At 48.8% G+C, this 287,435-nt stretch overlaps 3 protein-coding genes across 3 annotated transcripts; 2 read left to right on the top strand and 1 right to left on the bottom strand.

The window, feature by feature from the left end:
* Positions 1 to 18,946: 18,946 nt before the first annotated feature.
* Positions 18,947 to 19,945, top strand: LOC309971536 (non-selective voltage-gated ion channel VDAC1-like; the record flags this gene model as incomplete). The annotated part of the gene is given in 2 exon segments (XM_082854624.1): positions 18,947 to 19,267; positions 19,270 to 19,945. Coding segments are annotated over 2 exon segments (852 nt in total). The 3' UTR covers positions 19,801 to 19,945.
* Positions 19,946 to 45,308: 25,363 nt separating this feature from the next.
* GOLGA7B (golgin A7 family member B) lies at positions 45,309 to 57,607 on the top strand (the record flags this gene model as incomplete). Its single annotated transcript, XM_082855161.1, has 7 exons — positions 45,309 to 45,343; positions 45,638 to 45,821; positions 45,938 to 46,033; positions 52,322 to 52,447; positions 56,086 to 56,238; positions 56,325 to 56,426; positions 57,506 to 57,607. 7 exons carry the CDS (start codon positions 45,309 to 45,311, stop codon positions 57,605 to 57,607), a joined length of 798 nt encoding a protein of 265 aa, XP_082711287.1.
* A 13,062-nt stretch (positions 57,608 to 70,669) lies between these two features.
* Positions 70,670 to 202,930, bottom strand: CRTAC1 (cartilage acidic protein 1). The gene is made up of 15 exons (XM_082854932.1): positions 202,787 to 202,930; positions 185,071 to 185,270; positions 122,236 to 122,432; positions 110,173 to 110,309; positions 104,910 to 105,066; positions 96,075 to 96,209; positions 92,796 to 92,941; positions 90,070 to 90,206; positions 86,479 to 86,561; positions 85,530 to 85,630; positions 84,924 to 85,092; positions 75,706 to 75,851; positions 74,320 to 74,362; positions 71,614 to 71,757; positions 70,670 to 70,790 (listed from the first exon to the last, which is right to left on the bottom strand). Exons 1-15 carry the CDS (start codon positions 202,808 to 202,810, stop codon positions 70,759 to 70,761), a joined length of 1,851 nt encoding a protein of 616 aa, XP_082711058.1. The 5' UTR covers positions 202,811 to 202,930; the 3' UTR covers positions 70,670 to 70,758.
* Between the last annotated feature and the right edge of the window lie 84,505 nt (positions 202,931 to 287,435).

The raw sequence follows: 287,435 nt of genomic DNA, 5'->3' as shown, positions 1-287,435 counted from the left end.
GCTTTAGATTTGGCTTGAGAGGACCACCCCTGGTGATGGGACCACGGTCGAGGATGAGTATGATTGGGCCACTGGAAACCAGACACTTAGGGGAGAGAGGTAGTTAAATGCAGTTTAAACCTTCAAAGGGGTTCCTGGGAACCCCTCAGGTCTTACCTCTGTTTCCCCAGGTTTCCCCAGGCTCCTCCCCCAGGTCTCTCTACACCCTCCCTGTCTTGGTGTCCCCACCTGGTTCTTATGGATACTCTTCCCCACCTCTCAAGATAAAAGAGTCCCAACCCCACACCTCTTCCTGTGTCTTGCAAAACTGCCATCTCAGTCTTCAGCCCGATGTCAACAGGATCTCCCTCTGCTCAGGATTTTGCTGGTTGAAAGTTAGGAGAGGGCTTTGACAAAGGAGGAAAAGTTTGGATCATTTTCTCCCAGGGCTGTGACCAGTGTTCTACTTACTGAAGGGTAAAATCCCTTCATTACCATAAAAAACTCCCACAGGATAGATTCGCATGAGGAATGCCTTGCCACATGCTTTTTATTCCCTTCTTCTGGGACTTCTATTAGAAGTATGATAGGCCTTCTTGCTCTGTCTTCTCTGTCTCTTCCTTTTACTTCTGTATTTTCCCTCTTTAATCTCTCTGGGCTATTTTTTTCAGAGCCAGAATTTCTATTTGGTTCTTTTCAAATCTGCAATATCACTTTTTATAGTTTCCAGTTCCCTGTCAGATTTTTAAAGTTTGGCCTTTAATTTCTTTAAACACAGTAAGCGTAGTTGTTTTTAGCTTGCATCTGATAATACCAATTCTTCCTGTACTTTTGGGTCCGTTTCTACTGTCTGTTGTTTCCTTGGTTTTTCTCATGGATGTTGGAATACTATCTTGAAGACTTGGATTCAAAATCCAGAAAGTATTTTTATTTGCTTTGCATAAATGCTTGGGGGTGCTACTGTTCTGGAATCACCACAATTCAATTTCAAGGCTGGCTATTTCTTGGTAAGAAACCAGGGTGTGGGCTTCCCTGGTGGCGCAGTGGTTGAGAGTCTGCCTGCTGATGCAGGGGACACAGGTTCGTGCCCCGGTCAGGGAGGATCCCACATGCCGCGGAGCGGCTGGGCCCGTGAGCCATGGCCGTTGAGCCTGCGCATCCGGAGCCTGTGCTCCGCAACGAGAGAGGCCACAACAGTGAGAGGCCCGCGTACCGCAAAAAAAAAAAAAAAAGAAACCAGGGTGCAAGTCTGTGCGAGGGCTGGTTTATGTCTTCTCCATACCCCATCTGGGGTGTGTAGTTCCACTACTGTGCAGGGTGTGGGTTTCAGAGTTCCCACCTGTGACAGGCTCTGGGTTTTCACTTCTTTCCCTCCAGCCCTGAGGGGACACTCAGAGCCAGCTCCTGCTACAGTACCTGTTTCTCCCGGGCAAGCAAATGTCCTCTGGACAAGAGCAGCTTTGCGGGCTGGGTTTCTCTTTCTGGATTCTTGTCTTCTCCCAGATCTTAGCCCAGCACTTCCTCAGTGGTTTGTCGTCTTTGTCGTTTTCAAGATGTTTTTCCAGTTTTCTGGCTCACCTTCCTTTCACTGTCCTCAGTAGAGAACTGGCCTGAATTACCTTGTCCACCGTGACCAGGAGTTCACATGAAGAATGAGTGACTGTGACCTTCCTACTTGAGAAACAGCAACCCCTGCCTTAGTCACTACAGGAGGCTCTGCTGCCTTCCCGGGCTGATTTTCATCACAAAGAGCCCCACACTGGCCAAGAACACGTCCGTCCTAGTCATGCAGGATGAGTGATGCCATCCTCACGTAGTTACTCTCTTTGCCCCGGTTTTCCTCTTGCCACAAGTACAAGTAGCAATAGTCAAGGCGTTAGGAGGTTTTGGTTTCAGTCCTGGCTTTGCCACTTGCTCATTCTTTGCCACGGGTAAGGAAGTTACTTCCTCTTTTAGGTCTTTGCTTTTTTTTAAAAAGAAAAATGTTTATCTGCAACATGGGATTAAGAATCAGATCTCCTCGGAAGATAATGCCTGTGAAGATGCCCAGCTTGCTGCTTGACACATTTAGATGCTCCAAAAATGTTTGATGAATGTTCATCTGAACCAGTTACATGACTATATCGATTTAGGGGCAACTACTAGAAAAATCTCCCAAATAACAATAGCTTTAAAAAGAATTTATTTCTCTTTCATGTATCAGATATCTGAAGGCAGGTAGTTCAGGGCTGGGGTGGACTCCACATTCGTCCGGACCTTGGACACCTTCCATCCTACGGCTCCTCCATCCTTAGTGCATTGCCTTGTGGCGCAAGGGTGCTACTCAGCTGCCTCTCAGGCGGCAGGAGGAGGCAGGGCAGGAAAGGGCACACGTTCAAGGGGACTTCTCGGCAGTCCCGTACAACACACCCGCTCAATTCCCTGGACTGGACCTTGCATACAGCTTGCGCAGAGCTGCTGGGGAAGTGGGGACACGGAATCTCTGAGCTGGGTGGCACTCAGCTGTTTGTAAGGTTCTTTTTCTAAGGAATACGAGGAAAAGGGAAATTGGTAGGCCACTGGCAGTTTCTGCCACAGTGACCTTGAAGGAATCACTTTTCCTTGTTGAACTTCAGTGTCCTCTTCTGTAAAAATTGGTGGTGATGGTTGGGGCACTATTGGCATTTTGGGTGGTGTGATTCTTCACTGTGCAGAACTGTTCTAACGCAGTACAGGGCAATTAACATCTCTGGGCCATGCCTAAGTGCCAGTAGTACCCCCAGGCATTGTGACCACCAAAACAACCCTGCTCTTTTCTAACTGCCCCTTGGGAATAATACTAGTCCCTGTTGAAAACCCTTGGACAAGACGATTCTAAAGTCCTAAGAGTGGCATTCTGTGGGAGCCTGTGATTCTATGATTCGATGTCACTTCTATGAAGTGATATAGTAACTTCATGTGTCACGTGGGCAAGTGGAGGGGAGAGGATGAAGATGCAAATGTCTGCTTCTTTAGTTCTCCCCAGCGTTGGGAGGAGAAAGGAATCATTATGCAGCTAGAGCCAAGGTCACTGGCCTCCAGGTGGTCAGAGGAGGAGAAAGGACAGAGGAAGGAAGGAGCCAGGACAGAACTTTGCAAGGAATGGCAGGAACCCAGAACACCTGGTCCCACCAGGGGCCCACTGCCCCTCCCAAGGCCCTTTGCCGTGCCCCTGGAGGGAGAGCCATCTCCGGGGAAGCTGGCATGCTGGCCTCCGTCTGTCATGATGGCCTCATTAGTGGCTCCCATGTCCATTGGCGGGACCTCATAAGGGGGGCCCGTCTGACCTTTGGGGCAGCAGATGCTACATCTGGCAGGGCTGATCCAAGCCCAAGGGTGCTGCCTCCTCTACCACAGGCTCTCAGCCCTTTCCTGCCCGAGATCCCTGTGAGGGGTGGCAATTAGGTGGACCATGGGGTGCTCAAGCCAGTGAGATCTGATGGAGCCAGGGGAGGACGCGTGAGGCTCCAGAGTCATGCTGCCTAGATTCAAACCTGGTTCCCACACTTATTTAACTGTGTGACTTTGGGGGACTTCCCTGGCGTTGCGGTGGTTAGGGCTCTGTGCTTCCACTGCAGGGGGCACAGGTTAGATCCCTGGTCAGGGAGCTAAGATCCCGCATGCTGTGTGGTGCGACCAAAAAATAAGTAAATAAAAAATAAATTTAAAAAATTGTGTGACTTTGGATGAAAGCTTTTTTTCTTGTTTGTTCCCTCATCTGCAAAATGGAAATAATAATAGTTCATACCTCACAAGGTTGCCATCAGGCTTAAATAAGACAATATGGGTAGAACATGGAGAAGAGTGCCTGGCATACGGTAGGTACTCAGTAAGTGGTAGTCCTTGCTCTTCTGGGTGGAGCCCCACCTCTCTCTTAATTCCTGGCCAGGAGATTCTGATGCACACAATATGGCTTCCAGGTTTTAAGCAACTTGCCTGAGGTTCCAGAGTCAGCCAAACTTCATGTGCTCCATCACCCCGTGGTGAAGAGACATGCTCCCCAGAGGGAGTGGGGAGTGGACCAGCTGAGGCCACACAGCAAGCAGAGCCAAGCTGGGCTCCACTGAGCCCCCAGCTGCCCTCGGCTGTGCCCAGCACAGTTCTGGAGCTCAGAGAGCCACCTGCTTCCGTGCAGACAGAGATGCAGACGCAGGCTTGCATGCAGCCTTAGAGCACTGCCTTCAGCCTCATCTCAGAACCTGTGCTGGGAGTTGGAACTGCCCAGGCCACAGGCAGAGAGGTGTAGAGGGGCCCACGAAGGGCTCCCTTGAGTTAGCCAGCAGCTCAGGACCCGAGTTGCTTGTTGCTAGGGAAGGTGCGGGTATGAATGGAGTGGGTCTTGGAGCGGGGCAGGCAGGGCTGGGTCCTGAAAGCACACGGGAGGCCAACAGAGCCACCGCTCGGAGCACCTCTCCCCTGCTCTACAGCTCGCCATCCTGCCTGCCCTCTGTTCAGCGGCCCTGAGGTGTGGAGAGGGGCGTGAGGACTGTGCTGGGGGCCACGGGGCTTGAGGCAGATGTGTGGGTGTGAGGTCAGGACCCACGCGAGCGCGGTCCTGGGTGTGGCATTCAGTATCCCTGAGCTAACATAATAACACGGCACTATTGTTATAGAGGTCCCTGAATAATGAATATGCACTAGCAAGGAGAATAACTATTTTTAGTGCTTTAGTGTTTTTAGTGCTTCCTATGTGCCAGGCATCGTGCCATGTGCTATCTCTGACTGTCTCCTTTAATCCTCTAGTCTTATGAGGAAAGTACTGTCAGTTTTGTTTTCAAAGAGGAAACTGCACTGTGAAGGCCTAAGTGACTAGTTCAAGGTCATGTAGGAGGTAAAGCAGAGGCTTGAACTGCTTTCCGTTGTGTCAACTTGATGGGTTACACACTGGACGAAGATGCCACTTATTAGTTGGGAAACACTTTGTCTCTCTGGATTTCCTTTTGCTCATCAGCAAAATGGTTTTAGATACTTTTATACTGATTATGTCACAGGGTAGAGGTTAGAACTAATTGAATGAGGGATGTGACAAATATTCGTAAGTTCACTCATTATTCAGTCAGCGATGATTTATTGAGCCCCAATCTGGTGCTGGGCACCCTTCTAGGCACCAGAGATACAACAGTAAGCAGAACAGGTGAGGTCCTGCCTTGGTTCCTCTCGTGGGATCTAAACTCTAAAATGGGGGTGGGGTAGGGAGACATAACAAACCAGTCAATGAATGAACAAGTATGCTGATTTCTCGTAGTGCTCGGTGCCATGAATTTTAAGACAGGTGATGGGATTCACTCTACTTCAGATGTGTTGGTAGAGAGGGGCCATCTGAACAGGTGACACTTGGAGTTGGAGCCCGTTGATGTAAATAACCAACCATGTAAAGAATGTTATTAAGCAATACATTACTAAATAACCAGAGATCACTGAAGAAATCAAAGAGGAAACCAAAAAATACCTAGAGACAAATGACAATGAAAACATGATGATCCAAAACCTATGGGTTGCAGCAAAAACAGTTCTAAGGGGGAAGTTTATAGCAATATAATCCTACCTCAAGAAACAAGAAAAATCTCAAATAAACAATCTAACCTTACACCTAAAGGAACTAGAGAAAGAAGAATAAACAAAACCCAAAGTTAGGAGGAAAGAAATCATAAAGATCAGAGCAGAAATAAATGAAATAGAAACAAAGAAAACAATAGCAAAGATCAATAAAACTAAAAGCTGGTTCTTGGAGAAGATAAACAAAATTGATAAACCTTTAGCTAGACTCATCAAGAAAAAAAGGGAGAAGACTCAGATCAATAAAATTAGAAATGAAAAAGGAGAAGTTACAATGGACACCGCAGAAATATATCATAAGAGACTACTACAGCAACTCTATGCCAATAAAATGGACAACCTGGAAGAAAGGGACAAATTTTTAGAAAGGTATAACCATCCAAGACTGAACCAGGAAGAAATAGAAAATATGAACAGACCAATCACAAGTAATGAAATTGAAACTGTGATTAAAGATCTTCCAACAAACAAAAGTCCAGGACCAGATGGCTTCACAGGTGAATTCTATCAAACATTTAGAAAAGAGCTAACACCTGTCCCTCTCAAACCCTTCCAAAAAATTGCAGAGAAAGGAACACTCCCAAACTCATTCTACGAGTCCACATCACACTGATACCAAAATCAGACAAAGACACTACAAAAAAAGAAAATTACAGACCAATATCACTGATGAATACAGATGCAAAAATCCTCAACAAAATATTAGCAAATGGAATCCAAGAACACATTAAAAGGATCATACACCATGATCAAGTGGGATTTATCCCAGGGATGCAAGGATTCTTCAATATATGCAATAGATGCCGAAAAAGTTTTTGACAAAATTCAACACCCATTTATGATAAAAATTCTCCAGAAAATGGGCATAGAGGGAAGCTACCTCAACATAATAAAGGCCGTATATGACAAACCCACAGCAAACATCATTCTCAATGGTGAAAAACTGAAAGCATTTCCTCTAAGATCAGGAACAAGACAAGGATGTCCACTCTCACCACTATTATTCAACATAGTTTTGGAAGTCCTGGCCACGGCAATCAGAGAAGAAAAAGAAATAAAAGGAATGAATACAAATCAGAAAAGAAGTAAAACTGTCACTGTTTGCAGATGACATGATATTATACATAGAGAATCCTAAAGATCCCACCAGAAAACTGCTAGAGCTAATCAATAAATTTGGTAAAGTTGCAGGGTACAAAATTAATGCACAGAAATCTCTTGCATTCCTATAACTAACAACGAAAGATCAGAAAGAGAAATTAAGGGAACAGTCCCGTTCACCACTGCAACAAAAATAATAAAATACCCAGGAATAAACCTACCTAAGGAGGTAAAAGACCTGTACTCAGAAAACTATAAGACACTGATGAAAGAAATTAAAGATGATGCCAACAGATGGAGAGGTACACCATGTTCTTGGATTGGAAGAATCAATATTGTGAAAATGACTATACTACCCAAAGCAATCTACAGATTCAATGCAATCCCTATCAAATTACCAATGGCATTTTTTACAGAACTAGAACAAAAAATCTTAAAATTTGTATGGAGACACAAAAGACCGTGAATAGCCAAAGGAATCTTGAGGGGAAAAAAAGGAGCTGGAGGAATCAGACTCCCTGACTTCAGACCATACTACAAAGCTACAGTAATCAAGACAATATGGTACTGGCACAAAAACAGAAACATAGATCAATGGAACAAGATAGAAAACCCAGAGACAAACCCACGCACCTATGGTCAACTAATCTATAACAAAGGAGGCAAGGATATACAATGGATAAAAGACAGTCTCTTCAATAAGTGGTGCTGGGAAAACTGGACAGCTACATGTGAAAGAATGAAATTAGAACACTCCCTAACACCATACATAAAAATAAACTCAAAATGGATTAGAGACCTAAATGTAAGACCGGACACTATAAAACTCTTAGAGGAAAACATAGGAAGAACAGTCTTTGACATAAATCACAGCAAGATCTTTTTTGATCCACCTCCTAGAGTAATGGAAATAAAAACAAAAATAAACAAATGGGACCTACTGAAACTTAAAAGCTTTTGCACAGCAAAGGAGACTACAAACAAGACGAAAAGACAAACCTCAGAATGGGAGAAAATATTTGCAAACAAATAAACGGACTCAGGATTAATCTCCAAAATATATAAACAGCTCATGCAGCTCAATATTAAAAAAACAAACAACCCAATCCAAAAAGTGGGCAGAAGACCTTAATAGACACTTCTCCAGAGAAGACATACAGATGGCCAAGAAGCACAGGAAAAGATGCTCAACATCACTAATTATTAGAGAAGTGCAAATCAAAACTACAATGAGGTATTACCTCACACCAGTTAGAATGGGCATCATCAGAAAATCTACAAACAGCAAAAGCTGAGGGTGTGGAGAAAAGGGAACCATCTTGCACTGTTGGTGGGAATGTAAATTGATACAGCCACTATGGAGAACAGTATGGAGTTTCCTTAAAAAACTAAAAATAGAATTACCATGTGACACAGCAATCCCACTACTGGGCATATACCCTGAGAAAACCATAATTCAAAAAGACACATGCAGCCCAATGTTCATTGCAGCACTATTTACAATAGCTAGGTCATGGAAGCAACCTAAATGCCCATTGACAGACGAATGGATAAATAAGATGTGGTACATATATACAATGGAATATTACTCAGCCATAAAAAGGAATGAAATTGGGTCATTTGCAGAGATGTGGGTGGACCTAGAGACTGTCATACAGAGTGAAGTAAGTCAGAAAGAGAAAAACAAACATCGTATATTAACACATATATGTGGAATCTAGAAAAATGGTACAGATGAAGCAGTTTGCAAGGAAGAAATAGAGACACGGATGTAGAGAACAAACGTATGGATACCAAGGGGGGAAAGCGGTGGTGGTGGTGGGATGAATTGGGAGCTTGAGATTGACATGTATACACTAATATGTATAAAATGGATAATTAATAAAAAAATTTAAAAAGTACCATTTCCATGCCTGCTTTTTGGAAAAGAGAAAAAATAAAAAACAACCCTACTAGAGTACAAATGTAAGCCCATCATGGAATGAAAAGAGAAGATGCTGTAAAATGATGTTCCTGGGCAGTGAATTTGTTTTCACCTTTTAGAAATTAACTTTTATCAAAATGATTTATGCACGTGGTTTCAAAAACCACATAGTAGTTCAACCCTTCTATGGCAATAGCACTGGTTAAACCCCATTTTCCACCAGCCCTACATGGGGTGCAAAAAAAAAAATGTCACCCATGAGGGGTAGCGAGGAAGTTCTGGCTGGTGGCTGGAGCGCCGTAAGTGGAGGGGGGAGCAGTGTGAGGGGAGCCGGGGGTCAGGCAGAGGCTGGCTGTGGGAGCCCTGTGGGCACTGGCAGGGAGCTTGGATTTTACTCTCACGGTAATGGGAACCCGGCTGGCTGTTGATACAGTTCAATGGCTTGATGATGTTGGGCTGACATTCTGCCACTCTTCAACCTGTCCCCACTGGTTGTAAGTGGCTGCGGCCACTCCAGGCATCACATCTACATACAAGGCAGATTCTGCTTACTACTTCTTTTCTTTTAATGTGGGCCTTTTTTTTTTTTTTTTTTAGTCTTTATTGAATTTGTTACAATATTGCTTCTGTTTTTTTTTTTTTTTATGTTTTGGCTTTTTGGCTACCGGGCACGTGGGATCTTAGCTCCCCAATGAGGGATCGAAACCCGCACCCCTTACACTGGAAGGCTAAGTCCTAACCACAGGACCGCCAGGGAAGTCCCATGATTTTGCTTACTTCTGACTAATCAGAATGGTTCTTAGCTGCAAGGGAGACTAGAAAAGGAGTCTGGTATAGGAATGAGTTTCTCCGACCCAAGACTGGAGGCAGGAAGGAGAGCTGGGGCTTGAGGTAGGGCGTGGTCTGCTGCACAGGTGCTTCTCTGTCACACACGGGCATAGGATGGTCTGGGCTGGGCCTGAGGTTCTGCATCTCAAACGAGCTCTCCAGAGATGCTGATGTGGCTGGTCTGTCGCCCACACTTCCAGGAGCATATGGGTAGACACCACTGGAGATCTTTAAAAGTTATTTATTTATTTATTTATGGCTGTGTTGGGTCTTCATTGCTGCGTGCAGGCTTTCTCTAGTTGCGGCGAGTGGGGGGCTACTCTTTGTTGTGGTGCGCGGGCTTCTCATTGCAGTGGCTTCTCTTGTTGCGGAGCACGGGCTCTAGGGCGTGTGGGCTTCAGTAGCTGTGACATGTGGGCTCAGTAGCTGTGGCGCACGGGCTCTCGAGTGCAGGCTCAGTAGTTGTGGTGCACGGGCTTAGTTGCTCTGCGGCATGTGGGATCTTCCCGGACCAGGGCTCGAACGCGTGTCTCCTGTATTAGCAGGTGGATTCTTAACCACAGCATCACCAGGGAAGCCCCACTGGAGAGTTTTAAGTAAGAGAGTAGTTACTTGATTTCTGTGGTTCTGTGGAGAATGCCGTGTAGGGGACAAGAGGGGACACTGGGAGGCTAGTTAAGAAGCCAAAAATCATGGTCACTTGGGTTAAGGTGGTGGCAGGGGATATGACTCTGGTGGGTGTTTACATTTTTTTTAATTTAGAAAATTGTGGTAAAATACACTTAAATTTTATTATTTTAACCATTTTTAAGTGTACAACTCAGTGGTATTATATACATTCCCAATGTTGTGCAACCATCACCACCATCCACTTCCAGAACATTCTCATCATTTCAAACAGAGACTCTGTACCCATTAAATAATAACTCCCCATTCCTCCCCCTGTCCCAGTCTCTGGTAACCTCTGTTTTACTTTCTGTTTCTATGTATTTGACTATTCTCGGATAATTCATATAAGTAGAATCATATATTAGTTGTCGTTTTGCATCTGGCTTGTTTCAGTTAGCATAATGTCTTCAAGGCTCATCCACATTGTAGCTTGTATTAGAGCTTCATTCCTTTTTACAGTTAAATAATATTCCATCCTATGGATATTATGCATTTTGTTCATTCATTCATCTGTTGGTGGGTATCTGGGTCATTTCCACCTTTTGTCTATTGTGAAGAATGCTGCAACACACACGGGTGTGCAAGTACCTGTTGGAGTCCAGTGGTTGGTTTTGAGATATGTTTTGGAGCCAGACCATCAGAACTTGCTGATAGTAGGAAAGAAAGGCAGGGATAGAATTAAGAATGACTCCTGGTGATGGTGTCATTTACAAAGATGGGGAAGAAGTTGTAGAGTGCTCTGCAAACATCGGGTAGTATCATTATTTTATTTAGAATTGTTCTGAGGGGTTATCAGCTATGAAATTGCCAGTAAAGAAACCAAAACATCACTTTTGTAAGACAGACATCTAGGGCCTGGGAACTTAAATCAGGACTTGGCAAACGATGGCCCACAGACCAAATCCAGCCCACCACCTGGTCTTATATAAGAGCTAAGAGAGCTAAGAATAGGTTTCACAGTTTTAAATATAAATGTGAAAAAAGACCATGTAGCCCTTTAGCTGACAGTTGTTCAGTTTTGCCTCTTGGCTTGCATAGCCTAAAATATTTACTGTCTGGCCCTTTACAGAAGAAGTTTGCCGACCCCTGGCCTAAATTAACTGGTTTGGCTCAGATTGAAGAGATGTGCTCAGTGGAAATAAAAAAGCAAAGCAAAACCAAATTCCCCCTCACCCCTGCTGACCTACTTCTGCAGTTTGTTTTTTTCCTTTCCCAAGAGTATGTGCTGATTGTACATACAGTAAATCATCCCACCACTCCGAGTTCCGCCCTCTGCAGGTCACTGCAGTTACCAGCTGCAGTCAGTTGTGACCCTGAAGCTGATTAATGCCAGCGCAGTGCTGTTTATCAGCAACAAGTGATTTATTTTAGCATCCAAATTTTAAATGGTGTCTATGCTTCCCAGGAAGCTGTCTGGTTTAGAAAATTGCCTATAATAAATGCATGCAATAAATCCATTGTTTTGAACCTAAAGAAAGATATTCAAGTTTTATAAGAGAGAATCAGTTTCTCCTCATCTTCACCAAATACGTGTTGTGTACGTAAATAATTTAAAACAATGGTTTGAATGGGTGCTAAATTACCAGCTTTCCAAAATGCAATCACGGCTCTTATTTTTCCAATTAATCATGGAAAAAAATCCATTTGCTGGTGTGTCCCTAGTGAGGCCTCCTAAAATATCCAAGATTCCATGGTGTTTACTCAGTCCAATGCGTTCGGTCGAGCCTTGAAGTGCTACATGGGAAGACGTCTGGAGAGGGTGACCTGTCCACTCATGGGCCCCAGCTTTCAGGGTTTTAACTGTCGGCCCCAGTCCCGGATGGTCCTGCACTTCCTCACCTGATTGCTCAGGGATGCTGTGGCCTGGCTCTCGGGGAGTTTGGGGCTGCTCATTCTTGAGCTCCCGAAGTTTTAATTCTTTCAGTTCAGGTTCACTCAGTGCCCGAGGGGCTGGGTCCTAAGAAGGAGTCGGCTTCAGCCCCAAGCTGTGCCCCTTTTTTGACGTCAGAGCCCAGCATTAGGAGTAGATGCAGGGCATGCACAGGCCCCCACCCTTTGGAGACCGTGCTGTGTTTTCTCGCAAGTTGCTCTCAGCCAACATCAAACCTCTTCACCGGAGAGCTTCCCACAACATCCCTCTTTGAGGGTGCAGGGCTTGCGCCGGAGACTTTTGTGGCCCTTTGCAAATTTAGCCCCCTGTTCCTCAGTACTCACTTCTGCATACCAAGGGAGATTGGGAGCAGTGGTCTTTGGCCGGTTGTGGGAAGTTCTGGGCAATGAATGTCTACTTGCCTCAGCGTTGCATAAGCAAGAGGGTCTCCTGGGACTCTGCCCTCCACTGAGAATATTGGTCCAGGGATGATTTGCTGGTTCACTTGGTGGAAGTGGCTGGCAGCTTCTGTCTTGCAAAGTTCATTCGTTCATTCAACAAATGTTTACACTGCATCTCTTACATGCTGGCTACTGTCCTAGGCGCTGGGGACACACCAGTGAGCAAAACAGATAGAGCTCCCTGCCCTCATGAGGCTATATGGGCATGCATTCAGTTCTGCTCTAGAGTGCAGCATGGTGATGGGGGGCCCAGAGGTGGGAGGAAAGATTTCTGTGTGCCTGTGTGTCCAGGTCGCTGGGAAAGGCTTCACATGAGAAGAGATATTGGCTGGGGTCTTGAATGCTGAGTGGGATTCGCCGGACCACACAGCGGAACAGAACTGGGGAACAGAATTCCCCGTTTTTTGCAAATAAATCAGCTCCAGGAGGAGCCACTCAGAGGAAAAGGTACCTGTAGGCTAGGCTGGGGCCACTGAGGGACTTTGAGTGCTGTGCCAGAGGGTGTAGACTCTGCATTTGTAGCCTCATTTTCAGGGTCCCCAGCAGCGAGCAACTCTAGGGGAGCCTTTCACAGGGACTTCAAGATGAGTGGCGCCCCCTACAGTTGGGTCCTGCCACTCTTCCCTTCCACTCTTCCGTGGTCATGGTCTCCCCCAAGTCTCCAGCCAAGGGCTGGCTGGGTGGGTGCCTTTTGGAGTGCACCCTGATATGCTATCTTATCCCCGACCTTTCTAGCGATCACATTGAATAACTTCTCTCCTCCCTAGGCGCCTGTGTGCCACACCTCCTGATTTAGGACCAGAATGCATTAGCACCTGTTTTGTTTTCTCTCTGAGTACTGTCAAGGCGCCAGGTTCTCTGTGCCTATCTTTCTCAGCATAAAGTTCTCCTTTGGATACAGTGATTTTAACTGTGGGCTTAGCCCCACCTTGGGACTCTGAGACAGCAGCAGGTGGAAGTTTGGGCCAGGTGTCCTCAAGTTTGGTCCTTGGAGCCTGCATCATCCTGCTGGAATGCAGAATCTCCTCAGATCTACTGAACTGGAATATCCAGGGTGGGGTCTCGGTCAGCTTTTTGGACATGCCCCCCCAAGTTGTTCTTATGCATGTAAGAGAAATGCTCCTTAACATTTTGGGGAGCTGGGGCTAGGTTTCCTTGATTGGATTTCATGCATTTAGCACCCAGAGACAGTGGGGCCTTGGCTCAGCTGGCCTCTGCCTGCTACTGCCGTGTCTCCTGAGTTACTACCCTCGAGGCTGCTGTTCCTGGTGGAGAGGGTGAATCTTTCTTCCTTAAAGCTGCATCTCTCTCTCTGGGATTTCCACTCTCCGGATCACACCAAGCAAGCTGAATGCTTCTCCCAGAGGCCTCTTTTCAGACATCTGAAGGCTGCTGTCATGTCAAGATCCTTGGTGTTTTGGACCAGTCTTTCTTATTTATTTATTTATTTATTTGGTTGTGTGGGGTCTTAGTTGCTACAGGCGGTCTCCTTAGTTGCGGCTCGCCAGCTCCTTAGTTGCGGCATTCCAACTCTTAGTTGCGGCATGTAGGATCTAGTTCCCTGACCAGGGATCAAACCTGGGCCCCCTGCATTGGGAGCACAGAGTCTTATCCACTGCGCCACCAGGGAAGTCCCTTGGACCAGTCTTTATTGTGATCTCTAGACACGCTGCTCTCCTGCGTGCTCTCTTGAATGATGACTCTGTGCTCTGAACTTTCTCTGTATTCTCATTTTCTCTTCCCAACATCCTGATAAGTTTGCCTTTATTATCCCCATTTCACAGGTGAGGAAATATAGGCCCAAAGAGGCCAAGAAACTTTCCTAAGGTTACATGACTAGTTTGTGCCAGAACTAGGATTTGAATCCAAGGGCAACTAGAACACCAAAAACCAGAGCTCTATTATGATCCCCATTTTACAGATGGGGAAATGGAGGGATCTGCCTAAATCACACAGCAGCGAGTGGTAGAGCTGCGCTATGACCCGAGAGCCTGCATTCTTCATCGTTATGCCCAAGCCTGCCTTCCCACACAATCATCATGCCTGTATCAGAACCTCCGCTGCTTAACACAGGGGATGATGGGCACTTATGAAGCCGCCCAGAGAAACGCTGGTTAATATAATTATTGAAATTATTCTTAGAGCTTGACACTGCTCACACGTTATACAACATTATGTATTATATATATTTTATATACATTTATATATTTATGGACACATATATATTATGTCAAAGGAAATACTTTTCCAAACTTGAAATAACTATAAGATAACTGAAATTGCTACTGTTGGGTGGAGGAGGGTATTTCAAACCATCTCTGGGAGTGACCAATACTGTTCAATACACCCAGTGCTTACTGAGCACCTATCACGTGCCTAGAAGGAGAGGCCCCTGTGTCAGACCTACGGCTGTTTACTCACAGTCAAACCCCTTCCTTGCAGCCTGACTCAGATTTGGTTCAGGTACTGGGCGGCCATGTGCTTCATGACCCCTTCCCCAGCCCCAAAGGCCAAATGTTAATAAGCCCAAACCAGCCATTCTTACCCCTGACAGAATGTTAGCATCACCCAGAGAGGTTTTAAAAGTGAGGAGAGCTCCAGACCACAGTTATGTCAGACACTGTCAAGGTGTGTGTGTGGGCCCCCCAGGTGCACTCAGGGCCAGGTCTAAAGCAGTCATGATCATTCCAGTCTTCTTGCTAGCGGTTGTCTTAGGTCTGGGTGTGGGATACAATGCTGGCCAATGAGACATCAGGAGAAGCGTGTGTGGGGAGATGTAAAGGGAGAAACTCTCTGCTCTTAATACGTCACTTCTGATGCTTCTGGTCACCCAATATGTGAGAGCTTTTCCTACACCAAGCAATTCTGTGACACCAGCTGGGTGTTGTCCAATTCAGTTCAGTTCTGATACTATCTACCTGGAGTTAGCGTCAGATTCCACAGGTTAAGGGCTCAGTCCCATGTGAGTGTCCCTCTCCTCCCAACCCCAACTTCGGACACCAACTGCAAGTCCAGGTTGTTACCTGTGCTTCTAACTCACTCTCTATAAGTTGCAGGTTCCCATGACTCTCTCCTTGAGTTCAATTAATTGCCTAGAATGGCTCACAGAACTCAGGAAAAGTTTACTTATGAGATCACCAGTTTAATATAAAAGGATACAACTCAAGAACAGCCAGGTGGAAGAGAAGCATAGGGCGAGGTGTCGGGGAAGGGACGCCCTCTGGATGTGCCACCCTCCCAGCACCTCTACATGTTCACCACCTAGAAGTTCTCTGAGCCCCTTCAGTTAGGACATTTTTAAATGGAGGCCTCATCACATAGACGTGACTGATTAAAGCATCAGCCACTGGCGATTGAACTCAGTCCCCAGCTCCTCTCCCCTTCCAGGAGGCTGAGTTCAGGGACTGAAAGTTCCACATCTCTAATCACATAATTGCTTCCCCTTGGCAACCAGCCCCCATCCTGTGGTTGCTGATCTAGGGGTTTTCCAAAAATTCACATAAATTCAGGTGTGGTTGAAAGGACCTTGTTATGAATAACAAAAGATTCTCTTTTCACCTTATGGCTCTTATCACTTAGGAAATTCTGAGGGTATAATGAGCTCTGTGCCAGGAACAGGGATGAAGACCAAATATATATTTTTTGCTGTAAATCACAATATCACGGGGGAGCACCAGGGAACATTTTAATGGCTCTCCAGACAAGGGATACAAGGGTCGCTTCCTGTCTTTGGATGATATGGTGTGAGCATGGACTGCTTGTCACTGTTGCAGGCCTCTTATGACCATGTGGATAAAGTCAAGAGAATACCAGGGGGACTTCCCTGGGGGTGCAGTGGTTAAGAGTCTGCCTGCCAATTCAGGGGACACGGGTTCGAACCCTGGTCCGGGAAGATCCCACATGCTGTGGAGCAACTAAGCCGCGAGCCACAACTACTGAGCCCGACTGCTGCAACTACTGAAGCCTGCGCGTCTAGAGCCCATGCTCCACAACAAGACAAGCCACCGCAGTGAGAAGCCTGTGCATGGCAACAAAGAGTAGCCTTCACTCGCCGCAACTAGAGAAAGCCTGCACGCAGCAATGAAGACCCAACGCAGCTAAAAAAAAGAGAGGGGCTTCCCTGGTGGCGCAGTGGTTAAGAATCTGCCTGCCAATGCAGGGGACACAGGTTCAAGCCCTGTTCTGGGAAGATCCCACATGCCGCGGAGCAACTAAGCCCGTGCGCCACAACTACGGAGCCTGCACTCTAGAGCCCGCGAGCCACAACTACTGAGCCCACGTGCCACAACTACTGAAGCCTGCACACCTAGAGCCCACGCTCTGCAACAAGAGAAGCCACCACAATGAGAAGCCTGCACACAGCAATGAAGAGCGGCCCCTGCTCGCAACTACAGAAAGCGCATGCACAGCAATGAAGACCCAACACAGCCAAAAACAAAATAAATAAATAAATAAATCTTAAAAAAAAAAAAAAGAGAATACCAGGGAAGCTGACCCAAAGCCCTGTTTTTGTTCAGCCACTAAATTAACATGATCTGGAAGACGCTTGCCTCCAGGCTAACTCTTGTATGAGATAATAAGTGACCTTATTATGGGAGCTACTTTAGTTGGGCATTCTGTTACTTGCAGCTAGCAGCATTCCTAGTTGTTATGGTCCCTAAAGAGCTTACAGGGCTACTAGGGGGACAGGGCAGGGAGCACACTCAGGGAACATTTGGTCACCGTATGGCAGCAATAAGTAACTCAGCACCAAGCAGGCTGTTACAGGCACTGCAATGTGGGAAGGAAGGACAGGATTGGTGGGAACTGCCAGGTTTGGGAAGAGTTCATGGAGAAGGAGGCGGGAAGGTGGCGAGTGGGTAGACTTGAGATTACAGAGGTGAGTCCGAACTTGGGCTTTGAAACCTGCCTCTACGGCTCACCAGCAGGGAGACTTTAGAGACCAAGAGTGACTTTACCTCTCTCGGCCTCAGTTTCTCAGCTCTTAAGTGGGGATGATAATAGGGCCTAAATCATGGGGTTTTGTGAGGATTTGAAAAGACACTTAGCACTGTGTGTGGCCCACGGCAGGCCCCCAAGTGAAAGCCATTGTGATGACTATTCCTGAGGCATGAGTCACTGTCAGAACCCTGGTTGCAGCCACACTCCTGCCACCAGTTCTTAACCAGCCAAAGCGCTTTCCTCCCCCTGCAGGTCTGGGCTCGCCTGCCGCAAGTGGGGATGAAGAAGAGACTTGCCGGCAAAGCAGCTCTTTCTTCAGGGTGCTTCTATTTCTTTTTGCTTGTGCTGTGCCTTTGTTCTCCATGGTCTGGATTTCAGGGCTCGGCTCTTCCCCTGAGCCCAGATTTCCCCCTTCACACAGATCCTGAATTGGTCTCCAGGCCTGTGGCTTTTTTCTGGCCATGAATTTGGACTCCTTTGTCTTGCAGATCTATCAATTTTTTTTCTTAATTTAATTTTAATTAATTAATTTATTTGGGCTGTACCAGTTCTTGGTTGTGGCGTGCATGTGGGATCTAGTTCCCTGACCAGAGACTGAACCTGGGCCCCCTGCATCGGGAGCACGGACTCTTACCCACTGGACCACCAGGGAAGTCCCTGTCTTGCAGATCTGGAGGTATCCCTTCTGACCTGCCCCAGTTGGCTGCCCTGAGGATAAAGCCTCCCTGCTGATGAACTGGCTCACAGGTTGCTGTGAGCCTCCAACTTCTCCCCCAGAGTACCCCTGACAACAGAGGAGCGTGAACACTGTTTGAGTCCGCCACAGTGAGAAATGTATCTGAAGCCTCATGTCTGATCTTCAATTCATGTGGATTTTGCAGCTTACTTCCTGACTTTAACAGGTCATTATAGTAGAAAAAGTTTACAATAACTAACCATTAGGAAAGAATACAAAGAACTTCCATAGCTGCCCTATTAATTAATGCATGGACTACAGCTGCAATGAGTCTAGCTGTTTTTTAGTATTGAACTGAATTAAAAAGAGAGAAGGTCAGCTTCTTTCCTCTGTCCAAGGTTACAATATGTCAAAACCCCAGACCCCTGTAACTCTGTGGTTGTGAAAGGCAACAGTTCTTTGTGCACTAGCTTTGGGTAATCACCGATGAGAGACACCTGGAGTACCATCAAATCCATGGGCCGGTGTAGCAGGTTCAGGCTTCTGTTGATGGTAGGCCACGTAGCCCAGGAAATGCCAAGAAATTGTTCCTTGGCCTGGTGATGCCATTGAGCTTTGCTTCTTGCTGCCTTCCAGGTCCTTGTCCGGCCTGCCCCTGCTTCTTATCAGGTCTCATCCATGTGACTTGAATTCTGCAACTGGTGTCTGTCTACCTCTGCCCTTTGTGTCAGATAGGTTACGTGTAACAAAAGACCTAAACAGACTGTGGCTAAATCATTATGACACTGAATTATCTCAATATGAAGTCTGGATTTCTTCCTGGAGGATTCACAACTCATGGAGCATGATTCCTAGATGTCCGGCCATTAGGACAGAAAACAGCGTTTGCCAAGGTGTGCAACCTGCAAAGAGGGGTGCAGAAGATGGCTGTGCCTCTCACGTATGCTGATCTTGGCAAATCTGCCAGGGATGTCTTCACCAAGGGCTATGGGTTTGGCTTAATAAAACTTGATTTGAAAACAAAATCTGAGAATGGACTGGAATTTACAAGCTCAGGTTCAGCCGACACCGAGACCACCAAAGTGACGGACAGTCTGGAAACCAAGTACAGATGGACCGGATATGGTCTGACGTTTACGGAGAAATGGAACACTAACAACACACTAGGCATGGAGATTACTGTGGAAGATCAGTTTGCACGTGGCCTGAAGCTGACCTTCAATTCATCCTTCTCTCCAAACACTGGGGAAAAAAAAATGCTAAAATCAAGACAGAGTACAAGCAGGAACATATCAACCTGGGCTGTGATGTGGATTTCGACATTGCCGGCCCTTCCATCCGGGGTGCTCTGGTGCTGGGTTATGAGGGCTGGCTGGCTGGTTACCAGATGAATTTTGAGACTGCAAAGTCTCGAGTGACCCAGAGCAATTTTGCAGTTGGCTACAAGACCGATGAGTTCCAGCTTCACACTAATATAAATGATGGGACAGAGTTTGGTGGCTCCATTTATCAGAAGGTGAACAAGAAGTTGGAGACTGCTGTTAATCTAGCCTGGACAGCGGGAAACAGTAACACTCGCTTCAGAATAGCAGCCAATTTCCAGATCGACCCTGATGCCTGCTTCTTGGCTAAAGTGAACAACTCCAGCCTCATAGGGTTAGGATATACTCAGACCCTAAAGCCAGGTATCAAACTGACACTGTCAGCTCTGCTGGATGGCAAGAATGTCAACGCTGGTGGCCACAAGCTTGGTCTAGGACTGGAGTTTCAAGCATAAATGAATACTGTACAATCGTTTAATATTAAACTATTTTTCAGCATAGCTACCTTCAGAATTTAGTGTACCTTTTAATGTTGTATGTCTGGGATGCAAGTATCGCTAAATATCATGCTAGGCTTCCAGGTTAAAGATGATTCAGCTTTAGGGTGTTACCCTTTCAGAGGTACAGAAGAAACCCAATTTCAAAAGAGGTCCTTTCAGCTGTAGACTTGAGGGGGAGCTTGCTGGCCCCTCTAGAGATGTCAGGTTGCTTTTTTACCTAGAAATGGCTGCAAGTGGAAGTTGATAATTTGCAGGCATTTTGTAATTTGTAAATTCGTATTGAGTATGAATGAAATCGTGACTTCCTGAGAATTGAACCTTGGTCTCCTACCCTGATTGAGGAGAGGCTGTTGGATGGTGTACACGAACTCATCTGAAAGGGACTTTTTTAGGCAGGGACTTTTCCCACCCCAATCCGTCACCTCTTTTACACCAAAAGTAGTCTGCAGGGTGTGGTAGCTGTTTCTTCTGTGCCATTTTGGGGTGGAGAAGGTGGATGTGATGAAGCCAATAATTCAGGACTTAATTGTGTTTTTTCTCATGTTGTGTTTTTTTTGCCCTTGCACCAGAGTATGAAATAGCTTCTAAGAGCTCCAGGTGCAAGCTGGGGAGGAGTCTCTGTGACTGTAATCACATGGTGACAACACTCAGAATCTGAATTGAACTTCTCTTGTATTCTCGCCACTCAGTTTATTTTTTAGCAGTTTAATGGGTACATTTTAGAGTCTTCCGTTTTGTGTGGAATTAGTTCCTCCCCTTCAAATGCTGTAATTAACATCACTTAAAATAAAACTTGAATAAAATATTGAAACCTTAAAAAAAAAAATGAAGTCTGATCCAGAGTTGATGAGCAGCTCAAAAATGTCAGCAAGGACCAGGCGCTATTGATCTCTCTGTTCAGCCATATTCACTGTGCTTGCTTTTCTTAAGCTTATTACCTTTTGATGGCAAGATGGCTGCCACAGCTCCAGCCATCATGTCCTCACACAAGCACATTCCTGGCAGGAAGGAGGAGGAAGGGGTAGTTTCTTCCATTAAGGGGTAGTTTCTAACTCTTTAATCAGGAAGCAAGAAGCCTTTCAGCAGATTTGTCTTTATGTCTCATTGGCTAGAATGGTATCCTGACTACAAAGGAAACCGGGAAAGTGAGAATCTAGGAAAAGCAAATGAAATTACTGTGTTGGCTTTAGCCTAATCATGATTCATCTCCTGGGGCTAGAACAAAACCAGGGTCTGTGGTGAGGAGAAGGGGCAGATGGCTTTAGGGTAACACTAACAGTATCCTCCACAGTCTTTCTAATTTCCCATGTCACCATCAACCTACTGGCTCAAACTGTCTGGTCCACCCCCTGCCTGTCTGAGGAGAAAGAATGGAACACCTCCATTGGGGTTTGTTATTAAATCTGTCAAAGGGAACAGATGTCCTCTTTCAACAAATCTCATAGAATTGCACTCTTTGCCAGGCCTGAGCAAGACAGAGATAGCTCTCACCTCGACACATCTCAAGACTGCTGACTCTTGAGAACAGAGATTTTTCTTAAGAAAAAGCTGATCATTAATTAGCTCTCCCACACAATTATTCCCCAAATTAAGTTTGGGTACAGTGACTATCTCTAATTGGCTATTGTTATAGACGGAGAATCCACACGTCTGCATTGCTTTCAAATGCAGCATGGTCTAGGAGGGGCATGTGCAGAAGCAAGGGCACAGACCTGGTAACTCCTGCCAAGATTTGAGTCTTGGCATGGCCAATGTGACCTTGGGCAAGTCCTTGAACTTCCCTGGGCCTCTGTTTGTTCCACTCTAAGTCTGAGACCTAACAGCCACCCCCAGGGTTGCGGTGAGGATGAACTGGGACAACTGAAGCCAAAGGACTTGAAAGGGAGAAGGCTGTGGTACTCTAAAGCTGTAGTCACTTCTTGCCTTCACCATGAGCACATTTTCAATTATGTATTTGCACTTGAAATTGGCCACCTGCTGGCTGACTAACTTAGAAATCAGTTCCATGGCTCATTTGGGAGCAAGGTTCTTACACCTCGTTGGCCTTCTTGCCTCTTTTTAAGCTTGTCCCAAAGAGCTGGTGCCAGTCTCCAGCTTCTTGATTTGTGGGTATCTGTGAGAGGCTTTTCCCCTCTTTTCTTCCATTGCTTTTTTCTTTTATTGTTGAGGTAAAATTTATATGCAGTAAAGTCCACAAACCTTTATATATATATATATATATATATATTTTTTTTTTTGCCGTATGCGGGCCTCCAGCTGCTGTGGCCTCTCCCGCCGTGGAGCACAGACTCCGGATGCGCAGGCCCAGCGGCCACGGCCCACGCCGCAGCATGTGGGGTCCTCCCGGACCGGGGCACAAACCCGCGTCCCCTGCATGGGCAGGCTGACTCTCAACCACTGCGCCACCAGGGAAGCCCTATATTTTTTTTTAATGTTTTTAGCTGTGTTGGGTCTTCGTTGCAGTGCGCAAGTTTTTCATTTTGCGGTGGCCTCTCTTGTTGCGGAGCACGGGCTCCAGGCGCGCAGGCTTCAGTAGTTGGAGCGCGTGGGCTCTAGAGTGCAGGCTCAGTAGTTGTGGCGCACGAGCTTAGTTGCTTCGCGGCATGTGGGATCTTCCCGGACCAGGGCTCAAACCCGTGTCCCCTGCATTGGTAGGCGGATTCTTAACCGTTAATTCTTAACTGCGCCACCAGGGAAGTCCAAAGTCCACAAATCTTTAAATGTACTATGTAGGTTATGTGTTTTTCTGTATGTATACACCTGTGTAAGTACCATCCAGAGCAAGATACAGAACATTTCCATCACTTCAGAAGGCTTCCTCGTCCCCTCGCCATCAGTACCCCACCCTGCCTTACTCCCCACCTGCTGCTTCATCAATGCAGCTTGTCCTCACATCACTTAGTAACTCTTCTTGAACTTCCTATGAAGTGGCACCGTATACCCTGTATCTCACATAGTTCTTGCAATACCTTCTCTTCTATTTTCCTTTTTCTGATCAGTTTTAGGCAGCCCGTCAGCCCCTCTTCCTGATGGGCAGAGCTCCTCCCTTCTGGCACGTCACTCCTGACATTCTGATTTCATCTGCTGAGATGGGCAGAGCCCTCAGACATGCCTCCCCTGTCAGGGGGTGTCCAGGACATGTGGATACTTCCAGGGACCCGCAGGCTGGGCTTTTTCTCCCTCTTGCTTCTCCCAGGGGCAGCTGTGAGGCTTTGTCCGCTCTTGCCATTGCTCTCAGAGGAGCTGGGCCTGGGCTGGGGGCTGGAACTCCTGGGCAAAGATTTCTGAGGAGTGGCCTGAAGTGGAGACAAGCTGGGGACAAGCTGGGTCCAGGTCCTTGCAGGAGGCGTGAGAGGCTGGGGGGCTTTAGCGGGGGAGTGGATAAAACTGGAGACCCGAGAGAGGTCTGCACCACAGGGGATGCTCATGGAACATCCAGGGATGCTGGATGTGAGTGAATTACCAGGTGTGAGTGAATTAGACATCAGCCCAGGCTTCCTCTGCCAGGGAGCCGGGAAGGGGCTCTCAGACAGGCCCCACCCCTGCTGGCCAGCACGGCTGACCTTAGGTGTGATGGGGCAGGAAGCCCCTTTTGACCTGCCTGTCCCATCTTGCCTTCACTTATTTGCTCCTGTAACAGCATTTGCTGGGAACCCCCTAGGTATGCTGGGCAGTGAGCTAGCACTGAGGGCACAGGGGTGAACACAAGGTCTCTCAACCCAAGGAGCTCACTGTCTAGACCAGGCTGCAAACGGCTGGCCCACTTCTATCAGATTTGACCCTCAGACGTGCTAGCTTCCACCCCCATAGTTTAAAAATTGGAAAACCGTCCGTAAAAATCTGATTTCTGGCTTCTTTCAACAAATCAGAAGATCTGGCAACCATGGTTTGCATACCTACAGCTGGTGGGCTGGGAAGCGGCTGCCCCCCTCTGCACCCTCCCAGATGGGCATGCTCGCGCCAGTGTGCTGGCGCCCCCGCCACTCCCTACGGTGCTGTGCCTTTTTGTCCTCTTCTCGCACCACTTCCCTGCCTGGCTCCTGTAGAATCTAATTTCGACAGGAGGGTTAGTGCAGGCTTCACAGAGGAGGGCAATGCGTCTTGATCTCCTGGGAGCGCGTGTCCCCCTCCAAGTCTTCTCTGTATCCTACTCCTCAGGGTGAGTGATTTCATCAGATCCTTTCCCGGGAGAGGATTTACAGTGTGTGCTGGGGGGCAGGGAGATGAGTGGGAGATCAGATGCTGAGCTGACGGCACAAAGACTCATGGAAGTGGTGCTTAAAGTTTGGACACCTGGATCAGAATCACCTAAGGGTGCAGGTTCAAAATGTGGACCTATTGCAGCAGAAGCTGGAGGGAAGTTTCCAGGTAATTGTTGGGGTCGCTCAAATTTGAGAACCAAAAGGAAGAGGAGGCTGGGGCTTATAGGGCAGTGGGACCAGACAAATCATGTTTTCCAGGGCACAGCTGGGGACCCCACTCCAGCTTCCAGCCACCTGATGGAGTTTTAGTCTGAACACCTCTACCCCTTCTCGGCACAGCTGAGGCCCTCACCAGGCTAAGGGCGTGAGAAGTGTCTTCCCCAGCCTTCCTGCCCCTGCCCCTGCCCCTGCACCTGGAAGAAAGGTCATGCTGGCTTTTGCCAAGCCTCGTCATTTCCCTGAATCTTTGAACTGTCAGCTGGGCAGGGGGCCTACTCTAGGGAGAGGGACAGTGGCTGGCTGGCAGGTAAGGGCCACCTTGTCTCCCCTTCACCTTCTCGGCCAGGTGGCCTGACAGTTGCTGGGCTCTGGCCAGGGGGCTGGAACCATGGCCCTGGGCAGGGAAGGAGGAGGATTTGGCGATTTGTTCAAAGAGAGATGCTTTCCTGAGTTGGGGAGGCAGGACGGGGCCCTTGGATTACTTTTCCTTTGGAGCCTTCAACTGGGGGGTGGGGAGGTGTAGGCTGGGGTGGCCGGGGTGGGGCTAGGCTGCAGGAAGTGAGTAAGGAGGCCTCGTTCTCTGGATCTTGCAAGTGGAGGGTGGTGCCTCCCTAATGGTGTGGTGTCTAGGGGACGAAATGCGAGAGGGGGTCACCCCACTCTTGCGGGGACCTAAGAGTGAGAGCCTCCTTAAATGTTGTCTCACTCACCCTCCCCTAGTCCCCGTCCTGCACTCCTGGTCACTGCACCTCAGGGAGCCCCTGAGATGTGCTCGGATCGCAGGCAAAGGATGGGAGAGCAGGACATCGAGAGCATTCTTGTCTCTCGGACAAGACCATGCATTCTCAACCCTGGCTGTACGTTGGAAACCCCTGCGAGCTTTACAACATCCTGATGTCTGGTCCCCATCCTCAGAGATTCTGATTTAATTGATTTGGGGTGCAGCCTGCTCTTGGGGTTTTTAGAAGCTCCCCAGGGGATTCTAGTGTGCAGTGAAGCGTGAGAACCTCTGATCTAGACCGTGCAGGGTGGGTGCTGTTCACTGGTTTTCCTTTCATGGGTTTTCATTGTGAGCAACAGACCACCAGTCTCGACACAGACTTCTAAGGGTAGTACAGGAACACTTAGAACAAAGCAGACGGGATATGAGGAGAGTGGAAAGAAAGCCCAGTTCCCAGTCTGTGCCAGACACATCGTGTTTTTATTTAACAACCAGCCCTGGGAGGTGGATATTCTCAGGCTCAGTTTACAGGTGAGGAACCTGAGTCTTGGCCATGTTAACCACTCGTCCGGGTCCCACCGCTGTGGGATGGCAGTGCCTCGAATGAAATGGATATGTGACCAGCAGCCGGTGGGAATGGAAGTCAGTGCTGCTGCTTTCAGACTCGTTTCTTTTTTTTTCTTTCTTTTTTTTTTGCGGTACGCGGGCCTCTCACTGTTTTGGCCTCTCCCGTTGCGGAGCACAGGCTCCAGACGCACAGGCTCAGCGGCCATGGCTCATGGGCCTAGCAGCTCCGCGGCATGTGGGATCTTCCCGGACCGGGGCACGAACCCATATCCCCTGCATCGGCAGGCAGACTCTCAACCACTGCGCCACCAGGGAAGCCCCCAGACTCGTTTCTTAAACAAAGCGTTTCTGGGGTCGGCTGGGGGCGTGGGGAGGAGGCTTGGCAAAGAACTGAGCCCCCAGCTCCTCTCTGCCGCAGGACAGAGGGTGGGGAGGAGTGAAGGCTCTTCTGGCTTCTTCTCTCCCATCAGAGTCTGGGCAGAGTCTTGTCTAAGCTAGGTGCCCCAAGTGATTTTAAGGAAAGTTTCTTCTCTCTCAGTCCCTCACCTTTAAGCTAAATAGGTCCCTGGACCTAAAGCAAGTCAAGTAGTGTGATAAAAAGAGGGGACCCCCCCGCTTCTTGCCTCAAAATCAACACACACACACACACACACACACACACATGCATGCATTCACACATGCACGCAGGCACATACCAGAGTTGCTGTAATTCCACCAGTTAGGTTGTTGGATTCAATCAGAAAATACTTAGGGAAGGGTAGTGAGGGAGACAGCTCAATCAGACACATCATATTGTGGGGAACTTCTCCCAGCATCCTTGGCAGACAGACAGTAAACACACAAAAACTGTGCCACAGAGGCTTCTGAAGATGCAGAGCGAGCATTTAAGGTGAGGCTTGAAAGATGCTGAAAGTTGCTATTTAATGGGTAACTTTCTGCAAAATAATCATCACTCTGGCTTCTAAAGCTGATGACAATGCTGTGAGCAGCTTTTTTGCAGTGGTGGCAAAGTCTGCTGTCTTCTGCCGTTAACTCTTTCTGCTTTCTCAGGGTGGTTCCTGCAGAAGCAGTGAAGCAGGGATGAGAACACCAGGCCTGGTGTCTAGAGATCTGGCTGGAGTCCCACCTGGCCACTTAGTGGCTACCTTGCCTTGGGCAAGGGGCTTAGCCCTGAGTCCTTGTGTCCTCATAAATATACTGAGGAGTTTGCTTCCATGTAAGATGGAGTAACAGGGATTGGATTTACCCTTCCACCTGAAACAAAAAAACAAACAGACCAAATACATGAAACAATGGTTTTCAAGACGCTTGACATCAGGCCACAAAGTTCAGTGACCCCCAGAGAGCTCAGTGATTCTCTGTTTACTTCCTTGTGAGAGTTGCTATGTCATGGCACAGGGGAGGGGAAGGAGGCCAGGAGGGCAGAGATGGAAATATACTGTTGTAAGGTTCTTATACTCCATGTGCAGTGGTATGATATCACTTGAAGTTAGACTGTGATAAGGTCAAGATGTATCTTATAAACGATAAAGCAACCACTCAGATAGTAGAAGGTTAGAGTTAGTCAGCTAGTGAAGGAGATAAAACAGAATCATCAAAAATATCCAATCCAAAAGAAGGTGGAAAAAGGGAATAAAAAATAGAAAACAAAGCAAGATGGTAGACTGAAGCCTAACCATATCCATAATCACATTAAATGTAGAGATTATCATATATTTTGGAAATTCACCTCTTATCAGATATATGGTTTACAAATATTTTCTCCTACCCCATGGGTTGCATTTTCACTTTGCTGATTGTTTCCAAGAAACACACTTTAAATATAAAGACATAAATATGTGCAATGGAAAAGGATGGGGAAAGATATACCATGCTGACACTAGTGAAAAGAAAGCTGGAATGGCTATGTTAATATCAGACAAAGTAGACTTCAGAGCAAAGACTATTACCTGGGTGATCTGTATTTGTATATCTATAAGCTACATCTATAATATAGGAAATGGTGATCCTTGCCTCACTGGATTTTGGTAAGAACCAAGTGGGGTAATATCTGGGAAAATGCCTTGTACACTGTAAAACATGATACGGGTGTAACTGGACCTTAATTATTAGAAATTGGACTACCTGAATCCTTATAAAGAGCCCAGCAGCTGTGTTGGAACTATTTGGTTCTCAAGGGAAAAAAGGAAATACCACACAGCAGCTCCGAGGTGGGCAGTGCAGGGCAGGCAGGAGTAGCTGGGGCCCAGAAACATCAGTGCAGTGGTGCCTGGAGGGCTTCCCTGGTGGTGCAGTGGTTAAGAATCCACCTGCCAATGCAGGGGACACGGGTTCGAGCTCTGGTCTGGGAAGATCCCACATGCCGCGGAGCAACTAAGCCCGTGCACCACTACTACTGAGCCTGCGCTCTAGAGCCCGCGAGCCACAACTACTGAGCCCGCATGCCTAGAGCCCGTGCTCCACAACAAGAGAAGCCACCGCAATGAGAAGCCCACGCACTGCAATGAAGAGTGGCTCCCGCTCACTACAACTAGAGAAAGCCCGTGCTCAGCAATGAAGACCCAATGCAGCCAAAAATAAACAAATAAAATAAATAAATTTATTTTTTTAAAAAAGGTGCCTGGACCAGCACTTCTTGGACCTGAATCTATGGTAGTTACTGGAATCTATGGTAACAAGGGGCTTTCCTCAGCTGCAGGAGAGACAGACCCGGACTGAGTCTTAGTTCCCCGGACCCCAGAAGCTTTGGTAACCCCAGCAGATGCTTGGCTAAAAAGAAAAGTAAGGGGCTTCCCTGGTGGCGCAGTGGTTGAGAGTCCGCCTGCCGATGCATGGGACACAGGTTCGTGCCCCGGTCTGGGAAGATCCCACATGCCGCGGAGCGGCTGGGCCCATGAGCCACGGCCACGGCGTGTGGGATCCTCCCGGACCGGGGCACGAACCTGTGTCCCCTGCATCGGCAGGCGGACTCTCAACCACTGCGCCACCAGGGAAGCCTGGTCTTTTTTTTTTAATCGAGGAGAAATTCATAACACGATCAACCAATTCAAAGCACACAGTTCAGTGGCATTTAGTGCATTTAGTGTTGTGCAGCTGCCACTTTTCTGTTTCACAACTTTTTCATCACCCTGGAAGCACCCCTGTACCTTCAGTAATCACTTCCCATCCCCTTCCTCTCCACATCCCCTGGCAACCACAAATCTGCTCTCCCTCTCTGTGGATTTGCCTGTCCTAGTTATTTCATACAAAAAGAATCATACAATATGTGACCTTTTTATGTCTGGCTCCTTTCACTTAACATAATGTTTTAACATTACAACATAAAGTCGTCGAGTGAATCAGTACTTAATCCCTTTTATGGCTGAATAATATTCCATTGTACTGGTAGACCAGTTTGTCCATTAATGACGTTTGGGTTGTTTCCACATTTTGGCTGTTGGGGATTATACTGTTATGAACATTCGTGAACAAGTATTTGCTTGAATACCTGTTCTAAATTATTCTGAGCACATACCTAGGAGTGGAATTGCTGGGTCACATGGTAACTCTATGTTTAACTTTTGAGAAACTGCCAGACTGTTTTCCACAGCAGTTGCACCTCCCTTTGGTGTTAAGATTATGTTATTCTAAGTGCAGAGATGATACAACACTATAGAACATTTGGAAATTATTTATTGAGCAATTTTATAAAGGTTTCAAGGAGTTAAAATTATAAAAAAAATTTTAATAAAAACGTGATTATTATAACAATTCAAATAAAGAAATTTCTAGAAGAAAAAAGTTTTTTAATCTGTTCCCCACCCCCTATCCTACTCCTGTCCCTGTGGCTGACCAGTGTTAACCCTTTGGTTTGTATCCTTCCAAAAGTTTTCAAGGCATTTATGTAGTTTTTGAATTTTCTTTTTTACATAAACATGTACTACTCTCTGTATTATCTTGCTTTGAAATCTTTCTGTCATTTCTTGTAAATTTTGATTGTTCCAGTGACTGTCTTGGAGCCAGACTGAGGGTCCCTGGAACCCTCAGATCTGAGGTCTGACCTTGTCCTGTTTAAAAAAAGTCTGGCCCTCAGGTGTGCACAAGGCTGTGTCCTTGGGTGGCTGGATAATGAATGTATTATAAATTTCCTTTTGTTATCTGCATTTACAATTTTTTTTTTTCAAAAAGGAATGTGAATTGCTTTATAATAGAAAAATAAAGTAGGGAAGGAGGATTGAGGGCCTGAAGGCCCTGGGCACAGCTTGTATCTTAATTTAGCACTTATTTCATTCCTCTCTCTTGCATAATAAGTTGTTTAAGTGTTTGCCTCCCTCGAGGGTGGACAGCGCTTATTCATCTGTTGCCATCCCTACTCCCTCGGAGTGTGCCAGACACACAAGTGGCCCCTCCAGGACTGTGGCCGAGGCTGCAGAGAAGAGGGTGGGTTCCAAAGACCCCCTGTGCCCTCAGCTCAGGCTCATAAAAGGACGTGCATCTGCTCGGGGGTCAGGCCCTGGCTGGTCACGCTCCCTGCGTGGGCACCTGGGTCGGCCTTGTGGGGAGCTGGGTGTAAGGGAGGGGCAATTATTTATGGTGCCCCGGCCAGGGTACCCATGGCAGGCAGCACCCCGCTGAGGAAGTAATTAGAGTGCTGCCAGGAGCAGGAAGCAAGGAGGGTGTTGGAGGTTCCGGCTCCCTTTCCAGAGTTAAAAATAGCTGGTCTGTTGGCGGAGGTGGAGAGCCTTACACACAGGAATGGAGGTGGGAGAGCCAGTGCCTGGGGGGCACGGGGGTGGGAGCAGTCTTCTTGGGTTTGTCTGTCTGTCAGTCTGGTTTGGGAACGTGCAGGGGGGCTCACTGGCTGGAAAGGGGCATGTGATCTGTGCAGAGAGGGTGTCTGCCCAAGGCCCTTCTTCCCCTGCCTGGGGTTCCTCCATCTGTCCCCACAAGACTAGCCTGCCAGGGCTCATGTTCCTGCTCGAGGCTCAGACCACTAATGGGGGCATCACGACAGCCCCACAGACCGCTGCTGGTCCCAGCTTCCTGCCTCGACGTTCCTGTGAGGCGCTATTAAGGGTCGGCGTGGGATTCTAGAGCCCAGGTTCGTTTATAGCATTTCTGAGGGAACGGTCTCTGCCGGTGCTGGGCAGCTGTGTGCCTGACTCATCCCAGAACACTTTATAAATAACCTGGTGGGGAGGAGGGATGTGGGCTGTCCGCCCCTGTGCCCCCAACACTCTGTGAGCAGGTGGCAGGCACTGAGGGCCCCAGGGCTTCCTAGATGTCAGGGGAGAGCAGCCCCACTCTGGTCGGGAGCCAGGGCCAAGGATGCTGGGGGAGGGGATTGTCAACTTCTGGAGATCGGCCCTGCAGCAGTTCTGAGGCCCCAAGGAGTCTTCTGCTCAGCTATGATGTGGTTAGCACCCCTGCCTTCTGTGAGGTGCACTGGGGAATTTCTGGATGGACAAATTGAGCCACTATGGGCTAAACTCGCTGGGTGACCCAGGCCAGGTCACTCCCCCTCTCTGAGTCTGGTAAAATGAGAGGGTTGAGCTAGGCGAGTGCTAAGGTCCTGTCCAGCAGTTCCAGCTTTGATTCTGTGTCTGGCACATTGTAGGTGTGGATGAGCAGCTAGACACTCCTGCATCGCAAGATGAGTGTGAGGGGGACCGGGGGGCAAGAGGAGGTGCAGCAACCCACACCTGGAGCTCCGTGTGCTGGACAAGGAGAATCTCTCGCTAGTCAGGGCAGGTGGACACTGGGAGCCTTCAACCCAAGGACAGCCACCTGGGTTGGGGGGAAGCAGGGTCTGAAGGGTGTGCTCAGATAGAGCCTGATTATTGTCCCTGAGGGAGAAGAGACATTTGACTTGTGTCACCACGGAAGGCCAGCTAGGACCTGGAAGGCTCATGTCAGCTCGGCGTAGCCTGTGCTCTTACTGCAAGAACCTTTCTAACTTGTGAGGTAGTGAGCTCCCTGTCCCTGAATGAATGCTCTAATGTAAGGGTGTGGAGGGACGGATTCCCCACGGAGTGAAGGGCTGTAGTTCAGTAGTTCCCAGTGTGGCAGGGAATCTGGATCCCTGAAGGAGTTTGTTAATAATACAGATCCCCAGTCCCCCCTCCCACCGTCGCCCCTACTGAATGGGACTCCCAGGGGTGGCGGCTAGGAGTCTCTGAGCTATGTCATCCCCATGTGGGCCCTACAGTTCTGTGATGCTATGGTGCTGACCTCAGAAGGTTGGGGCTAAATATATCCCAGCTCCCTTACCCTAAATGTATCGTGCCGTGTAGGTTTTGAGCACTTTGCAACTACTGACACAGTGACAGTAGAGGAAGGTCAAGCAGCAACCTCAGGAGACCGTGAATGTGGTCTTAATCGATGGACTCGGCCCCCTTGGAGGCCATTGAAGAAACAAATGTCAGGCATCATGCTTTTGGGGATTAAAGTGCCAAAAAGGTTTTGGGATCTATTGAGGGAAACAGAACAGAGGGCCTTCAACAAGACACTTTGCTCTGTCAGCTAGTCCAGTGCAAACCCAGCCGCTGACAAGGGGGAGCCTGGTGCATTAGGAAGAACGTGGCTACAGGCAAGTCCACAGCCCTGATCAGACTCCTTACACCCCGTCACTTGCTGTGTGACTTTGAGCTTGTCCCTTATCCTCTCTGGGTCTCACATTTGTAAAGTGAGGGGGTTGGACTTTCAAGTCCTCCCTGATCTGATGTGTTGTAATACCTCAAAAGACCAGGAGCTGGGTATTTGTCTAGTTTCTGGCATCAAACGTTGTTCTGACCTGTTTTGTTGCTGTGGAGTCTCTCCTCCTTCTTACTTCCCAAAGGATTCCTGCCCCCCCTTTTTAATTTCCCAGGGTCTGCTGGAAGTGTGACTGGCTCGGCTGATCAGGCAGGAAGGCCTTGCAGGAACAGAGTCAGGACAGTTGGTGGGGAGGGAAGGGGTGAATATGTAGGTGTGCTCAGGCAGTGGGGACAGACTTGGGGGCCATGCCTGGTAGGGGCTCTGAGATGAGGGACCAGGGCTGGGGAAGCCATAGGCTGCACCTCAGAGCTCGACCTACGGCCAGAAGGGGGATTCCCAGTTAATTACTGTGAAAGTCCCAAAGAGTATGAGGCCCCCCAAGAGCACAGTGGCCAAGTATTAATGTGCAGGACGCTTCTGAGGACAGACCTGGATTAGGGATGGGGTGGCAAGGAGGCATTCATTCATCTCCAGAGGGCACGCCTAGGGCCAGGCATTGCATTGCACTGCTTCCAGCTCTCACACAACCCATACAGGAAGATACTGTTTGCCACAGTTTGCAGATGACAATAGCAAGGCCCAGATTAAATGATGTGCTCACGGATACACAGCTGGTGAGAGGCAGAGCAGGATTTGAACTCGGGTCCCGCTGATTCTAAAGCACACATCGTGCGCCTCCTCTTCTGAGGGAGCGTCATTCTCCTAAAGCGTGATGCACCCATCAGCCCAAGATTCTGCCAGTATCTACCCAAGGTCAGGGTACGAGCATGTAAGCTAACATGCATGAAGGAAATGTGATTTAGAATAAAACTTCCCTAGATAAATTCGAAATATCCTAGGATAACCCAATACAATGTCTGCAGGGTTTGAAACTGAGGCCTGCTTCGTTGCAGGACTGATTGCTGGGGAAATGGAGGCGAAGGCGCGCTGGTCCCTGGCCTTGAGCTCACATGGTGCCTGGGAGGCCAGCTGCAGGATTTTTGCAACACCTGGTATTTCTGGGGAGGAGGGCATGACCTCTGTGCTGGAGGCAATCAGGGAGGTGGGGCTGCAGATGTCTCTCAGAGCATGAGGTGGAATTTGCGTGGCTGTTAGGAGTGGGAAAAGAGAGTTCCGGTGGTGCAGTGGTTAAGAATCTGCCTGCCAATGCAGGGGACATGGGTTCGAGCCCTGGTCCGGGAAGATCCCATATACATGCTGTGGAGCAACTAAGCCTGTGCGCCACAACTACTGAGCCTGCACTCTAGAGCCTGAGAGCCACAACTACTGAGCCCGCGTGCCACAACTACTGAAGCCCATGCTCCTAGATCCCATGCTCTGCAGCAAGAGAAGCCACCGCAATGAGAAGCCCGCGCACCACAACAAAGAATAGCCCCTGCTCGCCGCAACTAGAGAAAGCCTGTGCTCAGCAACAAAGACCCAACACAGCCAAAAATAAATACATTTATAAAAAAAAAAAGAGAAAGTTCTAGGCAGCTGGAAGAGCATAGGCAAGAGGCTCAGAGGCCTGGAAGGGTGTGTGGAGTTGGGGAAACTGGGAGCAGCTCTATGGGGCTGGAGACGGGGGTAGGTAAGAAGTGGGGCTCTGAGAGACAGGGCTGGACAGGTGAGCGGGACCAGACTGGGGAGGGCATGTGTCTGTGTGACTTTCTGACTTTGGCTGAGCCTGTCTCCTCAGATGTAAAATGGGAAAATTAAGGCCTTCTCTTGGTACAGGGTTGTTGTGAGATTTTAACTAGGTAATGAAAATAAAATGGGTGGTACTGGGCCTGACACAGGTCCAGTAACTGGTGTTACTCTTGTGGTGGTGGTTGTTGATGGCGATGATGGTAATAATAATAACTGGGCTTCCTAGTTCCCCTTTGGTCTATTCTTTTTTTTTTTTTTTTAAATTTAGTTATTTATTTATTTTTGGGTGTGTTGGGTCTTCGTTTCTGTGCGAGGGCTTCTTCTAGTTGCGGCGAGCGGGAGCCACTCTTCATCGCGGTGCGCGGGCTCTCACTGTCGCAGCCTCTCTTGTTGCGGAGCACAGGCTCCAGACGCGCAGGCTCAGTAGTTGTGGCTCACGGGCCTAGTTGCTCTGTGGCATGTGGGATCTTCCCAGACCAGGGCTCGAACCCGTGTCCCCTGCATTGGCAGGCAGATTCTCAACCACTGCGCCACCAGGGAAGCCCCCCTTTGGTCTATTCTTAACACAGCAGCAAGAGTAATGCTGTTAAAACTTGGCAGATCATGTTCCTCCTCTACTCACAAGACTCAGGGACTCCCCCAAAGCCACAGCCCTTGTACTAGTCTTCCAGCCCCTACATGACCTGACCTTCCCCTAACCTGTCTCCACACATGTCAGTCACTCTGCTTGAGCCAAACTGGCCTCTTTGCTATGCCTTGAATGTATCAAGTTACTCCTGCCCCAGGGCCTTTGTACTTGCTGCTTCTTTTTACTGGAATGCTTCTCCTCAGGTTTCCACAGGGCGCACTCCCTAGCCTCCTTTATGTCTTTACTCAAGTGTCACCTCCTCAGTGAGGTCTTTGGCTAAGCTGTCTGAAATCACAGACTGTCTCCCCTCACCCACGCCAGCACTCCTCATCTCCCTTCCCTCCTTTATATCCCTTCTCTGTCACCCACGCCAGCACTCCTCATCTCCCTTCCCTCCTTTATATCCCTTCTCTGTATTTATCACCTTCTAACATACTATGTATTTTTATTGTTTATTGTTTGTCACCCATTAGAATATACGCCTCATGAGGGCAGGGCTTTTTGTCTGTTTTGTGCCCTGCTGTATCCCAGCATCTAGCTCACAACTGGTGCCCGTTAATACATGTCATTTTTATATTATCATCTCTGGAGCATGGAGGGTGGGGTGGGGTAACCTTCCCCTGCTGGGTATGGCCAGCCCATGACTGGGGCCTCCGAGCTTGCCTTGCTTCTTTGGAAAGACATTTCCTCCAGTCCTTCCTGTCTCTTCAACAGGAGCCCAGAACCTGCAGGCTTCTAGCTGACAGACAGCCTCATCCCTCTCTGCAGGCTTCCCCACTTATTTCAAAACACAGCCCCCTCCATTTGCTCTGGGGCTTCCTCTCTTCCAGGAAACTCAGTGAGCATGGGGGCGGGTGGATGGCTCATTTCAGAGGAATTTCCCTGGTTCCGCAAGCAGCCCAGTGCCTGGGAGTCCAGGAGCCTTCATGGCCTGATTTAGATCCTGGGAGCAGGGCTCCAGCTGCAGTCCTCACATCCAGCTGGAACCCCATTCTGAGGTGTTTGCAAAACCTCCTGCCCTTGTGCATCCCCACTCCTTCTATATTACTGGGCTGAGTCCAAGCCTGGGAGGAAGGTACCATGGTCACTTGGTCACTCCACTGGGCCAGGCTTCTGTCTGGCTGTGGATCTCAGTGCAGAACTGGGGTCACAGAGGCAGAGGGGGCCACCTCCCCCGGTCCTTCCAGCTTTCTCTTTCTGCCCGACCACAGGGCCCCTGATGAGGTACCCCTGAGGGAATCCCTGCTCATTGTGTTGGGGGTATTCTTCTGACAGTGACTTCAGTTTCACAGAAACCTCTTCCAGATTCCAATTTCCCTTGGCTTTGTGTGTAAAATGACTCTAATGAGGGAGAGAAATCTAGACATACATGAGTAGCTGTAAGACAGGAGAATTTACATATCTCAGGTGTCAGGCCTAGGAGAGCCCTTAGGGTCATGAGGCCCTCCCTCCTCTTTTAAATGACGAAGAGCCCGAGGTCCCTAGAAGGACTGTGAGCTGTCAAATGTCACACAGCTGGAGGACACTGAGCTGGGACTCAAAGCTGGGCTTCCTGACTCCTCATCCAGTGCTCTTTCCACCAGCCAGGACACTGGGACTGGAATCCAGTCTCTGACCACAGAGCCTGTGCACGCAGCCATCACTCCACATGGCATCAGGTGGCCTCTTCCCCTCTAACGCTCGGCCATCATGCTTGTAGAGGCTCCTGGGCTTGGCTTAAGATAGGCGTATGCTGTTAGGGTGGCAGCCCACTCCTTTCATTAGAAAAATGCTGCCCAACTGCAGAGCTTTCACTGGGAGGAAAGGGTTCCTGCTACTGAGCCTGAAATCCCCAGGGATTCCTTTGATTCCGTTTCACATAATCACACTCTCTCATGTCACCGGCAGTGCCTCCCTTGTAGGCCTTCACCCCCTTAAGGTCTTGCATGTAATGAACCTATTCCACTTAGCTTGGCAAAGCCCAGAATGTGGGTCTTTTCATGTTATAATTAATCCATTTCCCCTGTTCCTGCATTGTTTCAGATATTTCATCTCTGAATATCCTCCAATTTCAGAGTATCTTTCTGGAACAGTGGATGCCAAGAGCCCAATGCCAAGAACCTAATTCCACAATCGGGAAAGATCTCATTAGAAACAGACAGAGGAAGGGGCGTCCCCACTGGGCAAGAGCTGGACCCAGGCTGCCAGTAACAGGACCATCTGGAAGGTCTTCCCTCCTCCCTTTGTGGACACCCAGGACTGCCCAGATACCAGTCTGAAGGCAGAGGGGGCTTCCCAAATGCCCTCCTGGGCACAGAGGATGGATGGAGCCCTCTCTGAGCAGGGACATAAGTTTGAATCCGTCTCCATGTCTCCTCTCTCAGCCTCCTCTCACCACCCTGGTCCAGCTTTTTATTCATTCATCAGACATTTATTAAGCACCTGCTACATGCCAGGCCTAGGGCTAGGCACTGGGGATACTATGGTAAACAAGAGGCACGTCACCCCTACCCTCAAGAAGCTTATGTTCTAGTGCATTGGAGTGACGATAAATAAGCAAAGCGACAGATAGATGTGAACAGGTGAAGTGCAAGGAGGCCAAGTGCAGAGTCCAGGGAAGGAGAGTAAGAGGGGCCACCTGGAGTGGATGGTCCAGGAGGGCCTCTGAGCGGGAGCACTGAAGCTGAGACCTGAAGGTGGGAAGGACCCTGCAAAGGAAAGATGTGGGAAGGTGGGTTTCTGGAAGAAAGGACAGGATGTGCAAAGTTCCACGCAGGAAAGACCCAGCGAAGGGGAGAGATGGACGGATGGCCAGCGTGGCATGAGCTGAGGTTGGAGGGGTGAGGCAGCCGAGACCTGGAGGGCTTTATGCATTATTGCAAGTACCTGCCTTTCCCACGGACTCACTGTGTGACCTGAGCATGTAGCTTAACTTAGTTAAGCCTATGCCTTCTCTTTGGTGGGATGGAACTAGTAACTCTCCCTGTACAAACTTCTAGGAGGCTTTGATGAAATCCATGGAAAACACCAGTGCCTGGTACTGGCCCTGGTGCTCCATATGGGGAGCAATTCTTATTCTTATTTTCACCCCTAGTTCCTCAAGGAAAAACATCTCAACCCCTTGGCTCTTTTCCCATCCTACCTCTGTCCTCAATCCCTTCTCATCTCAAATGTGGGACTCTCCCCATTCCAGCAGACACTCAGACAGAACTGATCAGACTTCAGCCTTAACAAGCCCACTTGTCTGAGCTCTGCATGTTCTAAATGCTGATGGGAGGGGAGGGGCTTCTGCCCTCATTGTGGGCTGGCTCACATTCCTTCATCTCCCCTTGATTCTCTGTTCTTTCTGATCTTTAAATTGTTTTAATTAATTAGTCAGCAGGCACAACAAGAATATTTCTGGAATAAGAGTACAGCGAACACCTGTGTACTCCACTCAATTTAAGGATAAGAACGCTGCCTTCCCATATGCAGTCTCCCTTCCCTGCCCTGGAGCTAAACCACCTTCTGGAATTTTGTGTATATCTTTTTTTTTTCTTTTCTTAATGGTTTGCCGCTTATGTTTATAGACCTAAGTAATGTTGTTTTAATTTTTCCATGTTTTGGAACTTTATATACATGGAACGACACTGTAGATATATATTTTTTTAAATTGGGGTAGAGTTGTTTTACAATGTTGTGTTAGTTTCTACTGTACAGTGCAGTTCCCTGTGCTATACAGCAGGTTCTTATTAGTTATCTATTTTATACATATTAGTGTATACATGTCAATCCCAATCTCCCAATTCATCACACCACCACCACCACCACCACTTTCCCCCCTTGGTGTCCATATGTTTGTTCTCTACATCAGTGTCTCTATTTCTGCCCTGCAAACTGGTCCATCTGTACCATTTTTCTAGTTTCCACATATATGCATTAATATACAATATTTGTTTTTCTCTTTCTGACTTAATTCACTCTGTATGACAGTCTCTAGATTCATCCACATCTCTACAAATGACCCAATTTCATTCCTTTCTATGGCTGAGTAATATTCCATTATATATATGTACCACATCTTATTTATCCATTTGTCTGTCGATGAGCATTTAGGCTGCTTCCATGATCTGGCTATTGTAAATAGTGCTGCAATGAACTTTGGGGTGCATGTGTCTTCTTGAATTATGGTTTTCTCTGGGTATATGTCCAGTAGTGGGATTGCTGGGTCATATGGTAATTCAATTTTTAGTTTTTTAAGGAACCTCCATACTGTTCTCCATAGTGGCTGTATCAATTTACATTCCCACCAACAGAGCAAGAGGGTTCCCTTTCCCCCACACGCTCTCCAGCATTTGTTGTTTGTAGATTTTCTGATGATGCCCATTCTAACTGGTGTGAGGTGATACCTCATTGTAGTTTTGATTTGCATTTCTCTAATAATTAGTGATGTTGAGCATTCTTTCATGTGTTTGTTGGCAGTCTGTATGTCTCCTTTGGAGAAAGGTCTATTTAGGTCTTCTGCCCATTTTTGGATTGGGTTGTTTATTTTTTTAATATTGAGCTGCATGAGCTGTTTATATATTTTGGAGATTAATCCTTTGTCCATTGATTCGTTTGTAAATATTTTCTCCCATTCTGAGGGTTGTCTTTTCGTCTTGTTTGTAGTCTCCTTTGCTGTGCAAAAGCTTTTAAGTTTCAGTAGGTCCCATTTGTTTAATTTTGTTTTTATTTCCATTACTCTAGGAGGTGGATCAAAAAAGATCTTGCTGTGATTTATGTCAAAGAGTGTTCTTCCTATGTTTTCCTCTAAGAGTTTTATAGTGTCCGGTCTTACATTTAGGTCTTTAATCCATTTTGAGTTTATTTTTGTTTATGGTGTTAGGGAGTGTTCTAATTTCATTCTTTTACATGTAGCTGTCCAGTTTTCCCAGCACCACTTATTGAAGAGGCTGTCTTTTCTCCATTGTATATCCTTGCCTCCTTTGTCATAGATAAGTTGACCATAGGTGCGTGGGTTTGTCTCTGGGTTTTCTATCTTGTTCCATTGATCTATGTTTCTGTTTTTGTGCCAGTACCATATTTTCTTGATTACTGTAGCTTTGTAGTATGGTCTGAAGCCAGGGAGTCTGATTCCTCCAGCTCTGTTTTTTCCCTCAAGACTGCTTTGGCTATTCACGGTCTTTTGTGTCTCCATATGAATTTTAAGATTTTTTGTTCCAGTTCTGTAAAAAATGCCATTGGTAATTTGATAGGGATAGCATTGAATCTGTAGATTGCTTTTTGTAGTATAGTCATTTCACAATATTGATTCTTCCAATCCAAGAACATGGTATATCTCTCCATCTGTTGGTATCATCTTTAATGTCTTTCATCAGTGTCTTATAGTTTTCTGCATACAAGTTTTTTGTCTCCCTAGGTAGATTTATTCCTAGGTATTTTATTCTTTTTGTTGCAATGGTAAATGGGAGTGTTTCCTTAATTCCTCTTTCAGACTTTTCATCATTAGTGTATAGGAATGCAAGAGATTTCTGTGCATTAATTTTGTATCCTGCAACGTTACCAAATTCATTAATTAGCTCTAGTAGTTTTCTGGTGGCATCTTTAGGATTCTCTATGTATAGTATCATGTCATCTGCAAACAGTGACAGTTTTACTTCTTCTTTTCCAATTTGTATTCCTTTTCTTTCTTTTTCTTCTCTGATTGCCGCGGCTAGGACTTCCAAAACTATGTTGAATAATAGTGGGGAGAGTGGACATCCTTGTCTTGTTCCTGATCTTAGAGGAAATGCTTTCAGTTTTTCACCATTGAGAATGATGTTTGCTGTGGGTTTGTCATATATGGCCTTTATTACGTTGAGGTAGGTTCTCTCTATGCCCATTTTCTGGAGAGTTTTTTTTATCATAAATGGGTGTTGAATTTTGTCAAAAGCTTTTTCTGCATCTATTGAGATGATCATATGGTTTTTCTTCTTCAATTTGTTAATATGGTGTATCACATTAATTGATTTGCGTATATTGAAGAATCCTTGCAATCCTGGGATGAATCCCACTTGATCATGGTGTTTGATCCTTTTAATGTGTTATTGGATTCTGTTTGCTAGTATTTTATGGAGGTTTTTTGCATCTATATTCATCAGTGATATTGGTCTGTAATTTTCTTTTTTTGTAGTATCTTTGTCTGGTTTTGGTATCAGGGTGATGGTGGCCTCATAGAATGAGTTTGAGAGTGTTCCTTCCTCTGCAATTTTTGGAAGAGTTTGAGAAGGATGGGGGTTAGCTCTTCTCTAAATGTTTGATAGAATTCACCTGTGAAGCCATCTGGTCCTGGGCTTTTGTTTGTTGGAAGATTTTTAATCACAGTTTCAATTTCATTACTTGTGATTGGTCTGTTCATATTTTCTATTTCTTCCTGGTTCAGTCTTGGAAGGTTATACCTTTCTAAAAATTTGTCCCTAGAGGGACATGTCCCTCTAGGTGGTCACAAAGCACTGAGCTGATCTCCCTGTGCTATGCAGCTGCTTCCCACTAGCTATTTATTTTACATTTGTTAGTGTATATATGCCAATGCTACTCTCTCACTTCGTCCCAGCTTACCCTTCCCCCTCTCCATGTCCTCAGGTCCATTCTCTACATCTGCATCTTTATTCCTGTCCTGCCCCTAGTTCATGAGAACCATTTTTTTTTAAGATTCCATATATATGTATTAGCATACAGTATTTGTTTTTCTCTTTCTGACTTACTTCACTCTGTATGACAGACTCTAAGTCCATCCACCTCATTACAAATAACTCAGTTTCGTTCCTTTTTATGGCTGAGTAATATTCCATTGTATATATGTGCCACATCTTCTTTATCCATTCATCTGTTGATGGACATTTAAGTTGCTTCCATGTCCCGGCTATTGTAAATAGAGCTGCAATGAACATTGTGGTACATGTCTCTTTTTGAATTATGGTTTTCTCAGGGTATATATATATGCCCAGTAGTGGGATTGCTGGGTCATATGGTAATACTATTTTTAATTTTTTAAGGAACTTCCATACTGTTCTCTGTAGTGGCTGTATCAATTTATATCAGGATCAGTTCTTAAACATTTTTTTCTAGCTATAGTCACTTCCTAGATAATTTCATCTAGACCCATGGTTTTAAATACCATTCACATACTGATGACTCCTGAAGTTATATTTCCAGCCCTTTACCTCTCCCCTGAACCCCAACTTCCTACTCTACTAAGGTGTATAACGTGCATATCAAACTTCCAACTTAAATCAACTAAGCACATGCAAACTCTGTACTCCCCATTCCTATTCAGCCCTTAGTCTTCCTCCCTCAGTAAATAGCAGCTCCTTTCTTCCAGTGGCTGAGACTTCAAAACTCGGAATCATCTTTAACTCTCTTTCATGCTGCAACCTCAATCTATCTACAGGTCCTTTCAGCGTTACCTCCAAGTTGTATCTAGAATCTGGCCACTTCTCACCCCACTGCTCCTACCCTAATCTAAGCCACCACCGTATCTTGCCTGGACAACTCTAACAGCCTCCTAACTGGCTTCACTGCTTCTATCCTTGCCCCCCTGCCAACCCTAGCGTCCATAGTAATCTTCTAAAAACTGCAATTAGATAATACCACGCCTCTACTCTAAATCTTGAAGGCTTGCCATCTCACTTTCTGAGTGGAATCCAAAATCCTTATGAGGGCCTACACGTCATCTAAAACCTGGCTCCTGCTACCTTTCTGATTTCAGCTCCCATCTCTCTTCCCCTGGCCCACTCCAGTCTAGCTAAACTGGTCTCCCTGCTATTCTTTGAACACACCAAGCCCACTCCTTTCTCGGAGCTCTTGTACTCTGTCCTCTAAGCTTCGTCACTCTTCCCTCAGATACCTGCATGTTCAATTCTCTCACTTCCTTCAGGCCTCTGCCCAAATTTCACCTTAACAAAAAAACTTGCCCTGACTATTTTTTTCTGAAATACCCCCTCCCCCCGTCTCTCTCTCTCTCATTACCACGCTTTACTTTACTTCTTAGTGATGATTACAACTTGACATATTTTATACTATTAGCTAATCTGTTATTGATTGTTACCCCACTAATATAGGTTCAATAAGAACAAAGTCTTTGTGCATTTAGTCGTTGCTGTATCCCAAGCTCCTAGAAAAGTGCCTGATACATAGTAGGTGTCTAACAAATATACATAGAATGAATGGATTGGTTGAATGCACTCATGCAGATGTCTTGGCTTCAAGTGAAGAGAGTGGTTTCCAGATGGTTGTCTAATTAATATAATCAAAACCACGTGTGAGGAACCAGGAGCGGTGTACATGGAGATCATCAGATGTGCATTTATTTATCACCAGAGGCCACCATGGGATCCACAGATACTTTCAGGTTGCTTCTTGGTGCCAAATCATTTGCCGAACTCTAAGGTGAAATGAAAATTTGCCTTTAACTTCTTTGGCATGTCATTATCCTTGGGGACTCAGTGTGTTCATCTGTGAAATGGGCAGTTGGAGATGTGGGTATATTCTGCCAATTTATAGTCTACAGTGCGCTGGAGGGAGGTGGTTCAGCTGGGAGGATGAACCACACACGCTCTGGAGCTTGACTGCCTGTGCCTGAATCCTGCCTCTGTTCTTCACAGGCCACACGACCTTAGGTAACTCACTCAGTTTCCTCATTTGTAAAGTGGGAATAATAAAAGGATAATGATAGCATTTAGTTCAAAGAGTAATTGTGAGTCTTATATAAGATAATACATGTAGAGCATGTAGGATATGGTCTGGCACACAGGTGCTCAATAAATGTTAGCTATTAAAAATGAGGTGTTCTGGGGGAAGTTCTGAGGGGTCATTGCTATTAATGTGTTTTAAGGGCAATAAGCTATCCTAGAATATCAGATGATATGGAATCTTTAAAAGTGTGATAATAGGTTTTGCTAAGATGTATGTGGGTCATTGGCTTGGAGGAAAAGGGAACATACATTCCTGGCTCTCTACTCTGCATTGTGTGTAGCTCTGGCTATGAAACCCTAAAAGATGGACCAAACTATCTTTGGGTTGTGATCAAGCATGAGAAATTTCCACCCTGAGGAAAAATATTTGAAGGTTGCAAAATGAATGCTGGATTTGGTAGCCCATGATGATGATAGTGAAAAAGACACTTGAGGGAAGCTGTGAAAAATTTGGTATGACCAAATATATCTATATCAAGAAAATGAAGAGCATTGAGCATAAGTCACGTGGAAGGACAACCTGAGGAATACCACTATACATGAATGTAAATACTGCTTATAAGACATCTGAAGAATCTTATAAAAGCCAGCTCTGTGGAGATTCCCCCAAGAGCAGGTTGGAGAAATAATGAGCATATCAAGCCTATCAGAGACCAGGGTGGCTGTATTTTGTGCTGGAAAACAATATTTCCATAAGACCAGCAAGCTGATGTCTCTGAGTGAGAAAACTTGGAAGACTGTAGGTAAGCCAGGACCAGGATATTAAGAATGACAGTGGGAGCTTTCCTGTCAACAGTTTTGATCATGTGAAACAAAATGGTGGCAACAAAATAGAAACTCCTCTCCCTTTAAAGCTATAGATAAAATTTGAAAATACATATCTATAGGTTTATAGATAAAATATGGACTTTTCTGCTTCTGTGGACCATACATATGAGAGGATGTGCAACACTAAAGAAAAGTCTTTCAACATGCTGTGGCTAGTATGAGTATCATCTTTGTGGCTATCTTCGGTAACACTGATAATTTCCAGTAAATCTTGTGTTTGCAATAATGAAAAAAATGTGATAATAGTATTGTGATTAGGTAGGAGAATGCCCTTATTCTTAGGAGATACATGGTGAAGTACTTAAGAATAAACCCTCACAATGTCTGTCACTTACTTTCTAATAATCTAGCCAAATATATCTCTATGTTTCTGTGTCTATCTATCTATCAAGGAAATGTGACAAAATGTTAACAACTGTTGAAGCTAGGTGGATAGTATAGTTTATTGTACTATTCTTTCAATGTTTCTGTATGTTTGAAATTTTCAAAATAAAAGGTTGAGGAAAAAGAACCCTAGAAATAGTCTAGTGAAGTCCAACACTCATTTTACAGGAAGAAGGTCAGGTGTGAAGTATTTACCTAAGGTCATGCTGCCTGAGGCAGGACCCAGGTCTGCTGGCTGCCCATGGCTCCCTGTGTGTGGGTTGCCGCTGTTGACCCTTAGGCAGCTGTGAGCTGCAGAGGAACATACCCAGCTTCCCCTCAGAGACCAAGGGGTGTATGGGTGTGTGAAAGGGCACCTGTGTTGGTATTTCCTTTTTGTTTATTAAGCATATAGATAGGTCATCTGGTAGAAAGGTGTGATGTCGAAAATGTGAAAGAGGCACCAGAGCCAGACCTGCCATCCTTAGAGAGTGGGCGTACCCATTTGGCACCATCTGCTTGTGGTTTTTAATTGGTGATGGTGGTGTGTATGTCAACTCTGGGATTTCAGAGGAGAGAGGGAAGAGTAAGGGTTGGGGGCAGGGCCAGGAAAAGCAGCAAGGAGAGGCTGGCTTCAGTTCTGGAGCTCCCTGGAAGAAGGGACCCCAGGGTATCTCTGGGGATGAAACAAGGGTACATATTTAAAGAAAGGAGATGATTCTCTGCGGTCTGCAGCAGCCTCCTCTAGCTAATAGGGTTCAAGGCAGTGAAAAGGAGAGAGGGGAGAGGAGGGAACGTCCATGCAAGCCTCGAGAGGGGGCCACAAAGAAACAGAAGAGAAAGAAGAGGAAAAAAACGCAGACGAGGCAGCCTGGGCCACGATGGGGGAGGGGTTGGGAAGAAGGGCGTTGGAAAGGTAAAGAGCCCGCACCTAGGGGCCTGCGAACGAGTCGAGGACCCTCAGCCATGGCAGGCTAGAGTGTCTTGCCCCAGAACGGTCCTGCCTCTCTCTCCTCCGAGTCTGCAAGTCCCTGGAGGCCTCGGTAGCGAGCGCCGAGGTCCTGGCTCTCTTACTAGGGGGAGGGGCAGGCAGGAGAGGCGGGGCCTCCGGGCCGGGCAGGAGCTGAGCTTCTGGCTGCGGGCGGGGCTCCTCTCCGGCGGGCGGGCGCCGGAGTCCGGGGCCGCCGCTTCTCCCACCCGATCTGCCGAGGCGCCTGGCCCCTCCTCCCCGCCACCCCCCACCCCCCGCCGCCCCCACGCCCGCCGCCCCTGTTAGAGATAAACCGGGACGCTGCCTGCAGGAGCAGCGGCAACCAGCGATCGGGCCCGGAAGAGCCTCGGCTGAGGCTTCGCCTCTCCGGCACCGCGACCTTATCAGCACCGCGGAGAGCACAGTGACCGTCTCCAGGACCTAGGCGCCCGCCCGCCCAGCAGCCCACGGGCGCACGGGTCTGCGGCGTCCGCATCAGCACCGTGGACAGCGCCCCGGGCCCCATCTCTTTGCCGCCAGCCCACCTGCTCCCCGAGTCAGCACGGCGGACAACCCCCCTCGACGGGCCCCGCAGCTGCTCGGAGCTGTCAGCGCCCCCGGAACATGGCCACTGAGGTAGGGAGCGAGCACCGGCCCGCAGGCAGTGCCCGGCTGCTGTGGGAAGAGATCCCAGCTAGGGGCGGGGAAGGAAGACGGAGGGTGGGGTAGGATGGGATGGGGTGGTTTCCCGGATCGGGTCCGGAGGGAAGGCGTGGGGGAGGGGAGAAGTGGCCGGGGGGAAGAGAGGGGCTCCTCACTGGAGCTCATTTCACCCCTGGCGTGTCAGTCTTCCCCATCGGAGTCCCGAAGCTGTCCGCACCACTTGTTGGCACTAGTGCCAGGTTTGCTCCCGGGGCCTCAGCTGGGGTTTCCCCTTCCCATGGACTGAAAGTCCTGAAACCACTTCCCTAGAGGCTTGGAGACGAGCCTGAGCCAGTTTTAGGGGAGAGAAGGCGGCTGGCTGCTGTTGCTACGTGGTGCAGCCATCCAGCTTCTGAGCCCAAAAGCCTGGCTAAGAGATGACAGACCTGCCTTCACATCTGCATTTCCTCCCCGGGGGCAGGGGGACAGGAGGGGACAAAGAATCCTCAGGTCAAAACCCCAAATGGTTGGTTTTAATGAGCTGCCTGCACCAGTTCAATTTTGCATATTACCCTTTCTTGCTTCTTCACCCCTTTTGAGTTTCCTGTACCAGAAGACCGCATTTCCCTTGTGTCCGATGGGAGGAGCTGCCTTCTTCAGGGTGTGCCTATACCTGTGTCACCTTCAAGGGACTTGAAAGCTGAACCAGGGACCTATTGACTGAGGGCAGGATCTATGTGCATTGCTTAAGAGATCAGGAATTACCTCCTCTACCCCCTCATTTCACAAGGGAAATGGAGCTCTTAATATTCCCACTTCATAAGTGGTAAAGCTAATACATGAAGGGGAGGACCTATTTAACACTCACACAGCGTGTCAGCAGCAGAGCTGAAAGTTTCTTCTTTGGATTTTGGAGTGGAACCCAGGACACCAGATTTCCCCAGTTCTAATGTTGACTTTTTTTGTGGTGTTTCCCCATTTCCAACCCAGCTGGAACACAAGCCAGGGGGACAGCAAAGGCTTTTGAATGATCCTATGCAGTGCCTCTGGGCACCCTGCTGAGCAGCGTGACATCAGTACCAAGTGTTACTGTTGTTATTCTGCTGTCGTCGCCACCACAGAACGAGGTGCGGTTGCTTGGCATCACTCGGCTTTCTGACAAGGCACAGGGTTAGCTAGGAGAGCTCGTCCCTCAGGACCCTGTGAGGGGACAAGCCCTGCGCAGACCCATGGAGCTTGGTTTCTAGGGTGGAGGAAGGCAGAGTGCTCAGAAAGTGCCAGAGATACTGAGAAGAGGAGGAAGAACAAAGGAGAAATGGCCAAGGAGCTGGTCATGTTCCAGACAGGGCTGGCAGACTGCAGCAGAGAGGCTGCTGGTGTTGGACAGGAAGGGGAGACTTCAGCCACGTGGGGACAGTTGGGCCAGCAGTGTGGGCAGAAAAGGTGGCCACATCTGTGATGAGGCCCATTTGTCCCGGCACATCTCCCTCTCAGGTCTGCTATGGTTCACAGGTTCTAACCAGCAGGCTTACATCTCTAGGTCGAGGCAGTGTTTCCTGGAGGCTGCTGTTAGCCTGCTGTTAGCTCTGCTCGTAATGCTTCCGTGAATATAGGATTTTCCTGTATACAAAGCACTATCACATGAGTGATCTCCTTTGAGCCTTAGAGCAACCCTGTGAAGTAGGCGAGGATAGTGTCATTATCCCCAATTAACAGATGAGACAACTGAGGCTCAGAAGCTTGCCTAATCCCTGTGAAGGAGCCAAGGAAGGCATCATTCTCCCATTTTACAGATGATGCAACCGGAGTGCCGAGACTTATCCAAGGAAATATGGCTAAAAAGTGGCAGGGCCAGGACTAGAACTTGAGTCTTCTGCCTCCCTGGCCAGTGCTTTGTTTGCTGCATCCAGGTGTATCCAATTAGCCAACTGTGTTGCCCAGTAGAGAGTAGAGGACTAGGGGTCCTGACATAAGACTTTGATGGGGGAAGGATGCAAAGGAGTTCTGGAAGGGCTGGAGTATGGGGACGCAGGTACCCTGACTGGCCTGGCTGGTTCAGCTTGAGGGCAGAGGGATGGAGGAGTGCCCACAGGGTTGAGGGGCTGAGGACAAATATTGCCCATTTCCCAGTTTGGCCTTGGGTGGACTCTGATGGCAGCTCAGAGGGAGGAAGCCTTAGCTCTGCCAAGGCACAGGACGTTCACATTATCTGGGCTGCAGAGCGAGTCATTTTCCCCAGGCTGTTTTTACTGTTAGGACTGTGTTAAGATTACCAGGAAAAACCTGTTGGGAGAAGTAAAACCTCATGCCAAGCTCCTGTGGCCATTCTCTTAGGATTTTGAATGGGAGGTCCTCAGCTCCAGCAGAAAGTGTTTTGAGAGGAGGAGAGGGGAGAGAGGGAGGGAAGAAGAGACAGAGGGAGAGAATTGAGAAAGATTGGATATCCCTGGATGGAAGGCATGGAAACTGGATATTTTCTACTCCCTAATTTCTGTTTAGGAGTTAGCATTAGGGGAGGGGTGTGTGTGAGGACCTCAGAGGAGGGATGAAGCCTCCTGAGCCATGCACTGACCTCATTTGGAAAACTGTAATGAGCCCATTTCCTGCGTGACAAACCTCTGCGAATGTGTGTCATGGGAGCAGGGTCTGCCCTGGAAACCAGTCCAGATGGCCAAGGACAACTGGGAAATGCTTGGCTGGGAGGGGCTTGTCCTAGTGGTGGAGTTTGGCCCCTCAGAGATTTTTAAATGCACCCAAGTAGCGTTAGCCAAGAAAGGCATTGGAGGTTGATCTCTGAGGCATGAAATTAACAAGCAGCAGACAATGCGCTGGGCTGGGGCTCTGGTGCAGCCCAAGGAGGAGGCCCTGCGCCTGGGTTTCCATCCTGAGCCCGGCTCGGCTGCCTGTGACTCAGGATCCTCACTCCCCCTCCGCTCCCCAGCCAGGGAGGATGGTGTCGGCTCATCAGCTGAACCTTGTGATTCTTGAGTTGAGTCTCAAACACATCCTCTGGAATTCACTGGTTTTTAACGAGCCTGGAGATGTGGGCCAGATGGGACCTCCTGTTTGTCTTGGTCCGACCTGCCTGGGGGTGCTCATCTGCCCTCCAGTGCTCGCTGCTCCCCGCCTCTGCCAAGTGTACAGACCCCAAATGTGAGACCTGGGATGCCCACTCTCCTGGCAGCCTCCTTTTCCCTGCCATGCAGTTCAAAAATTGGTGCCAGCAGATCTCACCACTGATTTTCTCTTTCTTCCTCGTGCAGGGCCTCTTGGTCCTGTCCTGACTCAGCTGCCAGCAGCTGGGGGATGGTGAGGGGAGAGAGGGGAGGGTTGAGGAAGGTGAGAAGTAAGAGGCAGGAGACCCTGCCTTGTCTTAGATCCTACTAACTACAGAGGCGTTAGAGTCTTAGAGTCTGTGTGCTCTAAGTAGATCTGGGAAACTAGGGCTCTGGCATACAAAGTGTGCCTGATACCATCCTCTAGCACCTCCTCGAGACCCCACAGACACTCTCCAGGGAGGGAAGAAGATCCCTAGTCATCCAGAGCCAGGACAGTGTTCTAGGGCTCAGAATATTGTTGGGTTTGGAAAGCGTGTTGACCCCTCCCACTCGGGCTACTTGAGAACACATTGATAAAAGCCAAAAGGAAATGGGACTGTACTCTGTAAGGTAGCCCCCTAAAATCTTAATGGTGTCATAAAATAGAGGCTTATTTCCTGCTCAGTAAAGTCCCAGCCCGGCATTCCTGATCAGTAGGTGGCTCTCCTCTAGGCAGTGATCCAGGGACCCAGGCTCTCTTCATCTTGTGGTTCCACTGTCTTCAACACATGGCTCTCTTGGTTTCTGTGGGAGGGGAGAAAAATCACAGAGGAGTGGTGGTCTTTATGAGCCAAGCCTATACACGACATTCACCACTTCCATTCGCATTCCGTTCAGTCATACGGCCACACCTAACTGAAAGGGAGGCTGGGAATTAATCTAGCTGTGTGACCAAGAGGAAGAAGTGGCTGTAGTCAACAGCTAGGCAGTCACTAGAGACGTATACCTTCATGGCAGCACACAGTGTGTGTGCATCAGTCACAGACAAAGGAGGGTATTGGAGGGGAAGAAGCTGAGCCCATTTCAGAATGGCTGAGGCACTGTTCTTTCCTTTTCTTTCCATTCTCACCATTATTTTTCTTAAGTTAGACCCACTTTAATTTTCCCCTGGACTACTACAAAGATAGTCATCCCTCCACCTGGCCCCCTACCCCAGTCATGCCCACTTCCCAGGCACCACTCACGAAGCTACCAGAATGATCCTTCTGGGGCTAGGGCAGTCCATCCTCAAGATTGACAGGCTCATGTAGGTTGGTTTAGCAGGTCGGAGGAAGGTCACAGCCCCTTCCTTTTCCTTTGAAAATACAACTGTATGAAACCTTAACCAGACAGAGCAGACACACTAATGAATAACATTTTTATATTACCAAAGCATTTTTTATTTTTCAAAGCTATCATAGGCTCCTACTAAATGTCAAGGGGACTCCTTCAATTAAAACCTTGATTAGGGGAATCAAGGACTATAGGAGCCCTTATACAGTATTTCATCCAATTACAATGCTTTAGGATCACACTCTTACACAGAGCAAAATTCACTGGGATTTAGGAAGGTCTTGTTAGCACCATCCCAGGACCTTGATCCACCTGTCATCTGATCCAACTACCACACTGAAAACCTTTCTCTCTTTACTTATTCTTCCCTCAGCTCTTAAGCAATTTAAGTATCTTCTATCTTAAACCCTCCGCTCCAGTAGGAACTTGTCAAGCTCTTTGTGATCTAACCCTTGCCTTCTCTACACTCTCATCATCTACTGCTCTTATCTGCTCTGCAAACCAACCTCAGTCTTGCTGAAATCTGCCTCCAGTCATTGGAGTAGACCTTGTTCTCTGTTGTCTCCGTTAACTTTGCACAAGCTCCTCCCTCTGGGTTGCCTTTTCTTCCCTCCCTCACCCTCCTCCCCGCCCCCCCCCCCCCCCCCCCACCGCTGGTAGCTCCTTTATGACTCCACACAGACTTCAGGGAGCCTTTTCTGAGTAAGCGTTTCTGGGGGAGATGCTACTTCTCCGCAGCATTTATCAGTCTGATTCATTGTGTATTTACTTGTCTTCCTCCCTGGAGCTCACAGACTGTCTTTTGCTCAGCATCCCCAGAGCCTGGCAATAGTAGGGACTCAATAAATGAAAGCTGAGTGACTGAACGGATTCACCTTAATTACACAGGATGAACTGGCTGTGTTCACTTTGCCTTTGGGGCTTGGGCTCCACGTGGTTCCAGTGTCTGGAATATTTCACCCAGTGGGAAGCTTGTCTCAAATGCGGGTGATGGAGGCTGGAAGTGGAAGAAAGAGGCCCAGTTCTTCCGTGGAATTGAGCCCAGTTCTCTGAAATGCTAGAGCCTGTGTCAATGTCAAGTTTGCAGGTGTGGACAAGGGACAGAAGTCACCCCACTCCTTCCTACAAGGGCAGGAGATTTCTTCATTTTCTGGCCTCAGCCCACTTTATCCACAATTTTCTCTGGGACATTTGGATGTATGTGGGCCCCTTCTTTCCTGTGATGAGACGTGCTGGACGTGGAAACAATCTGTGGTGTCTCTGACTTAAGCCATAACCTGGCCTGAACCCACCTCCCTCTGAGTTCATGGGCGCATCACATCTTCCTTTGCCCCACAAGCTCCCCTCCCCCAACCCTATCAGCTCTACTAGGCAGGATGGGTCCGAGGCATCAGTCTTGTCCAGTGCTGGGGTCCCCAAGCCACAGCCTGACAAGCTGTGAACATTTGATACTTGCTGAATGAATGAAAGAGTGAAAGACCCCACCATGCATGTGTGTGTGTGTGTGTGTGTGAGAGAGAGAGAGAGACAGAGAGAGACAGAGAGAAAGAGAGAGAGAGAGAGAGAGAGAGAGGATCTGGGCTAGCCACCAGGAAGTGTTTTCCTCTCGTTAAAATTTGTTCCTGGCTCTGTTGGTGGTTCCAGAACCTCTCGCTTTGGCTCAGCTTTGGCTCTGCTTCAGGCTTTTTCTAGATCTTTCTGGGATAGCTAGAGGCATCTTCTGGAGTAAACTCAACAAGCCTGCTTCCCGCAACCTTCCTTGAACATTTGTGGGGTAGACAAGTTGTCCTGCTTTGCTGGGAACTTTCCTGACTTTAGCAATGAAAGGCCCACACCCCAGTAAACCCCTCAGTCTTGGACAAACCTAGAAGGATGATCACCTTGAGTGCGTGTCTCCTGAACGTCTCCCCAGGTCCACAATCTGCAGGAGCTCCGGCGAAGTGCCTCGCTGGCCACCAAGGTCTTTATCCAGAGAGACTACAGCGATGGGACCATCTGTCAGTTCCAGACCAAATTCCCCCCAGAGCTGGACAGCCGGGTAAGGATGTCTTTTCCTAAAGTTGGATCATAGACTATGATGGAACTGAGGGGCTTATTAGAATACGTATATTTTTCCAAGAAAAAAGTAGTATAGGAAACAACTTGCTCAGCCACTTCAGGTGGAAGAACTAAATAATGTCCTTAACACTGTCTTGCTGTCACCTTCTAGAAAGTTAGAGCTGAAACACCTCAGAGATTTTCTAGTTCAGTGGCTCTCAAATTTCAGAGAATCACCTAGAGAGCTTGTCAAACAGATGCAAATTCCTGGGTCTTATTGGAATTTGCTTATTGGATGATACTAGCTGTCATCAGAGATGCTGACTCAGTTGCAGGACTAGGTTCAGGAATCTCTTTTTAGAAACACTTCTTAACCCCAGATGCACATTAGAATTTCCTGGGGAGCTTAAAAAAATCCCAATGCCCAGCCCACACCCAAGGTCAATGAAATCAGAGTGTCTGGGACTGGGGCCCAGGCATCAGCATTGCTTTAAATTTCCCTGGGTGGTTCCACTGTGCGTCCGGGGCTGAGTATCTTAATTTTTAATGAGGAATCCCCAGGTGATGTGGAACTGGGTGATTCACAGATCCCACTTGGAGAATCTCTGGTCTATTACAGTGATTCTCATGCTGGGCTGCCCGTTAGAATCACCTGGGAGCTTTTGAGAAAACCTGGCAGGGCGTCAGCTTGGGTAGAATAGGACGGTGGTAGTCTTTGCTGCTTGGAACCACCCTCTCGCTTCTCAGACCATTTGAATCAGAATCTCCTGGAGGCGAGACCTGAGTAAGCCTATGTTTCAAAAGCTGCTCAGGTGATTTTAGTGTGTACTACAATTGAGAACAACTAAGCCCTTGAACCAAAACAGGCAACGTCAACGTCCCCTGGAAACACAGAATCTCAGGCTCCACCCTGGATCTACTGACTCAGAATTTGCATTTTAACCAGATCCTGAAGTTATTCATATGTGCATAAATGTTTGGGAAGCATTGCATTAGTTCTTCCTCTCATTTAAGAGAGGAAACTCAGGGCCAGGAAGAGGAAGTGACGTGCCAAACTGACTGAGGGCCGAAAGGGCCTTGGCGTCCGACTCTCTGCCTTTTCACAGGACTCCTGTTTCCTTGGTGGGTATAGATAAAACTGGGTGCCTGGGTGATCAGAGTCTTGGCAGGGAAAGCTTAGAGACCTGGAGGAAGGGCTGGAGGGTGCTTTTCCCTCCTTCTCCCCACCTCGGACGGAGGGGAGAGCCTGATGCGCCATCACAGGGTCTGCTGGTGGCATCAGAGGCCGTCAAGCAAGGGCTCTGCCCACAGCCTCCCGCTCCAACTCAGCTACTTGGTTGTTTCATGGACCACTGGCCCCTTGCAAGGCATCAGCTTCTTCTGCTGAGTTTTGCTTCTGGTCCTGGGTGTATGTAGCCCTCACCCCAGGCCCCCTTAGAACTGGCCTGGGGTTGGGGGAGGGCAGAAGAAGGACCATGACCTTTCATTCAGCAGCCCAGGCAGATTTGAATGAGTTTGGGAGGGTGGGGCAGGGGTGGCCCTGCTGATCTGACCGCTAAACAACTTTTGGGGAGCCATGTAGATCTCCTCATCTTAGCATGCCTGTCCTTTGGTGTGGGGGTGATCCCTGAGATACAGCAGCAGGGCTTGGGTCCCAGACAGGATGGACATAATTTTCTTTATATGTTCACTCCAGATCTTTATAGAAGTAGTGGCTGGGAACCCCAAAGCTTCTGACTGTTTGGGGGGAGAGCTTTTGTTCTAGACAGGAATGGGAGGTCCCTAATCTTATGTGATGGGCAGTTCTGGTCCTGTGGGGGTGAGGGGGTGCTTAAAGAATGTAAAAAATGGGATGAGAGACACTCTGATACCTACTGAGTTTGGAGCATGACCTTCCACTCCAGGCTCCAGTGGAGGGCTGCATGGTGAAGGGCACAGACTCGGGTCAGAGCTGTGTAAACTTGGCCAAGTTCATGCAGCATTCAGCAAGTATTTATTAGGCGCCTACAATGTATTGGGCACTGGAGATGTAGGAGTGAACACATGGACCTTATTTTCTATTAAAGGATACAAAAAAATTTAAAAAGCAACAAGAAAATATGTAGGTGGTAACAAATACTGGAAATATAAGAGAGAAGGTCAAGTACAAAGGGGGAGCTGGGCAGAGGACGCAGGGTGCTGTCAGATAAGGCAAGACCTAAGTGGAAGTAAGGGAAGAGCCAGGGCAGGGGGTGTCTGGGGAAAAGTACTGCAGCTGAGGACACAGGCCCAAAGGACCTGTGGCATTTTCAGGAAGCAGTGGGCAGTCGGTGTGGCTGGAGTCAAGAGAACAGGAGATGGGATCAGAGGAGTTGCAGGGCCGGGCCCTGGAGGGCCTCACAGGCATGTAAGGACTCCTTGGATTTTACTTGGAGAGAGATGGGGAGACTTGGGAAGCTCTTGATCAGACTTATGACATGATCTGACTTTAACAGTCTCCCTTGGCAGGGCTGGGGGTAGGGAGACCACTTAAAGAGGTCAGAGATGATGGTGGTCTGGACCACAGAGCAGAGCTTCCGTCAGGCTTCCCCTGTGAACTGGGGGTGGGAGTCGTACTTCTCTGATAGGATTGTTATGAGGGTTAAATGAAGGAATACATAAACAGTGCCTGGCACAGAGAACGTGCCTAATGGATATTAGCTATTACGGTCATGGATGCAGGCAGGATAGCTTCTCTGTTGTCCAAATGGGTGGGGCTGTCCTGTTCTGGGTGACCTGTTGTTTTCTTTTTTAAGTAATTAATTAATTAATTTTTGGCTGCGTTGGGTCTTTGTTAATGCGTGTGGGCTTTCTCTAGTTTCAGTGAGCGGGGGCTACTCTTCGTTGTGGTGCCCGGGCTTCTCATTGTGGTGGCTTCTCTTGTTGCGGAGCACGGGCTCTGGGCGCGAGGGCTTCAGTAGTTCTGGCACATGGGCTCAGTAGTTGTGGCTCGCGGGTTCTAGAGTGCAGGCTCAGTAGTTGTGGCTCATGGCCTCAGTTGCTCCGTGGCATGTGGGATCTTCCCGGACCAGGGCTCGAACCCGTGTCCCCTGCATTGGCAGGCGGATTCTCAAGCACTGCACCAAGAGGGACGTCCCCTGGGTGACCTCTTAACTGGGAGGAAGTGCCTCCTCCTGGGAAGACACTCCTGAGGTCTTACCCAATCCGTCTCATGCTCTCCAAACGTGGAGAGCCCCTACTAATCAGGTCCTGAGCCCGCTCACAGCCATCACAATGGTGTGTGTGTGTGTGTGTGTGTGTGTGTGTGGCAAAGTCACTGGAATTCCTGCCTGATCCGCTGCAGAAAATGTTCACATCTTGGATTTCATGGGAATTTTCTGTTTCCAAGGGAGGTCAAGTAGTCATTCTTACTCCCATTTTACAGATGTGGAAACTGAGGCGAGAGTGGTTAAGTCATCAGTCCAAGGTCACACAGCTAGCTGATGGCCAAGTCTGGACTGGACCCCAGGTCTCCTGACTCCCTGTGTGGCGCTCCATGCGCTCCTGCAGCCTTGCCGGTCTTCCCTGTGTGCCGCCAACCCCAACGCTGGTGCGGGCCCACCACTGCCACCTCCAGGGAGGCTGACCTGGGCCTGGCTCCCTGTCCCTCTCTCCCTCCAGATCGAGCGGCAGCTCTTTGAGGAGACTGTGAAGACCCTCAACAGCTTCTACGCAGAGGCGGAGAAGATTGGGGGCAGCTCCTACCTCGAGGGCTGCCTGGCCTGTGCCACGGCCTACTTCATCTTCCTCTGCATGGAGACCCACTATGAGAAGGTGGTTCCTTCCCCCACAGCCCCGCATCCCTTCCCGCAGGGCTCCTGTGCTCCACCCTCATCCTCAACCGGTCCCTGTCCTTGCAGGTCCTCAAGAAGATCTCCCGATACATCCAGGAGCAAAACGAGAAGGTCTTTGCCCCCCGAGGTCTCCTGCTCACAGACCCCGTGGAGCGTGGGATGAGGGTTGTATCCTTTCCAGCTGTTCTGTGCAAGGGCACAGAGCTGCCGGCCAGTGGGCCCCTGGTGAGGCTGCTGGGAGATGGGACCACCTTCAGGGCCTCTGTTCAGGGAGTTCCCCGGGTTCCCCACACCCCTGGTCATCGGCCCCTGCCTCCACCCCAAGTTAGTGCTGTTTGTGCATTTTAGGCTTCGCTTTTATTGAGCTGCATTTAATCAGTGCTTAATACATGCCATATATCATAGTAAGTGCTGTGAAAATATGAATCCATGTACTTCTCATAAGACCCCTATAAAGTGGCTAACTCTTCTTATTGCCTTTGTAGCTGACCCTGGCTCAGGGCCGCCCAGCTGGTGACCGCCAGAGCCAGGATCTGAGCTCAGGCCCACTCGTCAACGCTCTCACATGTAACCCTCATTGAAGCCCGTTCAACGAGCAGGTCCTGTTGTTGCCCTTTGGCAGATGAGAAAAGTGAGGTCTCAGTGGGAGGCTGGCGTTCCAGAGGGTTATAGGTCTGCTCACTCCACCTGGTCAAGGTGTACATACATCCTGCCCCCCAGTCAGCAGCAGAGGGTAGAATTGTTTAAAAATAACTTTTACTGGAAAACTGACAGGAAAAGAGTAAAGAAAATGCAAATCCCAGAATATCATGCTTACAAAGCCCAGGGCCAGCCTCTTCTCGTCTTTGCGACTTTACTATGTGCAGGCATTGTGCATTACATGTTTTATTTCATTGAATCCTTGCAGTAACCCCAAGATTCTATTATTATCCCCATTTTACAGATGAGATGGGTGAGCTGAGATCTGAACTCAGGACACCCAAGTCCTCACACTTCCTGTGCAGTACCACCCCCTCTTGGGCACATCCCCAGCCTGGGACACAGTGATTAGACGCACTAGAATGCAAGCGATGGGCAGGAGCATCTGAGCTGAGTGAGCGCAGGTGCGAGGAGGGGCTCGGGTCTGGCTCCCTGGGCCTCTGAGTCCTTCCTGTCTGGGAACCAGCACCAGCTCTGCCTCCCGCTTCCCTGCTGGCCTCCATCAGCCAGTTCCTGTCCGCTTGCATCCCTCCTTAACGCCGCCCCAGATCGAGATCTCCATCTACGAGGACCGGTGCAGCAGTGGCAGCTCCAGCAGTGGCAGTAGCAGTGGCAGCGGCAGCAGCAGCGGCGGGGCGGGTGGCCGGTGACTGGCCGAGAGTCCTTGCAGGGAGGTGTACGACTGGACTGAGGGCCCTGCAGACCTGCGGCGGCTACGCTACCAGAGCACCCGCTTCTGAGTCATTCTCTGGGCCAACCCTGCTGCCCAGGGCAGGAGGGAGGGTGACCCGCCCAGCGTTGCCTGCGGGCCATCAACGGCGCCCCCTGCCCCTCGCCCCCTGGCAGGACGGTCCACTTCCTGACCTGGCTCTTACCCGACAGGGCTGGTCTGGGTCACACAGAGGCAGGTTTTCCAGGGGGAGGCTGGGGTGAGGACAACACAATTTGGACAGCCCCTCTCTGCTGCAGCTCCCCTCCCAACACCCCAGAAGAAGATCCAGGTCTGTCACGTAGAGAATTCCCATCCTGCACGATTCCTCACCCCAAATCCCGCATCCACCAGGACTCCCTCCATCAGGGCCCCGCTCCCCATGGCCGTCTCCCAGTGTCTGCTCTTTCTGATGCCACCACGGGGCCTCTGCCTGTCTGTGACCCTGCCTCCACCGAATTCAAGGTCTGGGGAGACAGGAGTGGTCAGCCTATGGGCGCTGCAGTGGGGAGCTCTTCAGCCCCCTCCCGACCTCTTCTAGACTCATGGTGTCCCTGTCCTCCACCCAGAGCCTGGAGGTCATCGTAGCCTTGCCAAGAAGCGTCCAAGTCCTGCGACTTCGCAGGCCACCAGGGCTGGTGGTGGGGCACATGGCCTGGGGCTCTGGGAGGTTATATGGGGGTCTGGAGAAATGCCTCATGGAGAGAGGTAGCCTTGGGGGTTTAACCGCCAGAACTGGAGCCAACTTCCTGAGATTAGAACCTGCACGTGTGTGAGAATGAGTGTGTGTGCACACAGGCACATGTGTAAGTGCACATATGTGAGTGCACTATGTGCGTGAATACACCTGTGTGTACTGTGTGTGAGGGCAGGTGTGTGCATGGTGAGCGCACTTGTGTGAGTGTGTGCACACATGCGTGTGTGCATGTGAGTGCACTTGTACGTTCCCCTTGGCTGCTGGGCCAATGACCCCCTCTCTGCATCCTGTCTTATTCGTGCGCCACGGTCTGGCTGCTTCTCTGTGTGGGTCCAGCCTGTCCCCCTGTAAATAAATGTCCTAATGTCCCCTGCCCCTTGCCTGGGCTGCCAGGTGGCTCTTCTTCCTGGCCTCTCCCCTACCTGCAAGGTTCTCCCCACCTTCTGACTGTACTGTGTACATTCTGACAAAAAAGAAGTTGGGGTTCTAGGAGAACAGAGCCAAACTTCCAGGGCCTTCCGTGCCCCCCTCTCAGTCCCTCATGACAAGGCAATGGGGCCATGGACACTGCATATTCACCCTGCCCAGGCTCTGGGGCTCCCTAAGGCTGTGTAAGTGAGGCTTCTTTGGAAGGTCAAAGGAGCTGCTAACCCGCAGGGGAAAAGGCAAATTCCTTTCTTGAAAGGAAAGAGGGGTGTCCAGCCAATGAGGCCCTGGCTGCCGACACCCAGCAGCCCCATCCTGGTGCCTGAAGATGGACAGAAGGAGACTGCCTGCCTCAGCCGGCAGGAGGTGCTAGAGTGGATATGAAAGACCAGCTAGCCAGGTAGCTTTCTGGAACCAAAGAGGGGTCTGGTTTTCTTTTGGATGCAGGAGCAGCGTGTAGGAAAGTTCCAGAGAGCTGGAGAGGGCAGCCCAGCCCCTGAGCCTAAGTGGGTGCCGGTCCAAGGATGCCCCGGGTGAGCTTGCAGCCCAGTGGGCTCCAGCACAGCCCCTACCCCTATACCCACCCTGGCCCACCGTATGGCTGGGCTGACCTGTGCGTCTCCTGTGGGAGGGCTGGGCGTAGGCGATGTGGTGGCCTTTTGCTTTATTATTTCTTTTTCCAATAAAAGGCCTTGCCTAGCTTGAGGCTCTGTGCTGCTTCTCTCCCCCACGGTGGTGGGAGGCCAGATCGGTGCCCCAGGACCACGGCGAGGAGGCAGGGCTGAGTGTGCTCCTGAAGAGGCAGCGCCCTGACACGGGCAGGACGGGCCCTGTCTTCTTGGAGCTTGCAGTCTCGTGGGAGGCAGACACTCTGCATCCCTAATCTGGAGGCTTTATGAGGCCCTGGGATCCTTAGGTGGGGGGAACAGGTTAGACTGAAAGCCAGGTCAAAATCAAGTCATGGGGCTTCCCTGGTGGTGCAGTGGTTGAGAGTCCGCCTGCCGATGCAGGGGACACAGGTTCGTGCCCCGGTCAGGGAGGATCCCACATGCCACGGAGCGGCTGGGCCCGTGAGCCATGGCCGCTGAGCCTGCGCGTCCGGAGCCTGTGCTCCGCAACGGGAGAGGCCACAACAGTGAGAGGCCCGTGTACTGCAAAAAAAAAAAGTCAAGTCATGGATTAGTTAGATAAATACCCATTTCTTGAGCTCATATCTGTTCAGGGTTGGATCACAGAGGTCACTCAGTTCTAAAGAAAAGTATGTGGGTGTTGGAACCTAGTAGAGTTGTGTCTTAGCTTAGGCTCCAGACGCGCAGGCTCAGCGGCCATGGCTCACGGGCCCAGCTGCTCCGCGGCGTGTGAGATCCTCGCGGACCGGGGCACGAACCTGTGTCCCCTGCATCGGCAGGCGGACTCTCAACCACTGCGCCACCAGGGAAGCCCTGTGTCTTGGCTTTTATAAAAATAAATAGCATTTAATGAGCACCTACTGTGTGCCAGATACTTTGCTAAAACCATGTGGCACAGATGTGGGAGGACATTTAAAGATCATCTAAGTGAGGCAGAATGGAGGCCCAGAGAGGGTGGGTGACTTCATCTAGGTCACACAGCTGGTTGATGATAGTGCCAGGTTTAGAACCAAGGTTGTCTCCTGACCCAGTGCTCACTCTGACACTTTGGGGATGACACCCTAATGGAAGCTGCCCGAGGCTGTAGGATGGCCGGGGTCACACACTCAGGTCTGTGGGACAAGAGAGGATCTCACCAGACCATGGGAACAATGGCTCCACCTCTGGGTGGGGGTCTGGTGGGGGGTCTCTCTGAACAGGACCCTGTGTTTCTTCCCTGTTTGTACTTTCTGCTTCTAAGGGGCAGCTGAACTTGCTGACTCTGCTGAAACCTGGGGTGTGGGTGGGTTGTCACAATGGAGGCTGTTCTTTAACATGCAGGTAGGTTCATTTTGTCTGTCCTGTTTGCAACATTATTATTATTAGTAATAATAAACAAACAATAGTAGCTAACATTTATTTAGCACTGACTATGTGCCAGGCACTAGGCTAAGACTCTACATAATTCATCATTCAATCCTCACAACGACCCTCTGTGGTGTGGACTATTATTCCCACTTTACAGATGAAAAGACTGAGGCTCACAGAAGTTAAGTAACTTGCCCAAAACTATACAACTAGAAAGTGGCAGAGCTTGGCTTTGAATCCAGACAGTCTGACTCCAAACTGTGGGGAAGACGATACCAGCTTCAGAGACCCCCTCAGCCATCCTAGGGTGAGGATTTGGCAATAACCCAGGGAAGGACTTGGAGGTGTGCCTCGGCTCCAAGGGAGGTCTGCTACCTTCAAGCCCAGGGCATCACGGGAGTGTAGGTGGTTGGGCTCCTCATGGGCGTGTGGGGCCCACAGGGGCAGCTTGGTGAAGGGCAGTGAGGGGAGAAGCCGGCTGAGGCGTGGCTTCTCTGCCTGGCTTTCCTCTGCTGGCTCAGTTATGGGGGAAGTGGCAGCCACATCCCTGCAACCTCCTTGCCAGCCAGAGACAGGCCCCATCAGGCCTCAGGAGCAGAGGAACCCTCAGGCAGCTCTGGGCTGCTGCTCCCCCATCACGGTCCCCTGACTCCGCTTTCTGGCTTCCTTTGGCCAAAGGCAGGGGTGTGTGTGAAAACCACAGGGTTTACAGAAGCTCATGGTGCCACCGAGTGGTGGCATCTTGCACTGCACCCCCAAATCAAAACAGATCGGGCCAGAGCATCTCAGCGGCTGGGAAAATTCTCCGCGACCCCCAAACAAGCAGCTGCTCCCACCTGCAGGGACTTTTCTGTGACTTCCAGAGTGGCGCGGGGCAAAGATGGAGTCCAGTCTGTGGTGACTCTTTCTCCCTATGGCCAGCCACCGGGGTACTGCCTTTCTCCTGGGGGTCTTGCAGCCTGGGAAACCCGACCTCCCTTCTCCATAGCTCTGGAAGGACTTACAGTGACGAGGTGTCTGGCATGAGGCACCCACACCTGGTTTTGGCTTTACTGTTCACCACGCGTGAAGGCAATGCAAAGAGCGCCCCAAGTCAGACCTAAATTGGAGCTCCGGCTTCATGACAGTTGCATATGGTGGAAAGACCTGGAGCTTTAGTTTCCCCAGCTGTAAAGTCGGGATACTAATACTTTACAGAATTGCCTAGACAAGTGCTTCTCATCCTTGGTCGTAATCAAAGTTACCTGGGGAGCAAGAAAAACCACTGATGCCTGGTCCTGTCCCCAGGGATTCTGATTTCATTGTTCTGGGGTGCAGCCTGGGCATCAGGAGTTTTAAAATTTCCCCTAGAGATTCTAGAGCGAAGGCAAGGTTGAGAACCCCTGGTTTCGACGGTACCTAGAGCCTATGAGCTTTTCACAGGCCTCTGAAGATATCTGAGACCTGAATGGAAAAGTTGATCGGTTCCATGAATTCAGCCAGACACAAAATGAGTATGAACTCTATGATTGCACGTATAACACGTTCTAATACAGGCAAAACTAATCTATGGTGTTAGCAGTCAGGATAGCGGCTGCCCTGGGGTTGGGGGGCAGCGAGTGGAAGGGGGCCTGGGGGCTTATGGGGACTCCTGATGAGCTGTTTCTCCATCAGTTACATAGGTGTGCTCACGTTCAGAGCATTCATGGAGTTGTACACTTAAGATTTGCATATTTTCTACAAGTATGATACACTTCAATGAAATTTACCAAGAAAGTTCATTGGCTTCAAAATAGGAAAAGCACAAAACTGAAATTAATGTTTTATTACATATCTACAAAATGTAACATTGTCAAACAGTCAACTGCAATTTAACTCGAGGGGTGTGTGTGTGTGTGTGTGTGTGTGTGTGATTTAGTGCGGGTTGCGGATGTATACGGAAATGTTTGATATGATGAGGGGTGGGGCACTTAAAAAAGAAGGTCCCTGGTACCTAAGAAAATCTTAGAACAGCCCAGGTTTATGCCAGGAGCTCTTAATCTTGACCCCTTGCCCTTGTATGCAGAACGATGTACCTTCAACTGGGGAAGAGAATCCACAGCTTTCAGCAGATTCTCAAAGGGGTATGTGACCCCCCCAAAAGGTTAAGAGGAGCCGGTGAGAAGCTGGCCACGAATGTGCCTGGCATGAAATAGGTGTTCTTTCCCTCCTTTCAGAGTCCAGCCTTCCGAGGTTTCCACAGAACCCTTCTCAGGCGACTTTGGGAGGATTTATTCTCCTGGCGGCACTGAGAGCAGATTGTGCTGTACTCACAGCTCTTCCTCTAAGAGGCTATTTAAAGGGCCTGTCACTTCAGCATCTGCTGGACAGCAGAACTTAGCGTCCCAGAGCTGCACAGGGACTCGTGGTTTTGACAGGGATGATGCAGGAGGTGGAAGGGTATGGAGGGGGTCAGAAAGCCGTACCGGTCCGCAGACCCCTGGTCAATTGCTTAACCACACTGAGTCTTAGCTTGTCATTTGCAGAATGAGAGCGTTGTGAGAAGGCATCTTTGTAAATGATAATCTGTTTCTCCAATGTAAGGTATTGTTATTGCTGGAGTTACACTAGGATCTCATTATACCGTGGCCTCAGGATGTAGATTTATAGCCAGGTTCCAGATTCTTGCATAGAACAAGCAAAATCCAAGGGTTCACTGATCCCCTAATATATGCGAGGAGCTCCTGTACAGTATTATCCCATTTTGCTCTTTAACGCTCTTGTGGGTGGTTATATTTGAATTCTCATTTTGTAGATGAGGAAATTAGATGGTTAAGTGGCTTCACGAGCGCCCACAGCGAGTTAGCGTCGGAGCGAAAGCTTGAAGCTAAGTCTCCGATCCCAAATCCGTCTCTTATTCTGTTACTGTGTGTCACAGTTAGACAAAAGGTTCCGTTCTGCCTGGATTGACTCATGAAGACAGATTTCAGGCTCAGAGAGAAGCATGTGGGCAAATGCAGACACAGAAAAATTAGATTTGCAGGGACACAAAGGGGCTGGTTATTTTGGAGTAATTCAAGTTATCGATTTCTGTAATGGAAAAGTGATTGCGGACCAGCTACCACCTGAGAGCTGTGCTGAGCAAGGCCCTGGAAGGGGAAATGTTATACACAGCTTACAAGACCTTGTGGTGGGGATGGCTTTCCTCCTGTCCCAGTTCCTCTTGAACTCTTGGGGGGGGGGGGCGGGGATCTTGTCTTACTTATTTCTACCACCTCCCTCCCCCACCCCAAGTGCCTGGTGCAGTGCCTCACCCTTGGCAGGTGAACGAGAAGTGCAGCCCATCACAGGCTGGCAGGAAGAGACAAGAACATACAGACATGAGGTCCTCAGGCCCCTGGGGCAACGTGCCACTGAGAAGCAGCTTAGGCAGATGCAGACACAGACAGGTAAGTGGTTACTGAGTAACTGAATTAAATGGTGACCCCAGGCCATCCCTGCACTAGGCAGCTTTAATAATGTTGCCCTGGCCGTGATCTTGTGGCTCTGCTCATGATCTCCACCTGGGAGGGGAGGGAAGGGGAGGAAGTGTACATCCTGACCCTACTCAGCCCCTGCCTGGGCACTATTACTTTGAGGTGGTAATTCCTTGTGGGGCTGAGTGCTTTGCCCGGAAAGTCTGGCCCTGGGGTCCTAGAGGGTGAAGTACCGTGGGTGGATGGATAGGTGGATGGATGGACGGATAAGTGGATAGATACGGAGAAGATGTGTATAGGGAGATGACTGATGGATCAGAGGTGAGGGAGAGGGCTGCCTAGCTTGAGACGGATGCTCGCAGACAGTGGAGAAGCAGGTGAATGGATGGATACTGGTCGGCCCTGTGCTACCCAGTACAGGTCTAAATACAGGACTGGAGCTCTTCAAAGGGAAGATGCTGTGTAGGCCAGTCCCCAAATGAACTCCACATTTATAACTGTGAGTGATGGCTGTGTCTCGTTGGGAAAGATTCTTATAGGTCTAACATGGCCACAGTTAATGACTTATGGATTGTTGTAAAATCAGGCCCTGCTAGAAGTGAAAGCAGGAGGTTAAAGGGCCTGGAACAGATTTCATAATAATATCTGCATTTTAACAATCTGGGCAGTGTACTGAGCACCTTATACGCTCTATCTCGACGAAGCCTCACAAAAGCTCTATGAGGTTATGCCTCCATTTGCAGTGGGTGAAGAAACGAGTCTCGGAGAGGTGAAGCCGCTTGTTTAAGGCCACTGCAGAGTGCGTTGGTGGGGTGCCTGGGATTCAAGCCTGAGTCCATCTGATCCCATAGTCTCAGGGTGAAGAGGGAATTTTAAGGAGAGATGGAAGGAAAGAAGGAGGGAGGGAGGGCTGCAGGGTTTGGGGATCAGCTCTGTAAGAAAGAATGTGGTCTTTGACACACGAGACACCTTCTGCCCTGGGTGAAGCTTTGCGAGCTCCCGGCTTCCTTCTCCTTCTGTCCTCTCTGTGTCTGCCTTCAAGGCCTATACATCTTGAGCTTGGGGACTGGAAAGTGCAGAGAAGGTATATGTGGGATTTGCCTTCCTCCCTTCGGCCTAAGCGTGTCCCTCTGCTTGTCCCCACCAGCAGTCTGGGAACGTGACTGTGCTTTTGTCCCTCCCCCGGAGCTCCGCACGCATGTCTGGGCTGGGCAAGGAGAGTCAGCCCTTAGATCTTTTTGCGGGGGGTGTTAAATGATTCTGGGGGATAAATCCTTCGTGACTTCTCTGGGTCTGGCCTTGGAGAAGGACAATGAGTTACCTTTACGGGAATTATTCTGGGCCCCTTCTGGAAGGCAGGTGGGCAGGCATGCTGAGGTCATGAGATTCTGGGCAGGGGTGACACAGATTCTCCTTCTGTCCCCAGCCTCATCCCCTGTGCTCCTGACCCTGTCTGCAGCCTCCCCTCTCTCAGCTGATCGGGGCCCTCTCGGCACCTGGTACCTCCCCCTGGCTCTCTCGTCCTGGCTGTGTTCCACGGTCCAAGCACGGTGCCTGGATTCACTTGGTGGGCACTTCCCCTGACTGTGATTCTGTGTCAGCAGGATAGAAAGGACAAGCACTGGCCCTCATGTTCCTAAAATGCTTGAGGCAGCTGTGCTTCTGAAATACTTGGAGTCTTCTGGAGAAGGAGGCAGAGTGAGGCAAGGAGTCCCAGGCAGGAGTCAGATTCCCAATTAGGCTGTGGCCCTCAGGAAAGTCACTGCTCATTTTTGGGCCTCCGTTTCCACATCTGAGAAGGATGGGGCAGAACTAGATGACGTCTCAGGTGCCTCTGTGTTTAATGATCTAGGATTCCGTGCTGGTCGGGGGCGAATCCCTGGGCCAGTTCACTAGCTCCCGGTGACTCCTGCTCCGTGCAGCTCAGTCAGTGCCATGCCCTCCCTGCTGGGTTTACCGCATTTTATGAGGATTCTCTTGGGAAATGGCACCTCGTGAGAACTAAGTTGAACACTTCAGCACAGCCCAGGCCCCGGGAAGGTTTGGTCTGCTCCCTCATGGCCATTTTCGGTCCTGAGATTGCTTCAGCTCCCTGTGGGCGGCCAATGTCCTCCAAACCTCCCACACTGCAGGCCCCCGGTGACCTGGGCCATGGCAGGCTGGGCTGGGAGCCGCATGAGATTTGGCACTGAATAGATCTAGGCTCCATCCTGAACTTTGCTACTTAGTAATATTGATAACATTTCTGATTTATTGAGGGCTTACTAGGTGCCAGGCCGGCCCTATGTCAAGTATTTTATATCATCTTGTTTAATGTAAAAACTTTGCGTGGTAGGTATTATCCCCATTTTACAGATAAGAAAACTGAGGCTCAAAGCAGCTCACCTACCTCAAATGCCTCTTTCTCAGCAAGGCCTACCCCGAGCCACCCTATTTGAATGGCATCCTGCCTACCTCAGCGCTCCCGATCTGCCTGAATGCTGCTTCCTCCTTCCCACCTAACCTGTAACATACTATATACTTTACTTATTGTGTTGTTTAGTGCCTGCCATATGTCACCAGGGCTTTCAGGAATCTTTGCCGGTGATGTTCACAGATGTACATTCCAAGCCACTAGAACCGTGCCTGGCACATAGCTGGTGTCCAGTGTATGCCGAGTGCTACCTGGTTAAGTAACCTGCCCAGGTGTCAGTTACTTAACTAGCCGTGTGACCTTGGGTAACTTATTGTTTCTAAGCCTTAGATTCTTTGGTCATAGAGTAGAATAATAGCATTTATCCCACAGGATGGGCTTGGGGATTCATGGAGACGTACAGTTTTGGCACACGGCAGGCGTTCTGTAAACGTTAGCCCCCTCCCCAAGGAGGGTTTTTTCTTCTTGCTTCGTTAGCCCCCTCCCCAAGGAGGCTTTTTTCTCCTTGCTTCTCCCTGTTCTCTGATGGCCCACTCTTCGGCCACTTCAGAGAACAAGCGCTGAAGGAGGGGGTTGGCATTATCTGTGGAGCTGACCAGCCTGTGTTCTCTCGCCCCCCTTCCTCCTCCTCCTAGGATGTGCCTGTTGTTAAGGAGGTGCAACATCAGCCCCTGACGGGACGTGGCTGGGGTCTGGTCCACACCAAAGGAGAGAGGTGATGGCTGACCCCGGGGAGGGAGAGAAGGGGAGGGACTAGGCTTGCCTCCTGGGCTGAGGAGGGGTATCATTCTGGAATCTGCTGGAAAAACCCAGCTGGCTCCCTGAGAAAAAGAAGCGTTCGTCCTCCTGTCTCCACGTGACTCTGGAATGATGACCAAGGGTCCTGTTCAGAGGTGGGAATGGAACCCCTGCTTGAGCTGCAGTCCAGTGGCAGGCGCCGGTCAGGGTGCGATGCCCAGGCCCTGGGAGGGGGCCGTAGCAGCCAGAGTGACACAAAATCAAACTCCTGGCCCTCAGAATGGCCCCTCCCCAGAACAGGGCTGGCAGCTGAGTAGATGCTTGAAGAGGTCACGTGGGTGATTCGCGATTCTGTGCCTGGCGAGGGGCCTCGACACAGGTACTGCCATTGCTTCTCGCAGCTTGAATGTCACTGTGGGGAGACTGTCTCAGATCCTGGGCCTCCAGGGACTCCATTTCTTCTACCCAACCCACCCCTTGACCCTGGGCAGCGTGAGAGACGGTGCTTTTGTGTAACCAGCCAGCCAGCCCGAATGGAGAAGGGAGAGTACAGGCTGGGGACAGACTGCCCGGACAGACTCCTTCCTCCGTCCCGTTCCAGCAGCATGCGTCTCGGTAAAACTGGGATGATTACAGCACTTTCCTCCGGGGATTGTTGTGAGGATTCAACAAGTTGATTCCTATCTAGTTTAGAGCTGACCCAGACATGCTGAGCTCACTAAATGGAAGCCATTATCGTCATTTTAAGGGGTACATTCCTGGGAAGAGGAGCATTCTTGGGCAGAGTAAAACTGGTATTATTACGTGGCTTTTCTTGAGAAATGGGAAGTTCTGGCCACGCTGGCCCATCTTCCTGCTCTGCTGGAGTAAGGGCTGCCCCCTTCAGCGGCTCCAGCTCCCCATTTGCATAATCCCTTCTAGCCCATTCCATTACTTGTCAGCCCTTGAAGGCATTTGCTATTTCTGTTACAAACTCAGGTCCAGCAGAAGCCAACAAAGATTTCAGGAGTCTGAGTGGGGCTAGCAGACAAAGAAAAGACTGAATTGTCTGTGCTCAGAAGGGAAAGGCAAGGCTTTGGGCGCCCAGGGGCCTCAGGGCAAGAGGAATTAGAAGAAAGAGTGACGTTGAGCCTGGCTAGCTTGGGTGCAGCTCTGTGCCCACCCATCCGTGGCTGGTTCAGCACAGACCAGTAAACATACTGGACTGAGGCATAGGGCTTGGAAAGCCTGGGCTCCTGGCCCACTGGGGAGGTCTGTTATTTGGGGGCAGGTGATGCTGAGTTGGTTCAGTACCTGCCTGTCCTCTGTATCTTCAGCCTCGTATTTCTTCCAACACAAGCATCTTTGGGTCAGGGAACTTGACGCCCTCATTGTCACAGTCCTCATGGGAGGGACCCAGTGCTTGTCACACGGGAGGGAGGTTCTCAATAAATGCTTGTTGAATAAATATATGAACGAATGCAGAGAGCTAGCTTTCTGGTACAGCAATCCAAGAATTTAGCTAGACTTTTTAGAAAGCCTCTGAGTCCCATTCCCATCCCGTGCCCTGGGCTCCTCCATCTGGCTGGAGGAAGGCAATATGGGGACAGCAGCCATGTCACCTTCACTTACCATTGCATGCCCAGAGCCTAGCTCAGTACCTGGCACATAATAGGTGCTCAACCAATATTTGTTGAAAGAGTGAATGAATGAAAGAATGAATCTAACGGAAAGCCTTCTTACCCTGGAGTCAGGATACTGCAGTTGTGCTCTTAGCAGCTGGAGGGATTCTGAACTCTTCTTTTAACTCATCTGGCCCCACCCACCAAGTAGGTTAAAACCACACAAATATACCCAGTTATAAGAGACTCAGCGTGCAGGAATTCACGGTTATTACTCATAAGGCATCTTCTGAAGTTTGCTGTCACCTCGGATCTCCCGATGTCCTTGTCAGGCTGTCACACTAGCTGTCTTAGCCCTTATTTCTCGTGTTGTGTGTGCAGCCAATCAGTGGACACTGTTATCTTGTTATTTACCATTGCATTTGGAACCATCACCTCTGTGGGCTTTGGGTTTTACTTATCTCACTATCTTAGATCCACTTGTTCTTTTCTAAAAAGGCAGCATCTTCCAGAATGACGAGGGACTAGTGTGAATGGGGACAGCGCTGTCTGTTACCCCCTGACAAGATGCGGTGGTGGCAGAGGGCTCCGGCTTTGGCTTGGGGACCAGCTGGCTCGTGACCTTGGGCAGATCACTTCATCTCTCTGGAGCCTCATCTCTGGGGCCCTTTCAGGTCTTTAATTCCATGTCAACACACAGGAGTGGGCTTCCCAGAAGTGGAGCGATTTTTAAGTGGGTGTACCTTTTCTGTGAAACTGTAGCTGTTTTTATTTTAAAACTTTTCATTTAAGCTCCTATTCCGAGTGTAAAAACAGCACTAGCTATGAGGAATTAATAGTTTGCGATTTATGGGGCATATTATTATTATATCAGAAAATGGTAGTTTTTTTTGTTAAATATATTTTTTAAAGGCTTGGTGCATTCTTAAGTGTGATTTTATTATATCTTGGGGTGCCTTTTCTCCCCATAAAGAATAGATCTGTGATTTATAACACACCTTCACTACTGAAGCTTGTCATGAAAGTATTCTAAGGTGTTACATCATTCCCACAGGTGAAGCTTCCAGGAGCTTCCAGGTTTCCAAGAATATTTCAGGGGAGACCAAATTGCAAGGTTCTTTCTAGAAAGCAGGGTAACCTGACACTAGCCATGCCTATGTCCAGCCACATATTAAGGGGGTCTTAGAAAGGAAAGGGCCCTTAGGCTCAACTCTCTTGTCATTTAGATGAGGGAAACTGAGGCCCAGAGTGGAGAAGTGACTTCCTCAGAGCACTCCATGTCTGTCCCTTGCTCATCCCACATCCCTTACCTGGTCCAAACCCCAGTCCCTGACATGTGAACACTGATGCACAAAGCCAACCACTGCTTATGCCTGGGGCAGACACTCTATCTCATGAGTTGCTTTCCAAGGGCCATGTGATGGAAGGGCTGCTGCTAATTCAGCATTCCAACCAGCTCTACTTGCCTCAGACACATTTTTTTTTTCACTAGCTAGACACTAACACCCAGCAGAGAGTTTATTGGCATGATTTCTCCAGAAAGAGGCTGGAAGCCTTCGCAAGTTCAAACTTTAACATTTTTATCAAGAGTCCCAAAGGGCCACCCTTTCCCTCTCGCATCATGACCACCAACCCCAATATGGCTTTCTCTACCACGGGCAGTCAGGGCCCGCAGAGCAGAAACAGCATAGGCCAAACCAGCAGACATGCGGCACATAATCAACTGAGCAAGGAACCGCCTGGGAGCCATCTTTGTTAAGGGCAAAATAAGCCGCTCATGACACTGGAGGATACAGAAAAGACAGGACTATCTTGATTCTTCTGAAGGAGTGAGGGAGGCTGGATGGGGTAAAAAACATGTTCTCAGAAAGCATGCAAAGAAAGCTTCACAAACAACTAAGGTGACACAAATATCTCCCAAACTTCCCTTTTCAAAGATGGCCACCCCCGCGGTCCATTCAGAGGGAGCGCGCAGCAGAATCTACTGGGCATGGAGAAAGAGACAGGCAGTGGGAGAGATTTAGTTTGCCACAAAGGTTGTTAGTTTTGTTTTTGTTTTTTCCTTTATTGATGGAATTTAAAGTGCATATAACTGAAGGCAAAGTCCAAGGCCTAGAGAAAGAGATGAGGCCCGAGAGAGAGGCTCAGAGATTCTAAAGGCGGCAGAAGGATACCCACCTAAAAAGGCCACTTGAGCTGCAAAAAGCATGGGGCAGAGAGATAGAAAATGGGAAAAAGAGAAGGGGGGTGGGGGTGGGGTGTGGGTGTGGGGAAGCGTTTGGGAGGAAGAAGACAAACAGCAGTTCAGAAATTCAGACAAAGGTGAGTAGTAGGGGTTAGTCTATATCCCAGGTAGGAAAAGGTAGGCTGAGCTTAGGGTAGGAGCATTAGTTTTAGGAAATGTGAGAAGGGGAGAAACAAGAAGAGCAATAGCCTCTGGCCAGGACACAGCGCCCCAGGGGCCCTTCAGATGATGGCAGTAGTGGTAGGGCTTCTCCAAGCCTCCGTTATGGTCTTCCTTGGAGACCCCACGAGGGTCTAGGGAGACTCCCTCCAGCCAGGGGAAGGCAGGGGCTGGGGACCTGGATCTGGGGCCTCTCAGAGCTCCCCAGTGGAAGGCAAGTTCCCTTTGCTACTGGACTACGGCAGGGGCTCCACTCACCCACGCAGGCTGTGCCGTCCTCGTTGGGCTCGTAGCCCCGACTGCATCTCTTGTTGGTCCGGCACCTGTAGCTTCCGTACGTGTTAACACACACGGGCTTGTCTCGAGGGCACACGAATGGGAACTGGATGCATTCGTTGGTGTCTGAAAGGCAAGGGGAGCCACTCACTGGGGGCTGTGGGCAGTGGATCCTCGCTCAGGCTCTGCTGCCCACCCCTCCCCCACCGTGACCTTGGGCATGTCCTTTCTTCTCTCTGGGCCTCAACTTCCTCGCTTCAGTCCCCTTGGCTGGCTCCTCCTGTACTTACCTCTACACGTGGGGGGCATTCAGGCTTGGTCCGGGGTCTTCTCTTCTATCTACCACACTTTCTCTAGGTGGTCCCTTCGTACATGGATGATTCCAGAACTTCCAACTCCAGCCACGACCTCTCCCCGGGGCTCCAGACTTGTAAATCTGTCTACCATGCATCTCAAACTTACTGGGTCCAAATGGAACTCTAGATCCCCCCGGCCCTCAAGCATCTTCTGCCCCCTGTTCCCATCTTCCCCAACTCAAGCAACGCCACTGTCAGTCACTTGGCTGCTCAAGCAGACATCAGAGTGATCCCCGATTCCTCTGGTTGCCTGACCTCTGCAGGTGATCTAACAACAGATCCTGTCAGTTCTGCCCCCACAGTACCTCTCCCATTTGGCCACCTCCTTCTCACTCCTCTGCCACCAGCCTGTCCCCAACCACCAGCAGCTCTTGCCTGGATTTCTGCAGCTGCCTCCCTCCCGGCCTCCTGGCTTCCCCCCTCCCTCCAATTCTATCTGCAATTCAGCAACCAGGTGATCATTTGAAAATGTGAACCACATGTTTTTTACCCCATCCAGCCTCCCTCACTCCTTCAGAAGAATCGAGATAGTCCTGTCTTTTCTGTATCCTCCAGTGTCATGAGCGGCTTATTTTGCCCTTAACAAAGATGGCTCCCAGGCGGTTCCTTGCTCAGTTGATTATGTGTCCCATGTCTGCTGGTTTGGCCTATACTCTCCTGCTTAACTGCAAAGGGCCCTGAGAGCAAAGTCCAGACACCTTTCTAGGGCCTCCAGACCCTCCTTAACTTGGCGTTTGGCTCGTCCATCGTCTCCTGGCACACTGGCCTTCTTCCTGTCCCTTTGACACACCAAGCCTTTTACCTGTATCCTGGTCTTTGCTCCCACCCTTCCCTCTGCCAGGAAAGCCCCTCCCTCCAGTCTTTCTGTGCCTGGACCCTTCTCAGCCTTCAGGTCTCAGCTCAAAGGTCCTCTCCCTGTCCGCGCCATCTAGAAGAGTCTTCAGAGAGCACCTTGCTTGAAGGTTTCTTAACTCATCTCGTCCAGCGTTCGGGTCACATGTTTGTGGCCTGTCTCCCAGACTAGAGCGGACGCCCCTCCAGGGCAGGTGCTGGCCTGCACCCCCAGCTCCCCGAGCGGCGTGCTATGTACGACGCACACAGATGTCTGCTGGATGGTGAAAGGAAGCGGCGGCTGCACTGGGGGTGTCATGGGGTCTGCCCAGCACATGGGGAAGGAGCTGGAATTTCTGTGTACATGCACTGTCTGTGGGGACATGAAGAGCAGAGGGGACTAATTTCTTCCTCAAGCCCCCCTTCGAGCCATCCTCCTCCACTTCTCACTTGTGGTTCTTTGCCCATGCAGCGCCCTCCACTGGAACACTTTCTCCCCTCTGCCGGGCGAACCCCTCATCACCCTTCAGGTCTCAACTCACACCTTACTTTCTCTGGGACACCTTCTTGGACCCTCCCTAGACTGGTTTAGGACCCCACCTTTGTGCTCCCACAGTCCCCCCCCCCCCACCCCAGCCCTGCTCAGGCTGTGTGGTCATCGCTGTTTATTTGTGTGCCCCTCCCGCTGGCTCTAAGCTCCAAGAGGGCAGGGACTGCGTCCTCCTTGTTTACTCTTGCATCTCAGTAGCAAACGCATTCACCTGGGGCTGATGAGTATCTGCAGAGGGGACTTGGCAAGAAAGCTGCCTGAGCATCTAAAGGGCAGGTGGAATCCTTGGCCTGACCCCTCGTTGCTGGTCACTGGGATGGAAGACATTGCGTTGAAGACCTTCTGGGTGCTGAGCCTCTAGGCTGCCCCTTGCCCATTCCAGATCCTCGGGGGACTTTTAGAAGGTCCCTGGACCCTCACGGAGCTGCCTCACGGAGCCTGGCCATGCTGTAGTTATGTGCCCGCCAGCACTGCACAAGGCTGCAATTTCCCTTCTGTACTGTGACCACATGCTGCACTCTGGTTTGCTCCAGTGCCCCCCAGCCACGCCCACCCTTGCTCACCGGCCCCCTTGCTTGCTGTTCTGTTGGAAGGAGGATGCACGCCCGCCCTAGCCACCACGGCCCCCTGGGAGCCAGGCCTCCCTGTGAGCTCCGTCCAGATGGTTGTGCGTCTGTTCCCCATGCTCATTCTCTCTGTATGCATGGCAGGGAAGCACTGTCAATTCCCAGAGCAGCAGTGATTCAGCCTGCTGGTCACTAACATCACTCCCACCTTGCCGAGTCACCTGGCGGTGGTCTTGGCATCTGAAGCCTCAGGGACAAACAACACATTCGCCTCCTCACCCTTCCGCCCCTTGTCTGCAACCTGAGCCTTGCCAGGGCCCAGGCTGACATTCCCCAGTGAGAGTCCGGCCTCTGCCTTGTCCCCTGGTACCGGCAGGCAACTCACCCATGCAATGGCCATTTTCCTGCTGGGAGAATCCTTGGCCGCACTGCAAGGTAGGCAGAAGCAGAGACACTAGTGAGTTGAGAAGATCCCATCTCAGGTCCCCTCCTAGTTACAGCCGCAGAGCAGCTGTCACCCTGACCCCAGCATGAGGGCTGCTCTTAGCTCTGCGCCTGGGAGAACCCCTTCCTGCCAGGCCCCTTCCCTTGTACTGAGAATAGGAGACTGGGCAGGGAGGCCACGGACAGATCCGTGCAAACTCCTGCTCACTCCCCTTGCATGGGATCCACACGCCTGCACCGGGACACCTCACAGAGTCTGTCCCTCCTGTGGCATCACCCTGAGACAGGCCGGGTCTCAGGAAGGCAAAGTGTAGAGAGGGGTGGAGAAGCTTTTAGAGTGTCTTCTCACTCCCCGCACCCCCTTCTCTGAGAACCTTCCCCACTCACAAGGGGTGGGTGCCTGCAAGCCAGGCCGTCCCCCACCTCTGGGCAGGGCTGGCTGGACAAGAGGTGGACATCCCAGCAGGAGGAGGGACTCAAAGGCTTTGCGGCTAGAAGCTGAACTAAGTGAGGCTGAGACAGATTTTGGCGCCTGGTCACGCCGGGCTGTGGAGGCTTTGCTGTGTGTATGTGGAGGTCTCAGAGACAGCAGGCTGGTGGCCGGAGGTGGGGTGGCCGGGGACTCGAAACAGAATACACAAGACAGCAATGTTGACTGTTGGAAAAGACAAATGATGGGGTGCTGGTGCGGCTTCCTGGGGAAGGATAATTCTCCCCCCAGAGCCAGTGCACTAATGGCAAAGGTCTTTGAGCTCCTGGGGCCACTGAGCTGCCATGGCTCTCACCCTGAGCATCCCTTGCATTTTGTGAGCTCTTCTAGAACCCTCCCTGTAAGCCCCCTCTTCTGTGTGAGTTTAAGTGGGCCCCTGTTATCTACAATGGCGTGATCCTCTCCAGAGAGTGTCCAGAGCTCTTCCCTGAGGAGCCCCCAGAGGCCCTGCCCCGCCCTCAGAAGCAACAGCTCTGTCAGAAGCTTTGGAAAGAACCAGAAGTGAAGCGGGAGACCTGGGGCCAACTGTTAACTCTGCTCACAAATGGCGGTGCGGTTTTGGTGGGTTCTCTTTCTTGGTCTTGGTTTTCCTTCTCTATAAAATGGGTGAAAAATGCTTGCCCTTCCAACACGCCAGGATTTCTGCGAGGAGCAGAAGAGATGTGGGTGTGACACTGGTGTGCAAACTACGCATGGAGGGGTCACTATGAAGCCCGCCCTTTGCTAAGATGATTTCCATCATTCTAGAAACAAAGTCTGCAGATTCCTGGGAATCCAGCTTCAGCCCATGGGTGGGGCTTGCTTTTCTGGCTCTGAGGCCCAGACGCCTTTGCTCACCTCCAGGGGGGCCTGGTCCCGAAGTCTGTCCTCATCCCGCGGGTAGGGAATCTCCAGCACCGAGTTCATCTCCATGCTGGCCACGTTCCGGCTGGCCATCTTGCCATCGGGCCATGTCACCTCCACGCTGCTGGCCTCATCCTTCCCTATGGGATGAAAGGATCAGCTGCAGAGCAGGGGGCGGGAAGGGATTCTCCACAAAAGTATCATCATTCATTTATTCACTCACCTAATAAAAAATATGAATTGAACACTGTTCTAAGTGCTGGGGAAATAGTGAACAAGGCAGATGAGGTCCTGCTCTTTTAGAACAATGCCGTCCAGGACAACTTCAGCAGTGATGGCGATGTTCTCTATCTGCTCTGTCAGCTGTGGTAGCTGCTAGTGGCGTGATAAGGAACTGAATTTTAAATTCAATTTAATTTTAACTGACTGACTTGAAATGGCCACACATGGCTAGTGGCTACCATATTGGACAGCACGTTTCTAGAACTTACATTCTAGTGGATTTTGGAGGGAAGAGAGTAAAGCCTGGTGGTAAACATGTTGACTCTGGAGTCCTGGGTTCAGATCTTGGCTGTACCACTTACCGAGCATGCTGGGAAGGACATGGCGGGGGGTGGGCATCTGGGAGACCTGGGGACAAATCTCAGCTTTACATCTGACTTAATCTCAGGCGTGTTGCGTTTATTCGTATTTGTATTTATATTGGATGTTTATAGTCTGCTAGGGGCCGTCACTGGGAATAACCCTCTTTTTAGGGAGCTTCCACTCTAGTGGGGATAGACAGGCACACAGATGAACAAATAATGCCAGATATTGACAAGCTCTGTGAGGAAAACAAAAATAGGGTGATGGGATAAAAAGGAAGTAAGAGTAGGCTGGGGGCTTTTCTAGTCAGGGTGGTGAGGGATAGGCTCTTGGGGAGAAAGCATTTGAGCCGAGCTCCAAATAAAAGCTGAGGCGACAAAGAACCAAAAGGCCGAGAAAGATCGTCCTACAAAGCTGAGATGTTTACAAAAATGAACGGTGGTGGAGCTCAGAGAACATTCATGGTGAATCCATCTGCAAGCAACGTGTTACATCACTGGCAGGAAGCAGGTTGGAAAGATTTGTCAGGCGTTTAGGCATCGTCAAAGCCGGCCCCAGCTCCCTGCTTAAGGCAACAGGCCCGTCACCGAGGCAAGGTCAGGCTCATGGTGATGGACTGGGGTGGAGAGGAGTGGGGGGTGGGCCTCACCTGCTGGGAGGGGCCTTTCTCCCATCAGTCACCTGGGGAAGAGGGCCGTGCTCAGCACATGTAGGAGGGAGGCTGCAGCCCCCTCGCCGGTAGTCACCCAGCTGGGCTGACCAGGCGTGGCCCTGGTGCTCGGGGGTCCACCAATCCCTACACTCCCCCAAGCACCATTCGTAGGCGGAAAAAATGATGTCGCCCACACGTGTGCGCTACTTTCCCCTTAATGCATACAGACACTGTTAGAAAACAAGTGAAGCTGAAGAGTGCTGTCAGTTTATAGCAGCTTTTGGTCACTGCTGTCAACCAGTGGGTTTTACAATGATCGCTGCTATGGGGGTCGAGGGTGGTCTGTGCAACATTTTCACGTACGAAAGGGGTTCCCATATTTTAGAAAAGGGCTGAAGCTACGTCTAGACTCTGTGGGGAATCTAGGTACAGACGCCTCTGTGCAGAGGTCTGCTCTGGGGTGGGAGCTAAGACAGGACGGCGTGGAAGGACTCAGCTGCATCTTTCTCCCCAAGTCCCGGTGCGTCAGTCTGGGGCTTCCAGAAGAAGGTGCACCTTGACAGCCACATCCTCCACTTCCTGAGCCTCCCTGTGTTTGGTTCTCTTTTACTGCCTCCAACCCAAGGCCTCCAGAGAAGTCTCCTTGTAGCGTTCCAGTCTCGGGCTGCCGTGAATTATCGAGGGCAGGGACCAGCTGCTACCGTCCACAAGTGTCAAAGGTGAGTAGCCCCTGCCCCTGTGCCCGCGATGGGGCAGCAGCACCAGAGAGAGGCCGCTGGAGCAGAGACTCACACACAGTGCAGAGACCCGAAGACGCGGTGCAGCTTCTCTTCCTGCGGAGACTCTCCCCTTCCAGGCCTGGCCTTGCTGGTTCTGGGGTTGGCTTTATTAAGCCAGAAAACATTTCTCATAAACTCCTACTGCCCCGCTCCCTCCTTCCACAATAATTCATTTTGGGGGAAGGGGTTGAAAATAGGATTGGGGAGGTATCAACTGCCCCCTCTTCTACTGTTTTGTTGTTTTTTTTTTTTTCTGGTACGTGGGCCTCTACTGCTGTGGCCTCTCCCGTTGCAGAGCACAGGTTCCGGACGCGCAGGCTCAGCGGTCACGGCTCACGGGCCCAGCCGCTCCGCGGCATGTGGGATCTTCCCGGACCGGGGCAGGAACCCGTGTCCCCTGTATCAGCAGGCGGACTCCCAACCACTGCGCCACCAGGGAAGCCCCTCTTTTACTGTTTTGAAGCAGTCTCTTGAGGTTCAAGAGATGTGGCATCTTTAGGGTGTTCAGCACCCAAATTAAATGGCAGATGTAAAAAGTAAACACTTGGGCTTCCCTGGTGGCGCAGTGGTTGAGAGTCCGCCTGCCGATGCAGGGGACACAGGTTCGTGCCCCGGTATGGAAAGATCCCACATTCCGCGGAGCAGCTGGGCCTGTGAGCCATGGCCACTGAGCCTGCGCGTCCGGAGCCTGTGCTCCGCAACGGGAGAGGCCACAACAGTGAGAGGCCCGCGTACCACAAAAAATAAATAAATAAACACTTTTCTACTAAAAAACAAAGGAGACACAGAAGAGCAAATGTTTCTCACCTAAGCCAACAGAACAGCTACGTGAATACATTTTCCAGCCTGACAGAAGTGCCACAAATAACTCGAAAGAGCTGCCGAATGTTCATAGACAACCACGAACTTACATCCTGCCTCTGAATCTTGCTTCCTCCCTTCCTCCAGACCCAGGGAGGGGCAGGACTAGGAGATAAGTCAGCCGCGGGGAGAGCACATCTCAGTAGGGCTCCCTCCTTCGTCATTGATTACTTTGCCAACTTGGGTCCTTGGTTTCCTCATCTGTAAGAAGGGAGCTCTACCCCATCCAGGAAGGACAGCTCTTGCTTGGATGTCAGCCCTGCCCCGGCCGATGTGGACCCTCAGCAGCCCCATCCTCATCATCTCTTAGACATGGGGGGGCGCCCTGCAGTTCCCAAAGGGCTTTTGCGTGTTGGCAATACTGCTAGAGAGTATGCACCCCAAACTGTACCAGGTGATTCTCAGTGTTAGGGCACTGGATCCTCACGGCAGTCCCATGAGAAGGTACTAGTTTTATAATTTCTATTTTAGAGTCAAGGGGGATGAAACTTGGAGTGGGGAAGGGAATTGCTCACAGTTACCCAGAGGGGGAGTATCTGATCCCAAAGCCCGTACCTGCTAAACCCTTGTTCTACTGCCCACCCCACCCCAATGACCAGCCCACCATGGGCCAAGCATCAGGCAGGGATCTGGGATTCAGCAGGAAGGACACAGACCCAGGCCCCATCTTGGAGGAGCTGAGTCCCATGAGGGCAATGAACACAGTGATTATGTTATAATAAACTGGGAAAGTGCACCCACAGTATTGGTACCACTTGGTGAGAGAGGTGGGTGTTAAAAGTCATTTCGTTGGAGGATTCAGGAGGAACAAGAGCTTGTGAGGCAGAGAAGGGAAAGAAGGGGCATTCCAGGCAGAGGGCACAGCACTGGCAAAGCTATAGAGGTATGAAAAGGGCATGTGTGTTGAAGATCAGGGAGAAGCTCAAAGTGGAAGAAGCAGGGTGTGAGCATGTGTGTTAGGTGGGGTGGGTGGGAGAGGAGACAGGGCGGGGGGGGGCGATGTGGGGAGGGACTTCGGAGCCCTCACAGGTGTGGCTGGCTTGAATCCTCCCAATTACTCTGAGAGGGAGAGTTTATCCCCACTTCCCGGATGCAGACACTGAGGCTGGGCAAGATGCAGTGACCTGCAGGTGTCTGAGCTGGGACTGGACCCCAGGCTCCTGCCCCCAGGTCCCGCCGTTCCCTCTGCCCCGGAAATCTCAAGTCTTCACGCAGCTGCACAAGCCAAGGGGCCTTTAAGCTGCCAGCCTGCGGGGCCAGTGTGTCAGGGAGCTGGTGCGCAGAGGAGGGCCCCTTAAGAGCAGCAGGGAGTCGCCTCTGGCAGCTTTTAAAGGACAAAGGCCAAGGAGGCACAGAGAATCGCGCTTTTCAGAAGCATTACAAGCAAAACAGATGGTGGGAATACAGTTGGGGGAAGATTTCTGCACTTTAATAAAGCGATTTTTATGTGGGCCACTGAATTTTCCTTCCCTAAATGAGCACCAACCGGCTTGGAGGCAGCTCTGAGTCACTTGCAAACCATCAGCTGAAAGGAAGGAGGGGTGTATGTGCAGGGGCTGGGGATGCCATCGAAGCCTGGGGTGGGCTGGCCCAGGGGGTGAGCCCCCGACGGGGGCCGGTGGGGCAAGGAGATTACTGGCGCTTGTTTTCACTTACTGGGTTTGGTAGAGCTGCCTCAGCTCTGGGCTCGCTCGGAGCCAGAGAGCCTGGGTGTGGGATACGTGCGGTGGGTGTGCAGGGCTGGGATGTCGGTTCAGAGCAGCCGGGGTCCAGTGGGGCACTCAACAAGGGCTGTGAGCAGAAACGCTGATTTATGAGCCTGGCGGGCCATCTGCACCGGGGGGAGCAGGGGGAGGCCAGGGCAGGGTGGAGGGCGCAGCGAACGAGGCCAGGGGCTCCCCCGAGCGGGGGCGCATGGAACGGTTCTATAGGATGAAGCTGAGAGCACAACGGAGTGGGCCTGCTGGGAACCCCCCAGAAGAATGCAACACAGCAAGGTCCCTGAGTTTTCACTGTGTGATGCGATGCAGTCTGGATCCTCGGGGTGCACAGGGAGGGTCTGAGAAGCTGAGTCCTCTAACCACAGCTCAGTGCTGACCAAGCAAAGGCCTGCAGAGCTGGGAGGCGTTCCTTCTCCAGCCACGGAGAGATGAGCTGGCCAGGCACGTGGGGAAGAGAAGGGCCCAGGAGGCGGCTGCTGAGAGGCACACGTGTGCACCCATACACAAGTCCACGGACAAGCCGCTCACCGCACCTTGCTGCAAAGTCAGGAGGCAGGGGTGGTTTTGGAGGGAGGAAGGAGCAGGGTCAGAGGGGGTGAGCACGGGCGTCGCGGGTGCTGGAAGGGGGGCTTCCCGCAGCCCTCGGCCCTTCCCTCACAGCCTCAGGCCCGCATCTCCTTCTTCGTCATGCAGACATCAAGGCAGCCCTTTCTGCATTCCTGTTCTGGACCTGCCCCTTCTCAGCCCAAATACCACAAAACAAACTGTTCAGGATTGGAAACCATCAAACTGTCCATCAGTAGGGGACTTGCTAAACAAATTGTGAATGTGGCCACACAAAAAAATACTGTGCAGCACTAAAGGAAAACAAAGGAGATATGCACAGACTTGGAGTGATGTCCAGGATATACCGTTAAGCGAGAGACCAAAAAGCAAGTCTGGGAATAACAGGGAGAGTATAATAATTGCTGCTAAAAAAGGTTCCAAGGCATATTTATCTATAAATGTGCTCCTGTGTATTTTGCATGCAATAAAATCGTATCAAAAGTATGGAACTGGGAAAAGGCCACCCTGGAACACTATATTTGAATCTGCTCCCTGCCCCTTCCCCTCTGCGTTCCTAATCCCCTCACCCTGTTCTGCATTTTCTTTTTTCATAGCACTTAACATCTAACATTTTATATATTTACCTAGTTGTTACGTTTATTAGGTGTCATATGCTACTCCTCCTTCCGCTAGAATGTAGGGTTAGCCATGGTAAGGCTCTTTGTCTAGTTAGTTGGCACAGAGTAGGTGCTCAGTAAGTGAGTAGAGACTAAATGAATCAAATGACACTGGCGGAGGGTGAAGAGGGAATGTTTCCTTTTTGCTTAATATTCCAAACATAGTGGCGAGATTATGGGTTATTTTTACTTTCTGTTTTTAATGATGTTATATTTTCTAATTTTCCTATAACCAATATGCATTATTCCTGCAGTCAGAAAAAAATTAAAGCCTTCTAATTTGACTTTATTACATGCAAAATACACAGGAGCACATTTATAGATAACTATGCCCCGTGAGTGGCTCCTGGGCTCCTTCGCGGCCCTGCCCTCCCACAGCAAAGCCTGGCTTTGGCTTTCCTGGCTCCGCAGCTCCCTCTGTTCCGGCCCGCCCTCTCCACCTGGCTCTGCGTGCTCCTGACAGTTTGGCCCTAACCTCCCCTTCCAGACTCCGCTCCTACCAGACCTTTCCTACTCTGTGGACACAGTGAACACTCCCACCTCTGGCCTTTTTTCAAACCAGCCCAGCCCCTGGCTGCTCTCCTCAGCTCCCATCCACACCTTCCAAATTCCCACCATCCTTCTAGACCTAGTTCAAGGCCCACTTCCTTGGGAAAACTGCCCAGAGCAGAGAGAATTTCTCCCATCTCAGTCCTCACAGCCACCGGGCCAGCATGACGGGGCATCCAAATCTGCTTGCAACGAGAGCTCCTGTGTCCCTCTGCCTCTCTCACAACCGTGAGCCTGGAGGGGAGGGAGCATTTCTTTGTTTCATCTGTCTCTTTGCCATGTCTCTCTGCGTCTCTTGGTTTCCCCTGGTCCCCGTCTCTGTCTCCCCGCTGTTCTCTTTCCTCAATCCTTCCTTCCATCCAGCCTTCCCATCAGCTCCCTCTCTTCCTGCCCCACTGCTGGCCCTCCATCAATCAGGAAGGCCTGTGCTGTGCTGTCCATGAAGTTCCTTCCGGACGTGGGGGCCTTGGAGCTGCAGGCATGGAGCCACCTGCCCCTCGCTGTGCCCCCGGCTGCTGGCCCTGCTGCCTGCTGAGTGGCCTCAGGGAATCTCACTGCCAGGCCCAAGGCTGACCCACTGGGGCCGGTCTCCAAGAGCAGCCTTCCTTCTGCGCCTTTCTGGGAGTGGATCCGGCAACAGGGGAGGCTGCATGGGACCCGTGGAGCAGTTTGAACCAGAGCTCAGACCCAGAACAAATCCCAGAGCCTTGCAAAACAGCAAGGATTGGCGTCAGGGCAGTCAGGGACTCCCAAGCAGGAGCAGGATCCGTATCCCTAAGCAGGGGAGGCAGACTGCTGTGAAGAGGCGCGGAGGCTCTTGGGCCCCTGTGATCCCACCAAATGACCCAGCTGAGGCTGCCCAGCTGAAGAAGCAGATCTGTTCTCTCGGCGGGGACAGATACTGGCCAGAGAAGAGACCCAATAAGACCTATAATACACGTCTCAAAATAGCAGAGGCAGCTCATGGGACGTGTGGAAGGAGAAACCAGCCCCAGTCCTGGCCTCACCACTGATTTTCTTGGTGAGCCTCAATTTCCTTATCTGTACAATGGGGTGTGGGTTGATATCCAAGCCAGATAACTGGATAAACATCCTACCTATGAGACCATGGCAGTCACCTTGGCGTGGATGGCCTCACTTGGGTCATCTAGTAACTGAGGGGTCATGGATGTCCAGTAAGAAAGGGGCAGAGCAGAAGGACCTTGGCTGGCTGTGCACAGAGCAGCTATGGGAGGTCTGGCAGTCAAGTCACAGTGGTTAAGACCTCAGACTGTGGCGTCCAAAGAAGTGGGGTCCAAATCCAGATCTCCCTACTTTCTGGAGGTGTGATTTAGAGCAGGTTACTTAACCTCAGCCTCAGTTTCCTGATCTGTAAAATGGGGGTTATGGTTCTTAATTCATCTTGTTGTGGTGAGAATGGAATAAGGTATCTTATGCAGAGCACCTGTAGATTCGTGCAACTGCCACCACAATCAAAACACAGAACTGCTCCGTCACCACAGAGACCTCCTTGGGGCTATCCCTTTACAGTCGCACCCACCCCTCTCCTTTTCACCATTTCTAGCCCCCAGCAACTACTGATCTACTTTCCATCTCTATAATTTTGTCATTTTGACAATATTATATAAATGGAATCAACAGCATGTAACTTTCTGAGATTGGCCTTTTTTTTTTCACTCATCATAATGTCCATGAGAGCTATCCAAGTTGCTGTGTGTATCAGTAGTTTATTCCTTTTGATTGCTGAGTAATATTCCATGGTGTGGATAGACCACAGCTTGTTGAACCGTTAACCTACTGAAGGACATCAAGGTCGTTTTCAGTTTGGGCTATTACAGATAACGCTACTATGAACAATCATGTATAGATTTTTGTGTGGACATGAGTTTCCATTCATCTGGGATAAATGCCCAGGAGTGCAATTGCTGGGTCCTATAACGGTTGTGCAGTTTAGTTTTTGTCTTAAAAGGAACTGCCAAACCATCCTCTGGAGTAGCTGTTCCAGGAACGAACGAGAGACCCGGCTTTTCCACTTCCTTGCCAGCACTTGGTTTCGTCACTATTTTTTACTTTAGCTGTTCTAATAGGTGTATAGTGATATTTTATTAACACCACAGGTATACTGTATATCTGGTTATGTTATATATATGCATGCACACACATACATGTAACATACATACATATCTATATGTGCATATAGATATATATACATACGTATGTGTGTATATATATATCAAATGCTAGTCTTTAATGTGTGTATACACACACACACACACACACACACACACACACACACACACACACACACATAAAAGACTAGCATTTTTTTTCATACCACCCCCAGCCAAGAACCAGTTTTCACCCTCTCGGGGCCGACATCACTCCCACTGATCACGCATGCTTTCCCCAAGCCTTCTAGCCAAGAGAAGGCACCAGGGGTTTGGTGAGACATTTTAACCACTGAACCGACACCCATGCGGCCAGGGAAGCAGCTGGTTTGGGTAGGTTCGATGCAGGCCATTGTTTGAAGGACAAGGCCATGGCCTCGGACAAATGGAGGATTAGATACTCTGACCCCAAGGTGAACTAATTCGACAGAGGCACCAGGATGCGGACCCCAGCAAGGAGGGGGGCATGAAAACCTCCGTCCTGAGCTCAGGTTCACTTCAAAGCAGGGTTGCCTCCAGTGGCTGGTGTCACAGTAACGTGGTACCTAGAAGATGCTCAGGCTGTGAGCCCTGCATCTCGCCGGGATTCGGGATGCAGTTTCAGCACCCACTGTCCCGCCAATAGCTCACTTGTGCACTCCCACCACCGCCCCCCGCCCCGAGCTCTGACTCACCCAAGCCAAAGTGTGCCACGGGCTCCATCTCGCACAGGTAGCCTGAGCCCCCGTCGATGATCCTCAGGTGGGCCCCACTCTTCTTGGTGTAGAGCACAACCTTAGCGCCCCTGGCGAAGGCCCCAAACCGGGTTCTCGGCACCACCCGCAGCCAGTTGTTGCTGAAGCCCTGCAGGGAGGGAGGAAGGTAGGCCCGGGCATCAGCGGGCTGGGCAGAAGGAACAGGGAGGGAGGGTAAGAGAGGGACAGAAGGAGAAAGAAGGGGACAAGAAAAGGGGCAGAGGAAAGAGAGGAGGAGGGAGCCGGGCAGGGAGACAGACTGGCTGAAGTTTGCAAAGAGCAGTCCTGGAAAAGAGGAGGGAAAGCCAATAGACTCGGGGAAAACAGTGTTTGGAGGAGTGCCAGCAGAAGGCTGAGGGGCAAAGGGCTTCTGGGAGGCAGCTCTTCTTGGAGTTCACTGTGCTGCTGGGAATTTGCTTCCTCCAGGGCCCGGGTGTCCATTTCCTGCCGCTCTGGTCAAGCAAGCATCCCGGGCTCCTTGGCCCTCATCCAGCCCAGGCTCGGCACGTTGGGCTGGGCTCTGTGGGTCCCCAGGTCCAGGCACACCTGATTCCCCCGGAAGACGGACAGCGGCTGAGCCATGGACTCTCCGTGGGACAAGATGAGGTCCAGCATCCCGTCTCCATCGAAGTCTGTCACTACACCGCCTGCAACGGCACAGATTTCATTCTGTCCATCGGCCAGGAGACCCACAGGGGAGGGGGGCTCCTGACCAGTGCCAGGTCCACGCCCCGAGTGTGGCAGGAAAGAGCACAGCGCTGGGGATCGAAGACTGGAGCTTGAAGCTCCTCTCCTTTCCAGTGGCCGCGCATTCATGGAAGAGGGGGTCCATTTCCTCCCCCTGGACTTTTGAAGGAAAGCATGGGTGCAAATAATTCAGACTATGAGGGCTGCTTTCTGGTCTTTTATACACACCCTTTATATTTGCACGGTTTTTGTCAGTCTATCGGGGGTTTGCATATACCTGGCCTCCTTTTGGTCCTCACTACAACGCAGAGACGTGAGGAGGGCGGATGCAATTAGCCCCATTTTATGGGTGTGGCGAACAAGATCCGGAAGAGGAAGCGCCTTTTCCAAGGCCACAGGCGAGGCAACGGCCAGGCCGAGTCTTGGGACTCCTGATCCAGTGCTCGCTCGCTGACACCAGGCTGAGTGCCAGGAGGGGTGAGACGGCAGGACGCCCAGCCTCGCCTTTGCCTCTCCTCCCGGCAGAGCATTACCAGAGATGCTACTGCCCGTGGAATCCCACGCCTCTGACCCTGCGGCCCTGGGACTGGGAGAACGGACCGTCCGTCCCCTCCTCTGCTTCCCGCCTGGCACTCCCAGGGCCTCCTCCCCCACTCTCACCCCTGCCCCAGGATCTCAGCCCTCAGAGTGGCAGGGATAGGATGAGCCCTGCCGTGGGACTGGCTGCACCACCCCTCCCGCCCTCCCCCCAGGCTAAGGGCAGCACTGAGACAGGGGAGAGCAGGCCAGAGCCCTCAGGTGCCCTCACCTGTGCCCCGGCCCTCGGGCTCCAAGGCGTCGCCAGGATTGAGCTCCTCGATGAGGGGGTCGCCGTGTTCCCTACGGATGATGCTGCGGGACAGGAGACAGGCTGTTCATGGACGACAATGTGCTGGCAAAGCCCCAGTGGGCTCCCTGGACCTCGAGGCCCACTAGCTCCATTCTCCAGCCCCTGAGCACCCTGAGACCCTGCTGCACGTGGGCTGCCACCTGCATGCCGACAGAGCCACTCTGCTCACAGACCCTGCCTGCGCCTTTCTTGGGTTTTAATTCACGTTGGTAAATATTGATTTTTCCTTCTCTAATGGATGAATTATAGACAGCCTGGGGAAGGGCAGCTGATGGATGGAGAAGGGGCAGGGATGCAACTACCTTCAACTGACCTCCACATTCCTTCTAGCGGCCCTGGGTTTCTGAGTTCGGAATGCTACGCAGGGTTCCACCCCTACTCCGGTGCCACCTCCTCTAAGCCCTCCTTGATCGTCCTGCTAGAAGCAATGCCTTCCTGCTCTGCCTCTGTCACTTTCCTGGCCTTTATCGCTTTCTGCCTTGTGTTGAAGCTATATGAATGCATCTTATCTCCTCAGTTAGACTGCGAACTCATTGCAGCCTGGAACCATGTATTATTACTCTTCTTTGCATCTCCCGCAGCATCTAACACAGTGCCTGGCTCTCAGGAAGCTCCAGACATGTCCGTGGGATGCATGGAGGAATCCAGAGACAAAAGGGAAGAAAGGGTCCCTTTGGGTTGCTAGGGTTTTGTCTGTTTTGAACTCTGAATCGTGATAATATTTGCTGTAGAAAAGTCCACTGTGAAAGTCCTGTTCTTTCTGCACATTGAGCTGAACGCTGATGATGGCTTTGAGCTTTCCTCTCTAATTTTTCTCACTGGGTAGATTCTCGCAGCCTTGGGCGCTCTGTCCTGGCTGTGTGGAGCAGTCTTGGGGCTGGGGTGGGGAGAAAGGACCAGGAAGGATCTGTATCACTCTCCCCTTACGTTGCAGGTGGGGCTGTCACTTAAATCACAGTCACCAGAGGGCTGTGCTGTGGCCAATGCTTTCTTTCAGGAGGGAGCCAGGGTCCCCTGAGCTGGAGCTTCTGCTGGCTGGATGGCAGAGGGTGCTGGCAGAACTGCAAGGTGTCTGCAGGGTTGAGCACATGTCCTGGGAGGTGTCCTCTGTCCGTGCGGGGCGTCTGTGCTGAGCACACCCACGTGTGCAGTCTGGGCAGTGAGCCGGATGCCCGGCAGTGCTTTTGTGTGTGTGCACACCTGCCGGAGGTGTGTGTCTGCCTCAGCCCGCTAGCATCCACAGTCCCTTCAACCACTCGTGTCCTGCAACCTCTGTCACGGCTGGGCAGAGCCATCCCTGGGTTCAGGTGACAATGGAGTTAGGGGTTTCTAAGGCTAAAGCCCAGAAGTTCCAGGGCAGAGCTGGGCAAACTCACCCAGATTTGGGCAACCAGGGCAGGCTTCTCGGAGGAAGGGTCAACAAAGCTGAAACCAGAATGATGAGTGAGTCTGTGTCACTCAGAAGCGAGAGAGAGGCAGATGGTGTGGGCAGCCTGAGGGGTCCAGGCCTGGCGCAGCCCAGAACTGAAAGCTTGGGGTGTCTGGCACTTAGGTGTAAACTGGGGAGTGGAGAGTGACAAGGCTGGGGACAAAGCCAGCCTGTGGGATGTATCGAAGGGAAGGTAGTGGGGAGCTTCTAAGGGGTTTAAGTGGAAGAGGGGTGTGGTCAGATTCGCATTTTCAACAGCTCGCTCTGCAGGACTGGACACAGGGCGGCAGCTAGAGAAGAGGGAGTGTGCGGGGTGGAGCCATGGGACCAGATCAACGCACATCCTGCCCGGCCTGGGACAGTCCCTGCTCACGCCTCTCACCCCGCCATTGTTAACAGGGCCTCTGCACTCTTCTTAAGCACCTGGAGTGGGTGATGAGTTCCCGGGTTTCCCAGGCATCGCTGAAGGGCCGGCAGACTCACACACACCGAGGCTTTGCATCCCTGGTGACTCCTACAAGGAGCCCACCGTGTTTCCTTCGGTGACACGTGACAAGCCCACGTGGTATGGGGCAGGTAGGGGCTCAACTTCTAGAGTTGCCAGCTGAGTGGTGGCCCCAGCTGTAGCCCCTACACTCTCTGCTGCGAGCTCCAGACCCAGCCGTCTGCCACAGGGACTCGGGGCACAGCCACGGAACTGGGAAGTGGCTTCCACTGACGCTGTGCGGAAACAAACATACTAACCCATAGGGTGACCGTGTGGTGACCCTGTCCGCAGACAGCCCGGGGCCAGCCTGCCCTTGGGGTGGCGGGAGGGAAGCTGAGAGGTTTGACAGAGGCCAGACAGGCAGAGGAGGTGCCTGGGTGCTCGGGCCACAGAGACTCCTTGGGGCTCCGGGCCCTGGCGAGTGACACTTTATCAGCCAGAGAAGGAAAGCAGAGTCTCTGTTAACGAGCAATTGATCTTCCGCAATTAATCTGGAAGTTGTGAAAAAGCTTTTTGCAAGGCTCCTAATTAGCAAATCTGGTGCCTTCAGGGGGTGATTACAGCTGGTCGGGATTGATGCTTTGTTAATAATTATATTTTAAAACACGCTTAGTCACAGCTCTCGCCTTTTATTAATAGTTGAGGGCCCTTCTGGGGGAGGGGACGGGGGCCTTGGGGAACTGAGCAGGTGATCTGGCCCATTTCCTGCATCCAAGGCCCCTGGCCCACCCTCCTCTTGCCACCTGGTGCTGAGGCCCATTAGCATGTTTTAGGCCAGGAACCAGGGCCGCATGTGTCCTGAGGTTTGTTCCCCAACAGCAGTTCTCAAACGTTGGTGGGATAAGAATCACCTGATGCCTAGTGAACGTGTTAAAAAGACAGATTCCTGGGCCTCAGCCCCTGAGATTCTGATTCAGGAGATCCAGGGCGGGCCCAGGGATTCTGTACTTTAAATAAACACTCTGGGTGTTCTGACGCCAGTGGTCTCTGGACCCCAATCAGAGAAAAATCGAACCTTTCCTCCCTGCATGCAGTGCTCAGTTGCCTCCATTCTTGTCTACCATTCCCTCACCTACTATTAATTGTTTCATTCAGCATTTCCCAAAGGATGTTTAGCAGAGCACCAATCCCAAGAGAAAAATCTCTGAGAGAAGTATCTTGTACTGAAATCTATTTGGAATACTCCATTCACCTCTTGGAAAGTAAAAATACTCATGGTCATGTTAAAGGCTCTGAGAAGTCCTGTAGTCAATACACCTGCCTGTCTTTGCTTCATCCAGATGCACCCAAACAGATTTGGCTCTGGAACCCCTTTGGGTGGTAGAGTGGAGCCTGGCTTCTAGGCACACTTTGTGCACGTCCCCCTGACCGTTTCCTCCCCAACAGCAGGAGGCCCAGGATTCCCCGCCTCACCTTTCCACCCCCCATTCTCTCAGCCTCTTGCTCAATCCCTGTCCTTCCAGCTTCTAATGCTCCTTCATCAGGGGACCTTCCTCCTCCCTCCCCTTGGAGCTCCTCTTTTGAGTCCTAAGCCTTCCTCCCTGACCCCCACCCACGAAGGCTGAGTAGCCGCGAGCCAGGCTGAAGCATCTACCGGAAGAGGCGGTTGGCTGAAGAGCTGCGGTGGGCAAAGTTGTTGAAGAAGATCTCCAGCTCCTGGTCATTGTCAAAGTCGGCAGCGATGACTGTGCGGACAGGCGAGGGCATGGAGAACTTGGGTGAGGCGATGTCCTGGGAGGAGAGAGGGCTGCAGGTCAGCGGACAGATGCGTGGGGCGATAGGGGTGGCCTAGAGGCCAACTCTCCCCACCCCCGTGTGTGCGCGTACGCGCAAAGATAAAATCCTGACCTAGCACGTCCTCTATCACCTCCCCTGTAAGGGCCCTAAGTATGCTGTGTTTAGGATCACATAAACTTCAGGCTGCTTGTAGGAGAACAAGGACGTAAGAGGAACAGTCCTAATTCACACTGGTGAAGCACCTTGCTGTTCCCTGGTCTGGACCACATGGGGCCCTCCCATCAGTCACTCGAGGCAGGGCTGATGTGAGCACTCCCATTTTACAGGTGAGGTAACTGAGTCCAGGAGAGGAAGGGGAATTGCCCACTGTCATAGCTAATGAGTGGGGGCCGTCACCAGGGCTCTGATTCCAGACGCTATGCCCTTCCTAGTACGTGCCCTTCGTCCTCCGCGGTGAGAGGCGGAGGCTGGGAGGGCACTGGGCAGTGCTGTGCATTTAAATCCAGGCTTCTCCGCAGACTAGCTGTGTGGCCTCAGGCAGGTCAGTTAACCGCTCAGATCTCACCTTCCTCACTGGTGACACGGAGATGAATAACCGCTGCCCAGGTTGTGAGCACCCCGTGTACAGCGCCTGGCACAGGGTGGGCACCAGGTGGATCCCTGGCACTCTGTCCTGGCCCTGCCCACATCAGCCTCATGAAAGGTGGCAGAGGTGGCCTTTAGCTGTGTTTTTGCTGCCTTTATTACCTTACTTTGTTTCTTGGGAGTCTTTTGATTTTTTTTTTGAGATATTTGCCTTGGGGGGTTGCAGTATCAGATACCTCTGCGCAGGGCTCACGAGGAGACCCCAGACCCAGGACAGCCCAGCAGGGACTTCAACGTGCTAAGAGGGCCTCGGTGGACCTGGCGAAGTGTCCCACCTGTGGAACTTGCCTTTGAAATAGAAGAGCTGTGGAGGGCGACCTTTTGTTTCTCAGCAGAACATCCATTCCGGGTGGGTTTGTCCCTTAAAGACGCAGGAGCCTGTCTAAGTCCCAGGGTCCACGTGGGGAGAATTGGGAAGGGCACAGCTGGGGTTTCTGGGAGTGGTCCTCTGCCCTGGCCCTGCCCCTGGGCCTCCTACTTCAGGCCCTCTCCCCTGGCCACAGGAATGAGCTGCCCACTCTGGGCTGCCCAGGGGAATAGGCTGTCCCCAACAACGCAGTGATGAAGCTGACTGGGAGCCTGGCCCGCTGTCCAGGGTGGGCTGAAGAGGGCCTTGAGAGCTGGTAACAAAGAGACCTCAGGATCTCGAAGTTGTTATTATTCTAATGGAAACCTACACAGGCCCCTTGGGGTTGCCCCACTGGACGCCTGGGCTTCCAAGATAATGTATGTAAGATGCTTAGCACAGTTCCTGGCACACAGAAGGCACCTGATAAATGGGGTCTCCATTATTATTCTTATTCTTATTATTGCTCCTGTGAGCTCTGGGGCTGGGCTATCAGAAGAGTTCGTTGACATTTGGGGCTAGATTATTCCAGCCGGTGCATTGTAGGACATTTAGCAGCACGTCTGTCTTCTGCACACTGGATGCCAGTAGCACCTTCTATCCCATTTGTGACAACCAAGAATGTCCCCAGATATTGTCAAATGTCCTGGGGTAGGGACGAAATCACCCCTGGTTGAGAACCTGGGTTAGAAGGAAAAGCTGAATAAAGATGGAAATCATCCAGATCCCAGGAGCAGGTTCTCCGTGGTCAGGGTGCACCTCTTTTTCACCCAGAGAGCCTGGGTCTCGAGCCTCTGCAGGGAATGAGTGGCTGGCCCTGAGCACCCCAAGGCGGCTGCCTACAGGGGAGGGGCTTGTGGCAGTGCCCTAGACATAAGGGCCCTGGTGACTCCCCTGGGACCATCAAGCTTCTGGCAAATGCCGCCACTTTCTTGCTTCCTCGGGGGCTTTTGGCAAGACCAGGTACCTCCAGAAGCACCCTGACTCCCGGAGGTCAGCTCTGACCACCCCATGCTCTCCATCACCCTCCTGAGAAAGGCCCAGACTCAAGCTCGCTAGGCTGGTGGTACATCCCTTACTGTCACCAAACAGTCTTCCTGAAGAACTCTTGGTGTCACAGACGGTTGATAGCTCAGGGAGGAGGCACAGAGAGGGGTTCGAGGTTACCTTGTCCCCCACCTGCCATTTGTCCAGAAGGGGCAACTGTTGGGAGCTCTGTGGCCTCAACCTCCCCTGTCCCGCCAGCCCCACTGTGCCCTTGGCCTGAGCCTCGATTTGAAAAGCTCAGGCCCAGGCTATGGGAAAATGCTCCCGACCCAGAGTGAAGCCCACCTCACTGGGCCTTTGCCCTGCTGCCGCGCACCTTGCAAGGCTGCTCTCTCTCCTCTGCCCATGACCGTGCGCTGGGCACTACAGACATCACAGCGGCCCAGGCAGGAGCCCATCATCCCCCAGATGTTACCTTCCTTGTGGCCACCCCGCCCCCAGGCTCTGCAGAGCCACAAGCCCCTACTCAGCCTGGGGGGAGGCACAGGCGGGGCTGCAGCCCCAAGATGACAAAGCAGGGGAGCGAGGCAGAGGCTCCTTCTTACCCGAAAGTGCACCTTCCCATGGGCGCTCATCTGCAGATAGAGGCGGTGGGGGCCGTTCCAGTTGCCATAGACGATGTCCACTTTGCCATCACGGTTGAAGTCGGCCAGGGCGACACCTCGCCCGTGCTGGTGGGGGTCATCCACACCTGGGGAGGAAAGGCAGGCGCCCTCAGGGCAGCGCCCCCTGCAGGCTCCACAAACACTCACCTTGCCAGGGCCCCGTGAAGAGCAGCAAGGGAGGGTGAGCCTCATCCTGTCCCGATCTCTCCACAGGGGCAGAAGGTGGGCAGCCACCTGGCTGCAGAGAGAACCAGAGACTTGCCTTCAAGCTGCACTTGCCCAGAAAGTACTATTTTTACTCGTTTTTGGGGCAGCATGGGCTGGGGGAAGGAGACTTGTGGAGATGCTGGAGGACTAAAGCCCTCCCCAGCCACCCCTGACACTGGGATACATTAAGTTGATCATCACTCTTTTGCTCAAATTTCAGTGCTTCCCCAGTACTCTTGGGTCAAGTTCAAATTCCTGCCCGGGGAGCACAAGGCCCCTGCCTACCTTATCTGGTCTTTAACTGGTACCACTCTTCCCCCTTCCGCATATGCACGGGCCACCCGGGATTCCTTTCATTTCTCAAATGACCCAAGCTCTTTCCAGCTTCTGGGCTTTTGCTCAGGCTGGTCTCTCCTTCTGGAACGCTCTTGCCAAGGCTCTTGGTTACTTGGCTCCTTGTTTTTCTTCTGCTCCCAGCTGTAATGTCACCTCCTCAAGGAAGCCTTCCCTGACCACTCCCATGAAAATAAGCCCCTCCCACCCACGCTGCTATTCATCCTGACAGCCTCCCATTCTCCTCCATTGAGCTGATCACACGTGCAGTTATGTTCCTTTGTGGGGTCCAATTTTCCTACTAGACCTTACACTCCATGAGGTGAGGGTCTGTCTTCTTGTTCACCTGTGTTCCCACACAGTCTATCTCAGCGCTTGTGGTGACCGGGTATTTTTCTGTAAACACTTGCTGAATGAATGAAGAGACATAAATAATTTGACAGAAGGCGACCAGGGACTTTGGTGACAGAGAAAATACAGCACCATGACTAAGAAACGCACAGTGTGCCTTGTGAGATCTGGGAAGAAAGCTTGTGGGTCCAGTGTCACCTGTTTGTGCTGTCCCTGCATCTACCAGTGGTCAGTGGGACTGAGCTGATCCTGGGGGAGGATGGAGGGTGGCTTTGCCCAGAGGGATGGCCTGACCTCCTAGTTGCCCAAGGCAGACATGATCCTTCAGGTCAAGTGCAGAGCTGACAGGCAGTGGAGGCCATGCTGAGTCTTCTGGAGGACAAACTGCCGTTGGTCATCAGGCCCTCAGAGATGGCAGGTGATAGGACAATATGATGGGGGACGGGGATCACAGACCCAGGACACAGCGAGCTCTTGCCAGCTGCAGATACGGAGATCCTGAGGATAGGGGCCAGCAGAAAGCAAGGTGGGGCCCCCCTGAGAATCTTGGGGGCTGGGCAACCCCTTGGGGGAGGCGAGGATGGGTGGGGGTGGGGGAGAAGAGGCAGGGAGACCCAGGCTGGAGAAAGAGGGTTTGCAAAGGCATGGGGGCAGCCTCCAACCTCTAGGATGAAATACCCCATTAATTCTCTGCAAAACTCCCCAGCCCGAATGTCGGTGGCCTTCTGTGTTGGCCCATTTCTCTCCTATCTATGAGGCACCTTGACAAGGAGCTGGTTCCCTTTCACGAGAATAATCAGTGCCAGGCTGCACTTCACAGCAGCATCTGTTTGGGTGATGAATGCCCTCTTGACATGTCTCGTTAAACCCCTGCAATCACTCTGACTTTCAATTACGGGCATAGCACCTTTCCTCTCTCCTCCCGTCTGATACCTTCTCCTACTCCAACTTGCTCGCTCACCTCTGCTTCCGTCTCTTTAACACCTTATCAAATCCTCTAGGTTTTCTCCACCACCACCTCCTCTTCATTTTACGATTTTTCAGCAATGAGAAAATTTGCTGCTGGAGCGTTTAACAGGTGAGCTGCATGGGAGGACGGGCCGGGGAGCTGCCTCCTTTTTTAGCTTTGCCCGGGAAGAAGAGGGGAGCTGACTGGCTGCAAGGGTGCATTTGTGGGGTGTTCAAAATGGGAACTCCCGGGCAGAGTGCTGGAAGGGCAGGTACTTGTAAGTCACAGAGAATGGATTAGTACCTGCTCAGGAATTGGATGCTAGCCGTCAGCACCAGCTGGCGCTCGTAGGACCTTGGATCTATGTGTCTACAGCCCCGCTCACCTCTTCTTCCGGAGGCCGGAGCTCGTCCCACCAAGAAGGAGAAATCAAACCTCCCATTCCTTGGCAAGGTGGGGAGGAAGTGGGTGGGGAGAAGCGGCTGAAGGGCAGACTGATTACATCCACATACTTTTATTATGTGTCCCAGTCTTTGCAGACACAGACAGATTATTATAGTGATGTAGGAGCCTGAGTGAGTGGCACACGCAAAGGCAGTGGGAATACAGAGGAGGCAGTGCCAATCTCTGCCAGGCGGCACAGAAAGAGGCAGGAAAGGCTTCACAGATAACACCTAAGCTGAGTGTTGAAGGATAAATAGAAGTTTTGCAGATAGAGAAGGGGGAGAGGTACTTCACGTGGAGAGGATTGGCAGGTGCAAAGGTCCTGAGGCAGATGATGGATGAACACAAAGGGAGGAAGGGGAGCAGAGCTGGGAGCCTGGAGCACTATTTTTGTGTAGATTTTATTCTGCTTCATATCATAGCTATTCGTTCATTTGTCTGTTTCCTCCTCTAAAATGTCAGTGCCTTGTATGGGCGGGTAGGGGGGTAGGGTAGGGTGATCTTAGCCTTATTCAGGTCAGCGTCCCCAGCTCTTAGCACCAGCCTGGCACTTAGCACAGGTTCAATAAATGGCTATTGGATTGAGTTGCATGTTTAAGATGGATGTGGGGAGAAGAAATGGAGAGAGGCAGCTTAGAGTGGAAACCAGTGCTGAGAGACACAGGCAGGACTCAGAGTTGGCATGGGCCAATCCCAGTCGCTGGAGAATGGATAACAGTCAGGCGTACCAGACGCTGTCTCCCCAGCCACAAACATCCCCTGCGTCCTGAACCACGGGGATGTGGAATTAAAGGTGACAAGTAACATTTCCCTGTGCGGTGCAGACAACGACTTGTTCCGCTCTCCCTGGGGCCTGTGGGACCTGGAGGGAGCAGGGCAGACCAGAGTCCCCTGTAGGGTTGTGGGGGTCACAGGACAGAGGCTGTTTTACTCACCAGCACTGGCTGCAGCATCCACGAAAGTGCCGTCCCCCCGGTTGTGGAAGAGGAAGTTGGGCCCGTTCTCGTTGTCGCAGAAGATATCTGAGGCACTGCTGCTGAGGATGGGGCCCACGCTTACGCCCCGGCCGCCTGGGAGAGCACAGCGACTCTCACTGAGCGGCAGAAGCAAAGCCCCAGGCCCGCGTGGAGGATGGGGGCCCCCTCGAAGGCCCATGACGCGCTGCTATGGTGATGCCTCGGAAGAGGCAGGGGTGGGGGGCGGGGAGGGGCGGATTCTGACATTCCAGATGCTTCCTGGAGCCCAGATCTGGGCTCACGGTTCCATAAACCAACGTGGAGGGTGACTGCACTGACGATGAGGCAAGTGAGGAGCAAGATGGAGTTACTTTGTGCCGAAGGAATGATTCCATGAGCTGAGGAACACAGAGGCCACCACACAGAGCCTTCTCTTTCCTTTGGTAGCTGAACTGCACTAATCCTAAACCCATCTCTACCTGCAACATTTTGATCAAGTCACAGATTCCCTGACAGCCCCCAGCCTTACCCTGATCACACATATGCTGGTCGAGATACAGGGTGTGTTCCTGTTCTAAGGACCTATAGAAACAGGTTCCAGCCACAGGTACAGGGATGCTTACTCTGTTTTGCTTGATGTAGGAAACAAGTGCGAGCACCTGCCTGTCCATCAACAGCGACGCAGAATGGATTACGGTGCATCCGCATGACGGACTCTTCTGCAGCTACTAAAGAGACTGTGTAGAGCCCCGTGTGTTGACTTGGAGGAACGCCCATGACATATCGTTCAATGAAAAAGCAATTCGCCAGGTAATGGTATTGTGTGATCTTATTTTTATTTTTCAGAAAAAGGAAAACAAATGATACTTCTGAATGTACGTGTTTGTGCAAACTTGTTTTTGAGTTTGGGGAAGAGTGGGGAAGGCCACACTCCGAGCTGTTCGCATTGGCTGCCCTGATGGGGTAGGATTTAGGGAGGGAAGGAGAGATAGTATGTTGGCCTTTTTGGGGAACGTCTGTATCGTTTGGCTTATTGTAACAAGAAGTGCTTCTGTAGTTTGAAAGGAAAAAATCCAATAAGGTGTATATTTTTTTTAAGAAAGAAAGCAAGCCAGCCAGCTCTCCGTTAGGGTTTGAAATGCCCAAGATCAATGTGGACATGTCACCAAGTCTAATCTTAAGGTGTCTTGAACAAACCACCCCCAACCAGTGAGTTTCAAATAGAGCCTTGAGAGCCTCCCCTCAGCCTCACTCCTACCCCACCTATGGTGCAGAAAACAGCCTGACCAGAAGCAGGACATGCATTCTAGTCCCACCTTGGCTTTTTTACAAGTTGTGTGATCTCAGGCAATTTACGTTACCCGTTTAGCCTAGGTTTTTCTCATCTGAAAAATGCAGATAGTGTGACCTGCCTTTTCTATTTCAGGGTTTTTGAGAGGATCAAATGAGGTGAGAAAAATACGAGGATCAAATGATGGTAAAGGTCTTTGTGAATCCTACAACCTTGCTACTAAGCGCTATGCCTGTGCGCTTGTTAGAAATGCAGAATCTCAGGTCCCCACCCACCCAAACAGGACCCCTGGGGGGTTTATGTGCACAGTAAAGTTTGGAAAGTGCTGCTCTGAAGGGCTGTCCAGTACAATGAGAGCAGTTATTAGAGCACCAGCATGTGATTTTTTAAAAAGTTAATGGGCACTCAGGCAGACCTGAGTGATGCTAAGTCAGGTGCCCTCCCCAGCCCGCTTCTGGACAGGGCAGAGGTTCCCACTGTGCTAATTTGGGATGGAGGTTCTTTTGGTCCCCAGGCTCCTCCCATCCTCTGAGATTTGTCCCTGGAGGAAATCATGGGGCCTTTCTCACCTGTGCAGGTGGAGCTTGCCCACCAGGGGCCGGCTTTGGGGCCAGAGTGGGGCAAATGGCATTGCCACAGTCATGGTTCTCCTGGTGGGGCTCCTCGTTAACACATCCTGGGCCCTGTGCCCCCGGATTTCTCCCAGGTAATCTAATTAGCTCTCAAGGAGAGCTCAAGCCTTGTGAAAATGGAGCCACTGAATCCACAGTACTCCCGGGAGAGCCTTCATTAGGAGAGCCCAGGCGTGGGGCAGGGCGGGAGGCCTTCAGACACCTTTCTTTTCCTAAGCCAGCAGGGAGGGTGCTGGGCTACAACCTGGGCACCTCTTCTGCCCATTCAAAGAGTGCTGCTGAGTGGCTGCTGGCAGCTGTCCCTGCCCTGGTTCTGCCAAACTCCAGCCCAGGATCAGGCTTTGGTGAGAAACCCTCGGTCTTGTCTGGGTCCCCAGCAATTCCAGGTGGGGCTCCGGGACTTGCTGCCATGCAACTCCATCCTTCTTCCACCGCTCCAGCATCCTCCAATTTCCTCTCTGCCTCTGGCTCCCAAGCTGTGACACATTCCCTTCATTTTCTACAAGGCAGGTTATTTCCCTCTTGGACAAATTTCTAAATCTTTCTAATTAACTAATTGGGTTGGGTTGAAGCCTTGCACCATTTGTAACCTGTAATTACTAGAAAATTGCCATGGTAACCACACTACTAATTAGTGACAATTTATTGCCATGGCAACTGGACCATAACAGAGATGTTACCCACACCTCTTTCTTGGCAAGTTTGCTGCACAGTTGGGGAGCAGGTGAGTCGGCAGCCGGGGAGCCAGCCTCTTGGGCACGAGCCCCAGCAGCCTCAGGATGGAGAGCCAAATGGGGGTCTGATGCAGGGACAGCCAGGTGCCTGCACCCCTTGCTGGGGCCACAGGGGAAACTCTACTTCCAGGTCCATCATGTTAGCTCTCTTCAAACTAATAAAATCCATCCATCTTAAGTGTAGCCTGACTCTCCCACTCCCTGCCCGGTCAATGACAGAGGCCCCTTATTCTGCAAGTATCTTCTACCTGGACCTTCCCCTCCTCCCCTAGCTCTTCCCCCTAAGTCTCCCTGTCTTCTCTGTTACATCCACCCTGTCTCCTGGCCTCCTAAGGTTTAGCACACACCTTATGGGGCTACTGGGGGCAGTTAGGAACATCTTTATTTAGCCCTGGAAAATGATGTTCCAATAGGGAGTTGAACTCCACTTTACGTCAATTAATTCTTTTATACTTGAGGCAAGAACATCCTCGTGGGGGCAAGCAGTTCCCCAGTTGGGGCTGGAGAGGCACACCGGTTGGTAGGAAAGACTGGGGATCAGGAAATTCGAGCTGTGTGACCTTGGGCATGTCATTGAACCTTTCCGGCCATCTGGTTTCTCACCTATAACGCGAGACTGATAATAATAATAGCCCCTTCCCAGGTTGTCATAAATATTAAGTGAGCTGGTTTTTGGAAGGTGCCTTGGAAAACGTCAGGTGCCACAGAGTCATTAGTGGGACTATTTCCCACCCGTTGGGTGAATAATGTCTCTTTATTTTCAAGCTTCAAAGGTCTCTTGTTCTGCTGCTGGGTGTCCCTGCCCATCCCTTCCTGAAGGCTTCTCACTCTGTCCACCAGGCGGGGTGGAAGAGCTTGTGACAAGGGAAAATGCTTCCCTACGGCCCCCTCTTCCTCCTGCCACATTCTGACACCCCCTCTGATCCGCTCAGTGGGCCTGAGCCCACGGGGCAGCCCCACTTACCCTTAAGAACTGCACCCCTAAACCTCTGAACCCCTACACTTGGGAGATGCAGACCCAAGTCCAATCTGGGTGCAGCCAATCCCTCTCTTAGACGGCATCAGGGCAGCCCTCGGGCTTGGAGGTGGGGAAGGGAAAGAGGCTGCAGGGAGCGGGGCGTTTACATGCTGCGGCAACTGTACAGCAGAGGGCCCGGGATGAAGAGGCAGGGGATTCGCGGTGCTAAGCAAAAGCCTCCAGGGGCTGCCCGGCCTCTGCACCTTCTCTGGAGGCAGGAACTTGGGAAGTGTGCCCTCCAGGTCTTGGTCTCCCTCCGTGAAGTGGAGGCGGGAGTGAGAAGGTCTGCAAGGCTCCTTCCAGCTCTACTTTTCAGTGCATCCTCCTGGGCCCCTCTACAGTCTGCACCATAGGGGCTCCGCGGCGAGGCTGTCAGACAAGGAACCTGGACCTGTGGGACTATTCTGCTGATTAATGATTCTAGTGGATGCTAAGGCCTGCAGGTTGCCGAGAACATCCAAGATATCGTAAAAGAATAGCAAAGCACTGGAACATGCAGGGGTGGAGGAATGGACAGTGTGTGTGTGTGTGTGTGTGTGTGTGTGTGTGTGTGTGTGTGTGTGTGTTGGAGAAGGAGGTGTGAGAAGGGCAGGATAAGAGCCTAAACTTCCTGAAATTCTAACACAGAATCATACTGTGTTAGGGCTGGTGTTGCTACCCCCGGGTCCTCTGAGAGTGGTCCAGATGCTGGGCAGGGTTCCGAGTGTACTGGTGTGGAGGGTGTTAGACAAGGACATTCCCACTCACCCCTAATCCCTCTGGTCTGTCCCTGCAGGACATTGAGGGAGATGGGGAGGCAGGCTCCATCATTTGTCCACTGGTGGGGATTTTCAAACCTTGGGCACCTGGTGGGTACAGGAGGGAAGTCGTTCCTCTCTGTGTGCCCACCCCCCGAGGCAGGGAGGGGGCTGGAAGTAGCTGTTTCACGAGGGAGGGCAGGAAAAGGAGGGGCAGGAATAGCTCCAGTTCAGTCCCGTGTACTAGGTATCATGCTCGATTCACCTCACCTCATCATTTTCTAGGTGAGGAAACCGAGGCTCAGGGAGGCATAACTGCAGCCAGCAGGCAATGGATCACAGTTGAAACCCACGTCTGAGTGACCCCAGAGCCACTCTCTCCCCACAGCATGCTCTCAAACATTTCTACTCAAGTTCCCGCTCAGCAGAAGAGGGATCTGTACTCCTGGTAAGGCCCAGAATGGCCAGCCATAGGCTTGACATTAAAAAAAAAAAAACTCTCTTGTTTTAGCTGAAGAAAATGTGTACCAAGATTGCATTTGTATTCTATAACATCTGTGTTTGCTTTGAATAAAAAATGATGTCCCTCCCTGTCAATCATCTTATGCTTCTGACACTCCGTGTTTCCTGGGGCTTTGGCGGGCCTGTGGCTGTACTCCCTGGGGGTCCCGGGCCCTGGCTGAAGAGCCCGTCACTCTAGCCCTGCCTGTCCCCAGCTGACAGGTCTGGCTGCACGCCCACTGAAAGGCCAGCACTGCCTGGGAACCCGGGAGACGCTGAGGCCCCCACTCTGCCGCCCCGGGTCACCTCTCTGGAGCGGCTGGTAGGGGTCCTCCAGAAGGCCTCAGCTGGGCTGTAGGCATCTCTGTCTCCTCCATTTACTTCCTGTAAATCAGCTCTGCCCTCTGTTTTGTTCTACGCTGCTCCCAGCCAACAGCAAAACTCCCCACCCAATATCATAAATCCGCCTTCATTTTCTTTCCAAATTTCTTCTAAGTCTTCTTTAATCACCACCTTGCAGCCTGGACAGATGCTCCCTAAAAGGGTGAGGCCAAATTGCAGAGCTCCTGGGGAGGGAGTAGAGGCCAGGGCGAGACAGGGTCCAGAGTGAAGAAGGGAGGAGAGATGGATTCCAGTGGGAACAGGGCTGAAGATGCCCACGCCTGTGCCCAGGACTGGAGGACATGCCAGGAGACACATGCAGAATACCTCCAGGGCAGGGGTTAGCCCTGCTTGCTTTGTGCTTCCCCCTGGGCTCCCTACAACCAGGAGGTGCCCAGCAGAGGGTCCTGGCATCCTTCCTTCAGAACCTCAGAGGAGGGTGTTGATGTCTGCTACACTCGGTGGGTACTGCCTGTGTGCTAGGCCCTGTGCCAGGCATGCTCTATGTTTATCTCCTTTAATACCCCCCATTTTTCCGGTGAGAAAACTGAGGCCCAGAGAGGTTAATAAGTTGCCCACTGCTGCCTGGGAAGGAGGACATGGTGGAGGCAGGATCTGCACCCAGTACTCTGGCTCCAGATCCTGTCCACTTAGCAGCTCTGCTCGACGGCTAGTTCAAGGTCCTCAGAGAGCCTATGGGACGTTCCTGAGATCATTCGGGGCCAGAGAGGCAGTGCAAACTTTTTGGTCCCCACCTTCCCCCACCTTGAGTTCCTGCCTGGCTCTCTCATGGGGAGAACTAGTTCTCAGGATTCCCATGCAGGGCAGTTCAGGCTCCAAGAGGCTGCAGGCAGCGGGGGTCTTGGAGAACCAGGAACCATGGGGGAGTGGCCTTCCCTCTGCTCAACTCTGCACCAGCAGCTCTGGCTGCGCCGCCCTCCAGGGGCCCTCGAGTCCCCCGAGAGCGGGCGCGCTGGCCGCTAGATGGCACTGTAGACCCAGTAGAGCGGCGGCCGCAGGCAGAATCCCGAGTCCGGACGACATGCCTCCCCTCCTCCTCCCGCGGAGCCGGACAGCCCGGTGCGGGCTTCGCCATTGCCCGGCCTGCAGACCGGTATGCCCAGGCCAACCCACTGCTACCCTGAGCAGCCCAGGCCAGGCAGCTGTTTCAGGCAAAAAAACAAAAACAAAAAACCGGGAGCCGCAATTAAAGTCCAGAGGGCCAGTCCCGGGGGCTGAGTTTTCGGTGGTCGGGCCCCTTCCTCTTTCACCAGCCCCTTCTGTCTTGCAGGCTGGAGCAGGATTCTCAAGCTGGAGGTCATCAGAAAGGTCAGCTGGTTGTGGCAGTTTAGGCATCAGGGGCCGGGGCTCTAAGTGCTAGTTTCTCTGCAAACCTCCTGTGTGACCTTGGGCAAGTCTCTTCTCCTCTCTGGACCTGGATTTGTTCTTTTGCAAACAGGAGGTTCTCCAGGGTCTGTCTGGCAGATGGGTGTTGTGTGCCTTGGCTCCGGGGACCTGACTGCACATCTGGCCATGGCTTGCTTCCCTCACTGCCTGCGTCTCTCCCCACTCCCCAGGCCCCAGGGCACCAGCCTGGAGCCGAGCACTGGCCACGTGGCAGAGCCTCGGCAGTCAGGCCCTTACATTGGGGTCCATTCCTGGGGCTCAGGAGGTTGCTCTGGGCTAGTTTTCCAGCCATATGTCCATGTGTTGTGAACAGAGTGACGACGGGGGCTGCACGGTAGCGTTGCGGGGCTTGGAGGGCAGGGAAAGGGTGGGCTGGGAAGGCGGGCAGACAGAATAGTAACTTGGTGGGCCAAATAGGTTCTTGTCAGCCAAATGGCTTTTGGAAGTCTGCAACGCTGCTCTAGCATGTCCTCTGGGCATGCCAGCTGCCCCGGCCTGCCTGCCTGCTCCACGGAAGCTGCTGTCCCTTCCTTGAGCTGCCCCGTCCTTCCAGCACAGCCTGGCACAGTTGGCCGGTGCCCCATCCCCACCCTGTGCTCCTCACCGGTCTCCTCTTGGTCCCCTCCTTCCCCGTCCCTGGTTCCTGCCAGCCCTTCTGCCGGCCCCACCAGCGTGAACAGTGTCCCCTCTATGCTCACACCCAGCCTTCTGAATTCTTTGATTCTGTGTATAACCCTCGCTCCCAGACCTTGCCTCCCTTCCAGCTCATCATTTTCAAGTGCTTCATCTCCCCAGTCTCCCCTCCTTCTCCTGCAGATCAAGGCACTTAATTGCCAAAACAGCCCAGTGCATAGAACTGAGAACTGTTCAGAAAAATTGTCTGCACAAGTCGAGGCTGAAGCTCCTGCATGTTTATTCCTTTTCCCAGGCAAACATGGTTTATTACTGACATTCAGCCTCTCTGCTGCACGTTCCCAGGCAGAGCTCTCGCGCATTCTGATGGAGCTGAGCTGTGCAAACTGTTTTATTGTCTAGCCGTTTGTTCCCACAAACTTTGTCAGACAGGTCAACATCAATCTTTCCCTCTCACTGAGGTGGACAGCTGGCTGGAGAAAGGCATGGTAAACTCGGGAGAGGCTGTGACGACCCTTTCCGGGTAGGGCTTTGAGACGATGCCACCACCCGGGTGTCTGGCGGCAGGGGGAATGGCGCAAATGACCCTTCAAGGATCCTTCCAGCCCCCAAATTTGGATCCAGGCCAGCTGCCACTTGGAATTCTGTAGTGCAAATTGGGATGGGTATATTGGGAAGGTCAACCACTGAGGGAATTTCTACACCCAAAGTGCAGGTTGGGTGTGAGTGAGGCCAGAGTTCACGTGAGAAGCTGTGTACACCTCTGGCTTCCTGATTTTTGGCGCCCCAGACAGGAACTGGATTGCTCTGCCATCAGCAGTCTATTGGCAGATGATCAGAGTTTAGTCAGCAGCCGTGCTGGAATTAGAAAAACAGCCTTCCCTAGAACAATCTCCCTGTCAGAGACTCTGACAATAGGTCCCCCATCCAGAAAGATGTGCGGGGAGCGTGACTTCAAAAAAAGTGCTGGAGAGGTTTTGGAACAAGAACACAATTCTTCGAGCTCAGTTATCTGAGACGGGACCCAGCTGCAGGTTAGGGATTTAGCGCTCACTTCCTGGCCGCTTATGTGCAGGTAAATAATTTCACCTGCTGTTTGGCAATAAAGAAGGCTTTAAATCTGGGCCTCTGTGACTTGTCAGTTTTCTCCTACAGAACCTGTTCACCCATCATTCGGGTTACAGCGGGGAATGGGGCAAGAGGTTCCAAGGAGAGGAGGATGTGGTGATGTTCTTGGCTGTCTGACGTCACCCACTGGGCCCCCCCCAAAAGCCCACCCCTGCCAGATGTCTCATCATCTGGAGAGGTCGCGTGGGAAGAAGCCGTCTATGGGTGGTGGGATGGAATAAAGCCTTCATCCTCCCTCCCCAGAGACACAAACCCACCCTCTCCGGTGGTCTCTGATGTATTAGACTCAGCCTTGCAGGGTTCCAGCCCCCAGCCCCTCCAGCTCACAGCCCCCCCATGTCACGCCGCCTACCTGTGTATTTGCTGACCCCAGCCTCAGCAGCGACGTCTCTGAGCGCCAGAATGCCTCGGGAGAGGTCGCTGGCCTCCGGATCCATTTCAATGAGGGCGTCAGGGCCCACATTACCGTAGGCGTAATTGGCGATGTAGATGGAGTAGCGTCCGGAGCCCTGAGGAGGAAGGGAAGGAGGGTAGTTGAGCAGGACCACGGCGTGGGGTGGGGTGGGGGGGGCGGGGGGCCCAGAGAGCAGCTCCCCCGCTCCTCTCGCAGGACCATAGCTCTTTCACAGGTTCGGCCTCTGCTCCCGGGGTCTGGCGTGCGTGACCTTGCACGACACAACTCCAGAGGTGCTTTTCATAGAGGCTACGAAGCGCACGACACCCCCAGAGTCCTACAGCAAAGCGGCCCCGCTTTTCCTTCCATCCTGTTCCAGAAGAACATCCCTCCCTCTCCTCCACAACCACCTTTTTATAGACAGTTTTCTAATGTGCCTTCTCCTCCAGCTGAGCTCTCTCCAGCTGCCAGCCGGGGTAGCTGCTCAATAAATATTTGCTGATTGATTGATCTACCAATTCCCATTATTCTCAGTCTCGCTCTCCCATTCTGGCTCGCTCCAGCCAAGATGACAAGCAAATTCGTGAGCCATCTCCCTGCCCCACCTCCACCCTGTACTTCTTCACTCCTCCACTTGGGTAGCTCGATAGGCTCAGCTACGCCAGGCTCCTCCTTCCCACTTCCACCCCCTTGTTTTTCCCACGTTACCAGAAAGAAATAGTATATTGCTCCTGCCTTTATAACACTGTCTCAAATATGTTTGTATATTTTCCCCTTTGCATCCAGGAGAAGCCCTGGGCACCAGCTCCTCCTTGCTGTAGGCATTCTCTTCTCTAGTCCAAGCCACAGCTGATGAAAGATTCTTTCCTGCCTGTTATTATAATGGTGTTATTTCTTCAATGGATACCTTCTTTCCCCCAAGAGATCCACACAATTTCTCAATCAGTTTTCTAGCTTTCCTCTTATCCCTTGCAGCATTTCCCTCCAATTAATCAGACAGTACATATTTCTTGAGCTCTAATGATGTGCAAGGTGCTGGGGTATGAATGTACTTAAGACCAAGTCTTTGTCCTTAGGTTGCTTATAGTCTAGTTTAAAGGAAGCTGACAAGGACCTGCTGTATAGCACAGGGAACTATACTCAGTATTTTGTAATAACCTATAAGAGAAAAGAATCTAAAAAACATAGATATATATGTATGTATAATTGAATCACTTTGCTGTACACCTGAAACTAGCACAACATTGTAAACCGACTATACTTAAATAAAAAATAAAAGTAAAAAAAAAAAACAAAGGAAGCTATAAACACAAAACGACCCAGGAAAAACAGCTGAATTTAAGGCAGCAAAGTGTGCTCTGTCACCACCTCTTCTCAGCCCTCTTTGCTTTCCTCTATTTCCCGTCCAATGGTCCCATGAGAGCCCCTCTCACCTAACTGGTCACTTTATCCCTTCTTTGGGACCGTTTTCTTTGGGGAAACTGATTAGGAGACACTTGGGTCTAACAGGTGGGTGAAGCCAAGGAAGGAGTTCAGGGTCTCCTGGCGGAAGCAGGTGCATCAGCAATTATATGTCTGATTGAGTGTGTACAGGGTTTCCTGGGTGCACAGAAGAGGGGCTCTTAACCCAGAGGAAGGGCACCTCGCCATGGGGAGTTCAGAAAAGGCTTTCTAGGAGAAGTCTTGGCCAGGTGAAGTGGAGGGGAAAGAACCTTCCAGGCAGAGATGAGACAGAGAGTGATGAATGTCGGGAAGCCACAAACAGTTCGTTCAATGCTGTCAGAATGTACAAAGCAAGGTGGGGCCTGTCGGGGGAGGACGCTGGAGAAGGTGGCCAACCTGTTCTGTAAAGATTTCTCGGCCCCTTCATTTTTGGTTCCCTGAGTCTCTAGCCTGCTATCTGGGAACCGATGCTTTACAAGTCTTGTTACTCAAAGTGGTCCCTGGGCCAGCAGCATCCGTGTCACCTGGGAGCGTGTTAGAAATACAGACTCTCAGGCCCCAGCCCAGACCTGCTGAATCAGAACCTGCATTGCCACAAGATCCCCAGTGATCCCTACACAAAAATGAACTTTGAGTTGCACTGCGTTACAACATGGTTTTGTGATTAGGGGAGAATTTGAAAGGTTCTTGCCCATCACAGGAGCTTGGTATATGTGTGTGGAATGGCTGGATGAAGAGAGAATGAATGGGGCCAAAGGGGAAAGTGCACCACCACTGTGGCGCTTCCTGACCGTACCAGCTGTTAGCAATCTCATCGACAAATGGGCAATTAAGCCCAGATGAACTGAAATGCACTCTGCTAGAAATTAGGATATTTATAAAATTCATTTATACCTAGTTCCTTACTTCAGTGTATTGGGTTGACAGAAAAACATAGATGTGTTACAGTTATAGAAGACTGAAGAAATTCACATGTGAACTTGACCCAGTAATTCTGGGAGGGGGAGCTAGTTCCAGGGGAGGGAAGGTGTTCCTGCAGCTTTGGGTCAAGGGCAGTGGGTCTCACCCTGTAGCCAACCTCAGAATCACCTGAGGGGCTTATGAAAACATGGATGCTGGGTCCTATCCCCAGAGTTTCTGATTCAGGAAGCCCCAAGAATCTGCATTTCTAACAAGTTCCCAGGCGAAGCTGGTGCTGCTGTTTCAGGAACCACACTCTGAGAACCACTGGTCTGGGGCTGTCAGTCTGGATCCTAGTCACAGCTCTGCCCCAACTGGCTCTGTGCCCTTGGGCAGGTCCCTCGCCCACTTTGGCCATATCTCCTCACGTGTTAAGTGGGAATCATAGCCCCCCTGCTTCCTGGCAGGGCTGCTGAGAAGATGAAATGAGACAACGTATGTGAAAGGTCTTTGAAAAGATAAAAATGCTATATAAACATGAGGCAGAATCATTATCGATCAGGGAACGCTTCTTGTAAGAGATCGGCTTTGAGCTGGATCCAGAAAGGTGGATGAGTGATGAGGCACCTGAAGATGAAGGGCAGAGGTGCTCCAGGTTTGGGACAGAGAACGGATGAGGGCTGCGAGGGGAGCGGGAGAGAACGGCACACCGTAGGGGTTGAGGCTATTACCTGGTGCGAAGCTGTCAAGCTTTAGCATAATTCAGAGTCACCTTTGGGCCCAGTTGAAACCAGGGCTGTGGGGCCCCACCCCCAGGGGTTCTGATTGGTAGGTCTGGAGGGTGGAGTGGGGTAGGACCTGAGAATTTGCATTTCTAACAATGCTGATGCTGCTAGTCTGGAGCAGGTATGCTAACAGGCCCCAGGTAGGGGTTGTGGGGCTGAGGAAGGAGGAGGTCAGACGTTGTAATAGAACCTGGGGTTAGAAATGTGTATCTGACACGGGTTTACCCGGAGGCAGGGCAGCAGGGAGGTGAAAGGCATCTGATTATTTTCAGCCAGCAGGGCTCAATTCCTGCCTTTGCCTGCCGCTTACTGTTGTGACCAAGGTCAAGTAGCTTACTGCTAGAAGCCTTAGTTTCCCTACCTGTAAAATGGGGATAACGATAACATGTACCTCATAGGCTTACTTTGAGGATTCAATGAGATGGTACGTGGAAACCACTTAGCACAGAGCTTGGCACGTGGCCAGTTTAACAAGCGTTAGCTATTATTATATTATTATTGTCTTTGTTATGTTAATATTATATTCTTAACGTTATGATTGCTCTTGTATTTTCCCATACCACACTGCATCCCTGTCTCTCAACTTCCACACCGGCATTGACCTCTCCACAGTTCTCAGGCCTCAGGGGTTGCCAAGGTGGTGGCTGGATGCAGCAAGTAGCCCCTCTCCTGGCGGCAGACCAGCTGTGTGGGCGTTTTCTAGTTCCCTGAGGCTGGGCCTGGGTAGGGCGTGAGCAAGCCACTAAGTGCCCGCCTCCTGCGCTTCTCTTTTTGCACTTCACGTGGTGCCCCCCCCCGTGGTTAAGTGCGTTGGTGTTCAGATGACCTTGTTAGGACAGAGCGAGTCTCTGTGATTAACCTTCAGGCCCTCCCACCAGTGCTGAGAAGATTCCTGCCTTAGCCGAGTGTGGCAGCCCTGGTCCTGAAGGGGTGAGACAGGAAGCCAGGAGGAGACACGGGAAGAGGCCTGGCAGCAGCGCGGCCAGGCCTGGCGCCCCCCAGAACCCCCAGTCCCCGGGGCCGCTCGCTGAGCCGCCTCCCGGTTTCCTCCCACCAGGCAGGGCCAAGTGTGGCTTCACAGCCCGGCCTGGTGCTCTTCCCGGCACCAGCTTGATAAGAAATAAGTATTTATACCCGGCACCTGCCTTCTCCCAAGGCCTGGAGGCCCCTGCTGTGAAGATCACGCTGAAAGCCCAGTCCCCTCAGTGCCACATCAGTCCCCATCTCAGTCCCGAAATGAGCTGGCCCCCTTGTGCCTGTCCCCAGAACGGGGGCCAGAGATGCTCCCATGGAAGCTGGGCAGCAGCTGGGTCCCTGACTTAGTGAGGACTGTTTTGTAAAGCCAGGGAGGGGGCGGCAGGGAAGCAGGTGACAGGCGGGATAAATCACCTCCACTCCGCGCTCTGGCTCTGGCTGGTTGCCCGGGACGCACGCCCGGGGGTGGGGGTGGGCGCCCCACAGGGCAGATGGCTGCAGCTGCTCCTGCCCTCGCCTCTCGGCCTTTCTACCCCGCACTCCGAGTTGAGCACCTGTGTGCCGGGTGGACCAGCCGGGCGGGAAAGGATTGATGGAGCTATGGGTTAACTAAAGTACTTGTAATTCAGGCAACCCTCCACTCACCCACCCAGGAGCCACTTTGCTTGTGCGTTCACTTGTTCCATAAATACTTATGGGGGAGGAGGCCTGATGGTGCAATGCCTGGCACATAGTAGGCACTTCATAAATAAGAGTTGAATAAACGAATGAATGAGCACAAGGTTCAGAGCTGAGAGATTCTGATTCATGTCCGAGCCACACCACCAATCTGTTTTGGGTCCTCAGACAGGTCCCTGCTCCAAGCTGGGGCTCAGTGCCCTCCTCTGCCCGGTGGACACAACGATGACAGCCCCTGGTTGCTGGAAAGGCCTCAGGGGGGGAAAGGATGTGAAAGTATGTTAGCACCTACTACGCGTAAGGCCCTGCGGGAGCGGCCTTGGGCTCTGCCCTCGGGAGCCACGCTCTGTCCGGGGACGTCTGCCTGGGTCTCCCCTCCTGGCCGACACATCGCTGTGTGCCCCCCTTCTCCCCAGGCCCCCATGTACCCCTGGACTCACCCTCCTGTCCACGCAGGCCACAGAGCGCCCGGCAAAGAGGCTGGCCACGCCGCGGGCCACGTTGACCTCGTCACTCAGGATGTCTTCCCAGCGGTTATTGCGGAACTTGAACAACTTGTCCGTGTACGTGGCCACCCCTGGAGAGAGGAGGGAAGGGAGGGCTGGTGGCCGGTGCGGCACGTACCGCAGGGGTTGGGGCCACAGGTGAACGGGTCGCCTGCGGCACGGTGAGCGCTTAGGCAGCTGCGACCCCTCTCCTGGGGACACGCAGGGATTCTCAGTTGAGAGAAGAGACTCTGAGGCTTATGAAAATGGTCGGCCCAGCCCTCAGGAACTTGGGAGGCCGTGTGCCCACTCTGGGCGCTGAGCTGACCCTCAACACGGGGTCTTGGGGCCTGGAGCTGACCCGGGATCTCGCGGTCTGCACGGCGCTCCTGCCGCACCACGAGCACGACCCTGGGATTGCCAGTATTTCACGCCCAAACTCAACCAAGGACGTCTCTTTCTCCAGGAGCTGCCGCCCACATTCTCTGCTGAACCACAGGACCTGATCTGGGTCTCAGAAGAAATGGTCCGGGCTGGCGGGTGGGTCTCTAAGTCCAAATCGAGGAAGGGGCTGGAAGTTGAGCTCTGACAGGTGTGTCACCAACACTCCAGGAAAACTGGATGGCAGTGGGGTCGGCACTCCTATGGGGTGAGGGTTTGTGGAGAGGCAATGGGCGCAGCCTGAGGGGAGCAGGTGACGCGGTGGTCAGGAACTCGGGGTTCAGAGTAAACGGGACTGAGTCTCAGGCTCGGTTCTACCGAGGTTCTACTTCTGGGCTCTAGTTGTTGACTTCGGGCAAGTCTGAGCCTCAGTGTCCTTATCTGGAAATGGGGACGATAACAACTGCATTCCAGCTTAATTCAAGGGGTAAACGAGGTGATGCACCTGAAAGAGTTAGCACGGCGCCGCCCATCCCCCTGGGGGTTGGAGGTCGATTATTCCCGTTCATAGACAGGGGGACCCTCTGAGGTGCTTCTGGGACCTCAGCTCTGCACGGCAGGGGTGCGGTGAGAGTGAGTGTGGGGAGAGTGAGTGTAAGAGTGAGTGTGAGGATAAGTGTGTGAAAGTGAGTGTGTGGGAATGCACAGGACTGAGTGGGTGGGTGAGAGTGAGAATGTGAGTAAAAATGAGTGTAAGTGTGAGATCGAGTGTAAGAATGAGTGTGAGAGTGAGTGGATGAGTGTGAGTGTGTGTGGTGAGGGCTGTGCACAGGAGGCTCCTCAGGTGGCTCTACCTGGGAGAGGACAAAGGGTGTGCTCTCCGAGTGGCCTCACACAGGCACCTCCTAAGACCTCGGGGACACACAGGGGCTGGCGTATCGTCTGTGGGGCCTGGAGCTGGCCTTCGGGATGCTCCCCGGACTCCAGGGAGCTGGCACGGGGGCAGAGCTGTGCCACTCTGCCTGGCCCTCCCGGCGGCGCAGAGGAGGAGGGGAAGGCCCTTTCCCAGCAGAGCGGAAGGCAGATCCAGGGGTCCTGCCGGCGTCTATGGGGTGGGGCTTGGGCTGAGGAGCCGCAGCTGGGGTCTGCACAGAGCTGCCTGGCTTGGGAGGGTGGCCCACGGGCGCCGCTGAGGAGCCTGATCTGGACAGAAGCGCAGGTGCCGACTCAGAGGGCCTGAGCCTGTGTCCAGCTCTGACTCCTGTTTGCTCGGGGCCTTGGCCGGTTCCTTATCCTCTCCGCAGCCTCGGTTTCCTCATCTGAGAGTTGGGGGTAACGGCTGTGCCTCCTCCCTCCCAGCATCGCTGTGGGAACCGCAGGGGAAAACTCTGGGGCCCCGGGTTGGCACGCGGGGACTGTCCTCTGGCCGCTCTGTGCCACCCCGGGCTCCCGGGCCCTCGTCGCAATCCCCGGGGACCAGATGTGTCTAGAGATTGAGATTTTTTTCCTTTCACGTGTCAGAAAGGTAACACAGTGCATACACCGTTTATTACATAACACCCCCATCAGGGACCAGGGCAGCACCCTGTAATTAAACACATTAATATTTCTGCAGTGAAATATACAAATAGTCACACTAGGTGGGATAAATATAGCCCATAAATAGCTCACGTCAGCTCAGGACAGGTTTTGCTATCAATTCACTTTCCCACGAACTTAAAAAAAGCACTTGAGGCTTTCAGAGCGTTCTGGATTTCAGGACTGCGGAAAAGGGACTGTGGACTGAGACTGCCATCCTCATGCCTGTTCCCGAGGCAGTGGCAGCCTTGTCATCGCCTTCTGACGCCTGGGGGGCCTCCGAGGACGGCACTGCAGGCTTCCAGGTGCCCAGCTTTCACAACAGCGAGCGACCCTTGCCCTTCTCTGTCAAACCAGGGCCTCTTTAGACTGCACCTCCAGCTCGTCTAGTCCCACCTGAAATCCTGAGGTTAAACTCTACCAAAGCTTAGCCTAGGTGAGAAGGCAGCTGCGGGCAGCTGGGGCTCTGCAGAGCTCTGATGGGCACCTCTGCATTCAGCGGGAGAAATTTCTCAAGCCGCCGAGTTCCTGCCTCAGCTAGACAAGAGGAAAAAACGAGCCCAGGGTGACTCTATACCCCTCTCTTTGCCTCATCACCCCCAATTCCCCCTGCTCACATTTGCCAACATTTCCTAAAGTGTGCTTTGTGGAACCCTGGTCTCTGCCAGCTGCCTGGAGAAAAGATTTCGTGATCGTCTGCGTTCAGGAAAGACTGCACCTTCCATCCACCCTTGGAGATTCTCAGTGGCCATCAGTCTATCGCAACTTTGAAAAGTCCTGCAATAAATCACGGGCTTAATTTGACTTGAGCCAGCCTTTCCCAAACATACTCGGCCATGGAACCCCTTTTTGCAGCTCACCTGTCAGCATCCGGCAGAACTAGCCTTGTTCTTAGCAAACTGCTGCGCGGGGGTGTTGACTTCGGGCCACGTTCTGGGCTTTGTGGCCAGAGGGGTTAGGGCGCCACGTACTGTTAGCCTCTTCCCCCCTTCCAGCCTCCCGACTTCTGAGCTGACCAGGGACGCCCAGAAGAATAAACTAAGGTAGAATGTGCAGCAGTGATGCACAGCCTTGTAGATCATAAACGGGAACGGCAAAATCAATGGCAGCCCTTCTGCAGGCAGAGGCCTGGAGGCCTGGGCGACAGGAGGGATGGGAGCCTGTGATTTAGGAAGAGCAAACGCTCTGGCAGCTGCAACCTGGGTAATTAGGTGTGTCAGGAAGACAGATAAACAGTGAGCTGTGTGGGTCGATGGCACTGGCAATAAACACCCAGCACTGGCCCCTGGCCCATGTCAGCGTGTCATCCCACCTTCTGGCTCCTTGTAGCTGCACTCTGCCCTGGGGCCCCTCACTGAGTCGGGGGCAGCAGCTCGGGAAGAAGAGAGGCTGTTAGTGTAGGAGAGAGGGGCTCTCCCGAGTCCCTGGGGGTGACTCCTGCAGACCGGAGGCCTGGGAGAAACAGGGCATTCAAGGGCAGGGCAGGGGGCTCTGGAGGTCACGGCCCCTCTGAGAGGCACATCTGAGGACTTCCGTTCCCACCCAGACTTTGGCCTGTTGGCATTAAGGGAGCATTGAAGGTCTCAGAGCTCAGTGGAACCAGCAGTTGTTGCCAGGTGGCCAGTTGAGAAGGCCAAGTGGAGGAGGCTCAAGGGCCCACCACTCCCTGCTGGGTGCTGGGGGAGGCCTCATGGAAGTAGGAGTCTCAGTCCCTCACTCAGGGCACTAATAGTTCATTTGATGACAGGAGGGATGGGCAGAGGCGATGCCATGGGACTGCGGTAAAACTAATACTACTTCACATTCCTACAGAGCTTTCTATGTGCCAGGCGCTTCACACACATTCACTCACTAACCCTCGCCACAAGCCCACAGGGTAGGTACTATTTTCAGGACCAATTTACAGATGAAGGACCTGAGGCACAAGAGGCAAGGGGACTTGCCTATGATCCCCCAACTAGCAGAGCCCCGCAGAGACAACAGGACAGTACATCACGGAGATGCTGTGAAATCAGGCCACAGTGATCAGGGAGGGCTTCGTGACAGAGGAGGCACCTGAACCAAAGCATCAGAGTAACAACAGCATGGCTCCAGCGTGCAGAGCACTTAGTATAACCAGGCTCTGCATGAAGCACTTCTTCTTGTTTTTTTACAATCATCATCTTGCCTAAACCCCTCAGGCACCTTGAAAGGTGGTGTAGCCCCATTTTACAGATGGAGAAATTGAGGGGCAGAGAGGTTAAGTCAGTTGCCCAAGAGCCAGTGGGTGGTGGAGACAGAGTCAAACCCAGGTCTTTCTGACTCCAAAGCCTGTGCTTCTGAGCACTCACTCCACTGCCCGTTAGGCAGAGAGGAGGGGCGGTGCTAAGGCCAGGCGGGGAAGCATCGGCAAAGGCACAGAGGGGACACTGAGTTTGCCTAGAGGGGAGGGTTTGTGCAGGTGCAGGAGGAACAGCATGGCAGGCCAGGAGATAGCCACTAATCCAGCACTGAGGGTGAAGGAGCCACGGGTGGTTTCTGATCTGGGGAAGACAGTGTTTCTGGAAGATTCACCTGGCAGTGGAGCGAGGTGTGGGCTAACAGCGGGGAAAATGAAGTGGGGAGGCCGCTTCTGGAGTAGCTCAGGCACGATCCCGGGTGACGCTACAGGGAAAGTGGGGAAGAAGCTCTGGGTACCGGAGGCTGGAGAAGGAGGGGCGGGAGGGCGTGGCTCGGTGCGGCGGATCAGAGCCAGTCCACAGTGCGGGGTTAGTGATGGAAGCAGGGACACTGGGCCAGCCGAGGGTGGAAGCAGGAGCTTGGCCTTTGAGGGGATCATAAGGTGGCCGAGAAGGCATGCCCAAGGGCTCGCTGGCCATGAGGGATGGCAGGTTGCAGAGCAGTGAGGCTGGAGCTGGGGCGGAAGGGAAAGACCAGTCTTTCTTCCTTCTCAATCTTTCTTCTTCCATCCCAGGGAGAAGAGAGAAATCCAATGAACCTCTGCCGAGTGCATGACCCACATTAGCTCAGTTGGTCCTCTCCACAGTCGCATCAGGAAGATAGATTCTTTGTTTTACAGAGAGAAATTGGGCTCAGAGGATTGAACCGTTTACCTAACGCACAGCTGTTGTTAAGTGGCAATGCCGAGCCTCCAACTAGGGTCTGACTGCAAAGCCCCCCACCACATATTAAAGAGCTGGGCAGATTATGGAGAACAGTATGGAGATTGCCTACAAAACTAAAAATAGAGCTACCATATGACCTAGCAATCCCACTCCTGGGCATATATCCAGACAAAACCATAATTCGAAAGGAGGCATGCACTCTGATGTTCACTGCAGCTCTATTTACAAAAGCCAGGCCATGGAAGCAACCTAAACGTCCATAGACAGAGGAATGGATAAAGAAGATGTAGTACATATACACAATGGAATATTACTCAGCCATAAAAAGGAATGAAATAATGCCATTTGCAGAGACATGGATGGACCTAGAGATTGTCATACAGAGTGAAGTAAGTCAGAAAGAGACAAATATCATATAATATCGCTTATATGTGGAATCTGGAAAAATGGCACAGATGAACTTATTTGCAAAGCAGAAATAGAGACACAGATGCAGAAAACAAACTTATGGTTACCAAAGGGGGAAGGGGGTGTGTGGGATGAATTGGGAGATTGGGATTGACATATATACACTACTATATATAAAATAGATAACTAATGAGAACACACTATATAGCAGAGGGAACTCTGCTCAATGCTCTGTGGTGACCTAAATGGGAAGGCAGTCTAAAAAAGAGGGGATATATGTATATGTATAACTGATTCACTTTGCTGCACAGCAGACACTAAAAATAAGTAAATAAATAGCTGGGCGGGGGCTGGTGGAGGGCAGTCCTGGCTCCCGAGGAACCGCATTCTTTGTTAGGACCGAGGAAGTGGATTTCAGGGCTCTGTGCTCTTCATGACGCTGCTTGGACAGCCTCATCCCATCCTCGCTTCTTCTGGGGCCACGTGGGAATGAGGCACAGTGGGGATGGGGGCGGGGAGCCTGAGCAGTTCATGCGCTCTTCTCCCCAAATGGGATCATGCTGGGGGAGCCGAAAATCTGGGCCTTGTGTCCAAGGGAAACATGGCTGGAGATCAGGAGACCCTGGGATCCATTTTAGGGCTTAGAGGATCCTAGGAAAAGAGGGCGGAGCCTCAGGGTTAGTGCATGTCAGGCTTTACCAGGCACAGGAAGTCCTGGCCATCCTGGTAAAATGCAGATTCTGGTCTAGTCAGTCTGGGGTGGGGCCTGAGATTCTGCAAATTTATGAGCTTCCAGCTGTTGCCAGTGCTGGGCTGCGAAAGCTGCTTTGAGAAGCGAGGTGTAGAGCATCTGGGTGCAGCAGGACTGGGCCTGAGTGAAGAGCTGTGGACAGTGGGTGCTCTCTCAAGGCAGACTCATTTGCTGGGGGGCAGAAGAGCCTGGAAGTGCAAGGCGCCCCCGATTTCCGTTCTTCTCTCTGGCACAGTGACTGAAGCCTCCTCCCTGAGAGGTTACAAAAGCCCTGCTGAAGGCCTAAGTATAATATGGAGCTCAGAAGCCATCCGAGAAAAGGGTCATAAATCCAAGTTCATAAAAGGAAAAATGTTCTGCACTGCAAAACCCACCATGAGTGAAGACAAAAGAAAAATGACAAACAAGAGGAAACTATATGCAACTTGTATGACAGACAGAGGGCTGGTTTCCCTAACTTATAAAGAGGTGTTACAAATCAGTACGAAGAAGGCTGATAATCAATAGAAAAAAGAGACTCAAATATAAAAAATATGTTCAGCCTCACTCATTTTAAGAAAAATTAAAACTACACTTAGATCCCAATTTTTTTCCTATCAGATTAGCAAATATTTTAAAAAATGATGACATGTATTGGTGAGACTATTGGGGTGGGAAAGGCTCACTGGTATCAGGGCTGATAGGGGTGTAATTAGGACTGTCCCTTTGAAGGACATGTCATGCCTATCAAAACTACCCCTGTATATTCCTTTGATGCAGCAATTCCATTTCTATGAACTTACCTTACAGATACACCTGGAATTGTGGAGAATGGCATGTTGTACAAGCTTATTCATTCGGTGGCACTGTTTGCAAGCAATCTAACTATTCATCAACAGAGGCCAATTCAACAAATGGCAAATCTATACAACAGAGTACTATACAGCCATAAAAAGAATGAGAACGCTCTCTGTGTGCTGCTGTGAAATACTGTCCAAAGCTGATTGTTAAACCAAAAAGTAAGGGGCAGTACTGTGAACAGAGCGTGCTACTATTTGTGTAGAAAGGGAGGGAGGTATGTGTAGATTGAAGATGGCGGAGGGTCGGTGACCATCCTGCTGAACTGAATGAGTTAATAAATAAGGTAGGGTGTGGGGCCCACAGTCCACAGTGACCCATTCAGCACCACACTCCTACTACCCCAGGCCAGGTCACGCGGGCAGGAGAGCTCAGGGCCAAGCGGAGCAGCAGCTGGAGTAGCCAGCGCAGGAACCCTGAGGGATGGGCTCTGGGCAGGAGCTGCAGGAGGTCCTGGGTTCCTGGATGTGGGGGGGGGTGTTGGAGCGGGCCTCTTGTCCGCCTTTGTCCTGCACACACCCCTACCTGGTTTTTTACAGAGTAGTGTTGCCTGAAACACGCTGGCTAGTACTCTTCCAGGTCAGTTAAGCTGTACGCTGCTTTCCTGCTCCGGGCCTCTTGGGATTGTGGTCAGTCTTCCTCTGTTCCCTCCCTCTTACTACTTTCCAGTTCTTAACCCTTGAGCTGTGCCTACCTGATACCCTCATCTGTGTGGTGTCTTATTTACATGATGGTCCTTTTCTCTTTCTGCTCCAAGAGTCTCTCTCTTCAATTGGCCAGGAGGGAGGCCTGTGGCCCCTCCATCCAGGACGTTTCTAAAGTCTCTGCCTTTCTTCAAGCCACAGAATTATGACAGCCGTTGCTTAGAGAGCATGGATTAGGTCCTAGACACCATAATAAGTACTTTTCATTCATTATCTCAGCTGTTCATTCAAATATATATATTAAATGTTTATGGGCTTCCCTGGTGGTGCAGTGGTTAAGACTCCGCCTGCCAATGCAGGGGACACGGGTTCGAGCCCTGGTCGGGGAAGATCCCACATGTCATGTAGCAACTAAGCCTGTGAGCCACAACTACTGAGCCCGCGAGCCACAACTACTGAGCCCGCGTGCCACAACTACTGAAGCCCGCGTGCCTAGAGCCTATGCTCCGCAATAAGAGAAGCCACCGCAATGAGAAGCCTGCGCACCGCAACGAAGCCCCCGCTCGCTGCAACTAGAGAAAGCCCGCGCGCAGCAACGAAGACCCAACACAGCCAAAATAAATAAATAAATAAAAATTTTAAAAAATGTTTACTAAGTGACATAAGTATTTCCTTGGTCCTAGAGATACAACAGAAAACAAGACAAAGTTTCTGTCCCCATGGTGTTTAGCAGAAGAGTAGAAGAGATGAACAAGAAACAAATATATAACATATTTTCAGACAGCAGTAAGTGCTCTGAAGAGAAATAAAGCAAGTTAAGGGCATAGGGAGTGATAGGGCACAGTCTTAAGGCTTTCAGGGAAGACCTCATCTGAGAAAGGGCCTGAATGAAGGGAAGGAGTGAGCCTTGAGAACAACGGTGGGAAAAGCATTTTAGGCGGAGGGAACAGCAAGTACAAAGGCCTCAGGTAGGAAAGCGGCGAGCAAGAGGAAGAGTGGAGGAAACGGAGCCAGAAGGGCGACTGGCTCACAGCCGGAGGGGTGTGGTGGGTGACGGTAAAGACTTTGGATACAGTCTGTGGGGCTACAGGAAGGAGTAGAACTTATGAAGTTGATACGATTTTCCTGTACTACAGTGAAGGGGTTGAGACCGAGAGAGGTCAAGCATCTTGCCCAAGGTCACCCAGTAGGTGAGGGGCACGTCCCAGGTTTGTACAGACTGACTCCCACGGGACACTGCCAGGACGCAGGACCCCAGTGCTGACATCCTAAAAGCTGGCTGAGGGACAGGGTGGGTCCGTCCTTCCAGAGGTCTCTCCAACGCTTGGGCGCAGGCTAAAGCAGCCCCCAGTCATAAGCCATGGGCAGGTGTGGGCTGGCTGGGGCTCCTGGAGAGGATCGCCAGTTCCTCATTGTGGGCAGGGTGGCAATGGCTGAGCGTCACGCCAGCTGGACCCAGGGAAGTGCTGACCTGACACAAATGGCTCCACACCCCACCCACTGTCGATGAATCAATCGAATCACTCAACTGAAAGATTAACTCAAACCCACAGACATCCCTCAAACCCGCAGACGGTCACTGGGAGGTGCACGCCTGGGGCTGAGGCTGGGGGGCAGTGTCACCCTTACCCCAGCTCTGGGGGCCGAGCGCCAGCCTCTCCCAGAGGAACCTTCCTGGGGGCTCCATTTGCCTGCCTCTTCTTGTCTTGCCTCTGTTGTTAAACCTTCTCTCAGGCCAAATGCTTGTGCCTTGTCTGTTCTTCCTGGATTTATTTATCAAGTTTTAATTGTACTCTTAGGATGTTCAAGTTCTGGCTGGGCCAGAGGGAGGCACAAAATAACCAATACATGGACTTTGCCCTTGAGGAACTTAGTGGCTAGGAGAGTGGAGTCAGATTCCTAGAGAAATATCAGACTGCACTGGAGAGACAGGGCAGGATTTTTGTCTGTTACATTCACTGGGGCATCATCAGTGCCTAGAATAGTGCCTGGCATACGGTAGGTGCTCAGTAAATACTTACTCAGTGAGTGAATACATTAGTGAGTAAATGGGGTGATGGTGAGGCTGAGCACGGAACCAGCATGACTCTGGGGTATTGCTGTCAACCTCGACTGCACGAGGGAATCACCTGGAAAGCTTTCCAATCTGATAACTGGGCCCCACCCCCAGAGGTTCAGATTGGACTGGACTGGGATGCTCCTTGGGAACTGGGCACGTTAAAGCTCCTCAGGAGATCCTAGTGTGCAGCCTGGGCTGAGCACCGCTGCTCGAGGATTCCCGATGAAATGCTCTAAGAGCGTGGGAGGGCAGCCGCTTCGAGACACCTGACGGTCGGGTCCCAGCCCCGGTGCTCCGTGCTCAGTGAGTAGAAGAGTCTGTCCCCTTCCTCTGGCACAGTGCCTGTTGAGCCCACGTTAAACACCTCCTTCCACAGTTCTCCCCATTTCTGCGTCCCTCCAGCATCTTCCTGGGCACTCACTCCTTCCACAGCCGTCCCTTGCTGCTGTTCCCCTCCTGACCTTGCCCCACATTAAAGGTTGATCAGCCCATCAATTAATTGTGTCCTAATCCAATCTTGGCTTGGCTGGAGAGAGGGCAGTAAATCCAGCTGGGTAATCATGTCCTGATATTTGTGTAGGGATAATTACTATCTCTCAGGCCTCACTTGGTGGCAAGATGAGATGAAAACCCATAAAACACCACTTGGGGCTGTGGCTCATTGTTTCTCGGCTGCACAAAGCTGGCTGTCAGCCAGTCAGCTCCGCCTGCCCCTGCCCCTGGCACCAGCCCCAACCCCTTCCCTCGCCATTCATGCACATGGCAGGGCTCAACAGCAGGGGCAGTCTGGGGCTGGATCCTGGCTTGGGCTCAGCAACCAGCAAGGGCAGCATTATGGGCCCAGTGTGTGTGTGTGTGTGTGTGTGTGTGTGTGTGTGTGTGTGTGTGTGTGTGTGTCTATGGGAGCAGGGAAGGTGGTCCCCATAGCCAGGCGATCACCTGCCTCCAGGAGGTTGGGAGGGTCCTGAATGGTGAATTCACAGGTCTGAACCACAGGGTGTTGTTCAGACCAACCCGAAAGGCTGCTGCCATCTGGAAGAGTGCAGTGCATGTCCAACCTGGCCCCAAAGGGGCACTGGGCCCTGCGTCCTTCAGGAGGAAGCCATGGCCTGGGACTTCCCTGCAGATGTTATGGTCCCAAGGGAGCAGACTTGCACCTGCAGCCCCAAGAACACAGTCCCCCAACTCATGAAACACTGAGCACCAACCACGAGCCTGGCTCTCCACTAGGCCCCGAGGGCATCGGACTGAGTAAGGCCACAGAGTGTGTTGATGAAAAGGATGGACCTGGAGTCAAACACTTGGGTTTGAATCCTGGGACTTACAAGTTGTGTGGCCTTGGGCAAGTCATATGACCTCACTGTGCCTCAGTTTCCTCAACTATAAAGTGGGCCACACCAGTACCCACCTAATTGAGCTATTGTGAGACTTAAATGAGATGATGAATACAAAGTGCTCAGGTCCTGGCCCGGCACACAGTAGGTGCTACTTAAGTATTAGTTGTTACCGTTACTCTTGCTATCATGTAGCCTCTGGGTATCAGTTTCTCTCAGCCATTCCTTGGTGTGTAGGACCTCACTACTCAAAGTGTGGTCCCTAGACAAGCAGCAGCATCATAGCCTGAGAGCATGTTAGCAATGCAGGATCTCAGGGCCCAGCCAGGCCTGCTGAGTCAGAACCCGCATTTACACAAGAGCCGAAGTGACTGGGATGGCACTCTGGGCCAGGACAGGCCCCAGATCTGTCTTCCACCAAGTTGTACCCCCAGCACCTACCGCCTCTGGTCTGGCGTGCTGTAGGTGCTCTGCAGGAATGTGGGGTGAAAAAATGAGCTCAGCTGAAAGCTATGGGGGCCTTTGAAGGATTTCAAAGCATTTTAGAAAGTTCCCTAGAAGCAGCACGGAGGGCTATGCCAGGGAGTCGTCTGCGAGCTACGGGAGTGAGAAGCGCTGAGTGGTTGAGCCGCCAAGAGTCGGGGAGAAGGGAGGAGGGGTCAGTTAGGAGGACCGGGCTGCCGCTCGGACTGGGAGGTGAGGAGGACGTAAAGTCCGAGGGAGGGGACAGGTCTTCTGCTCAAGGCCTCCCTCTCCAGGGGCTGGGAGGTGAGAAACAGCTTCATGTGTAAGAGAAGAACGGAGCCTCCTGGTGCTGTCTCTGTTGGGATGGAGTGAGGTCCTGGGGAAGCCGGTGACAGTAACCTAGTGCCGGGAGGAAGAAGGTGGGGGCCAGGGGAGGCCCAAGGCCCCAAGCCCTTACCGGAGAAGGCATTATTGGTGTTGAGGAAGTAGATCTCCTCACGGCCATCCCCGTCGATGTCGCAGGCTGTGACCCCGATGGCGTTGCCCTGCCGGTCCCGCAGCGCGTAGTAGGGGGAGCTGCGCTCGTCCACCGCGATGTTCACCAGCCGCTTCTGGGCCCGGTCGTACTTCAGAACCAGGTTGGGGCCATTGTACCTGGAGGAGGAAGGGGGAGGGGACGTTGGGGGGAGGAGCTGGGCCCACCTGGCTCTATCCGACCAGAGCAGTGGGCTCAGAGTCTTCCCGGACAGGTCTATGTGGGGACAAATCAGCCCCGGAACGTTCCTGAGGAGCTGCTGTATTCCTGGGGAACCCTTGGCAGCCTTGCCTTGGGGTCCCCGGGTATTTGACGAGTGTCCTGAATCAGATGTGGACCGAAGCAAAGTGAGAGTCAGCAGGTCCCACTTGGGATGCAAACGAGGAGCAGGGTGGTGGAGGGGAGTGGGCAGTCAGTGATAAGCCCCTTACCATAGGCTTTGCTGAAATAAACTCCCTGACGTTTATCTTGCTCATTTCAATGTAAAAGGCACTTTCATATTTATGATCTCATTAATTTAAATTTAACAACAATCAAGTGAGGTAGGCATGGGAGTCTGCATTATTAACCCATTTTGCAGGTGAGGCAACTGATGAACTTCATCAGGGAAAGTGAGGCTCAGAGAGGTTGAGTGCCCTTCTCAAGGTAACACAGCTAGTAAGCGTCAGGTGCTGGAACTCAAACCCAGGCCCTCTCTGCTAACCCAAGGGACCTGGAGTGAATTCTGGAAGCACAGAAGCCTTTGGCATTGAGGTCTGGAATGACTCTCTCTTGACAGAAAGTCCCCGCATTTAAACAGTAGGATGAAACTGGCATCCCAGACAGGAGATTACAAATGCATCTAAAGTCATCAGGTGGACCTGCTGGATCGCTTTGTCCGAGGCACTGGAAGGAAAAGGCTACAGAGCTCCTGAGTCCTCATCTCTCTTCGTCTGACTCTCCTGTAACCATGCGACCTCCCTGATGCTCGCTCTTGCCTCAGGGATTCGCACTTGCTGTTCCCTCCACCCAGGATACTTTTCCTCCAGGTACCCACATGGCTGTCTCCCTCCTTCACGTCCTTCAGGCCCTCATGCAATCTTCCCTTCTCTGAGAGGCCTCCCTGCCCACATTCCTGAAACCTGCAACCACCGTCACCCTGTACCCTTGCCCCTCACCCCTGCTCTCTTTCCCACGGCTTTTTACCACCGGTTGACAGGTCTCTAGCTTCCCATTTAGCTCTTCCTTCTCTGTCTGGTCCTGCTAGAATGTCAGCTCCACAAGGGCAGAACTTTTTGTCTCTTTTGTCCCCCAGGACCTAGCACAATGCCTGGCACACAATAGGTGCTCAGTAAATCCTTGCTGACTGATCGAATGAGTGGATCCTCAGAGCCCATGTCTGAGTCATAAGGGCTTAGGTGTCCCGTGGTCGATTTCTTCCCATTGCCTTCCCACGTGGAGAAAGTGGTGTGTCCAAGGTCACCCCAGGCAGCACAGCCAGGAATGTCTGGACTCCTCCCTCCTCCTGGAACACCTGTCAGGTTCTCCAAAGGAACCTGGCCACCCCCCATCCATTAGTCCCCGGGCTACTGCCTTTGTTTGAACCTGAGCGTGTACATCCCAAGTGAAGTTCAGCTGCCAGCCTGTGGACGGTCCCCAGCCGAAAACACTGTGGGGAGGGAGGAAAGAACTCTCCAAGGTCTTTGAGAGAAATCACTTCTTGCTTTCCTGAAACAGAACCAGTTTAGCCCTTTGTCACCAAGATGCAGAGCCAGTGAAGTCTGGGGGATGCTGAGTGACTGGCCACGCGCCTTCTGGCAGCCACAGTGTGCGGAAGGGGAGACGGAGCTTACTGGGGGCTGAGTCAGCGCTCGGTAACGGGAGGTTGCGCGTCAGACACCTTGACAAAGAGTGTCTGAGGGCTGTGCATTGAGGGCGCGGCATGACCTATGGGACGTGTCTAGGCGGCAGAGATGGAACACTTGGGTTCCAGCACCGTCAGCAGCTGGCTCCAGGCCCCCAGGGACAGGAAGTGCCTTGTGGGTGCTAAACACTAAGCCTCAAAGCCTCCAGGTCTTCTGTTTACTACCGTTACTGCTCCTCACAAGATAGTACAGTTCTGCAGCGCTACGCCTTGCTGAAAGCACTTTCCCATGCGTTGCCTCACCTGAGCCCTAGTAATCCCAGAAAGAAGGTAGAGAAGGCATTTTTCTAGAAAAGGAAACAGAGGGTCAGAGAGGCAAAGTGAGGTTACACAGCTCGTACATGGCAGGTCCTAGGTTACACAGCTCGTACACGGCAGCACTAGGCTTCTAACTGTCTTCAGGTCCAACCCTGTGCTCTTTCCACACTGCCTATGATGCCAACACTCTTTGCCCTCTGCATTTTTTTTTTTTCTGGTGGCCTCTCTCAAAGCAGCGACATGGGAAATGCCCAAGAACTTCACATGAAGTGGAGATAATAACCCTACATTTCTATCACACTTTACAGTTTATAAAACACTTTATCAGCCTTGATTTCATTTGCTTCTCTGCAGGTCTTGACTCTTCCAGAGGTTAGTTTTGTGGCCTTAGGCTGGTCAGTTCCCCAATCTAGGTTCTGAGTTTCTCTTCTGCAAAACGAGAGTTGGACTAAATCAGAGGGTCACAAAGTGTGTGGACAAACGCGGCCTTGGGGACGGGCTTCTGCCCTCTCCTCTCAGCTTCATCCAGAGCATTTCTATGTGGATGCATTTTATTTTATGCGTCACGTTCCATAAAATGTTGTTTAAACAAGGGATTCCAGAGCCACTGGCCTAGAAGCCGTGTGAGAGCACTTCTTAGTCTAATGCTCTTGAAACAATAGTGCCTTGAGTCTAACCCACCTCGGGAGATGGACAGAGCGGGCGCGGCCCCCCCAGGCTACGGCTGAGGAGCCTCCACATGAAGGCCAGCACTGACACCCCTCCTCGCACCCCCGTCCCTTGGGTCTCCCCCAAGGAGAATGTCTTTACCACCCCCAGTGGGGGGAGAGGCCATGGCCTCTGCACTTATTGGAGGCCAGTCCTTTCACCCTGAATGGGGGGTGATGGGCGTGCACACAAGGTCCCTGCTCCCATGGTGGTGGCCCTGGGGGAGTGGATGGCCCTGGACCATCTCTTGTTTGAAGGACTTGGGGGTGCTAGTTCCAGTGTACTCCCTAAGGTGTAGAGGGGTAGGGGTACTAGGCTGGCTCAAATCCTCCATCTGTTACAGAATGAGCACGTGCCGCAGAGTCCTCCCAAGCCTACATGGCAGCCTGGGATGAATCCTGACACTCTGTCCCCTTGCGCCCCCCCCCCCCAGGGACTACAGACACAAAGCCAGACCAAGGGCTCCTAGGTAGGGGTCCCAGCAACACGGGGTGCAAGGCTGGGAGGTGGGGCACGGAGCTGCCACCCCTTCCCCCCACCCACTGGGCTGGGTCTGCTGCACTGATATCCAAGCCTCTCACAATCTCCCCCCAGGACAGCCAGCCTTATCCCCTCCCCCTCTTCTGCATGGGGCTGACGCTCCAGTTGGTTCCACACCACCCCGCCCTACGCTCCTCACACGCAGCCTGCCCCAGCTGCCTGGGCTACATGTGATCTTCTCTTCCCTGGACACCCACAGCGTTTTGCACCTTGCTTATTACCACGAGGCAGAGTTGTTTGTGTTCCAACATCACTTCCCCTCATTAAAACATATGCTTCTTGAGCCGAGGAAGCATGTGGATACAGCTCTGTGTTTGCTGTGCCTAGAGCCATAGTTGGCAGAGAGAAGATGCCCAGCAAGTGCCTGTCGTAAAAGTGAGTGAGTGAGCAATAAAGGAAAATAATCACGGGTGGCATTCGCAGAGCAGCCACCACGCGCCAAGCACCCGCCTAAGCACTTCACACCCACTACTTCATTTCATCCTCATGACGATCCTAGGATTTTACAGGTGTGGAGACTGATGTTCAGAGGCCAGCCACAGTCCCACCACGGTCCTCCTGGGGTTGCAGTTCCCACCAGTCGGGGAAGATGGATGTGAGGGACGTGGGATTTCATGTTTCCTCTCTCTGACACCGCCCGAGATTGTTGGGCACTTCTAGAAATTCAGGAGGCTTTGAAGCTCAATTAAACACGCTTAGGGGGCTTCCCTCGTGGCGCAGTGGTTGAGAGTCCGCCTGCCGATGCAGGGGACGCGGGTTCGTGCCCTGGTATGGGAGGATCCCACGTGCCGCGCAGCGGCTGGGCCCGTGAGCCGTGACCGCTTAGCCTGCGCGTCCGGAGCCTGTGCTCCGCAGCGGGAGAGGCCACAACAGTGAGAGGCCCGTGTACCGCAAAAAAAAAAAAAAAAAAAAAACAGGCTTAGGAAGTGGGACAGGGTCCTGTGTTCTTGAAAAGCAGCTGCGACTTCATAATATCAAAGGCTGGGCCAGCAGGCACAAGTGATTGGCTCAGTGGAAATTTAAAAATCTGCTTGCGAGACACCAGCGGGGCACAACCCGTCCTCGTGTGAGTGCCGCCCAGTTTTCACGCTGGTCCACTGTCGACAGGGAGGGGCCTTGGGGTCAGGCCAAGAAGAGCAGCCAGTGCGTGGGGTCCTGGGCCTGCCACTTCCTGGCTCTGACCTTGAGCCTGTCACTCAATTCCTCTAAGCTTCAGCTTCCTCAACTATAACTCTGTGAGGGTAAGAGACAGTGTGTGTTATGATAACACTTGGTAAACTGCGAAGAGGCACACAATTAGAAGTTCTCATCATTACTTAAAAAAAAAGCCGAGGAACAATCTCTCACTCTCTATAGTGATCACTTCGAGTTTCCAAACACACACTAACATTTCTCATCCCCAAACATCCCACCTGTGACCTCTCATCTTCTGCTGGAATATTTCTTCATTCCCCTTTGTCACTAAACTCAAAGAGATGTCTTCACAAGTGCTCTCCATTTTCTTACCGACAATTTACCCCACCCGCTATCCACATTCCACCCCCAACTCCAGCAAAGCTGCCCTTGTTATGGCCATTGGTGGCTTTCACGAGGCCACAAATAGGGATGCCCTTTCTGTCCCATCTCCTGGGGACCCTCCGCTGTACCTGGCACAGTGGCCTGGGCTCTCGGCCACTTGCCTCTTATAACACTCTGCTCTCTTGGCTCTGAGGATGCCGTCCTCCTCTGGTTTTCCTTCTTTCTCTCTGGTTCCCCCTCCTTTTCCTCTTTGTAGGCACTCCCTCCTCTCTCTGCCTCTTAATGTTGGAGTCCCCAAGCCCGGTCCAGGAGCCCCTTCTCCTCTCTCCATCCCCTTTCACTAGGGGATAATATCCAACCCCATGACTGACAACTCCCAAATTTATACCTCCAACCCAAATCCCCAGACTCATATATCCGACGGCCTACCTGACATCTCCCCCTGCATGCGCCACAGTCATCTCCGATGGAATGTGACCAAAATGGAACTATTGATCGCTCCTCCCTGCAATGGGCATCCAAATACCAAAGCCAGAAAGCTGGTGTCAGCCTTGGTTCTCCCACTTCCTTGACTTCACATCTAATTCATCAGTCAATTCCGTCATTTCTACCTCTTAAAATATTTCAAATCCTTTCTCTTCTTTCCCCCTCCACTGCCACCATCTCTGGAGAGCCTCCTTTCTCTGCTTCCCCACTTCCCCCACCAGTTGAAATCCCCCACAGCATAGCCAGAGTCATCTTTTAACACGTAAATCAGATCAGCCATTCTCCTGCCTAAAACCCCGTGGTGGTTTCCCATTATGTTGGAACGAAACCCAGACCTTTTATCACGCCTGGCCTGGGAGCATATTCGGTTTGCTTCCTGCCTTGCTGACCGCATAACGCCACACCACCTCCCTTTCAGCTCCTAAAGGTCCGGCAGGCAGGTCCCAGCCCTCTGACCAGAGCACCCTCCCTCCACCTCTCTCCTGGGCCGGCTTCATCTCATCCTTTAGGTCTCACCTTGAAAGGCATCTCGGAGAGACCTTCTCCTCCTCCGTATTCTAGTCACGGCATCCTCTGTCCTACTCTGGTTTGGTTACCTATGTATTGCCCATTTCCCCCAGGAAACTATAAGCTTCAGGAGGGCAGGGACTGTGTCTGCTGTGTTCACTTCTGTCTCCCCATCACCTAGGGCGTAACAAGCACTCAATAAATACTTGTAGAGCGAACGAAATAGAAGGAGCCTCTGGGAGGTACCAGATCATCACTGGGTGGCCGAGCAAAGTCAACTGAGCCACCAGTCTCTTGTTTGGTCTTTGATCCTCTGCTTACATTAGTCCCCAAGTTATGTACAAACATGGTAATGATGCCAGGAGGAGGCCAGGAGCTGGTGTCCTGAGTAAAGGTGAGAGAGAGTAACAAGGTATTATAGATAAAGACAGAGGACCAACCTTTCTCTCTGTTGAGAATTGCTGACCTACATGAAAGAAAATCATTTAGGCAGTTACATAAAGGGGAAGCCAGATGAAGGGATGTAATGATTATTGGGTACCTACTATATATTAGACACTGTGCTACGTAGTTTATACATGATATCTCACTGTACATAAATAGAAACTTTGCTGAAGTTTGAAAAATATACTACTTTGAAAACTAAGAATAGGGAACTTTTTTCATTAAAAAGGAAAATAATGAAAAATATATAGCTATTCAACATTATAATCAGGGGAGAGATGCAGGGAGATGAGACAGATGCACGTATAAATCCGAATGCAAGAGAGAGACACACAAGAATACAGAAAAATGGAAACTGAGGGGCAATGAAGCCCTGAGCATAGAGAGAAAAACACTGTAAACACAGATAAAGAGATTGGCCTGTAAAGACACTGGGACACACAGAAGGGAGGATACACAGACCCAGAGAGGAAAATAGAGAGATCCCTGGAGAGATACAAAGTCGTGGAAATATCAACAGAGCTCTGAGATATCATCACAGAGAAACAACTCATCTTACGGCCTTTCTGGGCATTTCCTTCAAAGGTTTGTAAAGATGTGTGGCATTTTCAGGACTACAGGCGTAAGGGGCTATTTTATTCTTGGTTATTTCAATACCCTTATTTTATAGATGAAGAAGTGAATTTCAGAGAAGAGTGACTTTCTGAAAGTCAAACAGCTAATCATTAGACAAAATATATATTGAAAGACAAACTGATCCCTTAGTCTAAAGCAGGGATCAGCAAAATCAAGACTTTTGGGCCAAGTCTGGCCTGCTGCTTATATTTGTAAATAAAGTTTTATTGGAACACAGACCTGCTCATTCATTTACATGTTTTCTGGGGCTGTTTTTCCTGTACAACAGAGCTAAGTAATTGCAACACAGACTGTATGGCCCAAAAGTTGAGAATATTTACCATTTGGTTCTTCACAGAAAACGATTTTAAAGGCTTGTCAGCCTTATATTATGGGTATATTACAGGTTCTAAGTCATCGTTATCATAACAGAACACAAAATTAAAATAAGCTTTAGTAAAAATTAATTTGAGCTCAGTACTTGGGAACACACAGTTTTCTGAAACAAGTATTTAGAGAGAGTATACGTTGAAGGGAAGAAAGGTGTTAGGTCTTAGAATAGAGATTGTGAGGTAAAATAATCTGCAGGGAAAAAAAGAGACTGAGAAGAGTTAAGTAAGATGAGGACAGTGCTCTATACACGGGGTTTATCTAAGGTTAAGAAATGCGCACGTGCCCTCTGAGTGAGGTGGTTATAGGGATACGGTAGCTGATATCCAGAGATGGCTGCCATCCTTTTCTTTCCTCTTTGTATGGACGTGTTACTCCACCCATGAAGAGGTGGAATCCATTTCGCCTCCCTTGACTCAGGGCTGGCTTTGTGACTTGACTCGGTTGGCAGAACGTGGGCCAGTTCTGGGCCTAGCCTTAAAGAGGCCCACCAGCTCCCACGTTGTCTCTGGGGGAAGCCAGTCACCATGTAAGAAGTTCGGCCACCTTGAGACCACCATGCTCTGAGGAAGCCCAATGTAGCCCCAGGGAGAGGCCATGTGGAAGAACCCCGAGGCATCAGATAAATGAGCAAAGACTTCGTGGGCCTTCCAGCCCAGCCAAGCTGACAACAGAGCGCAGCTGAGTGAGTGACACCAGCTGATGTCACATGGAGCAGAGCACCCCTCCACCCCTGCCAGCTGACGCTGCCCAAATTCCCGACTCAAAGAACTGTGAGAGAGGATAACTTGTTTTTAACTAGCTATATTTTTGGACAAGAAAGTAGACAACGATGATCTATCATTTCAGACCTAAGGGGAAGAAGAATTTATCTCTGGAAAATAGGAAAAAACATTACTCAGTAATCAGTAGAATTCTCTAAGATAGCCTTTTTTTTTTTTTTTTTTTTTTTTTGCACGGTACGCAGGTCTCTCACTGTTGTGGCCTCTCCCGCTGCGGAGCACAGACTCCGGACGCACAGGCTCAGCGGCCATGGCTCACGGGTCCAGCCGCTCTGAGGCATGTGGGATCTTCCCGGACTGGGGCACGAACCTGCGTCCCCTGCATCAGCAGGCGGACTCTCAACCACTGCGCCACCAGGGAAGCCCTAAGATAGCCTTTTGATTCACAGTAGGCAGGTCTACACAAGGGAGGCCTGGATCTGTTGGGTTGACACATGGATCTCAGAATATCTTGAGGGTCTGTGCAGAGCATAAGGGTGGAAGGGTAATGAGAAATACAAGGATTCCAGAAACCCCTATTTTTCTGCTCCTCCTTCGAATTCTTCTTTCCTTTCTAGCCACATCTGTTTCCCATTTTGAAAGCATAGCCTTGAACATGGATCATTTCTTTGGAACTGTGTGAAATGCTCTTTTTTCCTTTTTACGCATTTAATTCTTTGAAAGCCATTGAAGTTAAGTAGGACCAGAAAACATATGGGAAGGCACTCCAACAGGAGACTCACAGATTGCATCCTAGAAGGGGACATATCCAGAGGCCAGGCGTTAGTTTAAAGGAAAGGAGACTGTTAATGGGAGGTTTCTAGCCATGATGAGATTTTACAGGGGAGGGAATTGGATAAGTCTGGAAAGGGCATCCCAGAAAACAAACAAACAAACAAAAACATTTGATCCTGAACTAGGAGCTAACCAGGGTGGAAAAGACCCCACAAATGCAGTGCAAAGAATAAGAAGGTAACTTTAAGATGAAGGATAAAAACCTTTTGTCCTAAGGGATGGATGGTTTTTCAAGAAAGGGATGTTTGGCACCGAAAGGTCAGAATAATCTGCAGTGATGAGTGTCTCTGTCCTGTAAAAATTCCACGCAGACTGATTGATTTATGCCCTGTTCTAAAAAAGATCTGTGCTCAGCACGTGCTCTGTGCCCTTGGAATTTCTTATATTTTGATGAACATGGAGGCAACCAGAATGCAGAGACTACTGTTTGCAGCTCTAGTCCCTCCATACCTAGGACGATGCCAGGAAAAGACGGGTCCTCAGTCATGGTGTTCATGTTGATGGTTGATGATGATGGCGAAGACCATGACTCCATCCCTCAAGGCATGTTTATCTCAAGAAAAGAGGAAGACAGGGAGGCAGGAATTGCATAAACTATCAAAGGAGGGATTCAGGTGACAGACGGAGGCTGGGTGAAGCAGGACTCTTTGGTTTCAAGTGGCAAACACTCCACCTGAAACTAATTGAAGAAAGTACTGGTTCAGGTGTCCAACCTGCCAGAAGAGCAAGGGAACAGAGAGGCCTTGGGGTGCCTGGAGCCAGGGTTCTGACCAGGAGGTCATCAGGACTTCCTCTCCCCTGGCTTCTCCCCTCTTCTCTATTGGCCCCATCGTCTCACACCATCCTTCTTCACAAGGCCTGACCTGTGTACACTCTCAGCCTCACACCTCAGCCTTAGCACGGAGTGGACAGACTTGCTTTCCTCAGTTCCGATGTGAAAGACCCCAGGAAGGGGCCCTGATTAGCCCAGTTTTGGTCACATGTCCATCCTGAGAGCCAGGAGCTGGAGCCTACGGTTGACAGCCTTTGACTAGGACCAATGCTCATGAGAGCAGCGTCTCAGCAGTGGAGCGATCACAGCAGGGAGGCCGGGACAGGGTGCCAGGAGCTGGCCTGGGGAGAGGCACAGGCAGAGGTGGAGCACAGGTTGGGCTGGCTCAGGGTGGGGGCAGGTGAGGGCAGGCATTTGGAGTTTTGAATCCAGAATGGGGACTGCCTGCCTCCAGCCCTTTGGAATGGCTGGGAAAAGGCAGTGGGAGCATCTTCTCTTGGGAGTGAGGTGGGTTCTGTGTGGGCAACACGGGACAGCAGAAAGCACACTGGACCTGAAGTTAGAACAGAAAGGCTGAGAGGCAGTACAGCTCCGTAGTGAGAAGCTTGGACCGCAAGCCAGACTGCCCGAGGGCACATCCCTGCTTGCAACTCTCCAGCTGTGTGGGCATCCTTGAACCAGTCATCCAGCTGGTCCAGGCCTCAGCTTCCTGATACCAGCTCCTCTGCCATGGGTTGTGCCAAGGATGAAGATAAAGCCTGTAAAGTGGTCAACACAGTGCTGAGTGTGGAGCAAATGCTCAATAAACCCGAGTTAGTAAGTCTGTCTTCTCCCATCTACACTTAGTACCTGACACATAACGGGAACTTGATAAATATTTTTGAAAGAATGAATTATTATGATTATTACCTCTGTAGCCTTGAGCATAGAAGACTGTGAGCTCCAAGGAGTTCTAGACTGTATTTTATACTTCTAGTCTCCATCACAGTCTTTGATAAAGGAACCTGTGTACATACATTCCCGAGGATTCAGTTTCCTCATCTATAAAGTGGGGCTAATAATATTTGCTCTACCTCAAGGTCAGATGAAAGAAAATGTGTAAACTATGACACAGCTGCAGGTTTTGCATGTGTGCGTACACACACATGCACACACACGCATGCACAGACACACGCACACACACACGGTCACACATGCACGCACACACGCGCACACAATATATGGCTGTTGTCTGCAGCAGAGATAGCCTCACTGAGCCCCCCAGGAGCCCTCGTTCTTCTACCCTGTTTGACAGGAGCTGAATGATAGACCCATCGAGCTGCAGGAACGCCCCGTGAAATGGAGGTGACAGGAATTTGCTGAGGGTCTGGTCAGAGACAGCTGTGGTTTTCTCCAGCAGGCAGGAAGTCCGGAGCTGGGCGCTGGACTGGATGCGAGGTGTACAGGAGGCTGCCCTCAGTCAGCCTGGCCTGATGCCCGGGTTGGACAAGCAGGCAGACATAGGTCACCAGACACAGGTCACAGGCCCTGGTGAGGGCAGAGGACAGACAGGTCTTAGCTGGTGAAAGGCAGGGCTGTCATGTGAAGACAAGGACCCGTGGGCTCCTGCGGCTCACAGTTCATGGGCGGATGGAGACGGCCAGCTTCAACTTAGCAAAGGCCTGTCCTGCTAGCCCAGGGCTCTGTCCGCCCAGAGTCCTGGTCCAGACTCTAGCTGGGTAAAGGCCCTTTTCGTGATGACGAGCTTCCCCCGTGACAACCATCTGCTTGGAATTGCTAATACAAGTCACTGCTGGAGCCCTGCACCCATGCCCCACAGGGTACAGGGGCCACACACGTCCCCACTTTGCCTGCTGGGATCTCCGCTTGCTCTCTCCGGACCCTGCGGACGGTGTCGTCCTGCTTGCTGGCCTCCATTCCCTACGCACCTGGCTGTCCCCTCCCTGCGGTAAAATCAAGTTCCCTCCAGTTTTCCCTCATGCTGCAGCTAATGGAGGCATGCCTGGCTGTGTCTTGAGAAATAATGGTTGGAGGAAGCAGCAAAGCCTTCCAGTTGCTATGGAGTGTTAACTGATGAATTAAACTCTTCATTTTGATTTGGAGGAAATAGTCCTAGAAGAGACTCTTGCTTTAAAACATATAAAGCTGTCAATTATGAAAGGCGTTCATTCAGAGGGGTCCTTGTTGCCACGACGGCTTGAATTCCCTTCGCCACGCATTAACACTAATCAGAATCTGGCTGCTGGAGAGAGTGTGCATTAAAGCTCTAGGGACAGAAAATGTGTGTTAAGTATTAGTGAGAAAGTACCCAATGTACCTAGATATTGATTCCTTAAAGCGCTTGTAGTATAGACATCACCTACCTGACTGGCGACTCAAGATAAACAGTTGTTTTAATTACAAATGAAAGGTACATGACTATAATCTAAGGTCTTAGGTAACGCAGACATTTTACGTTTGAACCGTCCATCTAGATTAAAGACCTTGCAGGGACTGGTACCTCGGGATTGCAGGGGGCCAGCAGGTAGAGAGACCCTTGCTACTCTAAGTGGGGGTGGGGACGGGTGGCACCAGCAACGTTTGGGAGCGTGTTAAAAATGCAGAATCTTGGGTCTCAGATCTCTGAGTCAGAATCTGCATTTTAATAAGATGCCACAGTGATTCATGTGCACATTAAAGTCTGAGAAGGGTGAGTCTGGATCAGTATTCCTCAGAGAGTAGCCTGTAGACCATTTACCTCGGAGATACCTGGTGAACTTGTTAAACATGCAATCCTGAGCCCAGGGATCAGCATTTCAAACAAACTCCTGGGTGGTTTTTATGTTCACCAAACTGTGAGACCCAGCCCTAGTCCTTTCAATCTCCTCAAGATCCAGGAAGGACCAGTTGACACGCGGTGTTGTGAGTCCAGCACGAACGGGTCTGGATGGATGTGATCTCTGCCATCTAGGGGTTTATAACAACATTGCTCCAGGTGAACAGGTAGAGAACAAGCTATGGTGTGAATACCTAGAAGCATTATATTATTGACTAATTCACAATCCATTTGAGTCTCCCAACCACACTGGTGGATGTACATCCTCCCTGAGGGTGAAGAATAACAGACAGGTTGTCGTCACCCTTCCTAGCTCTTCTCCTGGAACTGAGTCGACTCCCACTCCAAGGGACCATTCATTCTTTTGAGCTACCAAGCAGAGCCCAGCCCAGGGCTCAGCTACTCGAGCGTCCCACTCAGAGCAGATAGGAAACTGGTGATTCATTTCATTACCTTTTCCTATAAACCCTCCCCTCTCCCCCTCACGCCCACCACCCCTTCCCAGGACCAGCAGGGTGCAGACCTCTGCAGCTCTGCCCACATTGTTCCCCACACACAGGTCAGGAAAGGGTCAGATCAAGCCTAGGAGTCTGCCAGCATCAGCCCCTGGGGATGGCGTGAGCTTTCTTCTTCTCCTTTTGATGTCTGCATTTGGTTCCTTCAGAGAGAAAGAGACACGACCATAACACTCTGTTTTAGAGATAAGAGAAAACCAGCCAGCATCTTTTGAAATTCAATGTACAAGCGGAGATGGGGCAACGTGTGATGGGAGCCTCGCTGGGGATCTCTCTTGACTCAGAGCTTCAATAAATGGCAAGGAGCCTGGCCCTCAATGGCAGTCCTTTAGGGGAACAGTACCTGGCTTGGGCTAACCTGGCCCAGATCCCAGGACTCAAAACACAGAACCTCATGGTCTCGTGGGGTGCGTATGCGGCTGCCTAGTGCTTTCTGGTTTACCTACACATATGGCTTAATCCTCTCAGCGATCCCGTGGGGGTTATTATTTATCTCCTCTCCCCTTTAAATGCAAAACTAAGGTCCGGGGTTAGTCATGTGCCCATCACACCGCTGGAAAGTGTCAGGGCTGGGTCTTGCATTTGCTTCCTTCGATTCCAAATTCTAGTTTCTTTTTACCCCACCATAGGCCTTATTTTTCTTCTATTCATGAACTAACATATTATTTTGACTAGACCAGGGATTCCTTTCGGCTAAGCTCTCTCCAAATTATACCAGTGAGTGCAGAACTAGCACGTGATATAGTCCCTCAGCAGGTGTGGTGGCCAAAGAAGAGTTACTGCTTCTTTCCTTTGTGGCTCTGGGGAATTCTCAGAGGTGGAGGTGAAAAATCAGTGCCAGATGGTTCTCAGGGAGAAGTCTCCACGGCCTGGCTGCCGAGGAACCACCAGGGGAAGAGTGTCTCTGCAGCTGAGGAACATGGCACGACCCGGCCGGACCCCAGACCACACAAGCCCCGCACGGCAGCACAGACCTGACCTGGCTCAGCTCCACATGCAATGTTCAAGACTGACAGTCGAGTGAAACGAGGGCAGAGGTGCTGTAGTGAGAGCTGCCTCGAGGAGGCATGACTACTCGTCTTGAGAGCCCCCTCCGGGCCCGGATGTGGACAGTGAGGAAGCTCAAGGGTGGCAGCACGACAAATAAGGCTCCTGTCCGCACAGCCACTGGCCTCAACAGAGAGACACAGACGTGTTGTCAGAAATGACAATCTGGGAATTACAAATACCCGACCGAACGTTGTGATTGTCGGGGATGAGGTGCAGGGGGAGAGTGGATATCTGAGCAGGAAGGTACAGTGACCAGGAGACTCCACCCTTGGAAAGGTCTTGTTGGAGATGAGAGGACTCCCACCTGCTTGCCCGTGTCCAGGAGTGAGGTGCGTGCGCGCCTTTGACGTCTTATTCCAAGGATTCCAGCACGTGCCCTCCGCGCCTGCCTCTGTGTGAGACAATCCCCGTGTGTGGAGTGTGCGCCGGGGCCGAGCGGGGGCAATGAGCCCCTGTATTAGTTTCCTATGGCTGCTGTAACAAACGTTACCACAGCCTGGGCGGCTTAAAACAGAAATGGATTGTCTCACAGTTCTGGAGTCCAGATACCCCAAATCAAGATATGGGCAGGACTGCATCTCTTCAAGTTCCAGGAGAGAATCTCTTCCCTGCCTCTTGCAGCTTCTTGCAGCAGTAGGTATTGCTTGGCTGCGGGCCGCCTCCCTCTAACCGCTGCCTCAGTGGTCACATTACCGCCTCCTCTTTTAAGCCCCACCTGTGCCTCTTTCTTTTAAGGAAACGTGTGATTGCATTTAGGGCCCACCTGGATGGTCCAGGACACGCTCTTCTCAAAATCTTTAACTTAATCCCATATTTTCCCATATAAGGTAATGTTCACAAGATCCAGGCATTAGGCCATGGGTGCATTTTTGGGGGCTCACCAATCCACCCACTACAGTCCCCTCTGAATTAACTCTTATTTTCCCATAAGACGTACCAGTTAGGATAATACTAATAGTAGCCGGAGGGCGGGGGCCTACTAGATGCTTCATACGCATTAGCCACATACTCTTCCCCACAACTCTGGAAGGTCAATACTTGTATTCTCCAACGCAGAGAAGAACCAGAAGCTCTGAAGCCCACACTCCTTCAGCTTCACCAGAGCTTTTTGGTTTGTGTCCTGTGGGACCTGAAGGTCCTCAAGGATCCGGGGGAAAAGAAGAGAGGATGATGAGAAGGGCTCTGGGTCCCGAACCCTCTTCCACCACAGCAGCCCCACTTTGGTCTGATTTAGACGTTCGGAGACTGCAGAAGATTTCTCTTTGCTCCAAAGGGTTAGGCTGAGAAAATAAAGTTTGCAAGCCACAGCTCTGCATTTCACTGCCTGGCATTGTTTGGGCATCGGCCCAGGTTCAGGAGCCCCACCTTTGGAGGCAGACACACCTGGGCTCTGTGTCTTTGGGCAAGTTACCTAACATCTCTGAACATCATGTTTCTCATCTGTGCAGTGGAAATAGTAACGCTGTCTACCTCAGAGAGCTGGCGTGAGAACAGAACAAGCTTATAGTGCACCTGTAATGCTTAAAAATGCTCAAGAAAGAAGAGCTATTATTTTCATTGTTATCTTCATTGGCTTGTGCATTTCTCTACTGATCAGTTCCCTTGATATTCAATCTGGGACCTCTTGAAAGTGAAAATGTTTCTCCAGAATAGGTGGGTTTCCCCTCACTAGAGCTTCTAGAGGAGAGGGGTGGTGTCAGCCCAGGACAATGACATGCGATGTCACTCTTCCTGGCTCACGTATTAGGAGCTGTCATCCATACTTATGTCTAAAGGGTCTGAGTTCCAGTCGTGGTGAATTCAAGGTGCAGCCATTGCCTCAGACAGGAGTCCCTGAAGAGGCTCTAATGATGAAACTTGCAAAAGCTGGGCCCTGGAAGGAGGGGTGGGACTTTTTTGACATCTTTGGTAATCACGAAAGTTTATTTGCCGATATCTGTGGGGTTCTAGGTGACCTTGCAGTACGCAGCTGCTGCCTCGATGACCAGGTACAGCTCCTTGTAAGGTGTGATGTAAGTGGCACAGGGAAGCTTACCTGACTCTGCTAAGGGCTAACGATTACATTTGCTTCCATTTGAATGAGACACGTGAGTTTCAGGAAGCAGGCTGACACCAACCTCTTCAATATATTCCAAAACAGCTGCTTTTTAAAAAAAAAATTAATTTATTTTTGGCTGCGCTGGGTCTTCGTTGCTGTGCGCAGGCTTTCTCTAGTTGCAGCGAGCCAGGGCTGCTCCTCGTTGCGGTGCGCAGGCTTCTCATTGCGGTGGCTTCTCTTGTTGTGGAGCACGAGCTCTAGGCACGTGGGCTTCAGCAGTTGTGGCTCGTGGGCTTCAGCAGTTGTGGCTCACGGGCTCTAGAGCACAGGCTCAGTAGTTGTGGCGCACGGGCTTAGTTGCTCCGTGGCATGTGGGACCTTCCCGGACCAGGGCCCGTGTCCCCTGCATTGGCAGGCGGATTCTTAACCACTGCGCCACCAGGGAAGTCCCCCAAACAGCTGCTTTAAGCACAGGTTCCGATGGAATTTTAGAACGTGTTATAATGAGAACTTAGCATTTATTGACTGCTTACAGCCCGCCAGGCACTGGGCTAAGGACGTTATCTGAACGTTCTCGTGTTCCCTCCCAGTGAACCGATTATCCCTTTTTACAGGTGAGGACCAGGAGGTCATGTGACTCCCCAAAGGTCACTTCGTTGTGAAGTGGTGGTGCTCGGTGCAGACTTGGTCTGCGTGAGCCTCTGGAGGCTGTGCTCTCAGTCCCGCCCGTGACCACCCTCTAGGACCAGCGCTCTAGAGAAAGGATTCGCACTGCCTGTTCTGTTACATCTTCATTTTGGAAAGAATCTTCCCCTGATCATTAAATGTTATATTCAGTAATAGTGGTAATTAAGCAAAAAAAAAAAAAAAAAAACACAAAACACTGCTACCATCAACAAAACCCAAACTAAGAAAAATTTTGCTTTGGGTCAGATTTTCCTCTAAATCACAGAAATCTACAGCTATTGGTTCACAAAAGGAATGAGCACTAACACAGATCTTGACTGTTCCTCTTAAGGCACAGTGGTGTGCCAGGGTGACAGACATGCCCCCAGATGGAGGTGACAGGGCAGGGAGAACTTTCTGGAAAGTGCACTGTGAGAAGCAGAACACTCATTTTACGAGAAGAGGCGGGGCTTCCCTGGTGGCGCAGTGATTGAGAGTCCGCCTGCCGATTCAGGGGACACGGGTTCGTGCCCCGGTCCGGGAAGATCCCACATGCCGCAGAGCGGCTGGGTCCGTGAGCCATGGCCGCTGAGCCTGCGCGTCCGGAGCCTGTGCTCCGCGGCAGTAGAGGCCACAGCAGTGAGAGGCTTGCGTACCGCAAAAAAAAAAAAAGAGAGAAGAGGCATGGCTCTGGGGCAGAGTAGGAAATGCTCCAAAAAGACGTTGGGGCAAGGGTGTGTCTGGCATTGGTGGGCTGTCTACAGGGGCCAATGGTAGATGTTTTTAGAACGCGGCGAGAGGTAACAGAATTGAGGGGTAGGGAGAGAGGGAGTGAGTGATAACCAAAAGAGTATGTTTTCACTGGGCCCTGGGAAGGCGGGCTTGTTCCTAACAGCATCAGCAATGTCAGTCAACAGCAGAAGCAGCCGCTGATATTCACGGAATGCTTACAGTGAGTAATGTGCACTTTTGCCAAATGATCTCATTTAATCCTCACAACAACCCTATAAGGTAGGAACTGTTATTACCCCTATTTTACGGATGAGGAAACTAAGGCTCAGCAAGGTTAAACAACTTGCCCGAAATTGCACAGCTGGAAAGTGGCAGAAGCCGATTCAAACCCAGGCCTGTGGGATCCTAGAGCTCATGTTCTTACATAGCCTTCTGCTTGCCTTTCAGCTGGCTGGTCCCCTGCACTCAGAAGGTGGTACCTTTTTGAAGCAGTGGGGCTGTCTCCCTGCATTGGTTGTAGCTATTGCATTAAAGTGCGATGAACTGTTCACACCCTTGAAGTTGGATTTACAGCGTGTGAAGAGTTAAAGACACATTAGTGGGGTGATGGGGAGGATGGGGGAGGGGCTTAGAAACCAGAAGTGGCAATGACATTTGTTCACAGGTACTATAACCTCTCATCACTTCCCGTGTCAAGCAGCAGAAGTGGGTTTGAATTTGGGTGCACTGGGGCAGGTCCTATGAGCCCTCCTCCTTCCCGTCCCTGTACCACCTCCAGGGCTGCATGCGGGAAGTCCCTTCCTTCTTTGCCTCCTCTAACTCCTGAGAGGGTCCTGTTGCAGCCACAGCAGACAAGGGGTGGGGGGCACTGGAAACAGAATACTCATACAAAAGGTAATTCCACGCTAAACCTCTGGCTCCCTCAGCCCAGGGCACCTTAGGTGAAGGATGCAGTTTAAAGTCAGAGAACTGGGCATTCCATGCCTTCTCAGGCTGGAGGAGAGGACGGACATATCATATCCCAGTTGGCAAAAGAAAAGGGACAATTTCTGCTCTTTCAAAGATATTTCATTGCATTTAATAAAGATAGTAGCAGGGGACGTTAGAAATTACTTACCCTCTTAAGAAAGTGGTGATCTCTTGCTGCCCTAATCCATACCCCAAACCACACTTGGAGAGCTAGAGCATGTCCTTTTTTGTTCTTTTTAATGAATAAACTTTATTTTTTAGAGCAGTTGTAGACTCATAGCAAAACTGAGCGGAAGGCATAGCGAGTTCCCATGTGCCCCCTGATCCCACACACATATAACCTCCTCCACAATCAACATCCCTCACTGTGGTGGCGCATTTGTTACAAGCGAGGAACCCACACTGACACATCGCTATCACCCAAAGTCCATGGTTTATGTCTTGGTTGTACATTCTGTGGGTTTGGAGCATGTCCCTTTTCTTATCTGATAGGAACAGGGAGGGATGACAGGCTCGTGGCCATGTGGTGGGGTGAGGCTGCAGCCAACGTCAGCCCCTAACCCTTGGTTACTCTCACACCGACACCTTCTTCACCAGAAAATACAATCAACTGGTCTTCCTGGGGCAGATAACAAGAAAGAGGCGTGGAGAGAGTCCACAGGGATGAAACTAACAGGAATAAATGCCATGGGCCTGAAAAAGTAGGAATCACCCCTCACCCCTGTTGCTTCAAGGTGAGCTGTTCAGTGATTCATTCTCACCCCCAGAAGACACTTAGATGAGCCTGGGAGACTGTCTGGAAATCCAGGAACAGCAGGACTCTCTGTGAAAGTCTCAGGGCCTGTGTCAGAGGGAGTGTGAAAGAGCAACACGCTACTCTGTGATTCCAAAGACATGCGAATCTTTGGAGTTAGACCTGGTTCAAGCTCTGGATCTGTGAGTTACCAGCTATAAATATAGAATTGCTATAAAAATTCTATGATGTAATGAGAATCAAGCCTGTGGATCAGGGTTCCCCAAGTCTACCCCACGTTCAATGATTCTGCAGGAGGATTCTCAGAACTCAGCATATAGTATTCACAGCTACAATTTATTAGAGAGAAGGGGTAAAAAGCAAAACAAGCAGAGGGAAAAGATACACGGGTGAAGTCTGGAAGAACAAGCTCCCAAGAGGCCCCTCCCAGTAGATTCACACAGAATGTGCTTAATTTCCCAGCAACAGGTTGTGACAACCCGTGCGAAGTGTTGTCTGCCAGGGAAGCTCCTTAGAGACTCAGCACCCAGGGTTTGTACTGAGAGCTGGTCAAATAGGCACCCTTTGCTCAGACATACCAAAAATCCATACTCCCAGAAGGAAAGCAGGTATTCGGCATAAACCACAGTCTAGGCGTGGTAATTCCTGGGGGTAGTGGTAACTCTCCCCAGGTCCAAGTTCCCATATGCCAGCCAAAGGCCAACCTTGCAAACGGGGTTTTCTAAGGATAACAGGCTTAGGCCCACTATGTTAACTCTTTTCTGCACAGCCTGCTTTGTCGTTGGGCACATGGTGGACGTTCCATACATTGCGGCTATCATTACCAGCAGTGTCATGTTTTTTCTACCTTTCTCTACGGGAAGGAGAGCTCATCATACCATCACTAGTGTCCTCCAAGTCAAACCAGGTACCCACTTGGAAAATGAAAAACACTTGTGCACATAAGTGCACACACACACACACACACACACACATCTATACGTGCAAGTGTGTTTCTAAGATAAAGTAACTGCTTGCATAATAAACCTTTTCCTCTTCAAATGTCAGATCATAATTCTTTCATCTCTGGTCTTAGTTGCCATTTACAGTTCTGATTAGTACGATTTCCATTTCTTCAGCCGAGTCATTGATAAGAAAGAGGTTCATCAAGGTAGGACCCGGGACAGAGCCCCAGGCAGCCTACTTTAAAGCCTCCCTTTCGGAATCAACTTTCAGGACCCTGATCCTGCTAAGAGAACGATCATCTGGCTCATGGGTCAACATATTAGTTACAATAACACGTGGGGAGACAGTTAACTGCTTCACTAAAATGAAACTAAGCTATGTCCCTAGATAGCATCCTGCCAATCCCCAGCCAAATGCCTCCTTGCAAGGAAGCGAGGTTAGTTGTGTAGGGATTATTCTTAGGCAGCCAGTGCTAGCTCCTGGTGATCACACGGTGTCCTAAAAGTATATAAGCTATTTGTTCCAACTTACTGTTGGTTAGTTGACAGGCACTCTTTTTTCCCCGTTTGAAACAATTTGCCTCTTCTCTTCTCCAACTGCACCATTCTTCCAGCATCACCATGTATCCTTAAGAGCACAGCTGCTGGTTCCCAGTCCCTGGGATGTGCCTTGTCTTGTGATTTAATTTCAGTTGTGCACCTCACCTGCCTAGGCTGCGTTCCCTTAGTAGATTATTGGTTCTACCAGTCCAAGTTTGAAGACCCCTCAGGGAATGGAAGTCAACAGAAGTGGCAAATTCTGCTTTCTATCACTTGTAACACTGTATTCCACCCCACCCCCTACCTACTCCAACAACCTGTTCTTTTTCTCATCTTTTGTTACTTCAAACAAGAGATACCAATACTTCACTCCGGGACATCAAAGATTGGGAAAAAACCCACCCCAATTATAGGGGGTTCATTATACTATTCTGTCTACTTTTGTATGTTTTAAATTCTTCAATATAATTTTTTTCTAAAACCAATGAAAATAATTTCAATGATATTAGAAAACATATCAGTCTGGATCTTGGGTCAGAGGGAAAGGAGAGGGGGGGAATGTGTTCATGGAGTAGACCAAGTCGATGTAGGATCTTGGGGAAATTATTAACTTCTCTAAGGCCTCCCAATCCTAAACCAAAAGCCGATATACACTCTCTTCTCGTTCTTCCTCCCCGTAGGGTGGTGGTGGCTAAGGAAGAGAATTCTGACTCCACTTAAACATAAACACCCCAATGCTCACATGCATTGATCTCATGCCTTTGTCTACAATAAGCACCTACCCCAGGCTTGCATCTAATTTGAATGGTAACTGGTTAATTTCCATATGTATTTATTGCTGGTGTCTACCCTTTTTGGTGGTGTCTGTTTTAGAACACAAGATCCCAGAAGACAGTTTCCACGTCTTTAACTCTCTTCAGAAAGCCCTGGAACCTCACTGTTGCTCAGGAACCAGACAGATCCCTATTCTTGGGCGTGCAGCCTCCATACCTGTGGCTGTGCCCTTCACTCAGTGCCCATCTGTAACTGGGTCTCAGGTCACAGGGCTGGGTCTCCCTGTCCAGTTTCTCAGGCAACACTCTAGGTAAAAGAAAGGAGAGGCTGACAGGATCCGAAGCAGCCTTCCCAAACAAGACCAGGAGGGGGGGCCACAGCCAGCTACCCAGGAGAAGTTTTCTGATCCACAGAAAACAGGACACCCTGCATCAGTAAGAAATACTCAGAACCATTTTTCAAAACTAGCAGCTGGAAAGGAATTAATGCAGATCACCGTTTAGTGCACACACAGACTCATTCCAGCCTCAAAGAGCTTCACAGTCATTATTAAAGAACACATTTCAGAGCATAATATTATTAGGCTATTGGTTGGTGTTTGTTTCGCTGTTTGATTCAGTAACGGCTCCAGTTGCGGAGAGCTTTAAACGAAACGGATGTTCTGAAGACCTGCACAAATGTTCCAATTTTCCACTGGCTTTCACAGGAGCTTTGGCAATGCCGTGGGGACCGGGGGTTCCTGGTGCCATGAGGATCTTACAGGCAGGGAACTCGGGGCCGGCTGCTGAGCAAGCCTCTGCGGTCTTTCCGTACAGAAAATAGAAAAGGTGGAGAATTCCACATGAATCCCAACAACAGCCGCTCTCTCTGTCACCACGCATTAAATGATCCAGGACCGAAATTCAGTACACACCTCGGGCACTCTTGTGGAACGGTACCCGCGCATCTTGGCGGCATCAACATCCCGGGAGGAAGAGAAAGGCATTAAAAAAAAAAAAAAAAAAAGGCTCTCCTCTGAACATACACAGAGATAGAGAGACCACACTGGGAAACCCTGCTGGGACAACAGGACTAAAGATTCCAAAGGTACGGCCAGCCCACAATGGCCAGCACCTCCTCCTTACCCCTGAAGCTGGTGGGCTGGCAGGACCCCAAGGTGCACAGAAAATCCAAGGACAAGCAAACCTGGAAGCCGGACGCAGAGGCTGCCCAGCCACAGTGTCCCTGGGGCCGTGTCATCACCATTTCCTGTCCGTTTTAGAACCAGCTCCGCACCATCCCTAGTTAGTGCCTACATCTTCTTTATGTTTTCACGTTCTCCTCTTTTGCCTGGACCAGCGGTTCTCAAAGAGTGGTCTCCTGCCCAGCAGTATCAGCATCCCTGGAGCTAGTTAAAAATGCAAATTTCTCAGACCCCAAACCCAGACTCCTCACATCAGAAACTCGAGGATGAAACCCAGAAAAATGTGTTTTTAAGTAGGCCTCCAGGTGATTCTGATGCCCATTCAAGTTTGAGGACCACTGGCTTGGACCGTCGCAACGGTCTGTAATGATCTCTTGCCTCCAATCCATCCCTCAATCCGGCCACCAGAGCCGTCTTCTTAAACACAGACTAATCAGCTCCGGTGCTCATCGCAGCCTGGCACATAGTAGGTGCACAATAAATCTTTATTGGCTGACTAAATGAAATACAAACTCTGCTCTTAAAACCTTGATGGCCTGTACAAGATAACCTAGAAACTCCTCAGTAAGGTAGAATCGTATTTGACTGTTACTTCTTGTTAGTACTATTTTTATCAGTAGCTATCATTTGTGGAGCAATTTACTGACAATTTGGTAAATACCCTGCACTACGATATTTATTCTTTATTCCCTTTTTAAACCTGTCAGCCCTGAGAGGTAGAGGCAGGTAGGTGCCCTTTATGGATGAAGAAATTGAGGCTCAGAGAGCTGATATAACTTGCCTAAGAACATACAGACACCAAGTGAGGAGCTGGAGTTCATTCCAGTTTGTCTGTCTCCAGGGCTCATGCCTTAAACGTATTTCCGTTCAAAATCAGATCCCAGTGACCATTTTACTATCTTTCCACCTACGTGAGTTCTCAGGCTTCAGCTTGTGCTGTAAGCCTCCGTGAAGTCTCACCTGATCCTGTTTCAAGACAGAAGGAAATACTTGCTAACGACACCTATGATCCGAGGCCATTATGGTGGGTGGCTTATGGGCGACCGACAACCCTTCGATGAGTATTTCCTAAAGTGTGGTCATCAGATCACCTGCATCAGAGTCACCTGGGGAGCATGTGAGAAATGCAGAGCCCCAGGCCATGACCCCGCCCCCTCCCCGCCCCACAATTCTAACCCAGTGGGCTTGGAGTAGGGTCTGGAGATGCCTCTTTCCTAAGCACCCCCTCCCCCAGAGTTATCCTGCACATTGATGTTCAAGGCTCACTGCCCTGGACCATGAGCTCATCTTGTCCACTTGGGTCCCCCTGCAGCAAATGCACAGGGCTGCCTCTTGACCCTTGACAGGCCGTCAGAGAATGAACGAATGAGCTCTTTTCTCTTAAAAGGATTGGGGTGGGGTGTCCCATAAAACACTCATAGGAGAAAAGAAGTCTCAGCAGAGACAGGCTTTCCAGATGTGGCACCAGCTGCTGGCACATAAGAAACAAGCCTGAGTGTGAATAGAAGCCACATGTTTCAAGTCACAGAAACTTGACACATCGACTCTGGCAAGGCTTGGCAACCACACGGTGCTGATAATGTTATTAATGCTGAATGTATTTGCCTGACCTTATCAGGTCTTATAAGGAGCACAGGAGTCTAATTAAGTTCAGATGCCAGCACCTCTAACTGCTTTCTCAGTAGCTACTGAGCCCATCATTTACCCTGATGTTCCTGAAATGACTGGTCTTTAAAACCAAAGGAAGCTGGTCATTAGCATGTGTAAGGCGCTTGTCATAATTTGTGCGGAGACCAATCTGGTGCCGAGAGATGAAGGGTATTTCATTTTCCCAGCGTCACCCCAGCCCAGCTGGTGGGAGACCCAGCCTTATCACCCCATCACACTTACCACTGGGCTCTTCCCTCCATCCCCTTCTATTCAACACGCACACAGATGAACTGGAACGGGACACTGATGGGCCTCCTGATCAAATGGGCAAATGACATAAAGCTGGGAGGGAGCCAGGATCCAAAAGGGACCTGGGTCAGGAGTGATTTATAGGGGCTGCTGGCAGGTCTTATACTTGGACCATCTCCATCTTTGAAACAAATATTAAATAGTAACTTAAAATAATAGCAAATGCTTATAGAGCACTGTGTGCTAAAAACTGTTCTAAGTGCCTTTATACATATTAATGTACTTAATCCTCAACACCACGCAAGGTAGGTTCTATTGTAATTCTTGTTTTAAAGATAAGGAAAGTGAGGCAGGAGCAGTTAGGTAACTTGTCCAGGGAATTTTAAATGTTATTGGATTCAACTTCCTTCTTCAGTTCCACCTGCCAAATCTCCCCTTTCTTTGTACTGCCAAGTGTACCTGAATACTCCCATTGATGGAACACTCACTACCTCCAGAGGCAATCCCCCATTTTTTGGGTAAGCTTCAACTTTGCAGAGAGTTATTCCTTATGTTGATTGTAGTGAGTCTGTTTGAAAAAAATGGGGTGTTGAGTTGAGATATTAATATGAGGTGGCAGCCCCCCAAAGTACAAGTCATTGAAGTCACTGTGGCTTATACTAATAGAGATATAGTGTACCAACTGAAGGAGGTGACAGAGCCCTGCTCTTCCCTGGGCTGAGCAGCCACACTCAGAGTGCTGTGTTCCGTTCTGGGCAAGTCAATGAACTTGGAGGGCAGTTGTCAAACTGAGCTGCCTGGAGAATGGTGATCTGGTCAGTGAGAGACACTGAAACCAGGACTCAGAGGATCTGATAAAGGAGATGGAGATAACTGACTTGGAGATGAGAAGGGGGAGAGGTGAGTCTGATGGCTGTGCTGGGGAGTGGACTCAGGCCAAGGACAGAGCCAAGGTGAGTGGTAGGCAGGAAAGGCTGACTTTCTAAAAAAGAAACGTTTAAGTTTGGGATAGTTTTAGATTTACAGAGAAACAGCATATACGGCACAGAGTTCCCATATATCCCATACTCAATTTCTTCTATCAGTAACATCCTACATTAGGACGTTACATTTGTCTCGAGTCATCGACTGAAGTCCATGCTTTCTTCGGATTCCCTTAGTTTTGACTTAAGGTCCCTTTTCTATCCCAGATCCCATCCATGACATCACATTACATGTAGTTGTCATGTCTCCTTAGGCTCTTGGCTGTGACACCTTTTCCCTTTCCTTAGTTTTGATGACCTGGACAGTTTCAGGGGTACTGATCAGGTATTTTGTTGAATGTCACATAGTTGGGATTTTCCTGATGTTTTTCTCATGGTTAGACCCGGGTTATGGGTTTTGGGAAGAAAAACCACAGAGGTAAAGACCCATTTTCATCACCTCATATCAAGGGTACCTACTATCAACAGGACTTATTCCTATTGATGTTGACCTTGATCACCTGGCTGCGGGAGTGTTTGTCAGATTTGCCCGCTACAAAGTTAGTCTTCCCCTTCCTTGACATACTGCACCCTTTGGAGGGAGGTCCCACACTTAAGGAGTAGGGAGCTATGCTTCACCTCCTTGAGGATGGAGTATCTATATAAGTTATTTGGAATTCTTCTACATGGTAGATTTATCTATTCTCCCTCACTTATATATTTGCTCATTTATTTGTTTTATACTTTGGGTTATAATTCAATACTTCTTTCTGTTGTTGTTCAAACTGCTCCAGCTTTGGCCACTGGGAGCTCTTCCCATTGGCTCCTGGCCTATTTAACATACCCATCATTGTGGATTTTTGATCACGTCCTTACATTCTAGCACTACCAGATGCTCCAGGTTTGTCTTGTATATTTCCTGCCCTAGTCCTAGAATCAGTCATTTCTCCAGGAAGCCCTGGTTCCTTTTATTGAAGAATGTTTTTAGAAACAAAGATATAGGGACTCGGTGTGCTCATTGCTACTGAATTGTCCACTGCTTCTAGGCCCTCAGATGACAGAGCGAGGAAGTATACTAACCCATGTATATATACGTATCTATAAATATTTTTATATGTAACCATCTGTATCTATATTAAGCTAGACATGAGGTCACAATGATGTCTCCAACTCTAATCCATTGCCACATGAATCATTCTATCTTAGGGGAGGCTGATTTTTTTTTTTTTTTTTTTTTTTTTTTGCAGTACGGGGGCCTCTCCCTGCTGTGGCCTCTCCCGTTGGGGAGCACAGGCTCCGGACGCGCAGGCTCAGCGGCCATGGCTCACGGGCCCAGCCGCTCCGCGGCATGTGGGATCTTCCTGGACCAGGGTACGAACCCGTGTCCCCTGCATTGGCAGGCGGACTCTCAACCACTGCGCCACCAGGGAAGCCCTCAGAGATTTATCTTTAAAGTAATCTCTTTTAGGTGATACTGATACTGGAATTTCTCAAGCACATTTGGAGCTACGCTGGTGGTCTTAACACCAGGATAATCCCAGTTTGTTTCTTGTTCTGGGAAATTATTAGGTATTTGGGTATTATGTCAAAAGTGCCCTGGTCTGAGTGACAAATTACATAGTCATGCTTCTTAACACTGATATGTTCCTGAGCCACATAGGAGAGACTCATGAATCTGCAAGGCATCCTTTTGGCCAAGCTATTCCATCCCAGCTACAATCTGAGAGTATATTTGCCCTTGAAAGTGAGGGCTCTCTATCGGGGATGGGGAGAGGTTCATGTTGGGGCAGGGAAGGGTTCTAGAATCTCCTGGGGTCAGGAGTATGGGGGCCAGGAAAAAGTAGGTTGCTAAAGCTCCGTAGGTGTTTTGATGCTCCTCCCTTTCCCCAGCCCCTTAAGAATCACCGCTTTAAAGAAGGAGTGGATGGATATGAAGACAGTGCTGCCCTAAGCCCTAAGCCTCCCTTTGGACCCCTTGCTCTTCCTCTCTTTCTCCTCCTTTCTTTCTCCAAAGCCTGCATTTCCCCATGTCAATATCAAAGGGCTGCCAGTGTGCTTCGCCCTGTTGACGATGGCTCTCAGAGATTAGAGAGTTAGCTGATCTTTGGTCAAACGTAAATGGAAATCTGAGACATTCACCATTGCCTGCTGGGGACCTCTAATGGGAACTCTCATATTCCCTCCATGCTCAGGGGAGATGGGATAAATCACAGGTGACCCTGCAGAGCCACTGATCTGAAACACAGATCCGATCACGTCTTTGCCCCCACCCCTGCCCGCTCCCAGCCTGCTAACCCTCAGGGTGCCAACACCATGCTGCAGGGTGCAAATCTCTCCTAATGTTGGAGGCAGCAGCATCAGCTCTGGGGCTTCTCCCTCTCTCCCATCCACTTCCTCCTCCTTGGTGACCTCATACAGTATCAGGGCTTTAAATACCGTCTACATGCTGACAACTTCCAAATTTGTATCTCCACCCTGGACCTCTTCCCTGAACTCCAGACTCATATATCCGGCTGCCTACTCCACATTGCTCTTGAATGTTTAATAGACGTTTCAAATGTAACTTGTCAAAAACGGAGCTCCTCATCGGCCCCCTAGAGCCACTCCTGCTCTCTTTCCTTTCTCAACCGCTGATTTCCACGTGCTCAGGCTCACAGCTCCAAGTCTTATGTGACTCCTCTCACTCCCTACACCCAATTCATTAGCAAATCCTGTTGCCTCCGCCTTAAATATAACCAGTGTCTGGTTGATTTCTCACACTTCTGCTGACCTCTGGTCTAAGCCCCACTACCTTTCAGCTGAATTGCTCTAAGATCTCCCCAACACTCGTCTCGAATTCCCTCCTTTCCTTCCTTCAGTCTATTCTCAGTGTGGAAATAGAGCTATCCTTTAAAGTGGAATTCACAGCACATCACCCCTCTGCTCAAAATCCATCTCCTAATGGCCTCCTCACTCAGAGGAAGAAGCCAAAGGCGGAGCAAGCAGCCCTCAGGACCGACATGGTCTGCTGCTCTGGCCACACCCAGACGTGATTTCTCACCGCCCTCCCCTTCCTAACTTCACGGCACCGGTGTTCCTGCCTCAGGGCCTTTGCACGGGCTGGACCCTTTGACTGATGACCGTGGGGCTCCCTCCCTTACCTCCCACAGGGCTGGGCTCAGACTCCATGAGGCTCCCCTGACACCCAGCCCCAACACTTTACCTCTCTTTCCCAACTGATCCTTTCTCCTTAGCACGTACACCATCTAACATATTACATGGTGTGCTTATTATCTTGTTTAATGTCTCCCTCGATAGGACGTAAATTCCATGAGGGCAGGGATTTTGTCTGATGGTTCACAGCAGTATCTCCAATGCCTAGACAGCGCCTGACACAGATGAGAGGGGCTCTGAGAACACTGGTGACTGTTTGAAGGAATCGTCAATCTGTAGGCAGCACATATAAAGTAATAAGTAAAACACTACATCTTTAATAGAAAAATGATTAGAGGACACAAAAATAATTTACAAAGAAGGAATATATCCAGCTAATGAAGATACAAGAAAAAGTTCACCTTCACTAAGAATGCTCAAAGAAATGCATGTTAAAAAAATGACGTTATTTTTCTAGTATCAAAGTAATAAAAATAAACCAAAAAATAATATCTAATGCTGACATGCATACTTTTTTTTTTTTTTTTTTGGCTGCACTGGGTCTTCGCTCCTGTGAGCAGGCTTTCTCTAGTTGTGGCGAGCAGGGGCTACTCTTCATTGCAGTGCTTGGTCTTCTCATTGCAGTGACTTCTCTTGTTGCAGAGCATGGGCTCTGGGCGTGCGGGCTTCAGTAGTTGCAGCACGCGGGCTCCAGAGTGTGGGCTCAGTAGTTCTGGCGCACGGGCTTAGTTGCCCCGCGGCACGTGGGGATTTCCCGGACCAGGGATCGAACCCATGTCCCTTGCATTGGCAGGCGGATTCTTAACCACTGGACCACCAGGGGAAGTCCTGACATGCATACTTATACACTGATAGAGTACAGATTTGTATAAAGTTTTTGGAAAGCAATTTTGTATACATGTCAAGAGTTAAAAATTGTTTTTAATATCTCTTGATCGATGACTAAGAATCTATTCTAGAGTCCAAAATTCAGATAAACGCTTATGCACACAGATGGATGAATGGATAAACAAAGTGTGGTATAGACACACACCTTAAAAAGGTGTATTTTAAGGAATATTATTCTGTCTTAAAAAGGAAGGAGATTCTGACACATGCTACCACAGGATGAACCTTGAAGACATTATGCTGAGTGAAATAAGCCAGTCATAAAAGGACAAATATTGCATGATTCCCCTTACAGGAAGTACCCGGAGCAGTCAAATTCAGAAACATAGAAAGCGGAATGGTGGTTTCTAGGAGATGGGGGGAGGGGAGTGAGGAGGTATTGTCTAATAGGTCCAGAGTTTTAGTTTGACAAGATGAAAAAAGTTCTGTGGTTGGTTGGGGGTGACAGTAGTACAACAGTGTGAAGGTCCTAATGTCAATGAACTGTACACTTAGAAATGATTACGATGGTAAGCTTTATGATATGCGCATTTTACCACAGTTAGAAAACAAAAGCTACTGAAGTTTTCTAATTACTGAATTAGAAAAAAGGGACTGAACAGAGAGCTGCAGCTAAGTTCACTAACAGTTTATTTATATCCCTTGGAGAGATAGAAAGTGTAACATATGTTTGTCAAAGATAAGTCTTATTATACAATATCAATGTTTAGCTTGTGGTGTGTACATTTATCTTTGAGAAAAAAAAAATATTTTTTGGCTGCACTGCACGGCATATGGGATCTTAGTTCCCCAGCCAGGGATTGAACCTGCGCCCCTTGCATTGGGAGCACGGAGTCTTAACCACTGGACCTCCAGGGAAGTCCCTGAGAAAAATACTAAAAACAGAAAACAAAATAAAAAAACTATGTACAGTAGTAGAAATCAACATAATACCTGTTGATAGGAAGATAGTTGTATAAATTGTGGAATATCCATGCCATGGAATATTACACAGTTGTTAAAAATCATTTTTACAAATACTTTTATAACCTGAAAGAATTCTTGTGCTATAATTCTGAGTCAAGAAGCAGGATGCCAAATTTGAAACACAAGAAGAACTTAAGTTTGAAAAAAAAAAAAAAAGCCTTATTTCATCGATTCCAAGGCACAGATTTCCAACCCCTACCCGCAACGTTTTAACCCATCTGAAAAGGGGTGCCTCTCTCTCTGAAAAGAAGCATTGTGTAAGTGTAACTGCACATAAAGTAATGATGTGCTCCCCAGTGATGGTGTCTTAGATTAAATGAAACACAGTGTACGAGAAGAAGACTAAGAGTAATATGCCAAAATGTTAACAGTAATTATGTGTATGTTTCTTTATAATTTTTCCACATTTTAAAGAAATTTTATAATGAGCTTGTATGGCTTTTAGAGTCAGAAGGGGAAAAAAAAGTATGTTTAAAAATCTCTCTTCCACGACTGCTCGTTGCCTGACAGGATGAAGCAAAAACTCCTCAGCCCCTGTGCCCTCTGGCTTCTGCCTGCCTTTCAGTGACACCTCCCTCCCACTCTTCTCCTCACAGACTCCAAGCGCCAACACATTATTCCTGGATCTCCAAATACAGCGTGTGGTCTTTCATGCCTCCGTCTCCATGAAAATGCTCTTCTCCCCGCCTGAAATGCCCTCCGTGGCCTCCCTCTTCTGCCTGGTGAATTCCTACCTATTTTTCAATGATCCATCTCAAAACTCCTGTCCTCTGAAGTCCTCCTGTTGACTCCCCACCCAGAAAAAAACAGCTCCCTCTTCTGCGTTTCCCAAGCACTTGCTGCCTCTCCCTGCTCTGGCCCAAGATTTTGAGGACGGAGTCTACACTAACCGGCCCCCCATCCTGCCCCTGGGCCACACCTGGAAAATCTGACTCCTTCCCCTTTTCCCACTGGAACTCTTCTCCCAGGTCACCAACAACAACCTGCCGAGTTCTAATTCGAATTAAAACGTCTCGGTCCTGTTCTCCGAGCTCCCTGAGACACTTCGTGGGCACCACTTCCTCCAGCCTGAACCCATTACAGCCTGGGGCGTCAGTGACATCTCCTGCACTGAACTTCTCTTCCCTGACCACTGTCACTGCACCTTCTTTTTGGACGGTCACTGAAATGTCTGTGTCCCCAGCCTCCCTTCCCTGGACCCATGGCTCCTCGTTGGAGGTTCAGCAAGTCTAAGGACAGGCCCCAGAGGTTCACCGTTGCCCACAAGGGTATGCAGAATTCTGTGATTGTGACAGCATGCATATCTCACCTGGGGACACAGCCACAGCATTCTTTGTCTCATAAAAGAACAAAAGGTTACAAATGATTGCCCTACACGTTCTCCACTGACCTTATCTACTTTTGATTTGAAGATAAAATATCACTTATATTTTTATCTCCCCTCCAAGAACTTCTGAACGATGGGTGCTGCGTGCTGTGTGCGGGAGATATTTTTGCATGGGGAAGAGGCGTTTCTCTGAACTCACAGCTCAGCCTGCTCTGCCCACACACACGAGGAGGAGGGGATGGAGTCTCAGAGACTCCCAGGAAGGCCTTGTGTCTGTGTGTAGTAGGGAGGAGGACTGGATAGAGTGAGGAGCTGCCGTGAAGCCATGACCCCAGACGAGGGAGCCGGCCAGGCATTCACCCTGGCGTGTAACATGCAGGCTAACTTTGTTGTACATTTCATCTAATCAGAACGCTGAAGTCTGGCGCTTCACCTACCCGTTACTGCTCAAGCAGCAAGGTCACCAGCTTCCAACTTAGAAAAAGATCAGACAACATTGCTTAGGGCATTCAAATAGAAAACTTTCTCCAGGACTGGCAAGTCAGCCTCCTTCAACACTGCACAACTGCCTTAAAAATAAAGGAAAAAAAATTAATCTAGATGGGGAGAAATAGCTTTGGTGGAAACTGTCTCCAGGGCTGTTTAACTCTTGAAGATATAGAATGGATTGCATCCCTAATGCCGGGTGTCTCCCTGGCATCCCCTGCACCCCACCCCACTTCACCTCTGCCCCTCCTCTTGGGGTCACCCCCCTGCTTGTGCCTGGGAGGGGTGAACTCCGGTAACCAGGCTGGCTCTGGACTACCTGCCGTTCAGGATCAGGGAGGACCAGCTTGGATCCTAAGGCCAGCATTTATTCTCCCTGCTCAGAGACAGGAAAAAAAGACCCTTTTCTTCTGCTTGATATATTTAGTAACGACCTTAAAGAGTCTGTGAGGCTGAATGAATTGGTGCATCTCACTGCACTGGAAGCAGCTGCCACGGCAGGCAGCGCAGACAGGAGGAGGGAGAGGCTGGAGGAAAGAGGGGAAGGCGGGAAGGAGGGAGCGGTTCAGAGAAAGGGAGCGGGACGCTGGGGAGAGGACGGAGGGAGAGCTGAGAGCGGCAGGGAGGAAAGCCAAGAGGATGCACGGGCAGCGCCGAGACGGGCTGGAGTGTGCACAGGCCCCTGGCTGTCTCCGGTGGGACTGGCCTGGAATCGATTCCTGGGTGACTCTGGAGGGGTCAGCGCAGGGAGGGGTGGCGGTGGGGAGTGGCGGTGGCCTGAGCCTCCTTTAAATCTGGCTAAATGGCAGCACTTAAGAGCCCTATGAAGGAATCCAATTTGCTCACAAGGAATGTCTACAAATTTATATGTCGGCTTTTAACACAAAATGCTACCAGACCAATCCCAGGGCGGAGAGGGACCTGGGGCCTGGCTCACTGATGTGGCTGGCTCTCACTCTCCTCTCAGAGACCGTGGGGTGTGAGAGGCAGGCAGCTCCTGTCCCTGACCTCCCTCCTGGCTGGAAGGTTCAGAAGACTTCAGACCTCCCAGCTCCTGAGTACGGAGATGTGGGCTTTGCTGGGGGAGGGGGCAGGATGGAGGGATGGGGATTGGGGGCTTGCCAACCTCTCTTTTCTTCCTTTTCTTCAGAGGAGAAGTAGCTGAAAGATTCAGCGTCACTTGGCATCAAAGAGGAGAAAGAGGATTAACCCCGTCAGTACTCTGGCCCAGGTCGAGACTGAGCCTTCTTAAGGACACGGCGTTGTCGTCAGGTGGCATCATTCTGTCCAACCTGTCAGCCACATCTTCGCAGAGTGCTAATGGACCCTTTGCTTGGATGGCAGAAAGGTGCCCCTTCCTCCAGGCTGGTACAGCCCCCCACTGGGGGCAGGGCTAGGGGGGATTTCTGAGCCCTCAGCTCGCGGGCAGAGGCCCTGCCAGAGCTTGCTCCTGGGCTTGTCCAGTGAGGAACCAGCTGCTGTCTCTTGGGGGCCATGAACAGCCCCAAGCCATGAAGCCATGGAAGGCAGAGGAATCTTCTCCTCCCTCGGGGTGTTCTCCTTATCCCCCAACCACATCTTACATCTTAGTACCCTAAAGGGACCATGTACACTGAGCTCAAAGCCCCGGTGGACATGAGATGGGCTGAGCTGGCCTCTGAGGACTGGAAAGGGTCTCCAGCCTGGAGAGCGCATTCTTGGCTTTCTAGAGCTCAGAAAGGCAGGCTGCAGCAGTCCGCTGTCCTCAGGGGCCTCGCTGATTAGGAAGCTCAAAAGCCCGCAGTGAAGGAGTAAATAAACATCTTCAGTAGGTTCTCAGTGCTTACTCTGCTTCTAACAAAGCTCAACAGAGTTGATTCGTGTTTTTTTTAAATGAAAGTAATAAAAAAGGAAACCAAATGTCTTGTACGTGGAGGCGATAGAGTTTCAGAGTTACCAGCTTAGCCACTGGCTCCCGCCTGCCTGCGTTCAAATCCCAGCTCCCCCTGGACCAGTAGTTAGCCCGGGAAGTTACCTGACCTGGCTGGGCTTCACCTGTCTCACCTGTAATATGGGGATGATAATACAGGCACCCACCTCACAGGGTTAACGCGATGATCAAATGAGCTAAAATGTAAAGCACTTCGAACAGCGTCTGGTACATGGTAAGAGCTTAATACATGGTAAATACTGTTTGTTTCACTAAAAATGCTCATCCCTGGGTTGAATTTCTATCTATCCCATGGGCAAACCAGATCCATTGCCACCCTTTCCACGAATCTTTACAGACTTCCCCAGTTAGAATTAATCCCTCTCCTACCAGCTCCCAGTCACACTCTGTTCCTGCCTTGAAACCCAGATTTGTCACATCCTATTTTGCGCGCCAGATATTTGTGGATGTATCTATGGGCCCAGCGCTAACAGATTACAATCTTCTTGACAATAAAGACTGCACCGTTTACATCTTTGTTCCTTCTCAAGTCATTGAAGGTGACTTGAGAGTCACCTCTCAAGTGAAGGTTGAGTCAGTGAAGGTTCCTTCACACAGCTCGAGAAGCATTTGTTGAATTGAATAAAATGTAGACAAATACAGGTCAGCTCAGTCATTTTTGCTAATTTGGGTCTATGGATCATTTTGGTGAAAGGTGAGAAGTAGATAATTCCCTCAGCAAGTCGAGAACCTTTGCTGGACCTTCAGGATGTCACATCAAGGTGGGAGTACTTGCCAAGCATTTCTATGCAGTTGGTATTCCCGGGCAGTTTACTGACAAATTAGTATTGGGTTTGCCTAGAATTTATGGGTAAGTTCTGAACAGCTGGGCCAGGTGGGCCTCTGACAGCTAAGCAGGCCCAGGTAATGGATAAAGGGGCTTCCACACGGGCATCTTTTGTGGCAGGTTCTAGGAGTCCTTTGGCAAGCTGCTCATCGTGACAGGAGTGGAACTGTGATGTCTGGAATACTATGGTCAGGGAGGAAAGCAGAGTTCCGGGAACACTGTCTGGCACACGAGCGAGATGGGAGCGAGGCTCGGGAGCTGTAATTTCACCTCCGCGGTTTCTGGGAGCAGGGCACTGTGAAAGGTCCCCCAAATCACATCTTGTCAGTTTTTTCCCTCTCTGTAACACTGGCTGCTGCAATGACGTTCCTGCTGTGAAAAGGAAAGCCAGCTATTTACAATCTACGCTGGTTTTCTTTCCTGGGGTGGCCTTAATGGCGTCTCTCCAGGGTCCCAATCCAAATTGGAGACTGGAGAGCTTGGGGATGGACACCAGCTCAGAGGCTCCAAGAGAAGCGAGACCTGGTCAGCAAGGCACCCAGAGAGCCAGAAGACAGCTATGCCATCCTTGGAAACATAACCGAGAGGAGAAATGTTGGCTTCGTAGAGTTGGTTTTTGTTATCAAAACTGAAAACCTAAAATAAGTCAAGAGGTTGCCTATAGGAATCGATGAGCACTTCATGAGGGTAAATCAGAGTGGCAGGGAGCCAATACGCTCATCAACACGGACCGCCTGACCCAGAGGCTGCGCCTCAGACAAAGGAAGGATTTCACACCAGCCGAACTCTGCCGGCCTTTTCGGTGCCCCCGAGGGGGCGGAGTGGTCCCCAAGGCCTCTTCCTGGGTGTAACGTCAGTGTCTGGAAGGACTGCAACATCTGATACTGGAGCCCTGGCTAGGTCGGGAGGAGGTCAATTCCAAGGACGTGGCCTGCCTGATCAAAGAGCCAAAATACGAAATAATGACCTCAGGCAGACATCACCCGGGGACTTGTCCGAAATGCAGAATCTCAGGCCCCACCCCAGACCTACCGAGTGAGAACCTGCGTTTTTAACAAGGTCCCCAGTGACCTGTGTGCCCATGAAAGTTGAGAAGCTCTGCCTTCAGCTCCATTTCTTATTACCTTGTCACCTTGGGAGAGACCCTTTACCTCCCTCCAGTGTTTTCATACAAACAATTGGGGACATGCACTCTCTTTCCTCTTACATCACAGGGCTGTTATGAGGCTCCCATAAGAATGCATGTGAAGAACCTTACAGTGCTAGGAAGCTCCAGCGGCAGGCGCACACCTAGCAACCTCGGCTTGCTTTCTTGCTTTCTGTTCCTCACATGCACCAACCTCCCCCTGCCTCAGGGAGTTTTGCACGAGCTGTTCCCTCTGCCTCTGACCCTTGGAGGTGGCTGCTTCCTCTGTGCCCTCATTATTCTTAAGAAGCCAGTTGTGATATTCTTGATAGAGGGACTCTTCAATCAGGTCCTTGAAAGACTAGCTCTTTTTGTCACTCAAGGCTCAGCTCAAACGTCCTCCCTTCAGATTTGCTTGCTTCATATCACTTACCACTCGCTGAAATTATCTTGGGTTGTTTTTTTTTTTGATATGTTTGCTGGTTCCCTACAAGAGCTTTATGAAGGTAAGACTCTGGTCTGACTAGTCTACCTTTTTTCCAGCTCTTAGAACACTGCCTGGCATTCAGGAGGCATTGCATACATTTTGTTGAGTGATCTGATGAATGAACATTTGTGTCTGGAAGTGTGTGTGTGATGACCTGTGACTGAGGGCAGGGATGGGGTGCGGAGGGAACGGGACTGGTCCTTGACTTATCTGTTTAGATGCCTCCGTGGTGATTCCTGCAAAAGTCATGGTCAAAGGGTCTAAGACCCAACTGAAGGCTCCCTCAGAGAAATTCTCCCTCCAAAGCACAATTTTACACTGGCCAGGAAACAGGGCTGGGCCACCCTTGCGCTAATGCGGCACGTGAGTTCAGTGACAGCCCAGGTGCTAGAGCAGTGGTCCGAAAAGGGGGGTCTCCCAACCAGCATCAGCCCCACCTCCAACCAACTGCATCAGAAACTGTGGACCCGGGGTCCTGCCGCCTGTTTTAACAAGCTCCCTGCCACCTGTGATTCTGACGCCTGCCAAAGTTTGAGGACCACTGCAGTAAAAGAGCAAGAGAATCCCCCTCTTCGTCCAAGCTCTGGCCTACGATGTGCCTCCAGGGTTTCAGACCTTGGTGTTCAATCAGGAGCTGGGGAGCAAATGGACAAAAGGGAGCGATGTCACACCCTGCTGGGTATTTTGCTTTTCTGCCTTCAGCCTTCACATGACTGCCTCTGCTTGCGGGGCTGGAAGTGAGAGACGGTTGGTCGGCACCGAGTGATTCTTCTTTTACCAGTGTGTTTCTAGAGTGAGTCAGGCTGATTTAATTTTAATCAGCTGAGGCAGCAGAGCCGTGGTTCTCAGCCCTGACTGCACTTGAGAATCACCTGGAGTGCTTTAAGATACTGATGCCTGGGTCCCGCCCGAGTCCGATTAAATCAAAATGTCTTGGAGCGGAGCCGGGCACCACGATTTTTAAAAAAGGCTCCCCGGATGGTTCTAACTCGCAGCCAGGCCTGAAAACCATCACAGTATTGTCAACGTGGGTTCTCCCAAGCCTTCCTCGTGGTAAGAATCACCAGGGGAATTTGTTAAAACTACCACTTCCTGGGTCCCTCTCTAGACCATCCTGTCAGAGCAGCTCCAAGGGCCTGGAAGCTGTCTCTTTAACAGACACTCCGGGTGATTCTTCTGACAAGCTTGGGACACACTGGTCACACGGCCTGTGTGAGCTCTGGGGCTGAATTCTAGCTTTGCAACTTAAATCAACCTCAGGAAAGTTTCTTAAACCTCTGTTGTTTCCTCATCTTTAAAATGGGGCTGGGGTGGGGATAACAGTATCTATCTTAGAGGACTGCTGAGGAGTACATGAGAAGATTCATGTAAAGTGCTCAGCACAATGCCAGGCACACAGGAGGTGCTCAATGAATGTTACTTGTTCCCCCTCCCCCAGTAAGGTGGGTTTTGGGAAGCTGTATCTAGCAGTGCACTTCATTTCAATGCAATCCATTTAAGTTATGGGAAAATGTTTGGGTCCTGCCTCCCCTTTAAATCAGAGACCCTGTCTGTCACCTGCTTCGAAGCCTCTTGAACTGCCAATACCATATTCTACACTCCAAGAGTTCCCTTCTTGTCAACTGAAGGGTGGGTTTTAATCCAACATCAGTAGTGTCTGTGGAAGTCCTGGGAGTCACTCCCACAAAACATCACAATTGGGTTCTTAAGAAAAGTGAGGGGGGACTTCCCTGGCAGTCCAGTGGTTAAGACTTTGCCCTTCCAATGTAGGGGGCGTGCGTTCGATCCCTGGTCAGGGAACTTAGGTCCCACATGACGTGCGGTGAGGCAAAAAAGAAAAAAGAAAAGAAAAGTGAGGGGATAGAGGGAGTGACCGACTTTAAACCACACCTTAGATCATGTAGTCCAACCTCCTCAAACCACGGCTGGGAGGTAGAGGCTTTTAATTGCCAGGTACTGACGCCCACTCAGAGGGAGAGAAACTGAGGCATCTATAAAACAGGGCAGAGGCTCAAAGAAATTTGGCACAAACAAGAGATGGAAAAGTGACCCCATGAAACCATCTAGCATTCCTCCAACATTTTATAACATGTGTAGATTTAAGTGCCACAGACACACACACACACACACACACACACACACACACACACACACACACACACATAGAGTAGCCCCCAGCCCGCTTGTTATTCCTGGATGGAGTGTTGTTAAATAAGAATGAAGCTGTCCCTGAGCTCTGGAAAGAGCATTTCAGAGGCTTTACCAGTTAAGACAATTATTGAGGAACACGTTTTCAGCTCTATCCTGCGATATCAGACAGAAGAATCTGCAGAATCCCTCTGATTCTTGACAAGGTGCAGAAAATTGTCAAGTGGCTGAAAAAACAAGGCATCTGGAGCCCAAGGAATTTCTGCTAAAACTTTCCAAATTAGTGACGAGAAACACGTAATTGCTCCCCCCGTTCTCGTCCCGAGGATCTGAAACGCTGGAAAAAAACTCTGGGGTGACCCTACGGATGCTGTGATTATGATCATTAAAAGTTTTTCCTGATTATAAAAAAATACTTTGTGCTAATTTTTCAAAAATTGGAAAATACATAAAGTCATAAAGAAGGAAACTTAAATCAGCCACCTAGAATAACTTTTAATATAATTGTGTATTTCCTTCTAGTCTTTTTCTGTGCGTATTTAAATGTTTTACAAGGTGAGGACCGTACCGTTTCAAGTTTTACATTCTGCTTCTTTCCCTTAGTTACGACATCATGAATATTTCCCTCACGCCTTTAAATATTCTTTGAAGAGAATTTTTGATGATCGCATAAAATTTCACCATGTTGGTGTTCCATAATTTACTTAACCATTTTGTTACTAATGGATAATAAAGTTGCTTCTGGTTTTTGCTATTATAAGAAAGGTGCCATAAATAGCTTTGCACGTAAATTTTTGACCATATATTTCTGATCATTTCCCTAGGACAGAGTTATAGAGGCAGAATTACAGTCAATGGGTCTGCATATTTTTAAGACTCAGTATCTTTTGACAAATTTCTTTCCAGATTTTTGAGCTCCTACCAGTAGTTCATGAAACTACCCACCTCGCTGCGTCTTTGCCAACACAGAGTAGCATAATCTGTCTGTGTTTTTGCCAGTTTTGTTACTGAAAACTATTGTCGATTTTACACTGCATCTTGAAAACTCTTAGTGAAGTTGTATATTATTTTCCTGTCTATTATCCATTTGCATCTCTTCTTTTGTAAATTATTGGTTATGATTGTTTCAAGAATTCGTATACAGAGTGAAATTTCACACATTACCTTATAGGAAATTCCTGCATTTGATCGCTCATGAGCTTTCTCCTAGCATCTCACTGTGGCTTTAAGTCATATAGACTCGGACTCATAAATGGTTACTTTCACTTCTCGCCAGTGGCAAGAAAAATCCAGAAACCATAATCCTATTCTTTTTTTTTTACCATATCTGATTTCATGAAAGCCTCTGACTCACTCAAATGATAGCTACTGTTTGAAGATGCTCATCAAGACAAATGTCCACCAAAACGTGTCAACATTTATTTTCTCTATGATGCTCTACGGGTAGAAATCTTTGATAATGTGTACATTTCCAGCCCCTTCAAGGTCATCACAGAATTCAAACAAGGTTAGGTGTTCATTTCAATGCTCCTTGACATTTCTTTTTCTGATGGTAAGTTATGTCACTAACCATCTTCCATCACAAAGTTAAATCAGTCGGTGGACAGTAAATCTCTGCTGACTCTGAGGGAGAAGTAAAACCCACTCTGATCTAATCAAATCTAACCATCAAGCTCAAAAACGCTGCTGCTGCTGCTTTAATTTCAGTTAACAGATCTTCACACAACTGTCAACATCATTACCAAAACACATCAGAAAACTGGATGAGAGCGCAACACGTAGACAATCATAATCCCACGTCATCAATCTCTGGCGGGTCCCCAGTTGACAATTCAGATTAGGAGCGAGCCTCTAGGGGACACACTTTGTAAATCAGCTTCACAAAAGAGCAATATTAACCCCAGAAGCACCTCAACTGTGCAAATCCAGGAATTAGTCAACTGAGAAACAGGAATGCAAAGAGTGACTCAACATTTGAACAAAGTTTATGGTCTCGCCTATCTGTTATGGGTGACATGACATAAACAACTAATAAAAGTTGAAGGAAACAGGGGAGGTGTTGTCTACAAAAAGTTTTTAAAAAACACAGAGTAAATGAGCAAACAACTTTTGACAAGCCGAAGTCAGGTGCATTGAGCAATGGCGGTCAATGTCAATTCTGGGTAAGCCATGTGGACCCTGAAGTCTAGACTCCCAAGATGAACCTTATATGCCTAGTGTGGTACTGAACATGCTGAGGAGGATGGCATAACCATGCTTTTGAGAATAAATGCCCCAAATGAATATGAAACATGCCCAGGGGCAACAGAGATGTCCACCACAGGGAGGGAATCCACTGTTATATTCCCTTCAATTACCAGGAAAGCCACAGGGCATTACAGCTGAAAGGACCTGAGAAATCATCTCATTCACTCACACATACTTACTGAGCATCTGTGTTGTGTCAGATGCTGTGCTAACACTCAAGAAAACAGGTTCGGAGAGGTTAAAGAATTTGTCCAAGGTCAGACAGATAGTTAAAGACAAGACATCCACTGAGAAACTAGCATTTTAACTTTTTATAACAAGAGATAGAAAAAGAACGTTTGACAGAAATGACTTATGAACAAATAAAGAATCCAAGACTGTCTTGGAGCCTGCCAAAAGTAGAGATTCTTCTTTCCCTCCCCTTGTTGGGCTGTGATCTTTTGATCACAAAGAGATGGAAATTGTAAGACACCAAAAGACAGAAGTCAATTCTGAAGCTTCACTCTTCCTTTTTTTTTTTTCCCTATCAAAAGAAATATCAAGAACGACCACATTTCTCTTGCCTGCTGCCTGAAAGTGGGATTCGTCAGTTGTCAGGGTGGTCCAGGACCCTGAGCCTGGCAATGACAAGGGAGTGGATGAGGGCAGATTTATTGTTCTTCTTGTTTGACTGGATGTGTACACAGCCAGGTGATCACATCAAGATGGGGGTGAGGGTGGGGAGGGTGTGTTCTGTCCACTCTACTGTTTCGATTTGGTCCCCACAGTGTCATCTAAACGTATGTACACACAACACACACACACACACACACACACACACACACACACACTCACACTCACATTCTTATTTGGGGAGACTTAAGGGCAAGACTTTTCCCAATCTAAGAGAAACTTAAAAAACAAGGAAGCATGATGCCTACATAAGAGGCTCTAGAAGCAGGATTTGCTAATGGATGTCATGTGTTCTCTTGTTTTTAGGTTTGCAGTCCATCCCTGAGCAGAGGACACACATCCTGCTTAAGAACAACGGATTATAGCCACTGCTTCCAGCGTGAAGGGGGAAATCCTTACCTGGCCAGGTCTGGAGCGTGAGTTTGGTGCTGGGGTGGGGCAGTTTTCTCAGGCTGTATGTAGGGGATTTTCCAAAGGGTTTTTAAAACGGAGTCTAATTTTTAGGCTTAGAAACATGTCTCCACCATGGAGTATGACTTTGAGATAATGAGATAATGAGATGAGCTATTTAATAAATATATCGGAATATATCCGTCCAAACTGGTACCCCTCCCCCTGCTGAGCAGTCACCCAGGATGCCAGTTGTTTATCCCAAGGCTGCTGCCATTGTTCCAGATACTCTGGGGACTCCCTGGAGAATTGTCCTCAAGATCGATGCCATGTTATTTGGAATAAGCACAACAGTGGCAGATCCTCACCCTGTGAGGCTGGATTTTATTTTTGGAAACAGTCAAAAGGCTTTTTTGGCATTTGTAGCCAAGTCTGGTGAATAACCAGCCGATTGAGCTGGTAATGTTGTTTTGGGTCCAAACTGAGACATAGTTTGAAGGTCACTTGTTCTTGTGTGACATGGAAACAGCCCCCTAAAGCCATTTCAGAGGAGGAGGCCCAGCACTGACTGAGCAAGGGCTGCACCGCTGAGCCAGGTGTATGAGCTTCCAGGGGGCCACCAAGAAGAGGACGGCACTGTGCCAGGTGTATGAGCTTCCAGGGGGCCACCAAGAAGAGGACGGCACTGTGCCAGGTGTATGAGCTTCCAGGGGGCCACCAAGAAGAGGACGGCACTGATTGGGGCAAGGGAGGCTTGCTGGGGTTCTCTGGTTATAAATAACAGAAACTGACTCTGTCTAACTTCTGTGAAAAGGAACTGATTGTCAGGCTACTGGGGAGCTTCTTGGTTCAAAGGGAAGGCCTAAGGACCAGGCTCAGGACAGACAGACAGCTCCAGAAGGAGCCAGAATCCTCTGACAGCCCAGCTCAGATGCTGTAGCAAACATGGCTAACTTCCAAATGTTTCTTCCATCCTTACATTGCTCTGCTGCAAAATGACAGTGTCGGGGAGAATCCAATTAGATGTGCTTAGGGCTCGTGCCCCCCTCTTGGCTCCACCCCTGGCATCTGATGGAAGAATCTTCAAAAGGGGAGAAGCAATTTCCCACAAGGAAGGAAGGGAGGGTGTTTTTAGGAAGAGGAACTAAAGACTAAGCACCCAAGAATGACAAACAGGAACCACAGCTCAGTCCTGCTATGATTAGTACTACTCCTGCCTAACGTTATGTGTAATGTTCAGCTTTGCTCTATTCGTCAACATATTTCTCACTTTGTAAATTACATTGGCCCCGTGGGCCATCTCCAGTTCCAAAAGCTGATGGAAGTTTTTCCCTTTATCTGTTATCACCTAAAAAATACATAGGTCTACAGTCTGGTCCATCTTCTCCAGGCAGAGCCAGACCCTGTCTCTTTCCCCCAGAGACTCAAGAGTCCAGGGAACAAGCTCAGTTTTCTCCTCTCCCAATGAAGAAAGCAGGCCCTCTTCCTGTCTGCATAAATGGCTGCCACCATCGCAGCTGGCAGTCACGTGAGGCCACACCTTGAGGCTGGGACTGTGGATCAGCTGGGGCACGAGCGAGACCCAACCCAAAGGTGCATCTGCCTCTGCAAAATGCCGAGGTCCCCCGGTGTAGACCACATGTGCATGCTCCCAAGACTACCAGCCCCAGCCTGCACAGGGGAAACCACACTCCACACCCTGCTCACAGAGGGAAGGCTGTGTGCACGCACCCGGACCACCGTGAACGTGCAAGGCAGGCCCGAGGCCCTCTGGGCAGCCGCTGCCCCCCACCGCCCCGACCTGGCCTGCACTGAAAGAAGAGACCTCCTTGCGAACTGCCAAGGGCTCCGGGGAACTTATTCGACCTCAGTGGCCCTGGCCGATGAGCGACAGACACACCGAGCTCACCACCTCACTGCTGAGTTTCTCCAGGAAGTTATTCCAACCAGAGAACCAGAACAGGGTCGCCAAAGCTGGCCTCAGCACTCTAACATGCTGTTTATGGAGGCTGTGAAATCTATCAAAGCTTCAGTGTGTGCGGGAAGGGGTGGGCTCTGTGAGAGGCAGTGTGACGTGAAGAGGAGGCTGTAACCTCAGCCGGGAACACTAGTGTCTCCCTGGAAGTGGGAGGGGGCTGCTTGGGGGTGAAATACACAGCGGGCAGGGAGACGCTGGGCTCACAAGCAGCCTGCATCCTTCCCTGGGAGAGTGAACGTGTGGGGCTGGAGCCCAAGAGCTTCGGCAAGGACCCTCACCTCTCTAAGCCTCAGTTTCCTAATCTGTAAAACCAGGGCAAGGCCTCCCTTTAGTGTTTTGATCTGAGATAATGGATGAAAACTATCCAGCCCAGTGCCCGCACATGGAAGGCCCTCAATGAAGGGCAGCTCTGCTTTTCTGAGATGCCAACATTATATAGAGCAGTCCTTTCCACATTTGGAGATATCATGGCACAGTAAAATTTCAGAACACAGACTTTGCAGCACTCACACGGGATTGCCAATGTTTTATTTTGCCAGCTAAGGGCAATGAAGAAAACAACTACCATCTATGATGTGATAACCATAAAAATATTTTTAATACCAAAAAAATCAGAAAGGACAGGATCTTAGAATTAAAAAAATCAGTCCTTTAGATGAAATATTTTTGGCTTTATGAAAAAATTACATCATCCTTATTTAGTTAATTTTGCTACAAAGTGAAAACAACTTCCTCCTAGACCCTCCCAGCTCAGGAACCTGTGGCAGGAAGGAAAGGGTCTGGGCCCTGGAGCCAAATGGGACACAGTCTTCTCCCAGCTCCACTCCTTAACAACTGCATGACCTTTAGCAGGACCCTCTGGGTCTCACTTTCCTCCACCTCCTCAAATGAGAATGCATGTGAGGGGCAAAGCAGAGAGCACCTACACAGTAGGTGCTCATTAAACGCTAATACCAGACCCTCCCAAAATTTAAGAGGACTGGGTCATTTCCAGTTTTTGAGACTCTTAATATATTTTAAAAATGAAGGAACGCTAAGACAGGGTTGCCAAAATCATTCACATAATTTTAAAAATATTCAAATTAGAAAAAAATATTTGGAACACATCCACACGAATATACATCCAACGCATCCAATAAAAATACATGCATCTAACATGCGTGAGAGTGAGGTTGGAATGCTGCAGTCCCTTGGCCCCCTGTGACAGGCCCTGCTTAATTCCTTCCTAAGCCATGGTTCTCACAGATGACACACTCTGAGAAGACACCGATTTTATTCTCTTCTCTTTTGTTTTTTTTCCTGACCGGAGTTCATGTGGAACATTTCTCCAGACATCCCTACCTTTAGTTCATAATTCTGAACATGCAAATTTTCTTGGAAATTTAGCTGGTGTCTTTTTTGCATCACTGGATCTCAATAGGTTTCAAAGGACTAAAATTGAGGGTTAGAAGGGAAGATAAATGGGTGCTGAAGTGGATGATTTAACTGAGGGATTCTAGGGCGGCCTGGAAAGGGGAATGGGTCTGTGCCCAAGGCCTCTGGGGGCGATCATGAAGGTGTATCAGCACTTGGCTGTGTGGGATTTTCCCAAGAGGTGTGTGTGTGCACGCGCGTGTGTGCGAGTGTGCACGTGTGTGCACATTTGTGCATATGTGTGCATCTTCTCTCTCTACAGAAATTCAGATTTCCTGTTTCTTTGTTTATTGTTATCTCTGCCATTAGCATGTTAGCTCCATGAGAGCAGGGCCATGGATGTCTTGGCCACCTCTGTGTCTGTAGTGTTGAATACAGGTGTGGGCACATAGTAGGTGTTTAATGAACGTTTGCTCAGTAAGTGGCTGTATCACGGTTGTCTGCCTGCTCAGCACTCTGCCCTCTTAGATCTGGGAACAGAACCCCTTATATTTGGAGGATCAACCCTTTCCCCTTTCCTAACCAGATGGTTTCCTTGAGCCACAGGGATGGGCACACGGCTACTCAGAACCCCTTTCTTGTCATTGGAACTTTTTCTCTGGTGGCCAGGCTGGGAAGACATATAGCCAGGAGCTGCTGGCTGTTTTGGTTCCAGACTCAGGGAGAAAGATGCTCTGAAGTAATCGGGCTGACAGGCCAGGATGCAGAGGCAGGAATGAGAGTCAGAAAGTCAGGGAGAGTGATCCCAGCCGTCTCTGGATTCTGGCTCCTGTCAATCCTGACGTCCCCCCGCTTCCCCCGTGCCCGCTTTCTTGAGGCTCAGTTGGTCAGATTTTCTTTGAGTTATGTGAGTTACCCCCATATGCCTCCACTACATCCTCTTTTGTTTTGGTGGGGGGGAGGATAAGTTAGCAAGGGTTACTTTTTATTGCAATCAAAAGAGTTCTGACTAATCCAGTTCATTAAAGGTAAAAATTGACCAGAAGGTACAGTCAGGTGTTTGCTGACAGGTAAGACTCTGAAAGATCTCATAGACAGATGAAAGGTGGGACAGTAAGAAATGATGATGCTGGTGGTGGTGGTAGCTGACCTTTGAGTACTTTGCACGCGTCAGACACAAGACCAAGCATTTTGTGTGCATTATTTTGTTTAACTGTAACCACAAGCGCTATGAAGTAGGCTATCATTTATTCCTGTCTCTACTTTATAGATGAGGAAACCAAATCTCTGAGAGGCTAGGTAACTTCTTCCAAGGTCCCACAGCTTGAAAGAGAAAGAGCTGGATGTTGTGTTAATTTCTGCTGTACAGCAAAGCGATTCACTTATTCATATATATATATATATATATATATATATATATATATATATATATATATATACATACATTCTTTTTAAAAACATTCTTTTCCATTATGGTTTATCACAGGACATTGAATATAGTTCCCTATGCTCTACAGTAGGACCTTGTTTATCCATTCTATATATAATAGTTTGCATTTGCTAACCCCAAGCTCCCACTCCATCCCTCCCCCACCTCTCCCCCACCTCTCCCCCACCTCTCCCCCACCTCTCCCCCACCTCTCCCCCACCTCTCCCCCCCTCCTTGGCAACCAGAAGGTTTTTAAGAGCTGGACTTTTTTTTTTTTTTTTTTTGCGGTACTTGGGCCTCTCGCTGTTGTGGCCTCTCCCGCTGCGGAGCACAGGCTCCGGACGCGCAGGCTCAGCAGCCATGGCTCACGGGCCCAGCCGCTCCGCGGCATGTGGGATCCTCCCAGACCGGGGCACGAACCCGTGTCTCCTGCATCGGCAGGCGGACTCTCAACCACTGCGCCACCAGGGAAGCCCCATAAGAGCTGGACTTTTAATGCAGGTTTGCACGACTCCATATTTCCCTTCCATATCTCGTGCACATTTCCTCTTTCGCTTCTTTTTCTCCTCCTACTGCTCCAGTCTCTCATCCTCTCTCCATCTCTTGTCTGATGGCTTCACTCTTTCTTCTCCTTTCAGTGACCCTTCTCTGGCTCCTTTTAGCCCCATTCCTTTGACAGTACATGAGCACATATTTTAAGACCATGGCTTTTCAACTCTTTTCAAGTATGAAGATACCTTTTTAATGTTAAAAAAAATCTCTGTATAAGAGTCGCTGTGTGTCTATTGATAAAATGCCCACGCACAGGTAGATTCTCAGATGCCTTGTAATTATTCTGCAACCTCTACGTTGGCATCCGCTACTTTAAAATATATGGGAGAATCCATATAACCATCCCTCTTACTGCTACCTCCTTGGTTTATTACAATACAGAAAAGGCTTATACATGCTACTGTAGAGCTCCTTTTTGCTAACCCTCTGCCTTCAGGCTACTAATTTCTTCTGAAATGCGGTCTTTTGGTCCCTTCTTTAATAGGTTTAATTATTTAAGAAGGCATGAACTATGATACTTACATTTTATATATCACCTCTTGATTATTCAGGAGCTGATTAATTCACGGACTGCCCAAGTCATGCCTTCTCTTTTCTATCACTATTTGTTTCATCATTCTATTTCTTATTAGCATATTTTAGCAAAAATGGACAGTGGAAGCGAGAAACCTCTCTGGTTACAAATTATGAATTCTGATACAGGATTTGGTTAAAGGAAGTTGAAATTCTTTCCCAAAGTACAAATTTCTTTAATTCATCAGGCACATTGATTCTCTTTGAGCTTTGTGAAGGCGGGAGTTGTTCTAGTTCACTGCTAATCCCCAGGGCTCAGCAAGGTGCCTGCCACATGGTAACTTAATAAAAAAAAATTGCAGAATGAATGAATAAAAGCTGAGTCATATAATAGGGGTAAACAAACTTTTTTCTAGGTGGGACATTGATTTATAGGAAACTAAGTAAAATACAAGACAACTTATTTTAGGACAGCGTGTCTTCAGACGGCACAGTATAAAAATGTGTAAATGACTGTGTTAAAAATTAACAACAGAAGATATATAGTTCTAATTTAAAAACAGAAAATGTTCCACAGTGCTATCTTTTTCCATTGATGGAAAAAGGGATAGAGAGAAACACTTAGGTTTCTAAGATGAGGGTTGGTTCTGTTATATTAGGCATTAAATAAACATAATCACCCTCAACATGCTAAAAATTGAGCATTTAGAATGTGCCAGATGCTGTTATAAGCACTTCATATGTCTTATCTCTTTTGTCTTCACCACAGCCTTGGAAGTATTATTGTCTGAAAGTTATCATAAAGTTACCAGTGTCCCTTGAAAATTTCTTTAGCTCTCTAGCTTTCTGAACCAAGAATGAAGTTGTCCTCTTTTTAATTCCTAGTTTTAAATTAAAGATTTATTTCCCCATGAAATGTTAGATATGTTCCAAAGATTGACTTGGATTTTAGATACTTTGAGATATGTTATTTCACTAGCTCTTGCCTTTTGACATTCATGAATTGTATGGAAAGGAAACTTTTATAATGAGACTTGCCATATGTTTCAAAGTTTTCCTAATTTGTGGAGGCAAAATGGTTTGTGTGTGGGTGGGGATGCAGTGGGGGAAGGACAGCGTTCAGCCTTGGGTCTGTTCCAAGGCTCTGGTGCTGTCCAGGAATCAGGGGCTGAAATGGCTTAACCAAGGCCTTCCCGAGCCAGCCAGATGGAACAATGAGCGATGGGAGGATGGAGGAATGCAGCCTTGGCTATAGCCTGGTGCATCCACAGCTTCCCAGAATAGGGAAACAACTTCAAAAGATACTAAAGGAACTAGAATTATGGCCCATCTTATTTGGAGGGAATTGGGGGAAATGGCTAGCTTACTTCTCCCTCCTTCTTCTTCCATAATTTGCTTTGGCTTGGAGGGAAGAATATGGACAACAGATGACTGATGGAAAAGCTTATGTTAAGAAAAACACAAAGAAACAAAACAAGGCTGCTGGCACTTGTAGCTAGTGGTGCATTTTACTGCCTCTCTGAGGTGTTAGACAGGAACCGGGAAGAACCAGGACTGGAGGCTCAATAGTGTCGTCAGTTCCTTGGGACGACTCAGTCAACAAACAATTATTGTGGTTTAATGAAAGGGAAATGAACACAGGGACCTTGGCTGTAATAAGAGAAGATCTAACGTGTGACATCATAGAGAGATTCCAGACGGGGAAAAAGCCTTATGACCGCAACCTCAGATCAAATTCAGTGTTTTGAGAAACTGGAAAACTGAAATATTCACTGGGGAGATGAGCCTGATAAGTGTGCTGAACATGGACTGAGTTTCTCCTCTAGAGCTCGTATGACACGCTGCCCTGTTACTTCCACATGTGCCTTATCTCCATTGCGACTAAGATGGCTTGAAGGAAGCGTCTGTATTCTTGTATCTGCCAAAGCACAGAGCACACAGCTATGCACGTGGCAGGTAGGCATACGGAGGATTTGTTTATTGATTTGACTGAAGTTGCTCTCAAGACTGAAGCCCTTGAATCAGTTGCTTCTGAGTATAGCTAATGCTTATTACTGTCATTAACCCCCTTACCTAAGACCCTCTATCCATCCTTGAGACTCCTGCCTATCTCACTTCATTCATTTATTGAACTCTACGTGTTAGGCACTGTAGGTGCACAGACGAAAAAGAGAAAGTTCCTGCCTTTAGGAGTCCGCAATCTAAAGTGAGAGGGCAAAGTTTAAGAAGAATTCTTGATCAAAGTATATATACAGAATGTTCACTGTTTAATTGAATACCATTATGGTATTTCTTTGGTTTGAGTTTCCTTTTCAATCTGATCCAGCTAGCAAAAACTCCTTCAGAAACATAGGTTAACACTAATCACAGATCGTCAACCGCTCTTATATATCCTTAAGAATCTTTCCTCTGATTAGGCAGCCACAGGATCTCCTTTGGGGCTAGGACGGTTATGCTCTCGTCTGCGACACAGCACCAGACAGGGTGCTTGCTCTAGCATGTAAAGGGGCTGCCTTGTCCAAATTTACATATCATTAGTTTTGGCATTAGATGAGAAAACTAGGTCTAGAAAACAATGGGGAGAGGAGGATTTATTGAAGGTATGCAAGGTGCTCCCAGAACTGAAGGAGAGGTGCAGGAGACCCATAGGTTTAGGGACCTCAAAGGTACAGGAACCATGGCCTTGATGCCCCTAGAATTCTCTCTTCTTCTTTCTGGGTGTAACCTTTATTCTCTCAGGTTCCTCCATGGGATGGGGGATGGGGACATGTCTGTGGTAGTACTGTAATACAGTCTTACAACTCATGATCCAAGAGCAAAGGTAGAGCTTTCCTTAGATTCAGGATGAAAAATCTCAGATCAAGAAGCTGATTGGACAGTCTTGGGTCACAGAGAACCCCAGACTAATCCCTAGTGGCCAAAAGGATACTTTGGCAGCCCCAAAGGATCCTGTGATTAGAACAGTTCGCCAAAGGAGAAGGAATGTTCTTCCCAAAAGAAGGAATGAAGACAGTGTGGAGGTTCAAAGAGAAGATTCTGCTACCCTATTCTGATGATCCCACCAATGCAACGCTGCTCTCCAGAGTAGCTCCCAACCAGGTAGCCTCATTAGCCTGCTCATCCTACCACTGCCCACTCGTGGCCAGCAAACAGGGTGACCAAAACACTAGGGCATGTCAAAGGATACTGGGTAGCTGCCCATGACTTCATATGGCTGTAATCCTATAAACAACATGGAAAGATGGCTGCTGAGGGGGAAGGGGTTCTTTTTGATGTACACAGTCACACATTTCCTTGGTTGACGTAACCAAACACCAGTGACCTTATATGGTATCATCTACACTGGAAACGGACTTTAATTTTGACTTTCCCATGTTCCTCCATTGAGGCACAGTCCAAGGGTCTGGCCTGGCTACTTGAGTGCATGTGGCTTATTGCACAAGCTTCTCTCCCCATAAACACACATCCCTATATTTCTCCATTTCACACCCAAGTGTCCCATGCTATAGAAATGTTTCTATTTTGCAAAAAGTAAATTAAAGCATCTCTGAAGAGATAAGGAAGAGAATCTCTTAAATACTACTTCTTTCAACTGCACATACCCTCCCAAGTCTTCTTGGTAATAGAAAAATAAGTTTTGGAGATCCTAAACCTACTGACAACCCCAGACTTATGTTTCCATCCATATGATAGACTGCTGAAGGACCTTATCACTACAAAACAAGTAGGTCCCAGATAAAACATATCTTTAATATATTACCGGGTACAAACTTAAGGGAAATCTCCACAAATTACCCCACCCCACAGAAAAGTGAGCCAAAACTAGATCTGGCAGCAATGAGTGGTAAACAAATAGGTTGAACTGGCAGCATGATGGAGATGCTGAACCCTAGAATCCTACATTAAATCCTAAATTAACCCTTGGAGAGACCTATGGTGTTCCCAGGTTAGTAGGACCCCCAGGCCCTCGGCAGAGATAACTACAAATCCTCTCTGGTAAAAAGCATTTCCATTTTAGGGCCACAGATTTCCCACATTTTAAGATCAAGCAAATATACTAAGAAGGGAAGCCACTCCAAATAAGCATAAGAAAAAAACAAAAAGCTAAGAACACATTAAACCCCCAAGGACTGTAGATATCAGAACTGTCAAATACAGAATATATCTATGTAAGAAATGTTTAACAGAACAAAGAATGAAATAAATGAGTAAGCAACAAGACACTATCAGAAATGACTGGGGAGATTTGCAAAAGGATATGAAACTCCTAGAAATGAGAAACAGTTTTTGAAATTAAAACTCAACAGTTTGGATGCAACTGAAGGAAGAATTAGTGAACTGGAAGATATACCCGGAAAGTTACCCAGGATGCAGCATCACAGAGAGACAGGAGATGAATGAAATGAAAAAGGTTAAGAGATTTGGAGGCTAGCATGAGAAAACTTGACATGTCTGAGTGAAGTCCTAAAAGGAGTGAGTAGAGAGAAGGGACAGAGTTTTAAAATGATGATGGCTGAGAACCATTAAGAGCTGATGAGAGACATGAATCCTCAGACTCAGGAAGCACATGCTGGGTTAAAAAAAAGACCCATATCAATACATATAGTAGTGAAACTGCAAAATCCAAAAGACAAAAAAGAGAGGCAAGAGACAGACCACCTACAAAGGAATGACATTACTAGTGATTGGCATCTTAGCAACAAGTGACAGAGGAATAAAAACTGTCAGCCTAAAATTTTTGAATGCAGAAAAATTATCTTTCAAGAATGGAGATACAATAAATATATTTTTAGATTAAACAACAACTGAGAGATTTTACCAGCAACTGGCATTCAGTAAGAACAGCTAAAAGAGGTATGCTGGGAAGAAGAAAAATGATAGGAAGGTCTTTCTGAGATGTAAGAAGAAAAATGAGCAAATAAGATGGTAAAAATGGATAGTAATAAAAACACTGCTTTTACATAAAAACAATAACAATAATTATAACTTATAGGGTTTGCAAAGGGCAAGACTAAAGTACTATATGTATACCAGGAAATGGTGTTCAGAGTTAAAGAGTACTAAAATCCCTGTATTGTTATAGAAAGGGGTTGATAATTTTAGAGTTTGTTAGGTTAAAAATGTACCATAAAATTTCAAAGGGAACCACTAAAAGTACAGAAGTAGAGGATATAAATCTCAAATCAGTAGAGGCAAAAAATGAAATTTCAAAAACAAGAATCTTTACCTCACAACCAAAAAAAAAAAAAAGAGAAGCCCCTAAATCAATCAATTTTTTAAAAGCAAGAAAGAAAAAGAAAAGAAGCATTGAAAGCTTGGAAATAACAAAAAATAAGATAATAGAAACAAGTTTAAGCATATCAATGTTCCCATTAAATGGAATGGACTAACCTCATTAGTAACAGGACAGCAGGACGGACATGGTTAAACAGTTGAAAAAAACATAAGCCGCACTTATGCTGCATACAAGAAACATACCTAAAACACAGGGGCTTTTGAGAGTTCAAAGCAAAAGTATGGAAAAAAGATATTCCTGTCAAATATTAACAAAAGGAAAGATGGAGTGGCTATAAGAACATCAGACCAAAAGCAGAATTAGCGATGGCTGGGGTCACTTCATAATGATAATGGCTTTCATTCACCAGGAAAATATAAGAATTCTTAAGACACTGCAATATATACAAATAACAAATCATTATGTTGTATACCTGAAACTAATATAACGTTATTTGTCAATTATATCTCAATTAAAAAAAAAGAATTCTAAAATTGCATCTAATAAAGCAGCCTCAACATATACACAACAACACAGAACCACAGAAAGGAATGGACTACCATTACGACTTGAACAACACAATTAACAAACCTAATTTAATGGGCACATATAGAATAACAGTTCCGCCTCTCACCATCTCTATGACTCTCAGCAGATCTCTGGGCCTTGATTTCCTCATCTGCAAAATGGGGATAACCCTATCTACAGTGCTTTCATCAAATCTAAAATATCATCAGGGATCAGACACCATTTTTTTATGTATCTTTAGAGAAAAACACCCTGCCAATTAAATGCAAGCTGCCAGTTGTAGGTCACATCCCAATTTTAGAGATGTTAAGATCACTAGGGGTAGGGGATTAAGAGGTACAAACAGTTGTAGGTCACATCCCAATTTTAGAGATGTTAAGATCACTAGGGGTAGGGGATTAAGAGGTACAAACTACTATATATAAAATAAGCTACAAGGATATGTTGTACAGCACAGGGAATGTAGCCAATATATAATAACTATAAATGGAGTATAATCTATAAAAATTTTAAATCACTGTGTTGTACACCCAACACTAATATATAACATTGTAAATCAACTATATGTCGATAAAAAAATGTGTGACTTAGACTCAATTAAATACTACACATCGTATGGACTGCTGTGATGGTTTAATGTGAGATGATGTAAGTAAAACACAAGACGTTGCTTCTGCCCTCCACCCCTTCACAAGCTTAGTCTGCAAACAGGCGAAGGTAAACGAGGGGAGAGCATGTAAAAATCTGAAGTGGGGAATGTTTGCTTTTAGCTTCTTCACATCCTTGAACGCTTTCTTAGATACCTGCGCCTCAAAAGTAACTGATTCCTCAGAGGGAAAATTAAGTCAAAACCATAGCATTCTTGAAAGAAAGTGACCCACCAGGTCAGTAGCACTGGGGAGAAGGGGTGTATGAGGAAAAACACAAGAGAGGGAGGCAGGGGTCAGACTGGACCCCCAGAGCAGAAGTGATTCCAGGAGTGGAAATAGCACCTGTTCCAGAGGGAAGTGTGAGGTGAGCTTGGGAGAAGGAAGGGGAGGGGGAGGGAGGGGGGAGAGGAAGAAGGCCTGAGGCCTGTGAGGGTGGGGTGGAGGGTTGGTCTGGGCTCCTGCCTGCTGTGGGCCTGAACCTTGGGGAGCCTGGTGTGGGACGCAGTGGACAAGGAAGACCTTCCATCCAGCCCACCGCTTAAAAAAATGGGAGAAGAGAGTTTAAAGCAAAGTGACTGGAGACAGGGCGTACATCTACTTTCTGCATGGATGAAAAATTCAGACTAAAAGTAGCTTTGCCGTTTTCAGCAAAGGCAATTTTAGTGTCTTAATTATATTACTATTTTGGAGCAGCTTTTTTTAAATACTCTTCAATACTCTGTGAAAATCAGTCTTTTGTTAAAATGCTTAAAAAAATTAATTTAAAAACAAACAAACAACAAAATCCAAATAAGCCTAAAGTTCTCTTCAACATGTTAAACAGACCTAACCTATCCTTCCTGTGACCATCCAAATGCCCCTCCAAGGCCTTTGTGATTCTCAGCCAGAAGTGCTCTCCACCTGCTCTGACCTCTCGGAATGTCTGCATCTCCCCAGGGGCACAAGTCACTTATGACCTCACCCAAGTGAGTGTGTTTGCCTCAGCAGTGACAGTGAGATCTTTAAAAGTTCTGAACCCCTCTCCCCACCTCTGACCACCCATGGTACCAGGTGTCACACAGCGAGCTGCAGGGTGAATTAATGTGGATGGCCACCTAGGAATGAAGTGTGATGTAAGGGCTTCTTTCCAAAACCAAACCTGTTCTTAGGGGAATGTCACTGAATAAAAATAATACTTCTGTTGGTGATGTATTTCTTTTAAATATATTCTTTTATTCTTCTAAATAATATGTTTGTGGGTGGTGTATTTCTTTTATTGCTGTGAAATTAGTAAAATAATACTATTAAAATCTTCGGAGGTAACAGCCATCACCTCTCTGAGAAATGTCGCCAAGCACCTGACCTTTACCTAATGTATTAGCTTCATATTGCTGCTGTAACAAATCACCTCAAACCTAGTGGCATAAAACAATACAAGTTGATTATCTGACACTTCTGTATGTCCCAAGTCCAACGCTGGTCTGTGCTGAAATCAAGGTGTTGGCAGAGCTGCATTCCCTTCAAGAAGCTCTAGGGGGCTTCCCTGGTGGCACAGTGGTTGAGAGTCCGCCTGCCGATGCAGGGGACACGGGTTCGTGCCCCGGTCCGGGAAGATCCCACATGCCGTGGAGTGGCTGGGCCCGTGAGCCATGGCCGCTGAGCCTGCGCGTCCGGAGCCTGTGCTCCGCAACGGGAGAGGCCACAAGAGTGAGAGGCCCGCGTACCGTAAACAAACAAACAAACAAACAAAAAAAAAGAAGCTCTAGGGATACATCTATTTCCTTACCTTTTCCAGCTCCTCGAGGCCATTCACATTCCTTGTCTTGGGGCCACTCCCTCCATGGCCACTCTCACATCAGATCACTATGACCTCCTCTTCTGCCTCTCTTTTTCTACATTTAAGGACTGTGACTACATTGGGCCCACTCAGATAATCCAGGATAATGTCCCTATCTTGAGGTCCTTAACTTAATCACCTCTGTGGGGTCCCTTTTGCCGTGCAAGGTCACATATTCATGATTCTGGGGTGTAGGACATGAGCATCTTTAGAAGGCCATTATTCTGCCTACCATACCTCCTGACACCTTGCTCTGTGTGTGTGTGTGTGTGTGTGACCAGGGTAACGACATAGGGGCCTCAGTCCTTTGAGCTGTCAGGAGAATCTGTGACTTGAGGTGGGGAGTGGAATTTTTGCCCATTGCTTCTGGCTGCCCAGGGCTGGGGAGAAGGAGGTTCAGATGTAGCATTGAGATGTCTCTCAAAAACCTGTCATGCACTACTTAGTAACCCTTTTATAAAAGTTTTAAGAATGAGTTTAAAAGCCCTGGCTCCTGCTCCAGCTCCTGTCTTATTAGTATTCAAAATCAGGGGCAGGCCTTCCCTGGTGGTGCAGTGGTTGAGAGTCCACCTGCCAATGCAGGGGACACGGGTTCGTGCCCTGGTCCGGGAAGATCCCACATGCCACGGAGCGGCTGGGCCCGTGAGCCGTGGCCGCTGAGCCTGCGCATCCGGAGCCTGTGCTCTGCAACGGGAGAGGTCACAACAGTGAGAGGCCTGCGTACCACAAAAAAAAAAAAAAAAAAAAAAAAATCAGGGGCAGTCCATGCTTAACCATAGCAGAAGAGCTGGCACCCAGCAGTCATTCTTCCATGATACCGAGGACAATGAATCTTAGGGTTAAGGGTGAGCCACTTAAGAAATATATTTTTGCAGAGGAAGCTTTAGAGGAAGTCTTTTTAGCAGTTTGAATCAGAGTATTGAAGTTCCTCAATCCGGTTTTTAACAGCAGCAGCTTCTTTTACAGATGTAGAATAGGACTTTCCCCCCCACTTCTTTATTACATCTAAATTGATAAAGTTCAGACCCTGGAGCCTATGTGGCAGTACACACAGTAGGTGTTTGAATAGCTGTTGATATCAATAATCCCCCAAATTACCCTTTATTTCTAGGCTATGAATACATAGAAAAAGATTGAGATTGGTAACATTGACAATATCTATTAAGGTATAAAATGTACATATCATTCCCAGCATTTCCACTTCTTGGTATCATCCCAAAGAAACATCCGCATATGTGTGTAAGGATGTGCAGTACAGCATTGTCTGCAATGGTCACAGATTAGCGACAGCTTAAATGTCACTTGAGGAGTGGCAAAACAAATGTGGCACATCCACACTAAGTAACTTAAAAAAATTAGGTTAGATCCATATGTTCGAACAATGAATATGTTACACTGAGAAAAGCAAGCTCTGGAACAATGTGTATCAGTTTGATTCCTCTTGAAATTACATATTTTTAAAAAATATATATGTAACATAGAAATTTTCAGAAGTATAAGCACTAAACTGGAAACAATTGTTATTCTGGAAGGGGACTGGGATGAGCTTAGAGTAGGGATGGGAAGTTGGTAAAGATGGATTTTTACTTTCATCTATATTGTGTGGATTTGTTTTTTTTTTTGCGGTACGCGGGCCTCTCACTGTTGTGGCCTCTCCCGTTGCGGAGCATAGGCTCCGGACGCGCAGGCTCAGTGGCCATGGCTCACGGGCCCAGCCGCTCCGCGGCATGTGGGATCTTCCCGGACCGGGGCACGAACCCGTGTCCCCTGCATCGGCAGGCGGACTCTCAACCCCTGCGCCACCAGGGAAGCCCCGTGTGTGGATTTTTTTGCAATAAAACATTTGTGTTATCAAAATGTAAAAGGTATTTTAAATTAAAAAAAGAGAAACTGAAATAATCTAACTTTTTAAGTTGTCAAAACTGATGATCAAATCTATTAGAACGTCATATTGATATTTTACAAAACAGCTAAGACTGAAAGTTCAAAAATACTTTTCCTATTTTGTTGAAAGTATGTGTGTGTATGTATATGTACTGTATATATTTATATTTACTACATACACCTAAATATTTGTACATGGATACTACATCTATCTACTATGTCTATCTATACACACTATATACATCTATATATACTGCATATATCTATATATGCTGGTAATAAAATGCATAAATGCTGCTTTGGTTTAATCATAGATAAATATCTCATTCTTTATCATTGTTCTTATTACTTATAATGGCAAAAATATCTCCTATATGATTATGATTAATCTGGTAACTGAATACTGTTTGCCTTTAAAATAATTCAATTAATTTTAGTAAATTAAAAAAGTTTTCTGACATAGTTGCAAAATTAAGAAAAAATGAAACGCTGGTTTACAATACGTAGCATCCCTTTAAAAGAAACCCTTCCAAGTGTGAAGAATGCGTTAAGGTTTTTATCAAGTGAATGCTCTTTGTGTAGAAAAACTGATCTAAATCATGATTTAAACTTTAGAACCACTACAATCTTTCCATTTGGGCAAAACTTCTTGGAAACTGACAGGGTAGAGGGGTTATTTCAGACCTCTGGGGATATCCCAGGAAACAAAAATCTCCTCTAAAGGAATTGTGCAAGATTGACACCAACAGGGATTCCTTTCCAGACTGCGTGAGACTGTAGATTGGGCGTTTAGTGCCACTGAGAAAAGGAGAAGCCACCAGGCTCTTTATTTACCCAGGGAACCCGTCTCGAAGATATTCAATGGTCTGTGCCTGCGCCGACGTCACCTGGGGGTGATCAAATCCTCCCCCTCCCCCCGCAAAGAGGAGACTGTACCCAGACCCGCGATCACGCACCTGCCGGTTAACAGATCAGCCCTCCACAGGCAGAGGCACTCGCCCAGCTGTGTCGGAGGATCAGAGCCGGCCCTCTCCCTCCCCCACCCCTGCGGAGCAAAGGGCGGTCATTTTCTGCTCCTCCCAGAGTCAGAAGTGTGCACATGCCTTCCATCACAATTAACTTAAAGACTCTGAAACAACACAAACTCACCCACAACACGCTCAAAATCAATGCCATCAATACCCAGAAGGAGGATACCAAAAAGGCAAAACAAAACAAATCTATTCAGAGAGTAAATACTCAAGGCAACAGGGCTGGAGTCAGACACACTACAAGGTCAACAAATCCAAGACAAGTTCAAGTGCGGGCATTTTATAAACTGAAGAGCTGCCCAATATCCCAGGGGTCAGAAACGCAAAGGCCTTCAGGTGCCAGCTCATGGAAAGGTCTATAAGATAATAGAGGGTGGGCCTGTCAGGAGCTGGACTGCAGGTGCCCCAGGTAAAGGCATTCACATTCAATTTTTAAAAATTTCAATTCCTGCTGTGTGATTCCTAAACAGAGTCTACCATCAAACAGAGTTAATATGGGTGTAGGGTGGATAAAACTGAATGCAAGTCAAAGTCAGATATGTTGCCAAGGAGTCCACAGGGCATGAAAGGCAGGGCAGTGATCCTAGCTGTCATTATTTGAAAGGGTAGTGACCACTTGGTTTAAATCTTCAAAGGTAACAGCAAAACAAAAGTTAAAAGAAATGGCTTACTAAGCTCGAATATCAGGGATTCAGATTAGTCACATAGATTCTTGACATAAGTAACTGAGCTGGATTATGAAAAGATTGCACACATTCCCTTGGAAGGCTCTAAATAAAGGGAGCCTCCAAAAACAATAGGTGTGACCTTATTGGAAGGCAAGGGGTGGACCGAATGACCTGCCAAGGTCCTGATTTAAATATGTCTGTATAGTCAGCCCCTGGTTATCCAGCCCAAAGAAGAAGACAGTGACAAATCATCCTAAGCTGAAGATAATAAAGAGTTATATTTGCCTTTGGAATGTATTTTGGTACTTAAATTAGAACGTGTCTTTCTGATGCTCTGAGAATTCACAATGCGTCAATAACAGCCACAAAGGAGGCCTGACCTGGAGCTGGGAGGCTGCCCAATTTCGCCATCCTGTCCTCTATGTAAATCTTCCTCTTTGCTGGTGGTGAGCAATGTCATCTTTTAGAAGAACACCTGGCAGCCCAAGTTTTCTCAGACAGGGGCTGCCTGGCTCAGCCCTTCGCTGGGAGAAGAGACAAGGGCCTTTCCCTGGTCTCTGGCTGATTCAGAATAAAGACCCAGGATGGTCTGGTTCTTGCTTCTAGAGGATGACTCCAAAGTGCTACAGGCCCCACAGGAAGTGGCAAGCTAGACAAGGTTTAGACATCTACTCTAAACGCCTACGAACGATGGTCTAGCTGCTCTGCCACAGAAGACACAAAAGCAAATTTCTTGAGTTCCTTGGAAGAGAAAGAGAAAAAGCCTTCACTGAAAAGGAAGGTGAAATGCACGCCCAGCACTGGGAAAGCAAGAAGCTGGGTGCTCAGGAGATGCAGTAACAATCCCCTGCCCCTCAAAGGATGGGTGGGATGGAAATCTGAGCTTGCCACCCATCGTCCAATGAAAGGAGAACCTGGTCATTGTTGTGGGGGCCCAGGAGGAGGGAAAGATAGGAAGAAGGGAAGTTGCCTCACTGTTCTCTGTCCTCTGTCAGCTCCCAGTGCCTCCCAGAGGGAGGCTGGTGTCATCTGGTAGGAGGCAGGGCCAACTAGAACATCTCAGAAGTGCATCACCGCCCCTTACCCAGAGACCCTGGCAGAGCGGCACAGGCTCCAGGAAGCAGGATTTGGCCAGGAAGGCTTCTCTTGGACTCAGAGAGTGACTGGACAGTCACAGAACTGAACACAGACAAGCTGCTTGGCTCCGGCCCTGCACAGGTCACCCCCGGCAATAAGGGTCATTACAACCATTCCTATTTCCCCCTTTTCTATCACACTCTGCTCTTTAGTTTTCCTTCCGAAGTAAGGCCCAGACAGTGCTGTCTAATTTAAATGTGGCTGTATAATATTAAAATGCAATAAAATGAAAAATCCAGTTCCTTGGTCACAGTAGCCACATCTCAAGCGCTCAACAGCCACACGTGGCCAGTGGACACCATATTGGATGGAACCAAGATAGAACTTCTACATCATCGTAGAAAGTTCTATTTGTCAGCACACTAATCTAGACTTCCATGAGATCTAGAATCTAGGAACTTCTACTCTTCACGGTGTACAAGAAAAGAATAAATGAAAGAAGAAAGGCACTTACAAAGTATCTTTTCTATACATCATCAGCACTAATCCTCACCACTGCCCTGTATGGTAGGCAGGGGTAGATTTCAACATGCCCATTTTACAGATGAGGAAAGTGGGGGCTGTGTAGTTAAGTAACTTGCACAAGGCTCACAACTATTGGATGACACAGGATTAAAACCAGGTTTTCCAATGCCAAAGTCAGTGGTTTCTACTGTTACATGCAACTGCTACAAACAATGTTACTTGCCATTTACTTTGTTCAGTGCTGCCATAAAAGCTCCAGCCTTCTAGAATGAGGTTGACAGGGCCCTGGAGTGTATTTATTGATTGGCTGGTTTTTGAAGTGATAACTAAACTTTGTACAATGTAGTTTAGCAGCTCTATAGTTAGGGAGCCGTGGGGTTCAAATCCTGACTCATCCATTTACTATTTACTTGATAGAGGGCAAGTCACTCACCATCTCTGAATCCTAATTTCCTTTTCTTGTATATTTACTGCATAGTGTTGTCAGGAGGATTAAATAAGACAGTGCGTGGAAAGGCTTAGCACAGTGCCTGGCACATATCAGTGCTCCATAAATAAGGATTATCAGTGGTGATTGGCAGAATTTACAATGCACTCACGTGCAACAGCGACTGACGCTTCACAATGGGGGGCGTCTTGCTATCTCCATTTCTGCAGATGATACATCTGAATCTTGGTGCATAAGTGGCTGACTCAAGGTCATGCAGCTAGAAAGCTGTAGATCTAAGGCATGAACTCAAGCTATTTGGACTCCAAATCTTTTCTTGATACACAACGTTGCGTCTCAGGAGAGAAGGGACCAGGGGCGCCGAGGCATGGTTTAGAGGAAGATTAACTATCCTTCTTCATCACCAACTTCCCCCCTTCTCTGAAACAGGCAATTCATGTTTCTGTGCAAAGGCAGCTTTGAGCATCCCCTTCTACCATAATTGTCACCCTTAAATCCCTCGTATATAGAGATTCTAGTGTCTCACTGGTGAGGAAGTAACACCTGCAGAACCAAGGAGGCCAAAATATGAACAGAGTGCCTTGAAGCAGGGCATTCAAATCTTCTCCCTGGAAAGCCTGTGGATTAAGCACTTTTCTTCCAACCTACCCTCCATCCCAACTCACTGCTACAGCAAAGAGGCAAGGACACAGCCTACCAGAACCCAGCTGAGTCCGGCCAAGACCCAAGTGCATGAGAATGTGTGTTGTTGCAAGCCCCTGGGCTTTTGGAGCTATTTGTTATCTGGCCCTATTACAGCAAAAGCTGACTAATGTATCTGTCAAACCCAGGGCGGGAGGTACTTACCCTGCCACGACAATCTCAAAGTCCCCGTCGTGGTCCACATCAGTCACCGCCACTCCATAGTTGAGCTGGGTGGGGTTGCTGTCATAGTCAGGGGGCAGGACTGAGTTGGTGACGGCCGTGAACATGGGTTCAGCGCGCAGGGACCCCTCGGTCAGGGGCAGAAACCACAGCAGCAGCAGGAACAGAAACATCTGGAACATCTGAAACCAAAAGTTACAAATGTTAGGTGCAGCAGTACCTTTCTTCCCTGTTCCTGGAGGGCTTGGCAACTCCTAGGCTGCCACTTTTCCGCAAGACCTGTCCCGACTATGCTCTTTAAAACTGCAACCTGTCCCCATCATGTCAGGTCACCCTTATCCTGCTCTGCCTTTTCTTTTTCTACAGCACCTATCACTTTATAACATGCTGGATGACTTCCTCATTCATCATGTTTTGTTATTTAGTGTCTGTCTCCCTCAGCCAGAACATAAGCTCCACCAGGGCAAGGCTCTCTGTTTTGTTCATGTATGCATTCAAAGCCAAGGACAGTGTCTGGCACAAAAGAGGCACTCAGTACATATTTAGGAAGGAAGGAAGGAAGGAAAGGAAGGAAGGGAGGGAGGGAGGGAGGGAGGGAGGAAGGAAGGAAGGAAGGAAGGAAGGAAGGAAGGAAGGAAGGAAGGAAGGAAAGGGAGGGAGGGAGGGAGGGAGGAAGGAAGGAAGGAAGGAAGGAAGGAAGGAAGGAAGGAAGGAAGGAAGGAAGGAAAGGGAGGGAGGGAAGGAAGAAATGGTAGAGTATAAACACATAGGCATCTCCCATCCTCTGGGAGAAAGGCTGGGAGAATGAAGAAAACAATAGATCTCAGACAGTCCAGGGGTGGGTGAGAGCCCCATGAGGGTCCATGTCTAGAACAATAGTAGAGGCAGTAAAGGATTATCCTTCTGTGGGACCTACCCCAGAGGCAGCCTGGAGGGAATCTGTGACTTGGAAGGTTCCCCTGCCAAGGTCCCTCCCTAGGGCAGCTGGCCGTCGCCTCCAGACCAGGAAGCAGTCAGTTATGGAATGTATTCCAGCAGGATCTGGCAAGCGGCACATCCTTCACTTGGAGAAATTAAACCACTGTGTGTGTTTTATTATAAATTAATTATGTATAATCCATTGTATAATTCATTATTGTATCTCTAACATAACTCAGGGTGTTGCCAAACAGCCTGGAGCTGCGAGAGTTGGTGGCAGGCACGCAGGAGACAGATGAGAGTGGCCAAGGAGGTGGAAGAACTCCATCCTTTCCTGACGTGAGCCAGGGAGACACTGAGAACGCTACAGATAGCACCACCCCGAGCTGCTGCCCGCAGGCTTAGAATCAGAACGCTGAGAGTGTTCCAAAGGCTCCCCTGGGACAAGGCCCACAAGGCCTGCACAGGCAGCCCCGCAGGCAAGGCGGTGCCTTCCTGCCTACAGAGGGCGGCACACCTCTTCCTGATGGAACTTTTCCTGCTGGCTTGTCAGTGTGGCTGGCAGCCAAGAGCAAGGCTGAGTGAGGCTGATGTCTTAATGAAGAGAAGACCTGAAGACTGACTCCCCAGATGGAGACAGACATTCCTGCCAGCAAAGGAGCCTGCTCCAGTTCAGGACCCAGACACCAAAAGGAAGGGCCCAGGCACCGTCTACGGAGCCAAACGTGATTCAGAAGCCTTCCTAATGCCTCGCTGGGGAGGCTGGAGAGAGACGCGGGGCAGGGCTCTAACTGCAGGGCAGAAACTAACCTCAGCGAGCCTTCCTGGGAAGAAAGTTCTCGTAGCGCGCTTAGAGGGCACATGCTGGGTGTTGCACTATCAGAATGAGGTCAGTCCCAATTACAGAGATGTCTGAGCACAACAGCAACATCTACTGGGCTGTCTAGTCGCTAAAGGCAAACACATCACTCCGAGAGTTCTGCAACTTGGCAAGAAGTTTGGTTGCATAAAGGAAACTCATAATTGGATTAATGAGCAGCTGGGGTGGGGTGGGGGAATGAGAAGCTAAAGAGTATTTAACAACCAGGTTAGCCATGCTGAAATGTAGCGTGATCTGAAGGTCACAGGACTTTTCAAGGTATGAATTCTATTGTAGGGATGGCAGAGGAGTTTCAACTTGACAGAAAAAACTGACTGGCAGTGGCTTGAAAGAGTACTGTGATCAGCTTACAACATTTGCAATCAATGGGCATGAAGGAAAGACTGGTATTGGGCCTGCATTCTAGAAGCTGTTAAGTTCCTCCCAGGCACTACTACACTTGCAGTTTGGGTCACTGCCACCAGGGAGGCAGGTCCTATTAGGGTAATATAAGCATCTGGTAGAAGTTTTCTAACGAAGGCCACGAGGGGCAAGAACCGTGATCCAGCGTCTTGATTTTTACCTTTGTTTGAAAAGTAGAACTTTTAATTAAAGGAGACATCTGAAAGAAAGAGCTCCTCTGTGCTATCCAGTTCCAGATAAATAACCTAAAGCAAGATTAAACAGGAATAATACACCTGTGGGATGACCTCTGTTTTGCTTGGTGACCTTGAACAAGTCACAGCCTTGCTGGGTCCCAGCTTGATTCTCCAAAATGAGGGTCTGGGAGGAGATCTCTAAAGGTCCTTTCCGGCTCTAAAATTCTATGATGAATTAAAGGATTCCTTTTAGAAGCAGACCTTCGGCAGTTTTTCTTCCCAGCTTCTTCTATAAACTTCAGACCAACCTGTGTGGTTTTCCTTTCTGAGCATATTAAACATATTTTGAGCAAAACAGCTATTCAGCAGAGCTCTGTAGCAGTTCCCTTGCAGGGGCCAAGGCCAGACAGGAACGTGCCATCATTAGTGTGGAACCGGATGCACTAGGCACGAGCAGACCAGTGGACGGCCTCCCCCGGGGGGGCCGGGTGGGCTGAGAGTGGAGCAGGGAGAACAGTTCCTTTATATTTCATTCTTCTGACATGCCAAAGGCTCCCAGGGCTGCTCAGCACCAGCTGAAAGTTAGAGGGTCAGCCGAGGGCCTGCTGGGAAACAGTTGTGGTGGGAAACTTAGGAAAAGGCCTGGTAAACATCCACCCTCTAGCTCAGGGCTCAGAAGAAGGAAATCACTGAAATGCCCCTCTACACTCTGGCTACTCAGTGGTCGCCAGACCAACGGCATCGGCATTAGCGAGGAGTTTGTTAGAAATGCAGGATCTTGGGCCCTACCCCAGACCTAATAAATCAGAATGTGCATGTTAACACGATTTCAGGTGATCTGAATGCACGTTAAAATTTGAGAAACATTGCTCGACCTTAGCTGTACGTTGGAATCACTTGGGGAGCTTTAAGAAATACCGTTGTCTGAAAATGATTTCTTGGATATGACACCAAAAGAACAGGTGACAGAAGAAAAAATAGATTACATGGACTGCATCAAAATTTAAAACTTTTGGGGACCACAGGACACTATCAATAGAGTGAAAAGGCAACCCATGTAATGGGAGAAAATATTTGCAAATCATATATCTGATAAGGGATTAATATCCAAAATATATAAAGAAGTCCTACAACTCAGCAACAACAACAAAACAATCCAATTCAAAATGGGTAAAGGACTTGAATAAACATTTCTCCAAAGAAGATATACAATTGGTCAATAAGTATATGAAAAGATGCTCAACATCACTAATCATTAGGGAAATGCAAATCAAACCCACAGTGAGATAATACTTCACACCCATTAGAATGGCTATAATCAAAAAAACAGGAAATAACAATTGTTAGTGAGGACGTGGAGAAATTGGGACCCTTATGCATTGCTGATGGGACTATAAAATGGTGCAGCTGCTGTGGAAAACTGCTGTGCAGCAGTTCCTCAAAAAATCCAAAAAAACAATTACCATGTGATGCAGCAATTCCATTTCTGGGTATATACCCAAAAGAATTGAAGGAGGGGACTGGAACAGATATCTGTATACCCAAGTTCGTAATTGCATTATTCACAGTGGCCACAAGCAACCCAAGTGTCCATCAATCCATATGTCCAAAGTGTGGCATGTACATACAATGGAATATGATATGCCTTAAAAAGGAAGGAAATTCTGACACATGCTACAACATGGATGAACCTAGAAGACATTATGCTAAGTGAAATAAGCCAGTCATAAAAAACAAACACTGTATGATCCCACTTATACGAGGTACCTGGAATAGTCAAATTCATAGAGGCAGAAAGAAGAGTGGTGGTTACCAGGGGCTGGGGGGACAGGGGAATGGGGAGTTAGTGTTTCATGGTTATGGAGTTTCAGTTTGGGGAGATGAAAAGTTCTGGAGACGGATGGTGGTGATGTTTGCACGACAACGTGAATGCATTTAATATCCCTGAACTATACACTTATAAATGGTCAAAATGGAAGTTTTATGTATATTTTACCATAATAAAAAAATACTCACGCCTGGTCTCATCCCAAGATATTCTCTCACTTGGCATAGGACGCAGCAGGGGCATCAGAATTTTAAAAGCTCCCTACATGATTCTAACATGTTGCAAAATTTGACAATTTATACCAGTGCTCCAGTGCTTCTCAAACTTTAATACGTACATGGATCACCGGGGGGTCTTGTTAAAATGCAGATTCTGATTCAGCTGATCTGCAGGAGAGCCCAAGATTATATATTTTGAACAAGCTCCCATGTGATTCTGACCGTCCTGGTCCATAAACTACATGTTGAATAGCCAGGGTTAAGAAACCATACTATATGCTATAGTGATTCATTCAAGAAACTTCTCCTCTGCCTCTAGATCTAAGGGTCTGAAACCAATCCTAGGGCCATACAATCCTCAGGACTGCAGGCTCGGTTGATCATTAGATACTCAAAGTACTAGCTATCTTCAGCTCAGTCAAAGTACCACAATTGATAGGGACTGACAAAGAGGGATTCTGACTCTAATTTTTGCAAAGAATTGAGAAGAAGGAAAGGGCTGGAACTGGAGTGGGGGGTCAGGTCTAGTAGACAAAAGATAGCTACCATTAATGCCCAGAGCCTAGAGAAGATGGGGTATGGGCGGGAATTTGCAAGCCAAGATAGAGATGCATGCCAATGTGTTCCCCCAAACCATCGTGGTGCCCAGTACTAAGAGGCACTCAATTAACATTTGTTAAATGGATGAAGGAATAAGTCCAAATGATAATGTGAATCAGCAGAAATTGCTTGCAACTTGTCATACAGTTATCTTAAAACTGTTCTTTCGGGCTTCCCTGGTGGCGCAGTGGTTGAGAGTCTGCCTGCCGATGCAGGGGACACGGGTTCGTGCCCCGGTCCGGGAAGATCCCACATGCCACGGAGCAGCTAGGCCCGTGAGCCGTGGCCGCTGAGCCTGCCTGTGCTCTGCAGCAGGAGAGGCCACAACAGTGACAGGCCTGCGTACCGCAAAACAAAAACAAAGCCAAAAAACTGTTCTTTCCCGAAAGCAATGCTTCTTAAACTGTAACGTGCCTACCAATCACCTGAGGGTCTTGGTAAAATGCAGATTCTGATTTGGTAGGTCTGGGGTGGGGCCTGAGATTCTGCATTCTAACAAGCTTTCAGGGGATGCCGAGGCTGCTGGTCCGCAGACTTCACTTGTAGTAGCAAGGCTCTAGACCAGTGATTCTAAACCCTAGCTGTCCAATCGAATCACCTGGGGAGTTTTTAGAGCTATGCTGCTGCCCAGATCCTTCACCCCAGTTTCTGATTTAACTGGTCTGGGGTGGGGGTCGGGTGTATTTTTAGAAGCTCCTCTGATGATGTTAAGGGGCAGCCTGGGCTGAGAACCACTGCCCCAGACTCACAGTCCCCAGCTGGGAGTGTAAGCTACACTCTGATTTGAAGTGAAAAATGTTTCTACTACCGGAATTCATCACCAGCTTGTTGAGGTCTACCAAGAAAATCTATTTAGCCAGAGAGTATCATAGGAAGAGGCGGGATATGGAGTTTGGGGAAGAAAGCAGAGCAGGATGGTACTGCCTGAAGCAGAAGGACAGCAGGTGCTGGAGTGACCTCAAGTTTTACACAGTTGGCTCAGAAACCTGTCACACCACTGGGAACATCTCAATCTTTGGGGAGAATGTGGAGAAAAGCTAAAAATCGAATTTTAAAAAGTATGTTGAACTGAATTTTTTTGTTTCCTTGAATGCTGTGTAACAAGCACCTACTAGCTCTCTACAGGTAGCAGTGGCGTTAAGTAGTAAGTAAGTAGTGTTAAGTGCAATGGGAAGACATCTGGGGCAGTGCGGCCCGGGGGAGGCGAGGATAAATATCAGTGGCAGAGCTTGGCCAGAGGGTGCAGGACCGGAACACCTGGGCTGCTCCTGCAGGGGAAGGGAGAGGAGGGGGCAAAGAGGGCTCTTAACAAGGGCGGGAGGTGGTCGGGCTTGTGTTTCAGGAGGTGGGAAGAATTGCTTTGTAATAATTTCTTAAAAGTATTCTACAAGCTAACAATCCTCAGTGGGATCGAGAGAAAGATAAATAAACAAACCAAAGCCCAGAGTCGGGGACCTGGATTTGGACCTCAACTCCACCAGAAACCAGCAGGTTCTTAATCTTTCGGATCTCCAGTGTCCTCATCGGTAACCTGGGAATCCTATGACATGCCGAGGTTTCCAGGGTTAAGCGAGCTAGTGAACGGCTCTCAGGGGCCAGGCTCGCTGCTTATTTCCGTTCCTTTCACACAGATAGCTGTAAGGCTAGACAGTCTTTAGACACTGGCTGTGGGTCACATGCAGCCAAACTCAGTTTTCTGCGGCCTCGGGACTTTCCTGAATTGGGTCTGAAAACTGGTAACCAAGCAACCTAGATCTCTGATGTAGGGTCAGGCAGCTGTGGCTTCCAGGGCAATTTTTAGGGCAAGCAGTTCTTTAGCAATTATCGCAAGAGCCAAGGACACCGCCCTGAGCTCTCACAAAAGGAAGAGCCCTGAATGCTTCAGATGTTGGGAACCAGCAGGGAGCACAGACCCTTTCTAGAAGCTGTAGGAGGGCAGAGGCTTGAGGAAGAGAGGCAGCCACAGAAGCATTCCGCCCTGCATGGGCTGGGCCACCGGATCTACACAGAGGAGCGCCTGGGACTAAGGCATCGTTGGAGGAGAGCTAGGGGGGCTTACTGACCCACAGTGACACTTCCTGTGGACCTCCAATGAGCCTGGGGCTGTGCTCGGTGCTGGGGTCACAGGGAGAAAGCTAGTCAACATTTGCAGTACAAGGTGAGGGGTGCTGTGGAGGAGGGGCACAAAGGTATTTAAACTAGCCAGGTGGAGGGGGAAAAGAAGAATGTTTTGTGGAGGTAGGATGGTGTAGCTGAGCGGTAAAGGATGCTAAGAAGTTAGCTGGATAAGGAGAGTGAGGAGGAGAAGAGAAGGAAGACAGCAGACTCCTCAAAGGTCTGGCGAACCAGATGCCATCCCAACCTGCCCTCCTAGCACTGCCTATTTAAAGGTCCCACATTGGGTCATGAGTTAGAGGGAGCACTTATTTTTCCCTCCCCAGGTTTCCATCCGGAGGACCTTCCATTGGATGAGAGCGCTGGTTCTCAACCAGGAGTGATTTGCATCCCTTGCCCTCAACAGCTGGCAATGTCTGGAGGCATTTTGGGTTGTCCCACCAGGGAAGTGGGGTGCTACTGGCATCTAGTGGGTAGAGGCCAGGGATGCTGCCAACACATCCTACAATGCAGGGGACAGCCCTCTACAACAAAGAATTATCCAGCCCAAAATGTCAGTAGTGCTGAGACTGAGAACCCCTGGACTAGTGTATCATTCCTGACTCCCCTCCTTTTCCCACTCCCTCCTCCCAAGGGCCGGAGCAGGGACTCACCAGATGGGTCAGTTTGGAAAAACTGGGCACGGAGAGCCTTTTCTGGACCTGTCTCCCTGCAGAGGCCACTCTCTGCCATGCGCTGAGCTTGGCCAGGCAGGCTCAGGCCTGCCCCCACCCACAGGGAGGGCTGCAGTGGGGATGCAGGTACATCAGCTCCGTGAATCCCACTTTGAAGCCTGGCCTTCCAAACAGCTGTATCTGTAATGATGGTAGCGTTTTAATCTCCATCTGTCTGAGCCCTGCCTCTCTCTTCCCCTCCCCTGTCCCTCCCCACCTTTCTTCCCCTTTATTGGTCCTGAATCCGAACAGGGAAGTGGGATGCTGTTCATTGGACCCTTTCAAACCCCAACACTCAACTGGAGATCTGGAGTCATATTTGGTTCTTGCTTCTTCCTTATTCTTCACAACTGCTGGATCACCGAGTCAATCCACTTCATGAATCTCTCTCGAAGCTGCCCACTCTTTCTATCCCCACTGCTGGGGATTTGCCCCCTTCATCCTTCAACTGAACAGCAGTAATATTTGTTCACTCCTCCCCCTTTCTTCTCATCTCTCCCTACTTCCACATCAGAGCTCCCTTTCTAAATCTCGGAGCTGATCACGTCACTCTTCAACCTAATTCATGGGACCCTGTACACAAGGCAAACGGAGATTTGTTTTTAATTGCAATTTCATATAACAAGTACTATATGAGGAATGGGAAGTAATAACAACACTTACCTACCACCGACTATGTGCCAGGCACTACTCCAACCCTTTACATGGATGATCTCACTTAATCCTCATAGTAACCTTGTGAGGTAGGTACCACTTTTGTCCCCATTTTACAGATGAGGAAATGAAGGCACAGAGAGGTTAAGTAACTTGCTCAAGGTCACACAACTGGTACGTGGTAGAGCCAGGATTTGTGTCTAAGCCATTTGGCTCCAGAAATGGTGCCCTTGGACACTACACTAAACAGTGTCTTTCACTACACCAGACTTGTCTTAAAGGAAGTAAGATGGGAGCACAATGGAAGGAGCAAGCATCTCTGCCTGGGGGTGCTGGGGAAGGCCTACGAGGCAGCGATGAACTGGCCAGAGGGACAAGGTGGAGAAAGCATTCCAGGCTGAGGAGCCAGCACGTGCATGGCGGCTGAGCAGGGTCATGCAGCCCCAGGAGGCTCGGGGTGGCTGGGCCAGGACGGATGGCGGGTCGGGGCGTGGCTAGGAGGTTAGAAGAGGCTGCGGAGGCCTGGCACAACACAAGCCAGAAGGGTGAGGGATGACTTGGCTGGAGGGACGTGTTGGAGAGAACAGTGCAGCAGCGGGGTGTGGAGGAGGCCGTGGGAGCGTGGGCCTGGAAACAGAGAGGCCAGCTAGGAGGCAAATACTGTGGCCCAAATGGAGAGAAAGCTGCCATTCAGTCATTCACTCGGTCATTCATTCGCTAGTCTTAGGCACCTCTGTCAGGCCCTGTCTGGGCATCGGGAAAACAGCTGAGAACAAAATGAAGTCTTTGCTCCCGTGGAGCGTATATTCTAATGCCTCAGTCATCGGCGTTTCTCCACACCGTCCCCCGTCTCCGTCTTCCGCATTGCCAGCCTGGAAGACAAACACCAGACCTTCTGTACCTCCCCAGCCCCCCGGGGCCACCATGTCCTATGCATCTTCCCCAGCACCGTGAAAGTATAAGCCTTCCTCTTCCTTCCCGCTACCTGGAGAGAACTCCAGATGCTGCCTGCGGCTGCACTTATAGAAAAGGGGCTTGGTCCTGCTCCAGAACAAGGCAAACGAAAACGCAGGGGACCCAGGCTGGGAGATGCCACAGAGACCCGCAGGCTAGTGAAATGGTGTTTCTGAAAGTGAGAGGACAAATGGAGTCTCCCAGCCTCACGCACACGGCAGCGCAGGTCCGTAATGAGTATTATCAACTGCTCGGACTTCCGGGTCTGTACAATGGGAAATGAAATGAGATAACGCATGCCCAGTGCCTGGCAAAGTCCATACGTGGTAGGTAATGGCGACGACAGTGATGCTATTACTACTGCATAAATGTTTTTCGAATGAACGAATGCATCTCAGGAGACGGAGTCCAGGCCCACCAGGTGCTCCCTGTCGGGGAGTAGCTGCCGAGTGTCGAATGGAACCCACGGGACTGTCAGACGTTGAGGCATAGGCTGGCTTCTGTGACTAATTCGTCTAGGGACCCTGGTGGAGTTCTTTGACATTTTAAACACTGCTTTCCAAATGCAAAACCCCTCGGTTTATAGTCACATACACATCCATTTTCAAGCATTTTGCAGATGCTAAGGGCCAGGTTAGAAATGATGTCTGAGGCATGGCTTCTGACCTCAAGGAGCTGACAGTCCTCTAGGGGGGACACATGATACAGGCATAGGCATTCAGAGTAGCAACAGGTACAAAGTGCAGACGTAGCCTGTAGGAGGGAGGGATTAAGTATCGAGGTGTGTAGGGGGTGGGAAGGGCAGGCAGGAAAGGCCCCCTGGAGACAGGGAATCTGGATTCCAATGGGAGCTACATTCCAGGTGGATTTGACTCAGCTCGGTGCAGGTGGCAATGCCTTTGGAATGCAGTGTCTGGGGTGCAGAGTGGAGGGTGCAGGAGAAGGCGGAGACAGTCTTGCGTGGAGGCAGCAGCGGGGGCCTGTAGAACCCGCCTGGCGCATCTGGGAAGGAGCCTGGAGTCACCCGGTGAGGGAGGTCTGAAGTCGGGTAGAGATCCGATTAGATTTGGGGCAACAGTGTGCAGAACGGCTAGACTGGCTGGTTTCCAAAAAGTGAGTGAGAGTATCACAGAGGGGACCTGGACGTCCCGGAGCTGTGGGTAGTTGACGGTGTGGTACTGGATGACCTCCAAAGTTCTCTTCCGAGCCTAAGTGTCTACGGGTCAGGTTTTTTTCCTAAATCATTTAAAATGCATTAGCGGACCTTGCTATTTAAAAGCGTTCTCCTGGGAATCTTTCCGTGAAGCAATGATTCACTCTCCAGTCTGTCTTTGGTGGAAATCCAAATGATCATCTCTTCTATCAGCTTACAGCTACCAAGATAGACCTGCACGGAGCTTCCTTGTAGCAGCCTGGTGGAGGATGGGGGCAGTGGGCACCCGCAAGAAGTGAAGGGGAGGAGAAACTCAGCCCTGCTCCAGGCTTAGAGCTGGTACCATCTCACAAGTGGGCCCTGTGTGGGCTCCTCAGACCCTGCTAGATCCGTGGGACCTTTGGAGGTTTACAGAGCCCTGGGGCCAAGCGCCAGCTCTGGGAAGAAGGAGCCCGAAGGAAAGCTGGCCTTATGGACCCAGGCCTGTCTGGAGATCCACTTTAATACCAAGGGCCACATCTGCCCCAGACTGGCCACCTACATTCACACATTCATTTGTTCACCCACCGAGCACCTGTGGAGCCCCTCCATATGCCAAGCACTGTGCAAGGCACTGGGTTTACAGCTGAGAACAAAAGACACATGTCTCCACCCCCGCTGCTTGCAAGGCAGCATTTCTCCTTCTTGGGAACTCTTCTTTCCCCACCTGCAAAAGGCTCTTTGGATATACATAGCTTCTCGGATGACTGGTGCATGATTGCGATTCCAAGAAAGAGTCTGTTCTTAGACTAGGGCGAAAGGGAACGTGACATCACTAAGGCAAGGCGACAGAAAGGGCCCGTGTGCTCACCAACTCTGACTACAGGGACTGACCTCCAGAGGCTGGGCTGCCCTGGACACGCAAGGTGCTCACCACCTTCACGACAGGAACTGGGTGAGATTTGAGTGAGCTTGCCCTCCCAATTTGGGCAGGGGGGGTGGAGCCTTGGTCCTCTAAGGACAGCCTCTAGGAACGTCCCACCTCCAATCCTGAGGGCAAGGGCAGGGCGGGGCCTTCTGTGAGAAACTCCAGCCGAGGCTGCTCCCATGACCCCTGCAAGGCTCCTCTGCCTGTCCAGGTGGGGGACAGGGGTTCCCCAGCAACCTGCTGGTCCCGAAGGAGGGCAGGGACAAAGGAAATCCGGAGGAGGGGGTGGCTCTCGAGGTAGGTGGAGCGGCTGTTAGGGAGGGAAGAAGTCCCCACGGTCCCTTCCTCAGTCAACAGGACCCCTTAGCTCCACAGTGATTCCCATGACCTTGTCACTGTACTTGTTGGGTGCAAACAAAGATAAGAGTAACTGGAAGCCACAGGAAGGGTCATTTTACACTCTCAGCAACACGATTCCTTTGTGGCTAATTCAAGTAATATGTCAAAATGTCCCTTGGAAGAGATCTTTAAGAATATGTCTTTTAAGTAAACAAGGTTTTCCTAATTAATGACACGCCTGCCCACCCCTCCTTCAAGTTCCTTGCAGAACTTCCCTGGGCCAAGAGGGCTGAGCAGGAAAGGGTGGTGAAGTCGCGGAGGGAGCGGGGACAAATCCAGCCGCTTGTCAGTTGGGGAGCTATCGGTTTCTCCGCCGGATGTTGATCAGATTTCCTGGGCTGGAACCAACTCACAGGGCCCGGGTACTGGAATTTTTCCAAGAAGCAAACGCTTTGCTTCTTACGAAGTCAACATGATTTCTTTCAAGGAAAATTTTTATCCTTTCTTTTTTGTAAGTGTCTAGGGTTTTTGAAGGGCAAATCTTTGGGCTTTTCTCTAAAGACAATGATTATGATATAATTATCATTCGCTAAGACCACCCCTGACCCCACACGCACTCACAGAGAGGCCTGGGGGTAGGGGAATGACGTGCCCAAACTTGTACCATGAGTCAGTGGCATAGCCAGAAATAGAACTTTCCAAACTCCCAAATTCCTAATCATAGCAATATTAATAATAGTCTCTTTATAATTTTCTAAGTGTTTTCACAGCTCACATTGAATCTTTACAACAACTTTGTGGAGAGTCTGGGCAAGTCATTCTCAGGAGACAGCAGATCTGAGGTCCAGACCAGCTTTGCCACTTGTTTGCTGTGTGACCCTGGCTGGTCTATTCACCTCTCTGGATCTCAGGGTTCTCAGCTATGAAGTGGGAGCACTGGGTGAAAATACTTCTAAAATCCCTCCCACCTCTAACATGCTGTGATTCCATGATGTGATGCTCTGGTCCAGGGTTTCTCCACCTTGGCACTAGTGACTTCTTGGGCCAGACAGTTCTTTGTTGGGGGGCTGTCCTGTGCATTGTAGGATGGTTAATGTCATCCCTGGCCTCTACCAACTAGATGCCCAAAGCACTCCCTGCCCCAGTTGTCACAATCAAAAATGTCTACACACATTGTCAAGTGGGCAAAGTAATCCCTCCGTTCACTGCCCAAGGACTTCAATAAGGTCAAGACCGTGTGGTTCAGTGGAGAAAGGTCTTCCTGCCCCCACCTCTTCCCCAACCCCTGCACACTTTTCCACACACTTTTCAAACACAACCTCCTAGTTCTTTGCTACTTCTCATTTCTTAAATGCCCTCCGTGGTCCAGCGTGTGTTTGGTGTGATAATGAACCGATTGATTTCATACCTTCTCTTAAAGAGAGTTCACAGGTTTATGTCCCCTAAGCAACCAGCCAGGCTCCCCAGAAATCCCTCGCAGAGCCCTGGATGGCCTGGAAGCCTGTATCTGCAGCCCGCAGGAGGCTCGGTGAGCATGGATTTGTCAGCACTCTTAAATCACTGGGCTCTGAGGAAGCCTTCTCCCAGCACAAAGATCCTTCCTTAGGAATCAATAGCTCAAGGCCTTCTATCACACTCAGAATTATCCTGGGACCTGTAAAATTTCTTTTCCCCAAGCATGGCAGAACCCCGAAATGAAAACCCCAACACGGGGGAGGGAAGAGGGCAAGGAGGGAGTCCTGCCAAGGAGGCCTTGTCCGCAGCCCAGATGTTGCTGTGAGCAGAGGCTGATGGGCAAACCTGGACACTCGGTCTCATTCGCCGGGAAAAGGAAGACCCAGTGTGGTTCCCAGGGGTCCTGCAATAATACCTCTCCCAGCTGAATACCTCTTTACATCTCACCAAGGGTAGAGGCATGTTAAAGACTATCTTCCTTGATTTTCACTATCCTACGCTCATCACAGGTTGCCAGCCTCATCATTTTGCAGAGGAGGAAACTGAGGCATGCAGAGGTTAAGCAGTTTGTCCAAGGCGCCTGAGCAGGAAGTGAGGAGCCGGATTCTAAGCCTGAGTCATTTCCACTACTGAACTGCCTTCCCAGCGAGAGTAAGATTAAGGGTCAACCATCTGGTGGGGTTCATGAAAGAGGCGACTTCTTGTTTCCTCAGTGTCTAATGCCACTCCCCCATTCAAACAAAAATGCAGAGGTACTGTGCTATAGCTGTATTTTATGTAAGTATATTCCTCTGGGCTTATCCAGAACCAAACCATGCCTTGGGAATGCTGGCACAACTCTTCAGCTAGAGCTGGAATCAGGCGCAGATCCCAAGCACAGCCTCTCAGAAACCCTGCTTTCAAGGAGGGGGCTGTGGCTCTCCGGTGTTCCACATTATCCCACCACCTCCCTCCTCTACCTGAAGAAAAAGACCCAACTTGTCTGTGAGCCTGAAGGAGATGAGGAAACTCAAGCACCTTCCCTGGCAACAAGCACCCCTCAGGTGAGCCTTAGGGACAGAAGAGGATCCGCCTCTTGGAATTTTGGCTCCGCAGCACTGGTCCCTCCTGAGGGTTGCTGGCAAGTCTGCAGAGGCTCGGGGCGGGGGGGCTCTATGCAGAGTGCAAAGGAGCAGGGTGGGGAGAGGACACAGAGGGGGCAGCCCACAGGCCACTCAGCAAACCTCTTTCCCAGGGCCTGGCTCAGATGTCAACAGCCAGCCTCACAGAAAAGAAAAAGGGCAATGGAAATGGTAGTATCTTTCAGGTCACCCAAGAAGCCCTACTATGAGGATTTTGCAAAAATAGAACATCCTAGAACTCTGACCTTGAGCTGGGAGCAGCAAGGATGGGGAAATGGGCAAATACTGATTGGAAACCCTCCACTTCACCCAGGATCTGAGTACTGGAGGCCCCATAGGCAGTGGTGTGACTACAGGTCAGAGAGACCTCACTCTAGCATGCCTGAACAGAAGGAAGGAAAAGCTCCAGGCTTGGGTTCCAAGACCACCACAAGGGGCTGGGCATTTCTGATTCCTACGTGTGTGGACAGAAACCAGGAGTCGCATTGCTTTTGCCTATAAGACCACTTGAAATAACAAGACAAGATAATGGAGGAAGGGGAAAGAATAATTAGGAATTTCTGCTACCTGTATATGTACATTATGAGAACTTTATCTGCTCCTCACCTCCTCAGTCTGAATAACAGATTCAAAGGAAATTTCCCCCAGTTTACTAGATTTATTAATTTACCAATGTCTGATCAGTCAGCAATTATGAACACTTACTGTGCAGAGAACACACGTTCATCTCCATAGTAAAGAGGAAGCAGGTCGTGGGAGCGGAAAGAGCTCTAAGTAGAGGACTGGAAATCCTCGGACCCACTCCTATCCTTCCACCAAATAGCCATGTGACCTTGGGCAAGATACTTGCCTTAACTGGGTTTCAGTTTTCTCATCTGTAAATTAAGTGTGCATGTGGGATGGCGTTGGAGTAGGTGCTCTTCAAGGTTCCTTTCTTCTAGCTCTAATATTCTTGGGCTCTATGAGTCGTAAACAAGTTCAAAGAACACACCAGCACCAAACACAAAGGATGATCTCAGAGAGCAGGTGGGGCTAGGTACCAGCTCTATTTCCTTGGAATGCTGTACATGTATCTGTCTCATTGCACCTGAGACCACAGACCACCTGAAGTCCAGGAAGTAGGTGGTAGAGGGGTTCCAATCATGAAGGTGATGGTTAAAGGCTATAGCCTGAACCTGCTTAAAGCATTAAGTTACTATGACCAATGAAGGGCAAGAAGTGAAAAGTCAGTGGTCCTGAGCTGGGTGCCTTTGGCGCCCCCTACTGGGCACCAAAGAGCCTGCTGGGCAGCTTCCATTGCCTCAGCAGGCAGCAAGCAAGACTGAGAACAGGACTGTCACAGCTGTTTAATAGGACTACCTTCCTGGTCCGTAGTTCGCTCTCTATAAGAGTATGTTTCACTCTCCAGAATTACACAGACCATTGGTCCACACATTCAGAGGGCACTACGGTGCTGCTATAGGACGTCTTAACCAAACATCAAGGTGCAGAGTAATAAACCTCAGGGTTCAGAACACCAGGTGCAGCCCAGATGGAGAGAGAAGAAAGCAACAAGCAGGTATTTCGCTGTACAAATCCCCAGTGGAGAGAAGGTCTTGGGAAATGCAGCAGAAAAATGTTGCCTGCAGGTAGAGGATGGAGCTGGGTTTGGGGGTATGAACTGAGAGCCCCACTAAAAGATCTACAGGCTGATGCAGCTGCCCTAGGAGTTCAAAACACTCATTCATGTTCAGGGATGAGGTACAGGATACAGCCCCAACTGAGCAGCCCACTTTTGACCTTCTCCAGAGACCATTAGTACCAACTGTAAACCAGGATATTCTAACTGTGGTCCACTGAGCCAGCATCAAGACCTTAAACTCCCTTCATTGTCCCTTAAATGGACTTTAGGACCTGCTGCCAGAAACATGTTCTTAATCAAGTCAGACTGAGAGAAAAAGCTTCCTCAAGGGCCATATTGGAAGAACCGCCATATTCCCACTTCCCATTCTCCATCTCCCCTTCCTCATGGCTGAGAATGAGGTACAGGGTGACTCTGAATTCGCTCTAATTCAGTCTTGGGTAGCTGCAGCCCCAGGTCATCAGGGTCAAAAAATCTCCCACCAACAGCGTTTCTCTTTCCACAAGAGTTCTCCCCTGATTCAAGCAGCACTACAGAGTTGTCCCCTATCCCTGGAACCTTCTTGCCTTCTTTTCCACCTGGCTTCACTTGGGAAGTCCTGCACCCATCCCAGAAGACACCTCAAGTGTGACTCAAGAATATGTCTTGCCTGGAGAGCTGAAGCACCTCCTGGGACACACAGAAGCCACACTAGGTGCACACCTTACCACCACCAGCGGCAATATTCATTAGTCATTCCCCGAGGAAGGAAAGTGACCCCCTTCCCCAACCCCAGAAACACTTCCCGGCCACTCTGGGAGGCTCCTATCCAGGCTGGGATGACTCTGGTTTCTTGAGTTGGTTTCTGCAGAAACAGGACTAACCAGGACTCCCAACTACTGTACTGCGAAGAAGCGCGCTGCATTGCTGGGCATGCCCCCAAGCTCGGCCTGCTGCCCCATCAAAGCCTCCATGTGTCCCCACTGGGCTGAGGAGGATCCCTGGTCCCCCTGGAATGCCTGAAGCTGGCTTGCCTGAGATAGGCTGAAAGCAAGCGGACCACACCTCGGTCCAGCAAAGGCAGCCGGCAGCTACGCCGCGCGCTGGGCTGGCTCCCCGAGCTCTCTGCCACCCAGCGCTGTGTCCGGGAGCTCGGCTTTCCCGGGGAAGAAGAGCTAGCTTCCCCTAGGGCTCCTCCCCATCTTGGAAGCCCAGGCACCCGGCCGAGGCCAGTAGCTTCCCAGGCCCGGAGCTGAGCCTGGTTCGCTGGGTGACTCCCCACTACCCCAGGCACATCCCTCCTCACCTGCTCCGCCCCCTCCCAGCCCCGGTGCCCTCTCCCCAAACAGCTGATCTCCAGGACGCCCCCGACACCTTCTCTGCAACTATGAGGGCTATCGCCCCCGCACCTCCGCTCCCACCTCTCCTCCACCTCCGGCCCCGCACCCGCCTCTACCCCAGCCCGAGGGAGGCTCTGTGCGCCAGTCGAGTCCTGCGCCTCTTGGCAAGTTGGAAGCCAAGCCGCCGCCGCCTTAGCGGTCTCCGTCTTCCCCGATTCCCGGGCGGCACCCCCGCCAGCCCGGCGGGCGGATCGGGGTGGGGCGCAAAGGGCGGGAGAAACTTTCTCTGCCTGAGTGGGTGAGGGGCACCGGAGCGGGTACTCACGCCGGCGTCTGCGCTCGGAGCCATCCTCGGGCTCTCTCAGCCCCACCGCCTGGGGGCGTCGGAGAGCGGGAGCTCGCTGCCGCCTCTGCCGCCGCCGCCGCTGCCTTCCAGCTCCCAGCCCCGGTCCCGGGCTGGCCTGGAGCCTCCCGCCCCGACGCCGCTCGCTCGCTCGCTTTATACAACTCCACTCGAGCGCGCCCGGGCTTATGTAAAGGCTGGCGGAGACCCGCAGCCAATGGCGCCGCAGCTGGAGCTGAGGGCCCGGGGGTGGGGGGCGCCCGCGTGGCCAATCGCGGCCCGGGGAGCCCGGGGAGCCGGGTGGGGGGAGGGGCGCCTCCCCTCGCTGATTTAGAGCCGGGATTGCGGTGGCAGCCGCCGGCAGCCCGGCCGGCCGGGCGCGACGCGTCGGGCGCTGGGGTGGGCGGCGGCGAGGGCGGGTGCCCCCTGCGCCCCACCGCTGCGTCGCGTAACCTTCAGGAGGCAGCGGGACCTGGCGAGGGGGGCGAGGGCGTCTGGCTGGGCGCTGGGGGCCGGGGGCTGGCGGGAAGCAGGGGTCCCCCGGGAGGAAGCGCCGGGAGGGAAGGCAGGGGGGAGGGGGGGCGGCGAGCCCCAGGGCCCCGCGGTCACCCCTGCGCGCAGGGCCGAGAGTGGCGGCTGGGACAGCGGCGTGCCTTCCCGTTTCCCCAGATAGCGATCTGGCGTCGCCGGGCCGGGCCGGGCCGGAGCGGCCGCGCGAGCCGCGGTGATGGCGAGATTTCGCGCTGCGGGGCGAGCGCTGAGCCGATCTTTATCCGGTCAGGGGACGTGTCCGAGTGCCTTCCGGGGACTGCTCAGTATGGAGAGCGGAGCTTCGCTACGGCTCCAGAGGGCGGGGAGCGGGCGAGCACAGCTCGGAGATGAGGCGCGGCGGCGGAGGCGGTCGCGGGCAGCGTCTCTCCCTCCCGCCTGGTCCCCCGCCCGCCCGCCGGCGTTGCGGGCGGTGCCCCCACCCCACCCTACCCCTCCTAGCCCCTGCCCAGACAGGGCCGAGGCTGAGCCCGGCCCACCCACTCTGGTCCGGTGCGTCCATCCAGCCTCCCTCACCGCTTTGCTCACAGGTACTGCTTCCCCCCCTCCTCGAACCCCAGCCCCCTGCCGTGGGCGGGACGATCTCAGCCTCTCAGGGCAGGGTGCAGCGGGGGGCTAAGCTTGGGAAGAAAGCCCTTGGTCAGCAGTGCCCAAAGTGCCCGTGTGCGGGGCAGGAAACTGGCCTAGGTCGATAACACTCTCAAGTCAGGTCCCTTATTTTGCGCCTAGAATAGGGCCTGGCACGTAGTAGGCGCTCAGTAAGGATTTACTGAATGAACCTTGAACTGAATAAGGACTTGGGGTTTCTGAGAGCTGGGGTCCTGGGCTTGGGAAGAGAAAGACCTGGGAATAAGCCATCAGAGAGGGAGGGAGCTAGGACTGTTTTCTCATCTATTGATGCCTTTATGACCACCACCCTGCTGTCTGGGCACTTGACTCCAAATGTGCTCTTTCGTGGAAGACGCCGACAGCCAGCCCCTGACCCCAGACCCGGTTATCCCCAGGTTTTGAGCAGAACTACCAGAGCCTACTCTGGGCCCTGATTTCAGGTGGCTGTGATCGTCCTCTGGAAAGACATAGCTAAGGACAGGCAATCTTTCTCGCTTTGGGGGTCCTGGATCTAGCTCATGTTCTTAACCTTTTGAGGGTGATGAAACCTTTTGACTGTTTTCAATCTGATGAAAACCATTGAATCCTTTCTCTAGAAAAATATACACATACACATTTACAGGCATACACACACACCTTGAGTATAATTTCAGGGTCATTAGGGACCCTGAGTCTCTCTTGGGGCTCTGCCCAATGTCAAGCTCCTGTTTCTCTAGGGGTCTAGGACAGTGGTTTATAATCGTCCTCCTTTTGGGGAGTCACAGAACTCTTTTGAGCCTTTCAAGAATCTGATTAATGGTATGAGTCTGTGTCTCAGAAAACTGCTCAATCACATACACACGTGTTGACATGCAATTTTAGGGAGTTCGTGGATCCTCAAAACCAGATTCAGAAGCTTCAGCAAAGAGCAAATAGACTTTGCCCCATGGGTACACCTGATCCCCAGCTCTCTCCACAAGGAGTCCGGTGAGCTCTGCACCATGCTGCCTCATACCACCACCGTATTCTGAGGGCATCTGAGTCATGCGGTGATGGCCCCGGCACCTGAGAGACCATCTCCACACTTGTCTCTGCATCTCGGTCCCCGCCACCCTCTTAGTGTAGAAATAAGTTGCAGGTTGTCATGTTCTGTCTGATCTATGAGCATTCCTTAGCCAGAAACTCCAACTCTGGGAGACAGCAAGTGACTGGTAATTAACCAGGTTCACTCAATCCCAAGCTTCTGAGCACATCTTTCTTGGTTTTTGTTCTCACCTCTCTCTCTTTGCCGGTGAAGCTGTTAGCAGGAGCCCCAGCTGTGGAGCCTCACCTCACCTAAGCCCGACAGATATAGTAACCAGCGCAGTAATTATCAGCATTAGCCATCCAGATGTGAGTAGGCTTTCTGTACAAAACAGCTCTATAATGATCTCACACTTTCCGGCAGCTAGCCAAGTAAGGGTGCATCAGACCAGAGGTGCTGGGGAAGGACAGAGAAATGCAGGAAATGATGGAGACAGTCTCTCCAGGAAGTTCTTTAGGGAATGCAATTTGGTTTCTGCACTTGAACTTGTAAGGGTTCAGTCGGTGGGCCAGGCCTTTCTGGTCCTGTAATTTCTAATTCCTCTAATGTCCTCCATGTCCATTCACTCAGTTCATGTCTGTGCCCTGCCTGTATCATTGTAGACATCTTGCCCTCACAAATTTCCCAGACATATCTTGCTTTCTCGGGGCACATGCACATTTATGGACTGAATTGTGTCCCCTCCAAATACATATGTTGAAGACTTAACTTCCAATGTGACTATGTTTGGAGATAGGGCCACTAAAGAGATAGTTACGGTTAAATGAGGTCAAAAGTGTGGGACCCTAATCCTTAGGATTGGTGACCTTATAAGAAAAGAAAGGGACCCTGGAGATCTTCCTGTCTCTCTGGGCACACACAGAAGAAAGGTCATTTTAGGACACAGACAAAGGTGGCCGTTTGCAAGCTAAGGAGAGAGGCCCCCAAAGAAACAAAAACCTGCCGGCACCTCGATCTGGGACTTCCAGCCTCCTACTGAGAAAATAAAATTCATTTGCTTAAGCCACCTGATCTGTGGTATTTTTTTATGGCAGCCCGAGCAGACTAACACACATATGTTTTCAACACGCTCCTTACCCCCATCCAGCTTGTTCAGTCTCCTCCCAACATGCTTTCTCCGTACTGTCCCCCCACAAACCTTGTCCATTCTTACCTGGGACACTTGCCTAAAATGTTTTCTCATCTTTTGGCACCCGACTAAGTCTCACTTCTCACAGCATCTTCCAAAACTGCTCTGGTCTGCATTGGGGCTTTGCCTTTTCAGCCCTCCTGCAGGTCTGCAACCTCTTAGCACTCTATTATACATATTGTCCTGCGTTCTCTCTAATTGTTTCTTATGCAGAAAAACTTGGCCTTCCTCTCAGAATAGAAGCCCCTTTAAGTCCAGAATTTGTACCTTGTACTTGACTACCTCATAGAACCCAGCGTGAAACTGGGCACAGAATGAACACAGGGTTTGCTGATTAATTTATTCCAATTAAACATATTTATGTTTCAAAAAAAATACTAGAAAAGCTTCATAGCACTTCATTTTCTAAAAGCTCAAGACATTTGGGTGTGTCATTTCAGTCATCTCGAAAGCCCATTGGAGCAGAGGCTGTTGGGAACCAACCCTCTCCTCTGGTTCAGGATCAGAGGGTTACACAAGCTACTCAGAGTCACACAAACTCAACCCTTCTTTCTCCAAATCAGAAGATTTGCTATCCTTGGTTTCCTTGTGACCCTCACTGATCCACCTGGCTGTCTTCGCACTCTCCGGATAGAGAGGAAATGCGAGGGAATCTCAGCTCTTAGAGATGCTTCTGTTTCAACAAATCTTACCTGAGGCCCTTGAAGCCAGAGGTGCTTTAGAATTCAGAAAGGTACCGAACGCACTGAACATGCCCTGTGAGATCATGGGCAGCATCTCTTAATCAGCCACATTATTTCTGCAGTAAAACATAAAACATTTAGTGTGAATGTTCACACTAAATGGGTATGAGGATAAAATGGCTTCACTTCAGTTTGTCTGGTTTTGTCACCAGATGAGTTCTGGCATCAAACTTGTAAAAAGCCAAAAAACCCCCAAAATCTATGCCTTGATTTTCAGAGATTTGGAAATTTGGAATTGCAGGTGGGGGATATATGGAACGATATTTTAGGCTTGGTTGTCCCAAAAGAAATGAATGTTTTGTGAGGGTGTGGAAAAGCAGCACTCGTAGCAAAAGAGAAACCATAAACTGGGAAAGAAGTGAGGGGTTTAAGAGACTGTGAGGAAATAACCCCTTCTCAAACCAAGCTGTACTGGGTTGTTCCTTTTTTCTAAGGAGTACATATTTATCAGCGGCTGGTGAGTTTTCAGATGGACTTGTGTTAACAGTGGCATATAAGTGGCAGAAGTACAGAGTGCACTTTTGAGGGGAGGCAAGTAGGGGTGAAGATGACGGACGCTCTTGAAGAGAAGCCACAAACCATGGTGGACTTCCAGATGGCCAGAGAGTTAGTTCTGAACAGCTTAAAACGGGAGCACAGGCTACAGGCAAGCTTCTCCGGGTGCAGAGGGCAGACCTGGGAAAGGGAGACTAGATAAAGGGGGACGTTATGAGATCCTAGAGAAGTCTGGTGAGAAAAGTCAGAGTCCCTTAGGGCTGGGGGGAGCCTGGGGGTGATGATGAAGGTAGATGACTGATCATCATGTTAATATGTACCCAGGCAGCCTGGGTGCTTTGAGGTTTTCTCCACTGTAGTGTAGTGGCTTTGCAGTCTGAGTGGTTGGCTGAGAGCATAATGCAGAGAGGAGGACAGTAAAAGGGAAGGCCATGGTGGACCTGGGACTGCACAGCTCTCTATGCCGGCTTGAGATGCTCAGCCAGTCATACCCTTCACGGTCAAGGGCTTGCCGGAACCCAAGGTCAACAGCAGGGAAACTTCATCTTGAATCTTAAGGCTAGCCACGTTGCTGACCTTCGTCCTGCTTTGCCTTTGTTCCCAGGTCCTAGTATCTGCTCTTACCTTTTTTCTTCTGACAGAACTCTGTCTGGTACCCCCAGATAGAATAATGGGTGTCTCCTTCATTCTCCCAACCTGGTACCCTATCCTATGACCCAGATGCTCAGGGACTAGGATTCCAGGGTCCAGATACTCTACTTCCCTCCCTGTGGTTGAGTCTTTACCACCTGCTGCCTCACATTCCTGACATCAACTGCCTTCTCAAGTCTCTGCCACCTGCCTCATGCCAGCTTCCGTTGACATGCCCCCAGCCTGGCCTCACGTCTTCCCCCCACCAGCTGCCAGGACCTCCCTAGGTCCTGGCCCTGCCTTGGTGGGTAGGTCTTGATTCACCTTCCAGCCCATCCTGGTCTGTCATATCCAGCTGCCAACCCAGCAGGATCTCTGATAGACATGAGCTCATGGTCATCGCTTAAAGAAGAAGAGAAAAGCCTTTAGCAGTTGGGAAGTGATGACAGCAAACGCCAGGGAGCTCCTGGGCTAGCGGTGCCCTGGCCAGTTTCATTCTAAGAGAAGAGAGGGATGGGTGGAAAGTGTACATGAGAGAAAGGTGAGCAGGAAGGAGGAAATAAAAGGAGGGAAAGAAACAAGAGGAGAGAGAAAGGGAAGGGAGGTTAGGAGAGGAAGCGAAGGGTGGCGGGGGGGATGTTTCTAGTCAGTATTGAATGTCTAAACTGAGCATGAAGATCTTGTCATCAACAAAGAGTCAGCATTGACATAAAAGATGATGGAAAGGGTAGTTGAGCCAGGGCGTGTGTGTGTGTGTGTGTGTGTGTGTGTGTGTGTGTGTGTATGTGTGTATGGGGAAGAGAGAGAGAGAAGGGAAGAGAGAGAGAGTGTGTGTGTTAGAGCTGAGGTGATGGGCTATCCTAGGAAGTAGGTAGGACAGAAGTGGAAGACCGATAAGAACAGGTGGACAAGAGTTGATGGCATCTGGGAAAAAGAATCCATGTTTGGAATTTGCAAGGGACATTATTTCTGATTACTTCACCCTGATTTCATTAACCAGGGTTTGCTGAGAGCTCCCCTCCCCACCACCTACCTCAGCACCTCTTGGTTCTTCCGCAATTTGTCCTAAAACTCCACCCTCATCTTGACACCAAATTTCATTAGAGATAGAATGGATTTCTCACAGGTTCAGCTGCAGAGTCCAGAACTACTGTTACGACCTGCCAGATGCAAGGGTAAAACAAGGATAATAAAACTCATTATAAGGCTTTTCTAAGGAACACATGAAGCACTTAGCAGAGCGCCTGGTATGTAGTGAGTGTTCCATAAACAATGACTACTGTCATTCTTCTCTTCTCTCCTCCAATCTCTGTGCCCAACCTGTCACCTCCACCTGCCTGTCCTTCCTTTGAAATGCCACTCACTTTCATTTCTCTCTCTTCACTCCCAGGCCTTTAGCACCTCGCAACTGTATTCCTACAAAGTAGATCTGTAGGTCTCCCCGCCTTTGTATTCTCCTCACCCAAGCTATAGTAAACCTTTCATTTGTGTAGCACTTTACAGAATTAAAACATCCTCACTAACACTTACCTCTGACGTAGGCACATAAGCAAAGGCTCAGAGAGGTGAAGTGGTTGCCCAATGTGGCACAGCTAATGATAGGCAGAGCTGGGATGTGAATTTAAGTCTCTTGGGCACGGCCCACTGTCCACAGAGTTGAGTAAGTAATTGCTTCTTTAATGGTGCTATTCTTGAGAATAAAGACCCAGCTTTATATTTCTCATAAACATCTCTATGTTCTGGCCTACAAGAGGTTCTCAACCAGAGTCAGCTGATTCCCCTCCTCCAGGCCCCCAAAGCAGCACACAGCCACCCTTGACCCAGCCCTGCCTTGGTGGTAGGAGGGCACACTCTGCCCCCGTGCTGCTCTGCTCACACCTCGGAGCTGGGAGCCCAGGTCTGACCCAGGGCTGTGCACGCGGAGGATGAGGGATGACCAGAGCAAAGCCGACGTTCCACACTCTGGCTAGCAAGGAGAAAATCAGGAGGAATTAGGGTTAAGTGTAGCTCAGACCAGTAGAGAATAAAAGCAACTCCAGGCTCATTGCAAGAGGAAGGAATTGCGATTTCATGAAAAGAAGGCTTCTTCTCCGTGAGAGTTGTGTGTTAGAACGAGATTCCTGCAGAGGCTGTAGAAACTGTTCCTCTGGAGGTCTTTAAGAGCTGGAACACAATTTTCTTTCCAGGACATCTCTCAGGAGGCAGGCAAGAGCTCAAAGGCAGGCCCAGGGGCTGGGCCAGGGAGGGCAGCGCAGGCCCTGCAGAGGTGGGGTTAGAAGGTCAGGCAGCAGGAACTACGGTGACGTGAGGACTGGGGTAGAGTTCTGAGCGAGAGCCCGCAGGCTGTTTGTTTTCTGATCTGTCCAATTACTGCTTGCTGGCTGGGGCCGAGAGTGGGGCAGCCTGCAGGGAAGGGGCTCCTTGTGGACCCTGAGGGGGCCATTGGACCCAAACAAACAAAGACCATGTGTTCTATCTATCAGTAAGTAAAGCAGGGTGCACAGGATGGCCCACCAAAATATTAAATACAAATAATTAAACCTGTGCTCTTTTACTGTGCTTCTGAAACAGGGGTGTTTGGGGAGTGTTCCAGAACCACAAATTACTCCAGATAAAAGTGTCTCATCTTCCTGGACTATCCTTTTTGCTAGAAGATGTGCTAGGGGTGGGGGAGAGAGGAAGAGAGGTAGGTAATTTCGCTGGTAAGACTTTGAAAATTACACTTTTCATTTCAATCCATTTGGATATATCATGGACTCCAATGCAAAGCTGCATGCATATTTTAGACAAAAGACCTTTCAGGCTTCCTGCTGGGTGAGACCCCCAGAGCCCTGGAGTGGGGTGTGTGATAACCCTTTCTTCTGCTTTTAGAATTCTTTGGTAGAAAAGTTTGACCAGGGCTGCTTCAGTATTTACAGTGTCTGAGGCACCGTCTCATCAAGATATTCCACAAGCATTTAAGCCCTTTCCGTGGGCCCGGCATTATGCCCTTTATGACAAAGAAGTGGGTATTTATATTTTCTTTGTAGCAGACTTGAGGAAACGGACCAGAAAGATGGAATGATCGCTCCTTCTCATCCAACAACAATTCTCCTGTGGCAAAGCAGAGCTGGCAATGTGGGTGCTCCTTTGGGGCAGCCGTGCCTGTCCCATGTGCCCGCGCCTTCCCCGTGATTCTCTGATTCCTCCTCACACCTATGTCCTGCCATTAAGCAATTGCACGGCACTCACTGCCATGTGCCCCCTCCTAAGAGCCTTTCAGGCAGGAGGGGCAGGTGCAGGGCACGTGGGGAGCCCAGGAAATCCAGCTGGTGCCTGTGCCTTTTCTCCTTCTGCTGGGGATTCTGACATGTTCCGCATACATTTACAGATGAGGACATTAGCACAGAGTCATCAACGTCCTCATCTCATAGGCAGAGCACCCAATTTCCAGGGCGGGCTGGAGGAGTTCAGGCTCAGTGCATAGCCCAGGGCTGTCTGGGATGTGACTGGTTCCCCACATGGCCCAGGATGGATGGGTCACCAGCAAGCATTTATCCAGAGCTTGTTAGGTGTGGGCTCTGGGTTAGGCCAGGGGAGGAACAACGATGAATAAGACCTTCTCTGCCTTCAAGGAGCTTACAATACACAGGGAACTGCTGGTGCCAAAAGAGACAGGGAACAGGAATGGTCCGGGGAGACATGCCCCTCCTGCATCCTGCAAGGTCTGCTTGGGAACTATGGGGCAGGAGATGGTTCCCTGATTGGGTGCCTGGGCGCCTTCCCTCCCCATCTCCATGTGGAGTTCTCCCGCCTCTCTGCTTCTTCGTGGTCCTCTAGAGCTCACCCTCTGTCAAATGTTCTTCTCTCTCTGCAGTCCCCAGCAGTCACCGCATCAAAGCCACCACAGCCCGTGTTCACAAGCTGATCTGCCTAAGCGGTGCTTTACAGAGGCTGCCAGCTCACACTGAGGCTGCGCTGACACATGCTGGGTGCTGTTTGTGTGCTATGACTGCTTTAATCGTCCCAACAAACCTACGATTCTATTATTATGCCCATTTTGTAGATGAAAAAGCTGAGGTTAAGTAAACAGCCAGTAAGTGACCACCTGGGACTGCCATTCAAGCACACTTTGTACAGCCTCTAGCCATTCTACACCCAGTACCTCCTTTGGGCCTCACGGTGATACTGTGATATAAGTAGATGGGGAAACTGAGGCCCAGAAGGATCAATGCATTGCCAAGCTTGATTGGTCTGTAGGTAAAGTAGAGACTAGACTCCAGATCTGACTCTGCCTGACTCTCAGCCTGGTGTTCTTTTCATTACATTTTGTTGCTGTGATATAAGTAGATGGGGAAACTGAGGCCCAGAAGGATCAATGCATTGCCAAGCTTGATTGGTCTGTAGGTAAAGTAGAGACTAGACTCCAGATCTGACTCTGCCTGACTCTCAGCCTGGTGTTCTTTTCATTACATTTTGTTGCTGAAATCAGAAAATATTCTCTATACATTTCCAATAACCGTGTACCCAATCAGTCTTTGGAGGATTGGGTCTTTGCACTTTCCTATTGGGTGAAAACAAGGACAAAAGTCATGACCGGAAACTGGTGAAACTAGAAAAGCTTGAAAGACCGCCACCTAGTGGCTTTCTCAGTGGTGGCAGCTGAAACTGGCCCTAGGGCCTGTGAGCCGTGACCTTGGAAGTCTGTGATAAGAAGTCCATGAGAGAAGAAGTTGGAGCTTATTGACCACTAACTGGATACCAGGTGCCCTGCTAAGCCCTTTCAATGGTGCCTCTCATTTATTCCTCACGTTAACCACCTGAGGTGGGTCCTATTATCATCATCGCCATTTCAAAGACGAGGAAGCTGGGGCTCAGAGCTTAAGCAATCTGCTCGAGGTCACGCTGCTGGTAAATCTTAAAGCTGGGATTTGAAGCCAGGTTTGTCTGACCCCACGGGCCACATCTACTTCCTCCCCACGCCTTATGCCATCGGGCCGCTGCCACCTGTCCTATCTCAACCCACAGCCCCGGCTCCCCAGGCTGCAGCTACTCTGACCTTCTCTGTTTTTCGAGCTCATCCTCACGCAGGGCCTTTGCGTTTGCTTTGCCTTCTGCCTGAAATGCTCTCTCAGCTTTACTCATCACGGGCTACTCATCATACGAGTCTAGCCTTATAGAGGTTACCTCCTCAAAGATGCTATTCCAACCATCCACCTGAGGGGCCCCTACTCAAGCCCAGTTCCTCGCTGTCTCGTTAACTTACCGCGTTGCCTTCTTACGGCTTCGCACTCTCTGAGATTATCTTATTTCTCTGTTTAAGGGCTTGTTTGTCCTCTGTATTTGCCACCAAGAATGTCAGCTCTGCAGTGGCAGGAACCACTGCATCCCCAGTGCCTAGTACGGTGCTTGGGAAGTAATTGCTCTATAAATATTTACTGGATGAATGATTAGAAGGAGGCAGGGGGGAAAAGGCCCTTTGACTCCTATTTTATGCATTTCAGTCAGAGGTTCTCTTATCCCTCCTGTGGTTTCCTGTCCTCCTTGCCTCCTTCTTTTTTGAACGCCTCCCTTATACATCCAGGACCAGAAGTGAACTGAGGCCAGTACTAGGACTTGGTTTAATTTGACAGATAGTAAAATATTAGATGCAGTAAAAATAAGCTGGCTTGCATTTCTGGTCCTCAGCATTTGATATAGTTGAAACGTCTGTGTTTTTTGGTAGTGGTTGTTGTTAATTCTTGTAATTAGCTTGTACCTTATAGATATTGCTCTTGGTCATTTGAAAAGAGGCTTTACTGGTCATTCAGGCCTGGAACCTCTTCTGTTCTCCAACTTTATTACTGCTTCCACCACATTCACAATCTGGAAACGTGGATGAGCATCTCAGGGTTAAAAACTGCCGGTTCTCACTCACCCACACTGGATGTGCTCCAGAAAACAGACTCCGGTTTGTGAATTTGAATTTAGAGTCCTGCACTTGTAAGGGGAGCCCCAGACCCAGGCACAATTCTTAAGGTCTGCAGAAAACATGAGGGGAGTACAAATGCTTGTACAGATGAGCTTATAGCCAAAGGCATGAGCGACCTCAGAAAGGAAAAACCATGGTGGCTAATGGTCATTAGAGCTTTCTTGATGCAATTTCAGAGAACGAGGAGAGCCACAATCCCAATTAAATGAAAGCAGGAGGCTTTAGCTCTGAGTTGACAGTTCTGCTTCGGTGAGTTGGTGACAGGGTGATTCTGAAGGTGGGCACGAACTAGGAGAGGGCAACCTGACCCTCCTCTGGCCTTGCCTCTGTCTCGCTGTATATCTTTTCATAATCTGGAAAAATAAGACTGAGCTGGCTGGGCTTTCATATCCCCTGCAGCTCTGATGTTCTAGGCCTTTACCGGGGTTCAGGGTGGGTGTGGGGGGCAGAAGAAGGGACTGGAGGAAAGGAGGCTAATGTTGATTGAATTCCCACTCTGCATCGGCACTGATCTTGGCACGGTGACACCAGGTCCTCATAGCAGCCTCAAGAGCAAGGTAACTATTTTGCAGATGAGAAGAAAAAAAAAAGGAGGTTAAGTGACTTACCCCAAGTCACATAGCTGCAATGTGACAGGGCTTTGCCACAAGGCATCTGGCACTTACAAACCGTCTCCACCCAATGCTCCAGAATATCTAATTCCTAGAAGTAGCACTGGCCTCCTAAGGAGCTCTGCTCTGGCCTGCACAGCACTGCGGGGTGGGGGGGGGGAAGGGGGGGTGAAGGCAGAGCACAGCTGGTGTCAGATTTCTCGGTTTATTTCAACACCATTCTCAGGCCCCTAATTAGGCAGCTCAGGGGTGAAAAGCTAACGTGGATGTAAGTAATGAGCAGGAGGCCTTGTGTCACAGGCTGACCCTGGATACAGGACACAGAATGATTCCGTAATTATACCAGCCAGTGTTGACTGAGGGTCTCTTATGTGTCAGGTCCGACGACAACAGCAACAAAAACAACAATAAAAACAGCAGCAATGGCAATAACAATAGCTACAGCAGCAGCAGCAGCTGAGGGCTCACGATGCGCCAGGCAGGGCAATGTACTTAGCAGGACATTTGCTAGGAGCGGAGTAAGACGACTCCTCTTTCTTACTGGTCGAGGAGATGGGCTCTCAATGCCTGACCAATGAAACAAGTACCCCAAGCGCGGACTATCAGGATTGCTATGTTTTGACTTCTAGATAGTGGGGAAGGTGTTAACTCACCAGGAAAGCTAAGAAGCTGTATCTTCTGAGTGACAAATCAGGACACATGGTCTGATGTAATGATTGGTGACGGAGCAGGCTCTTTGAAAAACCCAGGGGCAGTTGCTATCAACACAGTCATCTACCTCTCAGTGTCCCCTCTGTTCCATGTCCCCCACACCACCCTCCGGCTGCCCAACGTCTTCCCTCACCGGCTCCTCACCCTGGCCTCCCTGTCCCATAGTATCTTGTGCTCCAAAATTATGACGTCTTCTGACATACAACCAACATTCTCAGGCTAAATATTTCCCCATTTTTGCAGGAGGGGAACTGGAATAAGAAGACTGGTGTAATTTATACTTAGTTATGAGTGACTACCAAGCTGCCCATTACTGGCAGGTGACCTCCTCTTAAAGAGAAGCTGGACAGCTTCTCCCGGACAGGGTCCTAGCTGCATGACACTCCAGGCTCTGTGGCGGCAGGCTTGTGAAGAGAGAGATCACCTTCCCCAAGCGGCTATTTCCTGAAGGGAGATAGATGCTTTATCTCCTCTCTCTCATCTCCAGCAGCGTGCAGTGGCACAGTGGGAGCTCTTAGAAAACCCTAAAGGCACAGTACCTATCTTATCAGCATTGTCTCACCTTTTGAGACCCTTCCTTCAGTGAGAAACCATTTTAATATGGCTGTAACTTCGTTACAAAATTTTATAATTAAATATCCTTAAAAGAAATGAGGTTGCAGGTACCTATCTCTAATTTATCATAGACTTAATGCCCCAGGTTACACGGTGTTTAATCAAGAATGTATCCCCATTATAACTCCGTGTAGGCCTTAGAGATTGGACGTGCTCTGAATTTATCACGAAGGTTGCTCTCTGTTCTTGAGATGTTATTCTGTTTACCAAGTTGCAAAATAAATGGTGTCTTCTTAGTCAGAAATAACAGGCTCTCCCTCATCCCTGCCTTCATCCAAGGCAGTGGGCCTCTCTCATCCTCAGAGGTAAATCCACCCATCAGCTCTCCACAGAGAAAAGGTTCAGAATTGGCCACTTCTTTTAAGGAGCGAACGTGCTCCCCCTGCTGGCTGAGGGCAGCCAGTACATGGGTGTGCTGCAAAGTCACAACATTCTTCAGACTTCCTTCAAACTACAGTATGAACACCTACTGTGGGCTAGATGCAGCGCTAAGGGTATGAAGATGAGAAGGACGAGGCCCCTGTTCTCAAAGAGCTTAGAGTCCGGTCAGAGAGACAAAAGGTGCACATATATTATACCTAATACATAAAACAATGTGTTAATATCTGTTAATTGCAGGGTCATGGAGAAGGGAGAAATTACTATGTCCACAAAGATAAAGGAAGCTTCATGGTGGTGATAGCATTTTGCTTGCATTCTGAAAAAGCAGTGGGATTTCAGAAAGTGACAGAGAGAGAAGGTCAGTGTATGGAGTCCTAGAAGTTAGGCATGAAAGACACCCAAAGGATCATGTACTTTCATCTCCTCCTTCTATAAGCAAGGAAAAAGGAGCTTGGAGAGACCACATGCCCCAGATGTAAGAGGCGGAACAGAGACTGGAACCCACATCTTCTCACTCCCACTCCAGGCTCACCAAGAATTCCAGGCTGAGGGAGGAATGAAAGGCAGGGTGGGAAGCGCCCACCATGTCAGGGAAATGGAGAACCGAGTCTGGGTTCCAGCCACAAGAAATTCAATCCCATTTACTGAGGAAGTGAAATGGTCTGGTTAATTTCCTAATTAGATGGAAGTTCAGTAGAAAGGCTCCATTGTTAGAAATGTTGATCTTTAAAAATTTCCTAAAATTTTTGTTTCACTTTTCTGCCTTTGAAAGTAAAGTAAAGGTAGCAGATCATTCACTGATAATTCTGGAACTTGCAGGATTTGACAATACTTTAGAAGTAGAGAGCATACAAGCTTATAGATATGGACCCTTGGAGGTTTTTAAAAGATGTTTAGTAGCAATATACTTTCCTGTCGTTTGTCTCTTTATCATCAACCATAGTATTTAGACGTATTTATCAGCGTGGGGTAGTTGAACACAGAAAAAATCCGATTAGGTGAGTGTCCTGGCTCACTTTGCTCTGGTTAATCGAGGTTTTGCTAGGTTATTTAGGGTGGTCCCTGCTGATCCCCCTACACAGCTCTGCTCTCACCCTTGCAGGGCTATGCTGGGCAGCAGGGTTTCAGTGAGGAGCCCTGCAGCATTCCTGTGCTTGCTTTGGAAAGGAGCAGGCAGGACATTCCATTGATGATACTGGCTGGCTCATGCCCGAACTCTCCCGCCTGGGCACTCCTAGAAAATATGAGTGGTGGCCTTGTCTAAATGGGGCCTTGTGGAATTCGGCTCTGGCCTGGGTGTGTTAGCCAGCCTCCCAGATGGCCCTCAATGATCCCCACCTCCCGATATTCCAACCTGTGTACCTCCCTCCTATATCACACCAGGATTGATCTGCATAACCACTAAAATACAACATAATTCATAGCATGTCACTTCCTGGTTAGGTTACAAAAAGGCATTGCAGCTTTCATCTTGGTGACCCTCTTTCTCTCTCAAATTGCTTGCTCTGGGGGAAGCCAACTGCCATGGCATGAGCATCACTAGGTAGAAGTCCATGGGGCAAGGAACTGAGGCCTCCAGCCAACAGCCATGTGAGTGAGCCTGGGAGCAGAACCTCCACCTGCAGTCAAGCCTTCAGAGGACTGCCACTCTGGCCCACAGCTTGACTGCAACCTTACGCGAAAGCCTGAACCAACTGCCCAGATTCCTGACCCTTAGAAACTGTCTGAGATAATAAATATTTGTTGCTAAAGTTTAGGCTAATTTGTTACTCAACAATAGATAGAGACTTCCCTGGGATGGGAGCTCTAAGGCACTGCTCTTTCCCAGAACCCCTTCTGGATAGCCAGAGGTAGTTTTGACATCCTGGAATCTTAAATCCAGAAGGGACCTCGAAGCTTAGCTGTCTAGTTCCCTCCTTTTACAGATGCAAAAAGAGAGGCCAGAGGGGAAGAGGCTTTGTGTGGAGCCAAGCTGGGGCTAAAACTCAGGTCTCCTGATTTGAGGTTCCTCCTTTTCATTCCACATTCCCATTCCTGGCACCTAGTCATCTTTCCTGGTCCCTGTTTCATTCACCAAATACTTACTATGTGCTAGGTCTGTGTTAATGTTAATGTTAATGCCCTGGAACATTATAGAGACTCTGGGCATATGTCAAAAGTTATCATTTGAGTAAAACATAATTATTATAATAGATATATGTTAAATGAATGAATGAGTGAGAAAGACTGGATTCAATCAGGAGACCCATGTGGTAGTCCTCACTTTGCCACGAATGTCCTGGGTCTTCTTTATCATTCTCTGTAAATGAAGGTTCCAGGCTGGAGTGGAATACAAAGTCTTAGATTAACACACAGAATCTTAGAATTTTAGAACTAGAAAGGATTTTGGCAGGTGAGTGATGCTGAAATTTTCAAGCGATAGCAGATCCCTTTGAAAATCAGAAGAATTTATGGGCTCCTTTAACCACATGCACAAAACACTCTGCATATAAATTTTGGGGAATTCCTAGAACATTTGAAGCCCATCCATGGACTTCCTAGGGATCCGTAGGCCAAGAACCTCTGATCTGATCTAATCTCCTGCTATTTTAGGTATGAAAACTGAGACCCAGAGAAGGAAAGTAACTTGCCCTACGTCACACGGCAATTCAGTAGCAAAGTTCATGCTTGAACCAGGTCTCCTGAAACCTTGTCCCGCTGTCTCTCGCCACAGAGCCCTGACTTACAGGAAGCACACAGGTAACAAGGAAATTCCAGCCTCTGAAACACAGAACCTCAGGAAATCACACACATGCATATATTTATTTTCTGTTAGTATCTCTTGGGGACAGACAGAGTGGCTTAAGTGGCCAACTCTGTCCCCAACAATAGGCTAAAATGCATCAGTGGGTGCTTCCTAAAATTTGGCGAATGGAAAGGCCTAGAGATGAGACTGACAGCCCTGGGGAGTGTCGAGGATGGAGGAGAGTGGAGGGAAAATCTGGTGTTGTAGGTAGGCAGCAGTGGAAGCCCCAGGGACAGTCAGCTTTGCTCTGCCTGCCCGCTGGTCCCAGCTGCTCGGGGAAGGGCGGGGGGCTCTTTGGGGCAGACAGTCCATGTTTAGAAGGGACCTGGTTTCTCACTATCACGTAAGAAGCAGCTAAGCATAGTGTCGAAGAGCAGGGCTCCGGTGCCAGCCTGCCTGGCTGCTTTTAGCTGTGCCGTCTTGTCCACCAGTAGCTTCTCTTCCTGATCTGTAAAATGGGGACCATGATTGCTCTTACACCGCAGGATTGTTGCGACAATCAGACGAGTTAGTTTTTGTAAAGTGCTTAGAACAGAGCCTCACATGTAAGAAGGGCCATATAAATGTGTGATAATTAATGGCATAAAATCCATACTTCTTCAGGCATCAGTTTTCCTCTGCTGGGTCCTTCAGAGGCCACTAAACTTAAAAAAAGGTTACATTTTAAAAATCAACCTTGTTGAAGTGCAAATTGTCTACAATAATATATACCTGTTGTAAGTGTACATTTAGATGGATTTCTACATTGTGCATCTACCACCATGATCAGGATATAGAACGTTTCAGTCGCCCCCAAAGCTTCCTTAACTCTCATCCTAGTCAACTCCCTTTTCCCCTAGCCCCAGATCACTATGATCTTTGCCACCAAAGTTACGACGGCACATTTCTAACAGTAAGCTGGGGCTGAGCTGCCAATATGTATTTATGTCTCCCAACATATGGGTGCATTTACTTATATATTATATATGTCCTGCTGTCAATCTGTATCATCCACACTAGAAAAGCTTATTTTCTGTTTTACTTTTGGATTTTAAAGATGAGAGAAATTTATTACGGAAACGGACCAAATATGAATAATTGGTGAATCTGAGTAAAGGGGATATGACAGTTTGTTTATACAGTTCTTGAAATTGTTCTGTAAATTCAACATTATATCAAATTAAAAAGTGACAACAAATAAACTAAACGTATGTAGCAGTAGACAGAGCAACTGTGGGGTCCTTAGAGCACTGCCCTTTCTCAGAACCCCCTGGAGGGTTCACTAAGCCTGAAAAGTCCCAGGCCTCGCACAGGTGGAAGGGGTCAGAAGCTCCAAAGGGAGACCTTGGGCATCTGCCTGGCACCTAGTAAGGGAGCCAGGGCTCCTCAGGGCCATGGGGCCTTTGGCAGGAGAGAGCCCCTCCAGCTGGCTGAGGTCACGTTGGTCTTGGGGATAAAACGGGCCAAGTTTGAATCTGGGGGGCGAAGAGTTGGCTCAAGTCGGCAGAGCTGATGTGTTTGTGAAAATGCTTGTATCTCTAAGGCACTGTATAGGTATGAGGGCTCAAAGCATCTACATCCTTTAGGAATGAGGCAGCTGAAAAGTGAATAAGCATAAATATGATATAAATATAATATAAAGCGTCAGCTAATTATTAGACTACCTGTGATGCTGCTACTATTACTACTACTACAAATATTACCATTACTACTACTATTACTGCCGCTACTGCTACTAGCTAGGGTGACCAACCATCCTGGTTTGCCTGAGACTGTCCCAGTGTTAGCACTGAAAGCCCTGTGTCCCAGGAAACCCCTCAGTTCTGGGCAAACTGAGATGGCTGGTCACCTGAGAGCCTATTACTAGTTTTCTGATTGCCACAATCCCTTTAACCATCACTGTATTAGTCTGCTCAAGCCACACTAAGGAAATTCCATAGACTGGGTGGCTTAAACAACAGACATTTATTTTCTATAGTTCTGGAGGCTGGGAAGTCCAAGATCAAGGTTCTGACTGACTCGGTTTCTGGTGAGAGCTCTCTTCCTGGCTTGCAGATGGCCACCTTGTAGCTGTGTCCTCACCTGGCCTTCCTTCTGTGTGTGCATGGGGTGGAGGGGACCCTCAGGTGCGTCCTCTTATAGGACGCCAATCCTATCAGGCTGGGGGGTCCCACTCTTATGACCTCATTTAACCTTAATTTCTTCTGTAAAGGCCCTGGCTCCAAAAGCAGTCACAATGGGGTTAGGGCTTCAACACAGGTGTTTTTGGGGAGACCATCCACCATCCAGTCTGGCCATGACCATCACAGCCATAACCATGTAACCAGTCCCTTCCCCTCTTGGCTTTGGCTGTACCTGCGCCCTCTTGCGACAGCTCCCCACTCCAGGCATTCCCGTCTTCACCCACTTCCTTTGCTGCTCCCGAGGAATGCTCTGTCTTTGAACATGATGAACATGATTTTCCTCCACTGCTTGCCTTGGCCAAGGGAAACCTGGCTTTCATAGGAGCTGGATCTGTAAGTCCAGAAAATGAATTCCCTAGAACCCTCTCCTACTGGCAGCCTATGCCCCTTAAATCACTCCCCAGGCTCCCCCTTCTTGAGATTGTCATGACAATGACCATCTGAGCAGCAGGCAGCCCACCGGCTGCATGAAGGGCTGCATGGGGCCCTCATGAAAGTTAATGAGGCTCAGGCTGCCGGTCCTCTCCTGGAGGTCGCCATCACCCCCAGTCGTGCCCCAGAGCCCTGTGCTGGCCTCTTCCTGTCGCCGGGACATCATTAGAAATGTTAATTATTAATTATCGCTAAAAGCTCTTTTTGCTGCATTGCTGTTCTCCATCACTCTCACTAGTTCTCTTTCCTCCCCTTTCTCTCTGTAACTAGATCCTGGTTCCTGGGTCTCCAGTTGTTTTTTTAAATCCTTTTCCTCTGAGAGGCTCTCACCTGCAGGCTGTGGAATTAGGGTGTCTGGGGCAGGGGGCACCCCGGGAGAGCCCCCTGGATACATCCTTTTGCTGTATTATTCTGGCCAGAGCACCCACTTCCTTCTTTCAAAGCATTGAGGATTCAAGGACATAGAAACTAGACAGAACCCGGGGAAGAATTGGGTTCTGATGTTGTGACGTATGTTTAGTGAAGCTAAGAAACTTTCATTCCCTGCACGCCCTCTATACCTTCGGCTCAGGCGCTAAGGCCCAGTTTTCTTGGCGCACTGGGAGAGCCACCTAAAGAGAGATAATTTGAAGGAATCCCTGGAAGGATCACTCCACCAGAAATGTCCCCTGCACCCTGTTATGGGGCCACACGTCTACCCTTGGACAGGCAGCTGGGTGGAGGGGAGAGCACTGGGGGACTCAGGTGGTGGCTCAAGGCCCAGAGTCGTCACCACCTGCTCTGAAAGCTTGGGTCACCTCTTTTCATCTCAAGCCACAAAATTCAGTGAAAAGAATAGAGTTTTGGAGTCAGCAGACGTGGGTTAGAATCCCTGCTCTGCCGTGTACTTGCTGTGTGGCCTTGGACAAAGTTAGATGACCTCTCTGACCTCATCATTAAAACATGGCAATGGTCTCTCCCTCACTGGGTTATTGGGGAATTTAATGAGATCATGACCTCTAGCTCTGAGCCTGACAGACTGAGGGGCTTAATAAATGTTCATGTCTTACGTATAAAAAAGAGATGAAAACTCCTGCCCTTCCTATGTGACAGAGCTGGGAGGACTGAATTTCTGAGCACTTGCTCTGTGCCAGCCACTATTCTGTATGCTTTATACATATTAACTCATTTACTCCTCACAACAGCTCCGTGATGGAGACACTATTATTATTCTCCTTAGTTATGAAGGAGGTAATTCAGATAAAGAAAAGCTAAATAACTTACCTGAGATCATGTGCTAGTAATTAGAAAAGCTAAGAAGTTTTTAGGATCATTTAGGGTCTAGAACTCTGTTGTCCAATGATGTTGCCATTTGCCAGATACGGTTATTGAGCTCTTGCTATATGGCCAGTCTGAAATGAGATGTACTTTAATTGTAAATTATAACCCCTATTTCAAAGACAGTAAGAAAAGCGAGAGACAATGTAAAAGAGTTCATTAATAATTTTTTATATTGATTATATGTTAAAATGGTAGAATTTTGGATATATATTGAGTTAAATAAAATGTGTAATTAAAATGAATTTTACACAATTCTTTTTCCTATTTTATTTATTTATTTTTTTTGCGGTACGCGGGCCTCTCACTGCTGTGGCCTCTCCCGTTGCGGAGCACAGGCTCCGGACACGCAGGCTCAGCGGTCATGGCTCACGGGCCCAGCCGCTCCGCGGCATGTGAGATCTTCCCGGACCGGGGCACGAACCCATGTCCCCTGCATCGGCAGGCGGACTCTCAACCACTGCGCCACCAGGGAAGCCCTCCTATTTTTAATGTGGCTACTAGAAAATTATTTTTTTAACGTCGTTATTGGAGTATAATTGCTTTACAATGGTGTGTTAGTTTCTGTTTTATAACAAAGTGAATCAGCTATACATATATATATATCCCCATATCTCCTCCCTCTTGCATCTCCCTTTCACCCTCCCTATTCCACCGCTCTAGGTGGTCACAAAGCACCAAGCAGATCTCCCTGTGCTATACGGCTGCTTCCCACTAACAATCTATTTTACATTTGGTAGTATATATAAGTCATGCCACTCTATTATTTTGTCCCAGCTTACCCTTCCCCTTCCCCATGTCCTCAAATCCATTCTCTGCGTCTGCATCTTTATTCCTGTCCTGCCCCTAGGTTCTCCAGAACCATATATATATATATATTTTAGATACCAAATATATGTGTTAGCATGTAGTATTTGTTTTTCTCTTTCTGACTTACTTCATTCTGTTTGACAGACTCTAGGTCCATCCACCTCACTACAAATAACTCAATTTCATTTCTTTTTATGGCTGAGTAATATTCCATTGAATATTTGTGCCAGATCTTCTTTATCCATTCATCTGTCGATGGACACTTAGGTTGCTTCCATGTCCTGGCTATTGTAAATAAAGCTGCAAAGAATATTGTGGTACATGACTCTTTTTGAATTATGGTTTTCTCTGGGTATATGCCCAGTAGTGGGATTGCTGGGTCGTATGGTAGTTCTATTTTCAGTTTTTTTAAGGAACCACCATACTGTTCTCCATAGTGGCTGTATCAATTTACATTTCCACCAACAGTGCAAGAGGGTTCCCTTTTCTCCACACCCTCTCCAGCATTTATTGTTTGTAGATTTTTTGATGATGGCCATTCTAACTGGTGTGAGGTGATACCTCATTGTAGTTTTGATTTGTATTTCTCTAATGATTAGTGAGGTTGCGCATCCTTTCATGTGTTGTTGGCAATCTGTATATCTTTGGAGAAATGTCATTTAGGTCTTCTACCCATTTTTAGATTGGGTTGTTTTTCTTTTGATATTGAGCTGCATGACCTGCTTGTATATTTTGGAGATTATTCCTTTGTCAGTTGCTTCATTTGCAAATATTTTCTCCCATTCTGAAGGTTGTCTTTTTGTCCTGTTTATGGTTTCCTTTGCTGTGTGAAAGCTTTTAGGTTTAATTAAGTCCCATTTATTTATTTTTGTTTTATTTCTATTTTGTTTTATTTCTATGTATTTCTATTTCTCTAGGAGGTGGGTCAAAAAGGATCTTGCTTTATGTCATTTATGTGATTTATGTCAAAGAGTGTTCTGCCTATGTTTTCCTCTAAGAGTTTTATAGTGTCTGGCCTTACATTTAGGTCTTTAATCCATTTTGAGTTTATTTAGTGTAAGGTGTTAGGGCGTGTTCTAATTTCATTCTTTTACGTGTAGCTGTCCAGTTTTCCCAGCACCGCTTATTGAAGAGGCTGTCTTTTCTCCATTGTATATTCTTGCCTCCTTTATCAAAAATAAGGTGACTATATGTGCGTGGGTTTATCTCTGGGCTTTCTATCCTGTTCCATTGATCTATTGTTCTGTTTTTGTGCCAGTACCATACTGTCTAGATTACTGTAGCTTTGTAGTGTAGTCTGAAGTCTGGGAGCCTGATTCCTCCTGCTGTTTTTCCTTCTCAAGATTGCTTTGGCTATTCGGGGTCTTTTTTGTTTCCATACAAATTGTGAATTTTTTTATTCTGGTTCCGTGAAAAATGCCATTGGTGGTTTGATAGGGATTGCATTGAATCTGTAGATTGCTTTGGGTAGTATAGTCATTTTCACAATGTTGATCCTTCCAACCCAAGAACATGGTATATCTCTCCATCTGTTTGTATCATCTTTAATTTCTTTCATCAGTGTCTTATAGTTTTCTGCATACAGGTCTTTTATCTCCTTAGGTAGGTTTATTCCTAGGTATTTTATTCTTTTTGTTGCAATGGTAAATGGAAGTGTTTCCTTAATTTCTCTTTCAGATTTTTCATTGTTGGTGTATAGGAATGCAAGAGATTTCTGTGCATTAATTTTGTATCCTGCTACTTTACTAAATTCATTGATTAGTTCTAGTAGTTTTCTGGTGGCATCTTTAGGATTCTCTATGTACAGTATCATGTCATGTGCAAACAGTGACAGCTTTACTTCTTTTCTGATTTGGATTCCTTTTATTTCTTTTTCTTCTCTGATTGCTGTGGCTAAATTTCCAAAACTATATTGATTAATAGTGGTGAGAGTGGACTTCCTTGTCTTGTTCCTGATCTTAGAGGAAATGGTTTCAGTTTTTCACCACTGAGAATGATGTTGGCCGTGGGTTTGTCATATATGGCCTTTATTAAGTTGAGGTAAGTTCCTTCGATGCCTACTTTCTGGAGGATTTTTATCATAAATGGGTGTTGAATTTTGTCAAAAGCTTTTTCTGCATCTATTGAGATGATCATATGTTTTTTCTGCTTCAATTTGTTAATATGGTTTATCACATTGATTGATTTGCGATATTGAAGAATCCTTGCATTCCTGGGATAAACCCCACTTGATCATGGTGTATGATCCTTTTAATGTATTGTTGGATTCTGTTTGCTAGTATTTTGTTGAGGATTTTTGCATCTATGTTCATCAGTGATATTGGCCTGTAGTTTTCTTTCTATGTGACATCTTTGTTGGGTTTTGGTTTCAGGGTGATTTTGGCCTCATAGAATGAGTTTGGGAGTGTTCCTCCCTCTGCTATATTTTGGAAGTGTTTGAGAAGGATAGGTGTTAGCTCTTCTCTAAATGTTTGGTAGAATTCACCTGTGAAGCCATCTGGTCCTGGGCTTTTGTTTTTTGGAAGGTTTGTAATCAGTCTCAATTTCAGTGCTAGTGAATGGTCTGTTTATATTTTCTACTTCTTCCTGCTTCAGTCTCAGAAGGTTGTGCTTTTCTAAGAATTTGTCCATTTCTTCCAGGTTGTTCATTTTATTGGCATACAGTTGCTTGTAGTAATCTTTCATGATCCTTTGTATTTCTGCAGTGTCAGTTGTTACTTCTCTTTTTTCATGTCTAATTCTCTTGATTTGAGTTTTCTCCCTTTTTTTCTTGATGAGTCAGGCTAATGGTTTATCAATTTTATTTATCTTCTCAGAGAACCAGCTTTTAGTTTTATTGATCTTTGCTATTGTTTCTGTCATTTCTTTCTGATCTGATCTTTATGATTTTTTTCCTTCGGCTAACATCGGGGTTTTTTGTTCTTCTTTCTCTAATTGCTTTAAGTGTAAGGTTAGGTTGTTTATTTGAGACGTTTCTTGTTTCTAGAGGTAGGATTGTTTCGCTATAAACTTCCCTCTTAGAACTGCTTTTGCTGCATCACATAGGTTTTGGTGTGTCATGTTTTCATTGTCATTTGTTTCTAGATGTTTTTTGATTTCCTCTTTGATTCCTTCAGTGATCTTTTGGTTATCAGGTGGTGTATTGTTTAGCTTCCATGTGTTTGTATTTTTTACAGATTTTTACTGCAACTGATATCTAGTCTCATAGTGTTGTGATTGGAAAAGATACTTGATAAAATTTCAATTTTCTTAAATTTACCAAGGCTTGATTTGTGACCCAAGATATGATCTATCCTGGAGAATGTTCCATGAGCACTTGAGAAAAATGTGTATTCTGTTGTTTTTAGATGGAATTTCCCATATGTGTCTCGGCATTTTTCTCCTTGGATTTATCCTGTATGAGACTCTCTGTGCTTCCTGGACTTGATTGACTATTTTCTTTCCCATATTAGGGAAGTTTTCAATTATAATCTCTTCAAATATTTTCTCAGTCCCTTTCTTTTTCTCTTCTTCTTCTGGGACCCCTATATTTTGAATGTTGGTGCATTTAATGTTGTCCCAGAGGTCTCTGAGACCGTCCTCATTTCTTTTCATTCTTTTTTCTTTATTCTGCTCTGCAGTAGTTATTTCCACTATTTTATCTTCCAGGTCACTTATCCGTTCTTCTGCCTTAGTTATTCTGCTATTGATTCCTTCTAGACAATTTTTAATTTCATTTATTGTTTTGCTCATCATTGTTTGTTTGCTCTTTAGTTCTTCTAGGTCCTTGTTAAATGTTTCTTGTATTTTCTCTTCTATTTCCAAGATTTTTGATCATCTTTACTATCATTACTCTGAATTCTTTTTCAGGTAGACTGCCTATTTCCTCTTCATTTGTTTGGTCTGGTGGGTTTTTACCTTGCTCCTTCATCTGCTGTGTGTTTCTCTGTCTTCTCATTTTGCTTAACTTACTGTGTTTGGGGTCTCCTTTTCGCAGGCTGCAGGTTCGTAGTTCCAGTTGTTTTTGTTGTCTGCCCCCAGTGGCTAAGTTTGGTTCAGTGGGTTGTGTAGGCTTCCTGGTGGAGGGGAGTGGTGCCTGTGTTCTGGTGGATGAGGCTGGATCTTGTCTTTGCGGTGGGCAGGACCGTGTCTGGTGGTGTGTTTTGTGGTGTCTGTGACCTTATTATGATTTTAGGCAGCTTCTCTGCTAATGGGTCGGGTTGTGTTCCTGTCTTGCCAGTTGTTTGGCATAGGGTGTCTAGCACTGTAGCTTGCTGGTCGTTGAGTGGAGCTGGGTCTTAACATTGAGATGGAGATCTCTGGAAGAGCTTTTGCCGTTTGATATTACATGGAGCTGGAAGGTCTCTGATGGACCAATGTCCTGAACTTGGCTCTCCCACCTCAGAGGCACAGGCCTGACATTGGCTGGAGCACCAAGACCCAGTCAGCCACACTGCTCAGGAGAAAAGGGAGAAAAAAGGAAAGAAAGAAAAAAAATGATAAAATAAAATTAAAAAGTAATTAAAGTAAAAAATAATTATTAAAAATAAAAGAATTAAAAGTAATTAAAAAAAGAAAGACAGAAGAGAGCAACCAAACCAAAAAACGAATCCACCAATGATAACAAGCGCTAAAAGCTATACTAAAGACAAACACACAAACAAAAAACGGACAGACAGAACCCTAGGACAAATGGTGAAAGCAAAGCTACACAGACAAAATCACACAAAGAAGCATACACACACACACTCACAAAAAGAGGAGGAAAAATATATATTTATCTATCTATATATACATAAAAGGAGGAAGAGAGCAAGCAAATCAATAAACCAATCTACCAACGATAATAAGCTCTAAATGCTAAACTAAGACAAACATACAACCAGAAACCAATTAGATGCAGAAAGCAAACCCCAAGTCTACATTTGCTCCCAAAGTCCACCGCCTCAATTTTGGGATGATTCGCTGTCTATTCAGGTATTCCAGAGATTCAGGATACATCAAGTTGATGGTGGAGGTTTAATCTGCTGCTCCTGAGGCTGCTGGGAGAGATTTCCCTTTCTCTTCTTTGTTTGCACAGTTCCTGGGCTTCAGCTTTGGTTTTGGCCCCGCCTCTGCATATAGGTCACCTGAGGGCATCTCTTCCCACCCAGACAGGTTGGGGTTAAAGGAGCAGCTGATTAGGGGACTCTGGCTCACTCAGGCCGGTGGGAGGGTGGGGTACAGAATGCGGGGCGAGCCTGCAGCGACAGAGGCCAGCGTGACATTGCAACAGCCTGAGGCGTGCTGTGTGTTCTCCCGGGGAAGTTGTCCCTGGATCACGGGACACTGGCAGTGGCGGGCTGCACAGGCTCCCGAGAGGGGAGGTGTGGATAGTGACCTGTGCTTGCACACAGGCTTCTTGGTGGCTCCAGCAGCAGCCTTAGCGTTTCATGCCTGTCTCGGGTCTGTGCTGATAGCCGCGGCTCGCGCCCATCTCTGGAACTCATTTAGGTGGTGCTCTGAATCCCCTCTCCTCACGCACCCTGAAACAATGGTCTCTTGCCTCTTCGGCAGCTCCAGACTTTTCCCTAGACTCCCTCCTGGATAGCTGTGGCGCACTAGCCCCCTTCACGCTGTGTTCATGCAGCCAACCCCAGTCCTCTCCCTGGGGTCTGACCTCCGAAGCCCGAGCCTCAGCTCCCAGCCCCTGCCAGTCCCAGTGGCTGAGCAGACAAGCCTCTCGGGCTGGTGAGTGCTGGTCGGCACCGATCCTCCGTGCGGGAATCTCTCCACTTGCCCTCTGCACCCCTGTTGCTGCGCTCTCCTCTGTGGCTCTGAAGCTTCCCTCCCCCCCTCTCCCCACCCAGCCCCTGACCAGTGAAGGGGCTTCCTAGTGTGTGGAAACCTTTCCTCCTTCACAGCTCTCTCCCAGAGGTGCAGGTCCCGTCCCTATTCTTTTGTCTCTGTTTTTCTTTTTCTTTTTCCCTACCCAGGTACCTGGGGAGTTTCTTGCCTTTTGGGAAGTCTGAGGTCTTCTGCCAGCATTCAGTAGGTGTTCTGTAGGAGCTGTTCCACATGTAGATGTATTTCTGATGTATTTGTGGGGAGGAAGGTGATATCCACGTCTTACCCTTCCACCATCTTGAATATCTCCTCTAGAAAATTTTAAATGCCACAGCGGCTCACATTATTTTTCTCCTGAACTGTGTGGCCTAGGAACCCTGCTCATAACCACCCACTATGTGTCTCCAGTGAGTATGTGAAATACTGAAATGCTAGGTTCTGACATGATAGAAAAGTCACCACTCACTCCTCAGTGAAGGTTCTCAGGGTTTTGCCAATATCAGGAGTCCCCTTAGTAAGGTGTGGTCACCTCGGAGAGGAGGGCTGCTCCAGGCCTTCCCCAGGGCCGTCCAGGGGGGGCCGAGCAGAGGCCGAGTCTTTGACCTTGAGTCTTTACCCACCTCCCTGCCACCCAAACCGGAGGGAGCAGTGAAATGAAAGAGAGCTTGTCCAAGGCCAGGTTTTCTTCTCAGTTCTCAGTTCTCCCAGGGTGTGGTGGGGACTCACACCTAGTTCCATGACATCCCAACCAGCTGTTTAGAGACCCCAGCGCGGGGAGAGGGAGGGAGGCAGGCTCGGCCAGTGCTGCTCTGCCTGGGGTCACTGCTGACCTGCTCTGCCTGTGGGTGCTCTGGTGGGTCCTTGTGGGCATACCTCTGATGACAGGGAGCCCAGGGTCCCTGTCTGCCCACCAGTGGAAACTCTTGTTTTATAGAAAATTCTTTTTATTGATCCTCCCTTTACATGATGCTTAAATTCCATAAATAAATCCTGGTTCTATTTTCTGGAACTGCGCTTCTCAATATTCCAGAAAACGTGGCATGGAGCTCAGTGTCCCCCAAGATACACAGAATCAAAATCTCCAAAGGGTAGGACTTAGGAATTTGCATCTCTCTCTGTTTCTTTCCCCCTTCCCCTTTTTCTCTCTCTCCCTCTCTTTCTACCCCATCTTCTGCTCCCTCTCTCTTCTCCCTCTATGTCTCTCTCCCTCTCCCTCTTATACACACACACACACACACACACATGCACACACACACACGCACACACACACACACACACGCACAGTGCTGTAAGAACCAGGCCCACAAGCAGGGTCTCAGCTTGGTGTCACAGTGTCCAACAGTGTGATCTGTTGTGACATATGCTGCTAGTAATTTTTCCTAAAAATAAAGTGGCAAAATTTGCAAATTATTGACTTCTTAAATTGAATTGTGCAGATTCAAGATTACTCCTATAATAGTGTCGCCTTTACTCGCTTTCTGGATGTTTTCTTGATTAGAGGAGAAGAATGTGGTGTTAATGGCCGCTCACACGAATCCTAGGGGAGTGAGGAACCATTATTAGCTTCATTTTACAAGTGAGGAAACTGAGAGGTTAGGTCATGTGCTTGAGGTCACCTAGCTGACAAACAAACAAACCAGAACAAGATCTTGAACAGGTAGGTAGGGTAGGTCTGTCTATCTCGGTAGTCTCTAACTGTCCCATGATTATTGGAGGCAGCTGGGAAGACCTGTAGAATCCTTGCAGGAGCCCAAATAGGGGGATCCTGCCACTTCCAGAATCATAGAAGACAGGGAAAAAGGCAAAGCAAAGGAACAGGTTACTCCTGTTGGGACTCTGTCCCGGATCCCCATTGCAGGTGCCAGTGAACCATGCTGGAGCTTGGAGAGAACTCGTTTACCTCAATGAGGACACCCTAGAACCAAAGCCAGCTGAAAGGCCCACTCTGCTGACTTGCATGCCAAAATGCCACCCAATTCTCGGCTTTTAACATTTCAGCTCAAAGAAAGGCTATACTTGCTGGCTAGAAGTAGACAAGAGCCTGAGAGCACACCGTGAATTTATTTATTCCCCACCCTGCTCAGGCTCTACCCCTAGCAGGATGCCCCAGTCAGCACACCCTCAGACCTGATGGTCTGCTGAACACACTCTTTCCTGGGAATTGAGGAAGCAGGAATAGAAGCTGAGCCATTTTCTTGACCACTAGACTCTTGCTGGAGGCCGACATGTCACCACAACTAACGGATTTCGATTGTTGTGACAATGACAAGTTATCGTAAGTTCTTTACTTTCCTGCAAGAATTGGGGGAGGGTGCGGTGTCTAAAAATGAGGATCCGCCGTGGGAATGTGTTGGGTATGTGAACCTTATCTGTCCCGTGGGTCGCAGCAGATAGACACTGTTGGGAATGGCTGGTCTAGAGGCGCCCACTGAGGAAGTCCGTAGCTTCCACGTGACAACCTGTCCATGTTGGAAGCAGCACTCACATGCCCCTTGGTTTGCCCCTTCTCCTGGACCAGCGTTTTCCAGTTCCCTCAAGCCTTCTTGGTGGACATGACTTTCAGCTCCTGCAGCATCTGGCTGCCATTCTCAGCAAGTGCCCCAATTTCTCAGCGTCCTTCTTACCCTATAATGCCCAGCGCTGAGTGTTGTGCTCCAGACAGGACTGACCAGTTCTCAGCACATTAAGGTCATGTTATGACTTAGACCAGAGACACTCTGCTTCCCTTGATGTACCCAAGATCGTGTTCACTTTGTGGATCATGTATCAACCGCATAACACAGTTGGACCAGGCTGAGCTAGTGGCCAATTTACAGAATAACAAACAAATAGGGCATTTTCTCATGGATTGCTGCCAAACCAGGCCTACCCCATCCGGTACTCGTGCAATTAATTTTTAACCTAAATGCAGGACTTTGCATTTCTCTCTTCTCATTCCATCATGTTGGTTTCAGCCCTGTGTTCCTTCCTGTTGAGGTCATTTCTTATTTCCACTCTGACATCTGTAGTGGTAACTAGTTGAGGTCATTTCTTATTTCCATTCTGTCATCTGTAGTGGTAACTATGCTTCCCAGCTTTGCGTCTGCTGCAAACTTGATTAGAACACCTTGTACGCTGTCTTTTGAGTCACTGGTAACAATGCCAATGAGGTCAGCGCCAAGGACAGAGCTCTGTGGCATGCCACTAGAGACCTCTGTGGGGATGACACAGAAAAACTAATCAACATTCTTGACTGAGGTTGCTCATCCAGCTATGACTCCACTTCCTGTCCTCTGACCCAATTCTCATTTCCCCATCACATCCTCAAGGGCACCAGGTAAAGCATTTGTCAAATGCCACGCTGAAATCAAGATGCATTGGGTTCATATCACTTCCTTGATCTGCTCTGAGAACAAGTCGAATTACTGCTGACATGTGATGGACGAGATATTTACCTGTCTGGGGGGTGGAAAAGAAAAACAAGTGTATAAATGACTGAGAATATGAGGATTCACTGTGGAGAATGTGGATTAGTACATTAACCTCTCCCACTAGCAAGTATCACCTTGCTCCTGCAAGTGTTCATATTGCTTTGTTATAATGGTCTATCCTATATGGTCATTATCGCATGGATTTTTATCTCCCCCATGAACCTCTGAATTTTTTCTGCTTTTTTTCTTTTGCTCAAGTCATTTTTATATTTCTTGTTAGCAAATGTGTTCAAAAGTACATATCTTGGGGGCTTCCCTGGTGGCACAGTGGTTAAGAATCTGCCTGCCAATGTAGGGGACATGGTTTCAAGCCCTGGTCCAGGAAGATCCCACATGCCTTGGAGCAACTAAGCCTGTGTGCCACTACTACTGAGACTGTCCTCTGGAGCCTGCGAGCCACAACTACTGAGCCCATATGACACAACTAGAGCCTGTGCTCCACAACAAGGGAAGCTACCGCAATGAGAAGCCCATGCACTGCAAAGAAGAGTAGCCCCCTCTCGCCGCAACTAGAGAAAGTCCGTGCGCAGCAACGAAGACCCAATGCAGCCAAAAATAAAAAAAGAAAATTAAAATAAATAAATAAATAAAATAGTTAAAAAAAAAAAAGTACATACCTTAGAACTTCCCTGGGGACTCAGTGGTTAAGTCCCCATGCTCCCAATGCAGGGGGACCAGGTTCGATCCCTGGTCAGGCAACTAGATCCCACATGCACGCTGCAACTGAGTTCCCATGTCACAGCTAAGGAGGCGGTGAGCTGCAACTAAGGACCCCGTGAACTGCAACTAAGGATCCCACGAGCCGTAACTAAGGATCCCGCCTGCTGCAACTAAGACTCAGTGCAACCAAATAAATAAATTAAATAAATAAGTATTTTTTAAAAAGTACATACTTTAAGTCAGGTTCTGCGCCTTAATCATTGAATAAGAATGTATGAAAAGCACCCAGTCCAGAGCTCCGCCCAATGTAGGTGCCCAAAACGTATGAGTTCCCTTTGTGTGCCCACAGCACATAACTCAGGGCCTTATGCTCAGTAAGTGCTCAATAAATGTGTGAATGGATGCATACCTGCCTGAATGGCTGTCTCATATCTCCCTGGCATTCCGACTGACATAGTGACAGACTAATCAGTGCATGTCTGATTCGTATCCACCAAACCAACTTGACAAGAGACTGATTGTTAAACAGAATGCAGCATATATATTTACTCTGAGAACTACTGTCTGACCCCACCTGGAGGGAGGAGGTACACGCATGGCTGGAGAATGTTGACCAAATAGCGGGTGGGACGGGGACCCCAGAGAGGGCAGGGGCAAGGACAGAGGATGAGCTCAAACAGCATCTGTGAGAGAGGCCAGGGCTCCATGAGAAGTAAAGCTCAGTTGGTCATCAGGTTGAAGGGGCAGGCATGGGGCTTGGCATGGGAGATAAGCCAAGAGGGCAGGTACCAAGTAAGAGCTAGAAAAAATCAAGGAGCAAAAGTGGGCATGCTCTGAGAGCGTCCAGGGCTTTTGGCAAATGGGCCTGGTAAGCCCAGAGCTTGCTGTGACTGGGGCCAGCTGGGGTGGTTTGGCCTGGCTGAAAGACCCAGATCTGGGTAGGCTATTATGACAGTTAAGTGTATCGACATACACATTTTTTCCTGTTCCATACTGGAGAAACACGAGTACATATACACTATCCAAATGCTCCTTTTAAGCTTCTTTTGTTAACCAAACAACCTGTTATTACAAAAATGTTTGCTTCATATTCTAAGGATCCCTTATATGGCCAGGATGGGCTTTGCAATCAGGCAGTCCTGGGTTCAAATCCCAGCTCTGCCACCTGTGATCTTGAGTAAGCCATTCAGCTTTTCTAAGCCTCAGTTTCCACATCTGCAAACTGGGAATAATAATAATGTCTACCTTATGGCACTGTTGGGAAATTAGATTTAACATATCTAAAATGCCTAGCAGGTACTTGTAGTAAACTCTAGCTATCAGTACTAACTGTGTGACATTGGGCAAGAGTCACTTAACTCCTCTGAGCCTCATTTTCATCATGAACGTAATAGTTGTAAGAAGTGTGAGGGTGTGGAATGGAAAATATTTTTAAAAGTGGGACGTACTCGATAAATGTAAAAATTCTTATTTCTTACAGGTTGCTTAGATAGCTTAGGAAAATCTCTTTCTTCTTTAAACCCACCAAACCCAAGGATGCGTCATGAGTCAAGGATACAGGGACAGTCTTCAGAGGGGACTGTGATGCCTTCAAAACTGTTTGCAAAATGTGAGCAAATCAGACAACATACTCTTCTGGAGAGAGAGCCCATAGCTTTAGTTATATTTCCAAAGAGGTCCATAGTCCCCAAAGGTTAAGAAATGCTGCCCTGGCGTCATGAAACTCTAGGAAAACTATAGTTTCCCAATATTGCTGTTAACTCTGGATGTGTGGAGTTCCTTACAGTGTGGAGAGAGAATAGAGTCAACATGTGGACATCTGGGACAATTCTAGATATGGGTCCATTTCCCTTGTATCTTTCTCCAGCACCCAGGAATCCAAGGTCCTACCCTGCCAGACCTGCTTGTTTTGATAAGCACTGCACATGAGTCTGAGCTAGCTATTCATTCCATCTAAATAGTCCTGCCCATTTGCAAAGGCCTCTCATGCCGTTCCCAGAGTAATTCCAGACAAGCCTGTGAGCTCATTTAGAAGGATGACCCCCATCTTTTCACTGGTGAAAACGGTTCAGAGATGCTCAGGACAGTGGCCAACAGAGTTGATGTGCAGAGTGAAATTAGCACTGTGGGCAGTCAGGACAAGAGTCAGAGGATTTGAGTTACACACCAGGTTCTGCCTCTATGTAGCTGATGGAACAGGTCAATTCAAGGGCTCTGTTTGGCCGCTACAGAGGCTTGGTGAAGAAACACAGGGCAGTGGAGGTTAAACCCCTTGTCAGATGATATAGCTGGTCCTGGCCACCTCACTTTCTGGCCCGCCCCTGAGGATGCTGAAGTTGGGTTATGGTCCAATAGCAACAAGTCTTGTGAGAAGGTGCCATTATCTCTTCTCATTCCTTTCCTCTTCTCTTTTCATTTCTCCCGGAGGCCATCACACTTGGGGCTGCTCCCCAGACCTGAGGAGCCTTGGGGAGGACGCTTAGGCCAGCTTCATTCTGGGCATTGGGACAAGTACCCCTCTCTTGCCCGCTCACCCATCCTTTGGCTTGTATCCAATAGGGGCTTCATGTTCTCAGTCCTGAGTTTGAATGTTGAAGGGAATAAATGGTCTCCTCCTTTGGTACAAGGAAAGAGTGTCCCTGCACAGTCCAGCCTACTGGGATATGAGTTCAAAGCCCCACCTAATCATGGCAATAACAGCTAACACCTATGTAGTGCGGTGCCAACTACTAAATGCAATTAGTTCTCCCAGCAACCTAGCAAATAAACCCTATTATAATCCCTTTCTCAGAGGCAAGGAAATTGAGGCATGAGGAGGGGAAGCAAATGATCAGCCTGAGGTCACACAGCTAGTAAGTCTTGGTGCCAGGATTCAAATCTAGTAAGTCTGGCTCCATAATCCATGCACTTAACTACTGTAGCATATTCTTCAAGAGGAGAGCACCATTCCCCTGGCCCTGTCTCACTTGTGCATCTATCCATGCCGGGATCATTGCTGGGAGGAGGTGTGCCTGGGCCAAGGCAGAATTTATGAATCCCTGGTTCGAGTGTCGTATCTGGCCTCAGTTTCCTCACTTGTAAAGTGGGGACTGTTCATGCCCTACTCTCTTGCAGAATTATAGTGTGCATCAAATGATCCCGGGTCCAAAGGCTTTACAAACACTGAGCATTGCCCAATTAAAGGCATTGCCATTAGCATTATTGGTTGGGTGGCTCTAAGCGTCCCGGCTGCCTGGGGTGATGTGCAGCCTATGATTCTGCTGGAGCTGGTGACTAGAGACTTCTCCACCTGCTCCTCTAAGGTCCCGCCTCCTCCCCCCACAACCCCGTTTTCCCTCAGAGGAAATCAGAGGAGGCATTTTGTCCTCTAGCTCAGAACTCGACCCAAATCCCAGGAGAAGATGTGCCAAGACACTGACTTGCTTTGCCAGTGCTTTTGCCCAGGTGCCCTGGCCAGCTCCCAACGCTGGCAATGAACCATCGCCAACCTCTACCGGCCCACGTGCTGCAGCGTTACCCTCTTTGTTCTCATTTGCCCTCTACCCCATCCTGCCACGTAACATTGTGGGTCATAAATAGGTGTTGTGTTCCACTTCTGAGAAGACCAAACTCCAGGTCCCAGGACATGGGGTACAGGGAAAAGGTGTGGAGAAGAAAGAAGAATGGGTGGTCTATGTCATGTCATGTTTCTATTGTCCCTTCTTGCCCATTTCCCACTATTTACAGCAATTGATTCAGTTGGGCATCTGCCTGTTTGGCCAACGATTCTAATGGCAAATGAAGGAAGAAGGCCCACCCTATCCCCTCTCTCTCACTCTGAGCTGGTAGGCTTCTAGAGGGAGAAGCGGTTCTTGGTTAGTTGAGGTTTAAAGGATGGAGAGAGGAAGTAGTTTCAGCAAAGGAGCTGGTGTGGAAGAGGGAGGAAGCTGATGGCCGGCAGTAGCTCTAGGAGTCAGGCTGGCTCAGAGGGGGGAAGGTGAGTGGTGGGATTGCCTGGCCCACTGTTTGCTGGATGGGGTCCAAGCTGCAGAGAGACGTGGGGTGTCCAGGCGGTACAAAGGAAGACTGGTGGGGGCGGAAGGGGCTGCGCTGATGCAAAGACAGATCTGGAAATGGGACTGTATTGGGTGGGTGTCCCATGAGCTCCTTGTTTTACAGTTGGGGAAAGTGAGGCCCGAATAGATGAAATGGCTTGACAGGGTTGCATGAGTAGTGGCAAAGCTAAAACTACAGCTGGGTTTCAAGTCAGACCCGGAAGTAACTCCCAGTTCTGATGCTTATTAATTGTGTGACCTTGGACACCTTACTTTACCCTCTGAGCCTCAATTTTCCCATCAGTAAAGTGGGGATGGTAATGTTGACCTTGCAGTGTTGTTCTGAGGCCTAAATGAGATAATCCAGTTGGCACACCACCCTTGTCCTTTCCGCTGCACACACTGATCTTCCAGGCTGGGCAGACTTTCCATTTGAGGGATCCAGAGGCTTGAAATATTAATAATCTGAGTCATTTTGAGGTTGAATTTTGGTGAGTATTTGGATAGCAGATGCAACAAAGAATGCAGACGGGTCAGAGAAGTAACGGGGAAATGTGGGCCTTCCCATTCGCTGGCGGCGCTTTCCTCTTCCCCTTTTGCTGCTTCTCTCTGGCTACTACCTTGATGACGTTCCTTCCTGCATCTCCTCCTATGACCACTCTTACTTAACCATTAAAAGAAATATACTCATCATTATTTTATTTTTAATGAATAATACATTATTCTTGATTTTAAAATCACAGCTCTCTCTTTGTCAATTTATTCAATACTCATTCATTCAATAAGCATTTATTGAGCATCTATTATGTGCCAGTCACTGTGCCAGGAGTTGGGGGTACAGCAGTGAAAAAAGTAGTTTAAATTTCCTGCTCATATAGAACTTATTTATAGAGGGGTTGATTGCCCACCTCCACCCAGCAGGCTCACTTAATATATTTAGTTTCTATTTTTACCACTTTTCTTCCCTGGCTGATATGTTTTTGTGAATCAGTGGTCTGCCATATAGAACAGTCCCCTCCATGACTGAAATCTCTTACCTGGTATAGTCAGACTTGGTTATAAATCAACATATAAAGGAAAACAGAATAAGTGGCAAAGCAAATAACACCTCCTCCCCAGGTCCCAAGGCCCACCATGTGGACTTCCAGGACTTGAAGACCATTTCATTCAGCTAAATGAGCTGTCCACACAGCTCTCTTCTGTTGTTCTGCAGAGTCAGTGGGAGCAGGCTTGGTGTGCTCCAGGGTAACACAGTGCTGGGCATACAGTAGGGGCTCAGAAAGATTTGCTGAAGACATATGGATAGATGGGTAAATGGGTGAGGGTGGGACCAGGTACTCTAGGCATCTGCTTTGGTGCGGGGTGTCTGGCAGTGGCAGGGCTGGACCAGACCTAATCCTTCACATGGGGGGATGGAGCATGAGCCCTTTTCTTCTTGCTGAGTCTCTTCCTCCTAGAAACCTAGTTGTTAGCCTTCCCTGAAACTGTTGAGGTTTACAAAGTCCTGGGGAGTGTCTGTGAGTGAGGGAAGGTCCTGCCTACCTAGAGATGCTCTTCGCAAGAGCAAAGACAGAACAAGGGAAAGGAAGGCTGTCTGTTGCTTGCACAGTAAGTGCCTATAATCTGCTCAGCGAGGAGAACTGGGCCTTATCCCTCTGAGCAGGAGATTAAAGGCCTGAACTTGTGATTGCTGCTCCGCGGGAGCCTCTGCCATTCACCAACAGGGAGCCTTGAGAGCACAGAGAGCACAGCTGCCGCTGGAGAAAGTCAGCGTGGGGGACCGCCAGTGGCAGGCTGTTGAAAACAAATGGGGCAAAGCAGCAATTCTGATGCTATCGATTGGAGCTGATGTTTGCAGAACAGCCGGAAATGACTTACTTGCCTTCAAAAACAATTGGGAAACTGAAGTCAGTGAGTCTAGGACAGACTTTGCTGAACCCTGCCCTTCTCCCCCCGCTCCCAGAAATACCCACACATCAACCCAAGCACCAGAACGACACGGAAGCCCGGGCCTGGGAGATGGGTTCGGTACCCCCTGTTGCCCCTGCTCGGTCCTCCCCACTCGTATCCTCAGAGGGCCTCCAGTGTTAATGTCTTCCTCAGCCTCCCACCGGGCTGGCTGCTGCCACCACATCTGGCCTCTGATCCCCTCTTGCCACTGTCATCAAGGCTTCTGCTGCTTGTGGGTCGGGACGTGCATGAGTGCCTTTCTCGCCTTAGGTTAGCTGAGATAGCACGGGAGCTTTTATTGTTGTCCTTGTCACTTACTTAAAAGGAACTCCACTAGTAAATTACCAAAACAAATCAGGAAAGGAAAGTACAAAGGCCTAGAAATGGATGAGTTTGCAGAGCAGGGACTCTTCAACTCGAGATCACTCAAGACCAGCTCAGTGAGCACAGCCTACTCAAAATGTGGGCCTCTTTTTTTTCTTTCCTTTTCTTTTCCTTTTTTCCCTTTCCTTCCTTTCCTTTTGTCTCCTCTCTTCTCCTGTCCTCTCCTCTCCTCTTTTCCCTTCCCTTCCCGTTTCTTCTTTTTCTTCCCTCCCTCCCTCCTTTCCTTCCTTCCTTCCTTTCTTTTTTGTCTCCACTCTGCATTAGTCTGGGTCTTCCAAGAAGCAGATGTCAAGATGGGATTAAAGGGGCATCAGTTCTACTGGGAGAAGCACCTGTGGGAGAGAAAATAGGGAGGGAGCTGAAAAAAGGCTGGAAGAAGCAATGCAAATCTGACCTCGAGTGCAGGGGGAGAAGGTTGGGCAGAAGTGTGTTCGACTGCCCTGCAACCTTGGGAATGTTCAGCAAGGCTGTCGGGGCATCCTCGAGCCTGGGTTGGCCGTTGGAGGAGTCTGATGTCTCCAGAATGGGCCTGCCATGGCATCCCTGCTGTGCTCTGTCATTGGCTGGGAGCAGCTTGTGGGAAGCAAGGACTCGGTGTGAACTGGGCAGTGGGTTTCGGAGCCAGATACCGGGAGACTTGGTCAGTCCTGCAGCTAGAGGTCTGTCGGGCACATTTTCATGGGCACCATGACCCTGTCTAGTTTGGCATGCCTGAAGCCAAGTCACAGCCTGATTCTATACTCCAACGGACACTCTTTCTCTAGGCTTCCTCTGGATATCCACATGGCTTACTTCATCTACAGGTTTTCTCTACAAGGCCTTCCCTGGCTATTCCAGCTAGAACTGCAACTTTCTGTCCAGCACCCCCTTGCCTCTTTCCCTGCTTCATTTTTCTCCCTAGCTCTTATCACTATTGAACCTACCATACATTTTTCTCATTGGTTGTGTTTATTGTCTCACCCCTACGAGGTTAGGTTTCATGAGGGCAGGGATTTTTGCCTATCTTCTTCCGTGTTGTATCCCTAAAGCCAAAACAATGCCTGGCACTTAATAAATATTTGTTGAATGAATACAAGAATGACTATTGTTCAGAGTAAACTTTGGGCTCAGTATCTCTAGTAGCTGTGTGGACCATGGGAAAAGGGTTGCCTTCTTTGGAGCCTGAGGTCTTCACATCCCTTTCCAGGCTGGAAAGATAGGCGATACGGTTAAGGGATTACTAGCATGGGGGTTAGCATTGGACAGATTCAGGTACTGGTCCCAGCTCCATCACCACTAGCTGTGTGACCTTGAGCAAGGCACTTAACCTCTCTGAGCCGTAGCTCCCTCACGGGTGAAATGAGGACAGTGACCTACCACTCTTAGGATGGTTTTAAGGTTGCGAATGTTCTGATTACATCCAAGTAAGGCTTGAAAATGATTTTTCTACTTAAAAGTCAGCACTCACTAATAGTTTGTTAACAAACTGTTTCTTTAGTTGAGGGAGGACTTCAGCTCAGCCCACTTCCCCAAGTCCTTTGGGGCTGTTTCCCATGCTCTTTCCCTCTGTCACACCCCCAAAATAGAGGTAAAGTTTTGGAATTCCTGGGTCTCCATTATACTAATAACTACCATTTCCTGTGGGGCAATTACTTTGCATACACTGTTCCATGACTTAAATAATTAGAGCTCTTTGATGACAGGGACCACATATCTGTTCCCTGCTATACCCCCCAGGGTCTGGCGCTGAGTAGTTCCTCAGTAAATATTTGTTAAATGATAGCCAACTGGAAGGTTGGTATTATCATCCCTATTTTACAAATATGGAGACTGAGGCTTGCCTACAGCCATGGAACAAGCAGATGGTAGAGCCAAGACTTAAATCCAGATCTGTCTGATCTCCAAACCTGAGAGTTTTCAACTCTATGGTGCTGCCTGAAGAAGATGGTTCTTTTATATAATCCCCAGAGGAAGAGCCCAGGATGCAGGCACAGACTCATGATGGTCTCCAGACTCATCCAGCCCCCTGGTTATAGAAAGTCTCAGGGAATTCCAGTTCAGTGTTGGGGGACAGTATGGCCTCACAAACATCATGCCTTTAGCCCACTGACTTTTATTGCCAGCACGTTTTTTTTCCAGGTTGAATGAATCATCCTTGGTTGGCAGATAGTAGGCCTCTCTTCAGTGTTTTTAGCTCCTTCTGAATTCTTGACAATGTTGAGTCATTCCTTGGCAGGACATTGCCAGTGTTGTGGCAGCTGGGACTGCTGATGGGGGCCAAATAGCTTAGTTAGCTAACCTATAGGTTTTCTTTCAACACGGTGCGGCGTTTAACCCTGTTCTAGACAGTCTAGAAAGAGTGGCGGCAGTTCTTTAATCTAGCAGAATGCTTTCAAAGTCTCAAGGGTGGGTGGAGGTAGTTGGAAGACAGAGGGGGTTATGTTTACATATTTGCAAATGATGAAGTCTTTTAACGATTCAAGCTGGGCTGTGTGTGCTTGAAATGAGACTCAGGCACGCACACAAATACACAAATACCCTGTGGTGAAAAAACTTTATTGTACAAACAGCTGTGTTTGCTGGTAAATGATGCAATTAAAATGGTGTTACATATAAGTAGCGTGTGGCATAAGCTAGGGTCAGCTCTTTGAGAGTCGGGGAAGAGCTGCTGATGGGGTATGGTGTCTGAGAGGCACCTCAAAGGCCATTCTTTCTCAGAGTTCCTGTGCCCTCTCCTGCTTTGTGTTGGTGATTTCTCACCATTGGTCACTTGTAGAGGGTGTGGCATTGGGCCTTCCATTAAAGACCAAGTGTATAAATATGTGATGAGAAAGTGGTGACTTATTAATGCACTGGTGCACAATAACACTTCAGTCATTTTAGGTGTCAAGCCAGCCAGCTGATGACCTGGAAAAGCTGGGAGAGCACAGGTGAGAAGAAGGTATGATTTGGTTGTGCCTGCCCAATGCCTTTTTTTCTAGACATGGGATCCCGATTTTTATTTGGGGAACCATCTCACCTTTCATCTTCATCCATGGAATTTCACTGGCCATGTGACCTAGTCTTAGCCAATCAGAGCATTGCATTCTCTTGGCCACTGTAATTGTTTCAAGAATAAGCAGGTGACTTGAATCAAGCCAATAGGAGGCGTATCCTAGACTTGCTATTGAGACAGAGTTGTATTCTTGGGGGTTGCTAAACTACCCCCAAGGGTGTAGGGCTGGAGCATCTGGGTGGGGGTTGGAGGACATAATAGAGAGAGAGGCTGTCTGAGAATAAAGGCAGAGGAAAGCAGATGGAGAGAAGAGAGTGACACATTCCTCAGGACATCATTTGAGGTCCTGGTTGACACCGTGCCTGAATCCAGTTTACCCTCCAACTTTTAAGTTATATGATCCAACAAACTATTAAATTCATCTCTCCTTACTCCCCCCGGCCTCGCTTTTTTGCCTAAGCTGGTCACCCCCACACTGAAGCTTGACTGATTCATTTTGCTTGTTAGCTGCTCTTTCTGTCTCACCAGACTCTGAGCTTCCCCAAAGCGGGGACTGTTGTGTTATTCATCTTTGCATCCTCAGTATCTAGCAGAGTAGAACTTCAGTGCTGAACTGTAATGTAGCAGCCAAAAGGAGAAGGTGCTGAGAGAGTACACTTTGAGCTGGTCCTGAACAAGAAGATGGTCTATTCTGCAAGGCAGGCTGAACACACGTGTCTCTTTTCTGCAAAGACACGTGTCACCGTGCAAGGGGCTTGGCGGAAAACATAAGAATGACATATGAAGAAGAGAATGGAAGTTGATCCAAGAAAGATCCGCGATGATCATCAGCAAGGAGTGGGTGGGTGCCGCTGCTACCATCCAGAGAGGAGCGAGGAACCGAATGGGGGTTGGAAAGTCAGGAGAAGCAAGAATTCATATAGAGAAGTCAAAACTGGTGAATGACGGGGGGGTGACTAGATGGATTTTGGAGACAGGAGTCAATACCCACAGTTTGGCATTTGATATAGGGGTCAGCTCCATTCAAAGGGGGCAAGGGGGGATGGGTAGGGATGAGAATGTTACCAAACTCATGTCTGTGTGCCCAACGGACAGTGAGGCCAAACAATACCAAAACATGGGAGTTTGGAGCAGAGAAAGGTTTATTGCAGGGCCGTGCAAGGAGACGGGTGGCTCATGCCTTAAAAAAAACCCTGAGCTCCCCGAAAGCTTTCAACGAAGCCCTTTTGTAGGAAAGGTGAGGGAGGGGCATGGTTAGTTGTTGCAAACTTCTTGATGTCAGATTCTTCGTTCTTGAGGCCAGGTCACGGTAAGGTCACAACGTTCCTGTAAATCTCTACCAAAATAAATGTAATTCTCTGTTCTGACAAAAAAGGGCAAGGTCCCGAGATTCAACTTTCACCCTCTGAGTCTAGGCCCTAAAGGAGGGGGTCCCTGCACGGGCTGGTTACCTTGCCTGGGAGCGTTTGTCCAGCACCCAGTCTGGGTCCCCCCACCTAGCCTAGGTGCTCTGAGGAGGTAGATATCAGCTGGCGGTGCCCTCAGGGCCGGGTCCCCAGACTCTGCCCAGCTGTCATCACTGAGGGAGCCAGGCGCCCAGGACCCAGCCAGCCCTCAGGCCGCCCAAATGGGGGCCAGGTCCCGGGGACTGCGACCCATGGAGACTACCACCGCCATCAGGTCGCGTAGGTGGGGATGGGGGAGAGGTTCGCTGCTGCTTCAAGTCCCGGGCCCGGCCAGTGGGCAGCCGTGGCGAGGGCTCTGGAGCTCTGCGGGACACAGCCCTCAGCCTGTCCCCCAGCCCCCCCGGCTCACCCGCTGGCCTGAGGCCACAGGGCCTGGAGGGCTCTGGGGAGAAGGCCATGATCCACCTCTCACCACTCTCTCTGCCCCGAGGACCACTGCCAGGCTGACTGTCGACAGAGCGGGACTCTTAACCTCGGGCGCTAATGGTCACGTGCCGGCCTCACCCCTATTACGAGAACACTGGGTTCCTTCCTGGGAGGCTGGACCCACAAGAGGTAACAGAAACAACATTTCCTATTTCCACCTTTCTTCTGAAATATTTTAATTTGGTGGCAGACGTTGTTGGTGCCTCTCTTCCAACTCTGCCTTTTATGGAGGTGAATTAGTTAGGGTGGGAGAGGCAATTTACGGGCTTTAGAAGCACTTCAGCATATCCGTGATTATTCCATAATCACACAAGGCCCCAGAGAGCAGCCCTTGCTCAGGTGCCCCCTCTTCCAAAGTAAGTCCAACCGGCTGTCTTTCTCATCCACCAACCAGAAGAGATCATGGTACCTTCCAAACGAGCTCAGGACACCTGATACCGAAACACTGCTGAGCCAGGAGCCAACTTTCTCTTTCATCATCAGACTCCTTGAATCTGTTCTCAGGTCTCCATCTTCGGATGCAATGCTCCTGAACAGAGACTGGGAAAATGTCTCCATGGCTGAGGTCAGCTGAACACTGAGTAAGCCTGAGCCTTCAGTGCTGCTGGTGGTGACGGAACAGAGACCAGCACTCCATGGTTGTCCTGTTTAGAATTCCTAACTGCATTCCACAGGAAAGGTTTTTCAGTCTCCTTTCTTCTCTGTCCTGTGATTCTCCCAAATCTGTACTCTGGCACCAGTCAGAAGCTGTGCAGCACAAGGTACGTCAACATAGCCTTCTTTTCCTACCTTCAGCTCTTGGGGTTCCTGGCTTCTTTGTTCCCCTCTCCATGATGCCACCATGGGAATGGGCTCTGTGGCAGATTCAGAGGGAGTCACTGGTGAACCAGGAGACCTGAATTCTAATTACAGAATTTTCAGACCTTCAGTCCTTGGCCTTGGGAAAGAGTCTTCCTTCTCTGAGCTTCAGTGGCTTGTTAATTCTATAATTCTGGAAAAGGATAAAATGAATCTCTGTCTCTCTGTGTGTCTCTCTCTTTCTGCTGAGGAAGTTGAGTACTTGGTCTCTGTGTCTGGGTCTTGCCTTGTGAGCTGCTTACATCTCTTCGGCCCGACCCCTGCCCTCTATACGTACCCTCTCAGCCACACCTTCCTGCAGATGCTTGGAGTTTTTAGTTGGGAAATCCAAAGTTGGCAATAACTTTAGAGGAGACCTAAATATTGGGCCACTAGAGACCAACAGGTGTTTCAATAAATGAAACTTCAGCATTTAAAAGATTCAAGTCTAATTCCCTCAGAAAAGTTCCTGAAAATAAAGATTATCCAGTTAAACACCCAATGATAGCATTTACGAAAAAGGCACTTTGCTGGGAAATCCGTCTTAATGTTGCCTTTCACAATTCCAAGTCCCTTACGCTCTATTAAGAAGTGGCCCTTTCACCTTTCCTTGGGTCTCTCTTCACCAGCACGGGCCTCTCACTACTGCGGCCTCTCCCGTCGCGGAGCAGAGGCTCCCCAAGTGGACGCAATCCACTTCTGCTTGGGGTTTGTTTTCTTTTCTGTAATGAGAATTATGGGAAAACTGGAGGATTAGCGATGGTACAACAACCCTGCACTAAGCATTGACATCAGGAAGGATCCTGGTCATTCAGTTCCCATCTGTGAGCAGTTACAGATGGGAGGAAAGGTAGTGAGAGGAACGTAGAACCTCCAGCTCAAATCCAAACTTTGGGATTTTCTCTCAAAATTCTTATACAGAGAGTGGGCTTTTAGAATCCTTTGCTTACCACTCATGCACATGCTTCTGAGTTTCCTTTTTCCCAAGGAAAAGAAGCAAAACCTTCTTACTGTCTTTGGATTAATGTTGGGGGGAGGGTAGCTTAGAAGTCGGCAAAATATCAAGTGATAAAGTGAACAATGATATTCCCTTCTTATCTTAGATCAGTTTTTTTCCCCACTACAGCAGCATTTAAAAAATAGTAAGACATATGTGAGAAGCATAGTATTTATTCATTCTGTGGCTTTTTCTTAGTTGTCATGCAGGACTTGGGGTTCCCTTATAATAATTCTGGGGCCCTACTAAGGTCTATTGCCTGCAGATTGGACATGGCTATTCTAGAACAACAACAAAAAATGTGTTGATATCGTATACCGAGCATCTCCTACGTGTCTGCCACTATGCTAAGTGCTGAGTACTTTATGTACATTCCATTTCATTCTCATGACAACCTTATAAAATAGATTCTTATAGTCTCCGTTTTATAGATGAGGAAACATAGGCTTAGAGGGGTAAAATAATTCACTCAGGCCCACAGATGGCGAGTGGCAGAGTTAGGACTTAGACCCACATATTTCTAATTTCAAATGCATGTGCTTAATCACAGAACTAGAATTTGGCATACGCTGTGTATATCCTTTATAACTGGCTGCTTTGAATTTAGCTCTTTGTGTTTTCTGCAAATCCTGGCACATAGAAAAAGCTCAATAAATGCTTTTTATTTTATTTATTTATTTTTAATAGATCTTTATTGGAGTATAATTGCTTCACAATACCGTGTTAGTTTCTGTTGCACAACAAGCGAATCAGCCATATGCATACACGTGTCCCCATCTCCCCTCCCTCTTGAGCCTCCCTCCCACCCTCCCTATCCCACCCCTCTAGGTCATCACAAAGCACCGAGCTGATCTCCCTGTGCTATGCTGCTGCTTCCCACCAGCCAACTATTTTACATTCGGTAGTGTATACATGTCGGTGCTACTCTCACTTTGCCCCAGCTTCGCCCTCCCACCCCATGTCCTCAAGTCCGTTCTCTATGTTTACCTTTCTATTCCTGCCCTGCAACTAGGTTAATCAATGCCTTTTTTTTTTTTTTTTTTTTTTTTTAGATTCCATGTATATGCGTTAGCATACGGTATTTGTTTTTCTCTTTCTGACTTACTTCACTCTGTATGACAGATTCTAGGTCCATCCACCTCACTACAAATAACTCAATTTCGTTTATTTTTATGGCTGAGTAATATTCCATTGTATATATGTGCCACATCTTCTTTATCCATTCATCTGTTGATGGACACTTAGGTTGGTTTCATGTCCTGGCTATTGTAAATAGTGCTGCAGTGAACATTGTGGTACACGTCTCTTTTTGAATTACAGTTTTCTCAGGGTAAATGCCCAGTAGTGGGATTGCTGGGTCATATGGTAGTTCTATTTTTACTTTTTTAAGGAACCTCCATACTGTTTTCCATAGTGGTTGTATCAATTTACATTCCTACCAACAGTACAGGAGGCTTCCCTTTTCACCACACCCTTTCCAGCATTTATTTTTTCTAGATTTTTTTTATAATGGCCATTCTGACTGGCATGAGGTGATACCTCATTGTAGTTTTGATTTGCATTTATCTAATAATTAGAGATGTTGAGCAACCTTTCATGTGCCTCTTGGCCATCTATATGTCTTCCTTGGTGAAATGTCTATTTAGGTCTTCCACCTATGTTTTAACTGGATTGGGTGTTTTTTTTTTTTTTTTTTTTTTGCGGTATGCGGGCCTCTCACTATTGTGGCCTCTCCCGTCGCGGAGCACAGGCTCCGGATGTGCAGGCTCAGCGGCCATGGCTCATGGGCCCAGCCGCTCTGCAGCATGTGGGATCTTCCCAGACTGGGGCATGAACCCGTGTCCCCTGCATCGGCAGGCGGACTCTCAACCACTGCGCCACCAGGAAAGCCCGATTGTTTGTTTTTTTGATATTGAGTTCCATGAACTGTTTGTATAATTTGGAGATAAATCCTTTGTTGTTTCATTTGCAAATACTTTCTCGCATTCTGAGGGTTGTCTTTTTGTCTTGTTTATGGTTTCCTTTGCTGTGCTCAAGCTTTTAAGTTTAATTAAGTGCCATTTGTTTATTTTTGTTTTTATTTCTGTTACTCTAGGAGGTAGGTCAGAAAAAGATCTTGCTGTGGTTTATGTCAAAGTTTGTTTTTCCTATGTTTTCCTCTAAGAGTTTTATAGTGTCTGGTCTTACATTTAAGTCTTTGATCCATTTGGAGTTTATTTTTGTGTATGGTGTTAGGGAGTGTTCTAATTTCATTCTTTTACATGTAGCTGTCCAGTTTCCCCAGCACCACTTGTTGAAGAGGCTGTCTTTTCTCAATTGTATGTTCTTGCCTCCTTTGTCATAAATTAGGTGCCCATATGTGTGTGGGGTTATCTCTGGGCATTCTGTCCTGTACCACTGATCTATATTTCTGTTTTTGTGCCAGTATCATACTGTATTGATTACTGTAGCTTTGTAGTATAGTTTGAAGTTGGGGAGCCTGACTCTTCCAACTCCACTTTTCTTTCTCAAGATTGCTTTGGCTATTTGGGGTCTTTTGTGTTTCCATACAAATTGTGAAATTTTTTGTTCTAGTTCTGTGAAAAATGCCATTGGTAGTTTGATAGGGATTGCATTGAATCTGTAGATTGCTTTGGGTAGCATAGTTATTTTCACAATATTGATTCTTCCAGTCCAGGAACATGGTATATCTCTCCATCTGTTTGTGTCATCTTTGATTTCTTTCATCAGTGTTTTATAGTTTTCTGAGTACAAGTTTTTCACCTCCTTAGGCAGGTTTATTCCTAGGTATTTTATTCTTTTTGTTGCAATGGTAAATGGCAGTGTTTCCTTAATTTCTCTTTCTGATTTTTCATTGTTGGTGTATAGGAATGCCAGAGATTTCTGTGCATCAATTTTGTGTCCTGCAACCTTACCAAATTCATTGATTAGTTCTAGCAGTTTTCCGGTGGCATCTTTAGGATTTTCTATATATAGTATTATGTCATTGGCAAACAGTGACAGTTTTACTTCTTTTCCAATTTGATTCCTTTTATTTCTTTTTCTTCTCTGATTGCCATGGCTAGGACTTCCAAAACTATGTTGAATAAGAGTGCTGCAAGTGGACATCCTTGTCTTGTTCCTGATCTTAGTGGAAATGGTTTCAGTTTTTCACCATTGAGTATGATGCTTGCTCTGAGTTTGTCATATATGGCTTTTATTATGCTGCGGTAAGTTCTCCCTATGCCCATTTTGTGGAGAATTTTTATCATAAATCGGTACTGAATTTTGTCAAAAGCTTTTTCTGCATCTATTGAGATAATCATATGGTTTTTATTCCTTAATTTGTTAATGTGGTGTATCACATTGATTGATTTGCATATATTGAAGAATCCTTGCATCCCTGGGATAAATCCCACTTGATTGTGATATATGATCCTTTTAATGTGCTGTTGGATTCTGTTTGCTCATATTTTGTTCAGGATTTTTGCCTCTATGTTCATCAGTTATATTGGTCTATAATTTTCTTTTTTGTGTGATATCTTTTTCTGGTTTTGGTATCAGGGTGATGGTGGCTTTGTAGAATGAATTTGGGAGTGTTTCTCCCTCTGCAATTTTTTGGAAGAGTTTGAGAAGGTTCGGTGTTAGCTCTTCTCTAAATGTTTGATATAATTTGCCTGTGAAGCCATCTAGTTCTGGAGTTTTGTTGTTGGAAGATTTTTAATCACAGTTTCAGTTTCATTACTTGTGATAGGTCTGTTTATATTTTCTAATTCTTCCTGGTTCAGTCTTTGAAGAATTTGTCCATTTCTTCATGGTTGTCCATTATATTGGCATATAGTTGTTTGTAGCAGTCTCTTATAATCCTTTGTATTTCTGCAGTGGCAGTTGTGATTTCTCCTTTTCATTTCTAATTTTATTGATTTGTGTCCACTCCTTTTTTTTCTTGATGAGTCTGGCTAAGGGTTTATCAATTTTGTTTATCTTCTCAAAGAACCATCTTTTAGTTTTATTGATCTTTGCTATTGTTTTCTTTGTTTCTATTTCATTTGTTTCTGCTCTGATCATTATGATTTCTTTCCTTCTACTGACTTTGGGTTTTGTTTGTTCTTCTTTCTCTAGTTGTTTTAAGTGTAGGGTTAGATTGTTTATTTGAGATTTTTCTTGTTTCTTGAGGTGAGATTGAATTGCTATAAACTTCCCTCTTAGAACTGCTTTTGCTGCATCCCATAGGTTTTGGGTCATTGTGTTTTCCTTGTCATTTGTTTCTATGTATTTTTAAAATTTCTTCTTTGATTTCTTCAGTGATCCTTTTTTTATTTAGTAGCATGCTGTTTAGCCTCCACGTATTTGTGTTTTTTACAGTTTTCTTTTTCCTGTAATTGATTTCCAATCTCATAGCATTGTGGTCAGAAAAATGCTTTATACGATTTCAATTTTCTTAAATTTTCTGAGGCTTGATTTGTGACCCAAGATGTGGTCTATCCTGGAGAATGTTCCTTGTGCATTTGAGAAGAAAGTGTATTCTGCCACATTTAGGTGGGATGTTCTATAAATATCATTTAGATCTATCTGTTCTATTATGTCATTTACAGCTTGTGTTTCCTTATCTATTTTCTGTTTGGATGATCTGTCCATTGGTGAAAGTGGGGTGTTAAAGTCCCCTACTATGAATGTGTTACTGTTGTTTTCTCCTTTCATGGTTGTTAGCATTTGCCTTATGTATTGAGGTGCTCCTATGTTGGGTGCATATATATTTATAATTGTGATATCTTCTTCTTGGATTGATCCTTTGATTATTATGGAGTGTCCCTCCTGTATCTCTTTATTTTAAAGTCTATTTTATCTGATATGAGTATTGCTACTCCAGCTTTCTTTTGATTTCCATTTGCATGGAATATCGTTTTCCATCCCTTCACTTTCAGTCTGTATGTGTCCCTAGGTCTGAAGTGGGTCTCTTGTAGACAGCATATGTATGGGTCTTGTTTTGTATCCATTCAGCCAGTCTGTGTCTTTTGGTTGGGGCATTTAATCCATTTACTTTCAAGGTTATTATTGATATGTATGTTCCTATTACCATTTTCTTAATTGTTTTGGGTTTGTTTTTGTATGTCTTTTTCTTCTCTTGTGTTTCCCGCTTAGAGAAGTTTCTTTAGCATTTGTTGTAAAGCTGGTTTGTTTGGTGCTGAATTCTCTTAGCTTTTGTTTGTCTGAAAAGCTTTTGACTTCTCCATCAAGTCTGAATGTGATCCTTGCTGGGTAGAGTAATTTTGGTTGTAGGTTTTTCTCTTCCATCACTTTAAATGTCTTGCCACTCTCTTCCGGCCTGCAGAGTTTCTGCTGAAAACTCAGCTGATAACTTTATGGGGATTCCTTTGTATGTTATTTTTTGTTTTTCCCTTGCTGCTTTTAATATTTTTTCTTTGAATTTAAATTTTGTTAATTTGATTAATATGTGTCTTGGTGTGATTTTCCTAGGGTTTATCCTGTATGGGACTCTCTGTGCTTCCTGGACTTGGGTGACTATTTCCTTTCCCATGTTAGGGAAGTTTTCAACTGTAATCTCTTCAAATATTTTCTCAGACCCTTTGTTTTTCTCTTCTTCTTCTGGGACCCCTATAATTCGAATGTTGGTGTGTTTAGTGTTGTCCCAGAGGTCTCTGAGATTGCCTTCAATTCTTTTCATTCTTTTTTCTTTATTCTGCTCCTCGGTTGTTATTTCCACCATTTTGTCTTCCAGCTCACTTATTCATCCTTCTGCCTCAGTTATTCTGTTATTGTTTCCTTCTAGTGTATTTTTCATTTCAGTTATTGTGTTGTTCATCTCTGTTTGTTCTTTAGTTCTTCTAGATCTTTGTTAAACATTTCTTGTATTTTCTCATTCTGTGCTTCTATTCTATTTCTGAGATTCTGGAGCATCTTTACTATCATTACTCTGAATTCTTTTTCAGGTAGATTGCCCATTTCCTCTTCATTTATTTGGTCTTGTAGGTTTTTACCTTGCTCCTTCATCTGTGACATATTTTTTTTGCCATCTCATTTTTTTTTTTTTTTTTATGAGTAGGTTTGTGTTCCTGTCTTACTGGTTGTTTGGCCTGAGGCTTTCAACACTAGAGTTTGTAAGCTATTGGGTAGAGCTGGGTCTTGTTGCTGAGATGAGGAACTCCATGAGACCTCCCTCCAGTGAATATTCCCTGGGGCCTGAGGTTCTTTGTTAGTCCAGCGGTTCGGACTCGGAGCTCCCACTGCAGGAGCTTCAGCCCGACCCAGGCTTGAGAACAAAGATCCCGCAAGTGGTTCACTTTGGGGTTCCTCCTGTCTCCTTGGGCATCAGAGTCCCCCACCAGCAGCTAGCAGGTGCCCTAGTTGTGGGAAGTCACTAACTCCACATCTTCCTACACCGTCATCTTGACTCTGCCTCAATAAGTGCTTTTCCTTTTTTTTTTTTTTGTTTGTTTGTTTTTATGCGGTACGTGGGCCTCTCACCACTGCGGCCTCTCCCGTTGCGGTGCACAGGCTCTGGATGCGCAGGCTCAGCGGCCATGGCTCACAGGCCCAGCTGCTCCAGGGCATGCGGGATCCTCCCGGACCGGGACACGAACCCGTGTCCCCTGCATCGGCAGGCGGACTCTCAACCACTGCGTCACCAGGGAAGCCCAATAAGTGCTTTTTAATTAATTGATTAGGGGTGAGGATTTTAAAAAGTCTTTTTGATTCCTATGATTTAACTACTTATTTCCAAATAGTTGCATTTTAACTTCTTTGAGTATAAGCCATTGAAGATCTTGCATGGCCTTGACTGACAAGTATCATTGTAAGTTTTGGATTCCAAATCAGGAATTAATAGATAGATGTCAGAAAATGAACTGAATTGGAGTCCTGACTCTTGATGTAATTAGAGAGCTTGATGAAGATTATTTTGTTTGCAAACCATGAGTATCAGTCCTATTTCCCTGGGCATTCAGCTAAGTTTCATCATCATCATCGCTACCATTAATATCACCATAAACATTATCATTGGTATATACTTACAGAGCTCTTTTTTCTTGCAAGACACTTTTCTAGATCCTGGGGATAGATATATAGAGGTATAATATAGGTGCTGTCCTTGAGGAGCTTCCAATCCAAAGGGGCAATCAGGGAAAGCGTCTATGTGGAGGTGCATGTAGCCTGGGCCTTCAGGAGGGAGTTTGGAGGAAAGAAGGAGCAGAGTTTGGACTTGTAATATTCTATACAAAGGGAACAGTGTAAGCAAAGGCAGAGAGATGTAGAAGTGCATTTTTAAAAATCTATGTTTAAAGAAATGTAAGCAGTAGAATTAAGGGTGTTTAAAAGTTGTAACCTACCTGGAATATATTTATGTGGTGTGAGGTAGGGATCTGACTTTATTTTTCTCTATATGGATGGTTAATTGCCCTAACACAATTTAATTAATCTCCAATTCTTTCCCCAATAATTAAAAATAACATCTTATTTTTATAACAAATTCCCTTAAATTATTGGGTCTCATTCTGGATTCTGTTCCATTTCATTGTCTTCTTTCTCTGTACTTGAGCCAGTAGCACGTTATTTAAATTCATATACCTTTGTAATATGTCTTGACATCTGGTAGGACAAACTCTCTTTTTTCTTTTTCAAAACATTTATGGCTATTCTTGCACAATGATTTCTCCGTATGAATTCTAGAACTTGCTAATCAAATTCTCTGAGAAATCATAGGGGGCATGAATGGAATGCCATGAGACATAGAGGGAGTGTAATGGACCATGAGGTTGGTAAAGTAGCTTGAAGGCCAAATAATGGAGACTTAGATTGTCAAGCCAAGACATGCAGAGCCCACAGCACTTCTGGGCATTTCTAAAGAAGCTGAGCTAACTTCTGGTGTCCTGCCACCCCTCACCCCCACCTTAACAGACTTGTCTGCCAAGCCTTGCACAGAGACTGCCACAGACTGGCCAGAACACCCATGTCCCCAGAGCCTGTATGGTGGGCTGGAGAGAGAGCTCAGTCTGTGTTAGAAGGCCAAAGAAAGGCTTGTCCATCTTGCTTATTCAGAACTCAGAAGTGACCTGAATCTGAAACCCTGAGGCAGCTCCTTTCTCTCTGTCCTGGTCTTTTCACTGCCTCTGCCCCTTTTCACATGCAGCCCTCCCTGGCTGCCATCTGTCACAGTTACAGATGATTGGACAAGGATAAGGAGAGAGAGTCAGCTGCCCGTTGTGTCTTCCCCTGAAGACTAATGTCAGCCCTGGATCAGAAATCATGGGAAGCAACCCTGGCCCTTGGGTGAGGAGAGGGAGTACAAGGGCCCTTCAGACAAGCCTCTGAGGGCGGGCTGCCCTCTCATCCATCCCATTCCATTAGCTATAAGACGGAGACATGTGCACAGGGAAGTGCCTCTCCTCTGCTTGACTCTTCAGTTTCTCTTCTTTGTTTTTTTTTAATTTCTTCATCTAACAGGTATTTATTGAATACTTGTTGCCAGGTCCTAGGTAAACAATGTGAACAAAATGGACTTGGTTTCTGTTCTCATGGAGCTTATAGTCTGGTGGGGGCGATAGCCAGCAACTAACAACAATACGCATACTTCTTTTCTCCTCTGCCCTCCTCTCCTCCATGCACAGCTCTCCCCCAGGAAACCTCTTTCCAGAAATGGGTAGAAAGGGGTGGGGGTAATATATCTGCATAAAAGAACTCTAAGCATACCAGCCTCATGGTGGTAGAGTGTAAGGGGCAGTCTGAAAGGGTCTTAAAAAATCTTACCTGGGTTCCCATATTTCTGACCCTACCGGGTGCTTCCTATCTCCATTTTTGAGGGTCAGATAAATGTCTCATGTCTGAATAACATCCCTCTCTGAATGACATGAACCATAGGAAGATGGAAGAGTTTCTCTGCTCTATACAAGGGAGGGGAGAATGGTGAATACATTCTATACCCAAAGGTGATGGGAAGGAGGACAAAATACTCTGACAGAGGCATCCTGGCTTACCAGAGGCAATCTGCAAAACACATCCTCCCCAGAGGTGTTCCTGGTGTTGGTGACCATGATGTGATGTAGATGATTGAAATTCTGGGCCAGCTCTGCAGCCAGATTAATCTGAGAGCAAGGGATAGAGCAGTGATGCGGCTTTGAACACAAGGCACAGGCAATCTCATGGAGAAGAAGGAGGGGGAAGGAGCAATGTAGACCTATGATGAGGAGTGCCAGAGGGCTGTTGTTCAGAGGGAAAATTATGAAGAACTTTGGGCTGCCCTCCAGAAACCCAAAGATGGAAATCTTTTAATACTTGAATAGAGGCCCACGGAATTTGTTGAAAAACAAACAGCAAAGCAGAAGTGTGGCCTTGGGAAAGTCATGGGGCATCAGTCTCTACATTTATAAATAAATAAGTTGTGGTGGGGAAGGTGGGTTGTGGTGCTGAGAGTGGAATATAATGATTTCTAATGGTTTTTCCACTTTTAATATCATGAGATTCTGTTTTCATCCCCATGGAGCCTATGCCATGTGCCTAGAAATGTGTAGAGGAAAGGTCTTTTTTTTTTTTTTTAGGTTTACTTTGGGGAGTCTATAGGCTCTTTGAGAAATATAGGTATCTTTCTAGGAACTTGCATAAAGTTTTATTGGATGAATGAAGGAATGAATGAATGAGGTGAAAAATAAAACATATGAAAAGTTCCCTCTTGCCAAGGAACCTACTTCCAGGTTGGAGAGACCAGGTAATACACATGAAATAGTTAAAGAAGTCTGCTAGACAACTCACATTCAACTTCTAAATTCTGACTCTACTCCCCACTTCCAGAGTACTGTGGACAGCTCCATGGTGCTGAAGGTAGAGCTATAATGAAGTGAATGCACTTTCTAATTCAGTGTTCACTGACTCATTTACCCCATAAACATTCATTAAATGTCTATTATGTGCAGGCAGCATCTAGGTACAGTAGGGAAGAAGAAGACTTTGAGTATTTTAAAGTTGAAGCTAACCTTAGGGGAAACCACCAAAAACTGTTACAACATAGGTTTCCAAGAAAAACAGGAGAGAAAACACAAAAGAAAGACAATTTCAGTTTAGAAAGTTGAATTCAGAATGATTAGGAAACTTCCCATAACAGATACCATTTATTGAGTGCCTACTATAAACCAGGGTCTGTATGTTCATTCTTTCTAAATAGTTCTGTAAGATGGGAGCCCAGAGAGGGTATGGGTCTCAAATCACATGGCTTAAAAGTAGGAGCAGGATCAAGACCCATACCTGTTTCCCTCTAAAGCCTGGGGTCTTTCTGAATTCTCATGACTCCCCCTATGAGGCCACTACAGAGGAAGGAACATTCCAGTCTGCACACAGCTTACTCAAGCTTATGATGGAAAGACCAGCTCCTCAGCTCCCTTTCCTCCTCTATGTGTCTCCTTGCCATCTTGGCCCTGGAACATTACCAACTGGTGGTGAGAGGGAGCAGAGGGTCCCCAGAATTATTTGAGATGCGTGAGGTGTATTAGATCTTTCAGTAGCATAATAGTTTCTCAACTCAAATAAGCCTAATCAGGAAGGTAGGTAATTAGCTCACAGGACTAGGAAGTTTAGGTATAGGTATAGATCCAGGTTCAGATATGCTGACTCAATGGGGGGGGGGAGGGAAGGAGGAGAGGATGTTTATCGCATGATGTCATCATGATTCTGCCCCTTCCTCTAGCCCTCATTCTCCACTTTGCTTTATTCTGAAGACAGGCTCTCATTTGATGACAAGATGGCTCTCAGGAGTCCCAGAATCACACCATCTCTGATTTGCAACACCAGCAGAAAAATACCTTCTCTTTCCCAATATCCATGTATCAGTCGCAGGTAAGATTCTGACTGGCCCTGCTTAGGTCACCTTATTGATCAGCCTGAGTCTCATGGCTTCACCTGTTGGGAGTAGAAGGGCAAACAGGGCATGAGAATAACGGCTCAAATGGTGAAGTGAGGGAGGACCTTCTTAAAGCACCAGAAGAAAGATGATGGGGAATCAGACTGGACAGTAAAAATGTTAAGTAGAAACACACAGCCCCAGGCAGTTAGGTCAGGGAGTCTCCAGGGGTCTTATCTTCGGAGAGGGAAGTGGGGAGGCTGTGAGAAACAGGGCTCAGGAAAGCTGAGCAGCCCTGTTCAGTGGGCTCTTGGGGATAAAATGTAGCTCTGGCTTCTGCTTTTATTCTGCAGAGCTCACCTTTATGAAGCAGAAGATAAAGCCTATCCGCAAAAACAATGACCCCTATCTTTATCCAATTCTCTGCAGTTTCCCAAAGTCTCTCTTCCCATCTCCTCAGAGCCTCATAACAACTCTGGCAGGTGTCACTTCCCTATTTTACAGGTGAGGAAACTGAGGCTCTGAGATGCTAAATGATCTGTCCAAGGTCTCTCAAGTTAGTTAAGTTGCAGAGTCGTGACTGTCAACCAGCTCTCCGGCATACAGGATGAATTACAGTCCTTTGGAAAAAAACTAGAAACAAAACAACCCCAAAAACCTCCAGCATGAACAAGATTGGTAAGTGATGAGGAGAAATCTCATTGGCCAGACAAAAAGCTGCAGAGGGAACTGATCTGCCAGTTGGAAAGGCAAAAACAGGAAGCTTGGCCCGATCCCCCAAGAAAAGAACAAAGAAATAGCCAGAATTTATAGGTGTGAGAAGAGGAAAATCAAAGAAAGGAATGAGATGCAACCTAAAAACACATAAAAGGAAATAGAAAAACATTCTTTAAAATACACTAGGAACAAGAGGAAGATAAGGGGGAATGTTTCTTCCTAATAGATGATGAGGGAAAGCTGATAATAGATGACACCAGAAATGCATAGGTTTTTAATGCTTTATTCCTCGGGTAGCTGGAACAAACTGCATACAGACCAGAAAGCAAGAAAACACAATTGGAGAGTAAAAGGTGAAGGGAAAGAGGCTGCATGGAACTAAAGGTCTGGGATCAGGACGACAAGGAACCTAGACTATCAAAGCTGGAGGGGCCCTAGATGTCATCCGGCCCCACCTCTCACTTTACAAACAACAAAACTGAGGATCAGTGACCGGGGAGTGAGCTGCCCAAGGTTACCTAGTTGGTATTAGAAGAGTCAGACTCTGTCTCCTGGTTCAGTGGGATTTTCTGGTACCCTTGGGAGATGGAGAGAAGGGGAAGGAGAGTGATGGATAAACCAAGACGTATAAAACCTAGTATGAGAATTAGGCAAATGCACGTGTAACCTTGATTGAAGGAAGGTGAAAAGCAGGACTTGGGGAGGGTCAGGGATACAAGGTAAGGAGGAAGCTGCCTTGACATCAGGGTTCAAGTCTGGCTGTTGCTCTGGTCTCTGGTCCTCTGGAGGGTCTCTGGATCACTGACTGTTGTCTGGTACTTGGATGCTCGCCGTCTTGCTTCGTCTCTCGCATCAGTTTTATGTGGCCACAATAATGCTAACAAACTACTCCAATATTCAGTGTGTTAAAAACAATAAGCACTTGTTTAGCTTGTTATGGTCAGTGACTGGGCTTAGCCGGAAGATTTTCTTTTTTTTTTTTTTTTGTGGTACGCGGGCCTCTCACTGTTGTGGTCTCTCCTGTTGCGGAGCACAGGCTCCGGACGCGCAGGCTCAGCGGCCATGGCTCACGGGCCCAGCCGCTCCGCGGCATGTGGGATCCTCCCAGACCGGGGCACGAACCCACATCCCCTGCAGCGGCAGGCAGACTCTCAACCACTGCGCTACCAGGGAAGCCCCTGGAAGGTTTTCTTATTCTGGATTCTTCCGCAATTGTGGGGTGGTTGGCTTGCTGTCGGCTGATCTAGGATGGCTATGACTGGATTGCTTGGATGACTGCAATGAACGAAGTGACTCAGCTCTCTGTCAAGTGTCCGCACAGAATATGTCAAGCCCAGACATGTTCTTATGGCATGGTACATGTCCACAAGCTGATCACACAAGGAATGGAAACACACAGCCAATTTTCAAGTTTCTGCTTGCAAATATTTGCTAACATTTTGTTGGCTAAAGCAAATTACATGGCCAAGTCCAGAGTCAGAGTGGGCAGGACTACAAAATTACAGGTTAGGGGGTGTAATTCAGCAAGGCCATTAACTAGAGCTATTAGCACCATCAGTCTACCACCAGGCCTCCATTCTCAGGGTCTTTGTTCTGTTGCCTTATTCTACTTCTCACCCTTTTGGTCCTGCTGAGTGAGCTTGGGACAGCTTGGGACAACACACTGAGTCTTGTACGTTTGTTCTGTGCAGGTAGACTTTTGGATGGCCCAATCTAGGCTGAGTTTGTCTCTTCTAGGACAGTGAAGAAGACACTGCATGCCAAAACCTGTCTGCTGCTGCCAGTCTCTAAAAGCTCTTTAACTGGAAACCCCTAAACCCGTGGGCATTTATCAGTTGCTATTACTTCCAAGCCTTCCCTGCCCATGGACATACGTCAAGAAGAAGCCAAGTAGGTCCTCTGCAGCCTTTATCCTATGTCCATTCCACCCTGGACTCTGTCCCCTGAGAGGATGTTATGGGCTGAATTTTGGTCCCCTCAAATTCATGTGTCAAAGTCCCCTGGCACCTCACAATCTGACTGTATTTGGAGAGAGAACGCTTAAAGAAGTAGATAAATTAAAAGGAGGTCATTAGTGGGGGCCTTAATCCAATATGACTTGGGTCCTTGTAAGAAGAGATTAGGACACAGACACTTACTAGCATAGAGGAAAGGCCATGTGAGGACATAAGGAGAAGATAGTCATCTATAAGCCAAGGAGAGAAGCCTCAGAAAAAAACCAACCCTGCTGACACCTTGATCTCAAACTTCTGGCTTCAGGACTGTGAGAAAATAGATTTCCATTGTTTAAGCCACCCAGTCTGTGGTACTTTGTTTGGGCAGCCCTGGGAAACTAATACAGAGGGAGAAACCCAGTCTTGGATGTTTGACTAAAGATATCAGGATGCTTGGAGAGAGTCCTCCCTTCAGTATGGTAGCTCCAGACCCCAAGACAGGGAAGCACTCAGTGGAGATACCATTCTGTGTGAGAGCACCTCCTAGTTTCCCTTCTGAAGACTGCGCATGTCCTGACCATGCCACTTGATGAGCCCCTGGTCAGAGCTGACCTCTGATTCCCTCAGACAAGGCTAAGGTTCCCTCGGTTCCAGCTCCTCTGGCTTCTCCTGCCTGGCCCTGCACCCACTTCTGTCCCTCCCCTCCCCTTCCCCATCAGGCCAGTTCAAGAGGTCCTTCATTTCCTGGCCTGGGATCCTATTGCTGGGAGATCAGGTCTGGACTTTCATTAATTTAAAATGTCAAAGCCCATTCTCTCCTTTCTATCACCCTCAACAATATATACTTCCATCTTTTTTTTTTTTTTTGGAAAGAAAAATATTAGTGCCCCTATAATTTGAGAAAGGAGGGAAAGTATGTTTCATTACAAGGCAATGAATAAGGACCTGTGTTCAGTCCTGAGGCAGGAAAATAGCCTGTCAAAGGAAGCTATGATTGGATATTGAGGCACAGTTTAGATGGCAAGGGATGAACTGGCAGCTGGGAGAGAGTCAGGTGGCCACTGCACTGGCGGGGTGAACAGAGCCCTGGGCTGAGAGTCAGAAGACCCAGTTCTGAATCTGCTTCCATCAGTCAAGCCTTGTTCGTATCGAGTATGAGGCTGTGTGCCACTTTGCCAGGCGCTGAGAATACAGAGGTGAATATGGCAGACCTGGCCCTGCCCTCATGGGGCAACCACTCTTTTTCAACATGACACTGGACCGTTGGTTCACGCCAGAGCCTCAGTTTCCCCATCTCTAAAACGAGAAGTCTGGACCATGATTTTTAATGTCCTTTCCTGCTTGAACATTCCATAAGGGCTGTCTCTCGGGTATGAGGCGTTGAGGACTAAAACCTCTAAAAATGGGAAGGGAGGGATGAACCCAGAAACATTCCTAAGAATGAATTAGCTCCTTAGCTATGGGGAAGGAGTAAATCTGAAGAGGCAAAGATGTCTGAGGTTTTTAACCTGAAGGTGTTATTCACAAGGAAAATGGAAATTAGGAAAGGGACGAAGATGATTGCTCGCCCAAATTAGACTATTTTCTGTATTTTTATTTATACAGGCAAACGGATCAAAACTATGTTTTTCTCCAAGGAGAGAGGAATAAACTATATGAATGAAAAGGAGTGTGGGGGAGGTGAGGGAAGTACCCAGTGTCTATCTATTCATAGGGATGAAGAAGACCCAGACATCCTAGTAGAGAATAATCTGACTCCGAACCAGAAATCGGGACTGCTATAGAAAGCAATCGCAATGTGGTGGTGCAATGACAGGTGGGAATTGGATATCAAGGGATCTTTCCCTATGGGCACTGGTGGCCACAGGCCTGGAGAGGAAAACTGCCAGGTCATTGCTCCATCCTTGGGGGACTGTGAGTCTGAAGCGACATCCTTCTAAACAACACACTTTTTCATCGTCTGAGAGAGCTGAGTGCTCCGTAAACCAGCCAAACCGTAGTGTCTACCATTTAGTCAACTCAATAAACGTTATTGTAGTACCTTCCATGTTCCAGGCAACAAGCTAGGTGCGGAGGAGGCAGAAATGAATGAGTGAAGCTTCCTGTTTAAGAAATGAGAGGCCGAGTGGGGAGGCAGCCACATGACTGAGCCTAATGCAGGCAGCCTGTGATTTGTGCTTCAAACACTGTTGTTAGCGAAGTGCTGGTGATGAATTCTGATGGCTCAGCTCTGGGAAGGCCTCATGGAGGAGGTGGCATTTGAGCTGGGCCTTAGGTGCCATCCACGTCGGAAGAGGCAAGCTAAATGTAGGGACTTATGGAGGCAGCATCTGCAGACTTTGGCAGGAGGAGAAGGGTGGAGGGTGGATTGGGGAGTGGAGAATGTTCTGGACCAAGATTGTGATTGAATTTGGAGGTGGCTTGGGAGGGCGGGGATCTCCTAACATGACCTTGGATGTCTAAGCGCCCATACAGGCCATAACCAGATATACTGATTTAATTCAGAACTAAGTGGGCCCACCATGCAGAGAATGGGAGAAGCTGCTGGTGAGGGGTGGGGAGAGTCAGTGAGCGGGGAGGTGAGGGAAGAGGCAGTTACAGCCTGCGGGAGGATGTGGGAGGTTTCAGACAATGCTGCCCTTTCGGAAGGGAGAAGCAGGCCAATGCCGCAAAGGTGTGGAAGGCTCCAGAGCCAGAAGGACAGGGTGCTGACGAGCTGCTTGGTCAGTGAAGCAAGGAAAGGAGCTGGGATGGCAGCTGAAAAGATCCGTGGGGTCAGAGGAGGAGGGCGGCAGTAAGCAGCCTGGGAGATATTAGTTCCTACCTATGCTGCCCCGCCTGAGCCTGGGGCTGGAGGGGAGGGGGACGCAGGCTTACCAGGACCTACACAGAGGGGCTGTGGGCCAGCTCCAGGCCTCTGAGCAGTGTGCGGAGTGATCAGACTACACCGCACAGAGCTGAGCTTCTGAGGCAGTGCCGCTGACCAGATGCAGGCTGCTTACCTGGCAGACATGCTGGACAGGGAACAGGTGCAAGCCCAACCCCCATACAGCTCCCCTGGCTTCCTCCCTTAGAGCCTGCCTTCCCTTTCCTCCTCACCTCCCTTCTTCCTCCTTCTCATCCTCCCTATCACCTCTCTTCCTTTCAACAAAAATTTATTAAGCATTTATTACATTTGCACTAGGCTTTTTTTTTTTTTTTTTCTGCATAGAGCCTTAGAGATCCTTTTAAAGAGGAAACACCCAGGCTCAGTTATAGTTACACTAGCCTGGCTCCCAGTCCAGAGTTTTTGCAAGACCCTCCCTGCACCCTGTATCCGGGCAGGGTAAACCTTGTTGGCTGCTCTATTCTTACGCCCACTCCCACAACTGATGGCTTGCCAAAGGGGATTTGAGGTAGGGGTCTCAAGTTCTTGGGCAAAGTCTTCTCCCTACACAAGCTTATTTTCTTCTCAGCCATAATTATCTTCCTAATGTCAATCTTACCTTCTTTCTCCCAGGTGCTTTACTTCCTGGCCTTCTCACATAGTTCTGAGAGAAAGCTGGAGGGTTCAGCTGGGAAGGTCATTAATAATAATAATGGCTCTCACTTATTGAACGGTTATAATAACGTCAAGCATTAAGTTAAGTAAGTGTATTTAATCCTCACAACAAGTTGGTAAGGTAGATATTATTCCCCCCATTTTTCAGATGAGCACACTGAGGCTCAGAGAGGTTAAGTTAACTTGTCCAAGGTCACACAGCTACTAAGTGGCAGAGCTCATATTCCATTCCAGGTTTACCTGATTCTGAACCTGTGCTAATAAATCCCACTTTAGACGGATCTCTTTAGTGTTTAAACAAAGCCTCAGAGGCTTTGTGTCTCACCTGTGATGAGAGAGCAGATGGCGCCTTTCCTTCAGACCCATGTCCGCTCCCCTGTGAGTCGAGACACCTTTAGTTCCAGCACCATCCACACCCTAATGCATGCAGTTTAGCTTTATTACCTACATGGGGAGGTCATTTCACCGCCAGCTTTTCAGAGCGAGGGGAGCAAAGGTAATTTGGCAGCAAAAAGGACAGAGCTCAGACACACAGAACACCCGAGCACAAGGGCAAGGGAGGGAGTTGGTTCCATTTTTCAATCCTGGTGACTTTATTGGCAGGACAAAGTAACCAAGCGTTGCCAAAGCTAGTTCATCAACCTCCTGCACTTTCCTCTCCGGCGAGAGCTGAAGCTTCCATCCTGATATAAGCTGGTTGGCGTCCCAGGGGCAGCTGCTGGCTCCTGTCATGAGTCTGCTGCCTCTTCTCCCTCCAAAGCCCTCGGTTTCCTTCTTTGATAATCCAGAGATGATGATAACTAGGATATGTACAGCAATCTAACACTTACGGTGCATTTTCTTAGGCGTCATCTCATTTCCACCTTAGTAATAAGGCCCTATTTCTGGAGTGCTTTGTGGCCCTGAAAGGCCTAGACTATCTGAAATGCAGCTCCCCAGCTCTTTTCCTGGGCTCAAGTCTTCATCTGTCTCCTTAGCCAGGTTTGAACCCCAAACCCTAGCTCCTGCCCCCAAAAAGACCCTGTTACCTGGGAGGGAAATGGTACTACCTGTATTTAAGATATGCAGAGACTGACGCCCAAAGAGATTGTGTCTTGAGTGAGGGTACACAGCTATTAAGTAGAGAAGCCAAGATTCAAGCCCAGGGCACTCTCTACTACACTGTGCTCTCTCCATGCCCGTAGGCTGTCCCCCTGCCCCGGGGGTGGCGGCCGTGGTGGGGGGACAATGTTTGAACTGGGCCATGGTGCACAAGCAGGATTTTGATGGTGAGGTTGTGTGTGTGAAAGCCATGAATGTGGGACAGTGCATGGCAAACACAGCTGGAGGACAGACAGGGCTAGGGATATGGTAGGGACATGGGGGCCCACTTCGAGGGGCTTTCTTACCATGTTAATGATTTTGACCCTCATTACAGATATGGCCAATGGTGAGCCACTGGATTTTGGAGGTAGGGCGTAGGATCATCTAATCTGGGCTTTAAGGTAGGTGGAATCTCTGAGGGAATTATCTGACACTCCAAGGAAAACGCTGGCACTAGTCCTTGGAGAATCAGATGAAAGAATTAAAGTTGGATCTAGTGGTTTTATCCAGTGAGAATATCATTGGAGCTGGGGTCAGTCTGAGGCTTCTTGGTCAACAGGGATGTGGTCCTTCCCTGGGCCAGGGCAGGGGTCTGAGGGGTTGTCTCATGGGGCACTGGGAGAGGATGGGTTCACTGGGTTCCCGTCAGCTGAAAGACCAGGTGTCAGGACTTCAAGAAAGAGCCATAGGGGTGAGAAAAATTACTTTCAGGCATCAGGTTCCATGGGGGCAGGCGCCCATGGATCTGGGGAAAGGGTCTGGGACTCTGGGGGCAGTACTGAGTGGACTCTGTGGAACTTCCCCTGGCAACCCGGGGTCTGGTCTCCCATGATCTTCCAAGGAACAGGGGGAAGGGCTCTGTCTTTCGACATGGGATCCCTTGAAGGAGGAGACCCAACAGATCCCAGGGTTCCAGGCCCTTGGAAGAGGATGTGGCTGAGTCTCCCAGGTCAGGACTGTGTGCCTGGGATTCGGCTCCTGGGCTCCAGTTAGACAATCCCCCCAATGCAGGCAGGCTCTTGGCCGGGGAGCTGGCGACAGTTTGGATTCTTTCTTAAAGTTTCCCATGCCGGCCTCCCCACCCCACCTCCGGTCAGTGCCTGCTGGGTCCTATGCTCCAGCCACACTGGCCGCTTTCCTTCCTCTAACTCCCTGTTCCCCTCCCTCCAGGGGATTCACACAGTCTCCCCAACCTATCCCTTTCCCCTCATTACTCCTACTTGTCCTTTGATCCTTTGGGTCTTGGCCTAGACCCACTTCTTCATGGGGGACTTGCCTGACTCCCCAGGCTGGGGCTAGGCCCCCTGCCTGGATCTCATAGCTCCCTGTAGGTCCTTATGCACCTTTTTGCAGCGTGCGATTTACAGGTTTACGTGTGTGTGTGTGGTTTTGTCTCATGTCTGTCTCCGCTAGACTGCACACTTCCTGGGGGAAGCCGCTGTGCCTGGTGTGCTCACTACTATCCCTGGTGCCTGGCACATGTGGGCACTCAGAAGGGTTAGCTCTCTGTGGTCAGCGATTCCTGACGTTGCGCCAAGTCAGCCATGAGACTGTGCTGCACCATCATATTAGCCTTGGACCTGGGGGCCTGGTGGGTCCAGGGTCTTGGGCATCAGTGGGCCAGCAGGACCAGCACAGCCCCTCGTGAAGTGTGCAGACCCCTCAGGGGGCTTTGGGGCCATTTCAGAGCATTCTAGGTGTAGTCACTCAGTCACTCAAGAGACTGATTCTTCCTAAGCACGTTTCTTTCATGGTTGCCCTCCAACTGACCAAAATCTCTTTTTTGCCAACTTTCTCCTATAACATCATCAATAAGAACGCTCCAAGGTGCTGCTGTGATTATTATCAAGATTGTTGAGAAGTTCAGAGTTTTCCAAGCAACTCTAGAGCCTTCCTTTCATTTGATACAAAGACCTATGAGGTCAGAAGGGCAAGTATTTCATCCCCATTTGACAGCAGGGAAAAACGAGACTCAGAGAGTGAGGTGACTTGTCCTGGTCATAGGTTCGTAAGAGAGAGCAAGTCTGGAACCTTGGTTTTCTTACTCCTGGGGCTAGACCCCTTTTCCCCATGTCCACGATGCCTTCACTGGAGGTGGTCGTCATCGGGACACACCTTTCCCTGTCCTCAGGCTCCCAGTTCAACTCATCTTTGAATCCAGGGCGGTTGTTGTTTGACAGAAGAGAGACTGTCCACCCAAATGAAACATTTTTGTCCACCCAAATGAAACTAACATCTTGGGGGCACTCCCGGTGTGCCAGGCACAGTGCTGGGGCTGCCGTGCTTGTACTCCTTCCTGCCTTCCGTCTTTGTTACTCCTTCAACAATCCCGTGAAGTAGGGCCAATGCTGCAAAATCATTTTGCAGAGAAGAAAATTGAGGACCAGAGAGGGTAAGTGACTTGCACAGCTGGGATTCAACTCCCTGTACATTGGACTCCAAAGCCCATGGGTTTTCCACATCCTCACTTTGCTTCTCATTACCATGTTCTCTGGGAAGAACCCTTGAGAAGACGGAATGCAGATGTTGGGTACCAGTTGTCTTTAACTGGAGGCAGGAGTCAACTACTCCAAGAGATGTGATTCGGTCCTTCATCCTCTCTACAGGTTTACAGATAAACTGAACGAGGAGGATTTTCCCCCAGCTGTTACCTGTCTCTTCCTGTACGGGTCAGGCTGTACCCAGTGACCAGAAAGTTTATTTAGAAGCTTCAAGAGTGTCTGCCCCCAAAAGAGATATGAGTAAGCGCTGGGGCATTTGTCAAAGGTAAAAAACAGGGGAGAAGGGCTTCCCTGGTGGCGCAGTGGTTGAGAGTCCGCCTGCCGATGCAGGGGACACGGGTTCGTGCCCCGGTCCGGGAAGATCCCATATGCCGCGGGGCCCGTGAGCCATGGCCGCTGAGCCTGCGCGTCCGGAGCCTGTGTTCCGCAACGGGAGAGGCCACAGCAGTGAGAGGTCCGCGTACCGCAAACAAACAAACAAACAAACAAAAAACCAGGAGAGAAGAACAAAAAGTCAGTGAGAAGCAGGGAGAGGAAATAGGAGTCAAGAGGATGGTGGACAACAGAGAAAGACAGAATGACTCAGGAAGAGGGATGGGTGCCCTGGGGGAGGGGTTGGGAACAGGACTGGAGCTGCAATTTGTGAAGTTTACAGATAGATCTTGGTTCTTTCAGCAAAGCTTATCTGTAATGGGCTCGCTCGCTGAGGCCCCGTCTCCTGTGGGCATAAATCATTTTCTAATTTATAACATGAATAATTGATTTTGCCTCTGTAGCCCCAACAATAAATCTCCCGATCCCACGCGCATAAGAAAATAATAATAATGAAAACGATCAGGATATGCTGCCATCGATTAACTGTGAGAGGGGCCACTTGGCTCGCGATTCATGTTCTAAGTATTCCAGGTGGCCCCGGGCTCACAAGCCACTTCTGCCCCTTGCGCCTGGGTTGTGCCTGCCACTAATGGGGAATGGATAAGGTGGGGGGCGGGGGCGGGGAGCAAAGGCTGAGAGGGGAGGGAAGGCCAGGTCTAGCCGTAGCGGGCCACGGACAGGATTAAGTCAAGTGTTTCCTCCATGGTTGTTACTCATTTACCAGCTATTTACTGAATATCTCTTACCTGGAATGTCCCAGGCAGGTGTTGTCCAGGGCAGAGCAAGACCTGGTATTTGGCTTCAAGGAGCTTCTGATCCAGTTAAAGGGCAAAGCATGGAACACGCGATTTGGTGTTCAGGAGGGACTGAATTCAGTGAAAAGAGTTCTGCTGTGGTCATCTCCAAGCCAGGAACACTGTAATCCTCCCCAGCTTCTCTGGCTCCCTCTCCCTCCCCGCTGAGTCCTGCAGATTCTGTCTCCACGGCCCTGGCATCCACCCGCTCCCCTCCGTTCCCCACTACAGCCTCTGTCAGGGCTCTGTCATCTTTCTGCTGGCATCGCAATGACGTCCTAAATGGCTGCCCTGTACCCCTCCTGCCCCCTGCCCCCATCCATTCGCCTGTAGCGAGAGTGGTCTTTAACCTGACAGGTGGGCTCCCCACAGGCCCCTGGCTTCAATACCTCCCCCTCCGCCCCCAGCCTCTCCAGCCTCATCTACCAGGACTCCTCCTCTCTCAGCTCAAGCCATATTCAACTTGTAAAAAATGTCCAAGGGTGTCGTGTTCCTCTTTGCAGCCTCAGACCTTTTCCGTGGTTCCCCTCTGCCTGGAACTCTCTTCCCCCCACCCCTGCACCTCCTCACCCATCCTTTAGGTTCAGCTGAAATATCTTCCCTGCCTCAGCCTGGTAAGCACCACTACCTACCTCAGCCTGGTACTTCTCTTTCATGTCACACATGTCATTGGAAACTTGCTGTTCAATACGTTTCCTTTCTGCTGGTGATAAAGTTCACGAGGCCAGGATCCATATCTTTTTTGTTTGCCACTGTTTCCTCAAGACACAGTCTAGTGCATGGTGCATAGTAGGTGCTCAGTAAATGCTTGTTGAATGAATAAATAAGTGATCTTCCTGCCTCCAACCTATTTCCTTTCTGGATCATCCTATATAGAATAATTTTTTGGGTGTGAACATCATGGCCAGACTTTTCTGTTCAGGAATTATCACCCGTCGCCAGTGCTTGTGTGTGACATCCAAATATCCCAGCCTGGCCCTGACGGCAGCAACCTGTCCTACTCGGTCATTCCAACTTCCTGTCTCATGAGTCCTCTCAGTGGGCTGTCTGCTCACTTCCTGAAATACACTCATCCTTCATGACTTGGCTCAGATGCCAACTCTAGTTTGGCACTGTTTCTTTGCTTAAAAACTTCTGATGCTTCCCCTTTGCTACTGGATGGAAGGGGAGGAATTGAAGTGTTTTAAGTGGAAAAGTGATGTGGGCAGATTTGGGTTTGGGGTTGATTGTTCTGAAAGTGTCATGAGGGATGGGTCTGAGGGGGAGGGGACTGAAGGGAGGCAGGCCTTTCACTCTGGTCATGACCTTAGCCTGCCCCTCAGATCCGGGGAGCCAGGGGCCTGCTTCAGGCCTCACGGTGATTCACCACCAGGCTTACCTTTATACCCAGTCAATACCAAGGCTGCTGCCTTTCTATCCACAGAGTTATGTTGCTGATCCAGCCCCTGGGACTGTGGTTTCCCAGCTCCCTGGATCCTTGGCCTGAAACCCAGGGTCTCCCTTACAATGGAACCTAAACATAGAAGCCTCTCCTATAGCGTAAGGGAAGAGGCGAAGGACCCAGGCAGGGTTTGAATAGACAGACGTGACACTGGGAGGGCTCTCTGGAGAGCATGAGGACCGGCCCAGGAGGCCAGGCCTTCTGGCAGGAGACACAGTGTCCCTGACGGCAGGGACTGGCTTCCCTTTCCTCACCTGCTCACGACCCCTCTTCCTACGCCTCTCGTGGCTCTGAGCCCAGGCCTTGCCCAGTGCCCCGTCCTCAGCCATCACACCAACACAGGAACATCAGGGACAGCTAAGCGGCCACCAAACCAAAGCCAAACGGGGGGACGAGGCTGGGGTGCAGTGGCAGGGGAGGGAGGGGACGGCTCTGGGAATCTGAAGTGACTGACCACCATCCTGAGCAACACACAGCTCTTTCTGGATGCCAATCCGTGGACATCACTGCTCCCACCCAAGGGTCACTGAAAATGCCCTAGATGGGCCCATGGGTCAGGAGGACTGCATCACAAAGACCTCGGAAGGTTCCCATTCCGATATATGATTCTAGACAAGTTACCTTCCCGAACCATAGTTTCCTCATATTTACAATGATAATTTTTTAAATAATAGGGTTTTAATTTTTTTTTAAAAAAACTGAGGTTTAACTCACATGTGATAAATCATACAAGTCTTAAGTGTACAGCTGATGAGTTTTTACACATGAGTACATCCATGTAACCATCACCCAGATCAAGACACAGAACATTGCCTGTGCTCCCCGGGGCTCCCTCTGGCTCCTTCCTAGTCAGCACCACCCATCCACCCCTGCTCCACCAAGGGGAACCACTATTTCTGATTTCTATCCTTATAGGTTAGGTAGATGTAGTTTTGAAATTTATACAAAATCATACGGCATGTGCTCTTTGGTGTCTGGATGTTTTCCCTTGGGGAAAGGGTCTTGTAAGAATAAAATGAAACAGTCTGTATCGAAGGACCTAGGATGGTACCTGGCCTCCTGTAGGCACTCCATGAATATCCAAGGAGATGGGGTGGTTTGAATCAGAAAGACCTGACTTCGAAACCAGCTCCATGTCCTGCCAGCTTTGTGATATTCTGAGCCTCAATTTTTCCATCTGTCAAAGGGGATAATAATTGCTACCTCACAGGGTTGTCGTAGCCATTAACTGAGATAGAGAAGGTGTAGTACCTGAACAGTAAGTGCCCGATAAATGTCTGTTTTGTGCTCCTCCCAACTGTGGTTCTGAAGCCAAAGCCCCAGACTGTTCAGGAGAGCCAGGTACTTTGCTCTATTCCAGTGGTTTTCAAATTGCATTTCTCGGAGCCTCAGAGCTCTGCGGTCATGAATCAGAGGCTGAGGGAAACGGGGAGGAGAACAGGGGAGGAAGAGAACTTGGCAGAGGGGGTTGGGGTTTTCTACCCCAGGTCAACCAGAGCAGCTCTGCCCTCAACTGTTTGATAAGTTGGGGGATGGCATTTGCAAACAGTGTTCTGTTTCTAAAAAGGGTTTGAAAACTACTATTGTATTCTATAACCACAGAGTATTGCCCATCATGCCCACCAGATGTTGTATAAAGGGAAGAACAAATGAGAACATATCCATGCTAATTGGTTAGACCTTCCCGAAAACCTCTCCAGACAAATGTCCTACACTTCAGTGCAAGGACACTGCTTCAGATGCCACCAGAAATGAATGAAGCAGTTTCATTTTTAGTTTGCTCAAGTATAAATTGCTTTCAAGGGATATCTACATACCTATCTATTTTATGAGCTGTCATATAAGAATCAAGTTACATTTTAAAAGAAAAGCCTTCATGATCCTACCCTTTTAATATGGCAACTATGAAACACATTAAGACAAAAAACAGTGGGTATCTGTTGTTTTTGTCTGACAAGCAAGAATTTGCCCCTCTTCTTCTGGTACCAGCATCTCAGTTTTTCCTCTGTGGAACCATTTCTTTCCCACTCTTGGTCCTTGTGGGATAATCTGGTTTGAAGAGTACACATATGACCCAGAACCGGTCATTCATGAATTCCAACCCCTTGACCATGGTGATCGTTTAGGGAAGGGTATCACACAAGACAGCCAATGACAGTCCATCTTGGGGCTTTTGTTGAAACTGATGGGAAAGTAAAGCTCTCTTTTCCATTGGATTTGAAGATTGAGTGGCTGGGGACCACCATGTTTGGAAGACTGGCTTGAGAGTGAAGAGAAAGCAAAGGAAAAAACCTGAGGGATCAAGAAAGGCCGGGCCCCGAATATATTATTTCAGCCCGTGGATCCAGGTATGCCTGAAACAAGACCTAACTGTGTGTGTGTCAGTCACTGAGACAATTAATTATTTCTTCTGCCTTAAGGATTTCTTTCACCTGCCACCAAAAAGTCCTGTTTAATATACAAGTAGATCAAAGCTGGATCATGTAAGTGCCTTTCCTTTCAAAGCTGTCACCTTGGGAAGCAACACTTACTCCAAAGTAGTTTTTAGAACTTTTCATTGAGACAACCCTTGTATCAATACAATGAGAATGGCATCTCCTTACTTTACATCATTGTGAGAGAGGAGAAGAGCTTTCTGTTTGTTCACCAGACAATTTTTTTTTGTAACATCTTTATTGGAGTATAATTACTTTACAATGTTGTGTTAGTTTCTGCTGTATAACAAAGTGAATCAGCTATACATATACGTATATCCCCATATCCCCTCCCTCTTGCGCCTCCCTCCCACCCTCCCTAACCCACGCCTCTAGGTGGTCACAAAGCACTGAGCTGATCTCCCTATGCTATGCAGCTGCTTCCCACTAGCCATCTATTTTACATTTGGTAGTGTATATATGTCCATGCCACTCTCTCACTTCGTCCCAGCTTACCCTTCCCCCTCCCTGTGTCCTCAAGTCCCTTCTCTACGTCTGTGTCTTTATTCCTTTCCTGCCCCTAGGTTCATCACAGCCATTTTTTTTAGATTCCATATATATGTGTTGGCATATGGCATTTGTTTTTCTCTTTCTGACTTACTTCACTCTGTATGACAGTCTCTAGGTCCATCCACCTCACTGCAAATAACTCAATTTTGTTTTGTTTTATGGCTGAGTAATATTCCATTGTATATACGTAGCACATCATCTTTATCCATTCATCTGTTGATGGACACTTAGGTTGCTTCCATGTCCTGGCTATTGTAAATAGTGCTGAAATGAACATTGTGGTACATGTCTCTTTTTGAATTATGGTTTTCTCTGGGTATATGCCCAGTAGCGGGTCATATGGTAGTTCTATTTTTAGTCTTTTAAGGAACCTCCATAACTGTTCTCCATAGTGGCTCTTATCAACTTACATTCCCACCAACAGTGCAGGAGGGTTCCCTTTTCTCCACACCCTCTCCAGCATTTATTGTTGGTAGATTTTTTGATGATGGCCGTTCTGACCGGTGTGAGGTGATGCCTCATTGTGGTTTTGATTTGCATTTCTCTAATGATTAATGATGTTGAGCATTCTTTCACGTGTTTGTTGGCAGCCTGTGTGTCTTTGGAGAAATGTCTATTTAGGTCTTCTGCCCATTTTTGGATTGGGTTGTTTGTTTTTTTGATATTGAGCTGCGTGAGCTGCCTGTATATTTTGGAGATGAATCCTTTGTCAGTTGCTACATTTGCAAATATTTTCTCCCATCTGAGGGTTGTCTTTTGGTCTTGTTTATGGTTTCCTTTGCTGTGCAAAAGCTTTTAAGTTTCACTAGGTCCCATTTGTTTATTTTTGGTTTTATTTCCCTTTCTCTAGGAGGTGGGTCAAAAAGGATCTTGCTGTGATTTATGTCATAGAGTGTTCGGCCTATGTTTTCCTGTAAGAGTTTGATAGCATCTGGCCTTACATACCAGACTTAGTTTTGAGTGACCATATCCAACACTCAAATCTACCCTCAGAAGATGGAGACTTGCTCGCTAGGATGCCAGCTGAAAATGGGCTGCAGGTACATCTTTGAAGTGGTGTTTGGCTTTGTGAGGCGAATCCTTTTTGCATAGATGGATTGTCATCTGAAATACCAACCTCATTATCTCTGGTCATACCTCAAAATAAGAGCAGTGCTTGTTCCTCTGACCTCTCATCAGAGAACCGTATGGACTCCATCTCCCCCAGTCCTGATGAGAGGACTTAGAGTCCCATTCACAAATAAGAAAATGAAGGCAAACTTAAGTTCAGAATGAGGTGAAACCATGTATGTGTTAGTATCCAGAACACTAAACGGAATCACCGAGAGGCAGGGCCAGAAGATGAATCTTAGGATCTGGGCAGGGAGAGGCAGGGCCAGCAGGAAGCAAGATGAGGAACATGGGAGGGGAGCCTCAGGCAAAGGCAGTGACTCACCAGGAGCAGGCTGAGGCCAGGTAAGAGCAGAGGAGACACCTAGCAGAGGAGTGAGGACCTGGCTCTGCGGGCATCTCTTCCTCCAGCTGTCAGTGGGTTGAGTGCTGGGCCCAGGAGCATGGCCTGTGCTCCCTGTAGGGTCCCTGTCAGTGTGTGCGTGACCTCAGGGGAGAGCCAAGAGGGACTACAAGGCTCCTGGCTTCCAAGCTCTGCCCAGGAAGAGGTGTCTTACCCTGAGGAGAGGTTTACTGCATCCAGGCAATTTAATCCTCCCAAGCAGTTGGGCAGGCCCTGGGGACAATAAGAAAGAAGGTAACAGAGTGGATCTGCAAAGCCTTTAATACACAGCATTAAAGGGTGATGGGAAAATCGATGGGACTCTACAACAGGGTCACCCCAACTGCCAGCAGTGCTGTCGTTAATGGGACAGTTGGTGCTCTAGCCACTGCAAGGCTGCTGGACAGAACCGGGGCCCCATCCTGACCTCTTCAGAACTCAGATGGCTTTATGGACTCCGGGACTTCCCACCTGGGTCAGAACACTGGGGGACGACCTTCTTGTCTCCTGTGGGCACACCCTACCCTCCTCACCCTGGCCAAGTGACTTCATAATAGTCACCATTTATTGATGACTTTCTGTGGGCCAGGCTGTAGGCTAAGAGCTTTCTGAATTGTTGCGTTTAATCCTTACAACCACTCTATAAATTGGTTACTGTTACTGTAGTTTCCATTTCATATGTAAGTAAAGTAAGGTCCAGAGAGACACATGTGCCCTTGATCATCAGCTGGGTGAGAAGTGGGTGGATGCGCACAGATCTTAGGATGTGAGCGCTGAAAAGGGTCCCACGGGACATCTGGATGGACCCCTCAGGACAGAGAAGTAAAGTGACTTGCCGTGGTTCACACAGCTGCTCAGAAGAAAAGGTACAGTTATAAAGCAGGTGTCGCACCTTTCAGTCCTGTGTTCTTTGCCCCCATTTTATCACCTGATCATTTCCATCCACAAAGCACACACTCCACTGGCTTTGGACGTTGGAGTCACTCACTGTAATTAAAGGGATGGTCATTTAGGAATTGTTTCCATTCAGTGCAAAGTTACTAAGGCCCCTCACTGCGCTCTGGGTGAGGAGGTGCTGCAGAGCAAGGGATCTGGTCATTGTTCTTCAACAGCAATAGCATCTGGCTGGGGAGAGGAAAACATGCAGACCCGAAACAACCTTAGACTAATTCTAAGACAGCAAATAAGTGTGAGAGTATGCGATGCCAACCGTGCACACGGAGCATCAGGGAATTAAAGGTGAAAGAGAAGGCTTTGTGGAGGCGAGGAGTTTGGAACTGGGCTGTTAAAGGAAGGAAGGGTTGGGATTAGGGAAAACGAGAGGGAGGGCTTGACTGGTGGCAGAAACCTCAGAAGCAAAGGCCTGGTGGCTGGAAAGAACGTGGTATAATATGTTGGATCTGTAGGAAAGAAGATTCATGCTGCTGAAGCAGGGAGATGTGGGCTGGGGTGGGAGGGGATTTTAGACTCAGCGTGGAAAACAATGCGGAGCCAGGGTAGACGGTTAAGCAAGGTAATGCAAGATGACAGCAGCGGGTTTAGGAAGACGTAAATGACGCCAGCCATCCAGGAATGTTGGAAGTTTGGAGGACTGAATTCTAGAGAGGAGAGAAATGAAGGAAGTCTTCCGGGCATGGAGTGGTGGTGGTAGCGGGGGCTGGTGCGAAGGCCAGAAAATAATCAAGGGGTGAAGCCCAGAGAGGCTGCAGTGAAGGGGTCGCCAGGGAGGGTGTCAAATGGGATATCCGCGTACAGGCCTGGAGCATGGTGGCAAACTGGGTAGTTTGGGAATTGAGTTCAGGGGTGTGGGGTGGAGAAGGGAGAGAGTTATTTGGGATGAGGGCTACCAGGAAGGTCTAGGGGAAGGGAAACAATTGGGAAAACAGGTCTTTTCTCCTGAAGACCATTTTCCTTTGAACTTCTTGTGGGAAAAGAAGTTTCCCAAGTGGAGAGTGTGGAGCAGAGTTTGGGGCATGGGGTGGGGAGATTGTCAGCTCAGGCCTGGGCCCTGCTCTGCCTCTACTGGCCTGGAGCCCTGGGCCAGTCACACAACGGCAGTGAAGGGAATAAGACCCACCTCGGCGCGTAGGCAGGGGATTTGATGAGAGGCTTACAAAGTGCTTACCCGGATTCCTTCCACACTTGCTCAATACACGGGAGCTACCGTGATGACAAAACCAACTTTGACGCATCATACAGTTCAAGTTCCCAAACCACCAAAATGGCTCAGGACTTAAACACATGGATCATGAAAAACAGTGGAGTTGGATAAAAAGCTATTGGATGGGGTTAGCAGGAGTCTGAGATGGCAACCTGTCCGAGCTCACCCCTGAGCTTCTTGAGCAGCGGCTGACGGCCCCCTGCCTAGGTCTCCCAAGGGGCTTATGGAAGCAGCAATTCCCTGGCCCTTTGCAGGCCTGGAAGCTCAGGTGCAGGGCAGGAACTGTGTTTTTAATGACATACCTGAATTCTGAAATTCTAAACCAAACGAAAGTCTGACAACCACATTTTACGTGCTAACATGAATCTCCTTGGCAAGATCTCCAGCCTGTATGATCACCACCAAGGTGACAGGGAGCTCGATCCCTCACCGGTCAGCCCATCCATCTCATTGGAGCGAGTGTCCTGTCCATAAGGTCCCTCCCAGCCTCACGTCCCTCTGTGAAAAATGATAGGCAAGGGAGAAAAAATGAGAGTGGGATTGGCAGACGGGAAGAGGGGGAGACAGAGGAAAATACCTGGGCTCAGGGGGAGAAGGCAGGTGGCACTAGGGCGAGAAGTGGCCAGCTCTGGTTCACTCCCCAGTGCAGTCGCCCTGGGTTATTAAAGGGAAGAAGAATGAGCCTCTGTATCTCAGCGGAGCAGGGCAATAGTCATCGGCAGCCGTTATTAAAATCTTTTCCTCACCAGTGAAAGGCACTTATCAATCTTCATCACCAACGCACACTCTTTTTCAAAAGGAAAATCAACTTAACAGGTGGGGACTGACCTTTCACTCCTCCTGTGAAAGAGTCCAAGGCTGCCCCCAGGCAGCTTCAAAACTGGTGCGGGGCTCACAGAGCACCCCCAGAATGGCAGGAGAGCAACTTTGGAGCTCAGTGTCTTGGTGCTGTGTTCACACTGCAGGGAACACAGTGTGGGTGGCAGTGGCGGCAGCACCTGGATACTCCGGGTGCCAGGGATGACACACAGCTGCAGAGGGGCCCTGGATCCCTAACCAAGAAACTGTTTGGGAGGAGCCCTGCTGCATGGCCGCGGGTCAGGGCGGATCCCAGCCGAAGCCTCCGCATGGGCGTCCTTGCCCCTTCTCTCACCTCCCTCCTCCAGTCCTCCAACCCGCAGAGACATCTCTCCCGAGCACGTCACTCCCTTGCTGACAAATGCTCAGAAACAGCCCACTGCGGCAGGAATCCATCTACACGTCTTAGCCCAGGCCCTTGGCTCAAGGCTCTTCCCAGACTGACCCCAAATGACCCTCCAGCCCTCTACCCATCTCCCCTGCTGGGCCGCAGGCTAGCTGCACTAGTCACTGTTCCCCAATCCCATGCTGCTTTTGCTCAAGGCGGCTGCTCTGCCTGTAATGCCTTTCTCCTTCTTCTCTGCTAGGTGATCTGCTTAACAACCCAGCTCAAATGTCCCCTCCTCTGGGAAGTCCTCCCTGACCTGTCCAGGCAGAACTAATGATTTCCTCCTCCAGGCTCCCATAGCAGGCATGCTACTCTTTTAAAAATGACCCCACTATATTCTAGTTGGTTATAATCCTTTGTTTATATCTGTCTCTCCTCATTACAGGGAGCTCTAGGAGGAAGGGGAGGAGGGCTGTATCTTGCTCCTTTTTGTACCTCCCACGGAACTAGGCGTAGTTCTTAATAAAAACATGCACTAGCTAGCACGTACTGAGGGCTTACTCAGCACTCTGAAGGTCCTTCATGTACATTATTTCATGTGATCCTCCAGGTTATTAAACTGTTTCGCAGATGAAGAAACTGAGGCTCGGAGATGTGAAGTGACCTGTCCAAGGACACATGGCTAAATCGTGGCAGAGCAGGAAGTAGAAACCAGCACGGCTTGAACTCAATAAATTTTGCTGACGGGCTGAATGACCCCCTCCCCCTGGCTTTGGTGCCCGCAGCCCCTTAGGTAGACTGGCAGGGGGACCTGTGGTGGTGTCTAGCTCCCGAGCCAGATCCCATCCATCCATGCCCGTCCGCATCTCTGTGAGCTCAGGCTTTCTCTGCCTCCAGGGCATAATACTACTTGCTCTGAAGCCTTTTATCCATTTTCCCCTGGACAAGGTAAGGCTCTGGAGAAAGTTCTCTGCCACCTCCCCAGAATGAGCCCCCATCACCCCACCCCTCTCTCTCTCCCCAGTCAGCAGCCCCTCTGGCCATCCCTTTCTGTGCCCTCCCCAACCTCAGCTCCTTGAGCAGTATTTCAGCTTCTCTCTCCTGCATCCCAGGCCCCAGTGCTCCTCCGGCTTCAGGCTAAGCCCTGGAAAACCTGCACAGGCTGGTGTTCTGGTTTCTGCCCCAGGTTTCAGGTAATTCTGGAGGGGATAGAGCCCAGCTGTCTCACAGCTTCTTCCTTCACTGGGGGATTCAGGAGGAATGCCTCTCTTCTTTAGCCCGTTTTCAAGACCAACTCTGATTTTAAAACTTGTAAACTTTCTGAGAACAGCAGCTGAGTTTCTTTCATCTCTGCAGGCACCACCATCCCTCGTCCAGAGCTGTGCACCCAGGTGACGCCCGGTAAATGGTGAATGAATGACTCCACGGAAAACCCCAAGAACACTCCATGAATGTACTCTTCATCGTGCAATAGCCTATCCTTGCATCAATCTTCCTATCACTCCCTCTGGTTCTAGAAAGGATGGTGTCTCCTCTCCTCTCCAGCTGACCCCTTCCTCGTTATTGTCCCACTTCGTGGGGCAGCAACTCTCCAGCTGCTCCAGGGCAGGTCAGCAGCCCTGAGGACCTGCCCTCCCTGCGCTTCAGGGGCTCAAGCACACCGAATGGACCCAACTCTAAAAGACCAACGGGATTCATCTCATTTCTGTGTTCATGTAACAAAAGGTAACTGAACGCCGATCATAAACTAGGACCTGCAATCCAGAGGAAATGTGGGTCAGGGCTACCCTGAGGGGTGCAATCGCCAGTAGGCAAATCTCATTGTTTTGTTCACTGCTGGTTCCCTACTGCCTAAAACAGTGCCTAGTACATAATTAGAGCTCAAGAAGTATTTGTTGGGTGGATAAATGAATGAATGGCCATTGTGTTTCTTGTACTTTTCTGTTCATTGTAGACAAGTTTCTCTAATATCACCATCCTTCTACCTTGCTTACTCCAGGGACCTCTCTCCACCCCCACCTCCCAACCACACTCAGTTCTCACTTTCTCATCACCCCATGACCCCAAGTTCTGTGACACCCCTCTGAGGACCCCCAAAGCTCCCACTCATCCACTTCCATCAGCACAACTTTTCAGCCCCTGGGATCTTCAGTTTCTCCCCTCCTCCCAATTTCCTGAATAGCCCCATGTGTCCTGTCTTTGCTCGCGTCGCTACAAAGCCTGCCCCACAATGAACCATTTCAGCGAAGAACTTAGTCATCTCTTGGTGACCCCTGCCGTCCTCACCCACCACTTTATCAGTCTTTGGCTCTGAAAGCCCCCCACTTTCATTTTCCCTGCGAAAGGAGATTGCCTGAGAGCCCTGCAGATCAGCTTCACTGCAAAGCCATGCTGACTAGCTTCAGCTGCTCGGCACCTCCTTAAAAAATGTGTATTTAAACAATTTTCTAAAGGAGAAAAAAATCTCTTCACCTCCTCACACCAACTGTTTGTGTAATTCAGTGACCTTTTATGAACCATCATTGTATAAGCATCATTTTCCAGGGTAGAAATCAACTTATCCATCCCATTTCGTACTCTACCTTGTTCACCTAACATTTGTCTGTATACACTTTCTCATGTATTGAGAACTCACATTTATCATTTGAAATGGTTATATAATATTCTACCATACTAATGTCCCATAGTTTGCTTAACCATTCCCCAGTTGTGGAGCATTTGGGCAATTTCCAGGGTTTTCCAATAATGAACAGGGCAACAATAAACATCTTCTTGCAAATAGTGTCTATTTGCTTTTCAGTTATTTTCATGGTGTATATTCCTAGAAGGAGGATTATTGGGTCAAAGGCTAGGAACACTTTCACGACTTTTGTTGCAAGGTGCCAGGCTGCTCTCCAGAAAGACTGTACTAATTTGCAATTCTCCAGTCTTTTTATTCTTGTTTTGTAACCTCCTAGTGTATTCCTCCAGGGGTTGTTCCAAATCTTCTGGGCCTGCCTGGGGTGTTCAGCTACCCTCACCCTCCAGAGGTGGTTTTACTGAGAAAGTTATAGGCATGTGTCCTCGAGTTTCCTCAGCTTCCTTCCAAGGAAACTTTTCTATTTTCACCCTAGCTCCCCTCCTGGGCTGATCTGCAAGGGAGAGGTGTCCAATTTCCTCTCCAAACAAACCTCCTTCTAGCATATTTGACCTCATTTCCTCCTGTCTCTTCAAAACCATGCTGCATTAGTTATTCTCCTCTTCTCACATCATCTTTTTCTCCCTCTTCTCCTGATCTTTCCCCACAGCCTGCAAATATCCTATTCCTAAAAGCAATAAGGTTTCCCTTCTCCCCCGAACTACTCTTCTCTTCCATCACCATCCCTCTTGCTGAAAGAATACTCTACATGTCACCTTCCCATCTTCCAGTTCCTTCTCAGCCTTTTGCTCTCTTTAGCTGACGCCCAACACGCAACCAAAGTGGCCAACTCAAGGCTACCAGTCATTTTCTTAGTCACCCAAACAAATGACCTTTTATCAGTCATCATCCCCACCACCTTGTTGGCTATTGTGTCCTCGTTGAGACCTTCTCTGGTCTGGGGTTCCATGGCAGAGCAATTTCCTTAGAGCTCCTTCCATCCTACCAGTGTTGTACCTGCAGAAGAATCTGTTCTGGGACCTTTTAGTGAACTCTAAATTATCCCTATTCCCATTGTACAGCTGCCAGGAGAATTGGATGGAATTGATTTCATTTCCAGCTCTCATGGTGAGCTTATGACTGATCTAAGCCCTTTAGTATAAACCCATTCCTCTTCCCGCAGTGATGGTTCAGGGAAAAGAAGACCAAAGCAATCAACGTGTGACATTTACACGTGACCTATGGTGATTCAACTAGAACAAAGCTCAAGACTTTAGTTTTATAGTTGAGGAAAGCCAGTTCTTTCTCTCCTCTTGGTATGAATGATAAAGCATTAAATCTAATTGCTGCTGGCCGCCAGCTTACAACCTTGAGAGAATCTAGTGTAAAGGTGAAGGCAAAACACGGAATAGAGAAGGGTTTAGAAAACTGAAGCATAGTGGATCCAGATTCCCGATTGAACCATGCCTGAAGCCCACTTTACTGGATCTTACAGTTACAGAAGTCAATAGATTCCTTGTTTTATTTATTTATTTATAATTTATTATTATTTTGAGCAGAGAAAGGTTTATCACAGGGCCAAACAAGGAGAACAGGTGCCTTATACTCAAAAAAACCGAACTCCCTGATGGTTTGGGGGGAGAAGTTTTTAATAGGCAAAATTTAGGGTGAGGGCTACAGAGTGGGTTACTTTCTTCTGATTGGTTGGTGGTGAGGTAACAGGGCAGTGCTCCAGGGATCTTGTGCTCAGCCTGAAGTTCCTTCTATTATTTAAATCATAATGTGTAGAACTTTCTGTTATTTGCAGTTGAAACTTATAACCATTATAACCCTCTTCACTATTCTCCCTTTATAATTTATATCTCATTGTTCTCACCCGTTCCAGTAGCTTCCATGATCACATCTACGTGGATGATTCCTCTACACTCCTACCTGACACTTGTCTCCTCACCTCCAACTCCAGCACTACTAGCTTTTTGCTAGGTAGCTGTATGTGGTCTATGAAGCTTTAATCTTAACATGTGAACACCAAGATTTTCACCACCACCACCCAAGCTGGATCAACCTCGCTTCCCTGTTCCCCTATACCTGATTATTCCTTTGGCCAAGTTTGAAACTTTAGAGCCATCCATATCATCCTCTCTTTTATACCCCACAGCCAGCCGGCTGCCATGAGCTTGCACTTTTGTCTCCAGCCGCTTCTTGACCTTTAGTACCTCTCTCTCAAACTGACTCTCTTCCCAGTTGGTCTTCTTGCCTCCTGCATACCCCAGCTTCTGATCACCCTACACACCTTTATCAAAAACATCTTCCTAAAACTTCAAAGCAGTCAAATATTTTCAATGATTTCTCAATATGTTTCAGATTTAGTCCAGATTTTTCAAGCAAAATCTAATTCTTCCACAACAGGGTCTTTCCATTATCTTCCCCGTCTTATAATCTCTTTACTCTCTCGTTGGTGCCCAAGCTACAGCCAAAGTGGGCTGTTTTCTATTTCTTCCACATCTTGCTGCCAATGAGATGAATCCCATCTGGACCACCTTCCCTTCATATTTCATCTATTAACATCCTACTCAGGCTTTAAGATTCCTTTCAAAAGAAATCTAGATAAAGTGTACTCTGATTTCCCTGAATAGATACTTCTTTTTTTGAACACACCTCCAACCCGTCTCTCTTGTGTCACACATAAGAATAGAAAAACTGACTTTTATTTTTGTTTTCCCAAAGCACATGGCCTTGAAAGTAGTAGGTGCTCAATAAATACTCATTAAATTAGCTTGAATCAAGGGCAACCTTATGGGAATGAGATGCCACATGAGCGTGCTTGAGAAGATTCACTAGAACCTCTTTTTTCTTTTTCTTTTTTATATTCCAGCTAAGGATTTATCAAATCAACAAATATATATTTAGTGCTTACTATGTGCAAGTTAACACTGGGATCTGGGAGAAGCTAGCTTTGAAATCTTGTACCCTGAGATGACTCAGAGCTGTGGTTCTCAGAGTATGGTCCATATGGATGTTCCTGGCAACTGAGGTCTGATCTACCCTCCTACAGTATCAATATTTAGGGCAAATTCTGAGCTGGAGAGCAATTAAGGCTAATGGGAAAAAAGCAATGGACTGAGTCCATAGACCTGATCTGGGCCTGGATCTTTCACTAATTAGATGTGTGACCTTGCACAAGTCTTTAAACCTCTCTGGGGCTCTATTACTTCTTTACCTGTGAAACAATAGGGTTAAACTCCAATGTTTCTCAAAATGTGGTCCTCAGAACACTTGCATCAGATTCATCTGAGTGGCTTTTAAAAATGCAAATTCCCTGGACTCAAACCAGTGCTGTGGAAAACAAATCTTTGGGGACAGGGTCTAGGGGTCTGCATTAGAGCAAGCTCCCCAAGTGCTTCTTGTTCCATTCAAGTTAAATACCTTTAGAATTTTGGAATTACAAGGTTCCTCCTGTTTTAAAATGTAAGTCTTACAGGACTAAGTAAAAATTTGAGTTATTTTGCAGAGATCAGTAGAATGGTCGAGTGAGTAACCCAGAAGACATCTTGCCCTAACCGTGTCTATGAAAGAAAGCTTAGGAGAACCCCTGTTCCATGTCCTGCTACCCAGGCCACAGCCCCAGGACTATGCTGCAGCTGGTGCCTGTCTGCCCACTTGCCTCCTTTCTTATCCCTCCTTCCCTCTGTCCCTTTCTTTTTTCCTTTTTCATTCTTTTCTTTCTTCCCTGTCCTTCTCTCCTTGCTCCTCTATCTTCCCTCCCTCCATTCCTTCCTTCTTTCCTTCTTTTCTTTTCCAGTCCTTCCAAAATCCCATCAGCACTTGAGTATACACATCCTAAGCAATACATTTATTTGCACTTACCTAATGTACTTTTTTTTGGTGAGGTCTTTCCGGCTCCCTCAATCAGGTATGAGCATTTCCTGCTCAGAACACTCACAGCACTTTGAAACAATCTTATGCCATTCATCATAATTTGCCATGCAATATTTCTAGGTCTACTCTATTGTATGCCCCTGAGGAAAATGCTGTTCTATTCACAGACACACACACCCCTTCTATAGTGCCCAGCCTAGTGCCTTGCACATGTTGATGGTATTTTACATTTATGTGCTGTACACTAGTTTAATAAGTATTGTCACAGACATTAGTGAATAGCAAACACTGAACGAATATTTACTGAATGGACCAATGAACAGATTCCTCTACTTTCCTTATCCTTTCCTTGAGATTGTCTTATCTCCTGTCCGAGTGGCAGGTTTGCACAGTGGCAAGGCCACTGACCTTGGAGTCAAAAGCTTGAGTTTGAAAACTTGTTCTACCTCTTTCACAGCTGGGTAGTCTTGGGCAAATTGTTTACCCTCTCTGAACCATATTTTATCTGTAGGGTAGAATAATACCTTATTTTTAGGGCTGGTGATGATGAACCGCAATTATCTGTGAAATAAGTATGTACCACATTTATGGCACGTAGCAGATAATTTTAAAAAGCTAGTTAAATGACATTCTTCCCTCCCCCACCCTTCATGTCCATTAGAATGTCCCTTAGGACAAACACTGGCTTTTCTAATTCTTTCTCTCTGGGTTTGTATGCTGTGTCTTGGTGCACTGCATACAAAGATGTGCAGGATACATTCTGTGGACTCTTAAAAATAGTCAATGTCATAAGGTGAAACACATATGGAAAACACTCAAACTGAAATGAAAGGATTATATTTGTCAAGATTCTTTGTTGCAAGGTCCATAAACCCAATTCAAACAATCTTAAGGAAAAAAAATTTTAATTGGCTCCCATAATTGGGAAGTTCTGGAGAGCATCTGGCTTTAAGCACAGCTGCACCCAGGGGTTAAAATACTGAAGTCAGGATTCTGTCTCTTTTTCTCCAGCTTTGGGCCCTGCTCCAATGGCTTCATCCTCAGGCAGGATCTCTCCAGTTTGTGGGAAGGATGGCTACTGACTTGTAAGCTGAAAGGAAGAGAGGCCCTTTTTATCTTTGTGTTGCATGCAAATCTCATGGAAGGATTTTCACTGACTCTGGTTGGGTTCTGTGCCCACATCAGGACTAGTCAGTGGGTCTAAAGGACAAAGTACGATAGTTGGCCCAGCCTGGGTCACATGCCCACCCCTATGGCCCATGGGGAAGGACACAGTGGTTGACAGTCCTTCAGACCACAGGAATGAGGGAGAGGTAGTTCCTCCAAAAGAAGGTGTGTCAGCAGACAAGACCAACTTGTTCAGCACACAAGTAGAAAATACACCATTTCCCATAAGATGCCTGCCTACTTTGTGTCATTTAAAGGGCCCAGCTTCATTTACTTATTAATTTATTCATTCACTGTTACTGGGGAAAATAAAATCATTTTGAGAGTGTCCTAAGCCCCAGGCCCAGTGCCAAGGGTTGGGGTAAAGCGGTGATGAAGACAAACATGGGTTTCCTCTGGTGGAGCTCAAAAACCTCTCCCTGCATGAGCCGCCGCAGTTTCTAAGGTCTCTCCGCTAACCATGACCCTTAGCTTCCAGTAATGATTTCCGGAAGAATCAATGGGACAGTATTTTACCTGGGAGGAGCATCACTTTATCCTGTTATCACCCACTTAGCACAATCAGTTTGCTGGCTGAACTGGCAGAGATCAGAGAATCAGAGGCTGTGGGATGAAAGGACTTGTAAGGCCAGCTCCCTCAGAGCATGTGCTCGGTTCTGGAGAAGATCAGCCTTGTTTGTTTGTTTGCCTTGTTTCTGTTTGTTTTTGTAATAAAAAATATTTTAAATTGTGGTAAAATGCATAAACATAAAATTTCTCCTTTTAGCTATTTTTAAGTATATAGTTCAGTTGTGTTAAGTACATTCACATTCTTATGAAACCAACCTCTGGAACTTTTTTGTCTTGCAAAACTGAAAGTCTGTACCTATTAAACAACAACTCTCCATTCTCTCTTCCCCCAGCCCCTGGCAGCCACCATTCTACTTTGTCTTTATGAATTTAACTACTCTAGGTACCTCGTATAAGTGGAATCATACAGCTTTTGTCCTCCTGGCTTTTTCCACTTAGCACTATGTCCTCAAGGTTCACCCACGTTGTAGTGTGTGTCAGATTTTCCTTCCTTTTTAAAGCTTAATAATATTCCATCGTATGTCTATACCATGTTCGGTTTATCCTTTCATCCACAGATGGACGCTTGGATTGCTTCCACCTTTTGGCTATTGTGAATAACGCTGCTACAGACCTGGTGGGGGAGATCAGTTCTGATGGCAGGAGCCCAAGTGTTCCGGAGCTTGGCAGGATTCACATGAGGTAGGGCCCAAGTAGAACCCTAAATGGACAAGTCCTGCATGTGAAGGGGCAGCACGAGCGTTCAGAGTGCCCTCTTCGGGGGTGGGCTGGGGTTAGTGGAAGGGATGGTTTCCTGGGCCTGAGGCAGTGTGTCCATGTCTGAAGGAGAGGGTCCAGAGGAAGGAGAATGCCAGACTTTATCTTCCTCACGATTTGTCCAGCCCTGGCCCTGATTTCACACTTTGTTGATCAATCTTTAGAGCTCTTGTCAGGTCACTGGAGGTGACTTCCAAACTACAACAGTGTACTCATTGCTTTAGGAGGGATGTTTACTCATTCTTCAGGACTCACCGCCCTCCTCTGCCGAGCCTTCCCTCAAGGCACACCCAGCAGCCGCCAGCAAGCCCCCGCCACGCCCCAGCAGAGCTCAGCTCCCCTCCTGTGCCTTCACCTAGCACCAGCTTCACCTTCCTTTGCCAGTATTGCCTGTATCAGACTTGGTAATCTGTCTGTTTTTCAGTTGTCTACACCGGACTGAGATTTGGAGCCAGCCACGTGCCACGTGCCCAGCGTTGTTCCTGGCACCTAAGAGGTAGGCGTTCAATGTGGCTTTGTTTGAAGGTGAAAAAGGAGGGTCATACTGATTAAGCGGGGGCTGCTCAGTGATGCCCAGCATCAGTAGATTGTTAGCTGGAGGCTAAGCCACATAGAA

The sequence above is a fragment of the Leucopleurus acutus genome, assembly GCF_964270905.1.
Source record: "Leucopleurus acutus genome assembly, chromosome: 14".
In the NCBI taxonomy this organism is placed as follows: Eukaryota; Metazoa; Chordata; class Mammalia; order Artiodactyla; family Delphinidae; genus Leucopleurus; species Leucopleurus acutus.
Note: the sequence above shows the minus strand (reverse complement) of the source record. Positions and strands in the feature narration are given on the sequence as shown.

What these genes read in the sequence shown, in the direction of transcription:
- CRTAC1 (XM_082854932.1), bottom strand. Translation starts at nt 202,810, where the DNA reads ATGGCTCCGAGCGCAGACGCCGGC. An exon ending in CTCCGAGCGCAGACGCCGGC is followed by an intron (nt 185,271 to 202,786) that starts GTGAGTACCCGC and finishes TTTTGGTTTCAG; the next exon opens with ATGTTCCAGATGTTTCTGTT. An exon ending in GCCCGAGGGCCGGGGCACAG is followed by an intron (nt 85,631 to 86,478) that starts GTGAGGGCACCT and finishes GTGCCGTTGCAG; the next exon opens with GCGGTGTAGTGACAGACTTC.